Source organism: Musca autumnalis, unplaced genomic scaffold, assembly GCF_047663935.1.
Source record: "Musca autumnalis isolate F117 unplaced genomic scaffold, ASM4766393v1 scaffold_5, whole genome shotgun sequence".
Classification (NCBI taxonomy): Eukaryota; Metazoa; Arthropoda; class Insecta; order Diptera; family Muscidae; genus Musca; species Musca autumnalis.
This window is the reverse complement of record NW_027412088.1, coordinates 118289263-118521031: the sequence shown is the minus strand read 5'-3', so window position 1 is coordinate 118521031 and position 231769 is coordinate 118289263. Positions and strand designations below refer to the sequence as shown.

General features: G+C 36.1%; 3 protein-coding genes across 22 annotated transcripts; 1 reads left to right on the top strand and 2 right to left on the bottom strand.

Moving 5' to 3' along the window:
• Positions 1–38324: 38324 nt before the first annotated feature.
• On the top strand, positions 38325–228334 carry LOC141387016 (uncharacterized). Of its 20 annotated transcripts, none has more exons than XM_073956072.1 (10): positions 60686–60777; positions 62421–62605; positions 105816–106203; positions 106268–107024; positions 141868–142877; positions 165063–165320; positions 211363–211950; positions 212016–212219; positions 212507–213376; positions 227586–228334. In XM_073956072.1, exons 3-10 carry the CDS (start codon positions 105820–105822, stop codon positions 228207–228209), a joined length of 4695 nt encoding a protein of 1564 aa, XP_073812173.1. In that variant the 5' UTR covers positions 60686–60777; positions 62421–62605; positions 105816–105819; the 3' UTR covers positions 228210–228334. The 20 variants fall into 20 exon arrangements, with proteins under 20 accessions (XP_073812177.1, XP_073812169.1, XP_073812170.1 ...); XM_073956074.1 differs by having other exon boundaries at positions 60714–60885; positions 105819–106203; XM_073956071.1 differs by having other exon boundaries at positions 60726–60885.
• mRpL43 (mitochondrial ribosomal protein L43) lies at positions 41190–41986 on the bottom strand. The gene is made up of 3 exons (XM_073956088.1): positions 41721–41986; positions 41554–41660; positions 41190–41494 (listed from the first exon to the last, which is right to left on the bottom strand). Exons 1-3 carry the CDS (start codon positions 41855–41857, stop codon positions 41205–41207), a joined length of 534 nt encoding a protein of 177 aa, XP_073812189.1. The 5' UTR covers positions 41858–41986; the 3' UTR covers positions 41190–41204.
• angel (protein) lies at positions 162373–163517 on the bottom strand. The gene has a single exon (XM_073956087.1). The coding sequence runs from the start codon at positions 163515–163517 to the stop codon at positions 162465–162467; it is 1053 nt and encodes a 350-aa protein (XP_073812188.1). The 3' UTR covers positions 162373–162464.
• Positions 228335–231769: the final 3435 nt, after the last annotated feature.

Below are 231769 nucleotides of genomic sequence, written 5' to 3'. Positions count from 1 at the left end.
TTCTAAAGGATTCGATTTTCCTCTGAAATGTCTTCTTATAGATGCTACGTTAAATATATCCCCTCTATAATCAAAATATGGTTCCACTGAGCTTATAATTTTAGCTTGTTATCGGCGATTATGCGACACGACTCGTGTCGACTGACAACGCGACACGACTCGTGTCGAAATACGGAATCGACCCATAAATTCGATTCATGGTCACGCCAAATGTATAAGTTCGATACATTGTTTTCCCCTTCAGCAGCATTACAATTAAACGCATTAATTGGCCGCTCTTTCGAGCTCAATGGGGAAATCTTCTCTGCCTTTCTTTTAGGAGTCATATTCGCCTGGTTCGGATGCTGGGAGAGAATACCTATTCTTTCCCACACTCTCTCCTAAAAGTCACATTCGCTCAGTTCGGATGCACATGGGCGCCTTCCAATGCTGCGGTCGTCGTTGTTGAACACGACCTTGTTAGAGCTATTATGCTCACTGGCAACGATACTTGCTTTTTAACTTTCGAAGAAGTCACACTCCTATTGCTATCGTTTCGTAGTCGTCACTCAAAAGGTAAACGTTTCTTGTACCAAGAAACTCATTTTTACCACCAATAAACATTGAAAATATTTGAAACTGATACACACTTGTTTTTGTTTTGTGTTTTATTTCTTCTCTTTTCATTCCTGGGATATCGACTATCTGTGGTATCACGCCGATTACTATAAAACCCCTAAACATTCCATTGAATAAAACTCTGCCATCGGGCAGTGCATTTATTTATTGAATTTTACCAAAGTACTTTTTATTGTGTCTAATAAACATCACGTAAGTATTCATATACTTGTGGTGTCTATATTTGCTGTGTTGTAGGTACCCAACAAAATTTAAAAGGAGGGGTTCCATGCGATAACGTGATTTCATGGCATCTTTTGCATTGGTTCAAAGGCTAATGAAAAGATCGGATCTTTCACGACTCCGTTTGAACCAATGCAAAAGATGCCATGAAATCACGTCATCGCATGGAACCCCTTCCTTCAAATTTTGCTGGGATGTTTTTGCACGGCCTGGGAATAGAACCGCAGACCTTATAAGTGCCAGGCGGGCGTGCTTACCATTGCACCACGGTGTTGTTGTTATTGTAACAGTGTTTATTATTATGTTTGTATGTTTGTTCTTCTGTTCAATCTGGCTCTGGGTCTATCTCCAGTTCCAGGAAAGTGGCTGCTTCGATGGGATGTAACCACAGATCCACTGGAGTTAGATGAGTAGGTTTGGCTGGGCAGTTGAAAAGGTATTTTGCTCCTCAGCTGCGATAGATGGGGGATGTATTTCGAGGACTTTATTCACACTATAATTGCTTATGGCCTTAACAATTGCATCCGTGTGAATACTACCCAGCAAAATTTGAAGAAAGGGGTTCAATGCGATGACGTGATTTCATGGCATCTTTTGTATTGGTTCAAACGAAGTCGTGAAAGATCCGATCTTTTCATTAGCATTTAAACCAATGCAAAGGAAGTCGTGAAAGATCCGATCTTTTCATCAGCATTTAAACCCATGCAAAGGAAATCGTGAAAGATCCGATCTTTTCATCAGCATTTGAACCCATTCCATCGATCCAATGAGATGAATTTTGTGTTTTAATTTATAAAATTTTTTTCTAAATATATAAGATTAATTATTTACAATAGGCTTGATGTTGTCGGAGACTCGAAATCACAACCAACGTTGTTAAAACTCTCGTCGTAATGATAATGTCATTGCAAAGGGTTGGCGAAAATAACATGCCAAAGCATTGGTGGAAATGACATGCAAAAGAATTGGTGAAAATGACATGTCAAAGCATTGGTGTAAATGACATGCTTTGGATCCAAAAATGAATAGCATCTTTTGGGGTCCACGCTCATATAAAATTCATCGATGAAGATGCTAAAAAGATGACATGCCAGCTCACTTCCACCGTGATTGAATGACATCTTTGCATCGAACATTTTGCTGGGTATTTAAACCTGCTTGATATGCCTGTTGATCTAGGGGTTCTCTCCTATATTGTTGGACCTCCCTCTCTAAAGCATGAATATCCTTCCTGATATGCCTGAATGTGTCGGGCATAGGCAGCAGATGGTGATTGGGATGGCTCTCACGGTAACACCCAAGCAAGTACTGCAACGAAAGCATCTCAACGAAAGCTCATCACGCTCATTTGCTAATCCCGTCGCCTCTGCTGGGAAGTTTGGTCTTACTTCGGGTATTCGACCAGCAGGGATATGGCGAGCTGCTGCAGCTGTGATGATGTCTCGGAACGTCCTTTTCGCCACGGTGGCACCCATTAACACAAATTATAAAATTTCTCCGTTAAATTCAACCGCAACTGAGATTACTTCCTCCGCTGCGCATTTTATGGCGACGCAATTTATTTTGCTTCGTCATCCAAAGTGTTTTTTATATACATAGTCCTCCGCAACGTTCGCAACTTTAGTTGGTATTTCTTTATTTTATAACAAATTCTTAGATATTAATACAATCTTTTTTGTATTTGGAATAAATGATGTCGCTGGTTGTAGGTATCAACAAACTTGCTTGCTAGTGGACTGCATCGAAAAATGTAGTAAAATCATCACTCTTTATTTTATTTACTCTTCATTTTTTATTTACTTAATAATGCAAAAGCTGAAGGCAGCCAAATAATTACATTACAGTAAGTTCTACTTTAATTCAATGGATCATACAACATGATTTCAAGCAATTAATATTAAATGTAAACTTAACAATTTAAAACCAAGAATTTGGTTCCCCAATGTATAAAAAATCCAAACTGAGGAAAAAAATGTATATACATATATCGTCACCATAAATGCCGGAAGACGTAACCCACAAAAATAAAACTTTACAGGAGAAGCAAAAAACGTTATAAAATGAAAACGGTGTTATAAAATATCGAAAAATTTTAGTATCGTGGTTTAAGACAGAGAAGAAATATATTTTTTGAAAAAAATTACATTTTTTCCAGAATGTTAGAAGCTGTGTGGGTTACGTCTTTTGGTATTGTATTTTTCTGAAATACTAAAAGACGTAACCTACAATTTATTGAGTATACATTTGAAGAAACTAGTATAAATGAAAAATTATAAACAAATTAGGACTGGTTTATTGGCCTACGCGGTTAAGCGAACTTTAAACTAGCCATCTGACGGTGTTGGGTTCAATTCCCAGTCTTGACGTTGATATTTCAATGGACCACAATTAGGTGAACTGTTTATTCCAACCATCACTATAACTACTTATAATTTCAATTGTATTAGACGATATTAAATCTGGAATATTATATTTATTGTTGTATTTAAGTCAATTTATTGACAGAATATAGTTCATATAAATTAAGTGATCTGTAACAGTTTAAATGTAACTTTTAATTGTCATAAGGAATGTTGTCATAAAAGTAATGACAATCACTTGGAATTAAGCGTTTTAAGTCTTGCAGGTGTTGAAATTTCTTTCTTGAAACTTTTAGCCTTTGTGTGTACATCTGAGGAGGATTCACTGCCTCAAAATTTGTCGGACTTCTCTATGGTAGAATCTGCTACTCGTCTTTGATATCAAGTTTAAAAAAGATTATACTGCTATGATCAAAAGCCAATGCTCGCAGTGACTGTAGGATTTCCTGTCTTTTTGTATAATCCAAACCAATACAGAAAATTTGCGTTTTTGTCTTGACCTATTCGATTATTACAATCAGTTGATCTCTATTCAACCATGGGTTAGTTGACCAGACCATCTTTTGCAAATTTACAGCCTAATCGTATCCGTATTTAAAGAATACATCTTTGTACTAGAACGACGTGAATTTTGACCACTTACACGTTTTCGTATCAACGTCTCAAATTTTGAACATTTCCGTTCGTTCTTTCTCTTGGAAAAATGAACAATATCGGGACGAGCATTGCCTTCCGAATAACCACTTCCTTTTTTCCGGTTAAATATATTGTTTTCCATATGTGCGTTTTAGATGTTTATTTAAATCAGGGCATAGGGATTCTGTCATCATCTTCAATTATTTCAATTATGGATTTTTTCTGTAAGACCAGTAAACACCGTCTAAAGTCAAAGTTATTGCTTTAAAAATTAACTAAAAGAATGGTCTTTGTGATTTTTGAAAAAAGCTAGCATTCTTGAGATATGATATCCTAAGAGTCAAATTACACATATGGAGAAATAAGCCGAGTAAAACACAAAACTGTTAAAGTAACTACACCATGTGATAGGTATTTCCATAAGCTTTCATACCTTACCCATTTTGTAGTAATCGGTTCAGTAGAACTGGGTCTAACCCGGTTTTGAACCTGGACTTTCGGGTCAAATAACCGGTTAACCGAATCCGCCCCGTGGAAATTATACATTAACTCAATAAGCCCTCCCTCTGGCATTATAATTGCTGCAAATATCAAAGAATACATTGTTTGTACTGCTGTTTAGTTTTGAAATAATGTGGGTTACGCCTTTTGTGTTCTATGAAAATTACAGTATGCTGTTACGTCTATTGGCATTTCTTGAATAGGATCGTTATTATTAAACGTAGAAGCTTGAAATTTTGCCAGAGCATGTATTTTAGCTTAATATATCAGATTCCATCAAAAAACGAATTTCCATTTCCATGTCGGTTACGTCTTCCGGCATTTATGGTGACGATATGTATGTTAACAGTAATAAGCATACAAAATGTATAAATCAACTAAGAGAACTACTATACTTGGTGCCACTATTGTTGATAACTTATCAGACCTGATTTAAAACAAAATCTGTATATTTTTGTTTAAATACATGTACCGTGTACGAAAATGTGCACAATAATGGAGGAAGCTGGTTCCAAATACGTGCAACTCTAATAATATACGATCGCTCAAATATCGAAGAGGTAAATCGAGGTATAATTAGCTGTGTATGTCGCGTTGAATGGGAAAAGTGAAACTTTGTAAGCAATAAATCGGGGCAATTAGTACAAATCATCTTGTAAAACGTTATCATTAAACGTTGACTAACGTAACTGTCAAACGGTACACCAAAAAACATTAGAGAGTAGCTCGTGACATGGTCACAACGCTTCGATTTATAAACAAAGCGCAAAACCATGTTGTAAAGCTTCTCAATCCTCTTCAAATTCCCTTGGTTAGTGCCAGAAATAACCTCAATGCAGTAGCTAAGCCGAGACATCAACAAAGCAAAAGCAAGTTGCTTACGAACAGACAGTGGCAAATACATATTATTGCAGTATAACCTACGCAATGTGGACATAACAACAGAATGAAGATATGTGATGTGACTACTAAACGTCAGCCTATTATCAATTATGCTTCCCAAACATTTCATCTTTTCTACAAATACTATATTTAACCCATTCAAATAAATACGAATGGAAGAACTACCATTGCACTACCATTTTAGCTGGGATCAGTACCATTGTAAAGCTTATGGAATAATACAGGTATGTGATGGAAACCGGATCGACTCGATTTCCCATAAATCGAAATCATATATTTCGAATTTCGAACCTCCATTATTCGTGAAAGGAAACCACAGAATTTTTTGTTCATTTTACACCGAAAAACATAAAGATTTTTATGATATAAGTTTTGTTCCTTTACTTTTTTAATGGTAAGGGTGGTAAAAGAGAAAAGTGTCAAAGTTGCTCAAAATTGCTCTCTCATGAACATTTTTACCAGAAAAGTAAAGGAACGGAAAAATGGTATATCTGGCAGCAATGTCAAAAAGAAACATAAAAAAATCAATTTTCGTCTTTTATTTCACAGTTTTTAATTTAGTTTTGTCAGCTTTCGACTTTTTCTTCTGTTTATCGTCTATTTGTGAAATAATCGTCAAACAAAAGTCGAAAAACCAGTTCTGCCATTTTTTACCTGCAGAAATTTTGCTGGTAGCCTGTGGTAGAAGAGAAAGCCATTTTCGCTCTCTCTCCACTCTCAGTCTCTTAAAAATTGCTTCCAGTTTTGCCACTTTTCGGGGTTAAGGAACGCTTTGCAGGTTAAAAATGGTAACAAATGGGAAAAATGGTAACCTCAGGTAAGTAAAGGAACACAGCTAAAATTTATGATCATTTTTATAATTCATTCGATCAAATTTCAATGGACAAAAACAATGCACCAGGGTTTAAAATGCTAACGCCATATTAGCAAAAGCGCCAAATATTTATTTATTTTCGAACTGAGCCTGTATAGGCTATGTGTTCCCAGAAGTACAATAAATTGTTACAAAAAAAAAAAATACAAAATTAAAACCCTAACCCTAACGCACATTTTTTTGACAAAAAGTAACAAAGCTGAAGCGATTAATAAAACAAACAGTGACAAATTGCCAATGACGACAAAGAGAGAAAAATGTTTTTTTAAGACAGTTCATTGAGATAGGTAATTAATCTTTTTTTAAAAGTTTGTTGAGAAATAGAAAACGTTTTCATATTGGGTGGCAACGAGTTCCACAATCTAGCAATTCGGATGGAAAAGGAATTCTCGAAAATACTTGTGGTAAAGTAATTTATTTGAACTTAAGAGTTTCTAGAAGACGATAGAAACTGGAAAAACGGCAGGAGATATGAAGGTTGTCCATGTTTAATTAAATTAAAAAAGAAACAGAGGCATCGCATTTCAAGGAACCGTTCAAACGATGTGCCTAAAATTAGATAGGAAAACTGAGAATAATTATTTCTGCAGCGTCTACCATACACAAATTTTAATATTTTATGATAGCAGGATATAAGTTTATATTATTCCTGGTGGTACCCAATATTACCTCAACACCACGCATGCGCTAACATATACTTAATTTGTGTAGGCAAGATAACATTAAGACTGTAGAGCTTTTTTAGAATTAAATTCAATTTTGAGCAAATGTGAGATATGTGAGAAGAGAACCGAAGATCATTGTCGAGGGTGAACCCAAGAGAAGAGAACAAATTGGAGGAATTAATAACATTATTTTGAACAGATATGCTGTATGTATCGAAATTACGCGAGTTATTGAAGACCATAAATTTAGTTTTATTAATGTTAATGGTTAATTTATTGGTGATTGCCCACTCACAGATGCGACCGATATCGCCATCTAGCTCAGATAAACAATCATCAACAGTACCAGAACACGTATGATATATTTGAAGATCGTCGGCATAAATCGCTATATCAGCACTTTGGACAGAATGACACACATCATTCACATACAACATAAACAGTAATGGGCCCAGAATAGATCCCTGTGGAACCTCTTGCACCTATTGGACAAAATCCCGACCGGCGATCATTAGACTGCACATATTGAGTGCGTTCAGAAAGAAGATAGATCCCTGTGGAACCCCTGCACGTATTGGACAAAATCCCGACCGGCGATCATTAGACTGCACAATGTGCAATATGTGCAGTGCACATATTGAGTGCGTTCAGAAAGGATCGATGAGCTGGACACATTGAATTGATGGTAAAGTTTAGAGCAAAGTACGGCGTGATCACCGGAGTCAAATGCCTTACTTAGATCCAGAGAAGCTAGTATTGTAGGATTTTTGCGATCAAGACTCCGCCTTATGTCATCTGTAAGCTTTATCATAAGTGATGTGGTACTATGATGTTTTCTAAATCCAGATTGACGGGGATCTATCAGGGAATATCGATTTAGATGCCCCATCAACTGATCTTTAATTAGCAATTCAAAAACTTTGGACAACGCTGGGAGAATAGAAATAGGGCGATAATCTGAACAACTAAGTCCAGAGGTACCTTTCTTGCGAATAGGAGTAAAGCTGAAAACAGATACAACGTTTGATTAAAGTTTTGCGTTGGGCGTCGAGAAAAAAACAACAACAACAGGGCGACGACGACACCAAAGTCCAGCGTTTATCTGTATGTCGGCATATATTTCAAATGAATTTGAATTTTTCGGCATCATGCCCAACAGTGTAAAAACGGCCAAAACGACACAAAACTTTACCCAAACGTTGTATGTGTTTGTAATTATTACTAATGTTGCAGATTTTGACAATTGTATAAAGGAAAAGTTGCTGAAAAAACTGTTTCAGCAACATTTAGTAAGTAAAAAGACACACCTATTGTTGCTATAATAAAGTCGATGGTCAGACTAGCAAGGTTTCTTGAAACCAATTTCGTTAAAGTTTCTTTTCAAGTTTCGTTAGTGTCCACACACGTTAACGTGAAATTTAAGATTTTTGCGTGTCCCTTTATTTTACCGTTCGCGTTTGTTGTGTTTCTCATACCAATAAATCAAAACAAACATAAATAAACTAAAAAACAACACAAAATAATTAACATTAATAATTAAATTAATATTAATAGCTAAATTTTGTCTATTTCATTAATAAAATGTTTTTGTTAAATCTTTTTATGCTTGTTTTGTTGTTAACGTTGGCTTGAGAAAATAACAATGAAAGAAAATGGAAGAAAAAAATATTGCAACGAACAACAAGAAGAGGCAACACAACAAACACAGAAAACCATGTACATAGGTTTCACTACTTCATACCCCTCGCCTAAAAACTTGACGTCGCCATATTGAAATCGTGCTAGTCTGACCATCGACAAAAAAGCATCGGACACGCATACTCATATATTGCAGCACACACATCAGAAAACAGAATAAGCAACAAAGTTTCAACGGCTTATACTATGTTTACATTTACGAAATCCACTCGATTTCAACTGTCAATTCCATTGCTCAAACGTCAAATGAAATCCAATCGATTTCAAATGAGTTTTTATTTGACGTATACGCAAAGGAATTGACAGATGAAATCGAGTGGATTTCGTAAATGTAAACATAGTACTAGCCATGTTTTCAGCAAACAATTGTTTTTGAGATCAGGGTTACCAGTATAATGCATTAAAAATCACGATAAAATTAATTCCACTTTTTCGTTCAAAGGACAGGTGAATTTTTGATGAAGCCGTTCAAAATACATATATTTTTTATTTTTAAATAATAGTAATTAGTATTTTTTAGGTTCTACCATATTATGGGGGCATTTTGACATTAAGGGGACGATTATGCATTGCCAGTAAACTTGAGTTTCGTTGTCAATTGTCAGCACAACTGAGATGAAATGATGTATTATTGATGTCAACCCAACTGAGTTGTCCATAAACGTGTTATCGATCAGTGTTTTGTCAAACTTGTGAACACTATATTAAGGCAAAAGGCACAATTCGCAAATAAAAATATTTTAAAATGATAAGTTCAGTCGAATTATGGCTGACTTCATAAATGCAGTTTTTACATTGCAGATATTGACAAAATCGTAAAAAAGACGAATCAAATATGATTGGCAACACTGACGTTGTCAAAAAAGAGAAATGTCATTTTGCTGCATTAATGAACGCACACATTGCTTTACTATCTTGATACAAATCATACATTTATAAACAATTATAATAAAGAAAGGAGGCGTCGCCGTAAATTAGCATGTTTACGAAACACTTTATTTATTCGTCTTTGCTAAATAGAATTGTTGGGTCAATTTGCTTAATTTCCTTCATCATCTGTTTTCAAAGTGTATTCCTTTTTTCTTCTTTCTCATGTCTCAAACGAACTTCCAACATTAACTTTCTTCTTTCGTGACTCCGTCTTTTAACACATATAAAAATTTTAACAATTTTGAAAATAAATGTATTATATTAAATAATTACCACAAATCCGTCATTTCTAATTGTTTCTTATGTATTTCTTGTTTTCTTCGCAAATATCAGTTCGCATAACAGTACTAAAGAAATGTCAATTATTGTGCAGTCTAAAGGCGGCGGCACATACGGCGCGTTGAGCGTCGCGTTACAGCAACCACATGAAAAATTCAAGAATAAACTTGGCATCACTTACAAATTTTTCATGTGGTTGTTGTTTTTAACGCGTGACGCGACTCACAACGGACCGTATGTGCCGGGGCCATAAGTGGTAAAACTGAACAAATTTGTCAATTACTGCGCAATGTGACGTGTCGCGCGACATTTATGAAGTCGCGACGATGTCATTTGACGCATCACACTGCATTTATGAAGTCAGCCTATTTTTTGATGATGAAGAAAATGTACAGGACATGACATCTATTAGAAGAAATTTGAGGGACACGTCGAATTTATTGGAATTGCAATCTGCACTGTAAGTTGAAGCTCATGTTGGAAAGATCTGTATAATCGTTAAATTATTTTATTTTTTCAAAATAGTCTGGCTTAATCCCATTGTTGTTGTTCTAATATTTTAAAACAACTAGTTTATTAGTGGAAAAGATTTGGCATTGTTCGCCAAGGGTAAGGCAGGGAATACTATAGTTTCGGTCCACGCCACTGGATGTCATCAGTTCCCTTATTTCTTGTTTGTGGATATTCTCCACCGAAGTTATTTTTCAATAACTTCTTCAACAAGAAACTTTTTATACCCAAACATCAATCGTCAGCTCGAAGTATAAAGGTAAGCAAAGAACATATTTATTTACAAATACATTTATTTACATACATATTTAAGTTCTTTATTTACATACATATTTAAGTTCTTTATTATTATTTAATAGTTTTATGTATGTCAGCAACAACTATAATTTCATTGTTTACATTATGCAGGTTAATAACCCAAATAAAGAAACAACTCGATTGGTTTCACATTGCATGGGTTATTGGCTGAAGTAAATTTATTTCCTATTTAGTAATGCTTAGTTTACATTTTTACCATAGCAGTTAAGTTAATCAAAATGTATAAATACTAATTAGCAATAAAGAATCTAGGTAGTTTAAGAAAGATAGTTAAAGAAATGTCAATTATTGTGCAGTCTAAAGGCGGCGGCACATACGGCGCGTTGAGCGTCGCGTTACAGCAACCACATGAAAAATTCAAGAATAAACTTGGCATCACTTACAAATTTTTCATGTGGTTGTTGTTTTTAACGCGTGACGCGACTCACAACGGACCGTATGTGTCGGGGCCATAAGTGGTAAAACTGAACAAATTTGTCAATTACTGCGCAATGTGACGTGTCGCGCGACATTTATGAAGTCGCGACGATGTCATTTGACGCATCACACTGCATTTATGAAGTCAGCCTATTTTTTGATGATGAAGAAAATGTACAGGACATGACATCTATTAGAAGAAATTTGAGGGACACGTCGAATTTATTGGAATTGCAATCTGCACTGTAAGTTGAAGCTCATGTTGGAAAGATCTGTATAATCGTTAAATTATTTTATTTTTTCAAAATAGTCTGGCTTAATCCCATTGTTGTTGTTTTAATATTTTAAAACAACTAGTTTATTAGTGGAAACGATTTGGCATTGTTCGCCAAGGGTAAGGCAGGGAATACTATAGTTTCGGTCCACGCCACTGGATGTCATCAGTTCCCTTGTTTCTTGTTTGTGGATATTCTCCACCGAAGTTATTTTTCAATAACTTCTTCAACAAGAAACTTTTTATACCCAAACATCAATCGTCAGCTCGAAGTATAAAGGTAAGCAAAGAACATATTTATTTACAAATACATTTATTTACATACATATTTAAGTTCTTTATTTACATACATATTTAAGTTCTTTATTATTATTTAATAGTTTTATGTATGTCAGCAACAACTATAATTTCATTGTTTACATTATGCAGGTTAATAACCCAAATAAAGAAACAACTCGATTGGTTTCACATTGCATGGGTTATTGGCTGAAGTAAATTTATTTCCTATTTAGTAATGCTTAGTTTACATTTTTAACATAGCAGTTAAGTTCATCAAAATGTATAAATACTAATTAGCAATAAAGAATCTAGGTAGTTTACAAGAAATTGTAAAGCTATCTAGGTTTACACAATTCAAGTGTTGTGTATATCCGCCTTTTATTTACATTATTAATCATTTCTGGTGACCCCGACGTGATCTCACTTATAAATTTCTTACTTCCCCCCACCAGTGGTAAGGAACTTGAAACACTTATTTGTGAGAGTAAGGCATTTAGTCCTTACAGCAACCAGAAGCGTGCCTTATATCAGAAGGTCGCACAAATCCAAAAAAAGCCCTCCAACAAGTCAAGTAACCAGAGTCGTCTGGTATTCAAGCAAACAGAGAGGGTTTAACCAAAGTGAGCCGAATCATCGGAATTCTAGTAACTATGAGGAGCTAGAAACCGTCACGATGGATCTGTCAGGAATGATCTCGGAGCAACAAGCAGCAATCGCCGAATTGAGGAAGGCGATTTCGAATGTAAAGAAGGCTCCAATAGAGAGAAGAACTGTGGAGTTCTACACGAAGAAATTGGGGGAGTTGGAAGCACTCTGGGTGAGATAGACCGGAATGAGAACAAGATACGAGCGGATCCGGCAGCAGAGTCACAACTCCATGTTTCAAATGACGTGCACAAGGTCATTGGAGAAGAATATAGAGCTGCTGTTGACGCCATACAGGAGGAGATACACAAAGGTAAAGAAGCAGGAACTCAAAAACCACTCCCTGCAGTAAGGGAAATGGAGATGCAGAAACAACCCAGCGGATATAGTATGACCAGCAACATGGCTGCATTAGTAAGACGTCAGAGGACTCTAATGCAGTCAATCCAAACGTTAATAAGGGGCAGCACAGGTTAAGCTGCGCCTGTCAAACGATGGCTTCAATTAAGCGATTGTGGGCAAATGTGGAAGACATCCACTTCAAGATGTACGAGAGTTTTGACGACCCAACAGTGGTTGGGTACGATGCATCAGCATACGTTCTCTTGGAAGAAGAGACATTAAAATTTAAGGAGAAGATATCGACGCTGTCACAGGTCGATCGCCCATCATCTCAGCAGAGATCAGGCGATAAATTGGCAAATCAAGTTAACCTGCCAAAGATTACAATCCCTCAGTTCAATGGGGATTACTCGAAGTGGCAGACATTTTCGGACATCTTTGGGAAAATGATCAACGAACAAGCATTGCCGCTGGTACAAAAGATGTGGTACCTCAAGGCGAATGTGACTGGAGAAGCCGAGAAGCTCATAAGGCACCTCGAGTTGACGGAGGCGAATTACCACATAGCCTGGACGACTCTACAGGAACGATACAATAACAAGAGAGCTCAAGTTTCAACTATACTTGAGAGAATTTTAAGCTTGCCTAACATGTCAGGCGATTGCAGATCAGTGAAAGACTTTCATGACAGTCTTCATGAGTCGCTTTTAGCACTGGAGGGCCTTGGAATAAAGTCAAAAGAATGGGATCCACTCTTAATCCACATCCTGACAAAGAGGATGGACAAGACGACTCATGTGTTGTATGAGCTGTCGATTGTCAATTCCAAGGAGCTTCAAACGATGGATCATTTCATGAAATGCCTGAAGGGTCGCTTCGAATCATTAGAAGCAGTCAACGGTGTTCAAAAGAGTAAGCCAACAGCTACGTCTGCTTCAACAACAACCCGAAAATGTTACACGTGCAAAGGTGACCATCCACTTTACTATTGCAAACAGTTCTTGGCAAAGACCGCGCCCGAAAGACAGAAATGAGTTGCTAGGAACAAGATGTGCTGAATTGCTTTAAGGAGGACCATCAGGCAAAGACGTGTACAAGTGGGACATGCAGGAAGTGTCAACAGAAGCACAATACACTTCTACATTTCTCCACGAAGACACAAGCAGAAGAGAAGACAGCAGTAACGTCAACTCAGCAATCACCTACAGTAGCATCGGCAAATAGAGCTCAGTCATACGTACTCCTAGCAACCGCACGAGTAGCAATTAAGGCCAATAATGGAAGGAGCTATGAATTTGAGGCGATGTTGGATTCCGGCTCACAGATTAATTTGGTATCAGAACGGCTAGTGCGGAGATTGGGTATTGAAACAATTCAAGCGACTCTCGCTATCGAAGGAGTTGGCGGAAGGTCAAGAACAGCAAACCACAGAGTCAATGTGGAGATTCAGTCACTAACAAGCAAATTCCGAGCGCGCCTAGAAGCTTTTGCATTACCAAACATAGTTCCACCGCAACCAAGCACTGACATCGACGTCACGTCATGGCCTATCCCAGAGAACATAAAGCTAGCGGATCCACACTTTTTCCAAACGGGCAGAATTGACGTACTACTTGGAGCAGAGTTTTATTTCAATTTGATTTTATCACAAGAAATTCGGATGTCCAAGGAGCTTCCTATATTGAAGAACTCGAAGCTAGGATGGATTGCTAGTGGAAAGGTACATGCTGAATCAGGAACGGTTACTTGTGCTGTTTTTGGAGAAGAGGAACGTGTTCTGGAAGAGTTGTTAAAGCAGTTTTGGGAACAAGATGATGTTGGTGAGGACCAGAAGTTGACACTAGCAGACGAAAGGTGTGAAAGTCACTTTAACCAACACACTACAGTCAATGAGAGTGGTCGATTTGTGGTGCGACTACCATTTTCAGATGATACAGAAAAGATATCAGAGTCGCTGAATATTGCTGCTTCCAGATTCTTCGCTCTGGAGCGTCGGTTAGCAAAAGATGCAAATCTTCGCGAGCAGTATGCGAAGTTTATGAAGGAGTACGCAGAAATACAACCAAGAAAATACAACCAAGAGAGGTGCGCGGCAGTCATTACTACATTCCGCATCATTGTGTCCTGCGTCCAGATAGCAGTACGACAAAGCTCAGGGTAGTGTTCGATGCGTCCTGCAAGTCATCGTCTGGATGGTCGCTCAATGATATTTTACATTCAGGTCCCAAGGTGCAAGGAGACCTGTTTGGGATGCTGTTGCGATTTAGATTACCGCGATTTGTGTTCACGACGGATATCGAGAAGATGTACAGACAAGTACTAGTGGACACGAGGGATCAGCTGGTCGTATGGAGGAGTTCCCAGACAAGGAGCTCGAGCACTACATGTTAAATACATTAACATATGGTACGACTTGTGCCCCGTATCTTGCTACGAGATGTCTGAAAAAACTAGCAGATACAAATTTGCATAAATATCCATAGGGTGCCCCAGCACTTCAGCGAAATTTCTATGTTGACGATGGCATGTGCGGATCCGACAGCTTAACGACCGCAATGGAGATGCAGAGTGATCTGAATATGTTGTTGTCAGAAGCAGGATTCAGATTGCGAAAGTGGTGTGCCAACCACTTAAAACTGTTACATGGAGTCCCACCAGAGGATAGAGAAGTAGACCTCGACTTCGATAATTTCTCAACCAAGGTGCTGGGGTTGACATGGATTCCCCAAGCGGACCGATTTTGCCTGAAGAGTAATATGAGCGAATGCAGTGTCGTAACTAAGCGCAAAGTAACATCTGTTGTGTCCGCAGCAAAGATCTTTATTCAGCAGTTATGGAAGAATAAAATTGGCTGGGATGAGGAACTGTCAGCAGAATTGACATCCTATTGGTTATCGTTTCGAGAGAGTTTGAAGATGCTAAATTATTTCAAGTTACCCAGACATATGTTTAATGGAGAGAAACCAGCGAGGATTGAGATCCATACATTTGTGGATGCTTCAGAAAGGGCGTGTGGAGCAGTGATGTATCTGCTGGCTAAGTTGGCAGACGGAAGGCATATATGGTCTGTTCCAGTACTACACATTTCTACACATTTTTACTCCGATAACCGATTTTTCCTTTATGTTATCGAAAAAAATAGTAAAAATGTGTAGAAATGTGCAGTGCTGGAACAGACCAATAGTTAGGCTCCTTTGTTCAAAATCAAAAATTGCGCCTATAAAAGAGATCACGTTGCCACGGTTGGAGCTTTGTGCCGCTGAGTTGGGAGCAAAACTTACCTCAAAGGTCAAAACAGAGTTAGGTTACGAAGATTTGAAGACTATTTATTGGTCAGATTCGGAAATTACGTTGTACTGGATTAACTCGGAACCATCATCCCTGAAGACGTTTGTTGCCAACAAGGTGAAACAGATCCAAGACAGGTCGCTTAGAACTCAATGGCGACATGTGGGTACAAAAGACAATCCTGCAGATTTTATTTCCAGAGGTATGAAGCCGGATCGTCTGTCAGGATGTTTGATGTGGTTTTATGGACCCACATTTCTACACGGAATCGCATAGCTCTGCCCGGAACCCTTTTCGAAGAATGGAGAAAATCAGACCGATTTTGAGTTCAAGGTAAAGTCTACGGTGTCAGCAGTAGCCTCACAGAGCGGGTTGCAGGATATGATTTATGGAATAAATCACAGGAATTCATTTAGCCGATTACAGCAAATTATCGGTTATGTCTTGCGATTTGCCGAAAGGGTAAAAGGACGCAAGGATGGGTGCTCGACAGAAGTGCTAACCCCCATGGAATTGAGTCGATCGATGCAGCTAATTGTCAAGACTATTCAGGTGTCGGATTTCGCGAAGGAAATACAGCAGTTGAGAAAGCATGGAGCATTGGACAAATCAAGTTCCATACACAGCTTAACTCCGTTTTTGGATGAAAAGGGAATACTGAGAGTCGGTGGCAGGTTGGAAGAGGCAACCTTAGCATACGACGCAAAACACCCGATGTTGTTACCATACAACGATCCGATTGTGAAACTCGTCCTGGACATGATTCATCGGGAGAATGATCACTGTGGCTCCCAATTACTACTTGCACCATCAAGACAAAGGTTCTGGATTATAAAAGGGAAGGCTATGGCACGGAACATTGTGCAAAATTACATGAAGTGCACCCGAGCAAAACCAAAGTTATACAGTCAAATCATGGGGAATCTCCCACCTAGCAGAGTCACGCCAGCAAGGCCGTTTATTGTATCAGGCGTTGACTATTGTGGGCCTTTGTGGGTCCACTACAAAATACGAGGAAAGAGACCACATAAGGTTTACATTGCTGTGTTTGTCTGTTTCGCAACAAAGGCTGTGCACTTGGAAATAGTGACCGATCTGACTACGGAGGCATTCATGGGTGCGTTGAAGAGATTTGTCGCTCGTCGTGGCAAATGTCAAACGCTGTATTCAGACAATGCGATGAACTTTGTAGGGGCCAAGAATCAGCTCGACGAATTGAATCAGGCGGTATTTGGAGAGGACGGCCAGAAGAAAATAGCCGACACATGCGCAAGGGAAGGGATAGATTTCCAATTTATTCCCCCAAGAGCTCCACAGTTTGGTGGTCTATGGGAAGCTGCGGTGAAGTCAGCAAAGCAGATGTTACTTCGCACCACAACTAGCGCGTCATTGACTCACGAAGAATTGGAGACGGTCGTCGTCGAAATAGAGGCAATACTGAACTCCAGACCGCTTACTCCTATTTCTAACGACCCGAATGATCTAACAGCGTTAACGCCTGGACATTTTCTTGTGGGGGAACCTTTAACGGCTCAGGTTGATCCGTCAGCCAGTCAGTCATCTACTTCATTGAAAGGCAGATGGAAGATAGTATCCCAAATTAAGCATGACTTCTGGAGACGTTGGTCTACGGAGTATCTAACTACTCTGCAAGAAAGACGGAAATGAAGCACACCATCTCCAAACATTGAGCCTGGGCAATTGGTCATCATTAAGGAAGACAATGTACCTGTAATGTGGCCGCTAGGCAGAATAACCCGAACGTACAAGGGAAATGATGGAGCCGTCCGAGTAGCTGATATAAAGACGCAGAGCGGAGAAGTTAAGCGGGCTATAAACAGGTTAGCTCCCTTAATGAAGGATGAAAATGTGCCTCTTCCAACGTTAAAGAACGTAAGTAGTGGTGAAGGACCATTGTCAAAGCGATTTAAGCCGTCAAGCAGCATGTTGATGTCAACAATATTTATGGCTTTGCTATTCCTGCATTATGCCTATGTCAGTCGTTCAGCGTACGTAATTATGAAAATAAGCCTGGAATTTACTTCGAAGGCATCGGAGTTACTAAGGTCGTAACAGCAGAGTGGAAACTAATAACTTACTATGACATTTCCACGTTTTGGGCAGACAGACTTTTCGTCTGGGATAAGAGCCCTTCAGGAGTTGTGCAGACGTTCAGGTGAAAATCGAAGCTGCGAGATTGTTTCAGAGGCTCTGGTTCAAGACCAGAAACAGCTACAAACTGGTACTTTGCACGTCTTTCCCAGGCGAGGGGCGCTGAACATAGTTGGAAACCTTGCGAACTCCTTATTTGGTGTTTTGGATTCTGAATATGCGGAGCAAATGGCTGTGACAATTGAGAAGGCAAATAAAGACAAGCAACATCTACTTGAGCTGCTAAGGAACTAGACATCTATTATTGATTCAACAATTAATATCATTAGAATGGATGAAGGGGCGAGTCAAAGGACTTTTAGCGACATCCAAGCTGAAATGAATCTTCTAGCTAATAAGGTGAAAAAGGAGGAAGATGTTGCAAAGGCAACACAGTCAATTGTTTTCCTTATCTCGCAGCTCATGCTACTGTCATCTAAGTTGAAACATGTAGAAGACAACATTATCGACGTGTTAACAGATGCTCATCACAATCATATAAGCCCATTGCTACTGACCCCACGTCAGTTGTTGAGCGAGCTCCAAACCATCAAGGCTCATATTCCACCATCTCGTGCTCTACCTATTCAAGAAGAGAACTTGACAGAGTTCTTAAAATCAGTTCATCTCAATCTCAATAAAGTCAGCCGTATTGGCAGTCAACGCTCATCGGGACGAGTTCATATCTCTCACAGCAGATTAAATGCACAGTTGCATCCATACTACGAACGACGTTTTTATCTGCAACAAACAAGCAAAATTCAACAAGGGCGATCGGTCGCATTTGTGCGAAGTAAACTTTTTCCTCAATAAATCATCAGAAGCTTGCGACTTGCGGTCAAGCGTTTCTCATCCACCTTGGACCCAAATGGCTCGGAAGAATCGATGGATGTTTACTCTAGCCAACATGACAGAATTGACGTTTGTTTGTGGTACAAAAATGACGCATTTAGAGGCACAAGGGACTGGAACATTAGAGGTTGGGCCCGATTGCACCCTAAAAGACAACACCGTTACGATATACGGTCATTATGAAAACAAAACAATTGTACATACATCATATTTGAGACTCAAAGCATTGGACACAATAGCTTCGCCCAGTCAGCTTATTTTGTTGAACACAACATGGAATAACACCTATGAGACTCATAGTGCTGAGCTCATTACATTACACCAACAGCTGAAAGCCATTGATATCGGACGCCTGCCCCAACTAATGAAATCGTCTTCCATTCATCATCACACTGTCAGCTACTTGGCGCTTTGCATTGGAATTGGAGTAATCATATACGTCACATACAAGTTTCGCCAACACACAAGTTCCATCAACAACACCGTCAATCCAACACCAACACCCAGACAGTCAGTGTCGTCATCATACGCCATCGATCAAACAGTTTCTTGAACCACCCCCCCGGGAGGATGTTCAAAAAGAACATATTTCTTTATAAATACATTTATTTACATACATATTTAAGTTCTTTATTTACATACATATTTAAGTTCTTTATTATTATTTAATAGTTTTATGTATGTCAGCAACAACTATAATTTCATTGTTTACAGGTTAATAACCCAAATAAAGAAACAACTCGATTGGTTTCACATTGCATGGGTTATTGGCTGAAGTAAATTTATTTCCTATTTAGTAATGCTTAGTTTACATTTTTACCATAGCAGTTAAGTTAATCAAAATGTATAAATACTAATTGGCAATAAAGAATCTAGGTAGTTTACAAGAAATTGAAAAGCTATCTAGGTTTACACAATTCAAGTGTTGTGTATATCCGCCTTTTATTTACATTATTAATCAAAAAGTTCAATGAGAAGTTTTTCTTTGGCAACCTCACACAACTCCGACGAAAGTGTCTGCGAAAACAATTCAAACCTCTTCCACTATTAGAATTTCAAGAAAAAATGTCTACACGTCGGTTCAAGAATTAAAGACAGAATGAATAAAATTTATTGAAACATTTTTCTAATACAAATGTTCAGTTTCAAATGTTACTTTGATTTATAAAAAAATATTTTGTTGACAAACAGTAAATTCGAACAAGTATATCTAACATCCCCTCTCAACAAAATAAATCCTTAACTAAAAACTTAAACTTAGATGAAGCCAAAGGTTTGGTTAAGAAATCAGCTCGTTGTTGGTCGGTTGAACAATACAATAAATCAATTACACCATCATTTTCTAAATTCCTTATGTGATGATACTTAACATCAATATGTTTTGTTCTTGAACTAAACTTTGGTGATTTTATAATCCTTATACAATTTTGGTTGTCTTCATACATAGGTATTGGATATGTGATTGTTATTGCCATATCTTGTAGTAATTGCTTTATCCATAATAGTTCTTGTGCTGCATACGACGCCGCTATGAACTCAGCTTCTGTAGATGATAGCGCAATTGTTGACTGCTTCTTTGAAGACCAAGAAATTGCGTTGTCACCCAGAAAAATAGATAACTACTTGTTGATTTTCGATCCTCATGATCTCCAGCCCAATTTGAATCCGAGTAACATTTGATTTCAAGATCCTAATCCGATTTGATTACTAATTTACTTTGTGCTGATGCCTTCAAATATCTAACGACCTTCTTAGCAGCTTCCCAATCACATTTTCTTGGCGTTTCAACTCTTCGACATAAAATAGAAACGGCTGCGGCTATGTCTAGTCTTGTAGTGATTGAGCACTTTCGATTTCACCCACTGCGCTTTTGACAAGTTGCTTATAATTCAGAAGGGTCTTTTCTTTTAATCTTTCAGGCCGACGAAATTCTGTGTAATTTTCCTCGTCTTCAGCATCAACGTTAATGACAGGTTGCTCAATAGTGACATCCTCTACATCCTCATCAGCAGATTCGAAATCCAACTCATCCCCTTCTGTGTTGCTCTCATTAAAGCCTGGAAATTGCATTGGAATCGATTGTTCAGTTGGACTATCCTGCATATCAAATTCTTTAAATTTCACATCCTTACTTATGATAATTTCATTGCTTCCTTTTTTTCAAAATTCGGTATCCCTTCGCTGTTTCGGAATATCCTACCAAAATACCTTCAACTGCTAAATCATCAAGCTTACGACGTTTACATTTTGGAATTTGAATATAAGCTTTACTACCGTAGACTTTGATGTTACATAAATCTGTGGGCCTATTCTGTAACTTTTTAACGACAGTCGAGTTGTTATTTTTATCGCCAGGTTTTGGGGTTTGCACTAACGATAGTGTTATTCAGTAACTTATGTTAAAAGTCCATCGAAAATAAATATTTTAAAAAGGTATCTCTGGAAATTAAAGTTGTCAAAAATAAAGAAAATATAAAAACGAAGAAATGAAAGATATAAAAAACGTATATCCCACGAAAATTTCGCAGTTTTTATAAAACTAAGTTGAATAAACTGTTCGAGTGAATGTCCAGGGGATTCCACGTAAGTGTAAATGCTTTGCAATGAAACAAGAACTGCTTACGTACAAAGGTCTTATTGTAGAATGGCGCACCTAATTGGTACCGAATTGGCGAAAGGAGAAAATAATAGTCGCGGCCCCATGAAGAAACAGGAAAGTTACGGTCAAAGTTTTTAGAAAAAGCCAAATTCACGCTGATTCGTTAAATACCGATAGTATCTATTTCATGTTAATTGCAATATACATATTCACATACATAGATGTTGGTTGAACCTAAAGTTGCGATGAAAGCACCAGAATGATGGCATTAATAAATATACATTTTAAGACGAAAAACATGTTGCTGTTTCATTTTGTTTTTTAACCTACAGTAGACTTCGTAACGGTAAAAAATCCACGAAATTCGGTCGGCATAGCCGATAATCTCTGTAGTTGATATTCGTTTAAATTATATAGGGCGGACAGAAATGTTGACGTTTCAATTTCGCCGTTATTATTAGTATGTCGTTATAAGCGATTTTCCAAGTCGCGAAATAATGTCCTGCTTATTGCCTGTTCTCTCATACAATTGTTCCTAAGAGATCAATCATATATAACTAATTCAAATGCCATTTTCAATAACAACAAATCGGCGACAATTTAACAACACAAAATTTATTGCCGTTTATTTATCGACAAAATTTCAAATAACAATGAGTCAATTTGTTTAAAATGTTTCAGAATACCAAAGTCGATAAAAATATGGTTAAAAAATTTTAACAACTTGAGTGTCGATAAATTGTGATAGTGAATCGAGGCACTGGTTTCTTACCAAACCACAGTTCGTAAGGAGTTGTATGTATACTTTTAGAGGGTAATCGGTTTTGTATGTAATTTGCAGCCATAACACTTTCGGCCCACAGCATTTTTGGTAACCATTTCAATTAAAGTGCGGTTTTTGCGCTCCGCTACTCCATTCTGCTCCGGACAATATGGCACTGTTGTTTGCAAAATTATACCATTATCCTTCAAAAGAGTTTTCATTTCATTGTTAATAAATTCTCCTCCATTATCACAGCGAAGAATTTTTAAGTTCTTTCCAGTAAAATTTTGAACTTCAGCAACGAATTCTTTAAACTTTAAAGATACCTCATCTTTCTTTGATAAAAGATAAACCTTCGTATATCGCGAAAAATCATCGATAAAAATCAAAAAATATTTCTTTCCAGTTTGTGAGCTTACTTGAAGTGGTCCGCAAACATCCGAATGTACGAGCTCCAATGCCTCCTTAGTTTTGCTTTCCCTCCCTTTTGGAAATGGAATCCTCGTCATTTTGGATTTTGTGCATATATCACAAAATTTATTGTCTTCCCAATTCTGTATACAAATACCTTCAGCTAAATTTGGTAATTTCTTGATATCAGCAATATTTCGGTGACCTAAGCGTCGATGCCATAAATGAACACATGCTAATGAATGATTTTTAGTTGTATTCTGTTTGTATTGATTTCTTTCTTGTAAAACATAGAGATTTTCAGTTGCTAAACCCTCGGCTAGGAACTTTCCTTCCTTTTTGATGATACATTTGCCTTCATTAAATATAACCGTGCATCCTTTTGAGGTCATAGCTTTCACGGACATTAGACTTCCATTGAGACCGGGAACATATAGCACATTTTGAAGCAGGCTTTGATTGTGTTTTCCTTCTATTAAGCCTTCTCCAATCCCCTCGGCATCTAAAGCCTTTCCGTCAGCTACATACACTTTACTATTCCTGGTCTCCAACTTATTGAAGAATTTCAAATTACTAGTCATATGAATGGATGCTCCGGAATCGATAACCCATCCATTCGTGATGTTAGAAACATTCAAACATACCTGACCAGATACCAATTTGCTTTCTTCGTCTTTCTCCTTTTTCCATTTAAAACAATATTTCTTTAAATGTCCCAGCTTGTGGCAATGATAACACTTAATGGGCTTACGTTTCTTGAACTTTCCTTGTTGTGTCTTTAAGGCTTCATTTTCTGCCATATTATTGGAATTTCCAGTTTCACATCTGCGTTCACATTCGTCCAAAAGTTTTTCTTGAATATATTCCAGTGTGATTGACTCTTCCGGCTGACCTTCAATTGATGTAACTAATGCCCCAAAAGACTTCGGCAAACTATTCAACATAATGGCCACCATAGAACTATCCTTGACTTCCTCGCCCATATCTAGCAATTGTGCCCTTATAACATTCAAGCTATTGATGTGATCTTGCATATTTTCTCCTTCTGTCATTCTTTTGTCATATAGCCGACGTAACAAATGTAACTTAGACGTCATAGTTTTTCTTTCATAGGTCCTTTTTAATGTATTCCACATGGATTTTGCTGTTGTTGACATCCTGATAAGATGTATTTGCGAATTCTCCACACACATTGCTATAGTTGCTTTGGCTTTCTGATCTTGTTTGTTGAACTCCGCTGTAACAGGATTAGGCGTATCCTTTTCCACAATATCCCACAAATCCATTTGAATTAAATACATTTGCATCTTAAATTTCCATGTAAAATAATTACAGGAATTTAACAACGGTAACATCACTTTTTGATCCATTCCGAATGCTCACGAATATCTGCACACAAATTAATTATATTTTTATAATCGACGAATGGGCTGGGCCCATAACCTATTAGAATTTCAAGAAATAATGTCTACACGTCGGTTCAAGAATTAAAGGCAGAATGAACAAAATTTATTGAAAAATTTTTCTAATACAAATGTTCAGTTTCACATGTTACTTTGATTTATAAAAAAATATTTTGTTAACAAACAGTAAATTCAAACAAGTATATCTAACATCCACTAGTGTCGAATTTCAACGAATGCACACACCAAAATTTGGTTGGCCTGCTTTACAGCAAAAACAACACACGTCGTGCCAGTGTCTTCAATTAGAAACATTGTGGCGTTTTTTATTGGGATAGCGTTTGCAATTTTGTTTTTTCAAAATAGTCTGGCTTAATCCCATTGTTGTCGTCTTTGCTGTAAAGCAAACCAGCCAAATTTTGGAGTGTGCATTCGTTGAAATTCGACAACACATACTAGTGGAAGAGGTTTGAATTGTTTTCGCAGACACTTTCGTCGAAGTTGTGTGAGGTTGCCAAGGAAAAACTTCTCATTGAACTTTTTTCTTTGCTTATCTTTATACTTCGAGCTGACGATTGATGTTTCTTGTTGAAGAAGTTATTGAAAAATAACTTCGGTGGGGAATATCCACAAACAAGAAACAAGGGAACTGATGAGATCCAGTGGCGTGGATCGAAACTATAGTATTCCCTGCCTTACCCCTTGGCGAACAATGCCAAATCTTTTCCACTAATAAACTAGTTGTTTTAAAATATTAAAACAACAACAATGGGATTAAGCCAGACTATTTTGAAAAAACAAAATTGCAAACGCTATCCCAATAAAAAACGCCACAACGTTTTTAAATTATTTTAGGTTTAAGGCGTATTTTCGATTGAAAGGTTAGGTTAGGTTAAAGGACGCGCAGCTGTCTTAGTAGACAACTGCTCCACTCGGAGACCTTGAGGTCCATTGTGTTCATCCTGGTAGATAACTGAAGAGAGAAAGAGGAAGATAGTAGATGGTGTTAGCTGGTAGAGTGTGGGTAGAGTTTCCGGGTTATTGTATGTTTGTGGTTGTAGTTTGTGTTTGATTAAATGCTGTTTGTAGGAGCCATATCAGGCCCTTTTCGAGATAGAGCAATTTTGACGGTTCTGTTTCGCAGAATGCTGTTAGGGACTGAGTTATATGTTCTCCTATGGTACGCAGTCTTCTGGAGATTAACATCGGACAACTGCATTGTTGCAGCTTAACGTATTTTGCCAGAGTTGTCGAAACTTATCCCGACAGCCCTGTTCTATTATTCCCATGAAGTGGCACAGTGGTGGCTTGATGCAGTTGTCAACTGTGATGTTTGGTGACTTCGATCCGCGGCGTACTAGTTCATCGGCTGCTTCATTCCCTTTGATGTTGCAGTGTCCTGGGACCCAGCACAAGGTGACGATTGATTTTAGTGACCCCCAAAGCGAGTTTGCAGTCTAGGACTGCCGCGGACTTGATATGATGGGACTTGAGTGATTTAAGGGCCGCTTGGCTATCGACAAAGATAGTCACCGGTCCAGATAAGTCCTCTTTCAAGTTGTTAATCAGTTCCGCAGCTTTCCTGATTGCAAAAGCTTGGAAGACACTACAATATTCGTTCAGTCTGTATGAGATTTGTATATCGAGGGATTCGCTATAGACACCTGCTCCTGTGCCTGTTTCCATCTTAGAGCCATCAGTATAGATCTATATACCGTCTAGAGGTGGGCTGCTACGTGTCCACACATTCCTATGGGGTATGTGCACCTTCGTTTCCTCGAAGCACATTTGTGGTGATATATAGTCACTGATGTTCCCCGAGGATATTGGTAGTTCGAATCGACGTAGGATTGCAGTTCGACCAAAGTCTGAGCTGCGCCATGAACCTGGCTCCTTCAGCCGGATTGCACTCTTTGCTGCTTGTTCCTATACTAAAATGTCCAGCGGATGCAGATCAAGTAGTACATTTAGAGCCGCTTGTGGAGTGCTCCTTATGGCACCAGTAATTAAAAGTGATGCCGCTCTTTGGGTGCTGTTCAGTTTGCTAAGATATGTAGTTTTATTCAGAGCTTTCCACCATACCAGAGAGTATTTTTGCAGGGGTATAGAGCTATTAGACCTCTCTTGGCGCGCTCCTCGACATTTCTTTTCCACGTCAATTGGTGGTCCAGAATGATCCCGAGGTATTTGGCTTCCGAGGAGAGTTCAAGAGTAACTCCGTCCAGCATTGTAGGGTGAATGGTCTGACTTTCCTTTTGTTCGTAAAAAGAACTAGTTCAGTCTTTGATGGGTTCACTCTGTGGCCTCTTGTAAATATTATCATGATTTGAAAACATACTTACAGTTAAACTTATCTTGGCCAATACCATTTGTTACATCTATGAAATTGTTTTATACAACATTGTAACATCATTACACTTTTGTCGTAATGTTAGTGCTATAACATACAACTACATTCAATATTGTATTTTAACATGGTCATTACAAGAATTAATAAAATGGAGATTCTTTCAGTAGTTATCTTAGAGTTGAAGGAACAACGTGTTTCATTTCCTTGGAGTTAGGTTTTGATGACCTAACCTCTACTTTGGTTGCGCTCCAATTGGTGACCCCGACGACAATTACTCGAATAATTCAATGATGGAAGGGGATAACACAGCAGCGCAAGGAAATACAAATCAACTACCCCTTGGATTGTCGCCTTCGCCGGTACGCCACGCCATTGTCAAAGTTCCACCTTTTTGGCCGGAACAGCCAGAAATATGGTTTGCTCAAATCGAGGCTCAGTTTGGCATTGCAGGCATAAACAGTGACTTGTCAAAGTTCAACACAGTCGTTGCAGCTGTCGAAAGTGGAGTTTTAGCGCAAATTTCGGACGCGATACTTAGTCCGCCTGAGACAGATAAGTACAACCATCTGAAGGCGTGTATCATTGAGCGATACTGCGATAGCGAGCAGAAGAAAATACAAAAATTGATTTCTGAAATCGATTTAGGCGACAAACGACCTACACAGCTGCTAAACGAATTAAAGAGTTTGGCAAAAGGTAAAATAAATGACGATTTTCTTAAAACTCTTTGGTTGCAGAGGTTACCGGCTCAAACTCGGGCGATTCTACAAGCTTCTAATGCCGAGTTACCCGAATTGGCAAGGCTCGCTGATAAAATTATTGAAGTGTCAGAGTACCGGCAAGTGGCCGCTGTCGCACAGAGCCAGCCCGACGACATCAACGTCCGTATTCAACGAATCGAAGAGCAATTGAACAAATTTGTTAACTTTGGTAGAAGACGTTCTCGCAGTAGATCCAACAACCGTAGGTCAAAAAGCAGGGACGGACGGTCCGTAAACAAATCTATCGGATTCCCACAAAATTGCTGGTATCATAAGACGTTTGGTGACAACGCTCAAAAGTGTCGACCACCTTGTACGTATTCAACCAGCCATACAAAAAACTAGAATTATCGTCAGACTCCGCGGGCGATCCTGGCGAAGAACCTTTTCAAATCGCTCGCCTCATAATTTGTGATAATAACACCAGCATACAATTTTTAATAGACACCGGCGCAGACGTGTCAGTAATTCCACCTACGTTAGCCGACAAACGAAAAAAACACCAGTCTACGAACTTCTTTGCAGCAAATGGGTCGCCCATCAAAACCTATGGACAACGGCGTCTACATTTGTCACTTGGGTTGCGCCGAAGTTTTGTATGGAATTTTTATATCGCCGACGTCAACTGTGCAATCATCGGCTCAGATTTCTTGAAAACATATGATCTGCTTGTTGACATTAAAAGAGGTAAACTAATTGATCGCAAAGCAATGTTAGAAAGCAAAGGCAATTTTACTCAGCAAAATTGCATTACAATTCTAACGCATTCAAGTTCTTCAAGGTTTTCGCACATTCTACGTGAGTATGGTGATTTAACTGTGTTGAATTCTAACAGAAAACCGATAGAATCAAAAACTACGCATTTCATCACTACTTCAGGTGCACCTGTGTTTGCTCGCCCGAGACGACTGCTAGGCGAACGACTAGAAGCGGCGAAGAAGGAGTTTCAGTTCCTGATGGAGAAAGGCATTTGCAGACCTTCGAAAAGCCAATGGGCAAGCCCACTTCATCTGGTAAAAAAAGCGAACGGCGAATGGAGACCTTGTGGAGATTACCGGGCACTTAATGCGCAGACCATTCCGGACCGGTATCCAATTCCATTTCTGCACGACGTCACAAATATTCTGCATGGAAAGCGGGTATTTTCTGCCATAGATCTAAAGCGTGCCTACCACCAAATTCCGATCGAACCAGACGATATTCCAAAAATCGCCATATCAACACCTTTTGGCCTTTATGAGTTTATGTATATGACGTTTGGACTGCGAAATGCAGCCCAAACATTCCAGCGATACATCGACGAACTTTTACGAGGTTTGGATTTTACATTTGCTTATATCGACGATATTTTGGTTGCCTCTACCAACGAAGAACAACACGAACGTGACCTACGCGAAGTTTTCAACCGGCTGAGAAAAGGAAACTTGTCCATCAACGCTAGCAAATGCAAGTTTGGTCAAACCGAATTGGAATTTTTAGGACACACCATTACGGGCGAAGGTCTAAGGCCACCTAAAGGTAGAGTTAAAGCCATCGTGGAATTTAAAAAACCAACAGTGGCAAAAGATTTAAAAAGGTTTTTAGGAATGATCAATTTCTACCACCCATTTTTGCCACACGCCACAAGGCATCAGAATGTGCTGCAAAGGTTGGTGAATGGTAACAAAAAGTGCGACAACACGAAAATTCTCTGGTGTGATGAAGCCGACGCTGCATTTGAAGCATGTAAAGCGGATATAGCCAGCGCAACATTGCTGAACTACTTGGCACCGGAAGGAAAATTAACTTTAACCGTCGATGCTTCGGACACAGCAGTGGGAGCCGTACTCCATCAAATCGTCGAGGGGAGAGCGAACCCTCTTGGTTTTTATTCGAACAGTTAACTGACGCGAAACGAAATTATAGTGCCTACGATCGAGAACTTACTGCAGTGTATCAAGGCGTTGAGCATTTTCGGCACATATTGGAGGGGCGAGAGTTTACCATTTTTACCGACCACAAACCACTAATTTTCGCATTTAAACAAAAGAGTGGAAAAGTATCACCGAGGAGAGTGCGACAACTGGATTCTATAAGTCAATACTCCACCAACATTGAGCATATTCGTGGAGCAGACAACAATGTTGCTGACTGGTTGTCTCGAGTCAACGCTCTCACAAGAAACGAAGTTGATTTTGGAACAATGGCTTCCGAACAAGAGCATGACGAAGAATTAAAGTCTCTTTTGGAGCCAGGTAAGAACTCTTCGCTTAATTTAACTTTATTAAAAATTCCAGACACCGACAAGTTTCTGTATTGCAATGTCAACGGCCAGCATATTCGACCGTATGTTCCGCTGAGCCAGAGAGAGATTGTTTTGAGAAAACTACACAACTTGTCACACCCTGGTATTCGTGCTATGCGCCGATTGGTAATGGACCGGTATGTTTGGCCAGGCATGGGAAGAGACGTTGCTTCTTTCGTGCGACATTGTTTACCGTGTCAGAAGATGAAAATTGGTCGTCACACCTCTGCTCCGTTGCAACAGTATGCTGCCACCGACAAACGTTTCCAACACGTAAACATCGATTTGATTGGTCCGCTGCCGACGTCAGCTGGTAATCGTTATTGCCTTACATGCATCGACAGATTTTCGAGGTGGCCTACAGCAATTCTACTTCCCGATATTTCTGCTCATACAGTTGCCACAGCATTCGTCAATGGCTGGATTTCTTTATACGGTGTTCCAGAGAAAGTCACTACAGACCTTGGCCGACAGTTTGAGTCATCGCTTTTTGAGGAACTAACGAAAACATTTGGCATACGTCATCTGCGTACTACGGCATACCATCCCCAAGCGAATGGTATGATTGAGAGATGGCATCGTACGTTGAAGAGTGCCATCAAGTGCTATGCAACAAATGACTGGTGCTTCGTGCTTCCACTCGTTTTACTTGGCCTTCGTACAACAGTCAAACCCGACATTGGTGCAAGCCCAGCCGAAATGCTATATGGAACACAACTAAGAGTGCCAGGCGAGTTTTTCTCACAGAGCGAGTTGAGAGGGGGTATTGTGGCCTCTTGTAAATATTATCATGATTTGAAAACATACTTACAGTTAAATTTATCTTGGCCAATACCATTTGTTACATCTATGAAATTGTGTTATACAACATTGTAACATCATTACACTTTTGTCGTAATGTTAGTGCTATAACATACAACTACATTCAATATTGTATTTTAACATGGTCATTACAAGAATTAATAAAATGGAGATTCTTTCAGTAGTTATCTTAGAGTTGAAGGAACAACGTGTTTCATTTCCTTGGAGTTAGGTTTTGATGACCTAACCTCTACTTTGGTTGCGCTCCAACTCCAAGACCATTGTTGGATGCCCATCTTTACAATTTGACTAAAGCTCCTTGCATAAGTTCCGATAGTGTTTGTGGGAACTTTCCGCTAAACATAATGACGACATCGTCGGCATATGCTACCGTTTTAATGGGTAATCTATCAAATTTCATCAGTATCTCGTTTATCACTAGAAGCCACAGTAGTGGTGATATGACACAACCTTGAGGTGTACCTCTAGTGACATATTTCCGAATGGAACTCCCACCGATGTTTGAGTTGATTATTCGACTGCTGAGCATGCCGTCAATCCGATTGATCAGTGTGGAGGATATACCTAAATTTATGAGAGAGCTATTAGACCTCTCTTGGAATATAGAGCTATTAGACCTCTCTTGGCGCGCTCCTCGACATTTCTTTTCCACGTCAATTGGTGGTCCAGAATGATCCCTAGGTATTTGGCTTCCGAGGAGAGTTCAAGAGTAACTCCGTCCAGCATTGGTAGGGTGAATGGTCTGACTTTCCTTTTGTTCGTAAAAAGAACTAGTTCAGTCTTTGATGGGTTCACTCCAAGACCATTGTTGGATGCCCATCTTGACAATTTGACTAAAGCTCCTTGCATAAGTTCCGATAGTGTTTGTGGGAACTTTCCGCTAAACATAATGACGACATCGTCGTCCTCTACTTTGGTTGCGCTCCAACTCCAAGACCATTGTTGGATGCCCATCTTTACAATTTGACTAAAGCTCCTTGCATAAGTTCCGATAGTGTTTGTGGGATCTTTCCGCTAAACATAATGACGACATCGTCGGCATATGCTACCGTTTTAATGGGTAATCTATCAAATTTCATCAGTATCTCGTTTATCACTAGAAGCCACAGTAGTGGTGATATGACACAACCTTGAGGTGTACCTCTAGTGACATATTTCCGAATGGAACTCCCACCGATGTTTGAGTTGATTATTCGACTGCTGAGCATGCCGTCAATCCAATTGATCGGTGTGGAGGATATACCTAAATTTATGAGAGAGCTATTAGACCTCTCTTGGAATATAGAGCTATTAGACCTCTCTTGGCGCGCTCCTCGACATTTCTTTTCCACGTCAATTGGTGGTCCAGAATGATCCCTAGGTATTTGGCTTCCGAGGAGAGTTCAAGAGTAACTCCGTCCAGCATTGGTAGGGTGAATGGTCTGACTTTCCTTTTGTTCGTAAAAAGAACTAGTTCAGTCTTTGATGGGTTCACTCCAAGACCATTGTTGGATGCCCATCTTTACAATTTGACTAAAGCTCCTTGCATAAGTTCCGATAGTGTTTGTGGGAACTTTCCGCTAAACATAATGACGACATCGTCGGCATATGCTACCGTTTTAATGGGTAATCTATCAAATTTCATCAGTATCTCGTTTATCACTAGAAGCCACAGTAGTGGTGATATGACACAACCTTGAGGTGTACCTCTAGTGACATATTTCCGAATGGAACTCCCACCGATGTTTGAGTTGATTATTCGACTGCTGAGCATGCCGTCAATCCGATTGATCAGTGTGGAGGATATACCTAAATTTATGAGAGAGCTATTAGACCTCTCTTGGAATATAGAGCTATTAGACCTCTCTTGGCGCGCTCCTCGACATTTCTTTTCCACGTCAATTGGTGGTCCAGAATGATCCCTAGGTATTTGGCTTCCGAGGAGAGTTCAAGAGTAACTCCGTCCAGCATTGGTAGGGTGAATGGTCTGACTTTCCTTTTGTTCGTAAAAAGAACTAGTTCAGTCTTTGATGGGTTCACTCCAAGACCATTGTTGGATGCCCATCTTGACAATTTGACTAAAGCTCCTTGCATAAGTTCCGATAGTGTTTGTGGGAACTTTCCGCTAAACATAATGACGACATCGTCGTCCTCTACTTTGGTTGCGCTCCAACTCCAAGACCATTGTTGGATGCCCATCTTTACAATTTGACTAAAGCTCCTTGCATAAGTTCCGATAGTGTTTGTGGGATCTTTCCGCTAAACATAATGACGACATCGTCGGCATATGCTACCGTTTTAATGGGTAATCTATCAAATTTCATCAGTATCTCGTTTATCACTAGAAGCCACAGTAGTGGTGATATGACACAACCTTGAGGTGTACCTCTAGTGACATATTTCCGAATGGAACTCCCACCGATGTTTGAGTTGATTATTCGACTGCTGAGCATGCCGTCAATCCAATTGATCAGTGTGGAGGATATACCTAAATTTATGAGAGAGCTATTAGACCTCTCTTGGAATATAGAGCTATTAGACCTCTCTTGGCGCGCTCCTCGACATTTCTTTTCCACGTCAATTGGTGGTCCAGAATGATCCCTAGGTATTTGGCTTCCGAGGAGAGTTCAAGAGTAACTCCGTCCAGCATTGGTAGGGTGAATGGTCTGACTTTCCTTTTGTTCGTAAAAAGAACTAGTTCAGTCTTTGATGGGTTCACTCCAAGACCATTATTGGAATGCCATCTTGACAATTTGACTTCAGCTCCTTGCATAAGTTCCGATAGTGTTTGTGGGAACTTTCCGCTAAACATAATGACGACATCGTCGGCATATGCTACCGTTTTAATGTGTAATCTATCAAATTTCATCAGTATCTCGTTTATCACTAGAAGCCACAGTAGTGGTGATATGACACAACCTTGAGGTGTACCTCTAGTGACATATTTCCGAATGGAACTCCCACCGATGTTTGAGTTGATTATTCGACTGCTGAGCATGCCGTCAATCCAATTGATCAGTGTGGAGGAGATACCTAAATTTATGAGAGAGCTATGAGTGGATTCGAGTCTAACGTTGTTGAAGGCCCCCTCAATATCAAAAAAGGCTGCTAACGTGTAGTTCGATCCCTCCATATTCCTCTCGATATGTCCTACTACATCATTCAGCGCTGTTTCTACCGATTTGCCTTTCAGGTAGGCATGTTGGGCAGAACTTAAATATGTGGCCGAAAGCTTGGCCCTAATGCCAAGATCCAGTAGCCTCTGTAGAGTTTTTAATAAAAAGGAAGAGAGACTAATTGGTCTATAGTCTTTTGGAAGTGTGTGACTTGACTTCCCCGCTTTTGGGATATACACCACAGTTACTTCTCTCCATAGAACCGGTATGTAAGATAAACACAAACAAGCCCGGAAAATAAGTGCCAGATGTGGAATCAGTGACCCCAATACATTATGCAGCATTGCAGGTATGATTCTGTCCGTACCGGGTGATTTGAAGGGCTTGAATGTGTTAATGGCGCATTTAATTTTTGGTCGGCTTATGATTTCCTCTATAACATTCACATATCGTTGGAGCTTCAGGTTGCTCTGATACATCCATACAATTGGGGAAGTGAGTGTTAGCTAGGAGATCTAAAGTCTCTCGGGCCGAGTTGGTCCATGTGCCGTCGTCCCGTTTGATGCTACCAATGGTCTTCGGGTCCTTTGATAGTACCTTACGGAATCTGGACACATCTTTAACTCCCTCTATAGTTTCGCTATAGCAAATCCAGGATTTGCGTTTAGCCTTTTTAATTTCGCTGTTGTACTTATTGAAAGACACTTTACGAGTATAGTTCTCCCAATCGGTGGACAACTTTGTTTTATTGGCCTTATTATATAATCTTCTGCTTGTTTTCCTAAGATTGGCAAGTTTTTTTGACCACCAAACCGGTTGGCTTCTCCTGCCAGGGTGTGTAAGTGGGCAGGAGGCCTCATAGCTATCCACTAAAACCTCTGTTACATGTTTCACTGCATTATTAACCTCATTAGTAGTTGTGGGATAGCGGGGTGAGGTTACTAGTTCAGCAAACTTGTCCCAGTCGGTTTTCCGCGGATTCCTATGTGGTGGTTGCCGAATTCCGTCAACAGAGACTTGGAAAGGAACACTCTTTGGATACTTTCCAGTTAATGATATGGGATTCGTCTTTATTGATGAGGGTTATGTCAATAACTTCCTCCCTATTTTTATTTTGAAAAGTGCTTTCATTTCCCTATTACATATTCTCATATTATATTTTAGTATAAAAGCGAATACAGACTCACCCCTATCATTCGTGTCACTGCTTCCCCAGTGGAAATGATGGGTGTTGGCATCGCACCCCATGATAATTAGGCATGTGCTTCCCATCATTTCTATGAGACTTTCAACGTGTTGGCCAGGTGTGTCAGGGCTCTCGATGATGCGAAGATGGTGGATTTTTGTGACCTATCTTGCATTATAAGAGCCGTGATATCCCTCCGCTGTAATTGGAGGGATACATTAGATCTCATTTACACCCACAGTCGACAGTTGACAAACCTGCCAGAGTTCACCAAGGCCATCTATTGTGTCGACAAGGAAGTTCAGAGATTCCCTGTTTTCACAGCAGATGACCTTGATGCCCCTGTAGGGGGCGGCACTGCCGAATTGGGTGTGCTTTGGATGCTTTCCTTCTCCTGCGAACACTATATCACGCAGCTGATTCTCAGTCAGCCGCCAGTGTCCATCACTGATCCTGCCTTCTGGATCAGCTTTGTTGATGACTGCTATTCGCAGTTCATCCGGCACCATCGGTCTGTCCGATTTGTTTTTCTTCCTCATCTCGTTACTTTTAGGAGGAGATCGAGAAGTCACCTTGTGACTCAAGTTGGGCTTGGTATTGGTGGTCTTCTCGCTCTCGTTCCTTTGGTAACGGGCAGAGGAGGTAGAGGGCCTTGAGTCCTGTCTCGGAATGGGTCTCTTAGCACTGGGATGCGGTTCCACCTCAGCAAGACTGTCCTCTACGACTTTAAAATCAGGCGTTGCTCGTCCGTCCCCTCCCGGAGCTGATGTCCTATCAACCGCAGGTTGATTGGTGTCAGAACAGGTTGTGGTCATATCATAATCCGTGGGCATTGCAAGATTGTTGTCAACTGTGGGTTTTGGGGTTTTTGTTTTGTTTTTTAATAATTTCGAATCCATAAGTCATTAATTTATTGGGGGAATGGAGGTCGACCATGGCATAACCCTCCAGTAGCATGGCAAGGCTTGACAACTAAGTCTATACTGCATTGAGGCGCCCAGGTTATTCAATGAGGCTCCGTTCTACTACAGTTGGTACCCTAACTGCAAACCGTAAGAACACCGATAGGCACGCGTTCGCCTGACACCCCGGCGTTAGGGGATCTCTATTACGAAGGAGATCACTTCGTGGGTAACCTTTGGTCGGCCACAATTTCCTCAACCCAAGCTCCAGAAGATTGGGTGGAGAAAATTGTGACCTTAAGCCCCCGCATCGCGTCAAGATTGTTACCCCTGGCGAGGGGATTGAAAAGGATGCCATAGTTTACATTGTGGAAACGTTAAAGGGTGATTTCAAAGTAAGTTACAGATCAAAAGCAATACCCCCACTTTCAAAAGTGTGCGCTGCGTTGAGACATGATTACAACAATTGCATTGATAAATCTATATTGTCGAACGTATTGTCGGAGGAGGAAAAAAGACAAAATAAAATTCATTTTTATTTAAAAATTTGCACTAAATTTATCAATTAATATTTCAAACTGTTGTTTTATTGTTATTTTCCCATATGTTTGATACACACAATTAATTAATCATGCAAATAATCAACAATTGTTAAGAAAATGTTTCTTTTTCCTTTCAATTTTACTTCTTCTTTCTTCGAAAATATTCACTGCAACTGAAAACAACTGGTTGCTGAAAAATAGCCGGTTCATCAACTGAGATTCGCAATTTCAGCTGAAGGTTTCCATACATAAAGTAATTTTGACAACTGACCACTCCACTCAACGATAATCATTAAAAACACCCTCGGATGCTAATTCGCGTGGTTGTCGATTATGCCTAACGAAAAAAAGATTAGGCGTAAAAAAAGAAATAAGCAAAAATGTACAAAAAAATGTGCGTTCGGTTGCTTATTTAGACGTGTGTGTGAATATTGCGTATGTAGCAGTTGAAGTACAGCTTATGCTAATGGCTTTTAAACCCTGCAATGCACAAATGAATTAATTTAAAACTGGTTCCATATTCAATTTGATCTTTCTAACTTCACATTAAATTCATAATGGCCGACTGTATCACCAAAGGCACCACGTATACAATTTCGATTCTGCAAATCGAATCGATTCGGTATTCATCACATACTTGTGAAAAAAATATTTTAAATTATAATTTTTCTCAAATAACCGGCCTTTGGCCGGAGATATAGAGCTTCTCCTATGGACAGGTGCAAATCTCGTGAACAGAAAGAAATGTTCTTTTAAATTGTAAATTTTTCTCTAAGTAGCCGGACATTAAGCAGCTCGGAATGTATATAGTAAGCTAAACTAACTTAATTTTGATTTTTCATGGCGAATTCCCAGTTTTTTGACGTTTTAGATTCGATCAGCTGGGCTGAGGCATCTACCTTTTTAATTGTATCATGCTATGTATCTACCTGTATTTACAGGAAAGAAATTCGCCTCAAAATTTTTTTTCGCTCCTGTTTATGAATTTTGACATTTAAAATTTTTGTTTTTCTTTGAATTCGCCTGCTGGAGGACTTGTAATTGTACCATGGTTTCACTACTTCACACCCCTCGCTAAGTCCCGGTCCACACCAAGGCACATTAAAGAAGGTAGCCGACTCGTATCAGCTGATTGAATATGAAATGTCAAATAAAATTGTTGTAATTGTGAAATGTAAACAAACATCTTGTTCTGATTGGCCGAAGCTAAATCGCTGCAAATTTAAGCGCCAAGGCGAATTGATTCTCTTTACAAATTCTGACGTATTATGTTACGGCAAAAGTTGCTTTGTTGTAGCAATTCGCCGAATCGGCTACCTTCTATATTTGCCTTGGTCCACACTAGAGTGATTTCATTGAAAAAATTGCATGAAATTATGCGTCTCTAGATCGACCTCCATGGAGTCAAATCATAAAATTGCTGTAGTGGGGAATTCAATTTAAGAACACCTTTCATGAATTTTTTTAGTGAAATATACTCTCTACCAGAGGAGGAAGCCAGTCGGCTGAAAATCGGCGGCACGCCGCCGCCGCTTGTTTTCTTCGAGTCGAGCCGCCGCCGATTTTGTCGGCTCAAATCGGCTAAAAATCGCCAGCCGTCAAATCGGTAGAAACGGCGCGAGCCGATAATTTTCAGCAAAAATCCATGAAATTTTGCGATATATATAGTCCGGTCCACACTAGACTGATTTCATTGAACAAATTTCATGAAATTTTGCTTTCATAGTAATTTTTATAGTGGGAATTTGTTCTAAGAACGTCTTATTTCATGAAATTTCTAATGAAATTCATCCTAGTGTGCACCTGGACTATGTTTAAACTACATGTTAACTTAGCTGAAATTTAGCCGCGAGTCGGTAAATAAGTCGGCGCGCCGCCGCCGATTGTCTTGCACAGACGTGAGCGAGCGAGCCGAAAAAATCCGTCGGCTTCGTTGTCTGCTCTCTACAATACATATATCGACGCCTCCAAACAATAGTATGCTAAGTCGACTTAGCATGTTTTCAAGTTCTTTATATTTTTATATTTAACGTCCTTTAACTTAAATTCTGTCAAATTTTGGTAATAATCGGACAATCCGAACAGAAGTTATAAACAAATATGTACTTAGCATAGTACTGAAGGTCAAAGAAATTTCCAAACATTTAGAGCTTGTCCTGCAAAACTCACTGTTCAGAATTAGCAAACTATTATTTGGAGGTGTCGAACGTCCTTTAACTTAAATTCTGTCAAATTTTGGTAATGATCGGTTAATCCGATCAGAAGTTATAAAAAAATATTGACTTAGCGTAGTACTGAAGTTCAAAAAAATTTCCACACTTTGAGAGCTTCTCCTGCAAAACTCACTTTTTAGACTTAGCATACTATTATTTGGAGGTGTCGATATGTATGTATATATATATCAAGCTTTTTGTAGAAAATTAACTTATGTTGAAACTGAGGTTTTGGGTATTGTAACTCGCGATCAGTTTTACTATACCATAACTTTTGACCGCATTTCGGTAAAATAAACTGTTTTAGCCCGATTCACCGAGGGGTTTCTTAAAACAATATTTTGAGCGGAAGCTGTGGTCGTACTAATGTAAAAAAATCGGAAAAAATCGTTGAAAAAAACGAGTTTCATTATGTTATTTTCCAATTAGTGGTTTTACAACACAATGTAGAGCTTAATGCTTAAAGGAGAAGTTAAAGAGTACACTTCAGAGTTGAAGTTTCTAATGTATGATTTTTTAATATATCCACTGTATCTACCTCAAACGGATGCTGACATTTTGAAACCAGAAAAATGGGGTTTTTTGAATTTTTGCTCTAATCGGGACGCGCAGCTGGATTTCCCTAAAAGCTTATTATTTGATTATAATACTCGCGATTTCGCATTTTTTAATGTATAACATGAGGGTGTAGCCCTCACAGGATCACAGTAATCTGCGCCCAAACACGAAATTTTTGTGCGTAAATTTTTCTCAAAAACCTATTTTTTTGGTTTAAAATTTACAAACGTCAATCGATTTCCGTAGAAACCCGCGTAAATTTAGTTTTTTTGCGTTCTGAATCTAACAAGCCACGACGCGTAAAAATCCACCCACAAGATCGGCGGATATGATACCCCTCAAATTTCGAAAATTTGCAAAAAAATATTTTGAAAATATCGCATAATAAAACGCGTTTTGGATGTGTCAGTTCTACTCAAATAAATAGATCGATACGCGTGTTTAAACTGCGCGAAAACAGATATTTAAAAACTCTCGTAAATCCAGAGATATAATAGATTTCTTCTAAAAATTGAGTGCGATGCTACATCCACGGTTCTTGATGGATCGCATTGAAACGGCATAGAATGATGTATTTTTTAATGGTGATTATTGAAATCGGATGCGCATAAAATGTAAATGAACTTCGCGGAAATTATGACCATTTTACTGTGTTTTGCACCCTAATATGCAGCAGATGCTACATCGTGGTCGCCATATAGAATTTGACAAACTGTACATCAAATAAGAGGGATTGATTCGCTGTGCTGGAAAATCGGATGCGCATCATGTCATTTTCATAATTGCGCGGTTTATATGCATCTCAAATGTTGTAATATTCAATATAACATTATTTTAACGTTATGCCACCATTGGAATTCCTTGTGATTTGATATAAGGTTCTAATAATATTATCCAATAGGAAAACTATAAGCGAAAAATTTGTTACAACGAAATATCATCATTATTGCGAGAAATTTTGACGAAAATGCCGAAGAACTCAATCATTTTTTCTCCAACTTTTCCTAGAAAACCATAAAAAAATAAAATTAGAATAATATGATTTTAATTTTTTCGTAATATTTTCTTCGTATTTTTGCAAATAACTTGAATACTATAGCTCCGACCTTCACAACTTAGGTTTCATTTTACTCCTCAAAATGTCTGGATGCTGTTATAATTTTTTTTATATATTTTTCGTAAGTATGAGCGCTATTGTTTCAAAAATATGTTTGTAAATACGTGAAATTATTTAACAAATTTGATTTTTCGCGAATCCATTGAGACTTTGCGATTATTTTTTTGCATCATCGCAAAGGTTACGAATTCAGTTCACGATAATAGGATATAACAGCTAAGAATATTAAGCCGCGATTTTTTTAGAATTTTTTCTAATTATCATAATTAAAACAGTCATATCTTTTGCGCGCAACGATCAAAGTTACTAACGAAAACAGATTTGGAATGCTGATTTTTTTCTTAATCTATGTACCAAAAATTATTTATGTAGTATCAAATTTTTTTTTGGATTTTTTTGAAATGAAAAAGACAATTTTAGAAATTTTTCCTGATATAAGTCTATGGGTAGCCTGGTCGGATCTGGTCTGGCCTATCCAATAATACATACATATATACTAAACGAAAACATGCCTTTATGCTTGTGCCTTATGTGTTTTCTTTTTTCTTATGTATTACACGTTTTTTTGTTATTGTTGTTTTGTGTTTTTGTTTGTTTGTTTTTTTATTACCGGATTGGACCTTAGAGTATGTTGTTCACATTTAACATTAAAAACGTACATTAACAACATTAACATATAATTTTGCTTTACACAACATTTCACACATCACGAGATACCTGCCATGTCTCTCGGTAATATGTTTTCCTCTCCGATTCTCGGTATCTTCTCGTAATTGCATATTTATCTACCATGTGTGTGAGTAAACGATGTAATTTGTAAGATTGTAACCTGTAGTTTGATATGAAAAAAGAAACAACAACACCTACGTGCCCAATTAGTCAATCGGTTAGACTGACTGATTGCCAAACCGAATCCATGTAACTACATAGTTGATATACAGTTGCGTTCAAAATTGGAACCAAAGAAGGGTTAAGCTCAGCTCAATTCTGATACGGTGCTTAAGCCACCACATACTATTTTATAGCTCGTGATCGTTTGGGTTTTTGGTTGAAACTCGTGTCAGTAACCACAAAAGAAAGAAATAACAAACGTTCATCGATATGTCTGTCCATAACATGCCTCCATCCGCCTGCCAATCTGTATGTCCGTCCGTCCTTCAATCTATTCTCTACCATAAAATATAAAACCAAACATATGGATATGTGGGAGAAAACCTTAAACATCTCTTTTGCTTGTTTATGCCCTTGGGCACAAACACAGAAATAAAGTTAAATGTTTACATATTTGTGATCCGTGTGAAAAAGTTTTTTTCAGCTCAACTAAAGCCAAGTTATCAATGGAGGGAGTTATTAACCCACATATTCCTCTTACTACTACAAATGGGAACGGATCATTTTTTATGAAATAAAACTGCACAACGTTCTTTTAAAGCTTTCTAATTTTGTTTCTGCTCTTTGTATATTTCTAATAGTTTCTCGGTAGCTGATTTTTCAACATCTAATGGCTGTGAAAACTTTGCCGATGGAAAGCTAACTACATTCATATCAGGGCTACGTATCATGAATGGCGACCAAGTGCCCTGAATAGACGGAACATCTGTGTGCCACATTTTACGTAATCGCATCGTACTGGATGGACCATTTTGTGTTTTCAATAATTCAATCCATTTTAAAATGTCTTCTTTTGTGGAGTTACGACAATTCAGCCATTCACGTTCCCCATTTACTAAAATAAAAAAATTGTAATCTTAAGGCTTTTTAGAAATTGTGCGCACTATTACTCACAATATTCCCCGATCAATACAGGGGTTCGGTGCCGTCTGGGTTTAACATATAACACCACACCCGGATTTTCCTTGGCGAAATCCACGAGACCGTTTTCAATGAATTCTCTAATTGAAATATAGGTATATTAAATATTATTTTATAGTGGTCAGTATAATTGAGTTTACCGCATCCCCTTGCTGGACCCATTATTTTTGCAAAACTTTAAAGTCACCCTCTGAAGTTGACAAACGTATCGACCAAGTCCATTTTGTAGTGGTGCTCGAGGAAAGCAAGATTTAAGGAATAAGTGACTATTTGACATATTTAATATAAATGTTATAACAATTGTAAATTAATAACCTATAAAAATTAGGGAAATATAGTTGCTGCTTCTGAGCAGAAAACGAAGCCGAATTATATCTCACTCGCCGGCGGCTCATCATTAAGTCGCATTTAAACAGGTAGACATGTCAAAAAATTTACAGCTATACCTAATTTAAGTCGTGACGTACAAAAAATATTCACCTACCTACTACAACAACGCTCTCTGAGCGTCCGTATTACCCAAATACGTTTATTCCGAAATCCCATTTAAAACACAAAAACCGCGACTGAAACTTTATTAAATGTTTTCATTCGTAAAACAAACATTTTTCCTTTGCAATAAATTGTATTTCATGTTTTGTTGGGCTTTTGTTTTCAAAATACAAAACACACACATACATACATACAATAACATATCGTACGTTCTGTCAAAGTTAAAAATGTTCAACTTACAAAAAGTATACGCTCGACGTATTTCGGTAGTCCTCATAAGAATACATGTGTTCTCCTTTTTTCACCACATACGCCCTGGGAATACGGTCGTATTTAGGCATAGCAGTTAATAATAACCTGTTAAGGGGTGTTTACACTATCTATGTATGTCATATGAGATGTCAAATTTGCTACCTGTGAATGTTGTACACATAGTAGCTGTGTTCCTTTACTTACCTGAGGTTACCATTTGTTACCATTTTTAACCTGTAAATCGTTCCTTAACCCCAAAAAGTGGTAAAACTGGCAGCAATTTTTAAGAGAGGAGAGAGAGCACATATGTCTTTCTCTTCTACCACAGGCTACCAGACAAATTTCAGCAGAAAGCACATACAACGTTTGAGTAAAGTTTTGCGTTGGGCGTTGACAAAAAAACAACAACAACAGGGCGACGCCGACATCAAAGTCCGGCGTTGATATGTTTGCCGGCATATATTTCAAATGAATTTGAATTTTTCGGCATCATGCCCAACAGTGTAAAAACGGCCAAAACGACACAAAACTTTACTCAAACGTTGTATGTGTTTTCAGCTTAAAAATGCTAGAACTGATTTTTCGACTTTTGCTTGATGATTACTTCACAATGAAGAAAAAAATGGACGAAAAACAGAAGAAAAAGTCGAACGCTGACAAAACTAAATTAAAAACTGTGAAATTGATTTTTTATGTTTCTTTTTGACATTGCTACCAGTAGTGGGATTCTGTAACTTTTTTTCTACCGAACCGATATTGATAATTAACGAAAATTTTCGGTTGAATTACCGAAAGTGCTATTCTGTAACTCAATGTTATCGATACAAAAATTTTAGCGACGAATATCGGTAGAATTACGGAATTTAAAAGAAGATGCACGTCGTTTCAAAATGAAAAGCGTATACGAAGTGTATAAATTATTCTAATTTTTAAACGTTTCTTGTTTTTTACGAGAAATAGGAAAAATCACACCTTGAACGAAATAATGCTCATTCAAAGTTAACATAATTCAAATTTCTAATTAAATTATTTAAATCACTATTGTATATAAAATAAGTATGTTTCTAAGTCCCAATTTACATTAGGCGAGTTTACATGCGGCAATTGTCAGTTTGTGGGTGAGAGAGGGTGTTGAGAGGCAAAGGGTTACCATATACCTCACCTCTCTCTCCATCAAACTGACAATTGCCGCAAGTAAACTCGCCTAATGTAAATTGGGACTAATTACATGTAGAAAAATTCAACTTTAGGACATGTTTATATTATAGCCTTTTGCAAGGTTTACCTTCTCTATAAAGATTTATTTGAAATATAATAGTACGTTTATATATAACCGGATTTAACAAACCCACTGGGTTTTAAATGTCAATTCCATTACATATACGTCAAGCAAATCCTCATAAAGAAGGTTAACCCTGCAAAAGGCTATAATATAAACATGGCCTAAGCCATGGAATTGACATTTGAAATTCACTGGGTTTATTAAATATTAAAAATCGTAGTTAAAGCTACGTTTACATACATATAACTATATCTAATTTATTTTTTATTTATTCCAGTGGATTTTAATTGTCAAATCCATTGGATATACGTATAAATTCTCATAACCCGGCAAGTTCTAATGTAAACATGGTTTAATATTCGACAAATTGGTTGAATTGTTTGAAACGGAAGATTTATACTATGTCTAATGTGTAATATTCGACAAATTGGTTGAATTGTTTGAAACTGAAGATTTGTACTATGTCTACATTTACGAAATCCACTCGATTTTAGCTGTCAATTCCTTTGTGTATACGTCAAATGAAAACTCATCTGAAATCGATGCGATTTCATTTGACGTTTGAGCAATGGAATTGACAGTTGAAATCGAGTGGATATCGTAATTGTAAACATAAGCTTCGTTCCAGAACTAAAAGGTTTTTACACATTTAACACATTTTGAACATTTTTCCCCGAAATACGTTCCCGTACAACAAAAAAGTTGCAAAATGTTCACTTCTCTTTGAACAAAAATGGCGCTGAATGGCTTTCTCTTTAGAAACTTTTTACACGACAAATTTGAGCGAGGAAAAATGTGCAACATGCAACGGCGACTTTGACATTTGTTCCAGATTTTTTGACGTTTCTGCCATTTTTCCGTTCCCGTACTTTTTGGAAAAATGTGTGCGTTGAACTCATTTTTGGCAGTTTTCTCTTTTGAACATTTTACCATTAAAAAAGTACTGGAACGAAGCTATAGTATTAAAATCCTAACATTTAATATGTATATTTTGAACATGAATATTTAAATTGTGTATATTGATCTGTTATATCAGAATTACGTATTATCAGGGAATATGACGACCATCGTGATATTCTTCTTTCTTTTAATGTTGATGCTAATCGAAACCACCAATACATTTTTATATGGGTAGCAACTGTTACGGAATATATCCCATAAAATATTTTTTTCGTACTGAAAATAGTTAATATTTTCTCAGAGATTTTTCCCGCAGTTTTGTGGGTTTCCAAATGAAAGTATCCTCCATATGTCGCAGAATTTTCTTTTTTATGCGTAATGAAATGTATCTCACCTTATCTTTTTATTTGCCATGAAATATATTCCAAAATCATTTCTTAAAAAATTGATTTTTACTGATTTTTTTGTTTAAAATATGAAAATTCTTTTATATCGGTAGACTTAACGACTCCTTTTTTCGTCGGTAACTGACCGATGATTTTCGATAAGTACCGACATAAAAATCGGTAAAATTTGTAAACAGAATAGCACTTACCGACAAATATCGTTAACTATCGACATTTGTCGTTAATTCCATCGGTAGAGAGTTGCAGAATCGCACTACAGTAGTGGGATTCTGTAACTCATTTTTGCTGTCACCGACAAAAATCGGTAAAATTAAATCGCAAAATTATGACTAAAAACATAAAGAAAAGTTGGCATCACTGTTTGTGTCGGTAGGACTAGCGACTACTTTTTATTCATCGTTAACTTACCGAAAATTTTCGATAATTATCGAAATTATAAGCATTTTAATTTTACCGACGATTATCGATAACAGCAAAAATGAGTTACAGAATCCCACTACTGGCCTACCTCTACTTTATTGTACCATGGTTGCAACTTTAGGTATAAACGGGGCTGTATATCATGTGTACTGTGATTTCGATGTTGATTTCGCTGAAATCACGAAATGAGATGATTTCATTTTTGTATGCGAAATCAAGATAAATTTTGCTTGATTCCGCGCGAAATCACGAAACGCCTTCGAAATCACGAAACGACGTCGAATGTAAACCAAGCATTATGCTAAGTTTACATTTACGAAATCCACTCGATTTCAACTGTCAATTCCATAGCTCAAACCTCAAATGAAATCTCATCTGGATTTCATTTGACGTTTAACCTATGGATTTGACAGTTGAAATCGAGTGGATTTCGTAAATGTAAACCAAGCATTAGTATCAAAATTTGTAAACAATATGACAAATATTAGGTGTGTTCGTTTACTCAACAATTTGTACAAATTTGTACAAGTCCAGTAACTTCTTGTAATCGACTAAGGTCTTTTACATTATATTGTAGAGTAAACGAACAACATCCAGTAACAATTTGTACAAATTTTGAGTAAACGAACACACATATTAAATTACTTGGTCTGTTCCTTTACTTTTCAAAATGGTAAAACCGGCAAAAGTAGTAAAAGTTGTAAACTGCTCCCATATGAATTGTATGGTGTCTGAAGTAAAGGGACGCTTTTCGAGTAAAAATTGGTAAAACTTGAAGATTCTTGAACGTAAAGGAACAGAGCTTCTATTGCCTTCGCAATAACAGTTTGCCTTTGTACATAAGTATTTTCGTTCATTTCATTATTTAATTATTCGGCATCGTTTGCCAACGTTTTTAACGATATTGTTGTTAATGTATTTGAAAAGACCGTGAGCAAGTCTTAATACTTATCATTCTGTTTACATTCGTAAAATTCAAATTCACCTGTAGTGGGATTCTGTAACACATTTTTGCTGTTACCGACAAAAATCGGTAAAATTAAATCGCAAAATGATGACTAAAAACATAAAGAAAAGTTGTCATCACTGTTTGTGTCGGTAGAGACTAGCGACTACTTTTTATTCATCGTTAACTTACCGAAAAATTTCGTTAATTATCGAAATTATAATCATTTTAATTTTACCGACAATTATCGATAACAGCAAAAATCAGTTACAGAATCCCACTACTGGGCATGTAGCCTGTACGAACGACATGTAAAACAGAACAAATCGATTACAGTTCTGTAGGTTATAATTATTGTTATCGATAAGTACAAAAACAAAATTGTTATCGATAAAAAGGTCCCAATAAAAAAGTTTAACTTAACTTAACTTTATTGGGCCATGGTTGCAACCAAGGCATATTCATATAAGGTAAATGCATAAATTACAACAACTAACAAATTTACAAAAACAACATTGTGTTGTTATTGAAGATTAATTGTCAAAGAAAATATTGAATAACAGGGTCGTTCCAAAATTTTTTTCAGGAAAAACATAAATACATTTTGAAAATCCTCTAAAATTGAACAAATTTGAATCAAATTGTAAATATAACGCATTCAAAACGCTTGTAGGTAATTTTTATTACACGTTTAGGATGAAAAGCAGTATTTTATGGTAGCAAAATTGGAAGTTTCAAATTTCATGAGAAGACCCCCCTATTCACTTGAAAACTAAATTTACAAAAAAAGTAAGAATACTGCTGATTGTCACTTCTGCCTTACTAGGCGTTTACACTAGACAGTTTGTCTTCAAATACAACTCTGATTTACTAACACAAACATACATTTGTCGTTTGGCTACCAGCTGTCCATCATTTTTTCACAGACAGTAAGGAAGACAAATTTTTGGCATTTTTGTAAAAATAAGTGAGATAATAATTGAAATGTGTTGAAAACAAAACAACATGAACAAAAACCAAATATGTGAATGGAAAACAAAAAGATGTCGATGATTTTCATTCAAAATTTTACAACTGTTTTTGCAGTTGTCTGGACGCCTACGTCACAAAGGCAAGTTTTGGGATTTTGACAACCAATACATGAAGTCAACTGTCCTGTCATTTGTAAACGCAGGGTATATGAATATGCCTTGGTTGCAACACTTATCACGTATCACAATAAAAAAGGTAGATGGTCAATTGCTGCAACAAAAAAATTTTAGTATCAAAATTTTTAAACAATGTGAAAAAATAAAATTTAATTACATTGTTACAATGCTATTTTATATTGTGTTGTTGTACGCTTTTACTGGTATTGTTAGAAAGAGCGAATTGTCAAAAATTGCTTCCTCATACAAATTTCTTAAAAAATACGGGAACGGAAATTGCAAAAACTCCAGCAGAAATGTCAAAATCAATGTATCAGCTAGCATATTTAGATGCCGATGTTGTTGTTGTAACAGTGTTTTTGTTATGTTTATTTGTTCGTTCCTCTGTTCAATCTGGCTCTGGGTCTATCTCCAGTTCCAGAAAAGTGGCTGCTTCGATGGGATGTAGCCACAGATCCACTGGATTTAGATGGGTAGGTTTGGCGGGGCAGTTAAAAAGGTGTTGTGTGTCGTGCGGGTCCATGCCGCATACTGGGCATATGTCTTGCACGGCGCGATCGATTTCCGCCCAATACGAATTTAGGCGACTGCAATATCCCGAGCGTAGTTGAGCCTAAACTACTCTGGTTTGTCGTGGCAGCTGACGCTCCTCAGCTGCGATAGATGGAGGATGTACTCCGAGTACTTTATTCACACTATAATTGCTTAAGGCTTTGGCAACTGCGTCCGTGTGAATGCTATTCAATCCTGCTTGATATGCTTGTTGATCTAGGGGTTCTCTCCTGTATCGTTGGACCTCTCCCTCTAGAGCATGGATATCCTTCCTGATCTCCCTGAATGGGCCGGGCCTACCCACAAGATGGTGATTGGGATGGCTCACACGATAACATCCAAGCAGGTACTGCAACGAAAGCATCTCATTGTGTTGCTTTACAGGAAGAATTTTTGCCTCCTCATGTAGATGGTCCACTGAAGATTTGAGGAGGCACCCTGTCGCTGTTCTCAGGGCGGCATTCTGGCAAGTTTGAATCTTTTTCCAGTTCGAATCACACAATCTCGGGGACCAGACTGGAGCCGCATAGCTTACCACAGACCGACCTATCGCGTTATACGTGGCCAACAAGGTTTCTTTATCTGCACCCCAAGTGCTGCCGGCCAGGGACTTGAGGACCTTGTTCCTACTTTTCAACTTGTCGCAGACAGCTGTGCGCGTTGAGAGGTGATGAAGTCGGGTGGTCTGCTAATGGAGACAATTATGGGGAGATGGTCTGATCCAAGGGAAATGACGGGTTGCCAGGTAACGTCATTTGTCAGACCAGGTGACACGATGGTTATGTCAGGCGAACTGTGACACTCTCCTCTAATTCTGGTAGGGGCGTCCTCATTGACCGTGCAAAACGTAGAGCTATCAATCTGCTCAGCCAGCGCTGTACCTCTCTGGTCGTTTCCGAGGGCCGAATGCCACATCTCATGATGCGCATTAAAATCCCCCAGGACCAGACGATTATGACCTTGCTAGAGCGGGCTAATGTCAGGCCTATAACCAGGGCTACAGCTATTTCTCGGCGGGATGTATACATTCAGCAACTCTATCTCGGCAGCTCCACACCTGACTGCTACCCCCATACATTCCATGTACGGGTCATTAGAGACAGGCTCAAGCGAGATAGGTCTGTATTGGACAGACTGGTGCAATAGGAAAGCCAATCCCCCACCTCCACTTCTGGTGCGATCTTTCCTCAGAACATTGTAACCATCACAATGCTTTAAGCTGTGGTTGTTGTTCAGCTTGGTTTCCTGCACCGCCGCGACCTTGATGTTCTTCCGACTCATAAAATCTACTATCTCCTCGATCTTACCTCGGAGTCCATTGCAATTCAATTGCAAAAAGGCTGCATTTTCGGGGATTGGGACAACAACGGCTGGTGTTAAAGGCTGCGTGTGCGGTTGTTGTCGAGGGGACTGCGGGGGAGTTTCGTAATCAGACGACGAGGGAGTCTCGTAATCCGACGACGAGTCACTGGGGACTGTGTTCACACAGCATGCAGCAACATAGTCCGTGTCGTAGTCCCTCACGTGGACGAGTCCAGAGCAACCCCTAATAGCCCGTTTAGACTAGTCATTTTAAATCGACTCGATTTCTAAATCCAACTTTCAAATCCTAGTTGTTTAGACTAGTCTAAAATGATATAAGATGCCAGTCAGCTGATCTTTGTTTACGTATACATACGCGAATTTGCAAAAAGAATTGCTTGAAAATTAAAAATGGAATGGAATACTGCAAAAAATAATATGACAAATTGCTATTAAATATGTTGTTTACAATTTATATTAAATTAAAGCTACATCCATTTTTATTTTTTATATAATATTTTTCTATTTTTCCGCTTCTGTTTATTTTTGTGTGTTTGTGTTTACAGTTATTTGAAAAATGTAAATAATAGGGTTATGACTTTTTACAACCTCATATCCCAGTGTCGTATTTTGATGAGCTTTTGCATAAGATTAGATAAAATCTTAATTACAAGGTGATTCGATAGAAAAAAGCTCACGCACAAAAAGCTTTCAAAGTTTTTATAGATGAGCTTTTTGGAAAAAAATTTGGAGTCACTTGAAGCACATAAATAACTCAAAACAATCGTAAAAGTCACACGAAATATCCAGAATGACCTAAGCTTTTGTTTCTCACCAATTTTACCGTTATATTATTACATATATATATATATATAATTTTATATCATATATAGCTGAATTCCATGTATCACATAAATTGAAAGTGCTTTGTGCGGGACCTTTTTCAATATTTATATGGAATAAAAATTTTTTTAGTCATAAATAGGCAAAATGTCACTTATTCGTGCAACAGGAAAAAAAATGTGGATCAAATTTTTAATAGGCAAAAGTTGATTCACTCTCGCTACAGGAAATCATTTTTGAGAAAAGGTTAAAAAGTCGTAACCCTAGTAAATAAACGACACATGAACATAGTTGCCAAAATTGGTACAGACTGCAATAGTTGAATTTTTAAGGAGCTAAAAACAGTGTTGTATATCAAAATATTTCGATTTAACATTTGATTTAAAACAAATCCAAGTTTTGAGTTGATTTAATTTTGTATTGTAGATCAAGGTGGTTTTGGGTGGATTAAGCACTTAAATCGAGATAATGACCTTAATCATCGTATAAGGGTATAGTCTAAACGGGCTATTAGATGCACCCACTCCTGACATCTATTGCATCTCACCGAAGGTTGGATGTGGGTGAAGATGCGGATGTGACAAACTGAGCACAGATATATTGGTCCTGGGTTTTCCTCCGTCCCGGCTCGGACCAATAGAATTCGGAGCAGGCATTCCGGGATATGCTGCTCCCAATACAGAAAAACGAAACAAATACGAACATGTACACACGTAGGTGGCAGCCGCTGGCCGGAACTTTGGTTTTGTGTTGTTCCGGGTCAATCCGGTACGAAAGAACCCGCTGCCGTGGGATTGATTTAGATGCCGATGAACATGGTTGTTGCAAGTTTCTACTTTTTATTTAAAGAGAAGTGCAAGTCTTGCTAGATTTCGGAGTAGGGGAACGCATTTTTAGTACTAAACGGGAAAACTACTGCAAGTAGTAATATTTTGCAGGTTCTGAGCACAACTTTTATCTATCAAAATTTATTATTATAATGTCTCAACGATAAAATCATTTTTTATGTTTTAATTTTTTAGTACTATACACAATTAATACGATATATAGATAATTTTACGATAATTTTCGAAATAATGTTGTAAAGATTTATATTGTTGTATATTTTTGATGATTATATTGTTACGAATGTAACTGATAGGTTTAAGTTAGTTTAGTTTAATTTCCGTTAATTTAAAAATTTGAATTGTAACGTAAAGTTTTTATTACGCAGTTACTTTATTTAAGCAACAACAACTACCATGTAGAACTCTCTTCATCATTCTAGTCGTTACATTACCTTTTGTTAATGTTCTTTTGTTTGTTTTGTTTTGCAACGATAATGTAATTATCGTTTAGTTCCTACTTCTTGTATTTCGTGTAGTTGTTTGTTGTTGTAGTTACGTCATTACTGTGCTTGTATGTATGTGAGTATGGATGTTCGCTTAGTGCGAATGTGCGTCTGTGTTCGTTGCACAGATTCGAGTTGTTGCCATATTTCTAGATATTTCTAGACCAAGGAGATTTTGGGTATAAATAGAGTTACGAATGGCAACATTGAGTAGTTGTGAATTTTATACCGAAGTGTAAACATCGACTAGTAAAGAAGTAAAGTAAAGCTGTGTACTTAGCTATAACAGTTAGCTCCGAATAAGTGTAATAAAGTAAATAAAGCATTGTAGAAACGTAATCTAAAACGAACCCTGTTTTATTTGGTACAAATCGTATCGGGGAATAAAACAACGTCTACACGGACATTAGTCAAATCTAATTCCGTAACAATTGGTGTCAGCAGTGAGATTACGATCATCCTACAATGAAGTTTAAGGATCTGCGAGTGGAAGACTTGAAGAAGGAGCTAAGTAAGTTGGAGTTGTGTTCTACTGGCAACAAGGCCGAACTACAAAAACGCTTGTTGGAAGAGTTCGAGCGCCGTGGAATGAACATCGATGAATATGAGTTCGAGAAGGAGGAAGTCGAGTTATCGGCAAAGGGCGAATCCAGCGTTGAGGAAGTTTCGTCGGTAGCTGCCAGGGGTGACGATTTGAAACCAATGCTGGCTATGATGATGGAGAAATTAGATGTTAAAATGGAAGAAAATTCCAGAAAGAGTGAAGAATATTCCAGAAAATTGGAGGAAAAGTTAGAAGAGAACTCTAGAAAAATCGCTAAGGGCATGGAAGAGAAATTAGAGGCAAATTCTAGAACTATTAACGAGAAACTCGAGAACATCACGATGGTGATTGAAAAGAGAGTAGAAAACGTGGAGGTACAAATTAAAGAGTTGGATAAAAAGATTTTGTCTGTTGACGAGAAATTTCTGGCTCAAGATGAGAAGATTCTGGGCATAGAAAAGAAAATGTCGGAACTGGAAATTAAAGGCGGTCCAGTGAGAGCTATTCATAACACGATAAAAATCAAGCCTCCAGTGTTCGACGGCTCTACCTCTTTAAATGTGTTCAAATTACAGTTCGAGACGTTGGCTGCTAGAGATTCTTGGAACGACAACGACAAGGCGGTATCACTCTTGATGGCATTGAAGGGTGATGCTGCTGACGTATTACAGAGTATTCCCGCCGCTTCTAGGAACAACTATGGAGATATAATGGCTGCTCTTGAACGTAAGTACGGTAGTGAACACAAGCAAGAGATCTACCGAATGGAACTGAGGGGAAGAGTCCAGAAGCCAAATGAGACCTTACAAGACTTTGCGGCTGATATAGAGCGGTTGGCGCAGTTGGCATATCCAGGAGAGACACATCGATTGGTGGACCGCATAAAGATTGAGACATTTGCAAGTGGTATTCGTGATCCAGAGATAAAATTTGCGACGTATGCGGCACCGATAGGAACATTTGCAGAAACCGTGTCATTTGCCCTGGCCCAAGAAACCGCGAGGATGCTGGTGAAACCTAAAGCCTACAACGTGAGGAGGCTGCAAGTTGAGGACAACAATTCCCAGACCGTTGTCGATCCGCTAAAGGATGCACTAATGCGTGTGAAACGAGGGGCTGGTAAAACGAGAAAGACTTGCTACAACTGTCGGAAAACTGGACACTTGGCCCGAGAATGCAGATTTAGACAAGCAAGGCCCAGATCCACCTCACCGCCTTCAAAAAGCGACGACCAACCGGTGGCCAAGAATCTGGAAAGGGTGACATCAGGTGAATCAAATAAAGGGAATTCCGTCAATCACGAGACGCTGCTGGCAGAGGATGAAAATGATGGTCCCACAATCTCTATAGCCATAGTCCAGCAGAAGAATCACAACTTAACGGTTAAAGGCTTCGTCAATGGTGTATTGCGTACCTTGACATTGGACACCGGTGCAACAAAGTCCATTATTAGACCGGATTTGGTAAAAGGGAAGGTATTGCCGTTAAATGGAGTCAAATTGCGGACGGCCACAGGCGAGAAGACCCCGGTGCATGGAAAGGCCTACCAAAGGCTAAGTATGGGTAGGAAATCGGTAAATTTCGATTTTATAGTGGCCGATATTGTGGACGAAGTTATACTTGGCGTGGACTTTATGATTGCCTTCGACATCAACCTGGACATAAAGCACCGTGTGATGACTTGGTCCAATGTGGAAATACCGATAAATGTGGGCTACAACGAGAAAAGCAAGCATCGCCAAAGTGCAGAATCCGACGAGATCGCTGTAGATGTCCGTACGCTGAAGGTGGAAGCCGCTGACAATTGGCCCGTAGGAAAGTGGAAAAATCTCGCGACGAGGAGGAAAAAGAGAAGATGTACGTCGAGGAAAGGTCTATCGAAAAGCGGCCGTACAGCAAGGAAGGGCAAGTCCGAGGAAGACCAGGTGGCACTTAGGAAGGTGACCACGAAGAAAGAAGGTATAGCATCGCGATTCCTGGAGAGAAAGCAACGTCGTCCAGAAGAGCAAGAGTCCAAAGCTGACGCAGTGGAGGGTACATCTAAATCAGTTGCCACCACTACAGAACGAGAACTGCATCTAGTCAAGAGGAACAGGCTTAAGCGGGAGGCAGTGTTACCAATGCCCACACCACTGTGCCTATTCGGGACGAACAGGCTTAAGCGGGAGGCAATGTTACGAATGTAACTGATAGGTTTAAGTTAGTTTAGTTTAATTTCCGTTAATTTAAAAATTTGAATTGTAACGTAAAGTTTTTATTACGCAGTTACTTTATTTAAGCAACAACAACTACCATGTAGAACTCTCTTCATCATTCTAGTCGTTACATTACCTTTTGTTAATGTTCTTTTGTTTGTTTTGTTTTGCAACGATAATGTAATTATCGTTTAGTTCCTACTTCTTGTATTTCGTGTAGTTGTTTGTTGTTGTAGTTACGTCATTACTGTGCTTGTATGTATGTGAGTATGGATGTTCGCTTAGTGCGAATGTGCGTCTGTTTCGTTGCACAGATTCGAGTTGTTGCCATATTTCTAGATATTTCTAGACCAAGGAGATTTTGGGTATAAATAGAGTTACGAATGGCAACATTGAGTAGTTGTGAATTTTATACCGAAGTGTAAACATCGACTAGTAAAGAAGTAAAGTAAAGCTGTGTACTTAGCTATAACAGTCAGCTCCGAATAAGTGTAATAAAGTAAATAAAGCATTGTAGAAACGTAATCTAAAACGAACCCTGTTTTATTTGGTACAAATCGTATCGGGGAATAAAACAACGTCTACACGGACATTAGTCAAATCTAATTCCATAACAATATCAATGAAATCAAATTGTTTTGAACATTCATGTTCGATCAGCTGCGCATATGCATCTACCTTGATCATTGTGATATGTTTGAAATCATGGTAGAATAAGAAAAGGTAGCAGCAATACACAGCTGACTGAACTGGGTTGTAACGTTAGTGTCAAATTTTATATGACATTTTATAAATTTATTTCTATTTCGATGTACACTGGGGACATATATTTTTTGAGAAAAAAAAATATATCATTCGGAAAAAAACAATTCCCAGAAAGACTTCTTCATATCAATGATATGTAACCTCCTCCAAGTTCGAACGATAAGCCGCGCAGTAAATCCCCGCTTGTAGAGGCGATACAACGTTTGTTAATATGTGAGGTATTTTGTTAAAATTAAAAAAAAAATAAAGCCCTAATAAACATGTGCTTCTTTGATTTCTAAAACAAAACATTGAAACAGCTTCTCTATTTCTATGAATTTCCAGCGACCCCAAACTTTTCTGCAAGAATTCTACTTTCTGCGAGAATTTATGCATTTAGTGGAATGATGTGGAAACATAAAAAGTGAAAATGTAACGAATTTTCATTCATGTTTTCCAAAATATTCAACCAAAGTGAAAAATTATTAGTTTTTTAAATTCCAATAATTTATAGACATTTCCTTGTTTTGTTTGAAAATACAACTGACAGTAACGTTACAAACAAAAACAAATTCCTTTGTGGTTGTTGTTCTAGTTGTATTTGTTGTAGTACTAACTTTACCTTATATTTGTTCTACCATGGTTTGAAATCAACAAAAAATAAGTGTAAACACCGGGGTGTATTTCAGGATTTCGTGAAATACAGTGGATTTAGGAGCGCAAGTGTAAACTTGGCATAACATTTTTTGTTGCAGCAATTGATCATCTACCTTGTTTATTGTGATACGTGAAAAGTGTTGCAACTTTTGGTACTTTTTTAGGCATTGATTTCGCTGAAATCACGAAATGAGATGATTTCATTTTTGTATGCGAAATCATGAAACGCCTTCGAAATCACGAAAGGACGCCGAATGTAAACCAAGCATAAAATCAACAAACAAAAAGTATGAAAATATGAAATACGTTGGTATGAAGCATGGTGGAATAAGAAGGTGTTACATCGATAACAATAATCGAACCATTCACCACACCAAACGTCAAAATTTGTGAACAAATGTTGACGCTTGTGCTTGGATTACATTTACGAAATCCACTCGATTTCATCTGTCATTTCCATTGATTAAACGTCAAACGAAATCCAATGGATTTCAGATGAGTTTTCTTTTGACGTATACGCAAAGGAATTGACAGTTGAAATCGAGTGGATTTCGTAATGTAAACCTAGCATTGGTGTGGAATTCGCCTTTGCAATATTTGCTCTGTTCCAGAACCTGCAAGAAGCTACTATTTTTTACTACGATAACATTTTTTCCTTTATGTTATCGGAAAAAATAGTAAAAATTAGTAGATTCTTGCAGTACTGGAACAAACCAATTAATTGAAATAAATAATATTCCTGATATTGAATTTTTAAGTATATCCATTGAACTAGGCAATTTTAAATTATTTATAACTTGTTCCTATATTCCTCCTTCTTCTCAACTTGACATATATAAAAAAAATATATCCGCAATCAGTTCAATCGTTGGAAATATGAATGAAACCGATCGAATTTTGGTTCTGGGCGATTTTAATATGCCCTCTGTTAAATGGCTCTTATTACCAGATTCTGAAGCTCTAACACCACTAACATCCCGGGCGAATGCTAATCAAGATACATTCGAAATTGTTAGTCGATTTTGTGACCTCAATCTTCATCAAATAAACGATATACTGAATAGTTACGATAGAATCCTTGATTTAGCATTTGTAAATGTTACTCAATATTTTGAAATAATTAGAATTCCACCAATTTCTATTCCTGAAGATATTCATCATCCCTCATTATGTATAACCATGACCCATAATCATTCCTTTGGGGAAAATCAGTCCAAAGTGTTAAAAACTGTCCTTAATTATAAAAAAAACAGATTTTCGGAAACTCAATTCTCTTATTTCTTCTGTTAACTGGACATCGGTATGTCTTTGCAGCAGTGATATTGATCTTGATATTAAAATTAACAAATTCTATGAGATCATAAATAAATTTATGCTTGAATGTATTCCAACTATTAAAGTCACAAATTCTTATAAATTTCCATGGATTACTCCTGAGTTATCAACTATAAAAAATTCCAAAAATAAACTTTTTCGTAAATATAAAAAGTCAGGTTCTTCAATTGACTACGCCAATTATTCTGTAGCTAGGTCTAAGTATACGCTAGAATCTCGTAGATCATATAATGAGTACCTTAACAAGATTAAAGAAAATTTTAAGTCCAATCCTAAGTCCTTCTATGACTTTGTTAATTTAAAAAGAAAAACACCTTCTAAGCCCTCTTTATTGAAATTCAATAATCAAGAATTTACTAAAAACACAGATATTGCTGAATGTTTTGCAGAATTTTTTGCTACAACTTATTCAAGTGCATCTTGCCAAATTAGAGATACATATCCTTATAAATTATCTCAGATTGATGAAATTTACATGCCTTTCTTACAATACCAAGACGTTTCCAAAAGTCTGCGATGTTTAAAACCCATTAAAAGTCCAGGTCCCGATGGAATACCTAGTTTAATTCTGAAGCATTGTTCAGTTGCATTGTCAACCCCTTTAACTCTATTGTTTAACTATTCCCTTAAATTCGGTCATTTCCCCGCAATATGGAAAAAGTCTTATATTGTACCTTTACATAAGTCAGGCAGTCTGACTAATGTATCCAATTATAGAGGAATTGCAAAATTAAGTGCAATTCCTAAATTGTTCGAAAAATTAATTACTTCTGTAATTTCCCATAAAATTCAACCCATGCTAAGTCCATATCAGCATGGTTTTCGTAGTGGTCTTTCGACCATAACAAACCTTATAGAATTCACATCGAATGTAATAAAAGGATTTGTTCGGCATAATCAAACTGACACAATATATACAGATTTCAGCAAAGCATTTGATAGGGTTAACCATAGGCTTTTGTTGTATAAATTAGATTATATGGGCTTTAATACTAATTTAGTAAGATGGATATCTTCTTATTTACAAAATAGATCACAAACAGTTTTGTTTGATGGATGTGTCTCAAAATCGATTGACGTGCCATCGGGTGTTCCGCAAGGAAGTCACCTCGGACCGGTTCTCTTTCTTTTATTTATAAATGACTTGCCAAACTCAATAATGCATTCTAGATTGCTAATGTACGCTGATGATGTCAAGCTATTCATTACTCATAAATCGGAAAAGCAAGCTGATCTTCTCCAGAGTGATTTAAATAGCCTTTTTCAATGGTGTAAAATCAACTGTATGGACTTAAACTTAAAAAAATGTAAACATATGTGTTTTTCCAGATCTTCTTCTTTAATAAGGCAATACAATATTAACGGTTCTCAATTATTAACTGTAGCATCATTTGTTGATCTTGGCCTTTTGATGGATCGAAAATTAAAATTTAATAATCATGTAATTTCTATTGTTAATAAAGCGCATGGAGTTTTAGGATTTATAAAAAGATGGGCCAAAGAATTTTCAGATCCCTATATAACAAAACAACTATTTACGTCACTTGTAAGACCTATATTAGAATATGGTTCTGTTGTATGGGACCCTCAATACGCAATGTATTCTGATAAAATTGAATCAGTGCAGAAACAATTTTTGCTTTTTGCACTGAGAGGTTTACATTGGAATAGCGATTTTGTCTTGCCTTCATATACAAGCAGTTTAAAATTAATTCGATTACCTACATTAAAAAGTAGACGCACAATGTTAAACACTATGATGGTGCATAAAATTTTAATGGGTAATATTCCCTCGGATTTCTTAATATCATCTATTAGAATAAATGTTCCTTGTAGAACAATTAGAAACTATCAACCCTTATTTAGAGATTTCCACCGCACGAATTACTCTATGGGAGATCCTATTAACAAAATGTGTGTAGATTTTAATTCCATGTATTGTAATGTAGACTTTGGCATGAGCCTTGACCTTATAAAATCTAACATAATTTTATTTTTAAATTAATAGTATATAAAAATGTATTAGTAAGTAACTAACTAGCTGATGAAGTAAATTCTGTAGCTGGTTTTCAATTTCCCTCTCATACCCCATCATGATGCGGATCAGGGTGTGTACGCGATCCCTACGTAAAAGGGAGGTCGCCCCCCTCGATCGGCAGGGGTGGGAAAGTGAGGCGTGGGAACGTTCGAAAAAAAAACAAACAAAAAAAAAATAGAGCTGGCAAACCATCGATATTCCCAACATTAGATACTTTCGATATAATATTTTAAACTATCGATTGCTATAGATATTATCGTTAAGTTGTCAACACCATTAATTTGGAGATGAAAATGGCGGAAATGTCAATGCTTTTCTTGACATTGTGCACAAGTAGTTCACAGAAATGTAAAGGAGAATAAACAATTGCTATTATTTTATAAAAATATTAAAAAATGCATTTTACTTTTCCGAAAAATGTGTACGTGTAACTACGGACTTACTTTCTCACACACACAAAACCGAAAAGCAGCGAAATTTTTATTTATTTCAATGATTTTTTGGTTGCGGATTTTTGTTCCGCTAAAGTGGGGTTCAGACGATCAGTTTTGACTGACAGCTTTTGGTCAAATATCGATTGCTTCAGTTTTGTTGTGCTGTTCGTAGCGGCCAAACAGTCATTCAAGTTGGATGACAAACCAACAGTCAAGTTGAAAAATTACTGTGTTCACATATCTATAAAATCATATAAATAACAACTTTTATTAATAAATATGGATGACAAAAAGATTGGATGTGCATTTTTGATCATTTCGCTTTTAGAGGAAGAAAATAAAGTGACAAGAAGAAGGAAATGGGTAAAAAAATGGATAGCCTCCCGAAAACAATATTCACATGTGAATATTTTAAAAGAAATTCGAGATTCTGAGCCAAGCGCTGTACACTACAGCTCCAGAAGATTCAGATTGCTTTATTTTTTTTCAATTCCCTTCTGTACGATGAGCGGATTACGTTTATTTTCTTCTTGACGTCGTCAATAGAACAATCCTTCTTGTATTTCTTCATAACATTTAGTAGTTCTCCATATGCTTTTGTTTTAATGTCGCGCATCATATATTCTGAACTGGTTATGTCCCGGAGGCATCTTTGCATTTCGTAGCAACGAAAAATTCCTTTAAAATTCATTTTCGTTGTCCATGTTTGTCGTTTTGTTTGCAATTTTTTGCTTGTCCGATATTAAAATGAAGGAAAAGTTTTTTGTCTGCTGTTTGTCGTTTTGTTTGCAATTTTTTGCTTGTCCGATATTAAAATGAAGGAAAAGTTTTTTGTCTGCTATTTTGATCTCTTATTTGCAATAATAATCAATCAAATTAATAAAAACACACGACTTTTTTAACTTTTATTTGATATTTACTCTGCTAATTTATTCCTTGACTGACGTTGTTTCGTTCACACGGCCAAACAAACAAACAACCAACAGCTGACTGTCCAACATCCACAAAAAATTTTGTGGTTGCCTGATGACTGACAAAAATGAACGACCACACTGGCAAGCAACCGATTATTTGAGCAAAGCTGTCAGTCAAAACTGATCGTCTGAACCCCACTTAATATCGATAGTCAAAACTATCTATCGATATTTAATTTTTAAAAAATAATCGATTTTATCTATAGTGCCATCGATTTTTTGCCAGCTCTACTTTGCAAGTGCCTTGTATATGTGCCTTGGTTCCGATCGTTCTTTTCTAGGAATAACCCTTTTGAACTAGTTCGTTCCCGAACTACACAACTCTAGTTAGGAACCGCAAACAAAAACATATTTTATTGATCTGTGTTGATCTGTGGAGTTAATTTTTTATGTTTAAAAGGCGTGAGTGAAAAGACATTGAATTTAGAAATTATTATTGTATTCTATTTAATAAAATGTGAGGATTGCATTGGCTTGCAGCAGTGGATGTAAAAACCAAACGTTGCTTTTGTATGTGTTTAATTGAGTTGAGTGCGCTCAGCGGTATACAGTGGCACAGGAAAGTATACATACACCCTACAAAAATGCAGTTTAGGCTAAATCGTTGGGTTTTTACAGCAACAACTGCACTGTGTGGCTCCTTGGTGACAAAATAACCATAATTGCACAAATTTATTTTAATCTAATACGTATATTTAATACAATTAAAGAGATTCAGTTTTCACAACACAGAAAAGTATACATACACCCCAAGGATATACGAGAATTATAGTAAAATTTATGGAATTAATAGCAAATTTTATACATTTTATAGTTTTGGCGAATGTCTCTGGATGTCTGAGATATATTTTAGAGAAAAGACAATAATTTTTGGAGGTCAAATGCCGTTACTTAGGGTCAAATTTCATATATACCTCGTTAAAGCTGACCCTTGCTTAATTCTGTGCGTTTTTACGTATTGTACTTTATAAAAAGCACGAAATTCGTATCAGATGGCAAATCTTAAAACCCTAGAAAGCTTTGAAGTTGTTTTTGTACATAATATACCTTCCTGAACGTCGATTAATGCACGTTTTTCCTCAAATTTCTCAGGCAGTTAATATATTCCGCGGAATTCGTGGCGCAAATTACATACAAAATGCATTGAATTGCTTTGCAATATGGTCTGATACAATCCTTGGGCATTAATTGAATCAGAAATGTGACATATTTTGTTACAAACCTGTTCCCAAAGCTTCTAAAGCAACAAAATATAAGCACTACCAAAAAACCATGAAATTTGTACTGTGAACAACGTCGTTTTCGTATTACGATCATTACCGTTACTATAGGCGCGAAACGTTTCGTATAATTGTACATTTCTGAATCAATTGATGCCAAAGCATTGTATCCGACAATATTACAAGGCAATTCAAGGCCATCTATATGTAATTTGCATTCACTTCCTGAGAAATCTGAGGGAAAACGTGCATTTATCGACGTTCAGTAAGGTATATTATGCACAAAAACAACTTCAAAGCTTTCTAGGGTCACAAGATTTGCCATCTGATACGAATTTTGTGCTTTTTATAAAGTACAATACCTAAAAACGCACAAAATTAAGCAAGGGTCAGCTTTAACGAGGTATATATGAAATTTGACCCTAAGTAACGGCATTTGACCACCAAAAATTATTGTCTTTTCTCTAAAATATATCTCAGACACCCAGAGACATTCGCCAAAACTAAAAAATGTATAAATTTTGCTAGTAATTCCATAAATTTTACGATAATACTGGTATTTCCTTGGGGTGTATGTATACTTTTCTGTGTTGTGAAAATTGAATTTCTTTAATTGTATTAAATATACGTATTAGATTAAAATAAATTTGTGTAATTATGGTTATTTTGTCACCAAGGAGCCACACAGTGCAGTTGTTGCTGTAAAAAACCCAACGATTTAGCCAAAACTGCATTTTTGTAGGGTGTATGCATACTTTTCTGTGTCACTGTAAGTTGAATATATGGACTGGTTTCAAATCGATGATAAAAAATTTCGCTTTGAAGGAACCGAGCCGAGATTTGTTCCTGTCCATAGGAGGAAGTCTTAAATCCCCGGCCGAAGGCCTACTATATATGAAAAACTTTCGATTTAAAGTTTAAAGGTTTAGTTTAAATTTTAAACTAAACCTATCGTCGGCTTAAGTTGAATGTTTTCATTAAGCTCGGATCGGACCAAATTTATTTCACAGGTAGGTCTCGTCACCCTGATCACAAATATATATAACATTTATTGCGGAAGTCCATACTTCCCGAGATATGGGCCTCTGAAGTTCCGAAAATTCCCTTGTTAAAGGCCGACTAGACAAAAATGTATGGTTTTAAAGGAAATTTTGTTCCCGTTCCTTAGATTTGCACCTGTCCATAGGAGAAAGTCCTAAATCCCCGGCCGAAGGCCGGCTATTTAGAAAAACTTTTGTGATTTTAAAGGAAATTTTGTTCCCGTTCCTTAGATTTGCACCTGTCCATAGAAAAAGTCTTAAATCCCCGGCCGAAGGCTGCCTATTTAGAGAAAATGTATGATTTTAAAGAACATTTTGTTGCCGTTCCCTAGATTTGCACCTGTCCATAGAAAAAGTCTTAAATCCTCGGCCGAAGACCGTCTATTTATAATAAAATGTATAAATATTATAGTATATTCCTTAAGCTATACAGCAGTATCCATATTATCATTATCCGTTCAAAAATAGCGAAGTTACACACAAAGGAATATTCGGAATTTCAGAGGCCCATATCTCGGGAAGTATGGACTTCCGGACTTAACTTAAATAAAATAAAATTAACGAAATTCAGGTAACTTTAGATAAAAAAATAAAAATTGTTAAACAACATCGATTTCTATCTCACAAAAGTATGCACTCTAAAAGTTTCATGAAACAAAAAGGATTTTATAGGGTTTCAGCCCTTGGTATGACATCCTTTGTTATCCTTTACAGCTTTTAGCCTTTTTGGCAAAGATTTTACTAAGTTTTCGTGGCAAGATATCGGAATTTTTTCCCATTCCTCTTGCAAGGCATATTTCAGGTTCCTATACTTTAGATGTTACGATTTTTTATATTTGTCTCCAAAATACTAAAATACTCCATAAGTTATCTAAAGGATTCAAACCCGGGGATCGGGGAGGTGTTTGAATCACTTTTGGACAGTTACATAGCATCCATTTTGGAAAAAGGCATAATATGAGCTGGCCAACTATGCTCGGATCGAAATGAAATTTTTATCACAGGTAGATCTCGTCACCCTGATCACAAATACATATAACATTTGTTGCGGAAGTCCACACTTCCCAAGATATGGGCCTTTGAAGTTCCAAAAATTCCTTTGTTAAAGGCCAGCTGATAAGAGAAAATTTTTAAATTAAAAAAAGTTGTTCCCGTGCCCTAGATTTGCACCTGTCCATAGGAGAAAGTCTTAAAACCACGGCCGAAGGCCGGCTACTAAAAAACATATAATTTAAATTTTCTTTTTGAGCATAGTACGTCAACTCAACTTTTTCCTGGAAAAATATGTGATTTGTGCTCAAGCTCATATATTGATAAAATTGGAATGTTGTCCCAAATCCCATTTTTTCAGCGCCTAAATTTCAAATTATCCTTTCAGAATTCTTAAATAATACATCTTATCCTTAATTCCTTCGATAAAGACACGATTTCCTACACCGGAAGCACTCATACATCTGTTGAAATTGTGTGTTTAGGGTCCAAGGCGGTATTTGCCCTATGATATACCTTAATTGGTCCATATGACCAAAACAATAAAGTTGTCTTCATTGCTTTCATTGGCAGCCCATTTTTGGTCATATGGACCAATTAAGGTATGTCAAAGGGCAAATACCGCCTTGGACCCCAAACACACAATTTCAAAAGTAAAGCACAGAGGAGACTCTGTTTTGGTATGGCGTTGCATGAGTGCTTCCGGTGTAGGAAATCGTGTCTTTATCGAAGGAATTAAGGATAAGATGAATTATTTAAACATTCTGAAAGGATAATTTGAAATTGAGGCGCTGAACATGGGATTTGGGACGGATGCTGACATTTTGAAGACTGAAAAATTGGGTTTTTTGCATTTTTTGTTCCAATCGGGACGCGCAAGTGTACTCCTTTAAAAACTGACCATGAGGTTGTGGTACTCGCGATTACGCATTGTTTTGATGTATAATTCGGGCGTGTAGCCTTGGAAGGTTCACAACAATGTCAGCTTAAAGTCGAAATTTTTGTGCGTAAATTTTTATAAAAACCCTGTTTTTTGATTCAAAATTTGCAACTGTCATTAAATTGTCGGTCAAACCCGCGTGAACTTAGTTTTTTACGTTCTGAATCTAATAAGCCATTACGCGTCCAAATCAGTCCACAAGATCGGCGGATATGCTACCCCTCAAATTTCGAAAATCTGCAAAAAATGTTTTTGAAAATTGCGCGCATTGAAACGCGTTTTGGAAGTGTAATTTTTGCTGAAATAAATAGAGATATATGTCTGTTTAAAATGTGCAAAAACATAAATTTCAAAACTATCGCTAATCCAGAGATACAATTGATTTTTTCTAAAAATTAAGTGCGATGCTACATCCACGGTTCTTGATGGATCACAATGAAACGACATCAAATGATGTATTTTTTAAAGGTTATCATCGAAATCGGATGCGCATAAAATGTAAGTGAACTTCGTGGAAATTAGGACCATCTAACTGTATTTTGCGCCTTAATATGCAACAGACGCTACATCGTGGCCGCCAAATAGAGTTTCACAAACTGTACACCAAATAAGAGGGATGGATTCGCTGTGTTGGAAAATCGGATGCGCATCATGTCAATTTCACTATTACGCGGTTTATATGCGTTTCAAATGTTGTAATATTCAATATAACATTATTTTAATGTTATGCCACAATTGGAATTCCTTGTGATTTAATATAATGTTCTAAAAATATTCGCCAATAGGAAAACTATAAGCGAAAAATTTTTTGCAACGGAATATCTTCATTATTGCGTGAAATTTGGACGAAAATGGCGATGAACTCAAACATTTTTTCTTCAAGCTTTCCTATAAAACCATAAAAAAATAAAATTAGAATAACATGATTTTTATTTTTTTCGTCATATTTTCTTTGTATTTTTGCAAATAACATGAATACTATAGCTCCAAATTTCACGACTTAGGTTTAATTTTATTCCTCACAATGTCTGGATGCTGCTATAATTGTTTTATATATATTTTTTTGTAAGTATAAGCGCTATTGTTTCAAAAATATGTTCGTAAATACGTGAAATTATTTAAAAAATCTAATTTTTCGCGAATCCATTGAATCTTTTCGATTTTTTTGCATCATCGCAAAGGGTGCGAATTCAGTTAACGAAAATAGGATATAACAGCTTACTATATTAAGCCGCGATTTTTTTAGAATTTTTTCTAATTAGCATAATTAAAACGGTCATATCTTTTGCGCGCAACGATCAAAGTTGGTAACGAAAACAGATTTGGAATCACTATTTTTGTCTTAATCTATGTACCAAAAATCAAAGATGTAGTATAATTTTTTTTTTGATTTTTTGAAATGGAAAAGTCGATTTTAGAAATTTTTGCTGATACATATTTTTGTGTTCAGGAAAACGAGACCTACCTGTGGTACATTTCAAAATCGGGAGTGCGCACGCCCTATTTTTTTTTTTGAAATTTTTACCATAGACAGGTCTGGTTGTCCTGAACACAAAAATATATCATCTCTGCGAAGTCCATACTTCCCGAGATGTAGACCTTTAAAGTCCCAAAAATATGTAGCCGAAGGTGGCTAATTAGAGAAAAAATCAGGTGTGCGCACGTATTCCCGTCTTATGCCATTCCCGGGATATAGGCCTTTAAATTCCAAAAAATTTCGTAGCTGTGCAAGTCTTAAATCTCCATCCGTCAAACTTATAATTTATAAGAAAGTTTAGTTCGCGCGGCCGACTTTGCACCTATCCATAGGAGTAATTTCTGGCAGACGACCGTCCATTCGGAAAATATTAGTTTATATGAAAATTTTGAGGTTAAGTAGGGGTTTAGGCGCTGCCCTCGATTTCTTTGAAATTTTTATCACAGATAGGCGATATTGTCCTGAACACAAAAATTTCAATTTATTTTTTATTTATTATCGGGGGAAGTCCTACTTCTCGAGATATGAACCTTGATAGTACAACAAATGACAGGTCGCGCGTAAACCAGACTTGTTCCCTACTTTTCCTTTATGATATCAAAAAAATACTAAAAATTAGTAGATTCTTGTAGTTTGGTTACAGATCAATAATACACCAACATAAAAAGGGTAGTATTCTATAACAGCAAATGAAACACTCTTGTAATGGCTATATGGGATAATCGAAATAGACATCGATTTGTTGCAATTGTTTACCGGAGCAAGTTGGTTTTAAGCATTAAGCTCGGATCGGGACCAAATTTTTTCCACAGGTACAAGATCTACCTGTGGAAAAAATTTGATCACAAATATACATTTACATATATTGCGGAAGACCGTACTTCCCGAGATATGGACCTCTGAAGTTGCGAAAAATCCTTTGTATATAACCTCGTTATTTTTGGAAGGATAATGATTACACTGTGACACAAAATGGAACTCAAAGTCTGGGGGGTGGAAAATTTCTTTTGGAGATGAAAGCCCTTGATGAGTATACTAAGAAGCCAAAAGGAATACTTGATAGAGAGAAAAACGAAAATAAGAGATATACTCTTGAGAGTCTAAGAATACAAGAGAGAATGTGTGAATGTATGAATACAAAAGAAGACAAGGATAATACTAAATATCAATACTCGGTTGCAATATTTTGAAGAGGACGTTCTGTGATTTAGTTTAAGGTTTTGCTGCAATATTTTTATTTTTTTATTTAAGTTTGTGATTATTATTTTTATTTATACAAAAATTTGTGTTGTGAAGTCCAGTTTTTTATAATTAAGAATAATACCACGACTATGTAAGAGAAACTAATTGTAAGTAAAACTTTAAACTAAGAAATTCGAAATATGATTTGGAACTAAAATGAATGTTTTGTCTTAGGATTTTCAATAAAGACTCCTGATGAAGTTGGAATCAAACCAACGAAACGTAGAGTAAAAATGAAATAAATTAGTTTTATTTATCTCATGTACATCTGACCGAAACAGCCCGGTATACAAATATACACATCAAAGCAGGAAATTTTCGTCATAGGTCAAGTTTCTGAGATATCGCGCCATAAAGTTTTTTATTTTTTCCCTATAATACTTGGGAAAATAGCTCCATATCTCTGTTTGGCGTTGTTGTAGCTTCGTTTTGAGGTGACATCTCTTCAGTCAAATCGATTGGTGAAACTTTTTGTAGAACATTTCATTCTTCTAACTCAATGCCTTTCATGTCCTTTTCGTCCTTTATTTCTTGAACCGTAGTGAAAGTACCACAAGATGAGATTTTTCAGCATCCAAATATTCTACAAAAATGTTGTTCAGAAGATTTTAGGTGTGGTTCTCTTTGACTACTACTCGATTTTGTCCCGTTTTCATTGTCCTTTTTGACATTTAATTGGTTTTGGTTCAGAAATATACTATGTTTTGTTTTTCTGTATATTCGTCATTGGTTACTTATTGGTATGTAGACCTAACAATTGATTATTGCTTATGTAGACATCTGGGGTGCTTCTGAAATATTTTCCACAAATAGATCTTGTAATGAAGAACACGTTAACAACAAATTTTCTTGGGGGATAGATCCGGATATCTCAATTTTTGAACCGAAAATTCCGACATAAAAACCGATTTTTGAACCTGTTTTAAGTAACCGATTAAACTTATATGTATACCATTAAAAAGCTTATAGATTTGTCAATCAGATTAAATTAATTCGCTCATGAACTAACAAAGTTAGTTGCAGTTCTACAACAAAAAAAAAAAAAAACGGTTTTTAATCGTTTTTAAGGAAAAATATCAGTATGCGAAAATATGGGGATCAAAGTCTGGGGGCGAACAATTCTTTTTGGCGATGAAAGTCGATGAATATAATATTACGAACCCGAAGGACAGTTATGCCGTAGGTCAAACTTCTGACTAATGGCGTGATCAAATTTCGTAAGGTTTTTTGTCATGCAGGTATGTATAGTTTGTCAAGAATGAATTCATTTCGCTATAACTCAGAAGTTTGACCTACGGCATAAGTGTCCTTCCGGGTTCGTCATATTATATTCATCGACTTTCATCGCCAAAAAGAATTGTTCGCCCCCAGACTTTGATCACCATATTTTCGCGTACTGATATTTTTCCTTAAAAACGATTTAAAAAACGGTTTTTTTGTTGTAGAACTGCAACTAACAAAGTGTTCATAAGCGAATTAGTTTAATCTGATTGACAAATCTATAAGCTTTTAATGGTATACATATAAGTTTAATCGGTTACTTAAAACCGGTTCAAAAATCGGTTTTTATGTCGGAATATCCGGTTCAAAAATTGAGATATCCGGATCTATCCTCCAAGAAAAATTGTTATTAACGTGTTCTTCATTACAAGAGCTATTTGTGGTAAATATTTCAGAAGCACCCCAGATGTCTACATAAGCAATAATCAATTGTTATGTCTACATACCAATAAGTAACCAATGACGAATATACAGAAAAACAAAACATGAACCAAAACCGATTAAATGTCAAAAAGGACAATGAAAACGGGACCAAATCGATTAGTTGTCAAAGAGAACCGTACCTAAAATCTTATGAGCAACATTTTTGTAGAATATTTGGATGCTGAAAAATCTCATCTTGCGGTACTTTCACTACGGTTCAGGTTAGGTTAGGGGATGTGCAGTCACTAATCGTGACTGCGTCACTCAGAGACCTTCCGGTCCATTGTGATCATCCATTAGAAAAGAGCTACAGGAGAAAAAAGAGGTGATAAAAGGGAGGATAGGGAAAAAAATAAAAGAGAAAGTTGTTAGCGCAGTGAAAGAACGAGTAGATTACAAGAACGTTTAAAAGTGGAGTGAAAGTTTTAGAGTAGGAGAAAAATTTATTTTTAATGGTAGGCAGAATAGTTGAATTTATTTACGCGTTCAGGTTGCGCTGTCCCAGCCACTTCAGATTTTTGATGATGTTGTAGATCACAGCAGGCTCCACAGTTGAGTAGAAAGTTAGACACGGTGGGAAGTGAGCACCTACTAACCTATGCCGTCTACCAGCCATTGCTGGACAACGACACAAGATGTGCTCGATCGTCTCTAACTCCTCCTCGTCCTCACAGAGTCTGCAGTAGTCAGTAACATCCTCATCCCATTTGTTGGTATGGGCCCTGATGTAGCAGTGTCCAGTAATGACTCCCGTCGTTACTCTAACTTCAGCTTTACTCAGGTTCAGCAGAGAGTTCGTTCTTTTGACTGACAGAGTCGGCCATATGGATCTTGCCACAATGCACCTAGGTTCATTATGCCACAATTCACTGGCTCTTTCGTCAGAGAGCGTTTTAAAATTTTGAAAGAAATGACAAATGGGTGGTTTGATAGAGTCAGCGATAGCTAGGTCTGTGGACTGCGATCCTCGCCTAGCTAATTCGTCTGTTCTTTCATTACCCAGATAGTCGCGGTGTCCTGTTACCCAGCATAGCCGGAAGCCGTTAGTTAGCGCTCCCAAGGCTGATCTACACGGATTTGATGTTGCAGGATTTGATGGCTTTAAGAGCCGCTTGACTATCCACAAAGATAGTCACCGGTTCAAAGATTTCTGCATCCAAACTTTTTATCAATTCCGCTGCCTTCCAAATCGCGAAGATTTCAGCCTGGAAGACACTACAGTTGCTGTCTAGCCTGTAGGTGTACTCAAGAGATAGCCTTTCACAGTAGACGCCAGCCCCGGTACCTTCCGCCATCTTGGAGCCGTCTGTATAGAAAGCCAGACCGTCCAGAGGGGGGTTACTGCGGTTCCAGTCATCTCTACTAGGTATAACGACGTCTATATCGTCAAATCTCAGGACTGGTGATATATAGTCGCTCAGTTTTCCGCGTTGGTTCACATTTATGCCTGATTCATTCAGGATACAACCATGCCCATAGGCACAACTGCGCCAGAGATCCTGTTCATGCAGCCGAAGGGCACTGCGAGTTGCCTGACACTTAATGCTGAGACTCAACGGTTTTAAGTTCAGCATTGCGTTCAGAGCAGCCTGTGGTGTGCTCCTTGTGGCTCCAGTTATGAGGATCGAGGCTGCTCTTTGTACCTTATCGAGCCTACCCGATGTCGATTTTTGGCGCAGTGAGTGCCACCACACAAGAAAACCATAGGATAAAATGGTTCTAACCACGGTGTTATACAACCAGTGTATAATCGATGGGCTTAGGCCCCAACTTTTCCCAATGGAATTCTTGCATGAATAGAGTGCAGTCAATTCTTTCTTCGCCCTTTCCTCAGCATTCCTGTTCCATCGCAATTGACAGTCCAGGATAGTGCCGAGGTACTTTGCCTCAGGCGAGAGCTGAAGCTGCACTCCATCCAATGTTGGTGGTACAAATACGCCGAGCTTACGCTTTCTCGTGAACATTACCAGTTCTGTCTTGGTTGGGTTTACTACAAGGCCATTGGCCTTAGCCCAGCGCGACAGCGTCGATAATGCTCCTTGCATAAGCTCCGAAATGGTTGACGGAAACTTACCGGAAATCAGTAGTACAACGTCGTCCGTATAGGCGACAACTTTTATACCTTGATTGTCCAGGTCCGTCAAAATATTGTTTATAACAAGTAGCCACAGTAGCGGTGAGAGCACCCCTCCTTGGGGGGTGCCTCTAGTTACTGTTTTCCTAATTTTTATCTCCCCAATGCTGGAGTTTATAATTCTGCTTTCTAGCATATTATTTATCCAGCAAGTTAGGGGTTCTGTAGGCCTATTCTGTAACTTTTATCGATTGAAAAGTTGTTAAAATTTCCTTTGTTTTTGTAACAACTACAAAACAAACAAATGAAATTGTTGTAAAATAAATAATGAGTAAAGTTGTTAAAAAGTTACTGAATAGGGGCGCAGGTGTGTTAACTTTCTTAAGTGAGAGTTTTATGGACTCAAGTTCTACGTTATTAAAGGCTCCTTCTATGTCCAGAAAGGCAGCCAAGGTAAAGTTTGAGTTTTCCATATTCCTCTCAATGAAGCCAACCACCTCATGCAAGGCAGACTCCACAGATTTGCCTTTAATATAGGCGTGTTGTGAGCTGCTTATAGAGGCGGTGTCTACATGACTCCTTATCTCCAAATCGATCAGTCTCTCGAGAGTCTTAAGGAGAAAGGATGATAAACTAATGGGTCTGTAGTCCTTTGGTGCAGAGTGACTAGGTTTCCCCGCTTTGGAAATGTAAGTAACCTTTACCTCTTTCCACAGACCCGGTACAAATGAGAGTGTCAAACACGCCCTATAGATCTCCTCCAGGATTTGATATAAAAGTGGCGCTGCAAATTGAAGCATCGCCGGCGTTATACCGTCCGGTCCAGGTGACTTATATGGCTTGAAAGTGTTGACAGCCCATTAAATCTTATTTCTGTTAACCACCTTATCAATGAGATCCAAATCCCTAGGCTCTTGAATTTGGAGGTCGTCACATTCATTATTGACGGTGTCCGCATCCTTACAGCCTGGAAAGTGGGTATCTGCCAGGAGGTTAAGAGTCTCGGTAGCAGAGTCAGTCCACGCACCATCTTGCTTCTTGATACTTCCAATGGATTTAGGGTCCTTGGAAAGTATCCTATGAAACCTAGCTGCATCGTTGACTCCTTCTACTGACTCACAAAAATTCACCCAAGATTTTTTTTTTTTTTTTAAATTTTATTCATTTCAAAGCCAAGCCAAATGGCCATATGTGGCTAGTATACTACAATCAATACATAGTTTGAAAAGATTAAATAACGTATAATAATATGGATAAAAATATTAAATTGAATAAAAACTACATTTTTAGACTCCAACAATTTAAATACAATTTAAAGTATGAATAACTAAAAATTTAAATGACAACTACTCTAACTGTAAATTTCATTATAAAAATGTTACTAATTAATAAATTCATTTACATTGTGTAAAATTCACTCAAAATTGTGTAAAATTCAAAAAAAAAGTAATTAAAGAATATTTTGGGAGAAAACTTTAAATATATTTAGAGATGACTCCTATTAAAACTCATAAACTTTTCTTTAATATCGACACATAAAATATTTCACAAACAAGAAACACAAAATTGCTTTGTAAAGTCTTGTAAAACAAAGTTGTACAGTATGGAAAAGATCAAGAATAATTATATAGCTCACAATAAATGTGACTCAAGTGAGTGCATGTGTTGGAGAAGATTTTGACGGTATGAAAGTTGAGATGAATTAAATATTTTTAAACAAGGTGGGAGGGAGTTATATATCCTAGCAACTCTTATGTGGAAAGAACGCTCCAAAATTGGAGTTAATTTCGGATAAACTAGTTGCGGATTTCTTATAAACTTAGAAAACACAAACAATCTAACCAGAAAAAGAGGACATTGAAGTCGAATAGTTTTGTGGAAATGCATCATATTGCGTATGTCAATAAAGTGAGACAAACTGCATCCAAGAAAATTAATAACATGAGTTGTTACATGTTGGCGAATATGTAAGGAATATATGTACCTAATTACCCTATTGAAAACTAATTCTACTTTTTTCATATAACTAGCATTTGTGCCTGAATAAATTTCTACACAATACATTAAAATGGGCATAATGATAGCATGAACTAATTTTTTTCTTATGCTCAAATGCAAATTTAGTTCCAAATTATATAGTTTTCTGAGAAGAAAATTTATTTTCGAAACAAGTGAATTTATGTGTTCCTCAAAGTTTAAATGTCTATCCAAAATGAGACCAAGACATTTAATACTATTTACAAAATCAATATCATTGTGACCAAATTTAACCGATATATTAGCATTTATTCCCAAGCCAAATTGCATTGCCTTTGTTTTAGATGTATTTATGGTCAGCTTATTTTGGTATAACCAATTGGTTAAAATAGCCGTTGACGAGTCAATGACACACTGCAAAACATCACAATATCCCATATCAGATTTAATAAGGAGCTGTATATCATCAGCAAATCCAAAAGGAATACAATTAGAACTCGATATTATTGGAAATAGATCATTAATAAACATTATAAAAAGTAACGGTCCAAGTACTGACCCTTGAGGTACCCCACTCAAAACTGGCAAAAGATCTGAATTGTTACCATTACACGAAACATATTGAAATCTATTAGTAAGATAAGATCCCATTAAGCGACCTGCAGATTGGGAAAATTCAAAATATGTGCAAAGTTTATTAACAAGAACTGTGTGGTCAATTCTGTCAAATGCCTTTTCCATATCAATGGAAAGAAGAACACAGCAGCCATGATTGCTAAGTACATTTCTAATGTTGTCGGTTAGACCAATTAGAAGCGATGTTGTACTCCGATTTCTCCTAAACCCTAATTGGCAGTCATGGAGTATAGACAAGGAAGTGAGATGTTCTAGAATTTGAGACTTCATAAGATATTCAACCATTTTAGATAAAATAGGCATCATCGAAATGTGTCTAAACGCGTCAGAGAAATCATTCTTACGAATGGGAATGATTTTGCCTATTTTCCACAATGACGGATATGTTGATGACATTAAAATGGTGTTAACCAGATGTAGTATATGTGATTCAACATAGGGCCAAATAATTTTTATAAATTTTAATGTTAGACCATCTGATCCTACTGCCTTGGATTTAATACGAGAAAACGAATTCCTTAAATCATATACATCTACCAAACGAAAAGAAAATTGCCCATCAAAACTGGAAGTAATTGAAGAATTTGTTGGTTCTACGTTTTGAAATGAACGAAATGAGTCATTAAGGTCATTTACGTCAATATCTATTACATCTTTTTCTTTTCCCACACCATATTTTTTTAATAGCAGTTAAATCACTGGTGCAAGTGTCACGAAGTGCTTCTTTTTCTATGAATTCCTCAGTGAATTTTACAAGGGAGCGCGCAGAAAGGAAGCACTCCATTTTGCTTCCGCAGCACGCAGTTAGGAAGCACTCCATTTTGCTTCCGCAGCACGCAGCTAGGAAGCACTCCATTTTTAAAATTTTTACCACTTTTACGAGTTTTGCGTTCCCGTACACAAAATTTGTATGAAAATCGTTTACGACTTTTACCACTTTGTAAAGTACGGGAACAGGCCATTAATAAGACATTTTAATTTTATTCTTATAGGCCGTTTATATATAACAAGGTTAACCCAGTGGGTCTGGGTTTCAAATGTCATTTCCATTGTATATACTTCAAACAAATCCTCATAAAGAAGGTTAACCCTGCAAAAAACTATAATATAAACGCCGTATTACTTTAATTTCATTTGTTGAATGAAAATTGAATTTTTTATCGTTTATACATAAAAATGCTTGTTGGATGTAATCCAAATGTGAGGAAAAGGATTGCCTTTTTCATTAGTCCACTGGAAGCGCATCCATGCATGTAATGAAATCCTCACTCCAACTTGCACCACTTCCATTTTTTTTTTGCTGGGTCCCCATAATTCAGCTGTAGTTTTATCATCAAATAGTCTAGCATGGACTTGAGCTTTAATCCTCCTAATAACCCGTTTGGACTTGTTTCTCAACCTACAAAAAGCTTTCCAATTATCAGCAGAAGGATGTAAATTATAATTATTCCAAGCCAGGTTTCTGAGAGATAAGCATCGCTTAATTTCTGAATCATTGAACCAGGAATCCTTTCTTTTGTAACATATTTTACGTCTTCGAACCGGAAACGCAGAATTGATATTGAATAAATTCGAATAAAACACATTCAATTGTAAATCAACATTGTTCGTTGAATACATATCGGAAAAGTTACACGCCATAATTAATTCTTCAATGTCACTATCAGATAATGCGTTGTAGTCCACATATTCAAAAAACAGAGTATTATTACATTTCGGAATAGTTAATGATACGAAAATAAAAGCATGGTGGGAAATACCTGGGCACTGGAATTGACCTGAAAGTCTAAGATTGTCTATAGAGGACAGAAGAAAATAATCAATAAGAGATGTTGAATTATGCACAACATCATAATGGGTAGGTATCGAATTGTGAAAAACAGATAAATTCATGTTTCTACAAATATTCCTCACCCGAAGTGATTTTTGCAAATTAAATAAATTATTATTAAAGTCACCCATTAACACAACATCGTTATACATATCTTATTATCAAATCAGATAAATGCTCTTCTACACCCATAAACTCTCCATGAGGAAGATAAATTGTACCAACCAAAACCTTTTTCCTACCAATAATTAATTCAGCAAAAATGCATTCTATTTCTCCATACAAAGTGCTTCTGTAAACAATTTTGTGTCTGATATTTTGTGAAATATATAAGGCAACGCCACCACCTCTGCCATTAGGGCGGTCACTTCTGTGACAAATATATCCGGGTATATTTACAGCATTATAAGACATGTATGGTTTTAACCATGTCTCGCTAACTCCAACGCAATCTAAATAATTTCCTTCCAAAATATCCCTTATCTCATTAATTTTGAAAGAACTTTTGTTGATCTTGAAACTTTGGCAATTGAAGTGACCAATGTTAAGGTTATCCCTATGATTGGTCAATATAGACTTTAAATAACAATTATCTCTGACAATATTCATTTTAAGAGTTTAGGTAACGGAAAATCTGATTTAAATTAAAACATTAAAGCTAATGGTCATATTACACCTTATGTTTTCCACGTGTATGACATCAGTTGGTGTGCACTTTAGTATACAAAAAAGTGACAACATACATTTAAAAAACATATAGTGTAATATACACATAAAACTAAAAAATATATATGCATACAAAATAATAATAATCAAGTAGCCAATACAGGAGTTGACGAGTCCATTCCGTCCAAAAACTGCGCACACTGATCTATGTCCATTTCTTTATTAGAACCATCAGGCATAATAACGTCTACTTTTGGTTTATCTGCATTAAACAGCTTATAGTATTGTATTTTTCCAGCAGATTTAAGTTTTTTACAAAGGTATATTAGCTTTGAAGATGTAGCATTAAGGTGATCATTTAGAAAAACTCTGTTTCGTGAATCATCCCCCGTAATATCACATAAATATAGACGAACTCCACTGTGATATCTAGCCATCAAAGTGTCTCGAGTGTATACACAGTTGAACTTTATTAAAACAGCTTTCCCATTTAGAAAATAGCAACAATGTTGTATGTCAAATGGGCTCAATTCTAAACCACACAAAGAAGCAATTTTTACTATGGGTTGTCTGAGGTCTTTGATGCCATCTGGTAATCCATTTACCACAATATTTGATCTGTTAAGCCTTCTTTGCATTATGTCTTGTTGCATATGTAATTCGCGAATCTCATTGCGTCGACAGGTATCTAAACGGTTAGCCATATCATAACAATTTTTAAGCTCTTGGTCCAGCTTCATGAATTTAGTGTTCATTTCTTCTCGAAGTTCATCAATAATACGTAATATTTTTTCTTCAAAAATTTTCATCTGTTCATGCAGTTCCATCTTAAAGCTCTCCTGCTGTTTCTCTAGTGATGCGCTAAGGTCAGAGAAGCATTTACGCAATTCACTACTCATATTCATATTACTACAAGTAGCTGACGCAACAGATAAATCGTTACTACTTTGGTTACTTATATCATTTAGTACAGTATTATTTTCAGAAGTGACGTTTTTTGATTTCATGCACTTCGAGCATTTAAAAGAAAATTTTTTATTCTTATATAAGAATGCATGTTGCTCTTTTGTGATTTTTAAGCACTGACTGTGAAAAAAATCATCACAAACTGAGCAACCAATACTGTAACTAGTAACAGTCATATTGCATATTGGGCACTTATACACTTTCTTCTTGGGAGCCATAATCAGTTAATGTAAGTAAACAGCAATAACAAGTAAAAGCAGTACTAGCAATATAATACTCAATTACTTTATTGGAACCACAAAATTTCACAGCTTCCAAATTAATTCCAGACTGTGTTTACAACTAAACAATAATATGTGAACGTTTAGTTAGTGTCTGGATTCCAAACAGTTAACTTGATGTTAATATTTCTCCGTTTTCCTTTTTGTTATGTTATTTGTTTGCTTCTTCTTTTAAGATCCAACGACACAGATGGCTGAGACAGCAATATGTGTTATTTAATGATATTATTAAATAAACAACAAAAACTCCAATAAACCAGTTCTCAGTTCAGCTGATTCAATAACAATTAGGATATTTCAACTACTATTAGCAATTATTTTAATTATTTAATCAAATTTTCCGCGACAATCAAAAGTTTACACGTTCGCCATTTCAGAGATGCCATTTTCTTAGCTCGCTTGATCTCACTCTTGTATTTATTGAAACTCACCTTGTAGGAGTCCCAATCAATGTCGAGTTTAGTCTCATGAGCCCTGTTATACAGTCGCCTGGTAGTTTTTCTAAGCTCGCCAAGTTCCTTGTTCCACCACACTGGCTGAGATTTCTTCCCAGGATAGGTTAGTGGACAGGATTCCTTATGGCAACGGAGAAGAACGTCACTGCGGTTCAAGAAATAAAGGACGAAAAGGACATGAAAGGCATTGAGTTAGAAGAATGAAATGTTCTACAAAAAGTTTCGCCAATCGATTTCACTGAAGACATGTCACCTCAAAACGAAGCTACAACAACGCCAAACATAGATATGGAGCTATTTTCCCAAGTATTATAGGGAAAAAATCAAAAACTTCATGGCGCGATATCTCAGAAACTTGACCTATGGCGAAAAATTCCTTTTGGGTTCTTAGTATATTCATCAAGGGCTTTCATCTCCAAATGAAATTTTCCACCCCCCAAAAATGCTGCTGCACAGTGTTATTTATTATAGTAAAATGTAGAAAATACAATGTAAATAAGATTGCATTGTCTATAATGGCCAATGGTGACTTTAATTCCATTGTTGTTCACATATAGTTGTTGAATATTTCCGCACTTCGGACATTTATTGACGAGCGCATTGTTTAGAAGATGTTGATGTGTTAAGATGATGTGACCCATATGTAGACGGGAAACATACGTATTTTTCTTTTTTCTTTTATCAACATTGGTGGCATATTCGGGTTTAATACATGAAGAATGTACATATGTTTAAAGTTTATTCATTATTAATGTAACTTTTCAAACCAGTTTTTATGGACAAATTGTATTATGTTAGGGGGCGTGCTAATTATGTGACCAACATTCATTGCGATGGTCCATACTTCCCGATATATAGGCCTCTGAAGTTCCGAATACACCTTTCTATATAACTTCGTTATTTTTGGACGTATAATATGGGTAACATTATTTCTAAATAGGGACTTTCTGCTATGGACAGGTGCCTGTCTCGGGAAGGGAACAATATATGTATCTTTAATCGGGTATTTAAGACTTTCATCTATGGACAGGTGCAAATCACGGGAACGGGAACAAAATGTTCTTTTAAATTATATACTTTTTTCTAAATAGGCCTTTAAAACTTTCTCCTATTGACAAGTGCAAACGAGACCTATCAGTGGAAAAAAAATTGGTAGCGATCCGAAAGTAGCTTAAACTTATATTAATTAGCAAAAACTTTATTCTTCCAACTTTCTAAGATAAGTTGGAAGAATAAAGAAAATACCTATCCAACAAGTATTCACAAATTGGTTATTTTCTATAGAGTGAGCTGCAATTGTTTTGTCTTGCTAAAATATGGGAATTTTATTCAAGTTCGCTATTTAAAGTGGGACACCGTTATAAGATAACGAAAAGAATTTTAAAGCTGAAAGCAAAAATTGGAATTTACAAATATTGTAGCGCTAAACCTGAATTTTATGCGTTAGTTGCAAATGTTTTATCTGATACAGTACGTCCCCCAAGAAAATTATACATTCCCGTAATCAGCACTAAATACCTACCTATGAAAAATTTCAATCTACCAGCCAGTTTGTGTCTCTTGAGGTTTACAGTCCCTGTACCAAAATGTATTATGAGTACGTTGAATATAATGCTTTTGATTCCGCTGCTTGGAAGAAGTTTATTCGTTGTGCAGCTTTAATAATATATTTAACTAGCCGACCCGGTCCTCGTTGCTGTCCCTTGAAAAAGTTTTATGTTACTTTTTCTTAAGTTAATTATATTTTTGTTGCATCGCTAATTGGTCGGGATCTGCAAGTGACTAAAAATAAAAAATCTACAGAAATGTTAGTGTCGATACGCAATTTTAACATACCGCCAAAGAATTGATGACCTGAGGCATGCATTTATTTCATCTGCTGGAATAGTATAACTGGAAGGGTTTATCTGAAATCTAAACGTGAATTGCTTCTTAAATCCTTCAAGAATCGATGTAAAGCTTCTAGGGAATTTTTATGTGCCATCGTACATTTAATATTGCATGTGTGCCGTTCATTCAAATGATGAATCTAAAGATATCAATATGAATCCTTTTAATCTAAACACTTGCTTTCCAAGAAGATCAAAGCTTCGTTATGCTTAACATCTGCTATTTCCATTGATTTGTAACATATTTAAAAAAGTGGGACTTGTTGTTGTTGTAGCAGCTTCTACATGTATGTGTATGTTTTCATTTTATTGATTCGGCTCTGCCTCCAGCTCCAAGTTCAGAAAGGACGCCACCTGAATAGGATTAGTCCAAAGTGAGAGTGGGGTCAGGTAAGTCGGGTTGACTGGGTGCTGCGTAGTATGCGGACCGGTGCCGCATGCTGTGCAGATATTCCGCGTGCCATCAATTTCAATCTTGGCCCAATAAGAATTGAGGCGGCTGCATCAACCAGATCTCAGTTGTGCCAACACGACTCTCGTTTGCCTTGGCAGCTGTTGCTCTTCCGCTGCCATGGGTGGTGGATGATCTTCGAGGACGATATTCGCACTATAAGCTTCTAGAGTCTCAGCGACCACACAGTGTGAATATCTCTCAAACCTGACTGATATGAACGTTGATATAGGGCTTCTCTTTTATATCTCATGAGGTGACACCCTGTAGCTGTTCTTAGGGCTGCATTTGCAAGTTATCACAATGCGTAGCACTTACGTTAGCAAACCACGCTGGCGCCGCATAGTTTACCACAGATCGACCTATCGCGTTGTATATGGTCAACAAGGTTTCTTTATCCGCATCCCAAGTGCGGCCGGCTAGGGACTTGAGGACGTCGTTCCTGCCTCTCAACTTATCGCAGATAACTGTGGCATGCTCCGACGACCTATACATGCTATCGAATGTGACCCCCAGGACTTTGGGGTATTTTGTGGTCGGAATAATTGAACCGTCGACCTGCACATTCCGTGAGAGCTTCATTTGCGCCGTCCATGTGGTGAAAAGTGTGGCTGTAGACTTAGTGGTGGATATTTTCATATTCCTCGCGTGGAAGAACTATACAAGATAAATGAGCAGCGCACGTAAAAATACTTTATGAAACATGTACAATAGTTTCGTTTCGTATTTTCCATAGGAACAATTCAAAACGAAACATAACCCACGTTAACCGAACTCGCTGTTTTGTTTCGTTTTGTTTACATTCGTGAGTGCGAACAAAACCAATAGCCAAAAGTTCTCAATTACACAACTACAGATAGAAAACGTAAAAGTTCAAAACACATGAACGATTCAATGAATGATTCGATTGGTGGTTGAAAACATCAATTGTAGTATGTTCCAAGTATGTTGATATTGGCTGATAGAGCTGTGAAGCAATCAAATGTGTGTGGCTGAGTGTGGCATTGATCATTTCGCACAGCAAATGGTTGCCGAAAATTCTTTTTGTTTCGGGGGTGAATGAAACAACTCGACAAAACATAGCCGAAGTACATTTCAGTAATCGTACGATTTACGTATTTTTGCATTGAAAAGTTTGTGGTTTTGTTTTGAGAGCGAAACGATTCAGAGAAACTGAAACGTTTGTGACTTTGTGTGATTTGTACGGGAATCGTTTTGTCTGTTTGCGTTCATTGTCAATGAGATAGGCGTTTTGCCTGTCACACATTTTAAAAATGTTGGGACCTGACGCCATTAGTGTACAATCATCCGCTTAAATCAATGCCGCCGGGAGGGCGTGGAATTGCAGAAAGGTAGAGGTTTAACAGTTCCGAAGATATCACACCTCCTTGGGAAAATCTACGCTCTGGGTTTGGACTTCTTAGTTGATGACTAGACAGCGGAATTTTATGCAAACACTATTTTTGGTCCGATTCTTCTCAATTTTTTGGGACTAGACATTTTTTTGGCTTCTGATTAAATTGCAATCGAAACATATATATGACATATGCAAAATTATGCAACAAATGTTTCAATAATAGGTACAAAATAGGTTTGTATGTAAGTACAATTTTTCTGTTTAAAATTCTGTTCAGACAAGTCAATAAAATAGGAAAGTGTATAACCACAGCCTCAACCTTCAAAATACCGAAAATCGGGATGTATCGTTCTATGGTAGCCATATGAAGGCCTGAACCTAAAGCGACAAATTTTAGTTGGATAGTTGTTTACCCCAAGAAAGAATACCAAATTTCAGCCATTTTGGCGTTATATTGAGACCACAACCTTCAAAATACCGGAAATCGGGAGATACCGTACTATGGGGGCTATATACATATGAAGACGTGGACCTATACCGACAACTTTCAGGTGGAAAGTTTTATACCCCCAAGGAATACTTAATACCAAATTTCACCCATTTCGGAGGGATATTGAGGCCACAGCCATCTAAATACCAGAAATGGGGGCTATATGAAGACGTGAACCTATACCGAGAAATTTCAGGTGGAAAGTTTTATACCCCCAACGAAGACTAAATTCCAAATTTCAGCCATTTCGGTGGGATATTGAGGCTACAACTTTCAAAATACCGAAAATCGGGAGGTACCGTTCTATGGGGGCTATATGAAGACGTGGACCTATACTGACAAATGTCAGGTGAAAAGTTTTATACTCCCAACAAAGACTTTATACAATATTTCAGCCATTTAAGTGTGATGTTGAGGCCACAACCTTCAAAATATCTGAAATCGGGAGGTACCGTTCTATGGGGGCCATATGAAGACGTGGACCCATACGGACAAACTTCAGGTGTAAAGTTTCATACTCCTAACGAAGACTTAATATTACATTTCAGCCATTTCGGTGGGATTTTTTAGACCACAAATCTCTATATGGGCAATATATTTGAAAATTTAACATAATTGAAGCCAAGGTCAAGCCTTTAATAACTCGCGAAATGTGGTTGAATATTAAACAAATTGAATGCTTTCGGATAAAATGAAATGTTTTTAGACTTGGCAAAAAATATTGGCCTTAAAAGTTAATTTGCGTGGAAGCTGTGGGCTACATTTATGTTAAATAATGGGTTGAAGCCAACGTGTTTTTTTTTATTTTCTCTCGATTTGTGATTAAACCACACTTTTCACGATTTTCCCGTCAAAGTAAAAGTAGAAGGCAACTAAATATGGATCATCTCACTAGTGTATAACTTCTCAAAATTTGACCTGCGTCTACCAATAAATGATGCTGACATTTGGAAGCCAGATTGTAAGTGGTTTTTGAAAATTTCTTCTAAATTCGATCTGCAAACAGTTTTTTCAAAAAATCGTATCTAGGATTGTAGATCTCGCGATTGTGAGTTATTTGATGTATGTGTCGTGAATGTAGCCTACATAGCTTCACAGAAATCTGCATCCAAATACGAAAATTTTGTGCGAACATTTTTCTAAAAATCAAATTTTTCGGGCCTAATTTTTTCAATTGTCATTCGATTTACTCGTACATGATTGCAAATTTTAGATTTCTACGTTGCGGATCTAATAAATCTTTACTCGTGAAATTCCAATTCCGAGATACGAGAAATTCCAAGGTAGGAAAATATCCTAAAATTGTTTTCGAAAATATCGCGCATTTTATCGCGTATTCTGGGGGCCGTTTCTACTGCAATAAAAAATTAGTGCAGCATCCTCGTTTTTGTGGAATCAGAGTTTTAAAAACCTCACAGATAAGGGAGATACAATAATTTTATCCCAAAAAATAGTGTGTGATGCTACATCCTCGGTTCCTGATTGATCTCCTTGAAATAGATATACATATATCGATGTAGACTTTCGTGGTGACACTGAAACCGGATGCGGAACAAAATTTATTGTACCTTGCGCAAATTAGAGATGTTTTATAGTTTTTTTTAATAGACGTTAATGTAGTGCGAAAAGAAAAAATTCAATTTTTTGGAAATGGAATATGAAATAATTGGCAACATTTCCCATATATATTTTTGCATATGCTCATTTTATGCAAATATGTCAAAATATTCACCATATGCAAAATATGCAAACATTTCTGGGCCTATTTCGTTTTATTTTGTGATAAAACAAGTTTCTGTCCAAACAGATTTTCTCTATGACCATCCATATATGCATAGGATTCCGCTGGTTATTGATGACCCAACCTTTCAGACCAGGCGGGGTAGTATTCTCGATATCTTCGAACAGCCTAGCATGGCTGACCGTATCAAACGCTTTGGTCAGATCTAATTGTTCTGTGGCATGGTTTGAGCTGGTTGAGTCCACGGCCAATATATGTGGAATACATGCAGCGCTGTTGTGGTACTATGCTGCTTCCGCCATTGGATAACACGTTCTGATGCTGGGGAAGAGTAACACTCGAGTATCTTTGCTACTGGCGATAATCTCGCGATTTCCCTTACAGACAGTTAATCACCTTGACATCCTTTCGCAGGAAAGCGCTGCCAAACTGGATTGATCTTCCGATCAAGATACGATGGCTGACAGAAGACCGATTTCAAAGAGCAACCAGTGACTGTCGCTGATTCTCCCGTTAGGGTCAGATCTGTCGATGATTGCCACTTGAAGGTCTTCATCAATCGCCACTGTGGCCTTGGAGTTAACTTTTCCAGAAGAGGTAGATGCCTTCTATGTACTCGGTTGCCTTGGTTGCACGTTCAACTGCGGACGTTTTCGTCTTCTTAGGTGAAGGCTGTGGACCTTCGGAGGAGCAAATGCGCTTCACAGATTTATGCTGTGGAGCATTATTCGTTCCTCCAGAAGACGATGTTTCCTTGACTGACTTTATTTACCATCTTCCTGTTCAGACCGACATTTCCATCAGCTTCACCCTTGCTTTTTGGCGCAGAGTCGGGCTTTGAGGCAGAGTCCTTTGCCAGTCGATCACCTTTATGGGTGTCCGTTGGTTTGGGGGTGCACTCAATAGCCTTTTCAACTACCTTTTGGCTCGGGTGGGCTTCGGAACAGATTTCGGCTCAGCACCTTTGCCAGCTTATTTTCAGCATGTGCCGACACAGGACCAGTCGAAATCAGACTTGGCTTCGGTTCGTCATCAAGGTTCATACTCTCTTCGTTCCTGAGTTGACTTGACCGGAATCACCGTGGTGTCCAGCTCATCATCAGTTAGGGTCAGATTGTGTAGCAATTCCTCCGGGAGTATGTCCCCACTATGCTCATCCAGGACTAGCCTGTCCAGCTGGTCGAGGAGTTCCCTACTCTGTCTCTCTAAACTGTCGTGAATAGGAATAACAGGTCGTCCCCGCCCACAACTACGGTCCTGTCTGCCGTAGACTGGTTTTCACCAGTCTAAATCGTTTTCCATTTGTCATCTATTTTTGGGGTTAAAATTTATGCACTTGTAACGGGTACAGCTGTAGGTGCCAAGGCATCCACACCTAAACCATCCGGATCACAATCGCTTGATTTCGACGACACATCGCTTGTGGTCTCACCAACGCTTGCCGACGGTACTGGGTTATTAACTGTCTGCACCGTAACTTTATTTCTCCTATTCTTTTTACCTATCTTAATTGATTTATTTGGGTGCCACAGTGGTGCAATGGTATGCACACCCGCCTTGGCCAGGCAACATCAAATTTTCAACGGTGGCAAAATACCCCTCAGTGATGTTGGCGACATTTCCTGAGTATTTCAGCCAAGTACAACATCTCTACAAGTAGTGTCCTTAGGACACGCCGTTCGGACTCGGCAATAAACAGTAGGTCCCATATCATCGAGCTAATGTGAATCGGGGTGCACTCATTGATATGAGAGAAGTCTCCCCTGTCCCGTCTGGGATGTTTGTGGAACAATTATTATATTATAATTGATTTATTTAAGGGAACTACCGCGATCCAATTTTTGGTCCACGGGACGTCCGAAGACCCCCAAGGTTTCCACGATGTGCGGGGCCAGATCCGGCTTTGGTTACCCTAGGTCGATTCCGACTCCACACATCGCAGAGACCCCCTTCCCATCCGCAACCCGGGAAGACGCGCCTAGTATTAGAATGGCAAACTCTCCTAGGAAAGTTTAGGCTAAATCGTAGGATTTTTATAGCAACAACTGCACTGTGTGGCTCCTTGGAGAAAAAAAAACAACCATAATTACACAAATTTATTTTAATATAATACGCAAGGCATATTTATATAAGGTATATGCATGAATTACAACAACTAAAAAATTTCTCAAGAAAAACATAAATACATTTTGAAAATCCTCTAAAATAGAACAAATTTGATTCAAAATGTAAATATAAAGCATACAGTATTGTTGTCGGTCCTTTTTATTACACGATTACGATTTTGTGGTAGCAAATTTCATGAGTAGACCCTATTAAATTTTGAAAACCAATTTTACAAAAAAGCAAAAATACAGCTGATTAGTCACTTCTACCTTATATAAATGTGCCTTGATAATACGTATATTTATTACAATTAAATTACACAACACAGAAAAGTATACGTACCCCTTAAAACGATTTGCATTTTAGTTAAACTAACTTAGAGCAAACACCTTTGGCCTGTTCCAGAACTACAAGAATCTACTAATTTTTACTATTTTAAGTTATTACATCTTTTAACACACAGTAGTTTACCTTCAGCAGTCTCTTTTCAACCACCAATTAATAGACATCTCATCTGTACTCATCTATTCCCGAATTTTTCCTTCAGGTGTACCTATGATATTTCGATGGGGTTAATATCTAGACACTGGAACGGGGTGTAAATGACTTTGGTACAGTTGTATAGCAACCAAGTCTTACATAAATTAGAATCATGCTTAGGGTCGTTGTCTTGGTAGTACCTATATTGCAATTCGTTTGGATTTTCAGGGTCAACAGAATTTCTTGACGCATTTGGTTAAATCTTTTCTTAAAACATCTAAATAATCCTCCTATGTCATTATTTCTTCCAAAATCAGGATTTTACCAACGTCACTGCTTGGTATACCACCCAATACCATAAGTGATAGTTTTCTGAACTTGACGGTATGTATTAAATTTTTGTTTTCCGTGGCTTTCAAGGGTTTTCCCAATACTTTTTGAGGTCCATTGTGATAGTACAACATAATTTTAGTCTCATCAGAAAATATAACGTCATGCCGATACTAAAGATAGCGTGAAAAGTTGTATGTAACAAGTCTGAATAGTTTCTATATATTGTGCTGTGGGAGAGCAATGGTTTTTACCTAGTCACTCGTGATAAGTGCTTGTTTTTATGTAGCACTTTGCTGACGTTTCCATGCGACACACTTACTCCAAAATCATTTTTAATTAGAAAAGGCTATTGTCTGGTGCTGCTTTGGGCTATTTCGTTAATTTCTTTAATCATTCTACAGTCAATTCGTGAGATTACTATTTTGGACCTGCCATGTAACGCCCTCAGTTTGAGCCTGGCTTCTTTCTCGGTGCGGTATATGATTTTGTATACACTTCTCAGCTTACGAGAGGTGATTTTAGGGATTTCTCTTTCGGATTTACCATTATTATAGTTGGAATAGACAAAATGTTGCATATTTTTCGAACCCGTTTACCTGACTTTCTATTTTTCTGAATATACCGTCTATGTTACACACACAAAAATTAATTTACGATTAAAAATTATGGATCTACATGTCCACATACCATAAAAGTCTTAAAAATCCTTAAATTCAAAAAATCGCGGGGGAAACCTCCCGATTTTATTGCCATTAATTTATTTTGCAATTATTTAGTTGACACCACAAAAACTGGGTATCTATCCTTTTTGCCCGTTGTTTTTGTTATTTCCAACCGATTTCTGGATTTATTGGCTTGATGTTGTCATCAACTGATAAATCAACAGATATTTACAAACAGCCCAACATTATTGAAAGAATTTCTTGTAGTAATTCTTAATTAAACATATAAATTCATCGTTTGCAATAATATAGTTGACTAACTGTATTTCGTCATATTTCTTTGTTCTTCATAATTAATACTTTATTTCAACTCATAAAACAACTTAAAGTTTTATTCAATAACTGAATTGATTGTTATGTTTAAACATCGTCTTTCATTCAATCGACCACCTCCATAACAACATAACAATTTGGCGACGAGGATTTTGCAACAAATAGGTATCATTCTCGCTAACAATTTGGCGGCGAGGATTGTGAATTGAAAACAGCACTCAGTAACAAAAGGAATTTCACAATTTCATCAGAACTTTCAACAAGCCTGCATATCAAGACATCGCCACAATAAAAGTTGTGGCAGGAAGAATTTTCAAGAAATCTTCAGCGATCAACACACATACAAGCAAAAGTTTGCAGTCTCACATATACAACAATTTTCTTTCAGCTCAACACACACACCATAGCACAGGGACGTACGCAGGATTTCATTTCGGGGGGGCCCAACTTCACCAAAAATCATGAAAATTAAAAATGTTATGTATCGTTACGTAAAGCTATTTTAAAGGGTTTTTTATGATTTTATGTATGAGGGGCCCTAAAAACCTTTTGGCCTAGGCAACACGCAGAGTCGCCAGACGTCATTTGACATAAGCATACTCAGGACAGTTTGACATACGACCATGTGTTGTGTTGTTGAGGCTATTAGCATAATTTTTAAAAATTTGGATTTTGGAAATCCTTTTGGTGGAAGAACTTCCAATGCAAAAAGTGCGAATATGTGGAATAGATATATACAGTGTTTGGAGGATATAAACAGTTCGACCCGAAGATGACGCCGTTTATTCTTTAAAGTACATATGGTAAATTTCAAATTTCTTTGCAATTCCATTGGAAGAAATTTTAAAAATTTTTTGCGAGCACATCCGCAATTTTTGGAACATAGATTAAGAAAAAAAGTTGTGGTTTCAAACCTTTTCGCTTTCACAAAATTGGATGCTGCGCTCCAAAGTTATGGTTGGTTTTATTTCCTTAAAAAGAACAAATATTTAAAAATTCAATTTTTGCTGTAATAAGAAAATGTATATATAAAGCGTTAACAGCATTTAATATCTATCCGTAGATGCCTAAATATTTACTAAATTTATTTCTATTTTCGCGGAGAATCAAGAAATATTGAAAAAAATCTTGGAGTAAATTTAATTTATTCTAATTTAGAGTCCAAATAAAACTCGAAAAAATAAATTAAAAATACGTACAGATTCTAGACAACGCGTAGAAAAATATGAGACTACAATTTTAACGTTAGGATTTATAACTGCCATATTACAGCAACAACAAAAGACGAAAACTTATTGTTGGAATATTATTTCAAAAATATATTTTTTGTTTAATACGAAAAATAGAAAAAACATTTTTGGGAGTTATTCTACTATTTCGCTAAATTTCGATGCAAGGACTGACGGACTTCGCTGAAACTTCTTCAGGGTTAATGCGATGACAAACCCGAAAGTGTATTTGCTTACTTTGATAAACAATAGGATAATGAAATAGAAAGTAATATTGAAATTACAACCAAAGAAAAAACATAAAAGTTAAAAAAACGTATAATTCGCGAATTCGTTAAAATTAGTTAAGGCGCATGCGTTTTTCAGATACAGCGAGTGCATCTCTATCAATATGTAGCGATTTTCCACTTTTCATTCAGCGGCAAAAGTGTGCCGTCAGCTGCCTCTTACTGTTCAAAAAACCTTAATGTGGGTAAAAATTGCGCGATGTACATAAGATTATAAGGCGCATCCGATTTCAGTGACCGCCTATACAAATACGTCATTATAACAAATTTTAAACAAATTCGTCAAGAACCGCGGATGTGCTACCAAATTCTATTTTATACGAAATACGAATATTACTCCAGAATCTCGGTAATTTATGCCACACGGTTTTGGAAAATAATAAAATCGCGTATAAAGGATTACATTTATGTAAAAATAACCGAAAAAAAAATCGAGGTTCAATGCGCGGAATCATCAAAATATAATTCTGCAGAATTTCCTACTTTCAAGGTATCTATAACGCCGTTTTAGTTGATGGATTTGAAAGCGTGAGGGTTCGCTAGATCTGGCGCGTAAAAAAAACTAAAATCACGCGGGGTTCAAGGGTACCTGAGTCACAGTTGTAAATTTTGTAGCCAAAAAATAGGTTTTTAAAGAAAATTTACGCACCAAAATTTCGACTTTGGAATCCTATTACTAGGGAACTGTATGAAGCACACTCATGAGATATACATCAAACGACGTGGAATCACGAATTCTACAATCCAATAAATAGTTTGGGTATTTATCTGGTTGCGCCCTCCAATTATAAGAAAAATTCAAAAAACCCATATTTCAAAACTTCAAAATGTCAGCATCGATTTTAGGGGGGTGCAGTGTATATATCGAAAAGTCATACATTAGAACCATGTTGCCCAAGGGGTATTCTTCAATTCTTTCTTTGATCTCAGGTCTGAATTTTCCGTGGTTTGACTAGAATTCAAGAAAGAACACAAAAAAACTTGTAAACTTCAACACATTTTTACCCATTTTTTAATATTACCACCAACACAGCTTCCACATAAATTATTTGTTATAGTTCATTTTATGCGACCCCGGCTAAAACACTTCAATTAATATAAATATATTCATATTGTATAAAATATATTGACACTTCGCGACTTATTAAATGGTGAACCTCAACTTCAACGATTGTAAAACATTTTTGAATATTACCATCTATAACACACTAATTTCAGTGTCATTAAAAACGTTTTGTATCATTGTAAGAAAATAACATTCTTTAAGTGCATAAAAACACCAAAGCTTTACTATTTTACCAGAAGTGATAGAGTCAATGAAATCCAACTAAACTTTCAGAAAGTTGCATTAAATAAAATTATCAGGAGCTGGCGATGCAATCTACGACTCATTGACTCCGAATCCAACTCGTAGTACTGTTTGAAACTTTGCAAAAACATTTTAGCTAAATCCTGAAAAAATAGTTTGAGTCGAAAAACTCCATCTGATACATCAATGGTTTCCAACAACCAATCACTTCTGTCAGCACAGCGGAGGCAAACTTATAAAAATTCATAACTTTTGATTTCTGAAAAAACAAGAAAAAGTAACAGTCGGGTTTGCCTACAGAAATATACCCTCCGCATGTGTGAGTTGAGACTTTTACGAGTATATATAGACAGATTGAATACGGGATACATAGCCAATTTTTGTTCTGTAAAGGCAGTTTCAGAATTTCGTCTCCTTTCTTGGACGTATAAACTTTCCGACAATAACTTCGAAATATTTGGTGTACAACTTCTCGATTGTTGGCGTTCTGATCAAAAATGTGACTTCGATGAAAGCCCAAAAGTTTTGAATTTTTGTACAGCCGATACCTGAAAGAATCGACTGATATCGTTCATTTTGAAAGTGGGCCTAATTTTAATTCGATCAGCGTAAGATTTACAGCTTTTGGACCAATACTGATTAGGGTTATGACTTTTTGACATTTTTCCTCAAAAATGATTTCCTGTAGCAGGGATGAATGAACTTTTGTCTATTAATCACTATGCTATCGTTTATTCCATTGAAATATAAAAAAAGTTCACGCACAAATCGATTTTAAAAAAATAATTTTTTGAAAAAATATATGAAATGAAAAATTTTTTTTTCAAAAAATTATTTTTTGTTGCACAAATAAAAAAATATAAGCCCACTAATAACTATAATAACGTTTATTACATTCAAATATTAAAAAAGTCGCGAAAAAAGTCACTTTGTTTTCAAATTTTTGTTTTTAAATCTTTTGTTTTTTGTTAAAAAATTATATATTTGAATAAAAGCGTTTACGACATTTTTACGATTCTCAGAAATGAAGAAAAATAGTGAGAAATAAATTTTATGTCATTTTAATTATCTCATGTGGCTCTAAAGTTTATTTTCAATTATATATCTGTTTTCAGTGACTTCAAGAAATTGTCTATAATTTTGATAAATTCAAATTTTAAAATCATTTTGTGCGTGAGGTTTTTTCACCGAATCACCTTATAATTAAAATTTTATGTAATCTTATGGCAAAACTCATCACGCTATGATACAGGGATATGAGGTTGTAAAAAAGTCATAACCCTAATACTGATATAACCATTGACTCACCCACAAAAAATACAATATCGCTGTAAACAAGCCCTCAAGTGAATCGAACCATATTCGAAAGTACTCTAGTTCTCGAAAAAATCGAATTGGACTTTGCTCGCGATTTTAGGGAAACATTTTGAAGTCTGGCTGAGGAAGTGTCCAAAGGAAGCTTGAACAAAATATTGCGAGATCCAAATTTTGGACAAAATCTTTTGATCTGTTCGAGAGTTATAATGCGCTCGAGCCATACAGACTGAAGGACGGACGAACTGGGATAAATCGACTCCAAATTGTAACGCCTAACAGCTGAGGGTACAATATCACGGTGCTCTTGAACCAACGTTAAACCGGGAAGTTCTTGCGGATTCTGAAACAGCAATATTCATAGACGAGAAAAATCCAAAAACAAAAAAATCGCTGGAGGGATTTTTAAATAAATCGCGGTCAAAGTTCACATTTTTAGGTTTTCGCGACTTTGCTTGGAAACTGCAAGTCCTATCGAAATGGGGCTAAGGAAAATGGTGTAGCTTTGAAAATTGGCTCCTCGGTTGTTCCATTTTTGAGATATATATGTTTAAGTTGGGAAATTGCTGTCATGACATTGTTTTATATGGAGACGATACAGTCAGTGATTTGTCCCAACTTGAATTTCTATATCTCAAAAATAGTAAAACGTTGGAAAATATCATAAAAGAACAAGAATTTTCACTGCTACAACATTTTCTTTATTTCCATTTGGATAACGCTTGTGGTTTTCCAGTTAAATGGTCAAAACCTGAAAAACCCTAAAAATGAGTTTTTTTTTTATTTTTTTCATATATGAAACCAAGTGTAAGCTTCATTCGTTTAAAGTTGATTCAAGAGCACTGCTACAACATTTTCTTTATTTCCATTTGGATAACGCTTGTGGTTTTCCAGCAAAATGGTCAAAACCTGAAAAACCCTAAAAATGCGTTTTTTTTTATTTTTTTCATATATGAACCCAAGTGTAAGCTTCATTCGTTTAAAGTTGATTCAAGAGCACCGTTATATACAATACAAATAACAGCAGATTTTAATACAATACCAAATTTAATTTCGTTTACGGTTGCTTTCAGCTACGAATTTGTTACTGATAGGAACAAATTCAGATGCGCATGCTATTTATAGCAGATATCATCACAACAATGATGCAAAACAATAAATTTTTCTCCATTATTTTCTCCCACTATTTAGCAATAAGTTAATATAAAATAGGAATACCGGGCCCCCCGTGCCCCCCCCCCCCCCCTGCGTACGTCCCTGCCATAGCAACGTTGGGAATTTGAGCGTTTTCAGACGATAGGGTTTGACTGCTCAACAACGCGTTGTCCGTTTTGGTTCTCATTCGCAAACTGTGCCAGTGTTGAAACAAAATGTGGAAGTAAGTGAACGAAAACGTACAAAAAGTACTATTTTGATAAATTCGTCCGTGAAATATTTTTTATTTATTTTGTATTATACAACCATTACTTCATAAAAATGGAAAATACGTCAAAAAACTGGAACAAATGTCAAAGTCGGCGTATCAGCCAATCAGACGCCGGCAACCATGTTACTATTTTTTTACTCGCTCAAATTTTTCGTGTAAAAAGTTTTTAAAGAGAGCGTCATTCAGCGCCATTTTTGTTTAAAGAGAAGTGAACATTTTACAACTTTTTTGTGTACGGGAACGCTTTTTCGAGTAAAAGTCGTAAAAATTGTAAAAACTTTTTAGTTCTGGAACACAGCTAATGTGTGTGTGCGAAATGTGTAATAATAAAAATGTAAACAAATAATCATTTTTGTGTTAAATGCTGTAAGAAGTGACAATACTCACATAAACCTTTTTGGTACATTTATGTAAAACCGTACTTCTTTTTGTTCAAAAAGTACGCTTTATAAAATGACTTTAAAAACGCAACACTAGATGTGAAAATTACGAATGAGAGTCAAAACGGGTGCTACCGTGGTGCAATGGTATGCACGCCCGCCTTGCACGCAGAGGGTCGGTGGTTCGATTCCCCGGCCAGGCAACATCAAACATTTTTCAACGGTGGCACAATACCCCTCAGTAATGTTGGCGACATTTCCTGAGTATTTCAGCCTTGAACAACTTCTCCACAAGTGGTGTCTTAAGACACGCCGTTCGGACTCGGCGATAAACAGTAGGTCCCATTTCACTGAGCTAAATATGAATCGGGGTGCACTCATTGATATGAGAGAAGTCTCCCTTGTCCCGTATGGGATGTTGTGGAACAATGTTTTTTTTTTTTTTTTTGAGTCAAAACGGAAACCACGTTTTTGAGCAGTCAAACCCTATCGTCTGAAAACGTTCTTTCATAATTTTTGCAGCGCACACATACAGACATACGACGGCAGCGTCTCTAACAAAGGCCTTGTACACACGCTGCGACTTTTGATGCATGCATCGCCATTTTTTAGCGGTGTTGCAAAAAATAGTAGTGATGGAGGTAATGAAAATGTACGAAATGTATAAAATGTAAAATTTCATGACTAATCATTTAATTTATTAATACCATTTAGAATGTTAAAATTATTTAATGTACATCATGGATTTAAAAGAATGTAATAACAATAAATGGACTAAACTTCCTCCTTTATTTGATAAGTATGTTGTTAGTTTTTTATTGCCTTCAAAGTTGAAACTGAATTGCTTGTGTTCCAAATGTGTTTTTTAAAACATCAAAATGCGAATTGCAGAAAAAAAGAATTTAATTTGAATCGATTGGATTAATATTGACGCCGTTCGTTGCTCAATTTGTTGCCCAACATTTCGTAAAAATATTTCAATAATTATAATTATGTGAACACCCATTTTGTAGGAGTTTTATTACCTGTATCTCGTAGAATGGAATAACACGAATGTTGGAAAATACATTTTTACCCAACAATTGGTATGTTCCAGTACTGCAAGAATCTACTAATTTTGACTATTTTTTTCGATAACATAAAGGAAAAAATGTAATCGTAGTAAAAAATAGTAGCTTCTTGCATGTTCTGGAACAGAGCATAAGTTTTTTCCAAAAATTTTGTTATTTACATTTGTCGAGAAATATTAACAAATATTTCTACCTGTTTCAATAATTTTGGTTTAACAATTTATACCTACATGCATTCAACAATCATAACATGTATGTAAAATCGTAGGTACATGTTTGTTACAAAAATTACACTTCTTACAATATTACGAAAAAATGCAACCCTACAAGTACGAAAATGGTGATGCATGCATCAAAAGTCGCAGCGCGTGTACAAGGCCAAAATTATAACGGCTAAAAACACGGACACTAGAAAAATCTAGACATGTCGGAACAAGCGAATATTGTGAAATTACTTGCACAGCAGCAAGAGCAAAGCAGCAGGAACAATTTGCGCAACAACAGGTGGAGAGTCATCAGTGGCAAAAGCCCACCTCATGGAATCTCTAGCTAATTCCATGACGGATTTTCACTATGAGCCTGACAGTGGTTTATTATTTGAATCGTGGTACAATCGTTTCAGACATATCTTCGAAAGGGAAGCAAGGGCACTGGACGATGCAGACAAAGCAGGGCTTGTGTTGTCTATCATTGGCAGACACGATCAAGCACCTTACAAGACTGTTTGGACGAACAGAAACACAAGTAAGTCTACGATACAAGTGTCTCCAAATCACAAAGATGGAAAATGAAGATTTTAAAGAATACGCTAGTCGTGTAAATCTCCAATGTGAACTTTTTAAACTGGATGACTTAACTACAGACCAGTTCAAGTGTTTAATTTTCATACTTGGTCTTAAATCATCACAAGACGGTGACATTAGAATCCGTTTAAGGCATCTTAATGAAAGTAAGGAAATAGTCAACTTAGAAAAGCTAGTTGATGAAACACAAAGCATTTTGGATTTGAAAAGTGACACAGCACTAATTGAAGGAAGTCAAAAACAGTGCAACAAAATTGGTAAACCTCAACAAAAACAAAAGATACCAAAAACAGCATGTTGGTATTGTGGAGATATGCATTATGCTAAGTATTGCCCCTACTCCAAGCATAAGTGTACATAATTTCAACAGATTGGTCACAAAGAAGGATTTTGCAACAGCATGCACAGACAGAGCAAATAAAAACACAACAACGACAAACATCAACTGAGCAAAAACAATCATGATCAAAACTTAGAACAGAACAATATGAGTCATCAGAATTTTAACAACAACAAAACAAAATTCAGCACAAAAACATTATCTACAACAGATCCAATCAACATCAAGCAGGCAAGAAAATATGCTACAGTGAGTATTAATTCAAAGAAGTGGACACGGCATCAGATATTACCATCATTTCTAAATCAACGTGGAAAAGAATCGGAAAGCCGGATGCATTTGAAACCACAGACACCGCCGAAGATGCAGGTGGCAATAAACTCACATTTTTTGCAAAACTTTTTCAAAAAGAAGTGCCAGTTGCAGGAAAATCACAAACTGTGGATTGTTACATTTCAAATTTGGAATCATTAAATGTCCTAGGCATAGATTGGATTGAGAAATTTAATCTATGGGATATTCCAATAGCAAAATGGTGTCATCAGATCAAGTTCACAGGAACTAAGTCATTCAACAATGTTTATCAAGTACTCAGTGCTCACTTTCATCCCAGCCAAAATAGGCAAGTCAAAACAGCACTCAAAAAAAGGGAAGAGGAAGGAGCGACCGCAAAAGCATCTTCAAGAAGAAAAACTCACAACGTATTCAACGTTCATAAAAATGTTCATCAGTCATGGACAGTAATCAGGAAAAGGAAAGTCAGTATAATTCCAAACACGGAAGTCGCATCAAGGTACATGCTTCAAACAAAAATAGGCGATACTTCTGCTACAACAAACAAATTATCACCTTTGGATATATTACTTCGAGAATTCAACGTTAAATTGCCGTATACAGATTCTACAGCATATCAACCAAGAAGAATCACCCACAGAAGACAACCAGTTGAAGTAATATCCAGAACCCAGGTTCAAACTTAAAAGCGGAGATATTAGGGTAACCCTAGTACTACCACATAAAATGGAACAATCTGGCAACATCATAGCAGTGTTGAATACCTTAGTGGTTTTAAGTTATTACATCTTTTAACACACAGTAGTTTACCTTCAGCAGTCTCTTTTCAACCACCAATTAATATACATTTCATCTGTACATATTTCGTCATATTTCTTTGTTCTTCATAATTAATACTTTATTTCAACTCATAAAACAACTTAAAGTTTTATTCAATAAATGAATTGATTGTTATGTTTAAACATCGTCTTTCATTTAATCGACCACCTACGTAAGAACATAACAGTTATCGTAGTAAAAATTGGTAGCTTCTTGCAAGTTCTGGAACAGACATATTGGAATATGTTTAATTGTTTTGTATTAGGTGCATTTAATGCATTTTTCACCGAATAGCCAAGTTTATAAGTATTTTACATGACAGGGGATGACATTGGCCCACTATGGCCCTTTCAAGGCAACTATCGATCTTAATGGAAAGTTCCCATTTAAAGGGCTCATATCGTTTATTTTCGACATACTACTTGAGGGCTGGAGTGATAAATTGTGTTAATTTATAGTTTGTAGAAAAGATCGCTGTATACTAAAAAACCTTACCTTCCGTTCATCTCCAAAGCCCAGACAAACAATAAATGCCTTCGGAGTGACGGATTGATAATGTCGGACTATTCTACCCTTGAAATAAAACAAATATCCCACACTATATTACCTCCACAACGACCGGAATCAATTCAATGTTCAAAAAATATAGGAAAGAAAAAATGACAGAAATTGCATAAACTCTAGCAGAAGTGTTAAAATCAACGTAATCAGATGCCAGCAAACATGCTGCTAGTTTCTACTCGGCCAAATTTTTATAGCAGATAATAGGGAAAAAGAGTGATATTTTCTTGTTTTGAAGAGAAGAATGCAAAAATAGTGCATTTAAGGCCAAGATTATATGTATTATAGCCTTTTGGAGGGTTAACCTTCATTTTGAGGATTTTTTTGAAATATAAGCAATGGAATTAACATTTAAACCCCAGTGGGTTTGTTAAATCCGGTTATATGTTAACGTACTATAATACTATTTTTCAATTTCAGGTTCTGAAACACAACTTTTATCAATCAAAATTTATTATTATTTTATGCTCTGTTCCAGAACCTGCAAGAAGCTACTATTTTTTACTACGATAACATTTTTAGTATGTAGCTTTAGTAGCTTCTTGCAGTTCTGGAACAGACCATTAATGTCTCAGGGGCATGCCTAAATACGTCTGTGTTCCCAAAGCGTTTGTGGTGAAAAAAGTAGAATACATGTATTCTTATAAATACTACCGATTTAATTTAAGAAAATACGAAGTGTCTGTAAAAAAATGCATTTACGATTTTGGCACATCTATTTCTAGACCAAATTCCGTCACACATTCCAAATTTCATTAAAATTTGACATAGTATACAATGTGTTTCGTACATAAAATACAAGAAATTGACCGAGAATACAGTGAGTCAAAGTAAACTTTACACCTCTCAACAAATTTTTAATTGCATTATTACACCGACATATGGACATTGTGCATATGTATAAGAAGATATAAATCGTCACCACAAATGCCGGAAGACGTAACCCACATGGAAATCTAAATTATATTTTTTGATGGAATCTGATATATATAACGCCGAACCGATAGTCCAGGTTCAAAACCGGGTTAGATCGGGTTCTACTGAACCGATTACTACAAAATGGGTAACGTATGAAAGCTTATGGAAATACTTATCACATGGTGTAGTTATTTTAACAGTTTTGCCTCTTGCTCGGCTTATTTCTCCATATCACGATGGGGCCGATGATAAGTTTTTGAGGCAAAAAATCATAGGGGCAAGCTAGACCTTCAAAATTTCGTGCAGATGTTTATAATCGGCCTAGAAGCTAATGTGCCAAATTTGGTTGATATCGGTTCATATATAGGTATAGCTCTCATATATATGTTCGCCCGATTTCCAGTAATTGATGGACCAAACACGAAAATTCTGTCCAATTATGATGATATTTGGAATATGTGGCGGAATTCGGACTGGAAATAAGTTTGCAAGTTATTTTGAAATCGGTTCAAATTTGGATATAGCTCCCTTATATATTTTCGCCCGATTTGAGGTTTTTCGTGCAACAAACACGCAATTTCTGTCCAATTTCGAAGAAATTTGAAACGTATGACAGGATTTGGTCTAGAAATATGTTTGCTAAATTATATTGAAATCGGTTCAGATTTGAATATAGCTCCCATATATATTTTCACCCGATTTTAGGTATTTGGTGCAACAAACACGCAAATTCTGTCCAATTTCGATGAAATTTAAAATGTGTGACGAAATACGTCTAGAAAAAAAAGTATGCCAAATTATATCGAAATCGGTTCCGATTTGGATATAGCTCCCATATATATTTTCACCCGATTTTAGGTATTACGTGCAGCAATCACGCTATATATGTCCAATTGTGATGAAATTTAAAGTGTGTGACGGAATTTGGTCTAGAAAACATTATTGAGACATCATATTGAAATCGGTCCAGATTTGGATATATCGTTCATAAATTTTCTCTGTCGACGTTAATTGTTTTCTAAATTTAGTTGGTTGATACCGAACTTCCTTGAGAACATAGTTTAAATATTTTTCTTTTGACATATTGGCCGAAACAGAGGCGGCATGAATCAAGTGTTTGGTATTGTTGCCGTGTTCATAGCAGAATTCCGTAGCAAGTTTTCTTCCTTCACTATAATCCACATTAGGGCGCCCTCTCTTCTTTTTATCATTACCTTGTTCTACCGTAAATACTGTGTCGCTAGCTAACCATAAGCTTTCAAATTGTAATACACGACTTTTTGACCTCCAATTTTTTATCCATTTTTGGTTAAAGCGTGCACAAATATTATAAATTTGCTTTTTAACTTCCGTCATGAAGTTGTCTTGGACACATCGATTAAATTTTGCAGAAATCCATTCTATAAGGTGTTTAGGTTTTCGCTGATTTTCCAACCAAAAATAAAAAATATCCAAATTTTTAAGTTTTACGAAATCTGGAAGTTGATAATTTTTTTATTCGCAAGTATACGCAAAAATTGTTTTCAAGATCTGTTAGCCGACATTGTCACCTTTCACCAGATACATATTTTTACGAGAAAGCACCCTGAAGCCGAAAGTTCTACTCCAAAGAACACATGGACGATACCACAGACTACATCAAAAACCATCACTTACTGACACAACAAATTATTGACCACATCTAATATTACATTTACACTTTTAATAATAATCTTAATTTACATATCATTACCCGTATTTTCCATTTTTAAAAAATAGATAATATCAACAGATCAGGTTTTGGCGCCAAAATACTTAAATTGTTTAATTACGACTGAATGTCAGAAATAAACGAAATCATAATTATGACATCTTTGACAGCTTGGCATGTCGCCGTGGGTCGTTGCCAGATTGTAATTTTTTGGTTTTGTAGGTTTGAAAGTGTTAAGAATATAATTCCGTTGTTATTTGATTTCAATCGCTGACATGAAAAAATGACTTTTTGCCTCAAAAACCTGCCATTGGCCCCATCGTGCATATGTGTAATTTGACTCTTAGGTGACGATATCTCAAGAATGGTAGCTTTTTTTAAAAATCACGAAGACCATTCTTTTAGTTAATTTTTAAAACAACAACCTTTCTTAGACTGTTTTTACAGAAAAAATCCATAATTGAAGATGATGACAGAAGACCTAATGCCCTGATTTAAAAAAAAATAATAATAAAAAAACGCACATATGGAAGCAATATGTTAACCGGATAAAAGGAAGTGGTTATTCGGAAGGCAATGCAAGACTGATAAAGTCCGGATGTGAAGCATCGTCTCGATACTGCTCATTTTTTCCAAGAGAAAGAACGAACGGAAATATTTAAAATTTCTGACAGCAAAATATGATGCACGTAACGAGAATATTGAGGCGTTAATACGTGTGTATATGCTCAAAATTCACGTCGTTCTAATACAAAGATGTATGTATTCTTTGAAGATACGATTAGGCTGTAAGTTTGCAAAAGATGGTCTTGTCAACCAACCCATGGTATAATAGAGAAATTCAACTGATTGTACATAGTAATCATATAGGAGAAAAACGCAAATTTTCAGTATTGGTTTACTTAGACAAAAAGAAAGGAGATCCTACAGTCAATAAACTGCGAGCATTGGCTTATGATCCTGATATCAAAGACGACTACCAGATTCTACCACAGAGAAGTTCCGGAAATTTTGAGGCAGTGATCTTCCTCAGATGTACACACAAAGGCTAAAAGAAATTTGCAAGACTTAAAACGCTTAATTCCAAGTGATTTTCATTACTTTTATGAAAACATTCCTTATGAGAATTAAAAGTTACATTTAAATTGTTACAGATCACTTAATTTATATTAACTATATTTTGTCCATAAATTGACTTAAATACAACAATAAATATAAGCTTTGTTTCAGAACTAAAAAGTTTTTACAATTTTTACGACTTTTACACATTTTACACGAAAAAGCGTTCCAGTACACAAAAAAGTTGTAAAATGTTCACTTCTCTTTAAACAAAAATGGCGCTGAATTACGCTCTCTTTAAAAACTTTTTACTCGACAAATTTGAGCGTGTAAAAAACAGTAACATGGTTGCCGGCGTCTGATTGGCTGGTATGCCGACTTTGACATTTTTTCCAGTTTTTTGAAGTATTTTCCATTTTTCCGTTCCCGAACTATTTCAAAAAACTTTTGTGTGAGAACAATTTTTTTTTAAGTTGTCTCTTTTACGAGTTTTACTATTAAAAAGTACGGAAACGAAGCTATAATATTCCAGATTTAAATATCGTCTAATACAATTGAAATTATTAGTAATTATAGTGATGGTTGGAATAGACAGTTCACCTAATTGTGGTCCATTGAAATACTATCACCGTTAAGACTGGGAATTGAACCCAACACCTTCAGATTACTAGTTTAAAGTTCGCTTAACCGCGTAGGCCAATAAGTCAGTTCTAATTTTATTATAATTTTTCATTTATACTAGTTTCTTTAAATGTATGCTCAATAAACTGCAGGATACGTCTTTTGGCATCTCAGAAAAATACAATACCAAAAGACGTCGCGCCCATACCGATAAAACTCTTCTAAAAGACATCTCCTTAAAACTAACAACTGCCAGTTTGCACCACTCCCAGCGTTTGCCAAGGCCCTCTATCTTGGAAGTGAGAAATTCTGTAGAATCCCTGTTTTCACAACAGATGACCTTGAAGCCTTTGTAGGGAGCAGCTCTGCCTAATTGTGTATGCTTAGGAGAACACGATGTCACACAGGTGATCTTCAACCAACAGCCAACGACCATCACTGATTTTCCCATCAGGATCAGATCTGTCGATGACCACTACTCGAAGTTCCTCCGGTGCCATCGGACTACGTGTTTTCTTACCAGCGCTGTTACCTGTGAGATGAGAACCGGAAGACGTCTTGTGTCTCGTGTTAGCTTGTGGGGCTGACCTAGCTGAGGCATCTTTCCTGCTGTCAGTCTTATGGTAACCGGCTGAAGAGGTAGAGGGTTTGAGTTCCAGACTTCGGTTGGGTCTCTTAGCCCTGGGGAGTGGCTCCATTGAACATCTCTCTTCACCGCGCTATTTGATGAAGGCGGGCTAGTTTTGGTTGCAGCTCCGCCAGGTGTGGAGGCCGGTTTCTTTACCTTCTGGTTTGGTTCCTTTCCGATTCTTCCTTGGCTTGGCTACGGTCGACTTTGGGGTTGTCCTGGTGGCTGGGTCTCCATTTGAAGAGGGGCTGTGGTCGAGAGAGGCGAGCAATTTGCAGTTTGATAGGTCAAGTCAGCACCACTCCTGGTTTCGATGTTGCCATTGACCTTATCTAGATGAAAGAAAGCTTATTTAGTTCAGTTTTTCTCTTGGGTAGATGAGGATGAGATCTTTCGATTTTGGCTGACTTCCGTGTTATATATTGCTTTGCAAATGACAAATAATATACAATGTATTATGTTTCTTATCGTCGATGTACTTACTGTACTACAGTGACACAGAAAAGTATACATACACCCTACAAAAATGCAGTTTTGGCTAAATCGTTGGGTTTTTTACAGCAACAACTGCACTGTGTGGTGACAAAATAACCATAATTACACAAATTTATTTTAATCTAATAAGTATATTTAATACAATTAAAGATATTCAATTTTCAGAACACAGAAAAGTATACATACACCCCAAGGAAATAGGAGTATTATCCTAAAATTTATGGAATTAGTAGCAAAATTTATACATTTTTTAGTTTTGGCGAATGTCTCTGGGTGTCTGAGATATATTAATATATTCCGCGGAATTCCTGGCGCAAATTATATACAAAATGCATTGAATTGCCTTGTAATTTGGTTTGATACAATCCTTGGGCATTAATTGAATCAGAAATGTGACATATTTTGTTACAAACCTGTCCCCAAAGCTTCTAAAGCAACAAAATATAAGCACTACCAAAAAAGCATGAAATTTGTACTGTGAACAACGTCGTTTTCGTATTATGAACATTACCGTTACTATAGACGCGAAACGTTTCGTATAATTGTACATTTCTGAGTCAATTGATGCCCAAGGATTGTATCCGACAATATTACAAGGCAATTCAAGGCCATCTATATGTAATTTGCAACAAGAATTCCGCGGAAATCTATTCACTTCCTGAAAAATCTGAGGGAACGTGCATTTATCGACGTTCAGGAAGGTATATTATGCACAAAAACAACTTCAAAGCTTTCTAGGGTCTCAAGATTTGCCATCTGATACGAATTTTGTCCTTTTTATAAAGTACAATACCTTAAAACGCAAAAAATTAAGCAAGGGTCAGCTTTAACGAAGTATATAAGAAATTTGACCCTAGATAACGGCATTTGACCCCAAAAACTATTTTCTTTTCTCTAAAATATATCTCAGACACCCAGAGATATTCGCCAAAACTAAAAAATGTATAAATTTTGCTACTAACTCCATAAATTTAACGATAATACTCCTATTTCCTTGGAGTGTATGTATATTTTTCTGTGTTGTGAAAATTTAATTTCTTTAATTGTATTAAATATACTTATTAGATTAAAATAAATTTGTGTAATTATGGTTATTTTGTCACCACACAGTGCAGTTGTTGCTGTAAGAAACCCAACGATTTAGCCAAAACTGCATTTTTGTAGGGTGTATGTATACTTTTCTGTGTCACTGTAGCTTCGTAGTTGTTAAGTACATCGACGATAAGAAACATAATACATTGTATATTATTTGTCATTTGCAAAGCAATACATATATAACACGGAAGTCAGCCAAAATCGAAAGATCTTATCCTCACCTACCCAAGAGAAATACTGAACTAAATAAGCTTTCTTTCATCTCGACAAGGTCAATGACAACATCGAAACCAGGAGTGGTGCTGACTTGACCCATCAAACTACAAATGACTCGCCTCTCTCGACCACAGCCCCTCTTCAAATGGAGACTCAGCCACCCGGACACCCCAAAGTCGACGGTAGCCAAGTCGAGGAAGAATGGGAAAGGAACCAAACTAGAAGGTAAAGAAACTGTTAAGACTGACCAGGCACCGGCCTCCACACCTGGCGGAGCTGCAACCAAAACCATCCCTCCTTCATCAAATAGCGCGGTGAAGAGAGATGTTCAATGGAGCCACTCCCCAGGGCTAAGAGACCCAACCGAAGTCAGGAACTCAAACCCTCTACCTCTTCAACCGGTTACCATAAGACTGACAGCAGGAAAGTTGCCTCAGCTAGGTCAGCCCCACAAGCTAACACGAGACACAAGACGTCTTCCGGTTCTCATCTCACAGGTAACAGCGCTGGCAAGAAAACAAGTAGTCCGATGGTACCGGAGGAACTTTTAGTAGTGGTCATCAACAGATCTGATCCTGATGGGAAAATCAGTGATGGTCGTTGGCTGTTGGTTGAAGATCGCCTGTGTGACATCATATTGTAAATTTACAAAACACAAAGCAACTAACTAACACAAAGCAACTAGTTTGTATTCTCACATCGTGATGAATGAGGGTTCCCTGCCAATAAACTTCTTAAGGAAGTGCATTGATCTATGGTAGGCCCACCTTCTCTTGGCCAATCGACATGCTGAGGTAGCTGAGCTGGCGGGAACGTCGTCGTAGTTCCTCCTCAAGAGCGTTCTGTCTTTCCAGTTCTATCGGCTAGGGCCGATGATTAGTTTTTTGGCACATCAGATGGTCCTGACTTAAACCGCTTGCTTCCGCTGAGGCCGAGGCTGGATCATCGTCGACTGCAATCGCTGGAACGACAGAGGTCCAGTTCGTCGTCCGATAAGCCGTCCAACAGAAGCACTGCTCTGCAATTGAATTGCAGGAATGATGCATTTCCGGGCCGCTGAATAGCAACTTGTGGTGTTAGATGCTGCGTTTGTTTTGGAAAGTCTGCGAAGTGTCGGACGGCGAAGTTGGAGACACACCGGAAGATGTTCTGGCGCTGCAAGCAGAAACATACCGATCGCAGTAATCCCTGTTGCGACTATGGCCAGAACACTCTGATGAGTACGAAAACTTATGAATTGTGTATCCGATTTTACCGAAACTTTTCACATCGTAAAATTTCTTCCTAACGTACAAGTTCAAATAAGGTCTATATTGGAAAATATTTTCTGGTACCTCCCTCACAAAATGTAAACATTTTTAGATGCAGTTTAAGGGCTGTTCGAGGATTGTTTGCAAATTTTTACCGAAAGTACTTATTGTGGTCCTGCTTACAGTGATATAATGTTTATTTAGAGATTTATAATTAAGCTCTTATTATTTTGAGTGAAATATACTGCATCCCACAACTTAAATTTGACTTTTTAAAACATTTTTTTATTTAAAGCAGCATGAAAGAGTACCGCAGCTGCAAAACGCAATGGCCACTAGAAACAGATGAACATACCGACAATAACGATGATGGTGCTACAAGTACCTCATTCAGTTTAGAGGAGTGTATGAATGAATTTCGAGCACGACGCGTCCGTCGTACATCAACACATAGTCGTCAAGAAGGTGAAAAAAGATGTAATAATGATAAAGACGTAAATTCCAGCGATAGGGATTTAATAAATCAAAATCTCTCTAACAAACAACAAGAGCGGAAATGTAAGCCCTGTAAAGATGGATTCTGTTATTGTTTTACTAGTGACAGTGGAGATGGTGGTGCTGGAGTTTCGGAAACCGTCAATCGTAAAGAGTTCCGAGGTCACAAAAGCTCGGAATATGATAAGGTTTGTATTATAATAGTGATATGTACATATAGGAATAAATAATAATAAGTTTTTAATGCTATAGGGTTTTGATAATAAACATACTAAAACCAACAAAATGCATGTGAAGACGCCATCTGATGTTCCACATAAACAAAAGAACGGAGATCGAGTGTCGCAAGTTGGTCATATTTCAGCAATAAGCCGCCTTGAAACTACTGGTAAAGATGCTCCTCTTATCCACATAATACAGGAACTTCGTGATAATTGTGTTATTTCCGAGGTAAGGGTCAACAAGAATAAGTTGAATTATCGGTGCAGCAAGGACAAGTCAAATTCCGATCGTGCCAAAAACAAAGTTTCAGAAAAGACGTATAAAGATCTGCATAAGAAACAAAGTACTAATCGCCATTCCATGCCTATGGAACCACACACACCAAGTGCACCACCTCTAGACAACATATCAGAAGAATGTCCATCTATGACAGAGAAGACTCAGACAGTACGGCGACATAAGGCAGGAGGTCGACTTTTACAAAAACGCTTATCTATTTCAAATGCTAAATATAAACAGCGTGAATCGAATGATCCTCCACCAAAGCCACCAAGAAGTTCACTTAGTGTTGGAGAAAACTCGTCGAAATCAAGTAGTTCGACGTCTTCTTCTGTACGAGAAGCTGAACGTATTTTAGACGAATTCTTAGCTAATAGAGGATACAAAAACAAGAGAACAGCCGATGCATCGAAAAATCTTCCACACTACTCAAGAATATCAAGACCACAGAATAAACAAGAGAATCGGATTCGCCAGGAGAATGAAAAACGGAAGTCGTATCCACTGGGTAATTATTTATAAAACGTGATGTGGTACATGTCTGAGTTTTAGCGATCTCTATAGCTCCCTTTTAATTTAAATGTTCACCTGAATTTTTCAATATATTTTCTTGACAATTACTTACATAGATAGAATATTCTTATGGTAATCTTTATGTCTTAATGAAAGTATGTATCAAACCTTGCTTAGAATCAATTCTTTTAGCAGCTTTTTTCAGGACTGTGGATAACCTTTCCTCTAGTATTAAAATCGGGTTATTTTTGTAATCATAGGTTAGGTTTAAGGATGCGCAGCCATCTAGTAGTATAGGTAACTGCTTCACTCGGAGACTGTTGGTCCATTGTGTTCATTCTGTGTAGGTTATGATTGAAGATTTAAAGATGTGAGGATGTTGATGCGGTACAGTGAGATGAGGATGATAGGGTAAATCTTCCTTTATTTCCTAATGAAACTTTGGAAAGGCCTAATATTTACTGTAGTGGAATTCTGTAACTCATTTTTTTGAGTTGCCCACAAAAATCGGTAAAATTAAAACGCAAAATCATGAATGAAAAGTATCAATAAACTTTTGCTATCGGTAGGACTTAGCGACAGCTTTATTTTGGTTGTTAACTTACCGAAAATGTACGTTAATTGCCGAATTTAAGCATTTTAATGTTACCGATTTTTGTTGGTAACTCGAAAAATGAGTTACGGAATTCCACTACTGGACTTTAATTCACCACAAAATACTTTAAAAAAGTTATATGTATATGTTATACGTATAATATCTCTATGTCGGTGTAATAATGCAGTCAAAAAACTAATGAGAGGTTTAAACTTTATGTCTGAAAATCCCCACAAAAAATCTATAAAGGAATTTCTCATAATTTTCAAAAATATAATGTTTTTTTTGTTTTGTTCAATATTTATTTTGAAAATTATGAGAAATTCCTTTATAGGTTTTTTGTGGGGGTTTTCAGACATAAACCACTATAACTTAGCCATTTGTTAACCGATTTAAAACAATAATAGCTTATTCAAAAGACAGTATTCACCCCTTTAAAAGGAAGAAGGATCAAAAGAAATCCGTTGTGGAAAAAATAAGATATGCCCGTTTAAATTTGAAAATGTAAGAAACCCAGATTTTCACTACTTTTACCGTTATAAAAAAATAAAACGAAGTGACCCAAACGAAATAAAGGCATTGTCGTTGTCCATGGATCCCAACACGATATAATTTTGCATCAGAACACTTGAATATTTTTCGGGTCAAATTTTTAGCACAATGTCATTTATCGACATTTTCCGAAAAGTTTGCACATATTTAAGGCCAAAACTGCCTGAAGGAGCGTTCCAATGCTTTTGCGATGTATTAGAGAGTTTTCAATTACTGTCTTGGCTACAATGTTTGTCTTTGTGTTGGATCGAAAATCTCAATGGTTTGGCTGTTATATGCCAAAATATCCAAAAAACGTCAATAAAAAACTTAATGTCAAAATCGGGAGGCTCGATTTTCATCGTAGACATATGGTCCAGTAGACTTTTTTGCTCAGTTCAACCCCAGGAATCAGAAACGCGAAGGGCCCATTAAGGGTTTCAAATGGCCCCGGCCTATTGTTCATTCTTCTAGAATAACTCGGCGTACTTCATGTATATAAAATATTTGTATTAGTATTGGTAAATTTTGAAACATCAACCCAAAATCGAGTTTTGGAGGAAAATTCATCATTTTTGGAATATGGATTGAAGGAATGCCACACACTATTCAATCACACACGTACACAAGGGTTCACCGGTAGCTGTCCTGCATGCCCATAGTGTACGGCCGGTATTAAGAATTTAAATTTTTTCAATATTTTTAACCCTAAATGCGTCGGGACATAATCTTTTCGCAATATTCACCCATGTATGTTGTATGCTGGGGCGATTTGAACGCCTTATTGAGCCCTTCTCGTTTCTGATTCTTGGGATTGGACTGAGCAAAAAAGTCCACTAGACCATATCGCTACTTAATCAAAGAATGGCATAACTCAAAAAATGCTTTTTCTTAGCAATTTTATTTTTCTTGTGTCAAATTTTCATGCATATATCTCTAAAACTCAACGTGTTACAGCTCATTTACTAAGAGTTTGGCATAATTCATCAGCACTAAAACAATTCAAATCTTGCACAGAAATTTAGCACTTATGTATATCTGGCTAGCTGTTTGCAAAATAGGGTCCATGTAGTTATTTTATTTTTTAGGTAATCATCTTTTTAAGTAAATAAGTCAAATTTTAATCGCCAATTTAAAACGCGTTTTTCTCGAGACTGTTTTTGTCTCCCGATTTTGACTTGACATTAAATGAATGATTTATTAATTAGTAATAATTTCAAACTGGAAATAGGAAAGATTGCATATGTGTTTTCCATTATACGGTTGTGCAGCCACTAGGTGTAACTGCGTCACTCGTAGACCTTCCGGTCCATTGTGATCATCCAAAAAGTATAGGAAGAAATAGAGGTGGGGAGGAAGAAACCTGTAAGCTAGAAGGTTAGACTTGGTGAAAAGTGAACACCCATGGATGAAACATAGTATATTAAGTAGCATACTGTTACCTTCCGGGGCTCATTAAGTCGCTTGTATGATCAGAAAGGGACTCGAAAGTGACTCCCTGTAATGATTAAAAAGAGTTCAATTTAAAGTACAACAACAAATGTGTAGCAATCACAAATAAATCATTGAGGCGTTTAAAATGTGACTATTTTTTCGTTATTTATTGTCACATTTTGATCTTCATGAAGATTGAAAAATGCTTAATCAAAAAAGGGTCATGCAGGTGTTTGAAAAGTGATAATAATTATGTATCTTCTGATCATATTTTGAACAGAAAGGTGATTAAAAACTGATTGTTTTGTTTATTTTTGTTTTGTTGTAAATAATTCTCATACACACTTTCTATAAAACTTTGATATAAATGTAACGTATAATATTAAGTGTATAGACAAACACAAACAACACATGTTCAGGTTTTGCCAAGTGAAATGAAGAAGCAGTATACTAACCACCGCGCAACATAAAGGATAATTATAAGACATAACAAAGAAGAAAAGACAATAAAACAAAGGAAAGAGACAAAAAAATAAAAAGACAATTCTTTTAATTTATTTCGTTTAATAAAAATACACATAAATGACTCCCTAAAGACTCATAAACGATTATAAACATGACTCAAAAAAGACTCGAAAAAGAGTCCCAAATTAATCAAGAAATCACCAATAAATAATTGAAATACGACTCGAAAAAGACTTTATATACCATCAGAAAATGGGCAAAAATGACTCGAAACTAATGCAGAGGAAGACTAATTTGTGATTTGTTTAGAAGAGTCGCCTGAGGTTACGTTTTCCTCCCGACAAAGGAGTCATTTATGATCAGAAAATGAGTTCATATTCCAGCTTTTTAATCGTGCAGTCGGATGAAAAAAGACTCGAATTTGACTAAAATTTTCAAAAAATGCTGGCTGGGTTCCCACCGTACCAGTTGCTGATATTTTTCGAAAGTTCGTCACAAATTTACAAATTTCGAATATATATTCGATATAATTTTCGAACATTTGGCAAATGTTTTTTCTTGTGTTTTTGTTGTTGTTCTAACAGTGTGGCTGACTTCATAAATGCAGTATGATGCGTCAAATGACATCGTCGCGACTTCATAAATGCAACATGTCTTTTTATTGACATCGTCGGGACTTCATAAATGTCACGCGACACATCACACTGCGCAGCAATTGCCGAATTTGTGCAGTGTTTCCAAGTGGACTGCACACCAATTGACATTTCTTTAGTACTGTTATGCCAACTGACATTTGCAAAGAAAACAGGAAAAATACATAAGAAACTATTAGAAATAGCGGATTTGTGGTAATTATGCAATATAATAAATTTATTTTCAAAAAACGGAATTTTACAAAAAGTAAAGCAATGTGTGGCTGACTTCATAAATGCAGTGTGATGCGTCAAATGACATTGCAGCACGTCTTTTTATTGACATCGTCGCGACTTCATAAACGTCGCGCGACACGTCACATTGTGCAGTAATTGTGAAATTTGTGCAGCATTCCCACTTGGACTGCACAACAATTGACATTGGTTTAGTACTGTTATGTCAACTGATATTTGCGAAGAAAACAAGAAAAATACATAACAAACAATTAGAAATGGCGGATTTGTGGTAACTATTTAATATAATAAATTTATTTTCAAAAACTTTATAAATTGTTGGCTTTGTATTGTTGGACTGCAAAATAATACTTGTTGTGTATTTATTTCAGCTAAAGTCCATATTTTGTTGCTTCAAAATTTGAAGAAACAAAAGTTTTACAGTGGGTAATGAAATTGATTACTACGAGCGGAGGCAGAGAAGACTATAGTTTCGGAAGCAGCCAAACTTCCTCATCAGTTCTCTTAACCGCTGACTCTGTATCGATAAACAGGTCAATAAGAGTGACCAGAAAATTAAACAGAACGAGAAATTTTCTGTATCCTCCTAAATCTGTTGACCGCACAATTGAGTCAGAATAATCAAAATCATATACCCACTACTGTTTTTTAATGCTGTCTTTGCATCGCAAAGAAGACAAGCATAAGTAGTGTTGTTTGCAGTAAGCAGAGATCACAACAAAATGTTGTTTTTGCTTTATGCGTAGTCAACAAGTAAGGCCGTGCTGATTGCCTGTTATTGTTGTTGGCTTTGTAATCAATAATTACCCACTGTAATCAATTTCATTACCCACTGTAAAACATTTTGTTTCTTCAAATTTTGAAGCAACAAAATATGGACTTTAGCTGAAATAAATACACAACAATTTTATAAATTTTTATATGTTATTTTTATATATGATCTAGTGATAAAAGATGGAGTCACGAAAGAAGAAAGTTAATGTTGGAAGTTCGTTTGAGACATGAGTCAGATTTCGCAGCCAACAATATCACAAAAATTCATGGTTTTGGGTATTTTCCTTCTCGGAGATTCTAATTTACGGCGACGCCTCCTTCATTATTAAAACCGAAAAAGAAAACAAAGTAATGCTTGGTTTACATTTACGAAATCCACTTGATTTCAACTGTCAAATCCATCGGTTAAACGTCAAATGAAATCCAGATGAGATTTCATTTGACGTTTGAGCTATGGAATTGACATTTGAAATCGAGTGGATTTCGTAAATGTAAACTTAGCATAAAGCAATTTGTGCGTTCATAAATGCAGCAAAATGACATGTCTTTTTTTTGACAACGTCGGTGTTGCCAATCATATTTGATTCGTCTTTTTACGACTGTGTCAATATCTGCAATGTAAAAACTGCATTTATGAAGTCAACCTGTGCGTTCATGAACGCAGCAAAATGACACGTCTCTTTTTTGACAATGTCAGTGTTGCCACACATATTTACTTCATCTTTTTATGATATTGTCATTTTTTGCAATGTAAATACTGCATTTATGAAGTCAGCCTGTTTATTATTGGGGGTTATCATGAACGGCAATTCCCCGTGAATTTTTTCACTTTCTCCCTTAAGCTTCAACGGCGGAAAGACAAAACTCACGGGGAAATTTCATTCATGATAACCACATTATGTTTGTATGTTCGTTCTTCTGTTCAATCTGGCTCTGGGGCTATCTCCAGTTCCAGGAAAGTGGCTGCTTCGATGGAATGTAACCACAGATCCACTGGAGTTAAATGAGTAGGATTGGCTGGGCAGTTGAAAAGGTGTTTTGTGTCGTGAGGGCCCATGCCGCATACTGGGCAGATGTCTTGCACAGCGCGGTCGATTTCCGCCCAATAAGAATTTAGGCGACTGCAATATCCCGAGCGTAGTTGAGCCAAAACTACTCTAATTTGTCGTGGCAGCTGACGCTCCTCAGCTGCGATAGATGGGGATGTATTTCGAGGACTTTATTCACACTATATTTGCTTATGGCCTTAGCAACTGCATCCGTGTGAATACTATTTAAACCTGTTTGATATGCCTGTTGATCGCGCATACCACTTTAGCTAAAATTCTTAAAATTTGGGGGGAAAATACCAGAAGAAGTAGACCGAAAAGCACCATCTTCGAATTTTGTATATATAAGGCTCGCTGAAATATTGCGATAAACAAAGTTTGGACGCAGTATCTGGTTCGAAAGTTGTCGTGCGCACTAGCCACTACACATGATTGCCTTAGGTGTTCTTTACAGATTTCGGTCCATTTTCTCTTTAAGTATAGACTTGCCTCTGAAAAACATGTACTGTAGTAATAGGGGCCCCGTGAACACTTGTGGCAACTTCTGTGGCAAAAAAGCAAAGCGTTTCCAGAGAGTTCTTTTAATTTATTAATTTATTTATTTCATATTTTTATTATTAGCATAACGGAAGTGAAGCCATGACCATTGAGGTCTTAAGCTTACACAGCTTATCCAGAGAGGTTAAACTGCACTTCGCTGAACATTTTTGAAATACTCTGCGGAAGTTTGCCGTAAGAGTCGATCGATATGGCCCATCTTCGAAGTTAATCAAAATATCACGAAGGCAAAATTTTAGACCGAATCGGTTGATCTGTTTGAGAATTATCGTGGCCTCCAGGCAGCTACCCAGATGAACGGTTTTCTGAAACAGATTTCTTCCAAACACACTTTGGCCCTAAAGCCATTATTTCGATGAGGCACATTTTGGCTAAAGGCTGAGAGTATAAAAAATGTAGATTGGGAAAAATTGTGTTTATGAATTTTTGCTAAAATCCATGGATTGGGCGACATAATTTCATTTTAAAAAATTTAAGACTGGATTCCAGAGTTTCCCATGTTCCTGATCAATAGACAGCGGAATTTTATGCAACCCCTATTTTTGGTCCGATTCATGTCAAATTTTGAGACTGGGCATATTTTTGGCTTCTGATTACATTGCAATCGAAACATATGACATATGCAACAAATATTTCAATAATAGGTACAAAAATGTTTGTGTGTACAATTTTTCTGTTTAAAATTTTCTTCAGACAAGTCAATAAAAAAGAGAAATGTATAACCACAGCCACAACCTTCAAAATACCGAAAATCGGGAGGTATCGCTCTATGGGGGCTATATGAAGGCCTGAACCTAAACCGACAAATTTTAGGTGGAAAGTTTTTTACCCCCAAGGAAGACTTAATACCAAATTTCAGCCATTTCGGAGGGATATTGAGACCACAACCTTCAAAATACCGAAAATCGGGAGGTACCATTCTATGGGGGCTATATGAAGACGTAGACCTATACCCATAAATTTCAGGTGGAAAGTTTTATACCCCCAACGAAGACTTAATACCAAATTTCAGTCATTTCGGTGGGATATTGAGGCCAAAACCTTCAAAATACCGAAAAGCGGGAGGTACTATTCTATGGGGGCTATATGAAGGCGTGGACCTATGCCGACAAATTTCAGGTGGAGTGTTTTATACCCCCAACGAAGACTAAATACCAATTTTCAGTCATTTCGGTGGGATAATGAGGCTACAACTTTCAAAATACCGAATATCGGTAGGTACCGTTCTGTGGGGGCTATTCAAGACGTGGACCTATGCGGACAGATTTCAGTTGTAAAGTTGCATACCCCTAACGAAGACTAAATACCAAATTTCAGCCATTTTGGTGTGATATTTAGACCACAAATACTTGAATATATTTTTGCATATGGTTTTGCATATGCTCCTTTTATGCAGATATGTACAAATATGTCAAAATATGCACGATATGCAGAATATGCAAAATATGCACAAATTTCTGGGCCTAATTCGTTTTATTTTGTAATAAAACGAGTTTCTGTCTAATCAGATTTTCTCTACGACCATCCTAACCATATATGCATTTGCATAGGATTCCGCTGTCTACTGATCAATTTATGAGAAGATCCAGGATAGGAAACCAGAATTTGTATAAGTGAAGTCCGACGATTGGGCGCCAAAATGAGTCTATTGACAGATGCACGATTTTATTTATTTATTTATTTATTCAATTTAGCATGTATAACAAAGCCAACAGGCCAATTAATGAAATACAAAATGCTTAAACCAGTGACTCACTACTCCAACAAAAGGACAAACGTCCAAATTAAATACAATAGTAACGTAATGAAGAGAAAAAAAATTAAAATAAAGTACTATTAATTGCTAAAAAATTAAAATAAAAGGCGTATATCATAAATGACCATATATTAACCGTGACATATTGTCAAAAAAGTTTTAAAAACAAGATAAAATTGGCCAAGAAGTCTTACGCCATTTGAATTAAAAAATAGTAATGAAAATTATTTCATCAGTAAAATAAGTCAAAAATAAGGTTTACATCTTTGCTAAATAAGACATTTTCGCTAACATGAACTTTCAAAATTTTGGTCAGTAGTGGGATTCTCTAACGTATTTTTTGGGTATCGACAAAAATCGTTAAATTTAAAATGCTTATAATTTCGGTAATTAACGATATTGTTCGGTAAGCTAGCGACCAATAAAAAGTACTCGCAAACTTCCACCGATAGCAACAGTGATGCCAACTTTTATTTGAACTTTTCATCATTATTTTTGCGTTTTAATTTGAACGATTTTTGTCGGTAACCAAAAAATGCCCTAGAGTATCCCACTACAGTAGTGCGATTCTCTAACACATTTTTTGAGTTACCGACAAAAATCGGTAACATTAAAACGCAAAATTATGAATGAAAAGTTTAAACAAATGTTTACAACACTGTTGCTATCGGTAGAACATTACGATTACTTTTTATTGGTCGCTAAATTACCGAATAATATCGTTAATTATCGAAATTATAAGCATTTTAAGTTTACCGACAATTTTCGGTAACTCCAAAAATGTGATAGAGAATCGCACTACAGGTGTGTTTTTTATCGTCAAAAGTTCGAAAACGATTTCATTTTCGAACATTCGGTGAATATTTTTTCTTCACACAAAAAATTGTTTCGAGAAACATTTTTTACTTTGGATTTTTTTTTTTGTCTCAAAAAATCAGAGAATGTCACTGATTGCTCTTCGAGATTCGTCTTCGTAGAGCCATTGTGTCCACTGAGGTAGATCAGGGTGACCGTCAGTTTGGCGGTGCCTTCCTTCAGAAGGGAGTTAAGGTCATCAAATGTCTCAACAGGAGCTCGCAAGAGTACCTTAAGAAGACCGTTAATGGCTTCAACGACCTTTGGGAGGGGGCAAAATTTCTGCGGGCGTTTGTAACGTAATAAAGGAAATGACCCTACCTTTAAAATTAGAAACAGGGAGGAGGTCATTGATCTAACTCTGTCAAATTTAGATGATTCTGTCGTCAAGAACTGGGGAGTATCCAACAAATGCTCCTTTTCGGATCTTCTTCTTTATTGCATATTCGATATTCGAATGTTAGCGACCATATTGCATTTCATGTATAATTTTCTTTATATATTATTGACAAAACATGAATATAAATCTGTGTTTCTTGCGACACTTATTAAATTTTCTGCATTTCGAAATTCCGTCCTTTCTTGAATATTTTGAAGCCAGGACATCTCTTGTCTTCCTCTGCTACGTTTACCTTCTATTTTAGCCTGTAGAATTCTTTGCAGGATGCGGTATTTTGGGTTTCGCATTTTGTGTCCGAGATATGAAATGTTTCTCCGTTTTATGTGATCGAAGAGTTCTCTTGTTTTGTTTAATCTTCGTAGAACTTCGTCATTTGATACGTGAGCTATCCACGGTATTTTAAGAATTCTTCGATATATCCACATTTCGAAGGCTTCTAAGCGCTTATTAAATTTTCTGCATTTCGAAATTCCGTCCATTGTTGAATATTTTGAAGCCAGGACATCTCTTGTCTTCCTCTGCTACGTTTACCTTCTATTTTAGCCTGTAGAATTCTTTGCAGGATGCGGTATTTTGGGTTTCGCATTTTGTGTCCGAGATATGAAATGTTTCTCCGTTTTATGTGATCGAAGAGTTCTCTTGTTTTGTTTAATCTTCGTAGAACTTCGTCATTTGATACGTGAGCTATCCACGGTATTTTAAGAATTCTTCGATATATCCACATTTCGAAAGCTTCTAAGCGCTTGACATCTATTGCTTTTAAAGTCCATACTTCCACAGAATATAACAAAACTGGCCATATGTAGGCCTTTATGAACCTTGTCTTTGTTGCAATGTTAATATCATGGTTTGTTACTACTCTTTTGTATTTGTGAAAGGCGTCTCTTGCCATTTCTATCCGGCATTTAATTTCTTTGGAGTTATCCCACTGATCATTTATTGAAAACCCGAGATATTTGAAGCTCGACACTCTCTCGAGTGGAGTGTTGTGAATTATTATATTCATGTTTTCAAAATTATTTTTCCTGCTTATTATCATATATATTGTTTTATTGGTGTTTAATCTTAATCCATATGTTTCACTACTAGCAGTTAGTCTTGTGACAAGGTTTTGTAGACCCGATAAGCTGTCTGCTATTAGGGTAGTATCGTCAGCGTATCTGATATTGTTTACGTATTCATTATTTATTAGGACTCCATCTTGGACGTTGTTGATTGATTCTTTGAATATTTTTTCGGAATAAATATTAAACAATAGTGGGGACAGTGTACAGCCCTGTCTTACTCCTTTGGATATAGATATTTCTTCCGTCATTTCTCCATTGATATTAACATGTGCATTTTGATGCCAATACAGACTTTTAATGCATCTAATTTCTTTCTCGCTTATTCCAATTGACGCCAGAATATCCATGAGCTTGTCATGCTGTACGGTGTCAAATGCTTTCTCGTAGTCTATAAAGCACATAAAAACATCCTTATTGACATCTCTACATTTTTGAACCAACACTTGTACGCAGAATAGTGCTTCACGTGTTCCTTTTGCTTCTTTGAAGCCAAATTGTGTTTCACCCATTTCCTTTTCGCATTTTTCATATATCCGTTTATGTATAATTTTAAGGAAGATTTTTAGGGCATGGCTCATTAGACTGATAAGTCGGTAATCGTTGCATCTTTTCGGGTGAGATTTTTTTGGGATGGTCATAAATGTGGACTTCAGCCAATCCTGGGGGTATTGTCCGGTGTCATATATGTAGTTAAATAGTTTTGTCAGCAGGTCAACATTGTCACCATTTATAATTTTTAGAATTTCGGCATGTATTTCATCAGAACCCATGGCTTTTCGTTCTCGGAGGGATTTTAATGCATCTCCAACTTCACTGTTTGTGATTGCCTCGCCTGTCATTTGCTGTGATATCCGGTTGTCATAATCCGATCTGGTAGAGTCTCTGAATAAGTTTTGTATGTATTCTTTCCAGATATCTTTCTTTTCAGCAGTTTCAAAAACGGGTTCATTATTATTGTTGTAAAGGACTGATGAATTGGTATTTCTGTAAATGCCGCCTGCTTCTTTCATTTTCTTGTGTAACTGAAAGTCGTCGTGCAGTGTCATCAGTCGTTCAATTTCTTGGCATTGACTGTTCAGGTGGTTATTTTTGGCTATACGCACTTCCCTTTGAATTTCCCTGTTGATTTCCCATTACATCTCGTAGTTACTATTTTTGTATTTTCTACGCTCATCCATCAGTTGAAGTATCTCTTCAGTCATCCAACTTTTACTCTTTGGTTTTGTGTAGTTTCCAAGCGTGTTACGTGCAATTGAATTGATTGTGGTCTTCACACCGTTCCATATATTTTCCACGTCATTCCTGTTGATATTGATTAACTCTCGGATTATATGAGGATATACTTCGCAATCTCTTTCGACGGAATCCGCCAAAATCCTTATAGGAACCCGAGAAGGACAGACTGGGGCAGGTTCACTGATCTGACGAACCATCAACTGACACTCCCTGGAAGGATAGTAACAGTTGCTGAGCTTAACAGTAAAGTGTCCAACCTAACAGAAACCCTTCTTCGCTGCCATAAGGATGCCTGTCCATTAACTTATCCTGGGAAGAAATCTCAACCGGTGTGGTGGAACAAGGATATTGGCGAACTTCGGAAAACACCAAAAAGCTGTATAACAGGGCGCATGCGACGAAACTTGACAGTGACTGGGAATCGTATAAAGCGAGTTTCAACAAATACAAGAGTAAAATCAAGCGCGCCAAAAGGAAGTCATGGGTTTGTTTCTGTGAGTCTGTAGAAGGAGTAAACGACGCTGCCAGGTTCCGCAAGATACTCTCCAAGGACCCCAAATCCATTGGCAGTATCAAAAAATCGGACGGCACGTGGACAGACTCAGGTCTCCTTCTAGCTGAGACCCACTTCCCTGACTGCACGGACGCCAGTAACCTTCACATTGAATGTGACAACTTTCATGTCCAAGAGTCAGTGGACGAGAGTCTCATCGATAAGGTTGTAAGCAGAAATAAGATAAAGTGGACAGTTAGTACATTCAAACCCTATAAGTCACCTGGTCCAGATGGAATAATTCCGGCGATGCTTCAATTTGCCGCACCGCAGATATATCTAATTCTGGAGTAGATCTTCAGGGCCTGTTTGTTTCTTTCTTGCGTACCAGATCTGTGAAGGAGGTAAAGGTAACTTACATCCCCAAAGCGGGGAAAGCCAGTCACTCTGCACCGAAAGACTACAGACCTATAAGCTTATCCTCCTTTCTCCTCAAGACACTCGAACGACTGATCGATCTGGAGATTATGAGTTTTGCAGACACTGCCTCGCTGAGCAACTCGCAGCATGCTTACATCAAAGGTAAATCTGTGGAAACCGCTCTTCACGATGGGTTTTATTGAGAGAAACATGGAGAATTCAAACTTTATCTTGGCGGCTTATCTGGATATAGAAGGAGCTTTTAACAACGTAAAACTTGAGTCCATTCATCTCTCGCTTAGAGCGGTCAACACCCCGGAAACCCTGATATGCTGGATAAATAGGATGCTGAAGAGCAGGATCATTAATTCCTGTATTGGGGAGTTGACGATAAGGAAAACAGTAACTAGAGGTACTGGCCTTGGTGTAAATCCAACGAAAACAGAGCTGGTATTGTTCACCAGAAAGCGTAAGCTCGGCGATTTCGTGCCATCCAACATTGGATGGAGTGCAATTACATCTATCTCCTGAGGCCAAATACCTAGGTACAATCCTGGATTCACAATTGAGATGGAAGAGGAACGTCGAGGAACGGACAAAGAGAGGTATGATCGCACTATATTCATATATTTGCTAAATAAGACATTTTCGCTAACATGAACTTTCAAAATTTTGGTCAGTAGTGGGATTCTCTAACGTATTTTTTGGGTATCGACAAAAATCGTTAAATTTAAAATGCTTATAATTTCGGTAATTAACGATATTGTTCGGTAAGCTAGCGACCAATAAAAAGTACTCGCAAACTTCCACCGATAGCAACAGTGATGCCAACTTTTATTTGAACTTTTCATCATTATTTTTGCGTTTTAATTTGAACGATTTTTGTCGGTAACCAAAAAATGCCCTAGAGTATCCCACTACAGTAGTGCGATTCTCTAACACATTTTTTGAGTTACCGACAAAAATCGGTAACATTAAAACGCAAAATTATGAATGAAAAGTTTAAACAAATGTTTACAACACTGTTGCTATCGGTAGAACATTACGATTACTTTTTATTGGTCGCTAAATTACCGAATAATATCGTTAATTATCGAAATTATAAGCATTTTAAGTTTACCGACAATTTTCGGTAACTCCAAAAATGTGATAGAGAATCGCACTACAGGTGTGTTTTTTATCGTCAAAAGTTCGAAAACGATTTCATTTTCGAACATTCGGTGAATATTTTTTCTTCACACAAAAAATTGTTTCGAGAAACATTTTTTACTTTGGATTTTTTTTTTTGTCTCAAAAAATCAGAGAATGTCACTGATTGCTCTTCGAGATTTGTCTTCGTAGAGCCATTGTGTCCACTGAGGTAGATCAGGGTGACCGTCAGTTTGGCGGTGCCTTCCTTCAGAAGGGAGTTAAGGTCATCAAATGTCTCAACTGGAGCTCGCAAGAGTACCTTAAGAAGACCGTTAATGGCTTCAACGACCTTTGGGAGGGGGCAAAATTTCTGCGGGCGTTTGTAACGTAATAAAGGAAATGACCCTACCTTTAAAATTAGAGACAGGGAGGAGGTCATTGATCTAACTCTGTCAAATTTAGATGATTCTGTCGTCAAGAACTGGAGAGTATCCAACAAATGCTCCTTTTCGGATCTTCTTCTTTATTGCATATTCGATATTCGAATGTTAGCGACCATATTGCATTTCATGTATAATTTTCTTTATATATTATTGACAAAACATGAATATAAATCTGTGTTTCTTGCGACACTTATTAAATTTTCTGCATTTCGAAATTCCGTCCTTTCTTGAATATTTTGAAGCCAGGACATCTCTTGTCTTCCTCTGCTACGTTTACCTTCTATTTTAGCCTGTAGAATTCTTTGCAGGATGCGGTATTTTGGGTTTCGCATTTTGTGTCCGAGATATGAAATGTTTCTCCGTTTTATGTGATCGAAGAGTTCTCTTGTTTTGTTTAATCTTCGTAGAACTTCGTCATTTGATACGTGAGCTATCCACGGTATTTTAAGAATTCTTCGATATATCCACATTTCGAAGGCTTCTAAGCGCTTATTAAATTTTCTGCATTTCGAAATTCCGTCCATTGTTGAATATTTTGAAGCCAGGACATCTCTTGTCTTCCTCTGCTACGTTTACCTTCTATTTTAGCCTGTAGAATTCTTTGCAGGATGCGGTATTTTGGGTTTCGCATTTTGTGTCCGAGATATGAAATGTTTCTCCGTTTTATGTGATCGAAGAGTTCTCTTGTTTTGTTTAATCTTCGTAGAACTTCGTCATTTGATACGTGAGCTATCCACGGTATTTTAAGAATTCTTCGATATATCCACATTTCGAAAGCTTCTAAGCGCTTGACATCTATTGCTTTTAAAGTCCATACTTCCACAGAATATAACAAAACTGGCCATATGTAGGCCTTTATGAACCTTGTCTTTGTTGCAATGTTAATATCATGGTTTGTTACTACTCTTTTGTATTTGTGAAAGGCGTCTCTTGCCATTTCTATCCGGCATTTAATTTCTTTGGAGTTATCCCACTGATCATTTATTGAAAACCCGAGATATTTGAAGCTCGACACTCTCTCGAGTGGAGTGTTGTGAATTATTATATTCATGTTTTCAAAATTATTTTTCCTGCTTATTATCATATATATTGTTTTATTGGTGTTTAATCTTAATCCATATGTTTCACTACTAGCAGTTAGTCTTGTGACAAGGTTTTGTAGACCCGATAAGCTGTCTGCTATTAGGGTAGTATCGTCAGCGTATCTGATATTGTTTACGTATTCATTATTTATTAGGACTCCATCTTGGACGTTGTTGATTGATTCTTTGAATATTTTTTCGGAATAAATATTAAACAATAGTGGGGACAGTGTACAGCCCTGTCTTACTCCTTTGGATATAGATATTTCTTCCGTCATTTCTCCATTGATATTAACATGTGCATTTTGATGCCAATACAGACTTTTAATGCATCTAATTTCTTTCTCGCTTACTCCAATTGACGCCAGAATATCCATGAGCTTGTCATGCTGTACGGTGTCAAATGCTTTCTCGTAGTCTATAAAGCACATAAAAACATCCTTATTGACATCTCCACATTTTTGAACCAACACTTGTACGCAGAATAGTGCTTCACGTGTTCCTTTTGCTTCTTTGAAGCCAAATTGTGTTTCACCCATTTCCTTTTCGCATTTTTCATATATCCGTTTATGTATAATTTTAAGGAAGATTTTTAGGGCATGGCTCATTAGACTGATAAGTCGGTAATCGTTGCATCTTTTCGGGTGAGATTTTTTTGGGATGGTCATAAATGTGGACTTCAGCCAATCCTGGGGGTATTGTCCGGTGTCATATATGTAGTTAAATAGTTTTGTCAGCAGGTCAACATTGTCACCATTTATAATTTTTAGAATTTCGGCATGTATTTCATCAGAACCCATGGCTTTTCGTTCTCGGAGGGATTTTAATGCATCTCCAACTTCACTGTTTGTGATTGCCTCGCCTGTCATTTGCTGTGATATCCGGTTGTCATAATCCGATCTGGTAGAGTCTCTGAATAAGTTTTGTATGTATTCTTTCCAGATATCTTTCTTTTCAGCAGTTTCAAAAACGGGTTCATTATTATTGTTGTAAAGGACTGATGAATTGGTATTTCTGTAAATGCCGCCTGCTTCTTTCATTTTCTTGTGTAACTGAAAGTCGTCGTGCAGTGTCATCAGTCGTTCAATTTCTTGGCATTGACTGTTCAGGTGGTTATTTTTGGCTATACGCACTTCCCTTTGAATTTCCCTGTTGATTTCCCAATACATCTCGTAGTTACTATTTTTGTATTTTCTACGCTCATCCATCAGTTGAAGTATCTCTTCAGTCATCCAACTTTTACTCTTTGGTTTTGTGTAGTTTCCAAGCGTGTTACGTGCAATTGAATTGATTGTGGTCTTCACACCGTTCCATATATTTTCCACGTCATTCCTGTTGATATTGATTAACTCTCGGATTATATGAGGATATACTTCGCAATCTCTTTCGACGGAATCCGCCAAAATCCTTATAGGAACCCGAGAAGGACGGACTGGGGCAGGTTCACTGATCTGACGAACCATCAACTGACACTCCCTGAAAGGATAGTAACAGTTGCTGAGCTTAACAGTAAAGTGTCCAACCTAACAGAAACCCTTCTTCGCTGCCATAAGGATGCCTGTCCATTAACTTATCCTGGGAAGAAATCTCAACCGGTGTGGTGGAACAAGGATATTCGCGAACTTCGAAAAACACCAAAAAGCTGTATAACAGGGCGCATGCGACGAAACTTGACAGTGACTGGGAATCGTATAAAGCGAGTTTCAACAAATACAAGAGTAAAATCAAGCGCGCCAAAAGGAAGTCATGGGTTTGTTTCTGTGAGTCTGTAGAAGGAGTAAACGACGCTGCCAGGTTCCGCAAGATACTCTCCAAGGACCCCAAATCCATTGGCAGTATCAAAAAATCGGACGGCACGTGGACAGACTCAGGTCTCCTTCTAGCTGAGACCCACTTCCCTGACTGCACGGACGCCAGTAACCTTCACATTGAATGTGACAACTTTCATGTCCAAGAGTCAGTGGACGAGAGTCTCATCGATAAGGTTGTAAGCAGAAATAAGATAAAGTGGACAGTTAGTACATTCAAACCCTATAAGTCACCTGGTCCAGATGGAATAATTCCGGCGATGCTTCAATTTGCCGCACCGCAGATATATCTAATTCTGGAGTAGATCTTCAGGGCCTGTTTGTTTCTTTCTTGCGTACCAGATCTGTGAAGGAGGTAAAGGTAACTTACATCCCCAAAGCGGGGAAAGCCAGTCACTCTGCACCGAAAGACTACAGACCTATAAGCTTATCCTCCTTTCTCCTCAAGACACTCGAACGACTGATCGATCTGGAGATTATGAGTTTTGCAGACACTGCCTCGCTGAGCAACTCGCAGCATGCTTACATCAAAGGTAAATCTGTGGAAACCGCTCTTCACGATGGGTTTTATTGAGAGAAACATGGAGAATTCAAACTTTATCTTGGCGGCTTATCTGGATATAGAAGGAGCTTTTAACAACGTAAAACTTGAGTCCATTCATCTCTCGCTTAGAGCGGTCAACACCCCGGAAACCCTGATATGCTGGATAAATAGGATGCTGAAGAGCAGGATCATTAATTCCTGTATTGGGGAGTTGACGATAAGGAAAACAGTAACTAGAGGTACTGGCCTTGGTGTAAATCCAACGAAAACAGAGCTGGTATTGTTCACCAGAAAGCGTAAGCTCGGCGATTTCGTGCCATCCAACATTGGATGGAGTGCAATTACATCTATCTCCTGAGGCCAAATACCTAGGTACAATCCTGTATTCACAATTGAGATGGAAGAGGAACGTCGAGGAACGGACAAAGAGAGGTATGATCGCACTATATTCATGTAAGAATTCGATTGGGAAAAGCTGGGGATTAAATTGTGAGACCCTTCTTATCCTACGGATGCCTTGTCTGGTGGCACGCGCTTCGACATAAATCGAACTCCGGCAACATAGACAAGGTGCAGAGAGCAGCCTCAATCCAGATACCTGGAGCTTTTAGAAGTACACCGCAAGCAGCTCTAAATGCGATGTTGAACCTCTTGCCCATGAGACTCAGCATCAAAGGTCAAGCAACACGTAGTGCCCTAAGGCTACATGAATTGAATCGTTGGCGTGACAGCACCTATGGACATGCATGCATTCTTCGGGAGCTAGGACCAAACCTTAGCTTAAATCAGCAGGGGAAATTCAGCGACTACTTATCACCAGTCCAAAGATTTGAATATACAGTATAGTCTCGATAATCTGGACAACGCGGTAATCCGGACACTAGAATTTTTTACATTGCAGACTCGGTAATCCGGACATCACATATTTTCTTACCTCGATAATCCGGACATCAATATTTTTCCTATCTTGAGCATTCGATTCTTATTTGTTTCATTGACGTGTTGGTTCTTAGCAATAGCAAACGGTGTATAAATCAGAAAAATTTAATTTTTCAAAATTTCGGAATTAGTTCATAAGCTTTATGATTAGAGAGAGAAAGTCCTTTGGGAGCAGGTTTCAAACATTTCAAGCGTTGGTATTAATAGCTTAATTTATAGATTTTTTTATATTCTCTAGCTCATTTTTTGAGCTACCGGCAAAAATTGGTAAAATTTTTTAATTTAAAATCATGAATGAAAAGTTGAAATAAAAGTTGACAGTACTCTTGCTTTAGGCAAAACTTAACGACTACTATTTGAATTAATTCTCTTTCGAGTTGAGCTATTTAGACCTAATAGGTACATTGAAAAATTAGGAATCCACCGAAGTCCCACATATTCAACCACTATGCTACGTTTCACGGGTGGTTAGACCGATCATCAGGCATATTGAATGGTGTTTTTTAGTGGGTGGACGAAGGCTAAGCTTGGAGACTAGCATTTATATCACAAATCATTCGAAATTTGTATATTCGAATTATTTATTTTTTTAATGTTAGTCATTTAATTCCAAACCTTTCCTATAGTCCGACTTGGCTGGTAACCCTATTTTTCAATGCTTTATTACAAATACTAAGGCAGCTTTTTTCCACCTTTATTTTATTTGTTCTTCTTATCAGAAGATTTTGATCATCAATATTTGTCATCGGAATCTTTGACAAGTTGATGGTGGCTTAGAACGCTAAGACGCCTGCAACCGTGTCACTTGGTTGTTGGGGTCCCAGGTTCGAATCCCAGCCTGGTTCATGCTGAAATCATTTTTTTGTTTTGCCTTATTAAGGCCTTATTAAGGCAAAACAAAAAAATTAAGGCCTTATTAAGGCAAAACAAAAAAATGATTTCAGCATGAGCCAGGCTGGGATTCGAACCTGGGACCCCAACAACCAAGTGACACGGTTGCAGGCGTCTTAGCGTTCTAAGCCACCATCAACTTGTCAAAGATTCCGATGACAAATATTGATGATCAAAATCTTCTGATAAGAAGAACAAATAAAATAAAGGTGGAAAAAGCTGCCTTAGTATTTGTAATAAAGCATTGAAAAATAGGGTTACCAGCCAAGTCGGACTATAGGAAAGGTTTGGAATTAAATGACTAACATTAAAAAAATAAATAATTCGAATATACAAATTTCGAATGATTTGTGATATAAATGCTAGTCTCCAAGCTTAGCCTTCGTCCACCCACTAAAAAACACCATTCAATATGCCTGATGATCGGTCTAACCACCCGTGAAACGTAGCATAGTGGTTGAATGTGTGGGACTTCGGTGGATTCCTAATTTTTCAATGTACCTATTAGGTCTAAATAGCTCAACTCGAAAGAGAATTAATTCAAATATCACTCTAAAAATGACCTTCGCCTTAATAAGGCAAAACAAAAAAATTAACGACTACTATTTTGGTCGCTTACTTACTGAAGAATATCGTTAATTACCAACATTATAAACAATTCAATTGCACCGTCTTTTCGGTAACGCAAATAAAATTATTTAGAGAATCGCACTTCTTGTATAGATATTTCAATAAATTATTAAAATTTAATTTTATTCTTTGATGAACAAAATCACCGGCAACTATGGATTGTAGTATTGTATTCTCGTAATTATGCAAAACAATACCATTTTTGGTTTCGACGACAAGATAAAGTCAGTTGCTGATGTTAGCAGAAATGGTAAAAATATATTTACCATAATGAGATGAGTGCATTTGAATCTTGAAGTTATACCTGAAGTCGTAAGCGGCTGATGTCCCATAGACACTGAAAATCAATATGTGCACATGGGGACGAAATTTATATCCTTGAACACAAAAAAATATATGACAAAATATACACCAATTGTAGAGAAGTTTTAAACTACAAAATACACAGCAAATGTCACATAAATTACGCTGGAGGAGTAAAATTAAGAAGTAAATTTGGTATTTAGGAAAGCTGCTTAAAATGGTCGCAACAAGTGATATTTGCTTTATATGAATTCGTTTACCTTAGATATGAGGTTATTATCTAGTAAGCTTCCGATATTAATGATTTTAACTTATAAAATTATGTGTTTTTGTAACTACTCGGTAATCCGGACATCGCCGAAACATGTGGTGTCCGGATTATCGAGACTATACTGTAATGAGGTCGTTATCCCTAGTAGAGATGACTGTATCCGTAGTAATCCTCCTCTGGACGGTTCCAAGATGGAAGATACTGGAGCTGGCGTCTACTACGAAAAGTTTTGTTTCGAATACTCATATAGGTTGAACAGTGACTGTAGTGTTTTCCAAGCCGAGATCTTCGCGATCAAAATGGCTGCAGAGTTGATAAAAAGTCTGGATGCAGAAATCTTTGAACCGGTGACTATCTTCGTTGATAGTCAGCCGGCTCTTAAAGCTATCAAATCCTCTAACATCAAGTCTGAGCCCGTTCTTGAGTGTAGAACTGCTTTGGTGAACCTCACAAACTCTGTCCGACTCTGTTGGGTACCGGGACACTGTGACATTATGGGAAACGAGAAGGCAGATGAACTGGCAAGACATGGATCCCAATCAACAAGTCTAGCAATCACGGATCCAATCAAACCACCCATATGTCACCTTTTACGGAGAGTGGAGACGTTCTTTGAAGAACGAGCCAAGGAACTAACTCTTTCAACAAACAGAACAACTTCACTCTTAAATTTGAGCAAATCAGAAATCAGGGTATTGACGGGGGTCATTACCGGTCATTGCAAGCTTTTATCGGCAAATGGTAGGATGATGGCGTGGATCATTGCAGGCTCTGTGAAGATGAGGAGGAAACGGAGACTATTGAACATATTTTATGTCGTTGCCCGATGTTAACTCGAAAGCGATATAGATTAACAGGAGTATGCTTTCCTCCAACCTTAACCTTCTACTCAAACATGGAACCAACAATGATCAATAACATCATCAACAATTTGTATTGGCTGGGACGGCGCAGCCCATAAGCGTAACTACTTCTCTGACAGTTTTCTACCATCACCAAATAAACCACCCTCCTTTCTTTATTAGATTTTCATCTTTAATAATCCATTTATTATTACTTTCCCAACCCCACTCTCTTTTTCTTTATTTTTCTCTCGTTTCTCTTCTTTTGTCTTTTCAGGTACTTCTGAACTTCTTTTTCTGATTTATGGATGATCACAATGGACCGAAAGGTCTCCGAGTGGCGTAGTCAATACAGCTACACATCCCCAAACCTAAACTAACCTTGTATAAAATACCCATTTGCATTTTCAAATAATTTTGATATAAATATCAACAATAAGTGTTGATAAACACAACATATGGGTAGACTACTTACTTACTTAGCTGGCCCATTACAGAACATTTGTTCTATAGGCCGAACTAAGAAGAGATCTCCATTCCTCTCTATTTGTTGCTTTGCTCTCTGGAATACCGCGCCTTTTCATCTCAACATCCACTTGTTTGCGCCATCTATTCCTTGGCCTGCCAATTCTGCGTGCACCGCCATGTGGCATGTATTCATACGCCTTTTTAGCGGGTTCATCATCGCTCATTCTTATGATATGGCCTAGCCAACGCAATCGCTGCATCTCGATACGTTTAACAATATTCATGTCGTTGTATAGCAGATACAGCTCGTGGTTCATGCGACGTCGATATTCACCGTCAACGCAGATTGGTCCGTAGATCTTTCGAAGAATTTTTCTCTCAAACACACCAAGCACTGCCATGTCTGCTTGCGCAAGTACCCAGGCTTCGGAGCCATACATCAGCACGGGTAGTATCAGTGTTTTGTAGAGCGTTATTTTTGTTTGACGAGATGTGGCTTTGTTTTTAAACTGCTTACTTAATCCAAAGTAGCATCTGTTGGCCAATACAATTCTTCTTTTTATTTCACAACTGATGTCGTTTGTTGTGTTGACGGAGGTGCCGAGGTAGACGAAGTCTTTTACTACCTCAATATTATAGGAACCAACTTCCACAGTCGGTCCGAGCTCAATGGACGCATTGCGCGTCGACACCATCAACTTGGTCTTCTCACCGTTTACCGCCAGACCCACTTTAGCAGATTCTCCTTCGACCTTTATAAAGGTATCAGTTACTTCTTTTACTGATCGACCCATGATGTCTATATCATCAGCATAAGCAAGTAACATGTGACTATTGGTGTAGATTGTGCCACTTCTTTTGACGTTTGCCTCTCGTATAACCTTTTCTAGCAGGATGTTGAAGAGGTCACACGAAAGGCTGTCTCCTTGTCTGAAACCTCTTTCGGTACCAAACTCTTCGGAGAGGTTCTTTCCTATTTTAACTGAGGACCTCGTGTCAGTTAAAGTCATTTTACAAAGCCGGATGAGCTTTGCGGGAATACCAAATTCAGACATGGCTTGGAATACCTTTGAGCGCAGCGGACTGTCGAAGGCTGCTTTATAATCGACAAAAAGGTGGTAGGTGTCGATCTGCATCTCTTGGGTCTTCTCCAGGATTTGCCGCAGGGTAAATATCTGGTCAATGGTGGACTTGCCAGGTCTAAAGCCGCATTGGTATGGTCCAATAATCTCGTTGACCATTGGCTTTAGTCGTTCGCACAATATCCCTGACACGATCTTGTAGGCAATAGGGAGTAGACTTATGCCCCTATAGTTAGAGCATACAGTCTTATCTCCCTTCTTGTGGACGGGGCACAGGATACTCAGGTTCCAATCGTCGGGTACTCGTTCTTCCTGCCAGATGGTGCTAACTAGCTGATGAATACACCTTATCAGCGTGTCGCCTCCGGTTTTGAACAGCTCGGCTGGTAAGCCATCGGCCCCTGCTGCCTTATTATTCTTCAGCCGATTTATTGCTGTCTTTACCTCATCTTGGCTGGGCAGTATACATTCAATACCATCTTCTGGGATTGGGACTGTGGTATCTTCGTCTTCTTCGCTGCTATTGGATACCAACAGATTTGAAAAATGTTCTTTCCATATCCTGAGTATACTATCTGTATCAGTTACCAAATTACCTTGCTGGTCTCTACAGGAGGATGTGCCTGTACCAAAGACATCAGTTTGATGCTTGACTCTTTGGTAGAATTTTCGGACTTCATTCTGGCTCCTGTACATCTCGATTTTTTCACACTCCCGCTTTTCCATCTCTCTCTTTTTCCTGCGGAAAAGACGTTTCTCCTCTTTCCTTTTCTCCCTGTATCTCTCTCGTGCGCTACGCGTTGCTACGGATTGTAAAGTAGCCTTATATGCCGCATTTTTCTCTTCGGTGGCAGCACGACACTCCTCATCATACCATGGATTCCTTGGTGGAGGTCTCTGGTATCCAAGTATGGATTTTGCGGCTGTTTGCATGGAGTGGGCAATGCTTTGCCATTGCGCTGATATGTTATCGGGATGAGGAGGGCTTTGATTAAGCAATTGGGCTAGTTGAGTGGAATATGCTGTGGCTATCTGTTGTGATTGCAGCTTACCGATGTCTAACTTTCGTGTTGTGTCTGCTCGTACTTTGTTTGCTACGTTTAAGCGGGTGCGTACCTTTGCTGCAACAAGGTAGTGGTCCGAATCAATGTTTGCGCCTCGGAACGATCGTACATCCAACACGCTCGATGAATGTCTTCCATCTATCACAACATGATCAATTTGGTTTCTTGTTTTCTGATCTGGAGACAGCCAGGTGCCCTTATGAATATCGAGATGATTAAATCTGGTACTGCTAACTACCATGTTTTTTGCAGCTGCAAAGTCTATCAGTCTCATACCATTGTCAGATGTTTCACTGTGGAGACTGAATTTCCCGACTGTTGGGCCAAAGATATTCTCCTTTCCAATTTTGGCATTAAAATCGCCTAGAATGATTTTAATGTCATGGGCAGGGCAACGGTCATATGTTTCTTCTAAGCACTCGTAAAATATATCTTTGGTCTGTTCGTCCTTTTCTTCAGTGGGAGCATGAGCGCAAATAAAGCTGATGTTGAAGAATTTAGCTTTTATTCGAATTGCAGCAAGTCTTTCATTCACTGGAGTGAAGCTGGATACAAGATGTTTTAGTCTCCGACTAACTACGAATCCACAACCAAACTCATGCTTTACGTCATGGCAGCTATAATACAGTGCGTCACCTTTAGGTGTTGTTGTGACGCCTTTCCCAATCCATCGTATTTCCTGTATGGCAGTAATATCGGTCTTGTACTTTTCAAGTACGTCTGCCAATGCGAAGACTGCACCTTCTCTATAAAGAGTGCGAACATTCCAGGTGCAGATTCGCAGATCATGGTCCTTAAAACGTTTGCGGGGTTCGTCAACTTTAGAGGGGTTTGTTTTTCTTTTCTTTCGTTTTTTCATAGTAGGCTGTTTTTTCTAGGGGAGGGTTACTAACCCGACGCCCAAACCCAAGTTTTTAACGTTCTTATGGGTGAACGCGCGGCACATGTTAGCTCATTACCTTTAACGGGTGTTAAAGGCAGTTCCCCAGGTGACACCACGGGGAGGTCAGTGTCCACTTGGGATGAAAGAGGGACCAAGATAAATCCTGGGCTTTGCCATGTTAAAACCGGTCAGGACCGTTCCTTGGTATCTTCCATCCCCTACGTCAACGTGGGTAGACTAGCAAATACAAAACAACAATAGGTGTGTTCATTTACTCGATAGTTTGTACACATTTGTACAAATCCAGTAATTTCTTGTAAGGGGTTAAGGTCTTTTACATTGTACTGGAGAGCAAACGAACAACATTCAGTAACAATTTGTACAAATTTTGAGTAAATGAACACATATATTGCTTATCAACAGTTACAGCCTGTTTTTGTAAAAATGCTTGCTTGTCACACGAACCGTTCGTACTAAAAGGTATACCATGGTGTAATAATATAAGGTGTTTGCATGAATTACAACAACTAACAATTTTACAATAACAACATAAATTTATGGTAACTAAATGTCAATGGCAACGTTTGAATATTAGGATTTTTCCAAAATAGATCAGAAAATTTTACAAGAAATAAATAAAAAGATTTAAAATTTAATTCTAATTGGCATCGAAATTACTCTATACATAATGTGATACATTCTACACTTCGTATATTTATTGTGCGGCACTGAATAGAACAGATTGGACATCTATTTATTAAATTTTGGAATATTCGGGGTAGATCCTAATATATTCTGACAATTCAGTTTATAAAAAAAGTTCTTATATTATTACACCATGACGTATACGTTCACAATTTGGTTCTTGTAAAATTTTACGAAACATTCGTTTTTATCTAAAAGCTTTCGTCTATTTCAGAAAAGCTTTTATATTTCAGGGTTTCCATAATACTTATTTTGTGAATTTTCCATAGGCATCTGTACGTAATATGTGTTACTTGATGGCAACCCCGATAAACAGATGACAAACAAAAAATAAGAAAAAAATGTAAACAAATTTGTCCAAAAATAATTGCGATAATAGGTGTGTCTTTTTACGTGATAATTTGTAATAATTATTACGAAATGTTACTAAACGCTGTCTTTTTACACAAAAGTTCAGTAAAAGAGAGCGAAGTGAGAGAACAATTTTGACAGTTGTTTGCTGAGAAATTGCTAAAAGTTGCTGAAAGAATTTTTCCCAGCAACATTTAGCAAGTTCGGTCAGCTGTTTTTTAATCATCTGCTAATGGTCAGCTGCTCAATGTTTATCTGATTTTTGTGGAAAAATACTATAAATATTACGATTCAGCTATATTTATTGATTAATTTATTAATATATTACCTATATTTTATTTATTTTGCTTAAAATTGAAGAGCTTTTTCATTGCTTTGGAGTTAGTTTTTCTTTCATGCATTGGCGCCAATGTTTTTGTTTTGGTTATCAACTGTTATCTTGCTAAAGTTTACTAAATGCTGTCTTTTTACTTTTTTCTCTATTTTCGTATCAAAGAGTAAAATCTTTCTTATGCTTGGTTTACATTCGGCGTCGTTTCGTGATTTCGAAGGCGTTTCGTGATTTCGCGCGGAATCAAGCAAAATTTATCATGATTTCGCATACAAAAATGAAATCATCTCATTTCGTGATTTCAGCGAAATCAACATCGAAATCACAGTACACATGATATACAACCTTGCTTTTGCCTAAAAAAGTACCAAAAGTTGCAACACTTTTCACGTATCACAATAAACAAGGTAGATGTGCGAATTGCTGGAACAAAAAATGTTAATATCAAAATTTGTAAACAATGTGAAAAAATATTAAATTACATTGTTACAATGCTATTTTTCATTATGTTCCCGTACTTGTTTAATGGTAATGTTAGAAAATAGACCGAATTGTCAAAAATTGCTTCCCCATACAAATTTCTTAAAAAATACGGGAACGGAAAAATGACGGAAATTGCAAAAACTCTAGCAGAAATGTCAAAATCAACGTATCAGCTATAATATTAGATACCAATGAACATATGAACATGCTTGCTGCTAGTATCTACTAGGCCAAAATTTTATGGCAGAAAACAGGAGAAGAGGGTGTTATTCGGCGCTATTTTTGTTTAAAGAGAAGTGCAAGTCTTGCTAGATTTCGGAGTACGGGAACGCATTTTAGCACTAAACGGAAAAACTACTGCAAGTACTAATATTTTGCAGGTTCTGAGCAAAACTTTTATCTATCAAAATTTTTTTACTATGATGTCTCAACGATAAAATAATTTTTTATTTTTTCATTTGTTAGTACTATACACACTTAATACGATGTATAGATAATTTGATCAATTTACAATAAATTGTTTTGAAAATTCATGTTCGATCAGCTGCGCATATGCATCTACCTTTATCATTGTGATATGTTTGAAATCAACAAAAAATAAATGTAAACACCGGGGTGTATTTCAGGATTTCTTGAAATCCAGTGGATTTTGGAGCGCAAGTGTAAACTTGACATTACTCTCTGAAAAGAAGTTACTGAATAATTATTACTGAAAAAGTAAAAAGACACAACTAATAATATAAAGAAACGGATGTATGTACATATGACAGTGACTGTCACTAAAAGTGATGCAACCTGAAATAAAAAATGTAAACGTTGATAACTTGGAAACGAGTTGTGACTTTTTAACAATTCAAAAAACAATTTTGTAGGCCGAAGAGTTGTCCTTAAGATGACATACAAAAATATTCCGTTTCCAGTACCGTTATACTAAAATTTTACCGGAAAATAAAAAATGGTCATTTTTAATGTGAGCATTAAAAATGATGCGCCACAATAATCGATTAATAATTTCCAATTTTTTCGCTTATTATGCAATTTTAGTAATCAGAATGGTGGAATTATCGTTTTCAGTAGATTTGTCAATGACTCCGATAGAAAAAATGATATTTTTGACGTAATATTAGCATGATTGTAATTAATGTCCCTTTGTAGAAAGTTCTAGTTTTTGAAGTTATTTTCCAAAAAATTACCATAAAAAATCATTAGGGGTTATGTCCAGAGTACGTGCAAACAATCTAATGATATATAGAAGGTACTGTATTAGGCAGGCTTGTCCTATATTATACTAGTCTTTAACGGCCGAAATGAGACTTAAGCCAAATACTTAAAATTGGAAGTACAGTTATATGGCGGCTACCTCCAAACGTGGACCTATGTTGACACATTTTGGTAAGGATATTTTAGAGACGCTAATAACTCCCTGTGCCAAATTACAGTCAACATGATTGTAAAATATGGTTAGTAGGTGGTAATAAATACCTTAAATCGGGAGGTACGGTTATATGGCGGCTATATCAAAACATCGACCCATTTTCAATACCAGATGTTCTCTTGATAAAGTAAGATTTGAGCCAAATACGTCAAGTGGTTCGGCAGCTAAAGTGTTTTTACCCAACATTTGGGTAAATACTCGAAATCAGGGTACCCTTATATGGGGACTATTACAAAACGGGGTCCTATGTTAACAAATTTTTGCAAGGATATTTTCTACATATTGAGAAGTCACTGTGCCAAATTTTAGCCAATATGATTGTAAAATGTGGCTAATGTGCAAGGATATTTTCTACATATTGAGAAGTCACTGTGCCAAATTTTAGCCAATATGATTGTAAAATGTGGCTAATAGGTAAAAAATACCTTAAATCGGGACGTACGGTTATATGAAGGCTATATCAAAACATGGACCCAGAGACCCCATTTTCAATGCCAGATGTTCTCTTGATATACAGTATCGGCCAAAACTAAATTTTTTTGAAATGATCATTTTTTTATGAAAACTAAATTATAAATTTGTATTTTATTTTTCTTTTTATTTATTTATATCTTTATAATTGGAAAATACAAAAATAAGGAATTCAGAATTTAATAAACAAAAGTTAGTATTCAAAAAATATTTTAGGTCGCAAATATAAGCGGACAAAACTAAAGCACCCCCCAATTTGAGGTACAACAAAAACTATTGAAATCAATATTTCGTTGCGTATCCTCTATTCTGAATGACACAATCACATCTTTTTGGTATAGAAGATACTAAATTATTAATTACTGCAGGCGAAATAATTGATTTTCGGAAAATGTAGCTTAAATCCTCAAAATACTGAAAATCGGAAGGTACCGTTATATGGAGGCTATACCCAAACGTGGACCCAGGTCCACGATTTTTGGTGGATATGTTTTGTGACCACTAAGAACCCTAAGTACCAAATTACAGCTAATTTAGTAGGAAAATGTGGCTTAAATATCCGAAATACCGAAGATCGGAAGTACCGCTATAAGGGGGCTATACCAAAACATTAGCCGATATTGTTCATATTGATCCAAAAATGATGCTACAGCATCCACTAGTCAAATACAATACGCTAACGTTTAAAAAATTAGCAAAAGATCGAATTGCAGAAGAACGATAGACGACGGCTTATTCAGTCGACGACCAGCAAAAAAACCTTTCATATCGACTAAAAATGAAGGAGCCAGACTGGCATTCGCCAAGACCCATTTGAACTGTTTTCCGATGAATCTATGTTTAATTTAAAGTATTCAGATGGTAAAAGGCTTGGACCAAATGGGCAACCGTTAAATCCTAAATATTGCAAAGACGCTGTAAAACATGGAGGCGGAAGGTTTTTTGCTGGTCGTTGACTGAATAAGCCGGCGTGAATTTTAACTTTTGTTTTTAAATTCTGATCTGCTTATTTTTGTATTTTTCAATTATAAAGATATAAATAAATAAAAAGAAAAATAAAAAATAAATTTATAATTTAGTTTTCATAAAAAAATTATCAACCTTCAAATTACCGAAAATCGCGAGGATCCGTTCTATGGGGGCTATATGAAGTCGTGGACCTATTCGTACAAATTTCTGGGGGAAAGTTTTATACCCCCAAACGAAGACTAAATACCAAATTTCAGCCATTTCGGTGTGATAATGAGGCTAAAACCTTCAAAATACCGAAAATCGGGGGATATCGTCCTATGGGGGCTATATCAAAACGTAGACCTATATAAACATTTTATGGTATAAATGTTTCTTAGCCCCTGGAAACACAAAATATAAAGTTACCACCAATTCTGTGGTTAAATGGAACTAATACATTCAAAATATCTTAAAGTGACGCGTACTATATATGGGGGCTATACCAAAACGCGGACCTATATAAACAAACTTTGGTAGAAATGTGTTTTAGCCTCTGGAAACACAAAGTACCAAATTAAAACCGATTCGGTGGTAAAATGGAACAAATATCTTAAAAATTCCTTAAAACGACGACGCGTCACTTTGTATGGGAGCTATACGAAGCCCGCTTTCAATACCAAAAGTCCTATATAATAGAATTTATCAAAATTTCATCCACCTACTTCAATCCGTTCGGACGCTAGAGTGATTTCCACAGACGGACAGACGGATGGACATGGCAATATCGATGTAGAATTGAACGCTGATCAAAAATATATATAGTTTGTGGGGTCTATAATGATTATTTCGAGTAGTTACAAACGGAATGACAAACTTAATATTCCCCCCATCTTATGGTGGAGGTATAAAAAGAGAGTTGCATCAGGTCAACAAAAAATAACAATAACATCAATTTCCCAAAACGGTATTTCAGGTATTTTGAAGGTTTTGGTAAGATTTTTCATATACAGTTTGTCAAGTAATTGTTTTCACACTAAGAAGACGAACACTTTCCATGCAATAATTGCTGAAAAAATGACAAACAGTTGTGATAAAAATGTCGGGTTTTTTGCATAAAATAGTTAGTAGACTTGTTTAGGACCAGATTGAATGTATAAATAAAAAAATTAAACAACGTATTTCAACAATAATACCAAAAACTAATACCTAACATGTAATACAAGGTGTAAAATAAATGCTTTCAAGACGTAATGGAGGTTCCAAAATACCCTATGTTTTCAGAAAATCTTGACATTTTATGAATTTTATTCTTGAAGACCGTTTTCACGGTAAATCGTTCGTTCTCTATTCGTTGTTCGACCCTCAAATACGAATAAATAACTTGTTTCCCAATACAAAATTCTGAGAACGAGCGCCGATTTTTCTACGTTATTCAAGTAGAAATACTCTCCGAACAACGATAAAATAAGTCCCTTCTCTAAAAAATGAGAGCATTTATTGAAATAAATTAATTATGACAGACAAAATACAAAATTTAAAAATGTAGGGCTTTTTTAGAAAAACTGCAAAACATGAATGAAAAGTAAACGGTTGAACGATTAGTATACATTTAAAGCAAACCCGTTCGTAGGTATTGATATGGTTACGAAGTTTTTCGGCAAATCACACACACGCGACCCGAAAGCAAAGTTAGAGAGCAAATGTTTTGATTTTTTTACTTCAGTCTTGTACTGAATGTCATGCAAGCAGGTTGATGCCGCTTTATTTGTTTTTTTTTTTGGGTACACTGAAAAGATTTTGCAGTTGTACAGCAAATATGTGGAGGGAAGTATTTGAAAATGATTTTTTGTTTTGTATTAATATTTTTAATGACGCAGAATGCCTCGTCTGCAATGCAACAATAAAAATGTATATAAACAAAGGAGAGGATTCGAAATGCGGTATATGTATCTGTTTGCTTTGATGAAAGCACTGATATAAGGGACACAAGTCAAATGCTAATTTATATTAGAACCGTAGACAATTTGTTCAATGCATTTGAAGAAATTTTAAAGTTGAAATCGCTATCATTAATTAACTGTTAGCAATCGCAGTTTTAATAAAAGAAACTGAAGTGGATACTTTTGACTGTGATTCACCGTATATTATTTTTAATTTTAGTCATACAAAGCGAACGCGCCAACAATATATTTTTTCTATTTGAAAATTTTGCCTTTTTAGGCGAAGATCATTTTTAGTATTATTTTTTTTTTTAATTTATTAACCGAGCTTTTTTATGATCTATAATGCAAATGAAAAAGGAAAGCCGACGATTCGAACCCACACACCCACCACTATGTTTGGCTCTGAACGCTAACACGCCGTGACAACTTTTTTCCTGTGTTTTTCATTTCATACTCAATATGAAAATCATCACCCTGTTCTGTTCTGTCAGTGTAATTTTACCCACACATAAACAATTTAAGCGCTCGCTCTTCTTGGTCGGCTATGATTTAAAGCATAGCACATTTTCTATTCTCTTTCATTGCAGTTACATTTTTTGCTCATTGTGATATGTCTATCTCTCTCTCTCTCATTAATTTTGAAAATAGAAACATATAAAAATGTACAGAAAATACCAAAATTTTCAGAATTAATGGAAAATATGAATGAAAAGTGTGCAATTAAATGTAAAATATACATTCGCAGGAAAGGTTATTGTATTTCCTGCTCATTTAATATATGTTACACGTGTTATGTGTTCAAATTCTCGTGAAAACAAAAAGTAAGGAAAAATAAATTATGTTTCTCTCAATTACGAAGGGTGTCGTGGTAACGGGTTAAATCGCGTACGTATTTCGGGAGGCGAACAACGTACTTCAAACGCTCGTGAGAACATAGAATATTCCTACTACTAAGAGGGTTACCATATGGGCGAAGGGGGTAGGAGATCATATTACACGTAAAGAACGTCCTATAGGTCTCAAGCCGGGAATATCTGAAAACTAAGACATTTTATGAGTTTTTAGTTCTCCAGGATGGACTGCCATCAATTACAATAAATATTACCTACAGCAGAGCTCAGGTGGGTTGTCAGATCGACTATAAGAGTACCAGGCCATATTAACAGTAAACGAGACTACCTAGGTCCATAACCAGAGCTTAAAAGTGGTTTATTTAAAAGTGGTTTTATAGAAAATGTGTATAACTATACAACGTTCATGGTATGGGATGGTAAAGCTCTATCTGACCAATTCTCTACACTTGCCGGAGTTAAACAATGCTGCCTGTTATCACCAGAAGACTGCTGCGATGTGTGGAATATGACTGTCAATTTAGACAAGTCAAAGATAATAAAGTTTAGAAAAGGTGGAAAATCGCAAAAAAAAACGAAAAATGGATTTATAAAAATGAACCTATAACCATATCGTCACAGTTTACATACCTGGGAATACTGCTAACTCCAAAACTTACTTTTAAAACCCATATCCAGAAAAGAAACAATGCATCTAAAACAAGTATCAACTCTACGTGGAAAAGTTCTAAGCAAAAGTAGCATATCAATGGCAGCATGTTTATATATATTGCTTTAGTTAATTTGGTTTACATATGCGACTACGAGAGATTTTAGGTGTTTCGGTTGAATTCGCATTTAAACGAATTCATCAGTCACACTTATTCTTGAGCTCGAGTCGTCATAAAATTGGGGAAGGGTTCTTTGTTTCAATACAAAGAACTAAGAGAACTGATGAGTCCAAGTGGCGTTGGACGAAACTAGTCTTCTCTGCCATCACCTAAAGTAATAAATTTTAACTACATCCCACTTTAAACTTGTTGTTTTTAAATTTGAATACAACAAATATGAGATTAAGCTTGACTTACATACAAATAGTAAGTATATCGCTTGAATATTAAAGAAACATTTACTATGAATTTGAAACAATAAATATTTCATGAAACAGTAGAAAATAGCACATTTGGAGACTTATGGCCTGTTTCACTAAGACGATTCGAATTCAAATTCGTTCGAACTACAAGCAACTTCAGTTTTTTGAAAAATATTTTATTCATTTTTGTTTTCGATCAAACAAAAATTGTCTACAATAGCATGAGTTTGGTAGTAATTCGAACGAATTTGAATTCGAATCGTCTTAGAGAAACAGACCATAATATTCCTTAGAAATGCGTAGGGTACAGATTTCGACAATTTTCAGAAACGCTTACTACGACCTATTGGCATTTCGTTTACTCTAAAGTAATACTGTGGCACATTTTTCTAACGGACGCGGAAATAATGCTACAATGTTACCATGGAAGCCAAAAAGCTCAGAGAGGTCATCGAACTGGCTGTTAATAGTTAAAACCAGATGTCTATAACAAAATCAGTATAAACTGGCAATATCTTACATTTGAATTTCTATGTTTTGTACTTTTTGGTCATATTTATGACAGTTTTAGTGAATACCCTTATCCTTTAATTCAATTTCAGTTAAATAAACCAATGTTAGTCCCTGGTGATGAGCCTATGTGGTCCCGTTTACCGTTAATATTAATATTTTAGTCGATCTGGTACCCCCTTGATCCATATGGCAACCGTATAGTAGGGATATTTTATGCCTAATATTGTTGATACTTGTTAGTAGTTAATCCATAAAATGAAATGATTTTTAAGTATTTACCGAAAACATGGGGTATTTTGGAACCTCCATTACATTTTGAAAACATTTATTTGACAGCTTGTATTACATGTTAATTATTAGTTTTGGTTATTATTGTTGAAATACGTGGGTTCATTTTCACATTCACATTCAATACATTCAATCTGGTCTTAAACAATTCTACCAACTATATTTTGCGAAAAACCCGACATTTTTATCACAACTATTTGTCATTTTTCACTAATTAATGCATGAAAAGTGATCGTTTTCTTAGTGTGAAAACAATTACTTGACAAACTGTATTTTTGTATGCATAATAAGTAAATATACTCTGATTTAAAAATATGCACACATATTTTAACAAATAAAGCTAAACTTGAAGGATATTTAATGAAAAATAGTTTTTTCTTTATAAAATGGGAATGTCCGATACAAAATACATAACTTAAAATCTTACATTTGTACTGAAAATGAATGGAGCCATATTAATGCAAATATGTTAGAGATTGAAACTCACCTCAAAGTTGTTAGCTTCTTCTATTTAAATAATAAACTTTATTTTTATTTTTATAGGTCCGGAAGAAAAGATTGCTAAGCAGGTATTAGCTACATATCCATCATTAAGTGATTTAGAAGGCACTGTTCAATCCAAAAAATGTATACATTATGACAAAAATATTAGGAGCATAAATGATAATAATGTGAAGATCCATCGTATAGGATGGAATGATCCGAAAATTCATGATATGTTAAATTATGAATCAAACAAAAATGAAAAACTTTTCCGCAGCACCTCCACACAGGCTGGACCACAACAAACTACACAAAATATAGGTTGGGACGTACCGCCCAAACTTAATATAGACACTGTAGATGGAATTGGACGTCATAATATGGCTTCTAATTTTGAAATTAAAAATACTCCTACAAAGGGCAATGTTGTTCATCCGAAACACGCTAAACAAACCTGTCATAAGCAGAAAAGAATTTGGCCCCAACACATACGCAATTTTTCACCATGGGGTAAGAAAACTGAGATTTCTAAAGAGATCCATAAGAACGCCATAGGCTCAAGTTCCAAAAAGTTTTTGAAATCATCAAAAAGAAAAATATTGCGACTGGTTTCACCCAAGAAAGAAAACAAAGAACGTCAGAATATTGAAATACGCAAAACTCCCTATCGCAATGTTGCTGTACAAACTTTGAATGAAGATTTTCATCGACAGTCGCCACCAGGAAGTTACCATTCCCCCTTACAATCGCAGTCTTTGTCCTGTAGTGCGTCACAAAATATCACAACAAATGAAAATGACTCTGAAAACCCCAATTTTGATTTTTCTCGCCAAGTAAATTCGCCTCCTAAAAAGCCAACACGATCCAGTCAGCGGAAATTATTTTTTCCGTTAGATTGTTCCCCTGCGTGTATAGCAAAAAATGTGACAACTCAGAATGACAAAAAGACGTACAAATCATTCAACGAGGAATTGGACCAAGACGTATCTCTCTCAAAAATGAGTTACATTCTTAGCAATATTCGTGCCAAATTGGAAGCAAGTGATGACCATGCAATTAGAACATTCCAGGTAAGTTCTAATATATTATTAAATGTATGTACTTATTAGGTATGTAATTCGATTGTTCTTAATTGGGATTTCCAAGAACGAAATACAAATAAAACAAGTAAAAAAGTATCAGTCGGATTTGCCGACAGAGATATACCCTCAGCCTATGTGAATTGAAACTTTCATCTACGGAAAGATCGAAAGAATTTAGCCCATTATGGAAGTGGATCTTGTTTTGAGATTCATGTCTTTTCGATAGATATCGCGCCAGTGGATCATCTTATAACTTTTGGACCAGTATCCCAGGAAGCATGAATATGTCCACGAAAAACATAATATTGCTGTAAACAGGACCACATTTTCCAAGGATCTTCAAACAGATCCTAAACTGCACTTAGACACAAATGTCGAACTTTAGTGGGAGAGGTCCCCTAAGGAGAGGACCAATTTGGGTCATTTTAGAAGTTAAACTAAATTTGGAAAAATATTAGGAGATCCAAAGTTTGGATGCCCCGTTCAAAATTGGCTGCCCAGTTCAAGAGATATCGTGTATACTATTTTAGTGACACTTTTTAAATAATGGGTGTTGCCGGATTGTCCATCTTCGAACTGAATATTAGGTTTCATATAATATGACGAAGTTAAAATCGGTTGATCAGTTCGAGAGTTATCATGCTCTCCAGCCACTACATATGGTGCCATCGGGCTGTTTTCTCAACTCTATAAACGAATTAATTTATGCGATAGTGTTTTTTCTATTCTGAGTGATCGACCGCTTATTTACATTAGGTCTGTCTGGTTTCCCTAAAATTTGTAACAAATTGTACCAATTGTTGCTGGAAGTCGTCTGTTAACACAAAAGTCCAGCAAAAGAGCGAATCGGGAGAGACATTTTGACAGTTCTTTTACTGAGAGTTTGCAAATTCTTGCTGGAAAAATTTCTTCTAGGAAGCACTTGCAACTCTTCTTCTTCCTGCAAACAATAAATCCGCTGTTTTTAATTACATATTCGGTGATTTATGTTTGTGCAAATTGAAAACAATTTCATTGTGGAAATAGGTCCCAATTTACATTGGGTGAGTTTACTTGCGGCAATTGTCATTTTGTAGGAGAGAGAGGTGAGGCATATGGTAACCCTTTGCCTCTCAGCACCCTCTCTCACCTACAAACTGACAATTGCCGCAAGTGGGGTATTGTAACTCGCGAACAATTGTACTATACCATTAGTTTTGAAATCATGTCTGTAAAATCAACTGTTTTAACACGATTCACCGATGGATTAAAAAACCAATTTGAATGGAAGCTGCTGTGGTCGTATTAATGTTAAAAGATAGGAAAAATGCGTTGACGGCAGCTAATTTTTTTTAATTAATTTCCAATCACTGGATTTTCAGCACAATGTAGAGCTCCAAGAAAAGGTTAAAGAATACATTTCAAAGATTAAGTTAATGTATAATTTTTTAATATATCCACTACATCAGCCACTAAGGAACACTGACATTTTGAAGGCTGAAAAATTGGGTTTTCCGAATTTTGTCTCTATTTTGGATGTGAAACCGGACCTTTGTTTATCTAAAAGCTTGGCTGACTTCATAAATGCAATATTTACATTACAAAGTAAACATGTATGGCAACACTGAAATTGTCAAAAAAGAGACATGTAATTTTACTGCATTTATGAACGCACACATGATCGATTTGGTGAATTCCTAAACTTAGAGGAATCAAAAAAAAAAAAACATATGATTAGAAAACACTGTAGGAATTTATTTAATAAGGCAATACAATATTAACGGTTTCCAATTATCAGCTGTAGAATCATTTGTTGATATTGGCATTTTGATGGATCAAAAATTTAATTTTAATACAGTAATTTCTATTGTTAATAAAGCTCAGAGAGTCTTAGGGTTTATAAAAAGATGGGCCAAAGAATTTTCATATCCCTTTATAACAAAACCGCTATTTACGTCTCTTGTTAGACCTACATATATTAGAATACGGTTCTATTGTATGGGACCCTCAATACGCAATCTATTCCGATAAAATTGAATGAGTACATAAACAATTTTTGCTTTTTGTATTCACGGTGCTCTTGAATCAAATTTAAATGGAAGGTGCTTACACCTGGGACGTTTTTGCGGATTCTGAAACTACAATGTTCATAGATGAGAAAAATCAAAAAACAAAAAATCGCCGGAGGGCTTTTTAAATAAATCGCGATTCAAGTTGACATTTTTAAGGGTTGTTTAGGTTTTCACGATTTTGCTTAGAAACCGCAAGTCCTATTAAAATGGGACTGAAGAAATTGTTGTAGCTGTGAAAATTCTCTACAGGATTGACGTTTATGATTTGTTCTCAGACTGTACCATTTCTAGAGATAAAGAAGCTCTGAATACATGCTTTTTCGATTATGTTGAATTACCAGCAATATATTTTTTTCCTCTCAGTTCCAGTTTTGATTTTTTTATAAGGCTGGGAGCCTTTTTTTTTGCAATTTTTGTTTTAATAATTTTAACTTACATTGTGAAATATATACATATCTATTTTGTCTTATCTCTTATCTGTAAGTCATTTGGTAATATGAAATAATGTTGTTGTTGTAACAGTTTGGCTGTCTCGTTTTCCCTGAAATTATTCATAAGATGGTAGTATGAATTAAGTTTGTACGTGTGCCGGTACTGTGTGGAGGGTGATTTGTGTGAGGATGGATAGGTTGTTATGTGTGTGGATGTTTGTGAGGGTGAGTTGGGATGTGATTGGGATTGTGCTGACGGGATTAGGCTGGGAGCTGCAGGAAATTATCCACTTCTACTGGCTTTAACTACAGATCTATGGGGCGTAGGTCTGTGGGTTGTGATGGGCATGCAAAAAGATGTTTCGTGTCGTGCGGTCCTTGTCTGCAATGAGGGCAGATATCTTCCACTCCTGGCATGATTCTAGCCTGGTAGGAATTTAGGATGGTTGACCAGCCTGATCTGAGCTGCGCTAAGATGGTTCTGGTTCTCCTGGGCAAGGAACGTTCGACCTCTGTTACCGCTGGTGGTTGACGGTTAAGGACGCGATTTGATTCATATTCGTTTACGGCTTGCTGGACTGCTTGAGTATGAATCTGTTTAAGCGATGCAACTAGTGACAGTCGGTCGATGTCAGGTGGAATGACATCCGATGTCTGGGCTGTACCGCTTAATGTCCTTCCGGATGTGTCAAGGGGGTGAATCCTGAACCACGATGTGGTGGTTGGGATGCGTGGGCTGATGACATGCCAGCAGGAACAGTCGAGAGAGCAACACGTTATGTTGCTTCACTGAAAGTATCCTTGCCTCCTGATGCAGATGATCCTATGTGAATTGAAACTTTCATCTACGGAAAGATCGAAAGAATTTAGCCCATTATGGAAGTGGATCTTGTTTTGAGATTCATGTCTTTTCGATAGATATCGCGCCAGTGGATCATCTTATAACTTTTGGACCAGTATCCCAGGAATATATTAGAATACGGTTCTATTGTATGGGACCCTCAATACGCAATCTATTCCGATAAAATTGAATGAGTACATAAACAATTTTTGCTTTTTGTATTCACGGTGCTCTTGAATCAAATTTAAATGGAAGGTGCTTACACCTGGGACGTTTTTGCGGATTCTGAAACTACAATGTTCATAGATGAGAAAAATCAAAAAACAAAAAATCGCCGGAGGGCTTTTTAAATAAATCGCGATTCAAGTTGACATTTTTAAGGGTTGTTTAGGTTTTCACGATTTTGCTTAGAAACCGCAAGTCCTATTAAAATGGGACTGAAGAAATTGTTGTAGCTGTGAAAATTCTCTACAGGATTGACGTTTATGATTTGTTCTCAGACTGTACCATTTCTAGAGATAAAGAAGCTCTGAATACATGCTTTTTCGATTATGTTGAATTACCAGCAATATATTTTTTTCCTCTCAGTTCCAGTTTTGATTTTTTTATAAGGCTGGGAGCCTTTTTTTTTGCAATTTTTGTTTTAATAATTTTAACTTACATTGTGAAATATATACATATCTATTTTGTCTTATCTCTTATCTGTAAGTCATTTGGTAATATGAAATAATGTTGTTGTTGTAACAGTTTGGCTGTCTCGTTTTCCCTGAAATTATTCATAAGATGGTAGTATGAATTAAGTTTGTACGTGTGCCGGTACTGTGTGGAGGGTGATTTGTGTGAGGATGGATAGGTTGTTATGTGTGTGGATGTTTGTGAGGGTGAGTTGGGATGTGATTGGGATTGTGCTGACGGGATTAGGCTGGGAGCTGCAGGAAATTATCCACTTCTACTGGCTTTAACTACAGATCTATGGGGCGTAGGTCTGTGGGTTGTGATGGGCATGCAAAAAGATGTTTCGTGTCGTGCGGTCCTTGTCTGCAATGAGGGCAGATATCTTCCACTCCTGGCATGATTAGCCTGGTAGGAATTTAGGATGGTTGACCAGCCTGATCTGAGCTGCGCTAAGATGGTTCTGGTTCTCCTGGGCAAGGAACGTTCGACCTCTGTTACCGCTGGTGGTTGACGGTTAAGGACGCGATTTGATTCATATTCGTTTACGGCTTGCTGGACTGCTTGAGTATGAATCTGTTTAAGCGATGCAACTAGTGACAGTCGGTCGATGTCAGGTGGAATGACATCCGATGTCTGGGCTGTACCGCTTAATGTCCTTCCGGATGTGTCAAGGGGGTGAATCCTGAACCACGATGTGGTGGTTGGGATGCGTGGGCTGATGACATGCCAGCAGGAACAGTCGAGAGAGCAACACGTTATGTTGCTTCACTGAAAGTATCCTTGCCTCCTGATGCAGATGATCCTATGTGAATTGAAACTTTCATCTACGGAAAGATCGAAAGAATTTAGCCCATTATGGAAGTGGATCTTGTTTTGAGATTCATGTCTTTTCGATAGATATCGCGCCAGTGGATCATCTTATAACTTTTGGACCAGTATCCCAGGAAGCATGAATATGTCCACGAAAAAACATAATATTGCTGTAAACAGGACCACATTTTCCAAGGATCTTCAAACAGATCCTAAACTGCACTTAGACACAAATGTCGAACTTTAGTGGGGGAGGTCCCCTAAGGAGAGGACCAATTTGGGTCATTTTAGAAGTTAAACTAAATTTGGAAAAATATTAGGAGATCCAAAGTTTGGATGCCCCGTTCAAAATTGGCTGCCCAGTTCAAGAGATATCGTGTATACTATTTTAGTGACACTTTTTAAATAATGGGTGTTGCCGGATTGTCCATCTTCGAACTGAATATTAGGTTTCATATAATATGACGAAGTTAAAATCGGTTGATCAGTTCGAGAGTTATCATGCTCTCCAGCCACTACATATGGTGCCATCGGGCTGTTTTCTCAACTCTATAAACGAATTAATTTATGCGATAGTGTTTTTTCTATTCTGAGTGATCGACCGCTTATTTACATTAGGTCTGTCTGGTTTCCCTAAAATTTGTAACAAATTGTACCAATTGTTGCTGGAAGTCGTCTGTTAACACAAAAGTCCAGCAAAAGAGCGAATCGAGAGAGACATTTTGACAGTTCTTTTACTGAGAGTTTGCAAATTCTTGCTGGACAAATTTCTTCTAGGAAGCACTTGCAACTCTTCTTCTTCCTGCAAACAATAAATCCGCTGTTTTTAATTACATATTCGGTGATTTAAGTTTGTGCAAATTGAAAACAATTTCATTGTGGAAATAGGTCCCAATTTACATTGGGTGAGTTTACTTGCGGCAATTGTCATTTTGTAGGAGAGAGAGGTGAGGCATATGGTAACCCTTTGCCTCTCAGCACCCTCTCTCACCTACAAACTGACAATTGCCGCAAGTAAACTCGCCTAATGTAAATTGGGACTAACCCGCAAGTGGGGTATTGTAACTCGCGAACAATTGTACTATACCATTAGTTTTGAAATCATGTCTGTAAAATCAACTGTTTTAACACGATTCACCGATGGATTAAAAAACCAATTTGAATGGAAGCTGCTGTGGTCGTATTAATGTTAAAAGATAGGAAAAATGCGTTGACGGCAGCTAGTTTTTTTAATTAATTTCCAATCACTGGATTTTCAGCACAATGTAGAGCTCCAAGAAAAGGTTAAAGAATACATTTCAAAGATTAAGTTAATGTATAATTTTTTAATATATCCACTACATCAGCCACTAAGGAACACTGACATTTTGAAGGCTGAAAAATTGGGTTTTCCGAATTTTGTCTCTATTTTGGATGTGAAACCGGACCTTTGTTTATCTAAAAGCTTGGCTGACTTCATAAATGCAATATTTACATTACAAAGTAAACATGTATGGCAACACTGAAATTGTCAAAAAAGAGACATGTAATTTTACTGCATTTATGAACGCACACATGATCGATTTGGTGAATTCCTAAACTTAGAGGAATCAAAAAAAAAAACATATGATTAGAAAACACTGTAAGAATTTATTTAATAAGGCAATACAATATTAACGGTTTCCAATTATCAGCTGTAGAATCATTTGTTGATATTGGCATTTTGATGGATCAAAAATTTAATTTTAATACAGTAATTTCTATTGTTAATAAAGCTCAGAGAGTCTTAGGGTTTATAAAAAGATGGGCCAAAGAATTTTCATATCCCTTTATAACAAAACCGCTATTTACGTCTCTTGTTAGACCTACATATATTAGAATACGGTTCTATTGTATGGGACCCTCAATACGCAATCTATTCCGATAAAATTGAATCAGTACATAAACAATTTTTGATTTTTGTATTCACGGTGCTCTTGAATCAAATTTAAATGGAAGGTGCTTACACCTGGGACGTTTTTGCGGATTCTGAAACTACAATGTTCATAGATGAGAAAAATCAAAAAACAAAAAATCGCCGGAGGGCTTTTTAAATAAATCGCGATTCAAGTTGACATTTTTAAGGGTTGTTTAGGTTTTCACGATTTTGCTTAGAAACCGCAAGTCCTATTAAAATGGGACTGAAGAAATTGTTGTAGCTGTGAAAATTCTCTACAGGATTGACGTTTATGATTTGTTCTCAGACTGTACCATTTCTAGAGATAAAGAAGCTCTGGGGCCTAATTATGTGAGTCGATTCGATCGAGAAATTACTCGTGAATTTGTTTTCGACACGATAAAGAAACGGCATTATAAGTCTCGATCGAAAACGTTTAAGCATTGTTATCGATTTTTTCGATAGTAACCGGTAATCGAACTGTGAAAACCGGTAATCGAACTGTGAAAGCCTATATTTTCTTTAATTAACATAATTATAGGTAGATGCCGAAAAAGTATTTATTTTAAAACAAAAACGAAAAAAGCATTATTATGAATGAAAAAATGTAAATTTTTGTGAAATTTTTTGAAAAATACTTTGAATAATAATTTCGGAATAAAGTTGTGGTAAGAAAATAAGAACATTATTAATGTTTGGAAATCCTTTTTTAAATTGTTGTGACATATTGCTAATGCATCTACCTTAATAAACGTACGGTTGTTTTGGCAGAATTATTAGAAACCGTAAGCTGCGTGTTTTAAAGTATAAATCATAAATTGATCAATTTAAAATGTATATTATATTTCTTCGCAGATTTCTACAAAGATTCAGGCTGACAAAAGAGGCTTTCCCTTATGTTCTTTCTTGTTTGGAATTTTCGTGCCAAAGTTCAAAATCTGTCCCCCCAATTTTGCAGTTGGCAGCAACGTTGTCCCTTTTGGGAAGTGGCGGTTTCCAATATACTGTGGGGAATGATTTCCTTTTAGGTCTGTGTCAGAGTGTTACATCAAAAATTGTTAAACATGTTAAACAATATTGTATTCTTAATTGGGGGCCCCGCGGCATTTAATTTAGATGCAAGTTGCTCCCATAAACGATTTGAATATGCCCGAGCTTCTGGACAACTAAATTTTCCTTTGGCCAAAGATGGGTGTTGGGACATGAATTCTGCCATAATCGCTTTTTGTTTAAAATTTATTCTGTTTACTTTTGTAGTCCTAAAAATAACAACTTCAATTTTGTTTTCATTGTTTTTCGCAGAAATACTTACATGTTCCACTTATTTCCTTAAACGACTGCAAACACAAATTTTCCTAAATTGAATACGAAAATTATTTTTGTTTCAGTTTTGCTATTATTTCTCAACACAATTGTTTATTCTTACTTTGTTCAGAAATCTTCACATTTATTAACTAATTTATCTGTTTTTTGCATAAACGAAAGCAAGATTCAATTTGCACATTACTTTTCTTGCATTTACTTTCCTTTTGCTTGTTTACGATTGGTAATGTAGCAACGAGAAATGTCTCGCAGAAAATTGATCGATAACTCGATAATTTTACTCGATACCGAATGTTATCATACCAACTATGGGTACTCTGTTCGAAAAAACTCGATATCGACTCACATAATTAGGCCCCTGAATACATGCTTTTTCGATTATGTTGAATTACCAGCAATATATTTTTTTCCTCTCAGTTCCAGTTTTGATTTTTTTATAAGGCTGGGAGCCTTTTTTTTGCAATTTTTGTTTTAATAATTTTAACTTACATTGTGAAATATATACATATCTATTTTGTCTTATCTCTTATCTGTAAGTAATTTGGTAATATGAAATAATGTTGTTGTTGTAACAGTTTGGCTGTCTCGTTTTCCCTGAAATTATTCATAAGATGGTAGTATGAATTAAGTTTGTACGTGTGCCGGTACTGTGTGGAGGGTGATTTGTGTGAGGATGGATAGGTTGTTATGTGTGTGGATGTTTGTGAGGGTGAGTTGGGATGTGATTGGGATTGTGCTGACGGGATTAGGCTGGGAGCTGCAGGAAATTATCCACTTCTACTGGCTTTAACCACAGATCTATGGGGCGTAGGTCTGTGGGTTGTGATGGGCATGCAAAAAGATGTTTTGTGTCGTGCGGTCCTTGTCTGCAATGAGGGCAGATATCTTCCACTCCTGGCATGATTCTAGTCTGGTAGGAATTTAGGATGGTTGACCAGCCTGATCTGAGCTGCGCTAAGATGGTTCTGGTTCTCCTGGGCAAGGAACGTTCGACCTCTGTTACCGCTGGTGGTTGACGGTTAAGGACGCGATTTGATTCATATTCGTTTACGGCTTGCTGGACTGCTTGAGTATGAATCTGTTTAAGCGATGCAACTAGTGACAGTCGGTCGATGTCAGGTGGAATGACATCCTGGATGTCTGGGCTGTACCGCTTAATGTCCTTCCGGATGTGTCAAGGGGGTGAATCCTGAACCACGATGTGGTGGTTGGGATGCGTGGGCTGATGACATGCCAGCAGGAACAGTCGAGAGAGCAACACGTTATGTTGCTTCACTGAAAGTATCCTTGCCTCCTGATGCAGATGATCCACACTCGTCATCTGGACACATCCGGTTGCGGTTCGCAGGGCATTGTTTTGCGTAGTCTGTAACCCATTCAATTGGGTGTCGCTAATGAAAGACGTCCATACGGGTGCAGCATAGTTAAGGACCGATCTGCTGACTGCTTTATAAGTGGCCAAAAGGATCTCCTTATCTTTGCCCCACGTGGTGCCCGAGATGGCTTTGAGCACCTTGTTCCGTTTCTGGACTGTGGACTTCAGGACTGATGCATGGCTGGCGAACGTAAGCATACTATCAAAGGTAACCCCTAGAATTTTTGGGTGCTGAACAGTTGGAATTGTCCCCTCTCCAATGTGTATGTTTAGTTGACGCCTCACCTCTTTAGGCAATGAAGTGAGGATTTATGTGGCGAGAGCTCTAAATTTCTTCCCTTGAGAAATGTGGTGACTGTGGCAATGTAGCTGTTTATTCGTTGCTCGAGTTCATCGACATCTTCTCCAGTGGCAAGTATGGTGCAATCGTCCACATACGTTATCAGTTTTACGCCTGCTGGAGGTGTAGGGAATTTAGATAAATAGAAGTTGAAGAGCAGGGGCGATATGACACCGCCTTGTGGAACACCCATTTTTAGTTTACGGCTCTTCGACTTCTTGCCTCTGAATTCTACATATGCCTGCCTGCCGTTGATGTAATTGCATAACCATCTCTTGGTTGTGTTAGGCAATGTAGAATCCAGGATGTCGCCAATAAGTATTGCATGATCAACAGTGTCGAAAGCTTTGGACAAATCCAAGGCCACGACTATGGTGCGATGGGCAGGTCTTTTGTGATTAAGTCCGTTTGCAATACTATTGACGACATCAGTAAGGGCAGTGGTGGTGCAGTGTGCTTTCCTAAAGCCATGCTGGTGTTGTGCAAGTTTAAGTTCTTCTGTCATATTTGGCAGCAGGAGGGATTCCAAAACCTTGGCCAGCGGTGACAGAAGGGGGATAGGTCTGTACGAGTCTCCTCGGCTGGCTGTCTTATCTGGTTTTGGTAGCGGGATGATCCTTGCGCTCTTCCATACCTCCGGAATCACTGACTGGTTGATGGAAAGTGTCATGATCTGTGCCAGGTAGCACTTTGCTGCCGGACCTATATGCTTTAGCATAAGCATCGAGATGCCATCTGGTCCTAAGGCCTTGGATGGCTTGGCCTTAATGATGGCTGCGCTTACGTCCTCTGGCGAAATTTGAGTGAAAGCTTCTTTTTTAAGATTCTTGGCTCTCCTGAGGACTGCCCTTTTGCCCCTGTTCTGCTCTGTTGGGTGGACCACAAATTGTTGACAGAACTTAAGCGCGCATTGTTTGGCATCCGATAAATCAGCACCTCCGAAATTTATCGCCATATTTCCTATGTTGGTTTTCGTTCCCGATAGACTCTTGATGGTGGCCCACAGCTTGTGCGAACCAGTTTCGCACTTGTCCAGATGCTTCAACCATATTTCCCTGCGATGCTGGTTTACGAGGTTATTAATTTCCTCCGTCAGGGCTGGTATTGTCGGGTCATCTGGCGTCGTCTGACGTAATGTATCCCTCTGTTCGGCCAGGTGTGCTGCGGGTGTTGGGAAATTGGGCCTCCATTTTGGAATTCTGCCTGATGGGATAAAGCGTTTTGCTGCCCGGAGTACTATATCTCTGAATTTACTCTCTCCCTTTCTGGCACATGTGGGGGGCGGCAACTGACTGATGGCATCGTCAATTCCATTCATAAAGCCAGGCCAGTTGGCTTTGTTATAATTTATGAATGTACGCTTTCCGGCTCCACAAAGTCGCTAGATTTCTTCACAGTTATAATTATCGGAATATGGTCCGATGCCATCGAAACACGGGTCTGCCAGGATGTGAAGGGCAGAAGCGACGAGCTGACTATGCTTATGTCAGGGGAGCTGGAACAATGAGCCGTGATTCGTGTGGGGAAATCATCGTTTATAGGGTAGAAATCCGATGAGTCTATCTGTTCAGCTATGGAATCGCCACGTCCGTCGGTTGGTAACTGGGAGAACCAGAGCTCATGATGAGCATTGAAGTCACCAAGGATTATTCGGTTATCGCCTACCAAAAGATGCTCTATGGATGGGCTGTAACCGGGCCTAAGGCTGTTGACAGGCGGAATGTAAATATTTATGACTTCCAGTTCTGTACCTTCCGTCAGAACTGAAATGGCCATGACTTCCATGATGTCATTGGCAGGATCCAAGGTGGGTAAGCTTATGAGTCTGTAACTCACGCTTCTCTCTATAATGAACGCGAGCCCCCCCGTGGCTTCTGACCCGATCCTTTCTAACGATGACATAGTTACCGTGACTAGATAACCTACACTCTGGTGGAATTTTGGTCTCCTGGATTGCGGCTATTATGATATTATTGAACATGAAATTAGTAATTTCCACAATTTTATTCCTGAGTCCGTTGCAGCTAAGCTGGAGCATCTGGAAAGATTGTGGAGCATGCTGTAAAGAGGTTGGGTTATTGCTGGAGTGGTTGTTATGGATGACAGTTGTGGTGGTTGCATGTGTTGTTGAAGGTGTATTGGTAGGAGGTGTACTTATTGAGTTGTGGGAGGTGCTGTGGAGGGGAGTAGTATGATTAGTAGGGGTTAGGCGTGTCGGGAGTATGATTGTGCTATTATTGGATTGTTGGGATATGATAGGTGATGAAGTGGAAGATGAGGTTGGAGACTGTGTAGGGAGGATGTTATTTTGTGGCGTAGAGGTTCGTTGCAGTGGTGCATTGGCTAAGTTGACATTCATTGTTTGCGTTGAGTTACGATGTGTTGCAGTGTAATGCGCTGTTGAGGTGGACGGACAGCAGCTTGCCACGAAGTTTCCATTCCACTGTCTATGAGAACTAAGTTCGGTGCATCTCCGCAGATGGCACCAATTCTTGCAGCCGTTACATTTAACAGACGCTATATTTCTGCGAATAACTTTGTGGCAAACTGAACATAACCATTGATCTGGCGGGTTCGGGGCGGAAGGTGTTGAGCGCCTAGTAATTATATTGAATGCAGAAGACCTACGCCGCTGACGTAAACAACAATTAGCCATGAACGTCTCTGTCCAATCCCTATGACTAGAGAGTCCAGAACACCGGCGCATATGACACCATTGTTTACAGCCATTGCAACGAACCTGAGTTAGATTTTGGTTTATTTTAGAGTGGCACACGGAACAGATCGTGACCTCGGTGTTATTGGGGCCAGGATTCTGTTCAATGCCAGCAATAATCAGCAGGATACTGAGCAAAGCTGCTGGCATGATTTGCTCACCTGCTGGAAAAACGGGTTGATACAGCTGTCGCTGAGTTGATCCCTGGCCGAGCGTTGCTCGGGTCGCTCCGGAACGTAGATCCGATCGTCGTGGGAGAGAAATAATGTTGTAGTTTCTTGCTGTGTTGCGATGCCAATTGGCCAATAGGCTTCTATCGCAACGTATAAATAAATAAATAATGGTAGATAGTATGGCAGGTGTCGATCTGCATTTTTTAGGTCCTTTCCAGGACTTATCTCAAGGTAAATATCTGGTCAATGGTGGATATGTCCGGTCAAACGCTGCACTTATAGGATCCAATTATTTCATTGACTATATGCTTTAGTCGTTCACACAATATATCAGATACTATCTTATATGCAATAGGGAGCAGACGTATGCCCCTGTAAATAGAGCACACTGTCTTGTCTCCCTTCTTGTGGACTCGACGTAGGATGGCTAACGTTCCAATCGTCGACTACGCGTTCTTCCTGCCATATGGTGCTTACTAGCTGATGCATACACCTTATCAGCGTATCGCAACCTGCTTTGAACAGTTTGGCTGGTAGGCCATTGGCTCCTGCTACCTTATTCTTAAGCCGGTTTATTGCTGTCTTTACCACATCCTGGCCGGGCGGTATACATTCAATATCATCTTCTGGGATAGGTTCTTTGGTATCTTCGTTGTTGTTCTAGCAGCATTTAACCCTACCAAACGCATAGGTTTAATGCTGGGTTGGCACCCGCTGGCCGAAACACTATGGTTCCGCGTCAATCCGGTACGAAGAACCCGCTGCCGTGGCATCTTCGTCGTCTTCGTTAGTATTGGATATCAACCAGGGTTTAAAAGCCAGCATCTAAAAACATTAGCATTAGCAGTACACCTCAACTGCTACACAATATTGACACACACAGCTAAATAAGCAACCGAACGCATATTTATTTTTGTACATTTTTACTTATTTCGTTTTTTACGCCTAATCTTTTTTGTGTTAGGCATAATCGACAACCACGCTACATATTTAGCAGAACGAATTAGTCCCGGGCCACACTAAGAGTACTTTCACTGAAATTTTGACATGAAAGTAAAAGAAAATGTAAAATAAAACGGTCTGTATGTTTCATACGAATATTGCAACCAAGCAAAATTGCAGAACACATGAAATCGTGTACACTAGTTTCTTGAAATGATGCATTTTTCCAAAAAAAATGCAAAGTTTCATGTCAAAATGTCATTGAAATTACTCTAGTGTGGCCCGGGACTTAGCTTACGAAGGTGGTTTTTTGATTAGAGTTGCCAACGCATTAATAAAAAAAGGTGTCATTTAATGTCAAAATGCCTCCATCATTTGGTCGAACCTAAAGAATACTAATTATTATTGTTTAAAAATAAAAAAATATATATATTGAACAGTTTCACCAAAAATTTACATGTACTTTGAACGAAAAAGTGGAATTAATTATATCTTGATTTTTAATGCATTACACTGGTAACCCTAATCTCAAAAAGAATTGTTTGCTGAAAACATGGCTAAGCCGTTGAAACTTTGTTGCTTAGAGGTAGTTTACACTATCTATCAATGTCATATGACACGAAATAAAAACATTCCATATCTATCACGCAGGCAATGTGGAGATGTAATTTTATTAGAATTTTGCTGGTGTGGACGCACAAAGTAAATGGCGTAAGGAAAATCCCCAATATTGCACATATTAGCGACTATATAATGATGGAAAATTTCATGTCATATGACATTTACATATAGTGTAAACTAATAAAATATGCCCGATGCTATTTTATTAACACTTCCGTTACACATGCCAGTGAATTGGTGCCAATTGAGTACATGTATTATACTCGAAAATGCCGAAAAAGTGTTCGACTGGCATGCAGTTTTCTTGTGTGTTTACACATGCCAGTGCAAGTTCAATTTCAAAATTATTTTAAGCCGCATTAACACACAAAAGTGCATTATAATTCAGATTTAAAACACAATTCACAACATATTTTATTACTTTTTATTTTATTTCGTTTTAAAAAGATTGTTTTCAATCATAAACATAATGAATCTGGTATTGCCGCCTTTTCAATATTGTATAATCCCAGAGGGGAAATTATTTTTCAACCTATATTTGCATGAAAAACATCAAAATTATGTCTTTACTAACCACTAATATATTGCAGCTACCAAGACGTATTACTTGTGTTTCCTAATCTTTTTGAAAATATGCATTAAATCTTTGCATTCTTAAAAGAAACAAAAATGTACATGGATTAAAAAATAGTCTCGGCAACTCTTTTTTCATTTTCGACATATCATTGGCAGCCAGCTCAAAATTTTGCTGGCATCCCAGCTAACATTTTTTTCCGAATTCGTTTCGAATTGAAAAAAATATCCGATTCTGATGCCGAATTCGTACCGAATTCGGTACGAAAGTTGTATGGACGTGGTCACCGAATTCGGAAAGAATTTATAAGGAAATTCTTAAAAAATATTATAGTTTCGCGACGAATTCCGCCCGTATTCGGAAGTAAATTCTTGGAAAATTCTGAGAAAAATTTAGATTTTCTGACAGAATTCGGTCCGAATTCGGAAGAAAATTCTGGAAAATTCGATGAAGAATTTAGATTTTCTTAAGAAAATCCGTCCGAATTCGGAAAGAAATTCTGGAAAAATTCGGAGAAAAGTTCAGATTTTCTGAAAAAATCGGAAACAATTCTGACGCTGACGCCACGTGTCGTACTGTACAAAACAAACCCTACTCAGAGACAATTTTCTTTCAATGTGCTATTTATGGAAGATTCTAATTTCAAACTTTCTAATGATTTTGCCTGTTGTTATCATTTTATGATTAACAGTAAACCAATATGCAGAAGTATACTTTCACATATATGTTGAAGCTATCAACACTAGCTTGAATTATTATATGTAGCATTTATATTAAAAAAATTTTAAAATTGTATATGCGAATTTTATGACCAGTCATATTGTTCTTCGACATCAAACGAAAAAAAATTCCCTTAGAAAATCCATTCGAAATCGAATCGGAACGAATTCGGAATGACGATTCTTAAGATTCTTTAGAAAATTTGCAGAGATTCTTAAAATAAACTTATAGAAAAACGGTCAAATTTCTAGGAAAATATTAGAGAAATCGGCCATAATTCTAAAAAATATTCTGAAAATCTAAGAAAAAATCTGATATCAGAGCCCTCGGAAAAAAATGTTAGCTGGGATGAAAAATCTAGTGCCAGTGGAGTAGACAATTCAAAAAATGTAATTGTGGTAGTAAAATATTGTGTATGTATTGAATTTTTCGATCTGTCACTGGCATGTGTAAAGGTTGGGTAAAGCGACAATATCAAATAGCATCAGTATCGCTAGCAATATTTTTGTGAAATTTGTTGCTACATGTTGCCGATGTTCATTGTTGCTAAACATATTTCGAAGAAATTTTAGCAGGCAAATCTGCAAATATTCGGTGCTTTTGCTAATATGGCGTTAGCATTTTAAACCCTGATATCACCAGTTTGGAAAAACGTTTTTTCCATATCCCAAGCACACTATCTGTATCAGTTACCAAATTACCTTGCTGGTCTCTATAGGAGGATGTGCCCCATTTTCATTTCTTTCCTTTTTCTGCGGAAAATACGTTTCTCCTCTCTTCTTTTCTCCCGAAACCTCTCTCGTGCGCTACGCGTTGCTACTGATTGTAAAGTAGCCCTTTATACCGCATTTTTCTTTTCGGTAGCAGCACGACACTCCTGATCATCATGGGTTTCTTGGTGGAGGTCTCTGATATCCAAGTATGGATTTTGCTGCTGTTTGCATGGAGTGGACAATATTTTGCCATTGTGCTTATATGTTATCGTGACGAAGAGTGCTTTCATTAAGCAATTGAGCTAGTTGAGTGGGCTAGTTGTGTTTGTAGCTTACGGATGTCCAACTTCCGTGTTGTGTCTGTTCGTGCTTTATTTGCAACGTTTAGACGGGTGCGTACCTTTGCTGTAACAAGGAAGTGGTCCGAGTCTATGTTTGCTCCTCGGAACGATCGTACATCCAACATGCTCGATGAATGTCTTCCAACTATCTCAACATGATCAGTTTGATTTCTTGTTCTTTGATCTGGAGACAGCCAAGTGTCCTTATGAATATCGAGATGCTTAAAACTGATACTGCTAACTATGAATCATGTTTTTGCCGCTGCGAAGTTTATCAGCCCCTTTCCATTGTCATATGTTTCACTGTGGAGACTAAATTTCCCGACTGCTGGCACAAAAATATTCTACTTTCTAATTTTGGATTAACCCCCCAGTTTTTGTAACTTGTTTTTGTTCGTTCGTCTATATTCGTAATAATTTAGGCATTCATAGCTCAGCCCCCAGGTGACATTCACATCTAATTTTTCGTATACCCGTTCCATATATCATTAAGGATTCCTCATTTAAAAATCAGCGCTCTACATTTGCGCTAAAGCGAGTAAATCGATCTACAAAATTTGACAATTCGTGTGAGAAGAATAAAAATTTTTACAAAAACTGGGGGTTAAAATCGACTAGAATAATTCTAATGTCATGGGCAGGACAATGGTCATATGTTGCTTCTAGGCGCTCGTTCGTCTTTGTCTTCGGTTGGAACATGAGCGCAGATAAAGCCAATGCTGAAGAAGTTTGCTTTTATCCGTATTGTAGGAAGTCTTTCATTCACTGGGGTGGAAACCTGATGTTTTAACCTCTTATCAACTACATATCCACAGCCAAACTCATGCTTTGTGTCAGTGCGTCACCTTTAGGTGTTGTTGTGACGTCTTTCCCAATCCATCGTATTTCCGGTATAGCAGTATATCGGCCTTCCAGGTGCAGATCCCCCGACCCGACGCCCAAACCCAAGTTTTAAACTTTCTTGTGGGTGAACGGGCGGCACATGTTAGCTCAATACCTTTAACGGGTGTTAAAGTCCACTCGAAATGAAAGAGGGAACAAGATAAGTCCTGGGCTTTGCCATGTTAAAGCCGGTCAGGGCCGTTCCTTAGTATCTTTCCTCCCATACGTCAAAATGTAAATTGTACGAGGTTGGCTCCTGTCCATAGGAGAAAGTCTCAAATCCCCGGCCGAAGGCCGGCTACATAAAAAAACTTACAATTTAAAAAAAATTTCAGATTTTTTCCGCCAACTGGTAGATTATTCAATTTGTTCCAAAACGCGAATATTTACCATAAACAATAGTTTTATTGTTTTCTTAAGTAGTCTTCAACATGATTTATACACTTTTTCATGCGCTCAAACAAATTTATCCACTCCGATTGAGACACCTCCAAATCGTGAACGCTTTTACTGCATCTTCTGACGATTACCGCTTTTTTGTGGATCATACGCAAAGTTCAATGATTCGTCACCTGGGATCATCTTATAAACTTCTTTTGAACCACAGCGATCGTATTGTTTTCGAAATTTCTTTCACCGATCCAAGAAGAAAAACTCATTTTGCGGCCATGTGGTGTTCATGCAATATCAAATGTTAGTTGGTGGAAGAAATGTCGGCTGACTTCATAAATGCAGTATGATGCGTCAAATGTCATCGTCGCGACTTCATAAATGCAGCATGTCTTTTTATTGACATCGTCGCGACTTCATAAATGTCACGCGACACATCACACTGCGCAGTAATTGCCGAATTTGTGCAGTGTTTCCAAGTGGACTGCACACCAATTGACATTTCTTTAGTACTGTTATGCCAACTGACATTTGCAAAGAAAGCAGGAAAAATACATAAGAAACTATTAGAAATGGCGGATTTGTGGTAATTATCCAATATAATAAATTCATTTTCAAAAAACGGAATTTTACAAAAAGTGAAGCAATGTGTGCGTTCATAAATGCAGCAAAATGACACGTCTCTTCCTTGACAATGTCAGTGTTGCCACACATATTTACTTCATCTTTTTATGATATTGTCATTTTTTGCAATGTAAATACTGCATTTATGAAGTCAGCCGTCCTGTCCAAAGATGCCTCTATTTCACGATATATAACATGGTGATCTTGCATTATCCGTTCACGCACGGCTTAATTTGTTTCTGGATGAACGGCCGTTTTTGGACGACCCCACAACACCCCTAGTGCCGGCCAGTATTCTTTTACAGTACTATGCGATGGTGCTTCATCGCCATACAAAGATTTAATTTCATCGATGCACTCTAGTCGTGATAATCCACATCGAAAGTTGTGAAAAATGATCGGACAAAAATGTTCCTAAGTAAATTCCATTTTTTCGCAGTGATTTTAAGTCTCTGTAAACAACTCAACACATGGCCGTATGTCAAACTGTCCCGAGTAGGTTTATGCTGAAAAATGTCAAACTTTTTTTATGGAAATGTCAAATGCCGCCTATTAACACGTAGTCATGATACAAAAAGTCCCAATTTACATTAGGCGAGTTTACTTGCGGCAATTGTCAGTTTGTAGGAGAGAGAGGTGAGGTATATGGTAACCCTTTGCCTCTCAACACCCTCTCTCACCCACAAACTGACAATTGCCGCAAGTAAACTCGCCTAATGTAAATTGGGACTAAGAAGGTAGCAGCAACTGCCGTTTTTGGTAACATAAGATGTCAAAATTTGACATAAATTCAATGCAATTGACACATTATGTTACCATCAGCAGGGCTGATAATACTACCTTCTTATTGTATCATCATGATACTATCATGCACGCAGTGTTGCCTAGGCCAGAAAGTTAACGAGCAGCCCTCGTAATGGTTTTTCAATTTAATAAAATATCTTAAATGAATAGACAACATAACTATTATTTACTCTTGGACTGTTCAAGATTATGGTCCTTTTAGACAACTGAAAAAGTCTATTATTTGAAAAATATATCTTTTCTATATTTTTGAATTATTAGACAAGATTAAAAATCGTCTTTCTACTGTGTATGTACATAAAATGGTGACCCTTTTAAACAATTGAAAATTCTATAGCTAAAGAAAAGTGATCTGATCCAATATATTTGTTTGGTAATTTTCCTTGTGATTGACATGTGTCCAAATTTGGTAAATTGTACGTACTATTAACTTGTATCGAGTTTTCGCAATCCGTAGAACAAGATTTCAAAATGTAATCCACGGTGATCCACTGATTTTGATATGTAGATGCTGTATTGACTCCGAAACAGATAGGTTCCATTTTAAAACTTTTATCTTCGTTTCCACCTCTAGATATAAATCGGCGCTCATCAGTTAGGATACGAAAGGGAGCACTATCAGTGGTGCAATTGAAATCGCCCGTTAGTATGACGGGGCAGAAAATGTCATTTTTCGAGGAATGTTTTGCAAAATCAATAATGGCACCTAGTAATTTATTGATTTGGCAAATGCGAACATCGTTGCGAAGTGGATTGTACAGGAGATGTGTCGTTGCGACTATAAATTTCTTTGAGGGGTCATCTCGAGGTGTAAATTTTGCCAATAATCCTATATTCTCTCTGTTGGATATGGAATTCTCTGTGTGGTATTCAACACAAAGTTCTTTAATTAACTTAAATTTTTCTTTATCGTATATAATTACGCAGCCATCACATCTGCTTCCAGTCCTTTTTTTAAAAACATATTCCAACTTTTTCTGGCCTTCTTCTTTGGATGCAATCTCTTTGATAATTTCTTTGAGATGCACATGTTGAACTTCCTGCAAACAAAGTATATCTGGTCGAATTCTACGAATCTCCTGTCCCAGTAATTCAATTCTATTTTTCCACCGAAGATATTTTTGATTAACGTCATAGTAGAGGAACATATTATCCGTGATCAATTCTTGTGCCAGTATGTTGTATGACAACAGCCTGTATTGTCGATGTAATGTTATATAGCAGCCTTTAGGAAAAGAAACCCATCTGCGGTCCATGCTTTTGGTTGGCGACTTCTTAATTTTGGTAACTTCTAAAGTTTTCGAAACAATAGTACGCAATGAGCGATTATTAATTGTTATTTTAGTTATTTTTAGCAAAGCGCACATCGAAATATGTGCTGCTGACACAACCAGCTGTTTAACTAGGGATATGTAAAATCGATTTCGGTTAATTAGCTGTAAAATTTGTAAAAGTCGTATACTAGAGTTGTATAGTTCATGAACGAACTAGTTCAATTGAACAATTCATTGAAAGGAGCGTATGAACTAGATCAGTCGATATAGTTCATTATAGTTCACTGAACTATAATCAGAGTCGGTTACCGTACGATCAACCGTACAATTACTTAGGTAGATGCCTCAGCCCAGCTGATCGAATCTAAAATGTCAAAAAACTAGGAATTCGCTATGAAAAATCAAAACAAAAAACCATATGATTCGGTAAGTAAGAGATAGCATGTGTTCACTTCACTGTACAAACACAAGCGATAAAAAGAGACAACAAGAAACCATTTGGCGGAAATATTGACAGTTTACATTACAAAAAAAGTTGCTTTGTTGTAGCAATTCGCCGATGTTTCTACCTAAGTAATTGTACCATGGGTTGTTGTTTTGCGCAACGCGTCACACAAGGATCGTATGTCCCGGGGCCTTAATGGGTTAATACGTTTTCACTAAACGCCTTGGTTGTGTTCAAATTTTCCAAACGTCGTTGGCTACGAAATTCAATGAAAACATCGGCGTTGTTAAAAAATTTACTTGGCTTCGTTTTTCCTTGTCTAAAATAAAAAAATTAAAATTACGGAAGAAGAATTTGTTTATTTCCTCTCACACACAACCAGAGGAAGAAGAAGCATTTGTTTATTTCCTCTCACACACAACCAGAGGAAGAAGAAGCATTTGTTTTTTCTCTCACACACAACCAGAGGAAGAAGAAGCATTTGTTTATTTCCTCTCACACACAACCAGTGGAAGAAGAAGCATTTGTTTATTTCCTCTCACACACAACCAGGGGAAGAAGAAGCATTTTCATTCACAATATAATTGTACCCTGTATGAGTTCCTTTGAATATTGTCGTTTTCAAATGTCAAATTGCACTTAGTCCAAGTTATTGCTCATTCAGTTTACAAACATAATTAATTTATATTTATTTTAGCCGGCTTGGACCACACATTATCTGTGGCATTCCACCGTTTATCTTTTATGCATATCTGTCACTGGATGTGACTGGACGTTTTGGTGTGCCTTCGGTTATATTCCATTTGAACTAGGTTTTAATATTGTTATTTTTAAGATTATAATGGTTTCTACCAGATTCCCTGTCTGAATTTGTTCAGAAAATCAAAGACTATGCTCTTTGGCATCATTGGCTTTCAAGACGTACTTTCCGTGGCACAATGAAGTGCGCCGGGAGAAACTGGCTACTATATATTACCTCAGGAGGACTTATTCAGTTAAGAAAGCAATTTGATTAGTCTCGATATCCAAAGAATGTCAACACTGGCTAAACCCATTATGGATGATTGTGATGTTATGTGGGTTACCTCTGTACAAGCATAAATCAAGGTGGGTTCCGATATACATATTAAAAAATGGCTACTAACCTAAAACTTATGATTTCTTATTTGATTGTTTCTTTTATTATTCTACAGAGCTTCTGGATACCTGGGCCAGATCCTGCATTCGATAGTATGCCTGATGTTACTTCTAAAAACCAAATAAGTAAAACAAAAATACGTTATGATTTTGAATTGACTGGACCCATGGATATCTTCATAAGACCATGGAGGAAAAATAAAAGAATGGTATTTCCATTGGACACCTTTGCGCATGACTGGGAGCCACCATACTTTATTTATTTCTCTTATGGCATCAATGGAGATCCTTTAAAGTTTTGGTTGGAAATTGAAGTGAGTTGAAATTATTAATGCTTAAGAAATATTTAAAACTCATTACTAGACTGCGGAATCCTATGCAAATGCATATATGGTTAGGATGGTCGTAGAGAAAATCTGATTAGACAGAAACTCGTTTTATTACAAAATAAAACGAATTAGGCCCAGAAATTTTTGCATATTCTGCATATCGTGCATATTTTGACATATTTGTACATATCTGCATAAAAAGAGCATATGCAAAACCATATGCAAAAATATATTCAAGGATTTGTGGTATAAATATCCTACCAAAATGGCTGAAATTTGGTATTAAGTCTTCGTTAGGGATATGCAACTTTACAACTGAAATCTGTCCGCATAGGTCCACGTCTTCATATAGGCCCCATAGAACGGTACCTACCGATATTCGGTATTTTGAAAGTTGTAGCTTCAATATCCCACCGAAATGACTGAAAATTGGTATTTAGTCTTCATTGGGGGTATAAAACACCCCACCTGAAATTTGTCGGCATAGGTCCACGACTTCATATAGCCCCCATAGAACGGTACCTCCCGATTTTCGGTATTTTGAAGGTTGTGGCTGTGGTTATACATTTCTCTATTTTATTGATTTGTCTGAAGAGAATTTTAAACAGAAAAATTGTACACATAGACATTTTTGTACCTATTATTGAAATATTTCTTGCATAAGAAAATATGTAAAATGCATAAATTTTGCATATGCAAAAATTTATGCATTTTGCATAATTTTGCATATGTCATATGTTTCGATTGCAATGTAATCAGAAGCCAAAAATATGCCCAGTCCCAAAATTTGACATGAATCGGACCAAAAATAGGGGTTGCATAAAATTCCGCTGTCTACTCATTACCAAGAAATTACTTGTTATGTTCCTTCGTATTGTGGAGAATATAAAGGGAATCTTGACGAATATTTTTCATTTGGTTGTTTGTTTAATTACAGAAAAAGGATGGTGATTGTAAACCCGAAATTGGAATTGGTGGCCATTGGAAGAATTTAAGAGATTCCTTGCCAGCTTCCCTCAATATGTTGACCCCCTTGGCCCGCTTCCTATGATACATGGTTATTCTAGGAAATTTTCAGTGTCGATACCATTTCCTGATCGGGTGTTGAATATTCTAAAAATATATTAATAAGTTTTGGAGTATTATCTACTAACGTCTTCAAACTAACGTTTACCAAACCTAATCTTACAAATAAATTGTTGATGTTTCAAATTCCTATATGATCTCATACTATCGATCTTAACAGATATGAAATAGCCAACAATATACTTTGGGCAACAACCCAATTAGGCAACTTTTCATAATGAATGTTACATTTCTAATCGGTAACTGTGAAAAATCATTGCCATCGTCTTGAAAAAATTGATATTTTCACGTAAAATAAAATTCGGTAAATTATATACAAATTTACTTTTACAGAAACATTAGAGCTTTTAGCTCTATTTATCATGGCATGTGTGGAGATATGACAATTCAAGATGAATTGGTGGTAGGTGGCTAGATGATTTTTTTTTCATTTGCTAGAATACAGTGCTCGGGCCGAATACGTTCCGTGCCTAAAATTAAAGGCATTGAGATTTAAGTACTTCCAGACAAGGGAGCAATGGAAGGTAAGTTACAAGTGGTGGTTTAACATACTCCAGATCACCGATTTCCTCTTCAGTCCCATGGTATTGATGATGGTTGTTCCCCTACTGCTGATGTGGGTATTACCCAAAATGATAAATGATCCCGAAACCAAAAAGGAATTGGAAAACATGCAATTCCCCAAAATTAATAATGAAATGCCTAATGCCTATATAAATGCCTATATATATATAGTCCACGGCATAATTATTTTGACAAAATCTACATTTGCCTTAAAAGGCATGTAATTATTGCCAGATTTCTTAGATCAACGAACGAACGATTCACAATCTAGTTCAACATGTCATTCACAAATGCATAAAATGACGCCGTCGTCTGTGTTAAGTGATGCCTTCGTTATGTGATGAGTTTGTTTACGTTTTGGTCAAGGTACTTGGAATAGATGTTCGAAAATTAAGATTTCTACAAAAACATAATATATTCCAATATGCCGAATCCATTATCTATTGAATGTGCCTTGTTCTGGATAGAAAAAGGAACAAATAAAATAAACACACACACAAAGCATAACATTTTTTGCCAGCCAACTAAATGAAGGACGTATTTTCTTAAATTTTTACCAACTTAGTCTTTCTTTATGAGTGGAATAAAGCTATGCAATTGTGATAATTTTATTCTGGAGTAGTTAAATTATATTATTCTATTGTTTGTTTCTATTTGGTGTATGTATGTATGCCTTTTCATCAAACGAACGATTAGGAGCCGGTGAACGATTCTGATCCGAATGATTGAACTAGATAGTGAACTATGAACAAGATTACTGAACTAGCTCAGTTAAAAGAGCTGAACTATTGAACTAGATCTTTCAAATGAACTAGATTGTACAACTCTATCATATACGAATATTAACTAGAGCTGGCAAAAAATCGATGGCACTATCGATAAAATCGATTATTTTTAAAAATTATATATCGATAGATAGTTTTGCCTATCGATATTATCGGAACAAAAAACCCTAATCTGAAATCCATTGAAATAAATAGAAATTTCTCTGCTTTTCGGTTACGTGTGTGTAAGAAAGTAAGTCCGTTGTCACACGTACACATTTTTCGGTAAAATAAAATGTATTTTTTTACATTTTTAATAAAATAAAAGCTGTTGTTTATTCTCCTTTACATTTCTGTGAACTACTTTTGCATAATTTCAAGAAAATCATTGACATTTCCGCCATTTTCATTGTCAAATTAATGGCGATGACAATTTAACGATAATATCGATAGCAATCGATATTTTAAGACATTATATCGAAAATGTCCAATTTTGGGAATATCGATGGTTTGCCAGCTCTAATCCATATACGTTAAGCGGGGTACACACGATCAGTTTTGACTGTCAGTTTTGCTCAAATAATCGGTTGCTTGCCAGTTTGGCCGTTCACTTTTGTCAGTCATCAGGCAACCACAAAATATTGGCTTCGTTCCAGTACTTTTTTAATGATAAAAGTGTCAAAAGAGCAAACTGTCGAAGATAAGTTACATATACACATTTTTCCAAAATGTACGGGAACGGAAATATGGCAGAAACGTCATACAAACTGAAACAAATGTCAAAGTCGGCGTGTCAGCCAATCAGAAGCCGGCAAACATGTTCGCCCAAATTTGTCGTGTAAAAAGTTTCTAAAGAGAAAACAATTCAGCGCCATTTTTGTTCAAAGAGAAGTGAACAGTTTGCAACTTTTTTGGTGTACGGGAACGCAATTTGGGAAAAAAGTGCAAAATGTGTTAAATGTGTAACAACTTTTTAGTTCTGGAACGAAGCTATATTGTGGTTGCTGGACGGTTGGACAGTTATCGATAATTCCGAAAAATCGACAGTCAGAACTGATAGTGTGTACCCCGCTTTAACGTGACTGCAACAACAACATACGCAGGGCAATCATGAATATTTCCCTCGGAATATTCCGCACAGAAAATAATTTTAAAAAGCGAAATTCTTTTAAAATCAATATTTGTAAAACGTTGAAAACTACTAGATTCGCTTAATTATGGCGTATTCTAGTCGACTCGACAAAAATATTCCCTTTTTGGGCATAAATATGGAAATAAAAAATTTTGAAATTGGGGAATGGGACAAATTCCGCACGGAATTCTTATCCATAATTCCACTGATGTTCTCTGTAATCTCATCTGTCGTGGTTCAGCAAAGGAAAGACTCCCTCAGAGAGACTAATGCACAAAATATTTTGAGCACCACCGGCCTTGTTCATACTGACGGTAATTCGCTCCTATTCGTTGTTCGAGCCCAAATTACTTCATTTCCCATACAAAATTCTGAGAGCGAATAACAATTTTTGTACATTGTTCAATTTAAATTACTCTCCGAACGTTGATAAAATATGTCCCATCTCTAACAAATGAGAGTATTTATCGAAATAAATTAAAATTGACAGACAAAATTCAAAATTTAAATATTTATGAAAAACACCATCATTTTTAGAAAAACTGCAAAACATGAATGAAAAGTAAACGATGGAACGATTAGTATACATTCAAATCATAGTAAATTTTGCCTTCACTTCCTTTACAGTTGCATTTTGTGTACATTGTTTCAAATTTGCGTACAAATCTAGAAAGTAAAATCAAATGCCTATCTGAAAGCAATGAACGGAAACAAACAAAACGATTCCCGTACCAATCACACAAAGCCACAAACTTTTCAGCTTCTCTGAATCGTTTCTTTCTCACACCAAAACAAAAACACAAACTTTTCAATGTAAAAAGATGGAAACCGTGCGATTGCTGAAATGTAACTTCGGCTATGCTTTGCCGAGTTGTTTCAATCACCACCGAAACGACAAGTATTTTTGGGAAACGTTTGCCGTGCGTCTTGTCAATGACACACTCAGACACACACACACACATGTGATTGCTTAACAACCCTATAAGTTAGCATCAGCATACCACAGTGAATTTTATCAACCACCAAACGTTTTTAATTTATTCATATGTGTTTAGTACTATTCCGTTTTCTATCTGCTCTTGTGGAGTTGAGTACTTTTCGTTTTGTTCGCACTCACGAATGTAAACAAAACAAAACGGATGAGCGGGCGGGCGGCGAGACCGATCTGGTAACATCTTTTGAAGATGTCACTGGCCATATTTTTTGTTGTTGTAATGCAATTTATAACTAGAGTTGATGTTGGTCTTTTAGCGCGAAGACGCTCTTGATTAAATAATTAAATTCGTATTTTCTTCAATTGTTTACCCAATGTATACAGTCAACCAAAAAGTCTACATACACCCTATAAATCTCGGGTTTTAAGGGTAAGGAAGCATTTTTATGAAAATCCAAGTACATAGTTCTATCTCATATCCCTAATAAACAATATTACATACAACAGATATATATTCCATAATACGAATAACGCTAAATTCTATAAAAATTAAAAAAATAATAGGGAAAAAGTGTACATACACCTAATGAAATATTAAGATTACCGTAAAATTTATGGAATAAGCAATACAAATTTTACATTTATTGCTTTATCGAATGTCTCTGGTTGTCTATGATATATTTTAGACAAAATAGGAACATATTTGTTGATTAATTGCCGTTATTTAATGTCAGACTTCGCGTATAGCTCGGACTCTTGCAGATTTCTTTGAGTTTTTCAGTCTAGTAGTTTATGAAACCCCGGAAAATACAGTGGGACTAACAATTTTGAGATCCAAGAGCGCTATGAAGTCTTTCTTGTGGATAATATATGCTCCTGAGCTTCGCTAAATATACAAATTCCTGAGGTTTCTCATAAATTTTATAGTTTTCACAACATTCCAAGGGACAAATTACATGCAGAAGCCTTCGAATTACCTTGTAATAAGGTCTGGTACAATCCTCGAGCATCCATTGAATAAGCAATGTAAAAGTATCCCACATTTATAGCGCTGCAAGTGACCCTAACGATCATAATACGAGAGCATACTAGTTAACAGTGTAAATTTCATACAAATTGCATGCATTCTTTGGTGGTGCTTTTATTTTGATACTTTGGAAACTTTAGGAGCGGGTTTGTATAATAATGTTGTACATTTCTGATTGAGTTAAGGCCCAAAAATGTTTTACAAGGTAATTCCAAGGTTCTTGCTTGTAATTTGACCCTTGAAATGCTGTGAAAACTATAAAATTTATGAAAAACTCAGGAATTCGCATATTTAGCGAAGCTCAGGAGCATATATTATCCATAGGAACAACTTCAAAGCGCTCTAGAATCTCAAAGTAATTAGTCCCACTGTATTTCCTGGGGTTTCATAAACTACTAGACAGAAAAACTCAAAGATATCTGCAAGCATGGTGTAAGAAAGAAGGTGATACAATAATAGCAACCTATGTCTTCATTTGCTGTCAAAACATATTTTTAATCAAAAATAAATAACAAATATTTCGCCTCTATAAAAAATATCTGTGTACAACATCTTTGTTTAAGCTTCGCGAATAATATTTTAACGTTTTCTTCTAACTTTTGTGGATATTTCGCGCAAAAAAATTTGACAGCAAATGAAGACTACAACCTAACGTCAACTATTGGATCACCTTGTTAAATTCGCCTTGTCTGCAAGGGTCCGGCTTAACGAGCTATACGCGAAGTCTGACCTTAAATAACGTCAATTAAAGCACAAATATGTTCCTATTTTGTCTAAAATATATCATAGACAACCAGAGACATTCGATAAAGCAATAAAACTTAAAATTTGTATTGCTTATTCCATAAATTTTACGGTAATCATTGGGTGTATGTACACTTTTTCCCTATTAATTTTTTAATTTTTATAGAATTTACCGTTATTCGTATTATGGAAAATGTTTTTGTTGTATGTAATATTGTTTATTAGGGATATGAAATACAACTATGTACTTGGATTTTCATAAAAATGCTTCATTACCCTTAAAACTCGAGATTTATAGGTTGTATGTAGACTTTTTTGGTTGACTGTACATATTATAGTCAAAACTTTATTTTTTTCGAACTGACGCTTGCATGTGTAAACTTTTGGAAAAAAATTGAAGTTACTTTCAAAGCAGTTACATTGATTACTGACAAGGAAATTTTATCGGCAGTGAGGTTGTTAGTTGGTGTGGCAGTGTTAGTTGGTGTTATACCCTCCACCACGACTGTCTGCAAGTTACTTGCATGTGTAATCATTGTAATTCGAAAAGTGCATTTGAAACAGTTCTGCCTCTCAACTGGTACATTAAATGAAAAGGCCGAAGAGATTAATTTTCAAATGAACACTTTCATGGTTTAATAAGAAAGGTTAGCTAAAGCTTCCTGTCAATTTAAATTTTTTCTTTCGACTGTTCCTAAAACGTCGAAACAATATACAGAATCTTTGTATGTGTGTGTGCTGTTTGAATAATATGCCAAACAATTTTAAAAGCAATCTAATTCAATGGGTTTTAAAATAGTTTTTAGAACATTTGTATGGAAGAAATTTGCCAGCTTTTCATTGAAACAAACATTTTATCATATCCACAACTCGATTATGTGGAAAAACATTGGCCCTTCATTCATTTTTCGAGTTTTTTATAAAATGCTCAACTTTGGTATTGTAAACCAACCCACTTGTTGATTTTGTGTTTACTAATTTTGATGTTTTAGGAATTCAGGAAAAACAAGGGTTCTATAGATTTTTTCCATTTAACCCTACCTCTTTAGTTATACCATGAACACTTTTATTATTACTCTGAGCAAACTTATCTGATAGTTACTATGTAACGCGTTAGAATGGAGTTTGCTGAATGAGCGAATTCTTTAAATTTTCTTCCACTTAGCTGCTCGGTATGAGAAGCGCGAAAGTCGTCTAGACATAGTTGCATTTGATCACTTAATTTGTAATTCAATTCAGGGTTGCATTTTCTTAAACTAGGTTCACATTAATGTTTAAATTAGTATATTCGTTTACATATGAATTCAGTGTTTTATCTTAACATACTTAATAAAATATTCACAAAATATACAATGGACCGTTTCAGTCTCCCCCTCGGATGCTGAAGACGTCCCGACGAAGCATCCGTAATAAACTGGACTATCTGTTAGGAGGGAACGGCTGCTTCGGTTGGATATCCCCCTGGAGTAAAGGTGGGTAATGCAGATACAATCCTCTAAATGAAAAGAATAGAATTTAAAATAAAATATATGTTTGAATCAAAGAAATATATTTTTCCAGCTCATATCAACTAAGTTTGCATGTCTTTTGGTTGAAACTTCCTTTAAAATCAGCAAACAAAATGTATGAAAATATGAACAATGTTGGTGTCGTATTAACGGGTTAAATCGAATACGTAAATATGAGAGCGAACAAACTTATTAAAGTACTGGTATGAACATGGCATTAACCATTAAGCGGGGTACACAGGATCGCTTTTGACTGTCAGTTTTGCTCAAATAATGGGTTGCGGATCTTCTTTTCAAATGTATGTTTTATATGTTTCTACACACTTTTCATTAATATTTTCACTTAATTCTGAAAATATTGGTATTTTCAATACATGTTTTAATTGTTTCTGGGCCTGTTTATGTATGTCGATAAGAAAACTAATGCGGAAGAAAAAATACCAAATTTGAGTGTGTATTTCAAATTTGTTTTTTGTTTTGAAGCAAACGCAAATTAAATAATATTTCAAAAACTAAAGTTTGGGTGTCTTTCATGCGCACACATTTTCGTTTCGAAATACATAAACTGGGGGTCTGTTTTCAAAATTGAGGAGAGAGAGACATGTCAAAACAATATTTGTGTATACAGACTTTTTACGCGATTTTGAACTAATGGGCAAGAAATGTGTGTGGAATTAAGTATGAAATTCAACCTTCTTCCTTCTGCACATATACATATAAACAGCTTACTTCATTAATTTTCATTCATCTTTTTCTTTTTTCTGAAAATGTTTGTGTTTTCTATAAATTTTAAAATTTTGAATTTATACGTGTCATAATTTATTTTTTCGATAAATTCTCTCATTTGTTAGGGATGGGACATATTTATTCGTCGTTCGGAGAGTATTTCTACTCGAACAACGTACTCGAATCGTCGTTCGTTCTCAGAATTTTGTATGGGGAAATAAATAATTTGTTCGTAATTATGGGTCGAACAACGAATAGAGAACGAACGACGCACAGTGTTGCCGCTTCCATACAAAAGTGGACAAAAATAGAAGGAGTTGACCTAGGCTGATGAATTTTTGCACAAGTACTTATAAGGGCATAGGAATGAAAAATTTCAACTTTGGTCCACATCGGTTCAGATTTGGATATAGTCCCCATATATATCTTTCCCCGATTTTGCTAAAAATCGGTCAATTTTGATCGAATAGCCTTCAAATTTAATATGTAATATTTTCTTGGGCCCATGAGTAGCTCTACCGATTCTCACAAAAATCGCATCAGATTTGGATATAGCCCCCATATATATCTTTCCCCGATTTTGCTATAACTCGGTCAATTTAATCGAATAGCCTTCAAATTGTATATGTGATATTTTCTTGCGCCCCCGAGTAGTTTTACCGATTTTCGTAAAAATCGGTTCAGATTTGGATATAGCTCCCATATATATCTTTCCCCGATTTTGCTATAAATCGCTCAATTTTTCATGGTATGTTTCCTCAGGCCACTGTTCAGTTTCACCGATTTTGATTTGATTTCGCAAAAATCGGTACAGATTAGGATATAGGCTCTATATATATCTTTCACCGATTTTGCTATAAATCGATCAATTTTTTAAACATAGCCTTCAAATTTAACATGGGATGTTTTCTTAAGGCCTTTTTCAGTTTCACCGATTTTGACAAAAATCGGTTTAGATTTGGATATAGCTCACATATGTATATATTTTCACAAAACACGCAATGTATGTGAGATATTGATTAAATAAGAAAATATGACGTAATTGTCCGTACTTGAGTGACATCGGGCGAAATTATATATCGAAGCCATGTTCAAACCTGAACCGATATGGACCAAAGTTGATTTTTTTCATTCCTGTGCCCTCATAAGTGCTTGTGCAAACATTCATCGACCTAGGTCAAAGGTAAAACTGAAGAGGGGCCTGAGGAGCATCCCATGTTAAATTTGAAGGCTATTCATCAAAAATTGAGCGATTTATAGCAAAATCGTGGGAAGATATATATGGGGGCTATATCCAAATCTGAACCGATTTTTACGAAAATCGGTGAAACTATTCAGTGGCCTAATAAATATCGCACATAAAATTTGAAGGCTATTCAATTAAAATTGACCGAGTTACAACAAAATCGGTGATAGATATATATGGGGGCTATATCCAAATCTGAACCGATTTTTGGGGGCCTAAGAAATTTGAAGGTTAAATTTGAAAGCTATCCGATCAAAATTGAACAAGTTGTAGCTAAATCGGGAAAAGATATATATGGGGGTTATATAAAATCAGAATCGATATATCTCAGAAGGTTGCAGGGATGGGCAGAAAGTTTTTGCACATTTTTATTTGGAAGAGATGTCCAATTAACGGAAAACAAGAGCCGAGGTGGCAATCAAAAGATCTGCTCTACTAAACAATAAGAATTTGATTTTTTTATCAAATTTAAATTTTGATTTCTTGATAACGGTACATTGCCCCTGTGCAGTTAATGTCAACTTGTTGTACTAAAATTTTATAGTTATAGCCCACCCATCAAATTCCCATTCAAAACTTTTACTTTTATCAACAAACTTTTCAGAAAATGTTATTTTAAAAATTGTCTAATTTTCATATGATTACCGCTTTAGATTACCTGGGAAATATTTTTCATATTTCAAGGGCTATAACTTCATTATGGATGCACATATCGACAAAATTCTTTCAGATTCGTTGTATGGGATGTGTTTACTGTAAGAATAAATCATAAACATATGTAAAAGTTAACATCACATTTTTTGATTTTTGTCCACGAGGCAACACTGTGCGACGTACCGTGAAAACGACACATTAGACCATAGCCGACCAAGAAGAGCGAGCGCTTAAATTGTTTATGTGTGGGTAAAATAACACTGACAGAACAGGGTGATGATTTTCATATTGAGTGTGAAATGAAAAAATATATTGTTGGCGAGTTCGCTTTGTATGACTTAAATTAAAAATAATCTAAATAACTTCATAATTTGAAGAGTATTTTTCTTCATATGTTAATTTTTTTTGATCGAAAAAACAAATTGTATATAAAAATGATTTTTAAGACTTTCTAATACCCTAGACAGACGGCAGCGTTAATTTGCATTAACTGGCTTAATTCAAATTAATTCGTGCATTATCCATATTCTTAATGCACAAAATCAAAGGAAATTTAAACTGAATTTAGCAATTTCAATATGGCAATGCTGTTGAAAATCAATTGTCTTTTGTCAAACGTCCATGTTTAAGAGAATAAAAAAGGAAAGCAAATCAGCAATTTTCGCTTTTCTTTAAAATAAGTAGTGGTCTTTCGCGAGTAGAAAGTAGATTTGTGGTAGATGGTAGAAAGTGTATTTGTTTCGCATATTTTGGCGAACTTTTGTAAAGCTTTATGAAATGGTCTGCTGGGTACAAACAAACAACACAAACAGCTGTTTCATAAATGCAGAAACTATCGTCTGTCAGGATGAAAAATTAATTCAAATTATGAAATTTTTAATGCAAATTAACTCTGCCGTCTGTCTAGGGTATAAGCATAAAAAAACATTTTTTCTATGAATTTCCCTATTGACTCGGTGCGGCGGACTATTGTGGACTGAGATAAAGGCACCTCTTTGAAAATGTCTTCCATTTTTCTACCAGTGTCTCCAAAAAGGGAAATACTGACATAAAAACATTTCTTGGCCAATTCCAAAGCAATCTTATATGAGGCCTTGATTGTGGCATTATCTTAATTGCCTTTATCTTTTATAGTATTAAGACTCCTATTATTATTTGTTAAATTATCTTTAAGCTGTCATATTATTTTTTTGCTCTTTTCCCGTCATTAAATGATATTTTGTATGCGTATTATAATGACGCCTAAGGTAAGACGGATGTACATTTTTTTATTGTTGCATTGAAGACGTCATTAAAAATATCAATACAAAACAAAAAATCATTATCAAATTCTTCCCTCCACATATTTTCTGTACAACTGCAAAATCTTTTCAGTGTACCAAAAAAAAAAAAAATAAATAAAGCGGCATCAACCTGCTTGCATGACATTCAGTACAAGACTGAAGTAAAAAAATCAAAACATTTGCTCTCTTAGTTTGCGTTCGGGTCGCGTGTGTGTGATTTGCCGAAAAACTTCGTAACCTTAACAATATTAACGAACGGGTTTGCATTAGACCCCTCACAGTAGAGCTGGCAAAAAATCGATGGCACTATCGATTATTTTTAAGAGCTGGCAAAAAATCGATGGCACTATCGATTATTTTTAAGAATTCAATATCGGTAGATAGTTTTGTCTATCTATATTATCGGATTAAAACCCCCTAACGAAAAATTTCTTGAAATAAATAGAAATTTTGCGGCATTTTCGTTTCGTGGGTGGGATAAAATTAGTCCGTAGCAATACGTATAAATTTTTCGGAAAAGTAAAACATATTTTTACATTGCTTTATTTAACTTGCTTTGGTGTCCGTTTAGTTCAAATCTAGTAACTCATTTTCAACAGAGTTGCAGTTAACCAATCGAACTGAAACTTTGCACACTTTTCAGATTTGGATGACAATACATTAATATGAAACCAAAACTAATATGGGTCCACCTTTTCCTATAGCCCCTAATATAGCAGCACCACCCGATTAGTTCAAATCTAGTAACTCATTTTTAACACAATTGCTGTCGACCAATGGAAATTTGGATGACAATACAAGAATATGAAACAAAAACCAATATGGGTCCATTTATTCCTATAGCCTCCATATAGCGGTACCACCTGATTTAAAAGTATTTTAAGAATTTTATCTTAACTTTTAAGGCCGAATTGGCTGTAATTTGGCATTTGGGGTTCCCATTGCACAGAAGCTTCCCCAGCAAAAATTGTGGACATAAGTCCAGGTTTTATTATAGCCTCCATATAGCGGTACCACTCGACTTCAGGTGTTTTAAGGATTTTATCTTCATTTTCAAACCGAATTGGCTGAAACTTTGCATTTGGAGTTCCCACCAAAAATTATGGTTCCAGGTTTCGGTATAGCCCTTATATAACGGTGCCACACGATTTCAGGCATTTTAAAGTTTTTATCTACATTTTCGGCCTAAATTGGCAACAATTTTGCTATAAGAATCTCAGTGGCAAAAAAATTTAATTACTGAGAAGTTAAATTGGCGTTTACACAAGACAGACTGTCTGCAAATACAACTCTGATTTACTAATGCATACAAACATGTGGCTAGTTGCCTCGGCACTGTCTGGTAATTTTCGTAGACAGCATGGCACAATCATCCAGGTAGCCGCATCTGTCCAGCTGATGTACTGCAAGCTGTCAAAAAAGTTGTTGTAATTGAAAACACAAAATTAAAAAACAAAAATTTGACGAAAAATTTTGCATTTTTGGTGGGTTTTTGTAATGATTCGTTTATTAATATCTGCCTAATAAAATTTTGTTCAAAAAATTATGTGAATCGCTTTATTTTTGAAAAACATATTTGACATTTCACAGTACTGAATTGGTTTTTGTTGTAGTTGTTGGCTGATGCATCTACCTGGTAATTGTGCCATGGTAGACAGTAAACATGGACATTATTGAACAAATGAAAACAAAACTATTTCAAATAACAAAAAAGACAACAAGGGCAGGATTCTTGTTCTTTGAAAATTTGAAATGAAAAATATTTTCTTTATAAATTTTTTCAATTGAAATTTATTTCCTTTATAAAAGTTTTCGTTTCAAATTTTCATAGAACAAGAATTGAGCCCCAGGACTGGGATGCAAAAAACAAAACAAAATATGTGAACAGAAAACAAAAAGAAATCGACGACTTTCTTTCATAATTTTCAAACTGTTTTTACAGTTGTCTGGACACACAGGCAAGTTTTGGGTTTTTTTGCAATCAATACATGAAGTTAACTGTCAGCTGTCAAAAAAGTTGTTGTAATTGAAAACACAAAATTAAAAAACAAAAATTTGACGAAAAATTTTGCATTTTTGGTGGGTTTTTGTAATGATTCGTTTATTAATATCTGCCTAATAAAATTTTGTTGAAAAAATTATGTGAATCGCTTTATTTTTGAAAAACATATTTGACATTTCACAGTACTGAATTGGTTTTTGTTGTAGTTGTTGGCTGATGCATCTACCTGGTAATTGTGCCATGGTAGACAGTAAACATGGACATTATTGAACAAATGAAAACAAAACTATTTCAAATAACAAAAAAGACAACAAGGGCAGGATTCTTGTTCTTTGAAAATTTGAAATGAAAAATATTTTCTTTATAAATTTTTTCAATTGAAATTTATTTCCTTTATAAAAGTTTTCGTTTCAAATTTTCATAGAACAAGAATTGAGCCCCAGGACTGGGATGCAAAAAACAAAACAAAATATGTGAACAGAAAACAAAAAGAAATCGACGACTTTCTTTCATAATTTTCAAACTGTTTTTACAGTTGTCTGGACACACAGGCAAGTTTTGGGTTTTTTTGCAATCAATACATGAAGTCAACTGTCAGCTGTCAAAAAAGTTGTTGTAATTGAAAACACAAAATTAAAAAACAAAAATTTGACGAAAAATTTTGCATTTTTGGTGGGTTTTTGTAATGATTCGTTTATTAATATCTGCCTAATAAAATTTTGTTGAAAAAATTATGTGAATCGCTTTATTTTTGAAAAACATATTTGACATTTCACAGTACTGAATTGGTTTTTGTTGTAGTTGTTGGCTGATGCATCTACCTGGTAATTGTGCCATGGTAGACAGTAAACATGGACATTATTGAACAAATGAAAACAAAACTATTTCAAATAACAAAAAAGACAACAAGGGCAGGATTCTTGTTCTTTGAAAATTTGAAATGAAAAATATTTTCTTTATAAATTTTTTCAATTGAAATTTATTTCCTTTATAAAAGTTTTCGTTTCAAATTTTCATAGAACAAGAATTGAGCCCCAGGACTGGGATGCAAAAAACAAAACAAAATATGTGAACAGAAAACAAAAAGAAATCGACGACTTTCTTTCAAAATTTTCAAACTGTTTTTACAGTTGTCTGGACACACAGGCAAGTTTTGGGTTTTTTTGCAATCAATACATGAAGTCAACTGTCCTGTTTAGAAGGATCGTTTCTAGTCAGAGTTGCACGGGTATATAATATGTTGCCTTTTAATCATTCGTTGTATATTTTTCGAAATGAGCTTTTAGAGTACTTTGTGTCAAATTACACTTGGTGTTTTGTATCCATATATACCTTTAGAAAATGAATGACAACTTCAAAGCCCTCTACGATCTCAAAATTATCAGTCCCACTGTATTTTCTGGGGTTTTATAAAGTAACAAACTCAAAGAAATCTGCGAGGGTCAGCTTAAACACGTTATACGCGAAGTCTGACCTTAAATAACGGCAATTAATCCACAAATATTTTCCTATTTTGTCTAAAAGGTATCATGGACAACCAAAGACATTCGATAAAGCAATAAAATGTAAAATTTGTATTGCTTATTCTATAAATTTTAGGGTAATCTCTATATTTCATTGGGGTGTATGTACACTTTTTCCCTATTATTTTTTTAATTTTTATAGAATTTACCGTTATTCGTATTATGGAATATATTTTTGTTGTATTTAATTGTGTTCATTAGGGATATGAAATAGAATTATGTACTTGGAGTTTTATAAAAATGTTTCCTTACCTTTAGAACTCGAGATTTGTAGTGTGTATGTAGACTTTTTTGGTTGACTGTACATATGTATGTATCATGGCACAATTACCCAGGTAGTGGCATCGTAAAATTTTGAATATGTTATGTCAAAACTTCCTTTATGTTGTTGGGGAAATTACAACAAAAATAATTTTTTTATAAAGGGATTTGACTTTTCATATTCGATCAGCTGGTGTGATACCACTACCTGGTAGTTCTGCCATGGTATGTATGTATGCCGATATCACTTTGACGCATTGACATTTTTGTACGGTTCACGTATAAAATTTAGATTTGTAAAAAGTGATAGTCGATGCATAAAACATACCGTGTAGAAGCCGCTTTAGTTGTGTTAAGCGGGGTACACACGATTAGTTTTGCTCAAATAATCGGTTGCTTGCCGGTGTGGCCGTTCACTTTTGTCAGTCATCAGGCAACGACAAAATATTTCCGAAAAATCGACAGTCAAAACTGATCGGGTGTACCCCGCTTTACAGAACCTGCAAAATAGAGCTATTTTTACAATTTATGGTAAAAAAGCATTCCCGAACACAGTAGCCACAGTTGGTACGTAACATTCTACCAAAATTGGTAACTTTTTGTACCCTACTCCACAATGTGGGAAGGGTATTATAAGTTTGTTTTGTTAAAAATTCATGTAACACCGCGAAATATTCGTCGTAGACCCCCAATGTGGTATACCATTTTTCATATCTCGACGAGATAAAGCCCGTGTGTCCGTCTGTCCATTATAAATTGTAATCAAACTCCAGGCCGCAATTATGAACCGATCGTCACCGTATGGAGGTCGGTTTCACATCAGGATTGATCGCTATTTTAATTGGTGATGATCGTGAAATATTTAGTGGGTGAAATGGACCAAAAACTAAATTTTTACCCGATTTTGTAGCTGCTCAGTAGGTCGCAATAATAGTCTAATCGACGGGAAATTTTAACTTAGGTTAGAGTTCATGACAAAGAAGAAGCTTGCTATCTCAGAAGATGATCAGATAATATTTAGCAGGTTAAATGGACCAAAACTTTTGTGTGAAAATTGTAAATATTTTTAATGTACCATTTTTGGTCCAGTAAATGATATTTGGAAGAGGAACTCTTGACCTTTTCATTGATGTCTATTATGTTGACGTAGGCGGTCCGATGGCAGAGTTACAGCCTAATGTATAAAGCGATCTCACAATGCGTAGTGTATTATAATCACGAAAATGTCGTAGTTATAGTTCAATTCTACCAAAATTTTGCTCGAGGTAAGATTTTAGGTCAATGAAGATACCAATATTTTTGGATTATGATCGAATGGTGTTTAACGCGTGAAATTGGTCATAATTTTTGTGTGAAAAATATTTAAATATAAAGTTTAGTTCATATTTCAATTTCTGGAGGTACATATACTATTTCTGCCAACTAGCTTATATAGACAAAATTAACTATTGACATTTTACTTTCTGCTTATTGTAATAATGCAGCGGCTTGATAACGGAACTGCTCCCTAATACATAGGTTTTTTGTCGTGTGTTAAAACTTACATTTTTATATCATGCTACGAAATATTCCACGTTTTTATTTAATTTATTTTATTTAAATTTCTGTATAATTTTTAATTTTGCTCAAACATAATGTTATACCTCGAAATTTTGGTGCCTAAAATATAACGATCCTAATATTTCGAGTAAATAACATACAGTGGCTCCAAGCGAAAGTCGTACACCTGAAATTTTTTTAATTGACTTATATCTCCGGCACAAAATGGGATATGAAGAAAGTATTTACGCAGCCTTTTAGTGCATTTAGTCGACAATTTAGAAACATGATATAATAAAATAATCAACCCGTTTACATTGTTGAAAAATTAAATTAGCTAAAATACTAAGAATTTTAGCACCAAGCGAAAGTCGTACAGCAATTATAAAGACAAAGTATTTGTTAAAATAATTAATTCTAGTACATGTTCCTGTTTTTTGTTAAATCCTACGATCGATTTAGCGTAACATCTGCGCTTCTTTACAAATGACAGGGTCCATTCTGGAAACTTGTATCAGGTTAAATGGGAAAGAAGCGTAAAAATGAAATAAAAATTATTTTTATAAAACAACATGAGAAAATTATTTATTTAACTTTACAAAAACAATTTTTTTAGATTCGGCAGATATCGAAAATTAAAACTGCAAAGCTATTCAATACCTTGATGTCTACTAATAAGAAAAAAACCCATATGAAATATTTAAAATAACTAAAATATTAAAAAAACAATATTTTCTTTTGGATAGTTTAATACACGAAGTGCAAAATGAGTTGATTTTTAGTGTCCCGACACTCTAATAGATTGAGAAAAATATTTGGAAGCTTATTTTTCCAATGTGCACTCAGATTTTTACAACATAAATACCTTGTCAATTGGTGATAAAAAAAGTCGTAAAAAAGCTATACATAAATTTATCCAAGAGCGATGTTTAGAATATCAAAACAATAGCGATGAATGCATAAATTTTCTTAAAAGAGTGTAATTTTCATAGATCCAAGAAGTTCTGTCCGAAACCTGACATTACATTGTGAAAAATCCCACAAATTGCTTCATGTCTAATACACGAATAATAGAACATAACGCATCAGTGTATTTGTGGGTGTGTGGGGCTTATCTTTCAGATTTGAATCTTTGTTTTATAATTTTTCTGAAGTCATTGGGAATCAAACTGTGAGATTTTATAATTAAAATGAGTTCTCACTACCTGTCGAATAATGTATTGGTCAAGGTAAGCGTTGTTCTTTCTGCCAAAACTCTGACTTCAAGCATAAAAGCTTATTATTTGCGACCACTGGTATTAAATAATTGTTTCAATAACATTGGTTGGCTGGACTGTAGTCCAAGCTTGAACAATAAATCGTCTATAGTGGTTCTATAAATGGAAAATGTCTCCAGACGACTTATACTTCCAGACATCTTTATAGGAGAGATTTTCCAAACGAACAGCGACATATTTTAAACTTCAGCTGTTCAAAACTGGTCAAAAATATTCTAAATCGATTGCAGAATTCAACTGAAACCAGAAATATGCCGAAGGACGATTCATATTAATAAATATTTTGTCTTTATAATTGCTGTACGACTTTCGCTTGGTGCTAAAATTCTTAGTATTTCAGATATTTTAATTTTATAACAATGTAAACGGGTTGATTATTTTATTATATCGTGTTTCTAAATTGTCGACTAAATACACTATAAAGCTGCGTAAATACTTTCTTCATATCCCTTTTTGTATCGGAGATATAAGTCAATTAAAAAAATGTCATTAGGTGTACGACTTTCGCTTGGAGCCACTGTATATTAGATATATAAACTATAATGATTACGACTGTCACACACAGATACAACAACTCATTCGTAAATTCTTAGTCCTGAATTTGGAAAAAAAGGTCATTTCATTTCTTATTGTGTATCATGTCCTACACTACCTACACCACAATGTGTCGAGGGCATTATGTTTGTTTTACAAAAAAAAAAAAAAAAAAAAAAAAAACAAGTAAGAACGGCGTTAAGTTCGGCCGGGCCGAACTTGTTATACCCTCCACCACAAGTTGTATTGAAGTAAAATGGAATAATTAGTTTCCTTTCGTGTATGAAGAAGACTTAATACTAAATTTCAGCAATTTCGGTAAAACAATGTGAGGCATTATTCTATGGGGGCTATTTCAAAACGTCGATCTATACCGACAAATTTCTGACGGAAAGTTTTTAGGCTCAAAGAAGACTAAATACCAAATTTCCTATATTTCGTGGCTAAAACTTAAAAAATACCGAAAATCAAGAAGTACGCTTCTATGGGGATATAGGAAGAAGTGGACCTATACTGATAATACTCTTCTGGAATATTTTATAACTCTTGGACGAAATAACGAATTTCAGCCATTTCGGTTGGATATTGACGTCACAATCTTCAGTATTACGAAAATCGGGAGGTACCGTTCTATGGGGGCTATATCGAAACGTGGACCTATACCGACGAATTTTAGTCAGAAATGGGGTAATATGAAAGCGTGGACCTGTACAGACATATTTCTGGCGAACAGTTTTATATCACATTGAAGACTAAATACCAAATTTCAGCCATTTTGGTGGAATATTGGAGACACAACCTTCAAAATACGAAAAATTGGAAGGTGCATTTCCATGGGGGCTATATAAAGGCGTGGACCTATACCGACAAATTTAAAGGGGAGTTTGAGCACCCCAACGATGTCTAAATACCAAATTTCAGCCATTTCGGTGGAATATTGAGGCCACAACTTTCAAAATACCGAAAATCGGGAGGTACCGTTCTATGGGGGCTATATGGAGGCATGGACCGATACCGACAAAGTTCTGGGGGAAAGTTTTATACCACCAACGTAGACTAAGTACCAAATTTCAGCCATTTCGGTGTGATAATGAATCTAAAACCTTCAAAATACCGAAAATCGGGAGGTACCGTTCTATGGGGGCTATATGAAGATGTGGACCGATACCGACAAAATTCTGGGAGAAGTTTTATACCCCTAAAGAAGACTACGTACCAAATTTCAGCCATTTTGGTAGGATAATGAAGCTAAAACATAAAAATACCGAAAATCATGAAGAACGCTTCTATGGGGATATAGAAAGACGTGGACCTATACTGATAATACTATTCTGGAATATTTTATAACTCTTGGAAGACGAAATAACGAATTTCAGCCATTTCTGTTGGATATTGACGTCACAATCTTCAGTATTACGAAAATCGGGAGGTACCGTTCTATGGGGGCTATATCGAAACGTGGACCTACACCGACGAATTTTAGTCAGAAATGGGGCAATATGAAAGCGTGGGCCTGTACAGACATATTTCTGGCGAACAGTTTTATATAACGTTGAAGACTAAATTCCAAATTTCAGCCATTTTGGTGGAATATTGAAGACACAACCTTCAAAATACGAAAAATCGGGAGGTACCTTTCCATGGGGGCTATATGAAGGCGTGGACCTATACCGACAAATTTAAAGGGAAAGTCTGAGTGCCCCCAACGAAGTCTAAAGACCAAATTTCAGCCATTTCGGTGGAATATTGAGGCCACAACGTTCAAAATACCGAAAATCGGGAGGTACCGTTCTATGGGGGCTATATGAAGGCATGGACCGATACCGACAAAGTTCTGTAGGAAAGTTTTATACTACCAACGTAGACTTAGTACCAAATAATGTGATAATGAATCTAAAACCTTACAAATACCGAAAATCGGGAGGTACCATTCTATGGGGGCTATATGAAGGTGTGGACCGATACCGACAAAATTTTGGGGGAAAGTTTTATACCCCTAAAGAAGACTACGTACAAAATTTCAGCCATTTTGGTAAGATAATGAAGCTAAAACCTTAAAAATACCGAAAACCGGGAGGTACCGTTCTATGGGGGCTATATGAAGGTGTGGACCGATACCGACAAAATTTTGGGGGAAAGTTTTATACCCCTAAAGAAGACTACGTACAAAATTTCAGCCATTTTGGTAGGATAATGAAGCTAAAACCTTAAAAATACCGAAAATCGGGAGGTACCGTTCTATGGGGGCTATATCAAAACGTGGACCGATATATCCCATTTTCAATACCAACCATCCTGCAAGTAATAAAAACTTCTGTACCAAATTTTGACTCTCTATCTTTAAAATTGCGAGCTGTATCTTGATTTCAACAGACAGACAGACGGACATGGTCAAATCGACATAGAATTTTATGCTAATCAATAATATATATACTTTATAGGGTCTCCGACGATTATTTCGATGTGTTACAAACGGAATGACAAATTTTTATTATACCCTCCATATGGTGGAGGGTATAAAAATCATCGTACACCTCGAAATATTGGTTCCAGACACACCGATCTTCATATAATTTGCGTAAAATACATAATTTTTCTCTTGGACCTTCTAGTACTGACAATGTACAAAATGCTATGAATATGACCGGATAGCAGCAACAAGTCGCAGTGCGCAGATATATTATATAGGGTATCACATGGTATAGGGTGTCACTTTTGACCCCATCAACGTAAATTATGTGGTCGGTCTTGTATACAAATGATGTCAATAATGTGGTCCGTATGGTATAGAGTCAATATTTTCCTATATTGATCACAATTGTCACCAATATATTGATCACATACCATCTGAAATTTAATTTAATGTACACACAATTATTTATATGTTGCATGTATCTTAACCTGTATAAGGATCTCCTTTTTTCCAATATACTTTCACGAAAAAGTATCCTTGTTTAAAAAAAAATATTCTTTTCCGCCAAAATATCATGCAAAAGTAGTGGAGTAGGGTATCAGATAGTCGGCCCCGTCCGACTATAGTCTTTACTTACTTGTTTACCCTGGTATTAAATAAAAAAAAAAAATAAAATAATGTGAAAATAAAAGACACTTGAGACTATTGACTGTAACATTAGAGGTTTATCTGGTTACCCTAAAATTTGTACCAATTTTTGCTGGACGTCATCTGTAAACACAAAAGTCCAGCAAAAGAGAGCGATTCGAGAGAGACATTTTGGCAGTTCTTTTACTGAGAGTTTGCAAATTCTTGCTGGACAAATTTCTTCTAGCAAGCACTTGCAAGTCTTCTTATTACTGCAAACAATAAATCAGCTGTTTTAAATTATTCTGTGATTTATGTTTGTGCAAATTGAAAACAATTTTATTGTAGAAATAAGCAAGTCAAATGTTTTGTTTTTTATGAAACAAGTTGCAAAATGGAAAATTTATTTTTTGCTTGTTTGGTTCCTTTAATGACGGATTGTTCTGTTTTGGCAAATCAGCTGATTGCTTGCAGGTTTTTGTAGGAAAGGCATCTGTTTACTTTTTACATTTTTCTTGCAAAAGAGAATAAAAACTTGTTACTCTCGGAGAAAGTTTTTGGTGGACAATTCTTGCTGGGAAAGTAACAAGACAGACCTATTGATGTGCTTGTCTTTGATTCGAATTGTAAAAAATCGATCTGTTATTCTGTTCATAACTTGGTAAAGTCCAGTGTAAGAAGGTTGTAATGGTTCGTACTGCGTCTGTTCGTAGGAATGCATGTGTAGAGATGGACAGTGGGTAAATACCCGGTAAATAGGATAAATACCGGGTAAAGACCCATTTGTGGGTATTTATTTGGGTATTTACTATATCGAATCGCCAATACAACATCTTACACCCTATTTCTGGGTTTAGGTTGTGAAATCGTTTCAAAATGGATAGTTTTACAATACTTTAAACGAGTGGGTAAATACTTGGGTAAATACCCGAGTATTTACCCAAATGTTGGGTAAAAACTCTTTAACTGCCGAACCACTTGACCCAGCCTGACGAAATTTGACTCAAATCTTACCTATATCAAGAGAACGTCTAGTACTGAAAATGGGGTCTCTGGGTCCATGTTTTCATATAGCCCCCATATAACCGTACCTCCCAATTTAAGGTATTTTTCACCTATTAGCTGCATTTTACAACCAAATTGGCTGAATTTGGCACAGTGAGTCCTAAATGAGTATAAAATATCCTTGCAAACATTTGTCAACGTAGGTCCACGTTTTCTTATAGCTCCCATATAAGGGTACCCCGATTTCGAGTATTTACCTAAATATAGGGTAAAAACTCTTTATCTGCCGAACCACTTGACGTAGGCTGACAAAATTTGGCTCAAATCTTTCTTTTATCAATAGTATTAAAGGCATTGAAAATGGAGTCAATGGGTCCATGTTTTGAGATAGCCCCCATATAGCCGTAACTCCCGATTTAAGGCATTTTTCATCTATTAGCCACATTTTACAACCAAATTGGCTGTAATTTGACACAGTGAGCCCTTAATGAGTATAAAATATACTTGCAAACATTTGTCAACGTAGGTCTACGTTTTCTTATAGCCCCCATATAAGGGTACCCCGATTTCGAGTATTTACCCAAATATAGGGTAAAAACTCTTTATCTGCCGAACCACTTGACGTAGGCTGACAAAATTTGGCTCAAAACTTTCTTATATCAATAGTATTAAAGTTATTGAAAATGGAGTCCTTGGGTCCATGTTTTGGTATAGCCTCCATATAGCCGTACCTCACGATTTAATGTATTTTTCATCTGTTAGCCACATTTTACAACCAAATTGGCCGTAATTTGGCACAATGAGTCCTCAAGAAGTATAATATATCCTTGAACATATTTGTCAACGTAGGTCCACGTTTTCCTGTAGCCCCCATATAAGGTACCCCGATTTCGAGTATTTACCCAAAAGTGGGTAAAAACTTTTTAACTGTCGAACCACTTGAAGTTGGCTATTTCATACCGCTTTAAACTTGGTGAACATACATTGACGACAGTTGAAACTATTCGTGATCTTGGGGTTGTTTTCGATTCAGCCATGTCGTTTATGCCTCATATCGATTACATGCTTCCGAAAGCTTATAAAATGTTAGCATTTATTAAGAGAAATTGTAATGACTTTACTGATCCTTGCACTCTAAAAGTTATTTACACAGCTTTTGTGAGATCTAGAGTTGAATATGCTTCAATTATTTGGGATCCACATGGTATATCCCATACCTCCCGCGTAGAAAGAATTCAACGATTACACTGCTCAACACGACTTTTGTTTCAACCGAAGTTGCGGTTGTTTCTAGATGAAATCGGCGAGATATTTTCAAATCCGGCCCCGGTTTTTGTCCATCAGCTCTTGTTTTTGAGATATAGCCCAAAATCGGTTTTTACGAGTTTAACCCAGACTTTCGTTATTTTCGGATACAAACAAATATTTTTTGTGGGTTTTTCGACATTAATCTATTAAGGAGATGTTGTACGCTCGATACAAATCATTTTTGAAATAGTTATGGTGAGTATATATCAAAAAAATATAGAAAATATACGACGGACCTTGTAGAAATTGCATATTTTGAGTACTTTAAGCTGTAGTTACGTCATCGGGGGAAGTCATAGGATCTTCATATGGCAATGCGGATATGCTTAGGGTGTCTACTATATAGTCCAGTATTCAAATATATAATACAAAGTTCATAGCCCCCATGATTTGGCCATAACCTAAAAATCGCAATGAAGACTGCTAAAGGGAATTAATTTACCAGTGATATCATTACCACATAAGCCATTTACTTTTCAATGGCAGTCTTCATGATGGTTTTTAGGTTATGGCGGAATCATGGGCGCTATGAACTTTATATTATACATTTGAATACTGGATTATATAGTAGACACCCTAAGCATATCCGGAGTACCATATGAAGATCCTATGACTTCCCCTGATGACGTAATTACAGCTTAAAGTACTCAAAATATGAAATTTTTACAAGGTCCGTCGTATATTCTCTATATGTTTTGATATATACTCACCATAATTATTTCAAAAATGATTTGTATCGAGCGTACAACATCTCCTTAATATATAAATGTCGAAAAACCCACAAAAAATATTTGTTTGTATCCGAAAATAACGAAAGTCTGGGTAAAACTCGTAAAAACCGATTTTGAGCTATATCTCAAAAACAAGAGCTGATGGAGAAAACCCGGGACCGGCTTTGAAAATAACTCGCCGATTTCATCTAGAAACAACTGCAACTTCGTCTGAAACATTCAACTTTTTCAATTTTGTTGAGCAGTGTTATTTGTTAAACATGCTTTGAAATCTTTTCCTTCCATTTGCCATTCCACATACATTTCTAAGTGTTTGTTTTTGGGATTACAAACTCTTGAGCATCGTAGAAAAATTAATTCGGCGCTCTTTGTTTTTGATTTGATTAATGATTCAATTGATTCTCCAGAATTTATATCGCGTATACCGCTTTATGTACCACCTAGGCAAATGAGATATACCGATGTGTTTAACGTTTGCCTACACCGCGTTAACTATGCTAATCATAGCCCATTAACACGGGCTTTTTGTTTTATCAATTCCATTAACATGAAATACCAAAAGAAATTTAACCAGTGTATAGAATTCAGCATTTCAAAAGATAATTTTAAATTATATTTTTTAACTAAATTTGATTAAAAATATGTTTTTCTTTTTTTTGTAAATATTTATATTCTTTAAATCATAGTCAGTAAGGAAATTATGTTCCATAGACCGAAATAAATAAATAAATAAACAAAGTTTGGCTCAAAACTTTCTTATATAAATAGTATTAAAGGTATTGAAAATGAAGTCCCTGGGTCCACGTTTTCAGAAACCCGTACCTCCCGATTTCAGAAACCCATATTGGGGCTACAAGAAAACGTGGACCTACGTCGAAAATTTTTTGCAAGGATATTTTATACATATTGGGAACTCATTGTACCAAATTACAGTCAGTATGATTGTAAAATGTGGCTAATAGGTAAAAAATACCTTAAATCGGTAGGTACGGCTATTTGGGACTATATCAAAACATCGACCCAGGGACTCCATTTTCAATACCTTTAATACTATTGATATATGAAAGTTTTGAGCCAAATTTTGTCAGCCAACGTCAAGTGGTTCGACAGTTAAAGAGTTTTTACCCACTTTTGGGTAAATACTCGAAATCGGGGTACCCTTATATGGGGGCTACAGGAAAACGTGGACCAACGTTGACAAATATGTGCAAGGATATATTATACTCCTTGAGGACTCACTGTGCCAAATTACAGCCAATTTGGTTGTAAAATGTGGCTAATAGACGAAAAATAACTTAAATCGGGTGGTACGGCTATATGGGGGCTATACCCAAACATGGACCCAGGGACTCCATTTTCAATACCTTTAATACTACTGATATAAGAAAGTTTTGAGCCAAATTTTGACAGCCTACGTCAAGTGGTTCGGCAGAAAAAGTGTAAATATTCGAAATCGGGGTACCCTTATATGGGATCTACAAGAAAACGTAGACCTACGTTGACAAATGTTTGCAAGTATATTTTATACTCATTGAGGACTCACTGTGCCAAATTACAGCCAATTTGGTTGTAAAATGTGGCTAATAGATGAAAAATGCCTTAAATCAGGAGTTACGGCTATATGGGGGCTATATCAAAACATGGACTCATTGACTCCATTTTCAATGCCTTTAATACTATTTATATAAGAAAGTTTTTTGCCAAATTTCGTCAGCCTACGTCAAGTGGTTCGACAGTTAAAGAGTTTTTACCCAACATTTGGGTAAATACTCGGGTATTTACCCAAGTATTTACCCACTTTCTTAAAGATTGTAAAACTGTCCATTTTGAAACGATTTCACACCCTATGTCCAAGAATTGGGTGTAAGATGTTGTATTGGCGATTCAATATAGTAAATACCCACAAATACCCACCGTGTGGGTATTTACCGGGTAAATACCAACTCTATGCATGTGAATAGGTATCGATGTCTTTCAGTTTGAACATTTTACTCTTGGTGTGATGTGCAGTTGGGGTTGGACGTAGCATGAAATGTTCCTGAAGTATTTGAATAAATTCTGAAGAACCAACTCGTTGATTGTTGTCTTCATAAAATTCGTTTGGAAGTCGCAACTGACCACCGTAGAGAAAATCTGGAGAAGCTCGGAGGTCTTATTTAAATGCAGGACGGAGTCCAAGAATTACTGTTGTTAATATGTTCGGATACTTTTGGATGACACATTAACGCTGCCTTGAAAGTTTGATGTCGCCTCTCAACCATGCCATTAGATTGAGTGTGGTACGCTGTTCTACGGGCTCGTTTAGCCTGTGAATGCTGCTAAGGATTTTAAAAGAAATGATTCAAATTTATTGCCTTGTTCTGTTGTAATTGTTTTTGGGCAACCAAATCTAGAAAAACCCAAAATGCATGCATAACTGTTTGAGCGGACATGTTTTTGAGCGGAACATCTTCAGGCCATTTGGAAAATCGGTCAAACATTGTAAAAGTTAATTTAGACTACGCTGGATTTAGCAATTATCTGGCTTTATTTGACATATGTTGTATGAAAATGACAACTTAAATCCACTGGATTTGCTACACTGGTGTGCGAAATAATAGATCCACAGAAGTTACAACACATTAAACGTTTCTAAATCACTTCTGAAAAGTGTTTTATGGCGAAAATTACATTTTAATAATGGAACATTATCCCATAAATAAAATGCAGTCAACATTTGTCCAACTTGGGAGTTGACCTTGTATTAGGCAGGGCAGAGCCTGTAAAGAGCTGTGCGAAATAATAGAGCCACTTTAGGTAAATAAGACAATTTCTTAAGGAAATTTATACATGACCGTCAAAATCATAGGGAAAATTTTAGTTTTTTCTTCCTAACATTATTTTCCTGAATGAACCTGCACCAAAAATTACAATTGTAATTCCCCTTCTAGAGTTAATGGGGCTGAAAACCCATATGGACCCAGAATCAAAGATAATGCCCCATAAAGACATCCAATATATTGCAAATATCAATAATGTTTGTGATAATGAAGAAAATGTGCTAAACTAATTTCAAAAATAAGAAAACATCAAAAACCGTTCGAATAAAGTTAATATTTTTATGATTTTAGAGCAAAAAATGGGAGGTCCTGTAAGGTATACTCGTATTACGCTTTGTAGCTCCTCTGATCCAGTAAACGAGTAAATAATGGATTATTATCAACTCTAACAGATCTTAGGTGTTATTTAAGAACAGCCTAAAACATATCATGGGTACAGAAATCACGAATCTTAAACATAAAGACAGAGTATGTTTATAACAGTTCACGAAGAATATCCATCTATGGCTACCTCCTTTATTGCTGAGTATTTCAGGCCTTATAAAACATCGACGTTAGCTTTATTAAATGTCCCGGCTACCAGTGGTGAATGAAAATGATATTCGAAGCTGTCCGTTCAAATTAAATAAATTGTATACCTCCTGTCAAGGAAAATGTTCAGACATAGGCCAACCCACGCGTTCATCTACGATCACGTGTAAACATATTCTGTCTTTATGTTAAGGATTCGTGATTTCTGTACCCATAAATTGTTGTAGACTGTTCTTAAATAACATCTTAAATCTGTTAGAGTTGATAGCAATCCATTATTTGCTCGTTTATTGGAGCAGAGGAGCTACAAAGGGTAATATTCCTTACAGGACCTCCCATTTTTTGATCTAAAATCATAAGAATATCAACTTTTTTCGACGGGTTTTTGATATTTTCTTATTTTTGATAGTAGTTTAGCACATTTTCTTCACAATCACAAATATTATTGATATTTGCAATATATTGGATGTCTTTATGGGGCATTATCTTTGATTCTGGGTCCAAATGGGTTTTCAGCCCCATTAATTCTAGAAGGGGTATTACAATTTTAATTTTTGGTGCAGGTTCATTCAGGAAAATAATGTTAGGAAGGAAAACTAAAAATTTTCCCTATGATTTTGACGGTCAAGTTTAAATTTCCTTAAGAAATTGTCTTGTTTACCTAAAGTGGCTCTATTATTTCGCACAGCTCTTTACAGGCTCTGCCCAGCCTAATACAAGGTCAACCCCCAAATTGGACAAATGTTAACTGAATTTTATTTATGGGATAATGTTCCACTATTAAAATGCAATTTGCGCCATAAAACACATTTCATAAGTGATTTAGAAACGTTTAATGCGTTGTAACTTCAGTGGTTCTATTATTTCGCACACCAGTGTAAATCCAGCATAGTCTAAATCAGGCATAAGACAGTATCTGTAGTATTGTTCTGGTGGCATTACAACGACGTTCAGATGTACATGATCAAAACGATTGTTTGGAACGTCGATTTTGTTCGGAGTTAAACAGTTATGTCTGGTAATCTTTGCTTTTTGGCCATTGGCCATGTAAACAATTACGACAAAGATTATGTCTTTTTTCATTTCGGGCCAGATGTATCTTGTTCGTACTTGCTGAAGTGTTGAACGACCGCTGGGGTGTGAAAATTTGTTTGCGCAGTGCGTCTGAAATGGACGTATCCCGTTGATATGTCGCATTATATTGATGTGTTACCACAATGAACTATTTGCAATATCAGAGAATTGTTATCATTGATGATAGATAGACGGCATTGAAATTTCGTTGAGTCGTGAAAATACATCTGCGACGATGTTCTAGGAACCTGAAAGATAAATTATATCTGTAGTAAATTGTGATATAAAATTTTAGTGGTCTGGGATATGCTTTTTCAGGTCATTGAGAAAATTCTGAGCGGTTTTTGATCGGTTTTGATGACGAAATGTCGTGCTTCCAGCATGCGTCGAAAATATTTTACAGCTTTGTAAATGGCCAGCAATTCTTGATCATATCATATTAATGACATCAATACGGTCTGTGGTTGGAGAACAACAATTTGCGTTGATTATGTAGCAAAGAAATCTCACCTCAGATACACCAAAATTGCATTTGTTAGGGTTGATGGTGAGTATGTAGCGTCGTAAAATTTCGAAGACTACACGAAGATGTTCCCGATTTTGGTATGGAGATTCGGACATAATGATGTCATCGATGTAACAAAACACGAAGAACACGTTGTTCATGAAATGTTGAAAAGTTGTGTTGCTTCAGCCATGGGTATTTGATAATATTCTCTTGTAAGGTCAAGAGTTGTAAAAATTTACTTACCGTGAAGATTTTCTGCAAAGTCGTGTATATGGGCAACAGGGTAGCGGTCTGGAATTGTTTGTGAGTTGAGTTTACCAGCCACCTGTTTTCTTAGCGACCATATGAACAGGACTAGCCCAAGCACTCTTTGATGAACGACAAATACCTTGTTCGATGAGATAATCCATTTCGGCTTTAGCTGCTTTTAATTTATCACCTGAAAGACGTCGTGGACGATCAGCAACTGGAGATCCTGTTGTTTCGATGTGTTGTACCGCAATTAATTCATCTGTTGGTTTCCGAAGCGTTGATGTTTTTGTCTTCAAATTCCTTTAGAAGGTCTGTGGAAGGAGATGTGGAATTCAATGTTGAAATTTTAAATTCTTTGATTTGTAAAATTATACCACGATTGGATAGTTTTGTTGTCGATGAGATCAATGAGTAAATCAAAGTAGACTAGAAAATCGGCACCTATTATTGATGTGTGCGCGTCAGCAATCACAAACAACCATTTGAATTCTCGTCGAAATCCGAGGTCGAGTTTAAGTACACACTTTCACTTTGATTTGCAGCCAAAAGTGGAAGTTTGGACGGCTTTAGTTTTTCTTAGACCATAGATGGGGGTACGACTGATATCGAAAACGTAAATTTGTTGATTTGTCGTAGAGTTGTTGATGTTTGACACTGGTGCTGTTGTTGCCGCTGTCGCCAACCGATTTGACTGACGACATCCCAGTTTGTTTTCCGGCTGAAATCGTGAACAATCAAGTTTGCATTTTCTTGCATTGCCACTAAACTTAAGATAAAAGTAGCAAAGGTTCCGTTGATTTGAGTTTTGAACACTTGGTGAACGATTTCGTGTATTCTTACCAATTTGTTGTTGGTAATTGGTTACTTTCTCCGGCAAAAGACATTCGTTGGTCAATTGCATCAACTGGTTGTTGTGACGTAGACAGAGAATTAACACAATTGTTGTTGTTGGCTTCACACATTTTGTCAGCAGTTTTTGGCAATTTTTCCAGGACTTCTTTCTCCCAGGCGCTTAGAAAAAGTCTCATGTTTTTTGACATTTGTACAACAAAGAAACAGTGTTCTGATGATTGCCTCGTTGCCTTTACCTGGAGCATGTTGTTTCATGTGAGCTAAAATTGACTATGGCTTCATACCGTTTGTTTCACCACCTTGTATTCAACGCCTTGTTTTGATTCGGGAGACTCAGCAAATTTTGAAATTATTCTCTCCTTGATTGCTAAATATTGAGTCCGGTGGAGTTGTGATGAGGTCTTCAACTGACAACAATACTTCGCCTTCAAGACGGTCACACACTAGGTCGAACTTGCCATTATCCGATGTCATGTTACACAAGGCAAATGAACGTTCCACTTGTGCTAACCATAAATGCGGTTTCGCTCGTCGAATTTCGCAAGGTGTACGCTCGTTATAGGGAAGTACGACTGCAAAATAAATACCCAAACATGTATTTCTTACATGTATTCTTATTTTCAATAAAAAAATCAAGAAATAATGAAAAAATGTTGGTGCAAATTGTATTTATTTTAACTCAGAGTCTATAAAAATCTCAAAAAATATATTTAATTTTATTTTTATAATCAATCTCAAAATGTTTTTTATCTGAAAGAGCACATCTTTATCTACTTTCTGCTTTACGTAGTTTTGTGCCAACGAACCCCTGTTTTAATTAAAGTGTTTTTCGGTGCCAACTAGATGCTAGCTCGATCGTCATACATCATTGTGGGCTTATTTAGAGCATAAAGATCCTTCATCGATCGAATTTTTTAAACAGAAAAAGTTAAAAAGTCAGTTATTGGGTTAAAAAAAAATAAAAATAAAATCTAAGGCATATTTATTTATAGGCATTTTATGAATTACAACAAATAACAATTTTACAAAAACAGATTTTAATCAAAACGTTAAAATAAAGCATTCAATACTGTTTGTTGTAGGTCATTTTTATCACACGATTAGGATGAAAAGAAATATTTTTTATGGTAGTCAATTTCGAAATTTTAATTTTTTGAATAGGCCCTATTAAATTTTAAAAACCTAAAGGCCTCGACACATAAGAAGCATGTCATTCTTGCTTACGTCATTCTGAAATCGTTTTACTGGGTCGAACTTGTTCTTTAGTCTTTTATCAGATATGACTTCAGCAAGAATACCATGCTTATGTGCCGAGGCCTTAATTTACAAAAATGTACAAATACATCTGATTGTCATTTCTACCTTCTTCAATATACCTTGATAAAATCGATCGATGATGTCCTTGACGCGTTTTATGTTTCTATGCCACATACAAACACAAAAATTATTTCCCTTCCAACCCTCATATCTCAGGCAATTTTGACCGCGTTCGAGTTGAAAATTTTACCACATATTTTATGCTACTTATACTTTAAAATAAGCCATTATTTTTTTCGATTTTCTGAAATTTGCAAATGGTGCTCATCTATTAATACAAAAAAAATTTGAATTTTTGGCAGTTATTCTGCTATTTCGATAAATTTCGATACGTACATACTTTGCTAAAACTTCTTCAACGAAATAGTTTATTATTATGAAAGTATATTGGCTTACTGCGTTAAGCAATATAATTAATAAATAGAGAGTAAAACCAGTTTGTATCATAGCTTTTTGTCGGGTTAACATTCTTTTTGAGAATTTATTGGACGTATGGTTAGGTTATGCCATGTTCATACCAGTACTTTTGTTCGCTCTCACAATTACGTATACGAATTACACTGCACGCCTCTTATTTACCTCTCTGCTTAACTGCCTTTCCCGTTTAACTGCCTCACAATCTGAATCCCGAAAGTTTTTTCATATAAATGAGTTCAAACTGTCCCGCTTAACTACTTTTCTATAAGTACCCAATTCGAATATTTGCCCGTCAAATATTTCCCCAAAAATAACAGTTAATAATGTTTTTCTCGGTTTATTACCCGCACTGGTGTATTTATGAGAAAATCAATTTCGACGACTACGTGAATTGTCATGAAGATGTCCAGTGTTATGTTATGGTGTTATGGTCACTGATGACTAAATTTCTTATTGATTAAATAATATAACTTATATATTTCTAGACTTTTTTACTATATACCGTTTTGTTTTTTGGCGATTATGTTCTAATTGTTGTCATTTTTTGTAAGGCTGAGATGAGATTTTTGTAACTACCCACATGAGGTAGTTATGCGGGATTTTCGTAACTGCCTTTCCCCCATAACTGCCTCAAGTTTTTGGAATTTCATGAAAGGTAGTTAACCGGGGTGCAGTGTAACCAGTTCATACGACATGGTACATACTTCATACCAACATAGTTCATATTTTCATAATTTTTTTTTTGTTTTTTTTTTTTGAAATTTTTGCCTGTAAGGGCGAAGATCATTTTTAATGATTTTTTATTAATTTTCTCGTTTAGAGTTAAGCTTGATGATCGGAAATTATTTGCAAGTGAAAAAGGAAAGCCAAGGACTCGAACCCACATAGTCACCAAATTACGTTACCTGGTTTTATGGGTGGTAAAGCAAATCTTCGGACGTATCGACTATGTAATGGCTTCTCTGTCCTAGAACTTATCGTTTTTCAAATGCAAATGTGTTTTGTACATTTACGCGGATACTTGGCCACAGAAATGTATTTTCTTCATATACTTTTTGTTTGTTGATTTTAATGGAAGTTTCAAACAAAAGACATGCAAAATTAGTTGATATGAACTGGAAAAATAATTTTCTTTCCTTCAAACATCTATTTTATGTTATAATCTTTTCATTCGTCTTTTCTGGTTTTTCTTAAGATTGTGATGTTTTCAACACATTTTTCAAATTTTCTATTTTACAAAATTAACGAGAATTAACATAAATTTTTTCCATGGGCCCTATACACAGAAAAAAAAAACACCCCGAAAATTTTAATTAAAGATCATATTTTTGTCGCATGTTGATAAAATATTACAAACATATTAGGAAATATTTATCAAACATGAAAATGTCACTAGAAAGCGACCGATAAACGATTTCAATCAAATGATTTATTGAAATTTGTTGAAGTTTTTTAAACAATATTTGTTATTATAATGGTTTCCAACGTTTGTCCCATATTCTCGCTCTCAAGAGCGAGAGAAAATAAATTTTTATGTCATAAAGAGATTTTCCGCTACAACAATGCGCGGTGTTTGTGTGTGTCGTTGCTATGTTTATTTCAAAGCATGGGTATGCCATTTTTGCGGCATGGATGGAACGTGTATGTGGTGTTTGGTTTATTTATCTATTCGTGCTCGGGTGAATGCTTGGATGTATACTGAAAGTTTTTATGAACCTAACAAAAGATGGTGCTAAAATAATGGTGCTTATACAATTTATGATTGGAACAAAATTTTGAAATTTAATCCAAAAATCGGAAAAAGGAGAATGGGAATATTTTATTGGACGAAGAAGTAACCGCATGGTATATTTGAAATATGATGTAACTACTTATTACATTTTATTCCAGATGCCCACTATTCGCGGAAGATTTTTAATTTGACAGAAGAATTTGTTTTATTTCACAACCTACGAGAAGCGTTCAACGATGTTCCTGTGTTTTATATTTAAAAGTGTTTTATTTGATTTTTCTGTTTAAACTCAAGTATTACGCTAAATTATTACTTTCGTTATAAATCGTTCCATTCCGTTTTTCTTTCATTAGTTATTTCTTGTACGGTTAATAATTGTGTGTATACGTAGCGTCGGTTGTTGCTTTTGTGTTTGTCATTTTAATACTGTAAACACCCTGTTTACAATAGGTGTCTCCACAATACAATTGTTTACTATTTATCTCTTTCATGTACTAAAGTTATTACATTCCAGTTTGTTCCTTCCTTGACTTTAAAATGACATTGATATTTTTGCACTTCATGCGACCTTATGTCTTCATATTACATTCATTTGAGATTTGAGAATTCAAAGAGTATTGACTAAACGAGTTACAAGTATTAATAAATACTAACCCGAGTTTTATTTAATTGTAGTAGAACCAGTTTAAATACGATTTCAACAGATCAGAAGTGGGATCATAAAGAAAATCCCTATTTATAAAAATATATTTTCTTTATTCTACGCCGAGAAGACAGAAAAAACAATGTCCTAAACCGACAAACCAGATGATGATAATTCCATCCTTGGGGCACCAAACTCAAATTCAACTGGTCTAGGAGCGTCCCATGCTCCCGGCAATACAGGGGCAACAAATGACGATATTTCTGTCACTTTTGATTCAACAAAACCAAATGCTTATCAATGCATTGCGAGTGGAGAGGACTTCCTACCACGTGATGCCCGATTTGAATAACACCATCAAGAAATTTAATGGGAAGAGGTCACCAACAGAAGCGAAGGATTGGCTTATGTCCATTAATGGAGTTGGTAAAATGAATAACTGGCCTGATTCTATTCGTTTACACTGTGCCCGATCGAATTTAGAAGGAGCAGCATTAAATTGGTATTGTGCAGCCGAATTTAGAAGCTGGGCAGATTACAGAAACCTTCGTTGGATAACAATCTACGGCAGAGCTTTGGGATAAAATGTCCCAGAAACACCAAGGTGATAACGAAGATATCACCGACTATTTCTTCGAAAAATGTGACTTACACAACAACTTGGATTAGAATTTGGTGATGCTCGAAAATTCATAATTAAAGGTATTAAATCCATTGAACTACGAAAATTCCTTCTACAGAGACAGCACATCACTTTCAATGCCATAATTAGTAACATCCACGATTATATTGATGCTGGCTGCGCTGAAGGTGACGAAAAAGTAGTTAAAATGCAAACACATAGACTTTCCCAAAAGGAGAAGTCTAATGTTCAGCAGACTTGTAGCAAATGTGGGAAAACGGGGCATTTTGCTCGTTTTTGCAAGATTGAAACGTCAAAGCTTAAATGCTTCCGATGTGAAGGAATTGGTCGCGTGAAAAAGTTTTGCAATGCACCCATAAAATGTTTGAATTGCCATAAAGATGGCCACACTGTGAATACATGTCCAACTCAGGGTAAGGGAAACACACCTAAACCTTCGAATTATGTCCGCTCTACAAACAAAGCCACAGCCGTCACCACTGCCACAACCGCTACAAACATCCATCACAGCGCTAGTAGTAAGTATTTCCAAGAAGTCGTCGTAAATGGAAAAATTGTTAAAGCATACATCGATCCAGGGAGTTCCGTTAATATGATGTCTAAAGCAACTGCGCACGAACTAAATATTAAGTTCGGCGAGCCAAATATTACAGTCAGTATTCAAGGATTTGGACATGGAACCGTAATGCCTATCGGTGTTTTTGAAGCTAATTTAAAAGTCGATCATTCCGCTGCCAACGTTGAAATTTTTGTTGTAAAAGACACCGAATTATCCATTCCATTATTAGTTGGTCAGCCTTTTACCGAAAAGGAGCATATTACCATGGTGAGACGAGGAAAAACATTGCGTTTCTTTGAAGAAAATACCGAAGACCCAGATGATTGTCTTAAAAACATGGAAATACCTGCGTTGCCAAAAACAAATGTCAAACTATGGGTAAAAGAAGCAACAGTTATTCCTCCTAATTATGTTGGAATGATATCCACATACTGCGACTTCCCCCAAACGGTAGATTTATACATAGAGAACAACCAGAACAAATTTGGCGCTCTTATTCCGAATTGCGTTGTGACCAACGAAACAGGTGAGTGTTCTCTTCTTCTATTGAATGTCACCCATGCACACATAAAATTTGAGAAAGATGAAAAAATAGCTTGTGGGATGATATGCGTGGAGAATAATTGTGAAGGCGAAAAAGAAAACAACAACACAATAAGTGAATGCAGTTTAACGGCAACAGCAGAGGAATTTGATTTCAACTCAATCGGAATAGGAGACAATGTGAGTGAGGAGAGAGTGGAGAAACTTAAGAGAATAATCATGGAGAATATCTCTTGTTCCTCTTATCAGTTGAGTGATTTGGGGACAACTAGAAATGTTGAGTTCAAAATTGAGATGACATGTGATGAACCTGTTACTTTCCGTCCCTGTCGAATGAGTGTTTCTGAAAGAGAATATGTGAGAAAGGAGATTAAAACAATGAAAAAAACGGTATCATATGTGATTCTGAACAGTGTGGCCATTTTAGCATTTTGACAGCTAATTTTAGCATTATTTTTTTTTGTATTTAGCCGCAAAATTTCCATTTAGCATTTAGCATATTTTTTAGCATTTTTCAATTATTAATTTAGCATTATTCTATCCACAAAATCTCAAGTATATGTCAATACTTTTTTTATAAAAAATCTGATAATTTTTAATTGGCAAAAGAAAAAAATTAGTTACAAAAACAGGGGGTTAAAGGAATGAAATTGTGAAAAGCAAATTGAAGTAAAACAATGAAAAACGTTAAGTTTGGACGGGCCGAACTTTTTATATCCTCCGCCATGATATATTCTGAACTAATAGGAAATAATTAGATTTTTTCTTTTTGTTCCAAAAGTATCAAAGTTTTTTAGGTGGAACTGTGACATGAATTTTGCCCGAAAATGTGGATAAAAACAAAGACAGGAATTTGTTGGAGTCGTTCTATGGGGCCATACCGAAATGTTTATCGTGAAAAGCTTAACAACTTTTAATGCAGATGTTTGTTGACAATTCTAAAGGTTAAATTATATTTAATTTTGTCTAAAAATGTGGCTATTCCAAAACGTGGACCCTATGTCCATAATTTTTGGAGGTAAAGCTTTTGGAACCTTAAATCCCAAATCATAGCTAATTCGGCCTGAACATGAAGCCAAAAATAGCAATCGGTCGGTATCTTTATATGGGGGCTATACCAAAACATGGACCGATATAGTCCACCTTCGAACTTAACCAGCCTGTAAACAAAAGACGCATCTATCTAAAATGTCTAAAATGTCAGTGTCCTCTCTCAATTTTTTGGATGCTAGAGTGATTACCACTGGCGGACGTACATACATAAATCTACTAAGAATTTTATCTTGATCAAGAATATTATATATACTTTATAGGTCACGAATGATTATTTCAATGCGTAACAAACGTAAACACAAACTTAATATACCCTTTATACTATGATAGAGTGTATATTTTCTTAAAAAATCGTGTTTAAATTTAGCATTATTTTTTGGCATTTTAATATATATTTTAGCATTTTTTAGCATTATTTTAAAGCTGATTTAGCTGCAAAACGTTTTTAGATCTGGTCACACTGATTCTGAATCAAACTATGACAGCCCGATCTTACTTGTCAAAAAGAAAATCGGAGAAAGAAGAATTTGCATAGACTACAGAGCGTTAAATAAAATAACAAAGAGAATGCAATACCCCCTTCCACTAATCCATGACAACATTGACAGGCATTTAACAGCTTTTGTGACTCCTGATGGACACTTTGAATATTTACGTATGCCATTTGGAGTCAGCAACGGACCAGCCGTTTTTCAGCAGTTAATAAACAAAACACTTGGTTACGTTTTACTATCGCCCTAGCTTACTTTGATGACATACCAGCTGACACAGAAGAAGATGGTTTGCAAAATTTGCAAATTGTTATGAATATACTGAGTAAAGCAAACCTGAAATTAAATTTATCGAAATGCCAATTTCATTTCAGAAAAATTGAGTATCTTGGTTTTGAGATAGAAAGTGGTGTTTTGTGGCCTGCTGTGAGTAAAGTGGAGAGTGTGGCAAGATTTCCAACACCAACTGATGTCCATCGAGTCAGGCAATTTATGGGTCTAGCCAGTTACTTTCGCCAGTTTGTTTACAATTTTGGAGTAATTACACAGCCGTTTACGAAGTTATCCCGAAAGAATACCGATTGGCAGTGGACAGAAATATAAGAAGAGTGATTCAAATCCATCAAGGAAAAACTTATATCGCGACCTGTCTTAAGCATGTATAGTCCAGAAGCTCGGACAGAGGTTCATACCGATGCTTGTCAAATGGGATTTGGCGGTATTCTTTTACAAGAACAGTCAGACAAAAAACTGCACCCCGTTGCATACGTAAGTAAACAAAAAACTCCTGAATAAAGCCGCTATCATTCGACGGAGCTAGAGACCCTTGCTGTTGTTTGGACTTTACAAAAGTTGCGTGTGTATTTAGTGGGAATCAAATTTGTAGTCATTACTGACTGCAACGCCGTGAGGAGTACGTTTTCAAAAAAAAAAAAAAAAAAAGATTTAATACCACGCATTGGTCGCTGGTGGTTGCAGCTTTCGGAGTTCGAGTTTGATATCATGCATCGCTCAGGAAATAAAATGCAGCATGTTGATAGTCTGAGCCGAAATGCTGTAGGCAATTCAGAAGAAATTGGAACAGTGGCAGATGTTGTTTCTCTTCATACTACACGCAGAAAAAAAATATGATTGATCCAACAATATTCGAAGAGCACAATATTTATTGTAAAGATATTGTTAAATTCCAAATGTAATATTGTGATTCCAACAATTGGGTTTTGTTAAATCCAAAAATTGTTTTTGTCAACTGGACAATAGTTCTCTCTTTTCTTCGACAATTTTTTCTCTTCTCTCGCTATTCGATGCCGTGTTGAAAAAAACAATTATGGTGAGTTTTGTTTGTATGACATGATGCCTTTATCTTTGTTTTTGTGTGTATGTACATATACCAACAAGGAGACTCTTGTTTTTATTTGTTTCTGTTTTGTTTCATTCTTCTATCTTCATTGTGCTTTGGGGTTTGGTGTTATACCGGAGTTTGTTATGGTGTTTAATTATTCCTTATGTTGTGGTGGGTGCTTGTGGCTTTTTGTTTGTCTTTGTTGTCAGCCAATGCAGCAAACCATGTATTGTGTTCATCAATGGTTGCAATATTATACGCGACATTTATATCCAAGTTATGCGAAAAGTGTATATGAGAAGTATATACACTCAAATCAAAAATTTCTGGGCTGGTTTTCTGGGTTGACAATACTTTTTGTAAACAAAATTAGATTATGATAGTTCCTACAATCGGTATTGTTAACGATTTTTACAATATTGCGGAAATTCGAAAGTTGTTTTTGTTTTCTATGTTTGGAACAAAATATGGTATTTCTGGATTTGGATTACAATGTTTGAACAAAACAAATACATTTGTGGAACCAAAACAGATATTTTTGTTCCAACAAAAGCGAAAAATATTTTTTCTCTGCGTTCAGTTTGAACGAAAATGAATGGCTTCGTTTATTGCAGAAAACTGATACAAATGTTGTTAAAATTAAGAAGTCCCTCCATAAAACATCTGATTTGCATGGCTTTGACAAAAACATAAATCAACAATATTCGCTGAAGAGAGATGTATTGTTCAGAAAGGTCGGTAACGAAGAAAAGTTTTACGTACCACGGCAAGCTAGATGGAAGATTGTTAATAATTATCATGACAAATTTGCTCATGTGGGAGTAGAGAAAACTGTTGCCAAAATTAGAGAAAACTACTGGTTTCCTAAAATGAAGAATTATGTCAAAAACTATATTGGAGCTTGCGTTGAGTATTTGTATCACAAACAACCAGGAGGTAAACGACCAGGTATGTTGCATCCCACCGATAAAATTGGTGTGCCTTTTCATTCGGTCCACTTGGATCATTTGGGTCCTTTCGTAAGAAGTCTGAAAGGTAATTCTTACCTATTGGCAGCTATTGTTGGTTTTACAAAATTTTGTATTATGAAGGCAGTACGTAATTCAAAATCTAACACAACCGTTAAAATGGTTGAGGAAATGCTGCGCCTTTTATTAATTTTTGTAAGAATCATAATATTATTCATATTAAGAATGCCACAGCCACTCCAAGATCAAACGGGCAGATTGAACGGCTCAACAGAAGCATTACGCCAATGTTAGCTACAATGAGTAAGCAGGCAGATAATCGTGATTGGGATAGTTTGTTGGTATTATCCAATATAGTCTAAACATCGCACTATAAAGGCAAACCCCTTCAAAATTCTTTTAAATTATACACCAAGAAATTTGTCGAGCGACCTATTGGAAGATGCTGTAAGAAATCAGAGCCAAGACGACGTTGAAACTATGCGAAATCGAGCACTGCAAAATATAATTGAAGATCAAAGCAGAGTCGTGTATACAACAAGGCAAGGTGTGAAGCAACGGCATACTACCCAGGTAACCACGTTATGATAAAGAGAGTTACCATACCAGGAGTTGGAGAATCGTCTAAACTGCTTCCACACTACAAAGGGCCAATAATCACCGAAGTTTTGCCTAACGATCGATACAGAGTGTCCGATATCCCAGGTCTCCAAAGGACTCAAAAGAAATATAATGGAGTAGTCGCTGTTGACCAAATAAAACGAATACTAACACCTGATGATGAAGCAAACAACAGCAATAAAGATCAACAATCGGACAGTGGCTCATCATGTGTTTTACGAAGGAGTAGAAGAATAAAAGAGAAAACAAAACAAAAAGAATAAATCGAGGACGATTTATAAAGAAGGATGGTCGAATGTAAACACCCTGTTTACAATAGATGTCTCCACTTTAAACCCCCTATACAATTGTTTACTATGTATTTATCTCTTTCATGTACAAAAGTTATTACATTCCATGTTGTTCCTTCCTTGACTTTAAAATGACATTGATATTTTTGCACTTCATGCGACCTTCTGTCTTCATATTACATTCATTTGAGTTTTGAGAGTTCAAAGAGTATTGAATAAACGAGTTACATGTCGTTCTGGAACGAACCGGTTCAAAAGAACGACTCCGTGAAAGGAACGAACGGATCCGTATCCAGCACATTCTTTTATATCGTTCATTGAGATCCCTGATGGCCAAGACATTGCTGCTTACAAAATTAGCAGCAGAACCATCACCTTTTGTTTTACAAAGTTTTAAGATTTAATTTATTTGGCCTTTCATTTACAAACGTTATAATTAGATAGAGTTGATATGATATTATGTAAAACTTATGATTTAAATTAGTTTTACAAACAAACTAACGCAATCAACTCACAAATTTGCACACGCAAAACAATCAATGATTCAGTTAGCTACAATCGTTCAGTAAATCAATGGCTCATATGGTTCATCTCGTTCTTTAAGCTCCTCTGTTTCTTTTTGCTTCTTTCGTTCATATTCAAAACAGTAACCACCACCATTTTTTGCACACAGACAAACTCACATAAATTTGCGCATACACAAAGTGGCTCATATCGTTTCGTTTGAACGAAAAAGAGCCAAAGAACGAAGTGAAAGATCCGGATCTTTTTGGTGAAAGGTATGAAAAAGATCGATCCGTTCAATGAACGAGATTGACCAACACTAACAAGTATTAATTAATACTAACCCGAGTTTTATTTAATTGGAGTAGAACCAGTTTAAATACGATTTCAACAATACAATACAATAATGCGTGTATATGTATCTATTTATTGTGGCTTTTTGTATTTAACAAAAAAATCAACAAAATAATTGTAAATATGAACATATTTTTATCGACATTTACTTTGATATTTAACAAACCTTTTTATATATGTGACAATTTTTTTATCAAATAAAAATTAAAAAGTCGATAAACCTGTTTGTTAACATGAAAAAAATTTATTGATTAAAAAAAATAAAATTCAACAAAATTCTTAGTTAATATGAGAATTGCTTTATCAAAATAATTTCTAACCATGACACAATTACCCAGGTAGTGGTATTGTAAAATTTTGAATATGTTATGTCAACATTTTCTTTATGTTGTTGGGGAAATTACAAAACATTTTTTTTATAAAGGGAATAGACATTTCATATTCGAACATTCATATTCGATTGTCAATATGAACATTACTTTTATCGACAAAAAATCAATTAAAAATTGATCAGATTTTATTTCTGTGTATATGGCTAATATTAAAATCGGAGACGATTTTCACAATTTTTTGTAGGATTAGTTTTTTAGCCACTACAAACAACTGGTAAACTGTTTTCATCGATTATAATAATTATAATAAATGTGGTTTGTAGAGCGATTTCGTGAAAATTCGCATTTGGCCCCATACACATTACTATGGAAACTTCGTGTCCCCAGAGGCACGTGTTAACATATTCCGATTTTGCTCAAACTTTGGCAATCTTAATTTTTAACAAAACTAAACATTTTAGGAGGGTGCCGCATAAAAAATCTGACATAGATTTGTTAAAACCGCTCTAATGTATACTAATCGTTCCACCGATTACTTTTCATTTATGTTTTGCAGTTTTTCTAAAAATTTTGTTGTTTTTCATAAATTTTTAAATTTTGTATTTTGTCTGTCATAATTAATTTATTTCGATAAATACTCTCATTTGTTAGAGATGTGACATATTTTATCGTCGTTCGGAGACTAATGCCTTGTTCAGACTGACGGTGTTTCGATGAAATTACTTCATTTCCCATACAAAATATTGAGAACGAACAACGATTTGTGTAAATTTTTCAATTTAAATTACTCAGAACGAAGATATAATATGTCCCATCTCTAACAAACGAGAGAATTTATCAAAAAATAAATTAATGATGACAGGAAAAATACAAAATTTAAAAATTTATTAAAAACCCAAACATTTTTAGAAAAACTGCAAAATATGAATGAAAAGTAAACGGTTTAACGACTAGTATATATTCAAATCATAGCAAATTGTATCTTCTCTTTCATTGCACTTGCATTGCTTGTCCATCGTTTCAAATTCGCGTACAAATTTGGAAACAAAAATCAAATGCCTGCCGGAAAGTCTGTATACCAAAAAGTTATTTTGGCAGGTCTCTCTCTCATTAATTTTTAAAATAGAAAAATTTGAAAATTTGCTGAAAACACCAAAATTGTGAGAAAAAATAGAAAACATGAATGAAACTAATATAATTTAATATTAAATAGATATCTGAAAGAAGGACAAATATTTTTTCAGTTCATATCAATTAACTTTACACGTCTTTTGGCTGATACTTTCTTTAAAATCAGTAAAAAAAAACTATGAAAATATGAATCATGTTGCTATAAATTGTGTACCATGTCGTATGAACGGGATAATTCATGTACGTAATTATGAGAACGAACGACGTTATTCAAAAGCTGGTATGAACATGGCATAATTTAAATTGAACAATGTACAAAAATCGTTCTTCGGTCTCAGAATTTCGTATGGAAAATGAAGTAATTAATAAATAATTTGGGCTCGAACAACGAATAGAGAGCAAATTACCGTTAGTATGAACAAGGCATTAGGTTAGGTTTAAGGATGCGCAGTAGTGCGCCCCGAATAATGACAAAATTGTTTTTTTTTTTTTTTTTGAAACGCTTCCTCCAATTTTTTTTCCATTTGATCCAAAAACCTTATATATTCAGAGGGATCTTGGTTTCCATAGTAATTTGTATTTGACCAAAGGTCATTTTTCACGAAAATGCTCTAAAGGCCGCATTTATGGTCCAATCGATGAAAAAACTTTACCAGTTTATTATTGTGGCTAAAAACTATAGACATAGAGTCACCTCGAGCTAGTTAAAAAGCTACCTCGTTTACTAATATGTTACTATGGCTCGGAACCCAACATAGCTTTACCATATCGCATATGTCATGCAGAGCCTTCCTGCAATCAAGGATAGCTCGAGAGTTAATCGTCCATGAACCTTGAGGACCGTTTGACTATTTAAAACTTTCGAATGTCCGAAGTCTTTGAGTTTAAAAGGCTTAGAGTGCTATGAGTCCATTCTTCATTCGCTCCTCAAAATTTTGCTTCCGTAGTTCCAATGCCACTCCGACCAAAACTGGATGCAGAAAATTAGGAATTTTGCGTATTTGACGTATACACAATGGAATTGATATTTGAAAACCATAAAGTGTGTCGTCAGTTGCATCTTCAAAAACCTTCAAGTGGGTAAAAATTAGGCGGTGTGCATATCGCTCATTTTCTCAAAGAGTGACACATCTCAAAAAATCAAATTTCGAGAAAAATGAGTTTTAAGTTGTCGATATAAATATGACTTATGACTTATGATGTAAAAAGATTATTACACAAAACATAAAATAACTACCTGGACCATATTTGCAAAGAGCTAGACAGATATCAGTGCTAAATTTCTGTGCAAGATCAAGTATGATTTGTAGTGTCTCAATGTTTCATAAACTCTAAAAACTTTTTTGTTGAGTTTTAGAGATATCAGCAAGAAAATTTTACACAAGATAAAGTAAAAGTTGTGGAAAAAGTTGAAATTTCTAACTCAGAAAACGCATTTTTTGAGTTATGACGCTCTTTGAGTAAATGAGCGATATGATTAAAAAGGAAGAACCGTAAAGAAACCGCGATGTGCCACCACATTCTGCTCTGTTTTATATACTACCAAATCAATGTAATTTATAAAAAAATATTACAATCGCGTATAAATGAGCGCGAATGAGATATATATTCAAAAACGTGGAATCACTAGTTCTATGCAATGTACATATGTATATATCGAAAGTTCATACATTCATTCATTAGAACCATGTTGGCCAAGTGGTTACTTGAACATATTTCTGAATGTTGCGTGGTTTGGCCATAAATCAAGAAATACACAAGAAACGTGGTTACTTTAACTCATTTTTGGCGATATATATACATATATATATATATATATATATATATATATATATATATATATATATATATATATATAATGGCCAAAAATGAGTTAATTGTTCCACAAACATCCCAGACGGGACAGGGGAGACTTCACTCATATCAATGAAGAAGAGAACTCATTTTTGGCCATTATTTATTATAATCAACAAAGCTTCCACGTAAATTATTTGTTATGGTCAATATTAAGAGATCATGCTTAAAAGACTTCAATTAATATATATTCATATTGTATAAAATAAATTAACTGTTCGCGACATAGTAAACGATTGTATAACTTTTTTTACCATATACCTTGTATCTTTGGACAAAAAAATTGTTAATATTACATTTTTATTTTAGGAAAGTCATCGCGGGCAACATGAAGATGGTATGCTTTCACAAACACATTATCCCAATTGCGTTGATTGCCACAATGAACCTATATATTCGGAAATAGAGGATGATAGTATACACATTTCCGAAAGTCCTAATTTGGAAACCCGTACTGGTATACAACACTTTAATGTACAGAATAATCCGAATGTCCTGTATGCTCTAGTTGACAAATCCAATAAAAACATAAGACCATGTAGTACTCAGCAGCGAAATCCAACATCTCTGGGAACAATTCTTCACGATTCACTTAAGTCTAAGCGAAACACACAGAAAATATCATCGTTGTCACCATTACCTGAACCACCGGAAGGTGAAGTATCATCACTTTCATCACCATCGTCATTTGAAGGCCAGTTAATACAATACCAGTCGCTTAATAACGTTCGAGTAATGGAACACAACTCTCCTCCTAAAAGACTAAGAAATTTGAGTAAATCCGATTTGTCCTTGCATCGAAGTGAAATTTTTCTGGAAAATTTGTGCCGAAGTGAGGTGGTTTTAGAAAATCTGCAAGACAGTGTTAATGGGCACAATTTACAGAAGGTTGAAAATGTAAGAACGATAAACCTAATTATGTTGTAAAACGTGTAGAATTAATAATTGTTTAATTTTCTTAGAAGAGCTCAGAACAGTCCAATTTAGATCCTAGGAAATCATCAACCGAAGCGACAGCTATGGGAAGTACAGATTATACAATGGAGGATGATGCTGTATCCTATGAATTGCCAGTTAATGAACAATTTGATGTAAATGATTCAGTTTATGATAATTTGGCATCAAAAAATCAAAGCACACCAAAGAAACCTTCTTTTACTACAAAGGTAGAATTTTATGTAGACTCCTATTAGTCGAACATTTCTGCTTCAGTCTATACAATAAACTGTAATGAAATACAATCTAATCTAAATCAATGTATAAATTCTTCAAAATTTAATTTCACCTATGAAATACAATCTAATCTAAATCAATGTATAAATTCTTCAAAATTTAATTTCACCTTTATATGAAATCTGGAAATAAATACAATGAATTTTCCATACCATGATTATTTTAATACGTATCGCAAAAGACAAATAATTGTATATACTCGTTACTTTTTTCTATTTAGGATAAATACTGTCATATGGTAGATGGTATGAAGCACCAGGAAATGGAGTATGATGAGCACATAAGCAGCAGCTGCCCAAGTACTCCTAACAAATTGCTACAAAATACAACGAATACAAATACTCGCGCCTACAGTTTGAATGTAATATCAGATATTCAGTCGAGTCCAAAGAATCAGACATCATCCAAACTGCTTCCCAATTTGAGGAGTGCTTTGAATAAGTCTTTTCGAAGAAGCAAAGATTTCGTTAAGAGGGAGACAAAAAAGATACCAAACTCCTTAAATTTTAAGAAATCCAAGTCAGATGATCTTCGTGTTAATGTCTGTAAAAATGTATTCAATTGCCAAGACTCGACTGTAGGGTCGGATATTGACTTGGATTCTTTATTATCTATTAGTCAAAGTGCTTCAATTAGCGAGCAATTGGTGCACGTTGTTAATATTTGTCGTAATTTTCCAGAATCTGAAATTTCATCAGAAATGGTGGAGGCCGAACGATTGTTACTCTTCTCTGCACTGCGCAGGGAAAGTCAAGGAAAATCTCCGGCGCATCAATCAGAAAGAACATTGAAACAGACTACGAAATCATATATATTTATAGACGATATGTTTTTGCCTATCCGAGAAGATCCCACGCGTGATATTTTTTTTAATTACTTTTACATCGTGACTTTTGAATGCGGCGGCATAATTCGCTCTACACAATCAGCAGAATGTCAAAAGGGTCTGGCTATATTTCGTGATTGTGGAATGGAATTTATGCTACATTCCGATCAAATTGGAAATAATGAAAACGAAGGGGTGCACTGCAATATATTTATGTTACGACTACGGAAAGTATCTTGTGTCACAACAGAATCCAATAAAATGGTAAGTTTTTGTATGTGTCAAATTAGTAAGATTGCCCATTTGGTTATTGTTTGCAGTTATTTTTATATGCATATTATACTTTGTACTTTTTTCGTTTAAAAGTTGATTATAAGGTCATAGAGGTTCCATATGCGTAGCCAACTTTGCGTCTGTCCAAATGAAAAGGTCTTAAATTCCGGCAACGCCGGTAAAACTTACTTTTAATAATCAAAAATGTCCGCTTGGCTTTATTCCAGTTCGTCATTTTAGGTCAAATATATGTATGTACATTAAAAATCCATATTAAAGAAATGTCTAGATTAGCCATGTCCGAACCAGTGTGACCGTTGTGCCACTAAAGTATCAATTTTGACACTTTTTCGGAAATTTACACTTCTGTGACACTTTTTGAAAATTTGTGCCACTTTTTCGTACTTTGTGCTACTATTGTTAAATTAAATACATTGTAATATAATAGCCCATTTAGATATGACTTCATTAGCCGGATTTAGCACATTATCAGGTTTTATTTGCTAAATCCAGCCAAAATCTACCAGATTTCCCATATTGAGTGGATTTGTTTTAAATCTGGTATAAATCCTCGTATACAACTCTGTGTTTTGCAACATGTTGCTAGAAAATACAAAAAGTTGCAAGCTGGCACAAGAAACAAGGTAGAACAAGGTATCGGTGAATTGCTACACTAAAAATAATTGAAAATGTAAAAATTTGTAAACAAGGCGGAAAAATTAAATTTGTTTTATTTTTTTTTTTATTTTCGTTCCCACGCCTCTCACACCCGCCCCTGCCGACCGAGGGGGCCACCTCACCTTACGTAGGGAGCACGTACACACCATGGACCGGTCAATGGCGGGTTAGTTGGGGATAAAACTACCGGCTACAAATTATATCAGCCGATATAAAAATTTAATTACAAACTAGAACAACAACATAATTTAATTAGGGAAATTAACCCAATCACTGCGGTGGTTCCATATGGAACCACTTATGTTATTTTACTTTTTGGAAGAAAAAAATCCACATATTGAACATATTTATATTAATATTAGTATTTTCTAACAGTTAAGCATTACAGCTGTTTTTTTGCCTTCTATATTTCAGTCATTCGGGTTCCAATTCTTGTCCTAAAAGCAGGATAAAATAAAAAATTATGCATTTTTTCACAAAACCTTCGCAGGGATTGGGTTAATATGTATTTACATTAAAGGCTCTTTAGGCTGAATACTACTGGTTCCGCTGAGGGAGATGTAGTTTGCCGTTAAACAGAGCTCAATTTTTTAGACACTCAACTTTAGAATGAACGAGGGTGATAGATATAAATTAAAAATAGTTTCTGCTCATTAGCTGTGTTCTACTGTTCCGCAGAGGGATTTGTAGATATACATATGCTGAGCTGAAGGGTTCTTAACAGGCACAAGTAGTTTACAGAACAATAGATTCTAAACTAAGTTACAAAAATGTTAATACTACATTAAAGAGGATTGGCAACCTGCTTGTTTATACATTATGAATGCAATATTAATTTTTTTTAAAGTATGTAATGGTTCAGTTAAAGGTATCGTATTATAGATGTTATTGTATATATCACACAGTGAACGTAATGGATTATTATCTTCATAATTAGTTTTCACAGTAGGCAAATTGATTGGCAAGAAATTACGGGTTATACGTGAAGGAACATTAAATCTTATTTCTCCTATCAAGTACGGACAGTCAATTAAGCCGCGTAACAGTTTAATAAAAAATAGCGCTCTTAGTGTAAATCTTCCTTTTTCAAGAGTAGGAAGATCAATTAACATTAAACGGCTTTCATAAGGTGGGAGTAGCGCGGTCGTTTCCCAGTGCAGACCACGCAAGGCAAACAGTAGGAATTGGATTTGAACCGACTCAATCTTATCAGAGTATGATTTGTAATAAGGGCTCCATAGAATGCAATCATATTCCAGAACTGGACGGACGAAGCTAACAAACAAACGTTTCTTTAGACCAACGTTTTATAAAACCCAATAACGATTTAGCTTTATTAACACAAGAATCAATGTGCAAATTGAAGCGCAATTTATGATCTAATAAAACACCTAGATCTAGGAAAGAGTCAACATTTTCCAATTGATGTGAACCAATATAATAATTGGAGAAAAACGGAAGTGATCTAGATAAGGAAAATTTTTTACACTTTTTGAGGTTCAAAGTCATCCCATTTGCGTAACACCAATTGGTAAGAGAGTGCAGATCATATTGAAGATATATTGAATTACTTAATGAATTCAGTTGAAAGAATAGCTTTACATCATCAGCATACATTAAAATTTTGCAGTAACGTATAGCTGAAGGAAGATCGTTAATATATAGTACAAATAAAAATTGGCCCAGGTGGCTACCTTACGGCACACCGGAAGAAACGAACAGGTCCTTGGAAAATGACTCGTTAAATATAACTTTTTGGGTGCGTCCTCTTAAATAAGAGGAAATTCAATTTAATAAAGATTGTGGAAATCCCATGATATCAAGTTTATAAAGCAAATGTTTATGGTATCAAAGGCTTTACTAAAATCGGTATAAATAACGTCTGTCTGTTGTTTATAAGAAACCCCTTTATAGACATGAGTTACAACCTCCATGAGATTAGTAATTGTAGATCTGCCTTTCATAAATCCATGTTGAAAAGGTGAAATTATAGATTTAACAAAGTGAGATGGTCTTCGAGAAACTAAAAGTTCAAAAAGTTTTGGGATAGCACTAAGTTTTGCTATACACCTATAATTTTCAACAAAGCATCTATTACCAGAGTTGTGAAGTGGAATAATGAAGCTAGATCTCCAGAAAGTTGGAAAGTAACCATTATTTAAGGATTAATTAAAGATTTTTGTAAGATGTTGATAAATTTCATTGGCGCAAGATTTAAGAATATTAGTAGGAACACCATCTGGACCGGGTATGTTTGAAGAACGAAGCGACTTTATGCCTACAAGGACTTCTTCTTCAGACAATACAATATGAGGTAGATGATTCAGCTTGTCAATACTATAGTTATATTGTTCATTTAGAATTTTAGAAGAGTAGGAAGACTGAAAGAAGTCTGCAAACATATTAGAGATTTCGGATTCATCCGAAGATTCTCTGCTACCAAATTTCATACAGCTTGGGAAATTATTAGCCTTTCTTTTAGAATTAACAAAGAAGCTTTTCCGGTTATTTTTAAAATTCCTACTCATTTTATCAAGATAATGCCGATAAAAATAAGAATTGGCAGAATTATATTTATTTCGGGCTACAATATAGCTAGAGTAATTCACTGTGGAGTTAATTTTTTTAAATTTTTTGAAGCATCTACTTTTTATGTTACGCAACCTCCTTAACGTCGATGTGAACCAAGGAGGGCCATGATCAGAAACTTTTGTTATATATGGAGTTGTTTTAGCGAAGGCTGAGTTAAGTTGATTATAGAAATTAGAAACGCTTAAATCTATCGTATCATTAATAACAAATCTTGTACTTAATAAAATTGATCTTAGCCGATTAATATCTGTTTTTCCAAAATTAAATTTAGGATTAATATTTTTCTTAGACCTAGGGGTCGGTCTAGAAATTTGTAGTTGAAAGTGTAGGATGGTAAACATCTTCTGGCAATACGATAGGTAGACATCTATTCAATGCAACATTGAGTGTAGATGAAAAGACTAGATCTAAAGCCTGATCCTTTATGTTTAAGACATTGTTAACTTGGTAAAGATATTGACTAAAAATTAAATCCCAAAAATCGTCAATTCCAGTGCTAGTTGCAGGTATAAAATCTATTCTATTGTCCCCAGGGACCCATGAGATATGAGGAAGATTAAAATCACCCATACAAATTAATTCGGAGGTAGTAAACATTAAAGAAGAAACACTTTGAATTAAATTGTCATGTCTTAGATAAATGTCATTGCCCGAGTTTGGTGCAATATAAGAAACAGTTACAAAGATTATATTCCCAAGGTAATTCAGTTTTACACAAAGAAACTCATCAGAAGTTGTCACTGGTATTACAACTAATTCAGATGAAATAGAATTGTGAACTGCAATTAAAACACCACCACCAACCATGTTTAATACATATTTCCTAAAAACTTAAAAATTTTCGCAAAAGATTTCAGTATCACTTATTTCAGGCTTTAACCATGTTTCAGTAAACACTACGACTTTATAATCACAATAAAAACTTTTTAAATATAAGCTACTGAGTTTAGTTTTCATGTACAAAGTTGATTTTAATCAACCAAGACTATTATTTACGATGTCTGAACTATAAAATAATTCGTTTATTTATTTTAGATGGGCAAACTGCGATCAAATAATTCATTATTTGCTCTTTAGTTAGCATTAGTAGCATAATGTGCTACATTTTCAGTATTAAACAATAAATTTGTAATGTGGCGTATGTTTTTTGAGACAAATTCAATTTACAAAATATTCTTTTGACGTTTCAAATTCGATCAGATGGGCTGATGCATCTACCTTGGTAATTGTGCTATGAACAAAAAAGCTGATTGCCATTTAAACCCTCCAAAATGTATATCTAAATGCAATGAGATTTGTACTGGATTTATTAAATCCAGTCGAGCATTTATGGCTAGTCTAAATGAGCTATAAACCTGTTTAGATCGATCATTCTGTTTTGTGGGACAATTTTGCAATTTTTTATGTTACGCAACCTCCTTAACGTCGATGTGAACCAAGGAGGGCCATGATCAGAAACTTTTGTTATATATGGAGTTGTTTTAGCGAAGGCAGAGTTAAGTTGATTATAGAAATTAGAAACGCTTAAATCTATCGTATCATTAATAACAAATCTTGTACTTAATAAAATTGATCTTAGCCGATTAATATCTGTTTTTCCAAAATTAAATTTAGGATTAATATTTTTCTTAGACCTAGGGGTCGGTCTAGAAATTTGTAGTTGAAGGTTAACTGAAAGTGTAGGATGGTAAACATCTTCTGGCAATACGATAGGTAGACATCTATTCAATGCAACATTGAGTGTAGATGAAAAGACTAGATCTAAAGCCCGATCCTTTATGTTTAAAACATTGTTAACTTGGTAAAGATATTGACTAAAAATTAAATCCCAAAAATCGTCAATTCCAGTGCTAGTTGCAGGTATAAAATCTATTCTATTGTCCCCAGGGACCCATGAGATATGAGGAAGATTAAAATCACCCATACAAATTAATTCGGAGGTAGTAAACATTAAAGAAGAAACACTTTGAATTAAATTGGCATGTCTTAGATAAATGCCATTGCCCGAGTTTGGTGCAATATAAGAAACAGTTACAAAGATTATATTCCCAAGGTAATTCAGTTTTACACAAAGAAACTCATCAGAAGTTGTCACTGGTATTACAACTAATTCAGATGAAATAGAATTGTGAACTGCAATTAAAACACCACCACCAACCATGTTTAATATATATTTCCTAAAAACTTAAAAATTTTCGCAAAAGATTTCATGTTTCAGTAAACATGTTTCATTAAACACTACGACTTTATAATCACAATAAAAACTTTTTAAATATAAGCTACTGAGTTTAGTTTTCATGTACAAAGTTGATTTTAATCAACCAAGACTAATATTTACGATGTCTGAACTATAAAATAATTCGTTTATTTATTTTAGATGGGCAAACTGCGATCAAATAATTCATTATTTGTTCTTTAGTTAGCATTAGTAGCATAATGTGCTACATTTTCAGTATTAAACAATAAATTTGTAATGTGACGTATGTTTTTTGAGACAAATTCAATTTACAAAATATTTTTTTGACGTTTCAAATTCGATCAGATGGGCTGATGCATCTACCTTGGTAATTGTGCTATGAACAAAAAAGCTGACTGCCATTTAAACCCTCCAAAATGTATATCTAAATGCAATGAGATTTGTACTGGATTTATTAAATCCAGTCGAGCATTTATGACTAGTCTAAATGTGCTATAAACCTGTTTAGATCGATCATTCTGTTTTGTGGGACAATTTTGCGTAAAATTAGATGAAGTGCAACTTTAACCCTAAAATGTCCCAGCAAAAAGTTTGCATCCTTGATTCTGTTTAATCAGTACAAGTGCCGTTGGAGTACATCTTTTCCTATAAATCCACTTATGAATTTTACAAGAGAGCGCGCAGCTAGGATGCACTCCATTTTGCTTCCACAGCACACAGCTAGGATGCAGTCCATTTTCGATCCAAATCACGGCTTTTGATGTAGTGTTTTGGATCGAATTTAAATGCAGTCTAAGGATGCTATAAAAATGCAAGCCATTGCAAATACCCCAAAATAAATAAAATCCATTTACTATTTGTGTATAACAAGAACATTATGAACTTTATTACATTAACACAAATTATAAAAATTCTCCATCAAGTTTAATCGTGACTGAGTTTACTTCCTCTGCTCTGCATTTTATGGCAACGAAATTGATTTTGCTTCTTCATCCAAAGGGTTTTTATATTGTCCTCCCACTCCAGCTCAGATTTCGAAATTAACTCCAACTCCACTCCAAGGATAATTTCCGCCTAGTGAGTTTCCGTAATTTTCGCAAATTTAGGCTCCATTTCTTAATTTTTTAACTAATTCTTGGAATTTTAGACACTCTTTTATGTATTTGGAAACAACGAATCTGGGGATCAACGAATCGACTTGTTTCTAGGGATCTTTAATCGAGTGCTTCTAAAATGTATCGAACGGAGTACATTTTCCATAACTCCGTGTGGATTGCATCGAAGGATGTATTGAAATCATAACACTGCATTGAACTACTTCCAAACTTTTTTCCTGGTTATGAATTCATTTATGAATTTTACAAGAGAGCTCGCAAATAGGATGCACTCCGTTTTGCTTCCACAGCACACAGCTAGGATGCAGTCCATTTTCGATCCAAATCACGGCTTTTGATGTAGTGTTTTGGATTGAATTTAGATGCTGTCTAAAGATGCTATAAAAATGCAAGAAAATTTCCCAAAATAAATAAAATGTATCTATTATTTGTGTAAAACAAGAATATTAAGAACTTTATTACATTAACAAAAATTATAAAAACTCTCCATTAAATTTAATAGTGACTGAGTTTACTTCCTCTGCTCTGCATTTTATGCCACCGCAATTATTTTTGCTTTGTCATCCAAAGTGTAGGATTAATATTTTTCTTAGACCTAGGGGTCGGTCTAGAAATTTGTAGTTGAAGGTTAACTGAAAGTGTAGGATGGTAAACATCTTCTGGCAATACGATAGGTAGACATCTATTCAATGCAACATTGAGTGTAGATGAAAAGACTAGATCTAAAGCCCGATCCTTTATGTTTAAAACATTGTTAACTTGGTAAAGATATTGACTAAAAATTAAATCCCAAAAATCGTCAATTCCAGTGCTAGTTGCAGGTATAAAATCTATTCTATTGTCCCCAGGGACCCATGAGATATGAGGAAGATTAAAATCACCCATACAAATTAATTCGGAGGTAGTAAACATTAAAGAAGAAACACTTTGAATTAAATTGGCATGTCTTAGATAAATGCCATTGCCCGAGTTTGGTGCAATATAAGAAACAGTTACAAAGATTATATTCCCAAGGTAATTCAGTTTTACACAAAGAAACTCATCAGAAGTTGTCACTGGTATTACAACTAATTCAGATGAAATAGAATTGTGAACTGCAATTAAAACACCACCACCAACCATGTTTAATATATATTTCCTAAAAACTTAAAAATTTTCGCAAAAGATTTCATGTTTCAGTAAACATGTTTCATTAAACACTACGACTTTATAATCACAATAAAAACTTTTTAAATATAAGCTACTGAGTTTAGTTTTCATGTACAAAGTTGATTTTAATCAACCAAGACTAATATTTACGATGTCTGAACTATAAAATAATTCGTTTATTTATTTTAGATGGGCAAACTGCGATCAAATAATTCATTATTTGTTCTTTAGTTAGCATTAGTAGCATAATGTGCTACATTTTCAGTATTAAACAATAAATTTGTAATGTGACGTATGTTTTTTGAGACAAATTCAATTTACAAAATATTTTTTTGACGTTTCAAATTCGATCAGATGGGCTGATGCATCTACCTTGGTAATTGTGCTATGAACAAAAAAGCTGACTGCCATTTAAACCCTCCAAAATGTATATCTAAATGCAATGAGATTTGTACTGGATTTATTAAATCCAGTCGAGCATTTATGACTAGTCTAAATGTGCTATAAACCTGTTTAGATCGATCATTCTGTTTTGTGGGACAATTTTGCGTAAAATTAGATGAAGTGCAACTTTAACCCTAAAATGTCCCAGCAAAAAGTTTGCATCCTTGATTCTGTTTAATCAGTACAAGTGCCGTTGGAGTACATCTTTTCCTATAAATCCACTTATGAATTTTACAAGAGAGCGCGCAGCTAGGATGCACTCCATTTTGCTTCCACAGCACACAGCTAGGATGCAGTCCATTTTCGATCCAAATCACGGCTTTTGATGTAGTGTTTTGGATCGAATTTAAATGCAGTCTAAGGATGCTATAAAAATGCAAGCCATTGCAAATACCCCAAAATAAATAAAATCCATTTACTATTTGTGTATAACAAGAACATTATGAACTTTATTACATTAACACAAATTATAAAAATTCTCCATCAAGTTTAATCGTGACTGAGTTTACTTCCTCTGCTCTGCATTTTATGGCAACGAAATTGATTTTGCTTCTTCATCCAAAGGGTTTTTATATTGTCCTCCCACTCCAGCTCAGATTTCGAAATTAACTCCAACTCCACTCCAAGGATAATTTCCGCCTAGTGAGTTTCCGTAATTTTCGCAAATTTAGGCTCCATTTCTTAATTTTTTAACTAATTCTTGGAATTTTAGACACTCTTTTATGTATTTGGAAACAACGAATCTGGGGATCAACGAATCGACTTGTTTCTAGGGATCTTTAATCGAGTGCTTCTAAAATGTATCGAACGGAGTACATTTTCCATAACTCCGTGTGGATTGCATCGAAGGATGTATTGAAATCATAACACTGCATTGAACTACTTCCAAACTTTTTTCCTGGTTATGAATTCATTTATGAATTTTACAAGAGAGCTCGCAAATAGGATGCACTCCGTTTTGCTTCCACAGCACACAGCTAGGATGCAGTCCATTTTCGATCCAAATCACGGCTTTTGATGTAGTGTTTTGGATTGAATTTAGATGCTGTCTAAAGATGCTATAAAAATGCAAGAAAATTTCCCAAAATAAATAAAATGTATCTATTATTTGTGTAAAACAAGAATATTAAGAACTTTATTACATTAACAAAAATTATAAAAACTCTCCATTAAATTTAATAGTGACTGAGTTTACTTCCTCTGCTCTGCATTTTATGCCACCGCAATTATTTTTGCTTTGTCATCCAAAGTGTAGGATTAATATTTTTCTTAGACCTAGGGGTCGGTCTAGAAATTTGTAGTTGAAGGTTAACTGAAAGTGTAGGATGGTAAACATCTTCTGGCAATACGATAGGTAGACATCTATTCAATGCAACATTGAGTGTAGATGAAAAGACTAGATCTAAGGCCCGATCCTTTATGTTTAAAACATTGTTAACTTGGTAAAGATATTGACTAAAAATTAAATCCCAAAAATCGTCAATTCCAGTGCTAGTTGCAGGTATAAAATCTATTCTATTGTCCCCAGGGACCCATGAGATATGAGGAAGATTAAAATCACCCATACAAATTAATTCGGAGGAAGTAAACATTAAAGAAGAAACACTTTGAATTAAATTGGCATGTCTTAGATAAATGTCATTGCCCGAGTTTGGTGCAATATAAGAAACAGTTACAAAGATTATATTCCCAAGGTAATTCAGTTTTACACAAAGAAACTCATCAGAAGTTGTCACTGGTATTACAACTAATTCAGATGAAATAGAATTGTGAACTGCAATTAAAACACCACCACCAACCATGTTTAATATATATTTCCTAAAAACTTAAAAATTTTCGCAAAAGATTTCATGTTTCAGTAAACATGTTTCATTAAACACTACGACTTTATAATCACAATAAAAACTTTTTAAATATAAGCTACTGAGTTTAGTTTTCATGTACAAAGTTGATTTTAATCAACCAAGACTAATATTTACGATGTCTGAACTATAAAATAATTCGTTTATTTATTTTAGATGGGCAAACTGCGATCAAATAATTCATTATTTGCTCTTTAGTTAGCATTAGTAGCATAATGTGCTACATTTTCAGTATTAAACAACAAATTTGTAATGTGACGTATGTTTTTTGAGACAAATTCAATTTACAAAATATTTTTTTGACGTTTCAATTTCGATCAGATGGGCTGATGCATCTACCTTGGTAATTGTGCTATGAACAAAAAAGCTGACTGCCATTTAAACCCTCCAAAATGTATATCTAAATGCAATGAGATTTGTACTGGATTTATTAAATCCAGTCGAGCATTTATGACTAGTCTAAATGTGCTATAAACCTGTTTAGATCGATCATTCTGTTTTGTGGGACAATTTTGCGTAAAATTACATGAAGTGCAACTTTAACCCTAAAATGTCCCAGCAAAAAGTTTGCATCCTTGATTCTGTTTAATCAGTACAAGTGCCGTTGGAGTACATCTTTTCCTATAAAACCACTTATGAATTTTACAAGAGAGCGCGCAGCTAGGATGCACTCCATTTTGCTTCCACAGCACACAGCTAGGATGCAGTCCATTTTCGATCCAAATCACGGCTTTTGATGTAGTGTTTTGGATCGAATTTAAATGCAGTCTAAGGATGCTATAAAAATGCAAGCCATTGCAAATACCCCAAAATAAATAATATCCATTTACTATTTGTGTATAACAAGAACATTATGAACTTTATTACATTAACACAAATTATAAAAATTCTCCATTAAGTTTAATCGTGACTGAGTTTACTTCCTCTGCTCTGCATTTTATGGCACCGAAATTGATTTTGCTTCTTCATCCAAAGGGTTTTTATATTGTCCTCCCACTCCAGCTCAGATTTCGAAATTAACTCCAACTCCACTCCAAGGATAATTTCCGCCTAGTGAGTTTCCGTAATTTTCGCAAATTTAGGCTCCATTTCTTAATTTTTTAACTAATTCTTGGAATTTTAGACACTCTTTTATGTATTTGGAAACAACGAATCTGGGGATCAACGAATCGACTTGTTTCTAGGGATCTTTAATCGAGTGCTTCTAAAATGTATCGAACGGAGTACATTTTCCATAACTCCGTGTGGATTGCATCGAAGGATGTATTGAAATCATAACACTGCATTGAACTACTTCCAAACTTTTTTCCTGGTTATGAATTCATTTATGAATTTTACAAGAGAGCTCGCAAATAGGATGCACTCCATTTTGCTTCCACAGCACACAGCTAGGGTGCAGTCCATTTTCGATCCAAATCACGGCTTTTGATGTAGTGTTTTGGATTGAATTTAGATGCTGTCTAAAGATGCTATAAAAATGCAAGAAAATTTCCCAAAATAAATAAAATGTATCTATTATTTGTGTAAAACAAGAATATTAAGAACTTTATTACATTAACAAAAATTATAAAAACTCTCCATTAAATTTAATAGTGACTGAGTTTACTTCCTCTGCTCTGCATTTTATGCCACCGCAATTATTTTTGCTTTGTCATCCAAAGTGTTTTTATATATATATTGTCCTCCCACTCCAGCTCAGATTTTGAAATTAACTCCAACTCCACTCCAAAACTAATTTCCGTCTCGTGAATTTCCGCAATGTTCCAACTTTAATTTGCATTTCTTTATTTTTTAAACAAATTCTTAAAATTTTAGACACTCTTTTTTTATATTTGGAAAAAAGTCTGCGACATTTTCTGCAGGGATCAACAAATTGGCTTGTGTTTGTAGGGATCTTTAAGCGAGTGCTTCTAAAATGTATGGAACGGAGTGCATTTTTCATAACTCCCTGTGGACTGCATCGAAAGATGTTGTGAAATTATAACTCTGCATTGCACTATATCCAAACTTATTTGCTGGGTGTGTTTTAATTTTAGCAGATTCCTGGCGTTGAGGTAAGATTAAGAGGTCTTTGTTCTTTTTCTCATATTGTAGCCCATATGTACATACACTAGCGATCATCTGAATAGGTTTGAATTTTTTTCTTTTTATATGTTCAGGTATCTTCTGATGTGTTCGTATTACAGATCCATACTATTTAGTTTTTGAGAGTCCTATACTATGCCAACATTCCCAAGAAAAAACTTGACGGTGTTGCCATATTTTCGGAAAATATCCCAATTATAATAAAAAATGTACTAAAGTGTCCAATTTTTGCGATCATCAGAATAGGTTTGAATCAAATAAAATTGAAAAATTGTACTACCCATGCAAATATTGCTACCCATTTTGGTTTAGTTTAGTAAAATGGAACATTCTGATAAATCCTACAACATATTTGACCCTCTTTATTTGGAACGTGGGTTCAATTCTCAACATGGAAAAGTTACCAAGAACTTTCAGATAAAATCAAGAAATATTCAAACAAATACGTTTTATAAACTTGCTTAAATGGCTTTTTGATTTCGTTAGATCTCTTCTGAGCGTTGAAAATTTTCTGAAAGCAAATACCAAGTGTAGTCATATTATTAGGATCGATAAATTAGAAAGCTCATTGAAAATAGTTGGTATTTTAGTTCAAGTTTCATTTTTAACTATCCTTGCAGTACAAATTTAAGTTTTATCATGCTCACAAATCCACCATGTATCATAAATGTTCGAAAATTGGTCTGGAAAAATGTTTCTTCGACGACAATAAAGTAGAAAATTGTAATTCAAATTTAATTCAAAGGGGCATGATATCGCCGACTTTTATAGTGCTGTATAACCTCAGTAGTCCATTCTCTTGTACTTATTCGTGTTTGTTTTATGACTTGTTAACAGAAAAAACTTTTTGACTTGACTATATAGGTATTACAGCACTATAAAAGTCGGCGATGTCATGCCTTTCTTTCTTTCTACTTTATTGTAGTCGAAGAAACATTCTTCCAGACCAATTTTCGAACATTTATGATACATGTGGTCAACTATGGTGGATTTGTGAGCATGATAATACCTAAATTTGTACTGCAAGAATAGTTAAAAAATGAAACTTGACCTAAAATACCAACTATTTTCAATGACCTTTCTAATTTATCGATCCTAATAATATGGCTACACTTGGTATTTGCTTTCAGACAATTTTCAAAGCTCAGAAGAGATCTAACGAAATCAAAAAGCCATTTAAGCAAGTTTATAAAACGTATTTGTTTGAATATTTCTTGATTTTATCTGAAAGTTCTTGGTAACTTTTCCATGTTGAGAATTGAACCCACGTTCCAAATAAAGAGGGTCAAATATGTTGTAGGATTTATCAGAATGTTCCATTTTACTAAACTAAACCAAAATGGGTAGCAATATTTGCATGGGTAGTACAATTTTTCAATTTTATTTGATTCAAACCTATTCTGATGATCGCAAAAATTGGACACTTTAGTACATTTTTTATTATAATTGGGATATTTTCCGAAAATATGGCAACACCGTCAAGTTTTTTTCTTGGGAATGTTGGCATAGTATAAGGCTCTCAAAAACTAAATAGTATGGATCTGTAATACGAACACATCAGAAGATACCTTAACATATAAAAAGAAAAAATTCAAACTTATTCGAATGATCGCTAGTGTATATGTAGGAACGGTGTTGTGCAGCCGCTCACGTTTGCTGTTGCTTTGATTACACATGGCGGACATAGACGAAGACGACACACACAACAGACTAGACGTATTGATCGATTTGACGACCTTACACTTAACGACGAGAACAAGACGAACGTACACAGTCGCTGTATAGAAGTCGAGCAGACAAGAAGCATTAGAAGTTTTAGAAGTAAAGTGAAGATCGAAGAAGTTTGAAGTTTTTTTTATGAAGTGAATTTGAAGTTAATATAAGTACCTTGATGTATTTAGTAATCGGAAGTGTACCGTCGTCGATCAGTGGCTCCGCTGCCCTTTACATTTTAAATCTTTTCTATGATATGTACCTTTAAACATTGTATACAATAAACAAATTGGCAAACTTAATAAATTATTCATTAAGAAAACATGGTAGTGTATTAATGATAATATAATTTGAATATTTTTCAGAAACTTAAAGAAATGAAAGGAACAACTTCCAACACATCATCTTCATCGTCAATAGATCTTGTCTCAAGGTTTCGGTTGCAAGCTTCATTCACTTTGACCTCAAAAGATTTTATTCCATTTGAAATGGTGTTGCATGAGTCTATAAAGTCACATCGCACTTGCTTACGATCCAGTCGAACTTGTAACATAGTGTTAACTTCATCCTCTACATCATCAAACTTATCGGGAGAGATACAAGTGAAAGGCCGTGCTGAACTGCGTATTCCAAAAATAATACATGCAGGCTACCTGAATGTAGAAGATCCGAATACCCAACACAACTGGAATCGACGTTGGTGTGTATTGGATGGTATTAATTTGCAGATATGGCGAGATGAAAATACATTGAATCAGTCGCCTTTGTTAGTTGTGTACATACAAGCGACTATGAACACAATAAGGCCCGCTCCTAGAGATTTGTGCGCTCGGCCACGCTCTTTTTGCTTAACCTGCACAATACCCAAATTGGATGATCAAGTGGCAGTCTCAAGTATATTTTTTGCTGCAGATACGCAGGAGGACTTAAACGAGTGGCTTGATAAACTAAATCGGACTCTATCTCTCATTAACTGTTGGTTATCATAAATTCAAAACATAAATATGCCTTCTACGTTGCCATTATTTTTAAAGAGATAATTTAAGAGTTTAATTGTACTTTTTGTCTTGTTTGTTACATAGCTAAATAACAGAAATTTCGAATTTGTTCAATGTATACTTAGGTCAAACGCAATATTTTAGTAAGTTCATAGGTAACCAACCTCGGTATCATGGTGTAAGAAAGAAGGTGATACAATAATAGCAACCTATGTCTTCATTTGCTGTCAAAACATATTTTCAATCAAAAATAAATAACAAATATTTCGCTTCTATAAAAAATATCTGTGTACAACATCTTTGTTTAAGCTTCGCGAATAATATTTTAACGTTTTCTTTTAACTTTTGTGGATATTTCGCGCAAAAAAAATTTGACAGCAAATGAAGACTACAACCTAACGTCAACTATTGGATCACCTTGTTAAATTCGCCTTGCTCGGTATAATTGTTGACTGTGTGACTGTTAAAGAACTGAGTTAACAGTCTAGCCAAATATGTCACATTTCCGTTATCCTAGAAGATGTAATAGTAATAACTTTTTAATGACCTGGATTTTCTTACAATTATGGGTATCAACCAAGAAATATGTGGTTGCGTTAAAATGTAAGATTATCGGTTGCAAGTTATAGCTACAGTATGCAAAGTTCATATTCGTACACACCTAAAAAATTAATAAAATAGTTATTAATTCCATATTTTATGTGCCAATATGAAATAATTGATAGAAATTACCATAACGAAGAAAGATTTAAGAATAACAAAACAAATTTTTAATTTATTCCGTCATTTAGGTATAGATGGCGCCTGTGTGGGTGGCAAAGTTCGTATTCGTACACCTTTAAGCACTATATATTTGGAGTTTTTAAGGATTTTCAAAGCAAAAAACCGCAAATTTTTGTTCTTTTCTTCTTTTGGAATGCCTCTGCTATAGAAATATGTAAAAATAACGGTAATTTTATTAAAAATTTTGCATGAATAAAAAGTCGGACGAATATTTGAAATACATAAGAAAAATGTGCTAGATATGATTAACTATTGCAATTTATTCTAGAATTTTGGACGAAAATAGTTAATAGCAGTCCTTCTGTAACAATATTCGAGGTCTAATATGAAAATAAATCTTGTCAGCGTTTGGAAATGCAAAGAAACGTAATCCGGGCTTAGGTAAAGTAAACACATTTTTGGTTTTTACTTGGTGAAAATCGCAAGTTTCGTTTTATATTTGACATTAAATGTATTGAAGTTTTAGAATACGGTTTCGAAAATCATTTTATGTCAAGACATATCGGAAATTACGATGAATAATAAATTTTTAAGGAAGAAAATTTCCCCGAAAATAGTGGATTTTTTCAAAAGGTTACCCAGCGTTCTTTCCTGCACAATTTACTTCATTCTTTTGACATTTTTGTACTCATTTTGGATCCTCCGGTAAAGAAATATAATTTTCAAGAAGTAAAAACCATTATTTTCGCAATTTTGGCAGCCATAACCCTCGTTCATAGTAAGCGTAGAATTTCAGTCGTACGCAGACAGTATGGCAACTTCTACAGTTTCATTTTTCTTCATAATTCCTCACAGTTTTCGACATAAAATGATTTTCGAAACAGTATTCTACAACTTCAATACATTTTATGTCAAATATAAAACGAAATTTGCGATTTTTACCAAGTAAAAACCAAAAATGTGTTTACTTTACCTAAGCCCGGATTACGTTTCTTTGCATTTCCAAACGCTGACAGCATTTATTTTCATATTAGACCTCGAATATTGTTACAGAAGGACTGCTATTAGCTATTTTCGTCCAAATTTTGGAAATAAATTGCAATACGTAATCATATCTAGCACATTTTTCTTAAGTATTCCAAATATACGTCCGACTTTTTATTCATGCAAAATTTTTAATAAAATTACAGTTATTATTACATATTTCTATAGCAGAGGCATTCCAAGAGAAGAAAAGAACAAACATTTGCGGTATTTTGCTTTGAAAATTCCTAAAAAACTCCAAATATATAGTACTTATAGGTGTACGAATACGAACTTTGCCATCCACACAGGCGCCATCTATACCTAAATGACGGAATAAATAAAAATTTTGTTTTGTTATTCTTAAATCTTTCTTCGTTATGGTAATTCCTATCAATTATTTCATATTTGCCATAAAATATGGAATTAATAACGATTTTATTAATTTTTTAGGGGTGTACGAATATGAACTTTGCATACTGTATATTACATTATGTGTATTTTATGTGTATGTTTTGCATTTTTTTTTTTACATCTACATGTCGTACACATAGTGTGATCCATATAAAAAATTTCATTTATCAAAATGGTGTGTGAACCCATGTGTAACTTTTTCGTTTTAGAGCCCTTCCTATTTTTGTATGTACAATAAATAGAAAACAGCTGATTTGTTTGTTTTGATGAAAGCAGAAATTTGCTGAAAGAAATAATTTCTTAAAGAAACTTAAATAAATCGATTTGATAAAGGATTTGTTTACATTTATAGGTTATGTCACACAAAAAAACATATACTGGTGTAATAGCAAAAATTATAAATCATATGTAAAATGTAATTTTTCGCACACATAAAGAATTACACGAGGACAAACAAATTCAAAAAATACACATAAAATACACGTAATGTAATATAAGCCCTGTTCCTTTACGTGCAAGAATCTTCAAGTTTTACAACTTTTTACTCGAAAAGCGTTCCTTTACTTCAGACACCATACAATTCATATGGAAGCAGATTACAACTTTTGCTACTTCTGCCAGTTTTACCATTTTCAAAAGTAAGGGAACAGACCAATAGCTATTAAAGTTGTATATTACATGAACGAACTAGTTCAATTGAACGATTCATTGAATAGAGCGTATGAACTAGATCAGTCGACATAGTTCATTCTAGTTCACTAAACTATAATAAGTCGGCGACCGTACGATGAACGAACGAAAGATTCACAATCTAGTTCAACATGTCGTCTGTGTTAAGTGATGACTTCGTAATGTGATGAGTTTGTTTACGTTTTGGATCAAGGTACAATGAATAGCTGTTCGAAAGTGAAGATTTCCTCAAAAACACAACAAATTCCACATATTCCCATATTGAATGTGCCTTGTTCTGGATAGAAAAAAAAAAATAAAAAACACACACGCACAAAGCTTTTCCGCATTGACAGTTTCTACACACACACAACAGACAGCTACATGAAGGACGTGTTTTTTGTTTAAATTAATACCAAGTTAATCTTTCTTTATGAATGGAATAAAACGCGTAAATGTAATATTTTTGTTCTGGTGTAGTTAATTATATTATTCTATTGTTTGTATATATTTGCTGTATGTATGCGTTTGATTGAACGATTATGATCCGAATGATTGAACTGGATAGTGAACTATGAACTAGTTCAGTTAAAAGAGCTGAACTATTGAACTTGATCTTTCAAATGAACTAGATTGTACAACTCTATTGCAAGTTGCAATCTGTTAAATCATAAATGCATATGTATGTATTATTTTCATTTCATGGTCACGCTCGGCACAAA

Excerpts from the sequence above, each read along its gene's own strand:
- mRpL43 (XM_073956088.1), bottom strand. The coding sequence starts at position 41,857 with ATGTCAAATAGTCACTTATTCCTTAAATCTTGCTTTCCTCGAGCACCA. Across the intron at positions 41,661-41,720 it reads GGGTCCAGCAAGGGGATGCG|AGAATTCATTGAAAACGGTC; the intron begins GTAAACTCAATT and ends TATTTCAATTAG. Across the intron at positions 41,495-41,553 it reads TGTATTGATCGGGGAATATT|TAAATGGGGAACGTGAATGG; the intron begins GTGAGTAATAGT and ends TTTTTATTTTAG.
- LOC141387016 (XM_073956065.1), top strand. The coding sequence starts at position 104,416 with ATGGAGACTCAGCCACCCGGACACCCCAAAGTCGACGGTAGCCAAGTC. Across the intron at positions 106,204-106,267 it reads AAAGCTCGGAATATGATAAG|GGTTTTGATAATAAACATAC; the intron begins GTTTGTATTATA and ends TTAATGCTATAG. Across the intron at positions 165,321-211,362 it reads AGTTTTGGTTGGAAATTGAA|GAAAGTCATCGCGGGCAACA; the intron begins GTGAGTTGAAAT and ends TTTTTATTTTAG.
- angel (XM_073956087.1), bottom strand. The coding sequence starts at position 163,517 with ATGTGCGCTTTGCTAAAAATAACTAAAATAACAATTAATAATCGCTCA.